We start from the raw sequence: 288,358 nt of genomic DNA on the forward strand, positions 1-288,358 counted from the left end.
AGGGGTTTAATCGTCTTACAAACCGCCAGATGTTAAAAACCCGATCCCAAAAACTACTGTGTTACTGTCACAAGCGGTATTGGTTCTACATGTGCTCCCAAGTATCCATGTTGAAAGCTATGTGGACTCTATAAATCCATGTATGGCATTACCTACGAATCACGTGGTTTTTTCGAGACAAATACCTAGATGGTGATTGTAGGAGTGAATATTATCAGACCAACAGTCCGGTTACATGTAGCTGACGATGCAACCGCGTCATAAAATCGCTGAATTTCGAAAGTGATTCGGCTAAGGAACGTGGAAATGAAACCGCTATTTGCAACCCTCTCACGCCGCCGCCACTACATATTTCTCCAGTATTTGTGACATATTCTGTCTCGATACTGTATCAGAGGTTCTGTGATATATCCACTGAGTTATAGGCGATGACTGATTGAGAACGATCATAAACAGTAGTAGATAGTGTGCTAATTGAGGCCGTAAGAAATGTACACTAGCATTTCAGATCTCTAGTGTTATGTTATCTGCTAGAAATGATGTCTATGATTTGGAATCAAGTCTTTCCATTCAACCACATACCTGTGTTGGATCCTATGGAGAAGTCTTCTAATGATTACAGCCACAAGTGAATCGTATCTCTGGCACTTTCATATCTCGAAAAGAGTCATCTTTCAAGAACCTGTCTGCTACAGTAAAATTCCAACGTGGTTTTAGTCATTCCTTACGAATCTTGCGACTGCTGCCATTTCCGCAGCTTTGCGGATGTGATCATTCCCATTTAAGTCGGAACTTGGTAGAAGTCGGAGAAAGCCGTATCCACCACCTTCTGCAACCAGTGTAGAAACAGAGCGACCTGAGTTAGTGCGACGGGACTGTGTTTTGACCATTCGGTGGAAATGGGCGCATTGTGGTGCGTCCCCAAGCTACATACAGATACTACAGTCAGAAGCAGATCCACGTCCCATAGGTCCCATTCACATCTATCAGCCCAACATGCTATCATCGTTATTATGTACCATCCAACAGAGAAAAATTACGAAATATAAAAGCTCATGAATGCGAAAGGGATCAGGGAAGCAGTCAATTTTTTTTCCGTCGAGGCAGCATTATACTGTATGTCTATTGAGGTACCAGTGATACATGCTCGTAGACTACTGTGTTTGACGCTTTTCAGGAGGACACAGGACCATCTGCCTCTAAACTTACATGCATCTGCATTAAAGGGTGACAGAGAGTGGATGGGGTAATCTATTGAGATGGATCTGCAACGAGGTACGATTTAATGGTAGACAGTTGCGAGATATAGCCTGCGTTCAACTCGTATACAGCCACGTGTTCTGTATGTGAATTGAAGCACTGTCTACTTCCGATCGTTAACGGTAAACCTGTCAGTCATCAGAGGACTTCCATCTCATGTGTGATGAAACATGAAACATTCCTCTAAACGAACTACGATTTATGCGATGTACTCCATTCCCCTGTCGCATCTTGGGTGTAAAATCAAGACTTCAGCTTCATAACTAAGTTAGCGATAGGTGCTTGTGAGGCACTGGAATCCCCGTGTATACATTTGCATGACAGATGTACTGTCTACAGAGTTAGTGACGGAATGACTTGTAATTTTCACATTTCAGACGCTGCTGCTATGCGTTTATCTGTTTACCTGTAAGAGGTATTCCCTGTTACTAACCATAATTTTATATAGGGCTGATGCAGGCATAGTATAATTTCTGAAGCGTGATCGTATGTGAACAGTGGACGCTATACATCTCTGGAAAGCTATATTGTGCTCGTATCACACAGAGCCAATGTTTTAAGGAAGTAGTTTTTTCGATTTACGGTTCGATAACATAGTTTATCGTAGAGAAACAGGGAAGAAGGATGTATGTCATGCGTTTGATATATATTTCTTACATTGGAATATTAACAGCACTACACTCCATACGACTGACAGGTCGGAAATTCAAGGGATGTAAGATTATAGCCCGTTTTAAGTGCAAAGCATTGTAGCCTTAGGAGTGCATGTGTTTATGTTGTCTCTTACTAGTACCTTCCAGGTACTGATCCTAGACTCTGGAATAATACTTTAAAATTGGTAGCTTGGTTGATTTATGTAAAAAAACTTCGAACTCCATCCGTCTGGAGCTCCATTGTGCATAAAAATCACCCGTTTCTTGTTGTTCTTCACTGTCTGATATTACATCACAACACTTTCAAATCCGTTACTATACATCGATAAGGAGTGCTAACCTCCTCGTCGTGGGCACATCGAGAAATTTTGTGCATTTGGATGGGCGAGGAGTCGGCAAGCTCCATTCATTCACGAGACGTGGAATATAGCGGTCTACATCTGGTCTATTGCAGGTTAAATCGTTAACAGTGCTGCAGCGCGGGTTGGTCAACGACAGTGTGAGGGGGTCTTTCGGTCTCTAATTTTAGCCTAAGACTGCGATAATTCTCTGTGACTCCCATCAGCATAGACATAGATCGTAAATTAAGCACTATATTTGAAGTGTTAGAAATATGTAGAGCACTGTCTTATATACTTTGATGATGGACGTGTTCGAGAATTATAAAGCATGGATGTACTGCACAGTCATCTATCCACATTCGCAATGATACTTGCAAAGTGGGGAGGGGGTGGTTTAGCTATGATACTGAAATTGGGAAACATGCTGTCACATCATTTGTGGGTTGTTGAAATTGCTGTAAAATTGGTGAAATTGATCACACAATCAACTGTAATTCTTATTATTTCAGTACTTCGGGGATGTATTTCCATCCAATTCATCCACTGGTACGCTGTTCGTTACCACATAATGATAAACTGACATTGCTTGTTTGAGTTGGAGAAAGAGTTTTGGTAGAGAGACAACAGCTTGTGGGGATGGATATCACCAAAACAGTGATCGTGTGCATGAGTGCAATGTGAGGAATGAGTTGAAATGGAATGTGGAGCCATCAGCTATTCCGTAACAATGACAGATGAGTTTAAATGTAGAGGTCATCAATCTCGTTCGGACAGCAGTTTGGAAACTTTCCACAACGCCGCCAAACTCTTCCAGTTTCCTTATGTTGTAACTGCCTTTTATCTAAAATCATCCATTGTGTGCGGCATGTTATCGTAGGTGTAGTAACAACATGATTTACACTGGGCGACGTCACGTTTTCTGTAGGAGGCAATGGATCAGAATGTCTTAATGTCAGTTTAGAACCTGACACAGACCTCGAAGTCATGGCGGAAAAACAAAATGTATGGCAATATACAAAGCGTGTTACAGCAGAAAAAAACAATGTTTCAAGCAACGACACAGGGTCATAGAGAGCATCTCTTGCGACTTTCAGTATAGTACATGGGCTACGGTCATCCTCCCACAGTATAGGTGATGAAAATTTAATCTGGTCTTTGTAGTGGATAAATACCTGTATATTTAAATGGATTGTCACGTGCTCGATGCATGCATGCAGATGGTATTATGGGAGGAGAGACATGCAGTAAAAATCATAATGAGTTCTGTATCGGATGACGTTAGTGGAGCTTTTATATTTTGTAATTTTTCTGTGCCAGATGGCACAGAATAACGATTATAGCATGTTGGGCTGATAGATGTGAATGGAACCTGAGGGACTTGGATCTGCTTCGGACTGTAGTATCTGTATGTAATTTGGGGACACAGCACAATGTGCCCATTCCCAATGAATGGTCAAAACGCGGTCCTGTCACACTAACTCAGATCGCTCTGTTTCTGCACGGGTTGCAGAAGGTGGTGGATATGGTTTTCTCTTACCTCTACCCAGTTCCGACTTAAATTGGAACGATCACATGCGCAAAGTTGTGGAAATGGCAGCAGTCGCAAGATGTGTACAGAATGACTAAAACCACGCCCGAATTTCAATGTAGGAGACAGGTTTGAGAAAGGTAACTCGTTTCGAGATACGAGAGTGCCAAAAATATGATTCACTTGTGGCTGTAATCATTAGAGAACTTCTCCATAGGATCCATAGCAGATATGTGGTTGAATGGAAAGACTTGATTCCAAACCATAGACATCATCTTTAGCAGATAGTGTAACACGAGAGATCTGAAAAGCTAGTGTATATTTCTTATGACCTCAATCAGCACACCATCTACTACTGCTTGTGATCCTTCTCAATCAGTCATCGCCTGTAACTTAGTGGACATATCGCAGAACCTCTGACATGGTATCGAGACAGAATACGTTACAAATAGTGGAGGAATATCTAGTGGCAGCAGTGTGAGGGGGTTGCAAATAGCGGTTTCATACCACGTTCCTTAGCTGAGTCACTTTCAAAATTCAGCTATTTTATGATGCGATTGCATCATGGGCTACATGTAACCAGACTGCTGGTCTGATAATATATACTCATAGGAGTATATATACCATCTAGGTATTTGTCTGGAATAAAAACCATGTGATTTGTAGGTAATGCCATACATGGATTTATAGAGTACATATAGCTTTTAACGTGGATACTTGTGTCCACCTGTAGAACCAAGACCGCTTGTGACAGTAACATACATTAGTTGTTGGGATATGGTTTTTTTTAACATCTGGCGGTTTGTAAGACGATTAAACCTCTCTTTCTAAGACACAGTGGTAGCACTCGCAAGAAAAAATTATAAGACATGGCCACCCATCGTTGATTTTTGGTCAGTATTATTTCGTATCGCCAGCGATCAGTTAATGACAAAGTATTATACTTAGTAGTAGTGGGTGCGTGATAGGTTCGTCTTGAGCATCAGGCTTATAAAGTATGTGTCTGTGTCTCTACACGTGCAAAGGAAATGACTACGTCCATTTGTAAGGAAGGTATGGATGTGACATCGAGTAGTGTGATAGCAAATGGAGGAGTATGTCAAGTCATAAGAATGGTACTGATATTTCATTTCCAGAGCCACAGCCGTCAACAGGGTGTATTTCCGATACTTCGCTCACTGTCGAAAATCGTTCAATGAGACCATGATTGTTACATTTAGTTGCAACTACAGGGATAAAATATATATGTGACGAATATCTTAGGTTGATGGTTCTGCCTGTGTGTGCTTGGCATGCAGCGCCAGTGACCTGTGTGTGGATGATTCATGTTTCCCTTTAATGGTAGTAGCTGTCCAAATGGAGAGTCCTGTTGGAGTGTAGGAATGTAGATGACTTAACAGTGTTGTTCTCTAGACGACCGAATAGCAAACTAATATTTAGTATGTGTTGGATAGCTTTCATGATGACGTGGAAGTTTGAGAAGTTTGAATATGGAGGTGTGTTTGTGCTGGACAGTTATTCCCTCTTATGTAAATGGTTCAGTTGACTGCTTCTGCACATTTCGCGCCTTTATTTAGTTGATAGAAGATCGATTATGGTGTGTGCATCTAGCACATGTAATACACGTTTGCCAGTTCTCTAGACATCAGAAATACCTTAGTTGATCTTGTAAATTATAGGGATGATTTGGAATCTGCTACAACTTTCACCTTTTCGCTGTAGGCAGCAGCGGCATGAGAGCAATGGCTCTCACTGGCTTGCATCTGACGGCGGCTCACAGGGGCATCGACATGCGCACACCCATAGAGCATCTGCACTCGGCAAATAGGTCTTTGCTCCTGTGCAGTCGTGTCAGCAATGATGCCTAGGTGATCACATATTTCGAGAGGAATTTCTCAGGTATCAAGTACGAAAGGGATGCCACCGCCTCATGCTTGAGGGACCCGAACATGCACCTGAGCATAGCAACTGATGGCCGTGTCACTTCGTGGGGTCTGAGGGTGCATCCCGACTTCTGGGACGTGTAAGGTAGCCTTATGTGCAGTCCAGTGGACAGGGGGCGGAGAGGGGTGCCTGCGCATGTTGTTTGTGTGTTAGTTACATTATTTTGCAAGCAAGCCTGTAGTCTGTGCAATGCGTTATTTGGACAGTTTACGAGTTGATTGCGTGTCTGTACATCAGTGTATTGCATTATTTAGGAGGAGTTTGCATGTCTGTGTGCTGTGTACTGAAATTATTTCGGTAGTTTAGGAGTTGTTTGTGTGTCTGCAGGGCGTTATTTCGATAATTTACGAGTAGTTTACAGGTACCTGTAGGCTGTGTGACGTGACCCTAAGCATGTTAGAGCGTGTGTTTTGTATCAGTGTGGTAAATTTTTTATCTAATAGCCATCCTTAAATAAACTGTTCCAAAATAAATAAAGTACACTCCTTCCTCTCTCCAGCAGCCCAGTGCAGGCTGAGTCATTTTCCCCTCAAGACAGCCATATTGGGTTACATCACGGAACAGACGACAGTGCCCTCTGGTGGCAGTACTGTGAACTAGGTCAGTTGGACTCTGGACTCCATGGCGACCACAGTGTTTGCGACCATCCCCCCCCCCCCCCCCCCCCCCCCACCATCTTGGATTACATCATGGAATGGACGTCAGTGCCCTCTGGTGGCAGTACTGTATATTAGGTCAGTTGGACTCTGGACGCCATGGCAACCACACTGTTTCCCTCCATTTTCCTCCGCCATCTTGGATTATGTCACGTAATGGATGAGAGTGCCCTCTGGTGGCAGTACTGTGTACTAGGTCAGTTGGACTCCAGACCCCATGGCGACTACACTTGATGGTGGTACTGCCTCTAATTGTTCACATAAATAGTGATTGCAAAATACTTATGTCCAGCACAGTACGAGTCCTCCTCCCGCCATTTCCTAGGATGGGGTGGTGGTCGGATGACTTAGGGTAGTGGAGGTATCCCAACTGCCCTTTCTTTCCTGCCATTTTCTTAGGTTAGTAGAGATAGCCCAATTGACCTATCTCCCCTCCAAAATTCAAACTTCACATCAGTTCAAACTTCCATGTGGTTGTTGGATGACTTAGGTTAGTGGGGGTAGCCCAAGTGATCTATTTTACCGCTTTTTCTTAGGTTAGTAGAGTGTGTTGCATTGTCCTGATGAAATTTGAACTCCCTGCAATTTTCTGGGGGTGGGGAGGGGAGGGGAGGGTATTTACTAGAGGGGGAGAGGTTAATTAATTTATCATTGTAATTTTGTACTCAATTAATTTGATAAGAGTGAGGGAGGCCTATTCCAATAATTCGGACCTGAAAGTCTACCTGCAGCAGTGAGGGAGGACAGGTGGTTTTGTTGGGGGAGGCAGAGGGGGCAGGTGAACAATAGGTTAAGTGACTGTCAATCAAAAGGAAGGATCCTTTTAGCAGAACAGTAGGTTAAGTACCTGTGAGTCAAAGGAAAACAATAGGTTAAGTACCTGTCAATTAAAGGAAAACAGTAGGTTAAGTACCTGCAAATCTATCAATCAAAGGAGAACAATAGGTTTGCCCCTGAGTGCATACCTACCCCTGACATATGCAACCTGCACTAACAAAATGCGCCACAAACGCCCTAGTCCCTCTACGTGTGGTATGAACACAATGGGTGTCTGGCACATTTTTCACTGATGGCTGGAAATGAGTTACAGAGACAATTGCCAAATCGTTGGATTGAATGCGGAGGAGATGTGTTGTGACCAGTTCATTCACGAAACTTGATGCCTCTGGATTTTTCTTGTCGGGATTCGTGAAAGACATTGTTTATAAAGACATTCCAACTACACCTGAAGATATGCGGGATAGAATTGTCAGAGCATGTGCTTCGATAAGTGCCGATTTGATAAGGAATACCACTCAGTCCATGATAAGAAGATTGCAGAACTATATTGATACCAATGGTCATCACTTCGAACACCTTGTGTTAATGGACGTTCATGCCACCTTTGTGACCTTCGTTGACCTTCAAAGACCTTACTGTTACACATGATTGGATTCCTGTCGATAGCTGCTATTAGAAAATAAGCACCAAACATACCATTTAAAAAAAAGCGAAGTTGACCTTCATATATCTGAAGCGACCCCACCTAGCAACAAAAAACCAACGTCATATTGTGGACCCCGTTGTCCCATGAAACTTTAGTCCCACAAATGTTTCAGCTTCTTTCATCCTTTCGAGTTATTCTTGGTGGCAATAGTTAGTGACTCACCCTGTATAACTCAAGTTCATCCAAAATATTCATTTCTAATAATTTTGATGTTTTATGTGATGTTGTTCAAGCAGTTTCGATGTTAGGTGCTGTGTGGTTTTCGGTTTTTAGATGCAGGTAAAAAATTGATTGGTTGTTTTCACTGACTCTCATGTGTTCACAGAATCATGTGATGAAGTAACGTACTGCTTGACCGATGTAATAGTTATTGCAGTTATCGCATGTTAAAAAAAGAGGACACACACTAAATTTAAATACATATCCACAGTATGTTTAGGTAACATTTCCAACAAAAGTAACATACTTTTCTAAAACACGATAATTAAATTCGCTTTTCACACTAACAACAATTTAAGAATTTCCCACTAAACAGCACCTGGAAGTTACAAAATCACATGAAATAACTGTAATAACTTCTTCATAGGTCTAACAGGACGTAATTTCATCACACGATTCCGTGAACATGTAAGAGTCAGTGAAAACAACGAATCAAGTTTCTATCTATCTGTAAAAACCGAAAACCGCTCAGCATCTGACATCGAAACCGCTTGAACAACATCGCATAAAATACTAAAAGGATTATAAATGAATATTTTGGAAGAACTTGATATATATATATATATATATATATATATATATATATATATATATATATATATATATATATCAAGTTCTTCCAAAATATTCATTTCTAAACCGATTACAAACATAAAAATTATTCAGATAACTTTATTGATTCATCGATAAAGGCTGAGAGCGAAAGAGTGAATACACATGCCAGAGATACGCAAAGACATCGTCATCTCTGACCAGCCTTGTCCTTTTGTAAATCTAAAGCATCTGTTAATTATTTAAATGTAAAATATCTATAGTGTGAACTGTATAAAATTACAGGAAAACATTTGCAATATTTTATCAAATTATTACGCCAGCTGTATAAAGCAATACGAAATCGATGTGAAATCGATATTTTAGAATTTGTCGTGAAATGTAACGAGAATAGTCATTAGATACAGTCCAATGAGCTCAAAGATGATAATCTGGAGGCAGCACTGTGTGTTACGAAGTCGTGACGCTCGAGATCTTTGGCCGCCATCTTGCTGAACGTATATATGTCTCTCGCTATCCAGTTCTCAGTATACAGCTGTTCCGCAAGTAGACGAGTAAAATTTTATTTTGCCATTGTTATGGGCATAAAACATCGCATTTTATCTGAATTTTGTATTTTTGTCATTCCTGACTGCTCAGTCTGTCAATTATTTGAAAAGGAAGCATTAAATACCTACAAAAAATAAAAACAGTAGCCTACTGTTTAAAAATATCCTCTTTGCATTATCAGCTGAAAAACCATAAAGCAGAATTCCTTGAAGACACAGAAATTCTGTAATTTGATTGTAACTATTATTATACAGGGTGTCCCAGCTATCTTGTCCACCCAAAATATCTCTGGAACAATAACAGCTATTGGAAAACGACTTTCACCGGTATCAATGTAGGGCTGGGGCCCATGAGTGTACATATTTGGAAGCATTCTAAAACGAAAGCATATGTGTTTTTTAACACAAACTTATGTTTTTTTAAATGGACCTCCTATATTTTTTCTTCAGCAATCCATAGCATGACAAAGCACATACACAATGGTCTTGATTGCATCGCAATATTCCCATTACATCCCGAGATATTGAGACGCGAAATTGACGCTTGAAACACCCGACATGCGCTGCTAGCGCACGTCCTGAGGCTCAGGCGTGAACCCCATGCTGCCCATAATCACGATGTGATTGACATGCGTAATCACACTTCCATACTGATCAAGAAGTCCGAAACGAATAATACGGTCTGCTGCCATCAACTCTCATAAGCACATAATGGTTTCAATGGTTTCCCTCTTGCACGTTTTACGTATCTATGTACACAATATGAACCAGTACCGATCGGCGTACACCCGTCAGGTTGTCTTATCTATCCTGCACACCCAAAATAAGGTTTATCTAATGCGTTATATGACCCATTGTGCCTGTCGCGCAGGGCCTGGCTCTACCTAGTCAAGTGTCCAACGTAGTTCCCACTACTGCCACAGTTACCACTTCGCCTTGTTTATGATTTGCGACCCATGCAAACTCCTGTACTCCACTCTGAGCATCCCATTTGTTGTTGCTTTGGCGTGCAGCACACCGCTTGCCAGTGTAGTCGTGCATCAGAGTAATCTAGTGACGGCACGGAGGTAGTACACATTGTGAATAAGCGTTGTGTTGTGGAACTTATACTGTACAGTATAATGTACACACATGAAGATATGGTAGAAATGCTGCTGATCTATGGAGAATGTACGTTGACGGGAAATACGTTATGAGATTGCTTGTTTGTTGATAGTACTGTTAGCGAACATTATGATTATTACGTTAATATGTCTGTCTTCTACCCTGCTCTACATACCTGTACTGTACCCTGTTGTAGGTGGACGATATGCTGTTCAGGCAGAACGACTGTACAGAAGACGATTCCCTGACAAGCCATCGCCTTCGCGCCAGATGTTTGGTCGTCTCACATCTTGTCTACGTGAAACGGGAAGCTTAAATCCAAAACCTCGACATCGTCCTAGAACACGCACAGATGAACGTGCTGAAGTTGCTGTGCTCGCTACCATAGCTGTGAATCCTCAAATCAGCACACGTCAAATTGAACGTGAAGTTGGTGTGTCGAAATCAAGTGCACAGCGTATTCTTAAACGTCATAAATTTCATCCTTACCATGTTCATTTACACCAGGATCTTCATGGAAATGACTTCCGCAATAGGGTAACATTTTGTCGGTGGGCTCAGGAAAAACTTCTGACTAATCCAAATTTTTTTGCAGATGTTCTCTGTACCGACGAGGCATCATTCTCCAACAAAGAATTGTCAATATGAGGAATATGCATTATTGGTCCGCAGACAATCCAAAATGACTCCGTCAGGTAGAGCATCAACGTCCGTGGAAAGTTAATGTTTGGTGGGGAATTATTGGAGATACCATTATCGGACCTTTCTTTATAAATGGCATCCAAAATGGCAGAAAATACTCCAGACTTATACGACACAATCTTCCTGTTCTCTTGGACACCGTACCTCTGAACCGGAGAATGGTCATGTGGTATCAGCATGACGGATGCCCTGCACATAACGCCTTACTAGCACGACGACTTCTGAACCGTAAGTTCCCTGGTAGGTGGATTGGACAAGGTGGCCCAGTTAGGTGGCCTGCCCGATCTCCGGACCTTACACTGCTGGATTATTTTCTTTGGGGAGCAGTGAAGGATGCTGTTTACCAACATGAACCAACAACACCAGAGGACATGAAGCAACGCATTATTGATGCTTGTACAGCCATCAAAGAGGAAACAGTAGCACAAAGTAGGGCATCCTTCATCCGCAGAGTGACCCTATGTGTGCAAGCCAATGGGGCATCACTTTGAGCATTAGATGTGAACGCTATGTTTAGTATGTAGTGCTGGTATCACAGTGGAAGTTTCTACAAAGGGCCATTTTACCTAGTGATGTTAAGAAACATTTGTTTGCAACAATTTTTCATTTAACGCATTAGATAAACATAGCATTGATAATTATGTGATAATAAAACTAATTGGTTAAACATGTTTACATTCATCTTCTATGTCCTACCTGAACTTCCCAAATCAAAACATTTTTACCTAAACAACGGTAAAACTTTTAGTCCACTTGCTCGTTTCACTAAAACCATCAACATGAATTTTACTATTACGAGTGAATGATTAACTGTCACTTGCGCTAGATCTACAGTAAAGTAAAGTTTTAACGTTGAACGGCATTACCTTTTTAGTAACGGATTAACGATAAGCGAAGTTAACTTTGTGACTAACGTTGCGGTACACAGATATGTTACAGAACCGCATCACCCCTAGCCTATTGGATAAATACCTGCTGGAATGTACGACGTTAATGCAGGATGGCACCAGACCGTATTATTCGTTTCGGACCTCTTGATAAGAATGGAAGTGTGATTACGCATGTCAATCACATCGCGATTACGGGCAGCATAGGGTTCACGCCTGAGCCTCAGGACGTGCGCTAGCAGCGCATGTCGGAGGTTTCAAGCGTCAACTTTGCGTCTTAATATCTCGGGATGTAATGGGAATATTGCGATGCAATCAACGCCATTGTGTATGTGCTTTGTCATACTACGGATTGCTGAAGAAAAAATATAGGAGGTCCATTTAAAAAAACATAAATTTGTGTTAAAAAACTCATATGCTTTCGTTTTAGAATGCTTCCAAATATGTACATTCATGGGCCCCAGCCCTACATTGATACCGGTGAAAGTCGTTTTCCAATAGCTGTTATTGTTCCAGAGATATTTTGGGTGGACAAGATAGCTGGGACACCCTGTATATTTCGTTAAAAGTTTGACGACCTTCATTCGAATTAAATGCACTATGTAGGGAGTGGGTGGGGCTAGTACAGACAGTTTTTATATTTCACGACTTATTTCGAAACAGTTTGGTGCAGATATTTAAGATTTAATGTATTTTGATTAACCAGTTTTCATACTAAAAGAATCATTAAAGTGATTCTATGTTTCTTCATTAGTTTGATCACCAAATGGAAAAATCGAAGCAAAAGCAATCTGTCCACATCTACCCCATTGTAAAGTGTTGCCATTAACTGAAATGGCATGGGGTAAAAGTGGACACCGGTTTTTTATATATAAATAAGACCAGTTTTCCCAAAACAAAAAGATTATTTAATAAAATTATTTTATGTCCACTTTTACCATCGCCATTCTCCCCTACTTAAACAAAAGTTGTGGAATGATGAAACTTCTGATACTTAGATCTTGTTTTTGTGGAAAGGGTGAAAAAAAACTTAAAAGTAAATAATTTTCAGTTCAACATTAATTTGTATTTTTCAGTTTCATTAGACATTTGAAAACAACATAATTTTTGTCAGCGTCTGTTGAACAGAACATTTTTTGCATTTGCTCTTAATCTAACTCCAATATACACTCCTGGAAATGGAAAAAAGAACACATTGACACCGGTGTGTCAGACCCACCATACTTGCTCCGGACACTGCGAGAGGGCTGTACAAGCAATGATCACACGCACGGCACAGCGGACACACCAGGAACCGCGGTGTTGGCCGTCGAATGGCGCTAGCTGCGCAGCATTTGTGCACCGCCGCCGTCAGTGTCAGCCAGTTTGCCGTGGCATACGGAGCTCCATCGCAGTCTTTAACACTGGTAGCATGCCGCGACAGCGTGGACGTGAACCGTATGTGCAGTTGACGGACTTTGAGCGAGGGTGTATAGTGGGCATGCGGGAGGCCGGGTGGACGTACCGCCGAATTGCTCAACACGTGGGGCGTGAGGTCTCCACAGTACATCGATGTTGTCGCCAGTGGTCGGCGGAAGGTGCACGTGCCCGTCGACCTGGGACCGGACCGCAGTGACGCACGGATGCACGCCAAGACCGTAGGATCCTACGCAGTGCCGTAGGGGACCGCACCGCCACTTCCCAGCAAATTAGGGACACTGTTGCTCCTGGGGTATCGGCGAGGACCATTCGCAACCGTCTCCATGAAGCTCGGCTACGGTCCCGCACACCGTTAGGCTGTCTTCCGCTCACGCCCCAACATCGTGCAGCCTGCCTCCAGTGGTGTCGCGACAGGCGTGAATGGAGGGACGAATGGAGACGTGTCGTCTTCAGCGATGAGAGTCGCTTCTGCCTTGGTGCCAATGATGGTCGTATGCGTGTTTGGCGCCGTGCAGGTGAGCGCCACAATCAGGACTGCATACGACCGAGGCACACAGGGCCAACACCCGGCATCATGGTGTGGGGAGCGATCTCCTACACTGGCCGTACACCACTGGTGATCGTCGAGGGGACACTGAATAGTGCACGGTACATCCAAACCGTCATCGAACCCATCGTTTTACCATTCCTAGACCGGCAAGGGAAGTTGCTGTTCCAACAGGACAATGCACGTCCGCATGTATCCCGTGCCACCCAACGTGCTCTAGAAGGTGTAAGTCAACTACCCTGGCCAGCAAGATCTCTGGATGTGTCCCCCATTGAGCATGTTTGGGACTGGATGAAGCGTCGTCTCACGCGGTCTGCACGTCCAGCACGAACGCTGGTCCAACTGAGGCGCCAGGTGGAAATGGTATGGCAAGCCGTTCCACAGGACTACATCCAGCATCTCTACGATCGTCTCCATGGGAGAATAGCAGCCTGCATTGCTGCGAAAGGTGGATATACACTGTACTAGTGCCGACATTGTGCATGCTCTGTTGCCTGTGTCCATGTGCCTGTGGTTCTGTCAGTGTGATCATGTGATGTATCTGACCCCAGGAATGTGTCAATAAAGTTTCCTCTTCCTGGGACAATGAATTCACGGTGTTCTTATTTCAATTTCCAGGAGTGTATATTGAAGCAATATCTTTAATAAGTATTGTTTCGTGCATGCCCTCTACGTCAAGTGCAGAATTTACAGAATGTGTGTTAGGTCCAAAACTATTTTTTTCATTAATAGAAAAAAGGTGAGACACTGAATTTACAAACTGGGATTTGAACCTTACCCAAATCTCCCACATTTGCAAACATATGAAACTTCTTCTCACAATAAAGAATAATTTTGTAAACAGCTTCAGAAGCAAACTTAAGTCCTCCCCTAGAAACGTGCTGAGTAAAAGCAGTTGGGTCAGACAAAGGCTTCTTACAAAACGTGTGGTCACTTACTTTCTCATTATCAAAAATTAACAAACTAGCACATTCACAACACTTCAAACCTTTTAACATTTTTTATCTACAAATCGTGCTACATAATACAAAATAGTATTAATGTAACTACTGGGGTTTACATCATTCTGTCTACTACAATAATCTAAATGCTGTCTCAGAGACACATAATTTATATTAATATTTTCTGTTTGAACACGGCGGTACCTAAAGTCAGCAATTAAAAACATACTGTTTGGTTCAAAATCAAGTACATTTGTCTTACATCCAGAGCTTATGCTATTTTTTAATAATAGGGCTCTGAGAGCTGACTGGAACTGAATAGTATTTGGATTATTGTCTCAGCCTCCATTACCTCTAATACATGAAAATAATAATTCCAGTTGATCTTGAGACATTTTATACGTTAAAAAGTACTGAAATAGGTCTGTGCCATGGAAAAGAAATTCTGTAGCAAGCATTACTACACTTTTAATCATTAGCAAGAAACCCAGAGCAAATGTCTTACAAGGATGCCTAGAATGCGTAAACCTTCAATGGAGATAGACGTCAAAAAATATTCCATCTCTTCATAATAATTATGGCAGAAATTAATTTTGAACATATTTAATGGTTGTTTGAAGCCTTTAACAGTGTTTCTACTATTTAACAAATCAAAAAGTTTGTCTACTTTTCTGATAAAAGAAACACTTGCAGCTGATCCTTGAAAATCTGTATTCTGGTGTGACTCAAGAGATTCAGTAGCATGTGCTACACTTGAACTCAGAGTTTGAGCAGCAGCAAAAGAGACATTCATCTTCTTATTGTGGAACTTAACATACTGATTGGTGACTGAATTAGCAAACTTCAAGCCTTCACTCCTGTACTTCATTTAAATTAACTATGTAGCTCCACTGTACTTCACCATCAATGGTTTGCAAAATCTGTTTCTCAGCCAAAGTATTTCTTGTTAATTTAAGCATGTGGCAAGGGTCCAAAACTACATAAACATTGCATTCAGCTCAAGGTTGCTTAAAATACGAAATAATATTATCAGGTTCATAGTTGCAGCCCATTTTTTTCAAAGCTTGTAGGCTTACAACTAGGCCATCACAAGTAATGGACCGTACAACTACACCAACTCCATGTAATTTTAGGAGGTATGTATGGGCATTAATTCAGCTAAAAGTTCAGCTTGAATACTATTTACAAAAAATATGCAACTGGACATTTAAATTTTTTCCTGTAGGAAACATGTTGGAATACTAATGCTTCTGTAGCTAGTTCATTCGAATCTACTGGCTTAATGCCACCAAAATTTACATAACCACTGTTAACTTTTCTACTATTGTCCAACAACAATTGTTTATGAATCATCATACTGTCAAAAATTAAAGCACATTCTTTTAAGCAGGTTTTTTTCTCTACTTTTCTTTTAATCACAGTTCACAGATGAGATCCAAGATGCAGTTTGGATGGGACAAACTAAATAATGATCTAGCATTTCTATATGCTTTACGTGAATAAAAATGTGGTGTCAGAGCGAACTGTTTTATAATATCTGAGCATCTTGTAGCTTGTTTGTCACACATGGAGTTTTTCAATTCCTTAACGATGAAGTGCAAAGGAGAACCACTAAAATTAAATTTTAAATGATTCTCTACATCACTGTTCAGGTGTCCTTTTTTTTTAAGTTCATTGATCAGCTGTGCCATTGTCGAAATCTTTTTGTTTCTTCGGCCTACGGCCATTTGCAATCTTCTTATCTTCTTTCTTAAATTTGTTTTTGTTGGTGAAGGGAGGTTTGCCTGAATTCCTTTATTTTCAGCAACTGCTTCAGGAGACTTTGCCAGTTGTACACACGCATGATTTACATCCTGTAAGAAAGGAGGTCATTGTAATTTTGCATAATCACAAAAGTTCAAAATTATAAAACCTTCATAAGCAAGCGTAAAACAATTATTATAAATATATTTATTTATTTATTGATTTATTTAACCTGGCAAGATTAGGACCATCAGGCCCCCTCTTACATCTAACCAGGCATTCTACTTATTTTACATTCATACGATTTAGTAGGCCTATTGATGTTTATTTTGTTTAGACCTATATAATTATAATTCAAAGTCTACTTACTTGAGTACTAGCAGGTTCTTTACGAACCAACTGTGGTGTTGCAGCCTTCTTTTTCTGCCTATCATTCGGAAAATCAAAGACGGTTGGGATGGCATCCTATTTTAACAGTCTTAATGATGCTCCTGGCATCATTGGATAACAATTTTCGGTAAAGTATCTGCTGTACCATTTGTCTTTATGAATTGCTTGCACCCATAATTTCAGAATTTATGGACGAGAAAATGGAAACCTGCATAAGGAAGAGGCAAATAGGGAACTGAATCCAAGAAATATCGTCTGTAGTAGTGTTTAATGAGACTGAAAGTTCACATTTTGAACAGTCACCTTGATTACTTTCCAGACAATGTGGGAGATGTTAGTGAGGCGCAAGGAGAGCGTTTTCACCAGGACATTAAAGTGATGGAAAATCGCTACCAAGGCCGCTGGAACACCAACATGATGGGGGACTACTGTTGGTCACTTCACCAAGAAGTTCAGTGAGCGACTCATTGTATAAAAAGCTACACAAGAAGCTTCAAAGAAATAAGAGAAAGAAAATACAAACCAATTCCAGCTGACAAGTGAAACCTCTATTAATACAGATTACTGTAAATACAAACCATGCTTATGTTGTAACAAAGCGTTTCATTAATTTCCCCATTTATCATATAGCATAGGATTTTTAAACTATATTGTAAAATGAATATTGCTCGAAAGCTATGGATGATTAAAAAACCAAGGCTAGATTTGGATTCAGCTCATAAAAATTTATAATGATCAGCTATCATAGTAAAAAAGTTTTTCAAAAAAAGACTTCCCTTGGCCTGTGTTATTTACTAACACATCAGACCATTCACATAACATGCAACCTGTTCATACTGTATCTGCTCCATTATCAATGTATACTATAGAATCTTCATCAAAATAAATGACATATTTTCCTAGGTTATCTAACATTCCATGTAATCTAAGCCTTGAATTTGATGTACTGAATGATGATATGAAATTATTTCTGAGTGTGTTATTTTCTACAAAATATTCCTTGAAATTATGGTTTATCTGTACAATTTTCTCTTTAGTCAAGTTTATATTATCTGACACGCCATCCAAAACTAACTCATAGAACTTTTGTGGATGTGTACCATACTCAAATTTACTTGTATTTTATCGTTGTCAAAATTATTTTAGCAACTGTGTGTTCACCTGGGTTCTCTATTGTCTTATCAGGTTCAACTTCAATATTGATTTTTTCTTTGACTATTTTTATGCATATAATTAAATGGTTTCAACATCATGTAGACTAGTTTCTAATTTTATCTTCATAAAATCTTTTACACAATTTTTAAGTAACATATTGCCTTTTTTTCAAAATTCCTTACTTCATATACACTGAAGAGCCAAAGAAACTGGTACACCTGTCTAATATCATGTAGGGCCCTGGGGACCCTACAGAAGTGCCGCAACACAACATGGCATGGACTCGGCTAATGTATGAAGTAGTACTCGAGATAGTTCACACCATGAACGCTCCAGGGCTGTCCATAAATCCGTAAGAGCACGAGAGGGGGGGGGGGGAGATATCGTCTGAAAAGCATGTTGCAGGGCATCCCAGATATGCTCAATAATGTTCATGTCTGAGGAGTCTGGTGAGCAGCGGAAGTGTTTAATCTCAGAAGAGTACTCCTGGGGTCACTCTGTAGCAATATTGAACATGTGGGGTATCACATTGTCCTGCTGGTATTGCACAATGAACATGAATGGATGCAGGTGACCAGACAGGTGCTTACATACTTACATATGTGTCACATGTCAGAGCCATATCTAGATGTTTCAGGGGTCCTATATCACTCCAACTGCACACGCCCCACACGATTACAGAGCCTCCACCAGCTTGAACAGTTCGCTGCAAATGTGCAGGGTCCATGGATTCATGATGTTGTCTCCATACCCGTACATGTTTATCTACTCAGTACAATTTGAAATGAGACTTGTCCGACCAGGCAACATATTTCCACTCATCAACAGTCCAATGTCAGTGTAGGCGGGCCCAGGCGAGGAGTAAAGGATTGTGTCATGCAGTCATCAAGGGTACATGACTGGGTCTTCGACTCCTAAAGCCCATATCAATATTTTTCTGTTGAATGGTTTGTACACTGACACTTGTTGATGACAGCATTGAAATCTGCAGAAGCTTCTGTCATGTTGAACGATTCTCTTCAGTTGCTGTTGGTCCTGTTCTTGCAGGATCTTTTTCTGGCCGCACTAAAGTCAGAGATTTGATGCTGTACCAGATTCCTGATATTTAGATCACACTCATGGAATGATCATATGGGAAAATCCCCACTTCATTGCTACCTCGGAGATGCTGTGTCCCATCGCTCAGGCGCCAACTGTAACACAACATTTAAACTCACTTACATCTAGATAAGCTGCCATTGTAGCAACAGTAACCCATACTGACCGCAGTGCCGTGTTCGGCCTGCTTACATATCTGTGTATTTGAATATGCATGGCTATATCAATTTCTCTGGCGCTTCAGTGTATGTCTGAAATGGTATATTCCTTTTCTACAACCTTTGTTATTTCATCAGTAGTCCAAGTACAAAGAAAACGCCTTTCTTTATGATTGTGATTACACACATTAATTTCTCTGTGCAGTTTATACATAAAGGAAACAACAGTATATCATTTTTATTGATCTTTATATGTACAGATAGCACAGTGTAATACAATACTCTAGGGACTAACATTTTACATTTTATTATTCTGTACTTTCTCTATCATAATATTGTGGTTTATATATTTATGTTGGGTGCCATAGAGGATAATAATCACAATATTATACAGTTGGGTAAAGACTACAGACTACAAAGATCTACATATTTTATTTTAGTATTAATACCATCTGCTTTAGCTCATAATTATATTTCATCTGTATGATCACTATAGAGACTGTCTCTTTGATTCAGTGACTCAGTTACATCAGGCAATTCTTTTAATTTCTTAAGCTTTTGCTGACTTAATCCAGTCATGTTCCAACATCTCTGCTAAATTATATCCTAAATTTCGTATCATTGTACTTCTCATTCTCGCCTTTTGATATAAATTATCAATTGAGTCTTGATTTTTCTTATTAATCGTTTCAATTTTAAAACAGTTTTAGAACAATACCAAAAACCACCAATGATACTGATAAATGGTGTTGTTTGTTTATCATAACCATCTACTTTACCTCCATCTATGTTTACTTTGCCACTTTCAAGAGGTTGTTGTATATTATTGTTGCTTGACTTATTTAACAAGGCTATGGACTCCTTCCTGTAATTGTCTTTTATTTCCAATGAAACAGTTCTTCTAGTGGGTAAATACGTATTTAGATTTGTATGTAGCCATACAAAGTCGAGAAATTGTTAAATAAGGGAATATACTCTGTTAATTATTTCTACAAACTGTTTCCCTAATCCTAAACAATCTCTTCTCAATATATGAATGTCAGAGTTACAATATTCATTAACTTCTCTCTTCATATTGAATACATACTTTTATTTGACTGCTTCAGCATGCCATCGGAGAACTACTTCTCTGTCTTTTGGTTTGACATGTTCACGACAATAGTATTTAATTTTGTTGTATATTCAACAAATATGTGAAATAACCGTTCCTTAACTGTTTCAAATAAAATGTTTCTGGGATGCTACTAAGTTGACCTTGTATGAAACTCCTACAATCTATAATATAAAACCTAACTGTTTCACCTCCAGTAACATAAGTTTAGTACGTGTGTAGGTAGTGTATAGTTTTATTGTATTTTCGACACAATAATTCAGAATAAATTGCGAATCATATCCTTTAACATAATGAGCTATAAATATGTAAACCTTATATTAATTACATATCATCCACTTACAGAAGTTATTGTTCCTCTTAAATCTATAAACAGTATCACTATTAAAATTGTGAGCTATTATTAGATTTAGAATATGTATTCCTGTTTCTCGTTGAGGTTCATAATCGAACCACATGTATTTCTCAGTAAAATGAAGAAAATTTTCATTGGAGCTGCATCTTTACAACATTCAACTTCTTTGCTTGCTACTACACTCCTGGAAATGGAAAAAAGAACACATTGACACCGGTGTGTCAGACCCACCATACTTGCTCCGGACACTGCGAGAGGGCTGTACAAGCAATGATCACACGCACGGCACAGCGGACACACCAGGAACCGCGGTGTTTGCCGTCGAATGGCGCTAGCTGCGCAGCATTTGTGCACCGCCGCCGTCAGTGTCAGCCAGTTTGCCGTGGCATACGGAGCTCCATCGCAGTCTTTAACACTGGTAGCATGCCGCGACAGCGTGGACGTGAACCGTATGTGCAGTTGACGGACTTTGAGCGAGGGTGTATAGTGGGCATGCGGGAGGCCGGGTGGACGTACCGCCGAATTGCTCAACACGTGGGGCGTGAGGTCTCCACAGTACATCGATGTTGTCGCCAGTGGTCGGCGGAAGGTGCACGTGCCCGTCGACCTGGGACCGGACCGCAGCGACGCACGGATGCACGCCAAGACCGTAGGATCCTACGCAGTGCCGTAGGGGACCGCACCGCCACTTCCCAGCAAATTAGGGACACTGTTGCTCCTGGGGTATCGGCGAGGACCATTCGCAACCGTTTCCATGAAGCTGGGCTACGGTCCCGCACACCGTTAGGCCGTCTTCCGCTCACGCCCCAACATCATGCAGCCCGCCTCCAGTGGTGTCGCGACAGGCGTGAATGGAGGGACGAATGGAGACGTGTCGTCTTCAGCGATGAGAGTCGCTTCTGCCTTGGTGCCAATGATGGTCGTATGCGTGTTTGGCGCCGTGCAGGTGAGCGCCACAATCAGGACTGCATACGACCGAGGCACACAGGGCCAACACCCGGCATCATGGTGTGGGGAGCGATCTCCTACACTGGCCGTACACCACTGGTGATCGTCGAGGGGACACTGAATAGTGCACGGTACATCCAAACCGTCATCGAACCCATCGTTCTACCATTCCTAGACCGGCAAGGGAAGTTGCTGTTCCAACAGGACAATGCACGTCCGCATGTATCCCGTGCGACCCAACGTGCTCTAGAAGGTGTAAGTCAACTACCCTGGCCAGCAAGATCTCCGGATCTGTCCCCCATTGAGCATGTTTGGGACTGGATGAAGCGTCGTCTCACGCGGTCTGCACGTCCAGCACGAACGCTGGTCCAACTGAGGCGCCAGGTGGAAATGGCATGGCAAGCCGTTCCACAGAACTACATCCAGCATCTCTACGATCGTCTCCATGGGAGAATAGCAGCCTGCATTGCTGCGAAAGGTGGATATACACTGTACTAGTGCCGACATTGTGCATGCTCTGTTGCCTGTGTCTATGTGCCTGTGGGTCTGTCAGTGTGATCATGTGATGTATCTGACCCCAGGAATGTGTCAATAAAGTTTCCCCTTCCTGGGACAATGAATTCACGGTGTTCTTATTTCAATTTCCAGGAGTGTATATTATTCTATTTGGAGCATATAAATACACAATATTTTTTGTATTCTCCATTAACAGTACATCTATTTTGCTACAGTTTTGACACCTTGATCATCATGCATATTTTGCATGTAACATTGATGAGTTTTAATTGGTACTTCAAGGTGTCAATTTCTACATCTTGCAAATCCACATTTAGGTGCTTCAGATCTCAAACAAATATGTGTGCATCCTTCCCATTTATATGTCTTACCACAAACAGCTTGGTGATTGTTTAAGCATTCTTCATTGTTACAGTATCTATTACGATTTTCTCAATATATCTTATTTCCCACTGTGTTGTACTCTTGGCTACTACATAACATATAAATTTTTCTTTGTGCTCTGCACTTATGTTTATTCTTGTTGTTATATGCTTTCTTACATATACCATAGTAATAAAATGAGTTTAAGGTAGATGACAGGCTGTGAATTACGACAAAGTGATTATATTTATCACTGTCACAATAGATAACTGAACTGAAATTCTTAGCACATGTAATATTTATTTCGATATCTAATCATTCTTCAACGTGTTTAATATTTTCTAGAGTTATTCCTCCTTTGTTCTGGTTATGTAATGTGGTAATTTGTTAAACTGGTGTTCAATGGATTGGAGCATGGAATGTCAGATCTCTGAATCTTGCAAGTAGGTTAGAAAATTTAAAAAGGGAAATGGATAGGTTAAAGCTAGATATAGTGGGAATTACTGAAGTTAGGTGGCAGGAGGAACAGGACTCTTGGTCAGGTGAATACATAGTTATAAATACAAAATCAAATATCGCTAATGCAGGAGTAGATTTAATAACGAATAAAAAATAGGAACATGGATAAGCTACTATGAACAGCATAGTGAATGCATTATTGTAGCCTATGCCTACTACCATAGTACAAGTTTATATGCCAACTAGTTCCACAGATGATGAAGAAATTGATGGAATGTGTGATGTGATAAAAGAAATTATTCAGATAGTTAATGGAGACGAAAATTTAATACTCATGGGGGACTGGAATTCGATAGTAGGAAAAGGAAGAGAAGGAAAAGTAGTAGGTGAATATGGACTGGGTGTAAGGAATGAAAAAAGAAGCCACTTGGTAGAAGTTTATGTGCAACTTAATCATAGTTAACACTCGGTTTAAGAATCATGAAAGAAGGTTGTATACACGGAAGAGGCCTGGAGACACTGAATGCTTTCAGATAGATTATATAGTAGTAAGTCAGGGGTTTAGGAACCAGATTTTAAATTATAACATATTTCCAGGGGCAGATGTGGACACTGACCACAATTTATTGGTTATAAACTGTAGACTAAAACTGACGAAACTCCAAAAAGGTGAGAATTTTAGGAGATGGGCCCTGGATAAACTCAAAGAACCAGAGGTTGTAGCGACTTTCAGAGGGAGCATTAGGGAATGATAGACAAGGGCAGGGGAAAGAAATACAATAGAAGAAGAATGGGGAGCTTTGAGAGATGAAGTAGTGAAGGCAGCAGAGGATCAAGTAGGTAAAAAGATGATGGCTAGTAGAAATCCTTGGGTAATAAAAGATATATTGAATTTAACTGATGACAGCAGAAAATATAAAAATGCAGTAAACGATGCAGGCGAAAAGGAATACAAATGTCTCAAAAATGACATCGACATAAAGTGCAAAATGGCTAATCAGGGATGGCCAGAGGACAAATGTAAAAATGTAGAGGCATATATCACTAGTGGTAAGATAGATAATGCCTACAGGAATATTGAAGAGACCTTTGGAGAAAAGAGAACCACCTGTGTGAATATGAAGAGCTCAAATGGAAAGAAGAGAAAGCAGAAAATTGGGAGGAGTATATAGAGGGTCTATAAAAGGGAGATGTAATTGAGGCCAATTTATGCAAATGGAAGAGGATGTAGATGAAGATGAAATGGGAGATATGATACTGCATGAAGAAACAACATTCCATTAGAACTACTGATAGCCTTGAGTGAGCCAGGCATGGCAAAACTATTCCATTTGGTGAGCAACATGTATGAGACAGGTGAATTACCTTTGGACTTCAAGGTGAATATAATAATTCCAATTTCAAAGGAAACAGGTGTTGACAGGTGTGAAAATTATCGAAGTATTAGTTTAATAAGTCACAGTTGCAAAGTACTTACAGGAATTCTTTACAGATGAGAAAAATGCTGGTAGGAGCCGGCCTTGGGAAGATCAGTTTGGATTCCATAAAAATGTTGGAACATGCAAGGCAATACTGGTCCTATGACTTACCTTACATGATAAGTTAAGGAAAGGCAAACCTACGGTTCTATCATTTGTAGACTTAGAGAAATCTTTAGACAATGTTGACTGGAATACTCTCTTTCAAGTTCTTAAGCTGGTAGGTGTAAAATACAAGGAGCGAAAGGTTATTTACAATTTGTACAGGACCCAAATGGCAGTTATAAGAGTCTAGGGGCACAAAATGCAAGCAGTGATTGAGAAGGGAGTGAGACATGGTGGTAGCCTATTCCCAATGTTATTCATGTTATTCAGACTGTGTATTGAGCAAGCCATAAAGGGAACAAAAGAAAAATTTTGAGTAGGGATTAAAATTCGTGGAGAAGAAATAAAAACTTTGAGGTTTGCTGGCGACATCCTAATTCTGTCAGAGACAGCAAAGGTCCTGGAAGAGTAGTTGAACGGAATGGACAGTGTCTTGAAAGGAGGATATAAGGTGAACATCAACAAAAGCAAAATGAGGACAATGGAATCTAGTCGAATTAAATCAGACAATGCTGAAGGAGTTAGATTAGGAAATGAGACACTTAAAGCTGTGGATAAGTTTTGCTATCTAGCAGCCAAAATAACTGATGGTGGCAGAAGTAGAGAGAATATAAAATGTAGACTGGCTATGGCAAGGAGAGCGTTTCTGAAGAAGAGAAATTTGTTAACATTGAAAATAGATTTGAGTGTCAGGAAGTCTTTCCTGAAAGTATTTGTATGGAGTGTAGCCATGTATGGAAGTGAAACATGGATGATAAATAGGTTAGAGAAGAATAGGGTAGAAGCTTTCGAAATATGATGCTACAGAAGAATGCTGAAGATTAGATGAGTAGATCACATAACTAATGAGGAGATACTGAATAGAATTGAGGAGGAGAAGAATTTGTGGTATATGTTGACTAGAAGAAACGATTGAATGCTAGGACAATTTTTGAGGCATCATGGGATCACCAGTTTAGTACCTCCAGTAACTGTGGAGGGCAAAAATTGTAGAGGGAAACTAAGAGATGAATACGCTGAGCAGAATCAGAAGGATGTAGGTTGCAGTAGTTATTCAGAGATGAAGAGGCTTGAAAAGGATAGAGTGGCATGGAGAGCTCCATCAAACGAGTCTCTGGATTGAAGACCATAACAAGAATTTATCTCCTTGCCTCATCTTCTTATTTTCAGCTGCAGTTAATACTCTGCCTGTGATTATATCTGAATGATATGTCAGTGCTGCTATTATAGCTCTAAGGTAGCATAGATTAGCATTATTGTTAAATCTTATAAAAAGTCTTTCAGTCTCTTTATCATCAGTTAAATTTATTACTTTATTATCTCTGTCACCTTTTGGAATTGGCAACATTTTAATACTAAGTGTGGCATCTTCTGTATCAACAGTTTTTAGTATATCTCTGATCTTTTTACACAAAACGTGAATGGATTGTGTTGTATTCCCTGATCCTCTATAACCTGTAGAAAATGGATAAAACATTTCTGGTTTCATGGCCATTATATCCAGTTAATCGTCCTTTCTGAAATTAGTTTTCTCTTTAGCCGCTTGTACCACAGAATTAAGTGCTTTTGTTATATAAACTGTTTTTTCTGTAACAGTATTGAGTTTACCAATACAATCACTGTTAAAGAAAATTTTGTAGTCAACAGACCATGCTTTTAAATTTCTCAATAAATGTTGATCAAATCTCTCTAATTCCAGATAATACTCTTTTTGGTGGCTTATCCTCTTCTACTTGCTCAAACAATTTTGTGCTAAATGGAAATACCTAATCAGGTCTTACCATTTTCTCTTTTGTCTGTGGTCCTGGGTTTCAAATGCATCATCAAATCTGTAAAAGTAATTTATGTTAGATTCTAGTTTGGGTCTTGATTCTGTCTTATTAAATAACTCTTTATGAAAAGGGAAGTCCTGTGACATAACTGAATTAATTAATGCTGATTTCCTTATTTTGCTGTAGCCTCTAATTCTGAGATTTCTGGCTAAGGCTCTGAGTTCAACTAATTTCATATAACTAAGATTCATTATTCAACATAGGTGTAGGTTCACTTTCTCTAGGTTGTAGACACGTGTACTATTTTTAGTAAATTGTCTCAATTCATTTTCATGTAATGTGGAATAGCCTCAAAGGTTAAAGCTCTTAGCTAGGACTGTAAGCTCAGTAACCTTAACTGAAGATAGATTCATTTATAAGAAGAAAAATTATTAAGGATTTTTAGTAGCCATGGGATTGTTATAAAATAATGATTTCAAATGTCATTTATATTTAGATCTGGCTACATTTCTACCATGTTGACAAGTAACCTACACAAAATTGTTAAATCATAGTATGTCTTAATATAGAATGCACATTCTTTACATAACTTTCGAAATTTATTGATATGAAATTTTTCAATATCCTTTACATCGCTGCACTAAAGATTATTTTTGGTGTTGTCCATTTGATAGGCATAAAAAATTGTGATTTGGTAGAAATTCTAACATGTGCACCTTTATGTCTGACTTATCTGCCATACCCTTCTACACAATATTCGAACCAATCATAACTCTACAATTATCCCATCGTATCATTTTTGCATATCTATCTGGTAATCTAATTTTAAACTTATTACTGAGCTCCAGCAATGTTTTATAACCCCTTTTGGTACTTGTAGTATTTGTATTTGCAATATGATGCACATGACATACTTCAATATCACAAAATTTCTTCAACGGTATATCTTTATTGGCACTATTAAGCTTAGACGCTACTTCCATTTATATAGCAGTAAAATGCTGAAGCTCTTGTACTGTGTACTGTAGTACAAATATTACCTCTGGAATTAATGCAGATTATGTCATGCCTTGTATGTGAGATAGTCCTAAATCAGTTCTTCCATCCCATACTATCTTCCTTGTGAATTCATTACACTCACAGATTGTAGTCTGCTTGAAAAAAATACAACATCCCATTAATGTATCTGAATATAGAATTTATACCGTCAGGTAATCCTGAGAATTCTCTGTTTGTAACTTCTCATATTTCTTTCAAGGGCCCTGCTGACTTCCTTCCCCATCCTTCCCTAATCTGATGAGACCGATGACCTCACTGTCTGGTCTCCGTCCCCAAAACAACCCAACCCAATCCTCATATTTCATGTTTAAAATCACATTCATCCAATTGTGGGCAGAAAAAATCATAGACTGATGCAAATGTTCTACCTGAATATGCATTAACTACACCATTTATTACATAATACTGACATTATCCTGTACTAGATACTGCCTTTGATATTCTGGGTTAATAGCAGTGTGTGTAAATGCATCACATATATCAAGTTGTCAACAAATAACTTCACCAATTAACCTTTGATAAACAGCATTTATTCTTTGTAAATCTTGGGTTAAGACTGTCGACCTATTGGTTACTAACAGTGACTTTGGTATCATATCATCAACTCTTCACACCATGTTCTAATAAAAAATTATACAATTCCATCCATAAATAATAAATGGTTGGTATGCTTACTTTCAAGAGGTGGTGGTGATACAGCCGGTACTAATTGTGGCATAGATGGTTGTGTTCATGGTATATATTTTACTGTATAAACTTTGAATAGCATTAATGTCGTCTTGAGATGATTGTAAATTTGATCCATTATAGTATGGAGACATGATTGATTCATGAACATCTGTGTGCCATAGAGCTAATGCTCCTTTATAATGCCATTTTAAATTTTTCTTATTCCACTTGTACATACTGGTACTAAAGCATCCAAATGCATCTTTTACACCACACCAGGCATAATCATAAAATTTAAAGTATCTTCATTTAATCCACCATTTATTACTAGAATATATATTAATGAAATAACATTGTTGTTTATCTTAATATATCATCATTCACTTCTGTAGTTAGTTTATCTGGTATACCCATGTAACCAAAATTATTTAAATACTTTATTCCTTTACTCTATCATCTTCAACTACTGTTTTCACCAGTAACAGTAACAGAAGTAGTTTCATTTATTTGTACTTAAAATATCAAAAGTGGTAATATAATATACCTTCTTATATAATGATAATTAAAGTATATGAATACAAGGATTGTATGTATATTTTTTCATTGTTATATGAAACTTACGCAAAAACAAGTGTAATAATAATGATGACAATATGATTCTTGTTATAACTAAATTCATAAATGTACACTCATGTAATATACAATAAATTACCTGAATAAAAATTGTATATGTAAATTGAGTCATTCAACAAGCTTATTATAATGAAATGTGAATATTAGTGATAGCTGATGAATATTACAATCCTTGGTTTAAATCTAAAGATATTACACAAATATTAGATGAAACGTTTTCAAAAAATATAGATGTAACTGATGATGTATTTTTAAAAAACGCCAATTATTTACCCCAAAGTTAAATTTAAATTTATATACCTTGTTAAAAAGGCAAAGGGGTTTTATTCACTTATCTTAGAACCTAAAAAAAGAAAAGTAAGAAACACTTATAATATGGATAATTAATTTGTTACCTTCAATTGAAAAATATGGTGACTATAAATTACAGGAAATAATTACTATTGAATACTACATTAAAATAAAGATATAGTAATATATCTGTGTTAATAATACTAAATGTAATAATAATAACAAGAATAATATACCTTATTATATACTGATTATATGTCTAATTATATTACACAAAAAGTAATAGCACCTAAATGTAATAACTTTTATATGTATCAATGGAGTGTATTCAAGCAACCAATAACTTTGATCCAATAGCTACATTAAATATATTTGTATTTATTAACCATTACAATATGAAATTAGGTTGTGGTGAACGATATTTGGAGTCCACTGTTTGAACAAAAGACTGTATGAATTACATACGATATGTTAGCTTTTTTATACTATATGCCAGACACCAAATATTTAGCCCCAGAATATGTATCAAAAACTAAAAGAAATTATGTTCAGTTCCTTAAGCAAAATGATATCTCATTCATTGCAATAAAACATGATAGGCCATTCTGCACTTATACTACCAGTTATGATGATTCTTTCATATAGGCGAAAAGCGTTCAAGAATTTCTTCATTTACTCTAAATTCACCATCAGGTAATGTAATTATTTCGCCGAATACAATTCACTAAACGTTGAATCTGCTTTTTTACCTATAGCATGATTTATATAGCCTAAAATCATATTCAGATTTATACACCTTTTGCTCATTTTGTGTCCTAAATAATTTGTTGTTTATCAAATACCTTATTTTCTAGTCTATTAACCCTATCTAATGGCTGCACTGGGTAGCCACGCGATCTGAGGTATTTTGCCATGGCTTGCATGGCTTCCCCCACTGCAGGTTCGAGCCCTTCCCCGGTCATCGGTGTGTGTGTTTTCCTTAGCATAAGCTAGTTTAAATTACATTAAGTAGTGTGTAAGCCTAGGGATCGATGACCTCAGCAGTTTGGTCCCATAGGAACTTACTCCAAATTTCTAAAATTTTCCTATATAATGTATACTTAAGAGTAGTATTAATGTTTATATTTTCATAGTAATCATGTAAAGCACCATAAAATTGTATTTTGGTTATTAAATTGTCTCATGATGATGTAGTTATTGAATTGTGTTTGAATATCTGTGTAGTCTCATTTCGTTATAGGTTTATTTAAACCATTTACTAAACATCTTTAGTTACTCACATCTTTTTGACTAATTGGATCATTTGCATTTACTAAGCTCGTACCATTAACACAAACATAACTCTTCGTTAAGTTAAAAATGTTACTTAATTCATTATAAAATAGTTTAATTACGTTTTTATTTTTGGGTCTAATTCTTATCATTTTATTTCTTTTTATATTTGATTACAATGATTCCATGGTCGCTTTTTCTAAATATTTACAAGTAAGTGACTTCTTTTTTATTGTTCTGAGTATCTTATTCTCAAAAATGTCCATTTGCCACATTCAGAACATCATTGAATTTATAACCATCTGAAAACAGCTTTGGTACAAATACATACAACTGATAACATATGATTTCACCAAAGCCTCATATTCTCTCCACACTGTAGTATGGTTCATTTTGATGTAAGTACATAACTAACTGTTGTGGTTTGATACTATCAAAGGAGTCAAATAAAATTTTTGTATTATTTGTTTTATAGTAACAAATTCAGTGTGTACAATTATGATTTAAAGTATCAAAGTTAACACCTCCACATTCATATGCTCTAGGATGAATAGTTAATTCATCAGTAATGTGAACGCCACAAATGTGATTAGTTTTTAATTTCTTAGCAAGCTTTTCTATATCAAAATTATTTCATGAATTAGGATACACATCTATTATTTTTGCAACCTTTTTTTAATCTGTAACCTTCTATTCTAATGCTAAATTATACCTCTTTTTCACAGATATCTCTACATCGTCTTTTTGTTTCTTATGAACTGCACTTGTAACTGCAGAAACTCCAACAGCTAATGAACTAAGTGCAGTGGTAAAAATCCACCTTCATGTTGTGTTAGTCCTTTACAGTCTTTCTTTTTCATTAGATATTAAATAATCTTTTTTACAGCAGGTATGACTCTACATCTACATCTACGTACATATTCCACAATCCACCATACGGTGCGTGGCGGAAGTTACCTCATACCACAACTGGCATCTTCTCTACCTGCTCCACTCCCAAACAGAACGAGGGAAAAATGACTGCCTATATGCCTCTGTACGAGTCCTAATCTCTCTTATCTTATCTTCGTGGTCTTTCTGCGAATGTAAGTTGGAATGACTAATGATACAAGTATAGTTCCACCATTATTTATATCACTCTTTCGCTTTCGAGCATGAGTGAAATATTCATCAGTGCTATGTAACGGATCCTTACTGAGTTTAATATTAATTGCTTTAGCTTTGGCTTACCACTAAGTAGCACACTGTAGTCGATGTCAAAGGTATTCATTTATGTACATTAGAATTCTATAGTACCCAACCATTATCTTCAAGGTCAGTAACACACCTTATTTCCTTTGTTTTCTGCAACATTTTCTCAAAATGAAACATCAGAATTGTGCATTCTCTCTTTAATAGTTTTTTGAAGCTCTTTTTATGCTTTATGCCTATACTCTAAATCTATATGGTCTCTTTACGCAATATCATGCTTTTAGCATGCTTCATCTAATGGGCCAATTCCTTTATCTTCTCATGATAATCTTTCATCTAACTTGATAAATTGTTCACAGTAATTACAAACAGGTATACCCAGCTCTGGCACTGGTAAATTATTTAAAGCCCAGTTGACTAATTTGTTGTATAATTTTGACTCTTCCAAAATGTATATGGTAAATTATTCAAACATCATATTAGATGTGATATAGATTTTGGATGATTTATATATACCAGCCTTTTAATTATGATAATTTTTATTTCCAGCTGTTTCTTCTCTACGAATGACCATTAATGTATCAATTAATTCATGTTATCATTCATCAAACATTTGAACTGGTTTTTCCCTTTGAAGTGCTAACCAAAATATCCAAGAAATTCGTTGTAGCGGTCAAACTGGTAGCAACAAGACATTCCACTTCTAGATGTCTTGAGGTACTTGTCTTAGCTACTGCAGCACAAAGTTGCATATCTTTGGCGTGTGCATTTCTCTGTTGTAGTGGTGGATCTCAGGATGTGTCTCAGTGCTTCTGCAAACTGTGAAATGGATAACATGAAATAGCAACGGGTTTGCATCAAATTCTGTTTAAATATGAAAAAACTGCACCTGAAACCCATTCAGTACAGACAGAGGCAGTTAGTAAGAGTACACTGAGTCAAGCAAGAACATTTGAGTCTTTGTAGGGCTTAAAGGGAGGTCGAGCATTTATAGAAGATGACAAACATTCTTTTCTGCCATCAACATCCACAACACTGTAAATGATCCTGAAAGTGCATGACATGATCGACGAAGACCAAAGGCAGAAAACTGACGACATTGTAACGCGCTTGGACTGTCATGTGGTAGATATCAGTTAATTCTAGCTGCTGCACTGAACATGAGACAATTGGAGCAAAGCTTGTCCCTCGCCTTCTCAGCTTCAACCAACGAAATCCCAGCATTTAGTCATGCACTGAGCTGCAACAAAGAGTTGGAGAGTGTCCAGGATTTCATCCAGAGTCGTAAAATGTGATGAATCTTAGGTCCATGGTTACGACCCAGAAACGAAGCAGCAATCATCACAATGGGAAACGCCATCCTCTCTATGGTCAAAAACAGCTCAACAAGTTCATATGCTTATCACTTTTTTCGATATATGAGGAATAGCGCATAAAGCGTTTGCTCCATCTTTTCATACTGTCAACAGGCAGGCTTTGAAGTGACTGAGGAAAAATCTTCGGCGCAAACGGCCGGAATTTTGGAAAAAGAAAGAGTGGTTGGTGCACCACAAGGAAGCACTCGCTCACATTTCGCACACGGTGAAAGAATTCCTACCTAAAAACAGTATGGTAACTGTCTTCCACCCCTCCTGTTCACCAGATCTAGCACCATGCGACATCTACCTATTCACAAAGATGAAAATTGCGTCGAAAAGGCTACGTTTTGACTCGATTGCACATATCGAATAGGAATCGCAGTGGGTCTTGAACACTTTTACAGCTTCTGAACAATCTACACTTGCTTGTGGGTACTTCGTAGTTGATTTTGGAAAATAGCCTTAACAATTTGTTTGATCCAATCACTGTATTTGATACCTTCTCTTGATTTGATTTTATTAGAATTTTTACCGGAATATAGTGCTTCTGAATCGAATTATATATTTGCATAATTTAATTTGCCACTAGAATCAAATTTTCTATTGAGAACTCCCATAGCACTATGTCTTTTAATTAAAAGATTCATCAGTCCACCTGTACCTCTGTAAGTCACTCCACCAATTGTTAATTTATTCTACTGAATTCTACTGTTATATTACCAACATATTTAAACATACCAACAGGCCTTAATCCAAATAGTTAACCTTCACTATTGATAATATATGTCAACATTCTTTCACTTATATTTATATTTCTAACACTATATCATTTATCTTTTAACTTTTTTCTAGTTTTACTGTTTAACTGGCACATCTCCTAATTCATCTACATGATGATGATAAGGATTTGCTTTTCAACTTCTCTGTTTTATCCAATAGCTTTCAGCATATTATCACCTAATCCTTCAATTCCTTGTTTAACTCTTTCGATTGCATCAATAGCAGGCTTCATTTTTCTTTATGCTGCTCATATTCTATTCTAGATTGGTTCTTCCATGTTCAAAAACTTCTTTTAACATTTCCACTTTTCTTCTTTTTCACTTAACCTGTTTAACAACCTCTGGATCAAACACAGAATGTGTACTAATTCTTCTTGATGAGAAAATTAACGATTACATTTATAGTTGTGGTTCATATTTTTGTTTATGTTCATGTTTAATGTTCATGATTAGGAAATTTTTAGCCTTATTTTGATATTTCCAATCATTAGATTTCCTTGTCATGTATGCTTCAAACAATCTTAACTGAACTTCATACCGAAATCTACACTTTTCTTTAAAACTATCAGACTTTAAATCAGCACCACAGATTCATCATAAATGTGCTGTACATTCATGTATCTTGTCTAAATGTATTTTAAGAACTGCACTTATCTTGGACTAAATGCTTAGGTATCATTGATCATGTCTGAGCTAAATGGAAGCATGCTATTCCTTTATGCCTACCTCTAGTAAAACTTTCCCTTAGAATACCTTGATTTTTAATATAAAGTCATCAAATAGTGCAAGTAAATTATCTTGAATTTCATTCAATGGTATAATTTCATCGTTGTTACTAGCAAATGATCCTAATGAGTTGGCTGTTGCTTATTCAACCATTTTACATTGCTTCATAAGCTCTTGGTACTCTGATTGCTCTAAGCTTTTGGAGTAAATGTATACATGGTTCATTATATTCCAATTCAACCATTCAGGACCTAAAAGATAATCAATGGTAAACTTTTTTTTCCACACCCACTTGGTCCCATTCCAGTACATCAATTTTAGTTATGTAGAAGTTTACTGTTATTATTTTTTAATATTTACTTTGTAATTTTTATTTTAGGATCCCAATCCATATTCATTTAATTACTAGTAAATGAGGAGATAAACTCAATAGAGTAGTAATTCGTCTGTGCTCCAAAAAACTACTAACTGTATCTATAACACATAGCTTTGAAAACCTTAGGAAAAGTAGTCCATACAAAGAAGCCTCATATAGACATCAAAGCAGATGAATCTTTAAAAATAGAGTTACTACTGAGAATGATGGTAAATTGTATAGGAACGTAAAATATAATGCTGGAAGTGTGCTAGGATTTAATAACCAAATTATTGTAGCTAATGAAAAGACTGTATCTCTTGATATTCCTGAAATGATTCCATTTGAATTAAATAACATTAATTTTAGTTTAGATGGGGGAATGTATGTAAAGCATAGTGATCACTTTCATTCAGAAACTAACCTTATTACTTCGTTTACGCCTGCCTACTGCTGAATTTGGTGCACCTGTTAACCTATGAGCTATATCATCTTTTATTTATTCCAATTCATGATAAAATTCAGTATGTGATAATAACTATAGCTGATGAAAACGATAATCTAATTGACTACAGTGATGTTACTGTGACAGTTATAATAGAGATGAACGATGATTTTATTCATAGTAAATGAACAATATGGGAAGCTATCGATTTTATTCCTTTCCTGTGAATGAAAAGAGTAAAAATAACTTGAATATTCCTAGCAGGATATAGCGATTAATATTAATGCAGGTGATGGATGAATGCATTCCAGTCATGCTCAGTTGTACATGAACTTAAGTAGTGTCCAAGATGGTGGAACAGTTATGCTGCATACAATGGAAAATCAAATAAATATGATATAAACTGATAACTAAGTAGCAAAGTTATTTGACTTTGTAATCATAAAGAAAGGAAATAATATTTTATCTAAAATGGAACATCCTGATATTTCATCCTCAGTTTTATTGCAGTTGATTTCATCTCTTGGTGATAAAATGTGCATGGAGGGTCATATACTTAACAATGATAAAATAAAGAGCATGAAATGTGAAGTGCTTCATCCACTGGGAATGCTTGGAGGAATTTTTGGAGATAATGAGGTGTTGTGGGCAGGTGATCTTAAGGTATGCTTCACTTGGAGTGCAAGTACAAGAGATTCTCTTCTTAGATGGGCAGATTACAATGATGCAGGAGTTAAAATAAAAGATATTCTTCTGAAAGAAAGTAAGCTTGTAGTAGAAAATGTGTAAATTAGATTGCTAATTGTTAGTCACTGGTGACTTCACAATGAATGATTCAGTGATTGTTGTAGCAGGCGCTAATGGCATTAACCAACAAAGAAAAAACTTCAGTGCTGCTGCTCAGAAGCTAATCTCGGTGATGAACCATACACAGCTGGTACTATGTTCAATATCATACTGATATGACAAGCCATACTTGAACAAATCTATATTTAATCTCAGTAGCATTCTAATGGATGTTATGAGTGATAAAGTCCGAGTAGTGGATCTATCTTTTACAGAGGCATGATTACACAAAACATGGGTTACATCTCAATGCAAGAGGAAAACTTAATTTGTGCAGAAGCCTTGCTGTTTTGTTAAATGCACATGGAATAGAACAGAGGTACTGAAAACAGTTCCCAGTTCAGAAAATGGGTTTAAATCGGATCTGAGACAAAGTACTCAGTTGATGGAATGCAGTAGGACTACTACCCAGCCCCCTGGTTCATTACAGAACTCCCAACAGAGGAGGATGTCTGCAAAACCAACACACAACCTGCAAATGTTAACTGGGATACATCTTTATTCTCTGCTGAGATGGTGCAAAAAGGAAGCAGCCAGACCATATGTAGCATGAAACAAACTGCAGTATGAGTGTCCTCTAGGGCAAGAAAGCTACCATAGAGAAACAACGATTTTTTATGGTTAGTTCCAGTGAATCTGCATCACTAGCGCCTGGATCCAGCACCAACAAGGAGTTAGCAGCATGTGTGAGTAAGCCAACTCCAACTAACAGAAGACTTCACAAGGCAAGTTCACAAACTGATGTACAATTGCAGAACAATATAGACCTACCATCATGTAACAATGAATCCCTTTTATGTATATAAATATCATGTCTTTAAGAAATAAAACTGATGACTTGAGTATTCTCTTAGGAAAGAACAAAACCACCATACTATGTGTTAATGATTATTGGCTAAGTGAAGGTCAGTTGGTTTTGTATGTACCACCGGGCTTTGATTTAGTTACAGGATTCTGTAGAAAAGCACAACAGTGTGGTGGAGTTTCAATTTATATTAGTAGTAATCTAAATTTGCAATATAGTGTCTTTAACATTGCTGAATACTGTATAGAGAATGTGCTTGAAGCTGCTGCAATGCTACTTCCAACACTAAAACTCATAATAGTGTCAGTATACCATACTCTAGATAGTGACAGTGAATTATTTAGACAGGTCTTAGAAAAAATGATCTTACACTTTGAAAAGTTAAGCAAATATAGAATATTAATATTTGGAGACATAAACATTGATATAAGGCTAAAGACATCAAAGCAGCTTTATCTACAGAATATGTTAAGATCACATGGTCTATATTGCATTAATAACAATACAACAAGGCAGTTATCCTGTCTTGATAATGCTATCACCAATGTTAAAAAAGATCTGTATGAGCTAGGGTTGTTCAGCACTTATTTTCTTTCAGACCATGAGGGGATATGGTTAAAATTGAAAATCAATAAACCTATATCTAACTGCCCCAAAGCAAAGCATATCAGGCTACTGTATGATCAAAATATTGACAACTACAGGACACAGTTGCAGATGGTTAGATGGAATGACATCCTACTTGATAGTGAAAGTGTCGAGGATGTATTTACAGTTTTTATCAATATACTCGCAAAATTTTTAAGACCTGTTGTCCAAAAGTTCTGAAAAGAAATATGGCAACAACCAGAAAACACGACTCTACACCCAAGTGGTTCACACTCACTCTGCAAAGGCTTGAAGCATTGGTTATGTTTTATTATGATAAATATAAAAATGATGCAGACGAAGCTAGTTATATAAAGTTAAAAAGTAAATACAGATCAGAAATCAGGTTAGCAAAGTGTGAGGCAAATGACAATTACATTATTAATTCTGACAACAAATGTAAAGCTGAATGAAATGTTGTAAAGACTGAACTGGGGAGAAGTGAGAACTGTAAAAGTTATTACTATAATGTGAATATCACACCAGATGAATTCAATGCCTATTTCGTTAATGCTTGTGACATAAGTCCTCTGCTGCAGCTGAGTCAAATAATAAACGTCAACAGGACCTAAAGGAAGCTGTATCTTTCCTACAACATTTGGAACACATTTCTCCTACATGTGAATGGAAAGATGTCCAGTTAAGTGATATCATGAGATCAATTGCAAAATTAAGAACTTCAAAAGCAGAAGACATTTATGGTATTTCTAATTTTGTAATTAAAAAATAGGAGATATAATAGCATTTCCATTCTGTGTACTTGTAAATTGGGTGTTTACTAGTGGTTGTTTCCAAACATGTTTAAAAATGACAGTGGTCACACCACTACACAAAAAAGGAGACAAGTCATGTCCAAGCAATTATCGGCCAATTTTCTTATACCCACTCTATCGAAAGTAATAGAGCATTACATGCAACTCCAAATCCATAAGCATTATCTGCCAACAACCTCCTTAGTGATTCTCAATATGGATTCAGACCTATGTTATCAACTGTGAAGCAGTGGAAAATATTATTTCTTTCACTTTGTCTGCATTCAAATCCAAACTTTCAGTAAATGCCACACTTGTAGATCTAAGTAAAGCTTTCAATTCTGTCAACCACAGAATTCTATTAAATAAGCTCTGCTCGTATGGTTTTGAAGGCAAAGTACTATCACTGATTATGACTTATCTGAGTGTACAAATAGTACATTTTAACAGAAACAAATCAAACTCACTGGGTGTAACACTAGGTGTGCCACAAGGGTCTGTGCTTGGACCCTTGCTTTTCATAATTTATGTAAATGATTTGTCCAATATGATGCCTTGTAAGTCCATACTATATGCAGACAACACCACCCTTCTTACAGTAGATAGGGCCTTGGACATACTCAAGCACAAAAGTGCGAACAACTCGGAATATCCAGTGTATGGCTCGGAGCAAATGAATTACAAATTAACCACTCTAAAACTGTAAACATTCTATTCAGCCTATGTAACAATGACAACCATAGTTCCTCAGTTAAGCTTCTTGGCATTCATCTGGACCCAAAATTAACCTGCGAAACTCACATCAATTACGTATGCAAAAAGTTATCCCAATTCATCTATCTTCTAACTAAGCTCAGGACTTGTGTGATGGACGAGCTACTGCCTGTTTTCATAGCCACCTCACATATGCAGTGCTGTTATGGGACAACGCCTCTTTGGCAAAAAGAATCTTTCTTTGGCAGAAAAAGGCCATTAGGTGTATTGCTGGAGTGAGAAACCATGTACCATGTAGGGACTATTTCAAAGAGTTAAAAATACTGACACTTACATCACTGTTTATTCTCAGTTGCTTAGTGCACATAAAGGAAAACCAAGAAAGCTATAAACTGCGTGAGTCTGTACATAGCCATGACACACGCCAAAGGCAGATGATGGACATCCTAGTTACTAGGCTTAAAAAAACCCAAAACAGTTACACATACACAGGGATAAAATTATTTAACATGCTAGCACCTACAGCACACAGTGTATCCTGAATGTCTTCAAAAATATTACAAAAAGGTCGCTTGGACAGAAAACATTCTATACAATAGAAGAACTTAAAGTATGTAATAAAAATGATCTAATCTATTAAAACTGCTGTATGTCACGAACACCATTTTACATGAGCACATCTGAAAATGTTATTGTATCATGCGGTTGTGCTTTATTTACATTATGTATTTTTACACAATAGTTAACTGCTGAATCACACCCTATAACATAAGTTCTTCTGAAAATGTTATTGTACCATGCTGTTGTGCTTTATTTACATAATGCATTTTCCCCAATGTTAAACATGTATTAAGTCTGTCTCATTTATATTTGTTAAAATGTTTTTCTTAGCATGTGTATTGTGTTACACATACAGTATCTCCTTTTGTCGTTCTGCACAACATATTTATGTTTAATGACTACTAAACATGTACAGTATAAAACATATTTACTCCTTCAGAATGTTAAAAAGTATGACTTATTTTGTAATTATATAATGTATGTAAAATGATGACATCAATTGTATGAAAAATGCTTGAAGATGGATCAATAAATCAATAAATCAGTTAAATATGAACTTAATTATGGGCCTGAAAAAAGAGAAATTATGTTGAAAAATCCTAAAATACCGATATGTTTCTATGAATTACAGACTACAGAGGTAGCGGAATTTAACAGTAAGAAAAATTTTGAGGTGCACAGTACAAATTACTATAACTTCTTGTGTTTAACTTTGTACTCAATGGTAAGAAGAGGTTGGCTACAGAGTGGTATGTCAGCTGTCATCGTAGGAAAGCTGGACAGGAGCAGGAATGTTTAGTGAACAACTTAACACAGTAAACAGATTATTAACTTAACTTGCATTTCACCAGGTGTATGAAGACTCATTTCAAATTATATGGCAATAAATAGAGTCCAGGTACCAATGTCAACAAATGTGGGGCTCTCTGGACTAAGCACTAATAATGGTGTCAGAGCCATGATGAGACGGTCACTGCTCAGTGTCACTTAGCGAAGCGGTAAAGGGTGAGTGGGGTTTGAGGCTGCCTCCAGCCAACCAATATCGTGGTGGAAGAGGGCGTTCGTAGTACATAGCTGCTGTGCTCCATTGAGTTCACTGGCTCTTGCATGACTGCTATAAGCATCTGACAGATACTTGTAATTCAATTATCACTTTTGATATTTGTTGGGTGGTATTGATACATAACACCACATAACTGAATCACATTTGTTATGCTTTATTTTATATTGTCGTATTTCAGACTAATCATAAGAATAACCAGTTGATTGAGTCATCATTTTATGATCATGTTAAGTATGTCCACTATATCTGATGGATGGGTGAAATGAATTATTTCCATAAGAGGTGTGGAATTTAGAGCCACCAGATAATTATGTCAAAGCTTATGATCATTTTGTGATTTTAAATGAGTTACACAGCCCAAAGGTGATGTTGATATAAGCCCACATAACTTCATAGCAAACTATCCCATCTATGTGATTAACATGGCGTAGTAAAAATATAGTTGCCACACAAAAATTAACAATGACACTTTGTACTAATTTCAATGCTGACATACCAGCAGATACATTTTCCTATATATGTGGAAAGAAAAATCTCACATTTGATACACAGAATTCTCAATGAGAATTTTCAACTCTATATAAACAAGAAAAGAAAAAATTATGAAAACTGTTTGGTGCTCTTATTTCATGCTTTGACATATTTATAAAAAAGAGAGCATTATCCACCCAGGTTAGCTAGTGGAACCTGATCATACGTAACTAGTACCACACGGGCTCTAAGTTTAGATTCATGTGTTCATCAAACTGCTTTTGTTTTTGAATTATATCGAAAGGATTCATGCCTAGAAATTGTTGCCATAAATTAGTGTTATGCTTTGTGTCATGTATTTTTATTTGATGTTCAACATTCATCATTTCAGCTAACGTTTCAATAAAATACTCATTTGCTATAGCCTTACATTTGTAATTGTTTAATACATTAAGCAGCTCTTCAGTATGAACCATTTCATCATGTTTAAACATAAATGTATGCTCTCCTTCACTAGATGTTTTATACAAATTAATTAAAGTGTTATGAAAATAGTTAGATCTGTAGAAATGGTTGTTATGTGCTCTTGGCTTACTGAGAGGGCAGTAAAAACACCGATTTCTATCAGTATACCATTATGCAGAATTCTGACAATATTCAGGTTGTTCAATTTTAGTAGATCTGGTAGGTCAGTCTCAATTGATTTCTTAAACTGCATCATTTGATATATAACATTTTATATAAGTATCATCGATGTAAATGTGAGCATAGCAGCAGGAATCATTCTTCAGTGAAAGTGCACAGTTGACTGGAGCAATGGAGCAGCTAATGCAGAATGTGTGACAGCTGACAGCACTGATAATTTAGGTGTAACTGGTGAATGCTAATGAACACTGATGCAGAGTGCTCTAGCTGAGAGGCAATGAAACACTCAGCTGACTGTGCCATCTAGGAGCTGGGTCACTGTTGCCTCAGTGCAGCGAAGAGAGAAAATGAGGTAATGCTGGATGTGATCACTGCATGAGACATGTAATTAAAGCAACACACACCACCTTACAGAGATAGCCCAGCGTACAGGGTGATTGGATACAGATAATTAAATATTTGCTAGTGGCATTTTATTGTTCAAATCCTGCTCCAGTACAGTATTTCTAATTTTAAAAAATCCTGGGTTATATTCCCAGTGTTTATCCTAAGAAGCGTAGTTTTAGAGAAAATACTTTAATTATTACTATTATATGTTATTACTATTAAATAAATGTAAAAATGGTGCTAGTGAAAAGATGACTACAGAGGATAACAGTGAATTGCAGTGAGCAGCTTTTTCATGCCTGCAACATATCAAAAGGTAGTAAGGAGGGAATGAGCCCAAAAGCTGCTGACCTCAACATCAGCAGTCCTCAAATCGCTGACATCAGCACCAGCTTTTCCCAGAATTGCTGACAGCAGCATCTGGCCCTTGGACAGTGGCGTTATTCCCAGAGTTATCTCCCCCATCATCCCTCCCTCTCGCCCCTGTGGCCAATGGCATTATATGTTTTTGGGAAACCTCTGATGAGCCCTGAGTCATAAATGGCATGCTAGCTCAGCCCTCCACCCCTCAAGCAATTTTAATCTTTGTAGTTCGATTGTGTGAGTGGTGTCGTTTACCATCTGTAAGTCAGTCCAGTATGAAACACCACCACAACCAGCAATTAGCTGAGAAGAAGACGCTATCAATAAATATTTGTCGCTTCCTTTTGCACTGTACCAGTATGATTGATTTTGTGTGCATGCATTGTAGCACTCCAATGTAGTGCTAATGTTATATCGCTTCTATGAATCTGTATTTTACAGACACTGTGACCTATTATGATAAATTAATAATGTCTCTATTTAGGTTTTTGTTGTTATTGTTATAGACAAGGACATGCATAAGTTCCTGCCTGTGCCACAGCGCCAAGAGTATCAGTCACTATCCACAGGATGTCTGCAAACCTGGTGTCATTCAATTGTGTTGCAACAGAGCCACAGTTATCAGAACCTGAGTCTCAGCTAAGCGCTAGCAGAATGCCGCTATTGACCAATATGTACAACTTTGATTACTAGTGGATCTAAACGTGCAAATGTCGGCCTAGCATCTCATAGTGACTTGTGATTGAGATAGAGAATGTTGTATTAGAATGCAGTACACATGGTACAAATGGAACTATCTGTGTAATTTGATATACAGAAAAGAATTATTTGGACAATACTGTAAAACAGAATGACTGAGAGTAAATAAAAAATGTTCTGTAGAAATATATTATTTGCTTCTACATTACAATAACTTTCAAATGCTCGAATATTTGTTACAACAAATTAATTTTTAACTGTAGCTATATAATGACGGTGTAGTCCTATTTATGTTCAGGTTTTCATGCAGTTTGCTACTGGCTTCTTGTAGACAACATCCTACATATGAACAAACACTCTGGCAGTTGTGCGGTGATCGGTGCTCACATATTTGAATGGAGGATGACTAACACTTTTTCGCCAGTCCAGCATCTCTCTCCTATGACGAACATGCAGGAAAGCAGCAGCACATGAGTGGTCTTCGTGTTTGGTGGTGTTGCGTTAAAAATAAGAGCACAGAAGTCCTCTCAGAGTGTATATCTAAAGCTTCAAATTGGTGTGCGTTAGACCTAGGAGGAATTCTATCATTAAAGCAAGTGCTGTGTGCTATTGAGACCGTGTATCAGGGAGTGGCACAATAAGCTTGCTGTTAGCGTTGTATTGCAGAGGTTGATAGCTTGATGACACTGATGAATGCTTGCCCAGTTCCATTCTACCCAGGCTACAAGCAAGCAATGTACAGAATGGAGGTGTAGCATTTGACTCAGTAAACTTTTCTAGTTATTTCTACATATTATCATATATGCAGGGTGTTTCAGGAGTGATGTTCAATTTTCAAGGCCATGACAGGAATGATCATTCGAAACACAAAAGTCAAGTAAACATTGGCTCTAAAATGCATACCTTAAGAGCTATGAGCAATTCTTGATTTTCGATACTGTGAAACAAATCTCTTCTACTGCAAGCTCTAAGTAGTCCATATTTTGGGAAGTGGTAGTATGGAGCAGAACGAGAAAAAAAGTCCAGTAAACATCTACTCTAACATGCACATCTTAAAAGTTACGAGCACTTGTTCATTAGAAGAGTTGTATTTCAAAGTAGTGAAAATGTATGAGTGCTCATGCTCTTAAGGTATGCGTTTTAGAGGACATGTGTAATGGACATTTTTTTCTTGGTTTGGTCCATACTAGCACTTCCCAAAATGCGGAAAGCAAAGAGCTTGCAGTAGAAGAGATTTGTCTCACAGTAACGAAGATCAAGAATTGCTAATAGCTCTTAAGGTATGCGTTTTAGATCTTATGTTTACTTGACTTTTTTGTTTCGAATGATCATTCCTCTCATATCCGTGAATATTGACAATCAATTTTGAAACACCCTGCATGTAATCTCACTGGATAGATAGTGTACTTGTAATTGCATTCTCCCACTTTGGTAGTAGGTGTGATATCAATTATGTTAAATGGTAACAGTGTTATCAGCAGATGTGTGCCTGCTTTGAGGAATAGAATGATCAGTCCAGAGGACAAGTGTAATATTTGATTTGAGCATCTACCATATCAGGAATACAGTTGTACACTCAGAAAACTTGGAGAAGTAAGTAAATAAAAAACTATGGCAAAAAATGCATACAAATGTATATATTTGGTATAGGCATGAAAAGAGGGTTACTATACTTTCAACTTCCAAGCTTTGATTACTTTTCAAGGTCGCCCAACAGCAACAGAGCAACTGTTTACAGTTCTTAAAACCAATGGAATAATAACTTTGAATGGTAATATGTTTACAGAAGTTGTAAACTTAAAGTTATATATATATATATATATATATATATATATATATATATATATATTCCACAAGAACATGCAGCAGAGGCATTGACAGCATACACCAAGGAGGATATGGAGGGTTACACAGGATATAAGAGGCTAAATTTAACTCTCCAAATGCTCTCAGCTAGAAAATTTACAGGAAATAAACAGAACTAATTGTTTAAGGCATAAACATACATTTTATTGGAAAAAATAGATGTATATTGGAATTCGAGTATGTACATTCTTCGTACCTGTCAAACTAGTGGCTGGGGAAAGAATTAGAACATTCCATTCTAGATTTGAATTATAAGATAAAAATGAAGCTGGATGTTATAAGAATTACACAGAGCAAGAACAAAGAAAGAATTGTTTTCTGTGTATAAATGTATATGTAAAATGTAATAAAGATTTGGCAGAAGAATACTGTTTTTGCATTATCTACTTCCCCAAAGTTCCTAGATGAACGTCTTCTGTCTCCTTCTTACAATGATCTTCATATGTGGGTAGAAAAAAAGCTGTCACAAATGTGCAACGACTGCATGTTGCTTTAAGGGCAATTAGAATGGGAAATAATTTTGTTTCACATTTTCGGATTTTTATCTCATTATAAAATTTGCAATTTTCCGAATAAAATAAAAGATATATCACTTATAAACTCACATGGGAAGTATTTTATTTTATTATTTTATATATAATCTACACCAGTTGACAATGTTAAACTTTTTACGTGCATTACTTCAAGATCTAATAAAATCGGTAACTTTTTATATAGAAGGCTGTGCACTGCTGTGTTATAAAGGTTAAATTACGTGTCCGTATTGGTAGCACTGTCAAAAAGAGTACCATAACATTTCATAGTATAAACGCGTGTTGTATATTGAAGTGTTAACGTTTTTCCGAGGAAATAGGTTGAATAAATTGGCAAATCTCTCAAAAAGTAAGGTATGACACCAAAACGAAGTGTTCTTAAGAAACGTTGGTTTCATGGTAATAGATTTTCGAAGAAAGGGAAACATTGTGTTCAACATGTGGTGTGTGAAGTTACAGACAATGAAATACAGGCAAACTCGTCAGTATGTAGGGAAACACCCATTAGTGCTTCGAAGCCTAAAATAAAACGTTGTGATACACAGTTTTCTCAAAACGAAAGTGATGTAAATGGTAGGCTAGGTTATATTCTGAGAGAATTACAAATCTTAACAAGGGAGTTAGGTGAATGTGTGTCTTTTAAAGTACATGGAGGGTCAGTTAGTTCACATGAAGACAGTGAGGTATCAAATGGAGTAGCTAGGAAAATTACCATTAATTGCGCCAGTTGTAAATATACTCATTCCTTTTGGAATACTGATCAGTGTAAAAATAATTATTTTGGAGTAAATGTTAGGTGGTTTTATGGATTGAGAGCTATTGGCAAAGGACACACTGCAGCAGAAACAATGTTTGCCATGTTGGACATGCCACGTACATCTCTTAGAATCGACAAGTATGCAGGATATCTTGGAGCTGCTGTGGAATGAGTTGCGTGTGAGTCAATGAAGGGTGCTGCAAACGAAGCTGTTGAATTAAGTCATGGTATGACTGACATACCAGTGGCTTTTGATGGCACTTGGCAGAAGTGCGGCTACAGTTCTAAGAATTCTGCTGCTATGGTGACCAGTGTGGATACTGAAGGGGTAATAGATTTCCAGATTTTAACCAAACATTGCTATAAATGTAAATAAGGCAACAAAGAAGGGCGTATCTGAGACAGAAATTATGAAGGAACAAGTGGTGGTATGGAGGCCTCTGCAGCTTTTGAAATTTTTAGTCGATCTGTGAAGGAAACAGAAGTGTGTTACACTAAGTTCCTAGGTGATGGAGACTCAAAAACATATAACAGTGTAGTAGCCACTCAGCCTTATGGTGAGAATATTATCACAAAACTGGAATGTGTTGGTTATGTCCAGAAGAGGATGGGCACCAGATTGAGGAAATTGAAACGAAGTTTGAGAGACAAGAAAATTTCTCATTGTAAAACCATAAGAAGCAGGCTGACAGACAAAAAGATTGATGAACTACAGCAGTATTATGGGATGGCCATTAGAAATAATACCGAGGATTTGTTGAAAATAAAGCAGGCAGTATGGGCTATCTTCTTCTACAGACTGTCAACTGATGAAAAACCAGTACACCACCTTTGGCCTCCTGGACCTGATTTATGGTGCAATTACCACAATGCCCTATATGCAAACAGTTCATACAGCCATAAACATTCCATCCCAGCAGCAGTCGATTTTAAGAGATGTACGTGGCATGTCCAACAAGGCACACATTGTTTCTGCTGCAGTGTGTCCTTTGACAGTAGTTCTCAATCCATAAAACCACCTAACATTTACTCCAAAATAATTATTTTTACACTGATCAGTATTCCAAAAGGAATGAGTATATTTACAACTGGCACAATTAATGGTAATTTTCCTAGCTACTCCATTTGATACCTCACTGTCTTCAAGTGCACTAACTGACCCTCCACGTACTTTAAAAGACACACATTCACCTAACTCCCTTGTTAAGATTTGTAATTCTCTCAGAATATAACCTAGCCTACCATTTACATCACTTTCGTTTTGAGAAAACTGTGTATCACAACGTTTTATTTTAGGCTTCGAAGCACTAATGGGTGTTTCCCTACATACTGACGAGTTTGCCTGTATTTCATTGTCTGTAACTTCACACACCACATGTTGAACACAATGTTTCCCTTTCTTCGAAAATCTATTACCATGAAACCAACGTTTCTTAAGAACACTTCGTTTTGGTGTCATACCTTACTTTTTGAGAGATTTGCCAATTTATTCATCACTTTTCCTCAGAAAAACGTTAACACTTCAATATACAACACGCGTTTATACTATGAAATGATATGATACTCTTTTTGACAGTGCTACCAATACGGACACGTAATTTAACCTTTATAACACAGCAGTGCACAGCCTTCTATATAAAAAGTTACCGATTTTATTAGATCTTGAAGTAATGCACGTAAAAAGTTTAACATTGTCAACTGGTGTAGATTATATATAAAATAATAAAATAAAATACTTCCCATGTGAGTTTATAAGTGATATATCTTTTATTTTATTCGGAAAATTGCAAATTTTATAATGAGATAAAAATCCGAAAATGTGAAACAAAATTGTTTCCCATTCTAATTGCCCTTAAAGCAACATGCAGTCGTTGCACATTTGTGACAGCTTTTTTTCTACCCACATATGAAGATCATTGTAAGAAGGAGACAGAAGACGTTCATCTAGGAACTTTGGGGAAGTAGATAATGCAAAAACAGTATTCTTCTGCCAAATCTTTATTACATTTTACATATACATTTATACACAGAAAACAATTCTTTCTTTGTTCTTGCTCTGTGTAATTCTTATAACATCCAGCTTCATTTTTATCTTATAATTCAAATCTAGAGTGGAATGTTCTAATTCTTTCCCCAGCCACTAGTTAAATTTAGTGACTTGGTTTCCCTGTATTTCAGGAACTACTGTAGCCATTAACATGAAACTTTTGCATGGCATTCTGAGTCTACTGAGCCTTCCACTTCACTATCACATCAGAAACAGTGGACCTGGGGATATTTAAGAGTGTGGAATTCTCGCGTAGATGCATATGACGCAAGTGACACCGAAACACCTGACCACATTCGAAGTCTGTGTTTTGTGGTGCGCCCCATTCTGGTCTCTCACGATGTCTATTGTCTAGTGAGGTCGCAGATATGGAGTACCTGCCAATAGATGACAGGACATTGCACCTAATATGAAAAACGTATGTTTTCGGGGTGTCCAGATACTTTTGATCACATAGTGTACGATATGACATAACATACAGTTTCCAGGTTTTTTAACCAGTGGGATAACTGGTTTAACGCAAATTCGAAAGCATTCCACAGCAGCCTGCTGTTATATTCGAATGGGGAGTCTCTGTGGTTAGAATAACATGCCAATCTGTGTGGTGTTCTGCAGGTTGGCTACTGTGATAATAAGCCCCTAAAAGTATGAATAACGTGTTATTTATACGAAAAAGAGCTGAAAATATTGGCTAGATACTTTTGCAAGCCCCTGCTTGTCAGAATGAACTGGACCTCTACCGGTTGAATCAGATGTGTGTAGGACAATCGTGAAATTCACTGCACTCTTAGAATGCTTGTGTTCATTTCCATACTTGGGAATTGCTTCGTATGCAGACCAGCAAGTACTGTACAACATGTTTCATAGCAGAAAGCTAGCTACAATTAGAGTGGCTGCTACCTCACAATCACGCTGACTGTACCGCATATGTTCAGCATAGTGAATGCAGTGGCAGTAATGTGAAAAGCTTCTACATGCTACCGCGGACTTTGCAATCGTTTCAGTACTTATGGCCTACAAATCTTCTTTTCGTGGTTACCCTCTTGTAATTATTCCCCCCCCCCCATCTCTCTCTCTCTCTCTCTCTCTCTCTCTCTCTCTCTCTCTCTCTCTCTCTCTCTCTCTCTCTCTCTCTCTCTCTCTCTCCCTCTCTCTCCCTCTCACCCCTCTGGATTGGAATAAACTATTTTTTTAAGTGAACATTTGATGTATTTGTCTTACAGCAGCTCTGTGGCTCGCCAATGTACTCAGAATTTTGAGTCAGCTACAGAGAATGTGTAACAAGGCTACCTCACTTGTGTATCCTTTATTTGTTTTCGTTATATTGAGGTTAACTTCATTTATGTCTTTCAATGACACTAGCTTCCCCCCAATCCATTTTTCTCAATTAATCTTTAATTCAGCGAGAGAAACCTGCAGTGTGTGATAAAGATAGATGCCATAATGGTCTAAGGCAGTAGATTTAATCTACCTGTTCTGGACCAATTAAATACAAAGCAAATTTTTTAATTGTTTGGTAGAAAACGGCAATTTTAAAGTTTTAGTCCTAATGCTGTAATGCCAATGTATTTAAAATTAAGACATACCAAAAAGGTAAAATTAATGAATTTAAAAATACAACAAGGAAACAAAAATAATAAATTAAGTGACTAAAGAAACTTACAAATAAAAATTAAAACTGTAAATGCAGAAATATTAAATTCATTATTTTACATTTTCATGGATAGTTATAATTATTTAAACATCATAACAATTTTTTATTTTTAAAAATAATAAATAATTGTATTTAAAAATCAGAATAAATTTTCAGTTTTTTAAAAAAATAATAAATGTTTTCTTTATAAATAAAAAGCCAAAAAATTAATAGCTGGAACGGTGTGCACAATTACTTTAAAACAAATAAACACAAAGGCTATTCAGTATTAAATAAAGGAGAGCTTATTTTTTTTAATAATTATTATGAAGAGAATGATTTGAAACATAAAACTAGAAAGGAATTTCGAAAAATGTGGAAATGGAAAAATTTAAAATCTGTTCTATACATAATGAAAAACAATTCATCAGTTTTATTGAGAATTATATAGATAATATGAATAACAAACATAATGCACGGGAGAACAAAACATTAAAAGAATTTCAAAATATTTGTAGAACAAGAAATTGAAGAGGATATTCTAAATGAAATAAGCTACAGTTAATTAAACTTATTGAAAATAATATCTTCAGTATTAATAACAATGGCAATATTAATTACAACAAACAAACATCTGATAATTATTTTCAAAAGCTTCTAGTGGATAAATATAATGAAATTAAACAAAAAGTCTATCAGAAAAATTCATAAGGTTTTACCTTTCTAAATCTGAGTAAGAGTGATCTTAAGGATTTCAAAACAATTAGTCGAATTAGTACAAAATATTTGGATTTTAAATCTAGGATAATAACTTATGAAATTACTAATACTGATAATATTACAGAACAAAAATAATTTCTTACAAAATTAGAGAAAATTAATTAATAAGTTCAAAATTATGTTGACACAAAGGAAACAATCAAAGTTGGTATGAGATTTTATTGTATTTTTAAGAGACATAATGGAATACAACATTTTAGTTTTAAAACAAAGGATGAAGTTTTATTAAGGACAACAGATTTAAATAATTATTTCCAGTGATCAACAAATGTTCAAAGGCACAACCGAATTTTTGTTCTTCATATCTAGATTGGCAAAAAGAAAATAAAGATAATAAAGATATAATAAATGTTAAAAATAATGGCTAAAATCTGGCTTATATCCAGCAATACATCATGTGAATAGGGCTAATAATTATAAAAATAATGGTTCTAGAAGTAGATGAAATATTTGACAAAGAATAAATTAATTTTCCTGTTCAGTTACCAGACATGGAAAAATTTGAAAAACTAATGTTTCAATTAATGTTATGCTTACAACAGAAAATTTATTTTAGATATCATCGTTAAGAAACAAAATACAGACAAGAAAAATATGTTAACCTTGTTTTCACGCAAAAGGAAAATTATTCATATTATTGTTGGATAAAAGATTTGTCTAGATTACTTGTTTCACTAGCAACTAAAATTGTATCAATAATTTATCCATGTGATAGATGTTCAAGATTTTTTTATTCTCAAGAAAATTAGCCAACCACAAAAACGATTGTAAAGTACAAAAAGAATTAAAAATAAATATGTATAAAAAGGAGAAAAAATTATATTAAAAATTATAATAATTCATTAAGTATACTTTCATAAATTATGCCAACTTTGAATGCTCATTAAAAGTATTAATAAGTCTCAACAAACTGATAAATCTTTATCAAAATATGTCAAGGACATTTACCAATATCTTTTAGTAGTTCTATAAAAAATTTTAATGGAGGTTATAAACCTCCCATAAATTATGTCAGTAACAACATTCCACAAAAGTTTGTAGAAACGTTAAAATATAAATCTCTAGAAACTACTGCATTATATGAAAAAAATATTCCAAAAATAATGACTAAAGAAGATAAAATATCTTTTTGGAATCTTGTTTTACTTGTGAAGAAAGATTTACTGTTGTAAAAAAAGTAAGTAATCGTAGCTATTTAATGGGAATAATTTGAGGTCACCAATGAAGATTGTAATATCATTTATAAGAATCCTTGTTTTCTTCCAGTTTATATTCATAATTTAACAAATAATGATGTCTATTTGATTATAAAAGAACTAGGATTTAGTATGAGAGATATTATCAATTATTCTGAATAATAAACAGAAACATATTACATTTAGTAAAGTAGTTGAACAGGGTTTAAGAGTTTTAGATACATTTAGATTTAAGTCATCGAGTATGGATAAACTATATTCTAATCTTAAAAAAGAACGATAATGAGAAACACCAAAATATTTCAAAAACTAAATATTAGATTTAATGATTACACAAAGGCGTGTATCCATACAAATATGTGTATTCTGAACAAAAATTATGTAAAACAATCTTGTCTGGAAAACAATGAATTTATTCGAGACTCAATGATACTTATACTTCTGACAAAGATTATAAGAATGCATAATTAGTTTTGGAAAAATTTAATATTAAAAATTTCGAAGAATTTACGAAATTATGTAATACCTCAGATGTTTTTATATTATCATATTTTTCGAAAATTTAAGAGCTATTCGAATTAATTGTTACAAACTCAATGACGCTTGGTATTTTATAGCTCCAGGATTATCTTGGGATGGTATATTAAAAATGACTGAAATTGAACTGGATTTATCAAACGATTCACAAAGTTTTAAAAGATATTCTAAAGCTAATAATAATTATAACAAAATGTTAATCTGGAAAAATAACCAAATTATTTAGCCTATTTTGACGTCAATAATTTATGTGTTTGAGCTACTTCTTAATTTTCACCATTTAAAGTTTTTGAGTGGTTAAATATAATAAATTTTAAAACTAAAAGAACATTCAAAACCCTATACGATTATAAATATCGATATATTTTAAAAATCGATTTAGAATATCCTAAAAAATTAAATGAGTTACACAAAGATTTGCCTTTAGTGCCAGTAGGTGGAAATAAATTATTCAAAACTTTAAACAATAAAGGAAAATATGTGTTATAATACAGACATCTTAAGCAGTGCCTATATTTTGAATTAAAATTAACAAATATCTATGGAATCTTATGAATAATCAGATTGGTTAGAAGAATACACTGCTTTTAATACAGAAATGAGGTAAAAGACGAGTAATGATTTTGAAACTATTTTTATAAACTAATGATTAAAGCTGTTTTGGGTAAAATCCTGGACAATTTTAGAAATGGACAAAAAATATTAGGCATATGTCGAAAAATATATGATATATTTCAACACCACATTATCAACATAAAATAATAATTTCAGAAAATTTAATAGCAATACATATGACACAACCAAAATTAAATTTGATAACCTAGTTTATATTGGAATGAGTATGTTAGATATTTCGAAAGTAAAAATTTATGATTTTCATTGTAATTTTATAAAACCAAAATATGGGGAAAATATCGATATATGTTTTATGGATACTGATTTGCTTATACAAGATATATAAACGAAAAATCTTTACAATGATTGAAAGAGATAATAAACGAATTTGCTAGAAGCTATTATCGAAAATATAATATTTGTAAATCGCCACCAGTAAATAAAAACGTCTTAGGAAAGATGAAAATAAAGAAAATATTATGACCGAACACATTAGTTTAAAATTAAGAATGCATTCTTATAGAATAGAGGATAAAGAAAAAAATGGAAAGGGGTTAAGAAATCGGTAATAAAAATTGCAATAACTTTCGACCATTATAAAAAATGTTTGTAGGATAAATTAAACACAACAGAAAAATGAATTTAATTGTGTGGTATAAACACGAATAGTATACTGTTGACTCTATTATTAAGTATCATTGATTATGAAACATTTATATTAAAAAGTGGAACAATTACTTTAAGTCATGAACATTATAAAAAATAATTGTGTGGAAACAATTAAACCTAAATAATTTAGGAAATACAAAATATAAAAATTTTAAAAATTAAAAATTTAAGTATATAAAAATGATTATTGTAAAATATTATAAAAAACGAATTATGATCAGTTTTTTATATTTTTCATGATAAGCCAAATTTTGATGTTATTTCAAATCCATTCTGGACACAAAGTTTCCACAAAAACATTCGATCTCTTTATATGATATTTCGCTTTTTGTTTCTGATAATAAGGTTTAGTGCACTCTTTAAAAGATATAGAATTGCTACAATGTAAACATTTTCTTCATTTTTTGGACATCTTTATCACATTTATGAATATATTTAGAACAATTTTAACGTTTTTTTACAAATTGTGCTAATTTAGTTTTTTTATCCATCACAAACTATTTCTGTTTTGTGTTTTACATTATTTTTAAATTCCTAACAGCTCTTTAGGGCAAATTGTTTTTTGTTATTTTAATCTCTCTATTAATTTCTTTCTCTTGTTCACACAAAGTGCAAATTGCTTTAAAAGAACTCTCCACTTATATACTAAGATTATTAGAAAAAATAAAATAATCTAGTTGGTAATAAAATTTTTTTCTTGTAAATGGAATCATTCTTAGATCATAAAATCAAAAATATAAGTATAATGATAAAACTGTTTTAATATTTATTAAAAAAACAATCCTTGGTTTAAAGTGAATGAAGGTGCTGAGATATTAGAATACAAAGACAGAAAACAAGAATTTGAAAGAAATTGACAAAGAAAGTAATATTATTTATGAAAATGTAACTCACATCTCGAAGGTGCCATGAAGTGGTGTTGAAAAGTCGTCTACATTTATAATTGAATCTGGTCTATATTCTTTAATTTTATCATCTAAAAAAGAAGAAATAAAAAAATAAAAAAGTTGTTTACTAAAGATGTTTTCCCATCTATAAGAAAACATGGTATATATAAAATTAGAGAATAAATAAGATATTCACACAAAAATCAAATAGATCATATAGAAAAATAAATGAAATTGAATAATTAAAAGTTTTATATAAAATTATGGCTAATTATATAAAAATATCTTATGAATCATTTGATAGAGCTATAGAAATTTCACATAAAAGAAATGAAGAAATAAATGATTTGTTACCTCATGTTGTAGTGAGACAATTTATTGGAATGTAAGACCATCTATTGTTATAAGATAATATGATGACAACTTTAAATATATCTATTATGTTATTAGAATACAAAGGAAAAAATAGGAAAACGAATACATGAAATTAGAAATAGACATTCCAATCGACAACAAATGTTAAGACTTTGTTACTATCCCAATTCAGTAAATTTATTCGAAAAATTAAAGATAATTTGAGAACTGAATATAATCACTATAATTTTACTGTTATGAATATATACACAAAAGAAGAAATGATTAATGATACAATGAATCTATTTCAATAAAGGTGAAAGTCCAACTACATTTTCATAATTAAATTTTATACAATATTCACAAAAATTTTATATACATGCAAACCATTTGATTCAATAAACCCAGGTACAAGTTTCACCAATAATTCCGATTGTATATGGTTTAATTAACTTTTATTTTAATATCGAAATATACTCAGTCTGCTTCAATAAAACAGTTAGCAGAACTAATAATACTCAATGCCAAATAGCTTTAAATCATCACTTATAACTTCCATTTCTGTATATAAAAATTATGTACAGTAATTTTCTTTCTATTTATCCGGCTATTGTGTGAATTATGATATCCTATCTATTTAAAATTAGCTTTATGTCTTTTCTTCTTAAAACTTTCTCAACAAGATATACATCAAGGGTATTTGTATTTCATAGTTCTTGTTCATACACATTTTCTTTTACTTTTCTTAATCTTATACTTTGTTGGTGATTGGATTAGAATGAATAAAATTCTCAGTTTCGAAAATTTCCATTTACCACTTCGCTGTGTAACCTTTTCCCAAAATTCCTTTTAATTTGTTTGTTGTTACTTTGTCGAATATTTTCAATTCAGATCCACTGTATTCTAAATTTTTTATATAAACAATTTGCAATGAATTTTTTTTATTTTCCTTGCTTGTATCTTTTACCTTCACTTTTATTGTTGAATTTTTTGTATTATTATATTCATAAATTAATTTAGAAACTAAATTAATCCATTTATAGACTGAACTACCAAAGGAACTTGTATTGGCAGTGCTAAAGAGATATTTAAACAGACAGAATATGGCAATTTGATCGGCAACGCCTACATAAGACATGTGTCTGATGCAGTTGTTAGATCATTTACTGCTGCTACTATGGCAGCTTATCAAGATTTCAGTGAGTCTGGACGTGGTGTTATAGTCGGCGCACCTTCGATGGGACACAGCATGTTCGAGGTAGTGATGAAATGGGATTTTCCCGAACGACCATTTCGCGATCGTACTGTGAATATCAGGAATCTGGTAAAACATTAAATCCCAACAACAATGTGGCCGGAAAAAGATCCTGCTAGAATGGGACCAACAGCGACTGAAGAGAATCGTTCAGTGTGGCAGAAGTGCAGATCTTCCTCAAATTGGTGCAGATTTCAATGCTGGGCCATCAACAAGTGTCAGCGTGTAAACAATTCTACGAAACATGATCGATATGGGTTTTTGGAGCCAGAGGACCACTCATGTACCCTCGCTGACTGCATGACACAAAGCTTTACGCCTCGCCTGGTCCTGTCAATACTGTCAGTGGAGTGTTGATGACAGGAAACATGTTGCCTGGTCTGTCGAGTCTCGTTACATATTGTATCGAGCCGATGGACGTGTACGGTTATGGAGGCAACCTCATGAATTCATGGACCCTGTATGTTAGCAGGGGAATTTTCAAGCTGGTGAAATCTCTGTAACGGTGTGAGGCGTGTGCAGTTGGAGTGATATGGGGCCCCTGATACGTCTAGGTACGACTATGACAGCTGACACGTACGTAAGCATCCTGTCTGATCACTTTCATCCATTCATGTCCATTATGCATTCCGACGGACTTGGGAAATTCGAACAGGACAATGCGACACCCCACACGTCCAGAATTGCTGCAGAGTGGCTCGAGGAACCCTCTTCTGAGTTTAAACACTGCCGCTGATCGCCAAACTCCCCAGACGTGAACATTATTGAGTGGAACTGGGATGCCTTGCAATGTACTGTTCAGAAGAGATCTCCACCCCCTCGTCGTCTTACGGATTTATGGACAGCCCTGCAGAATTCATGGTGTGAATTCTCTCGAGCACTACCTCAGACATTAGTTGAGTCCATGCCATATCTTGTTGTGGCACTTCTGCGTGTTCGTTGGGCCCTGTGCAATATTAGGAAGCTGTACTAGTTTCCTTGGCCCTTCAGTGTGTATCGCCCATTTCTGTATGTTCTCCTTTAATTCAACTTTTAATTCGCTTGCTCTTTCCTGTGTAATTTTTGCCCAGAAAATTCATTTTCAATAAATACTATCAACTTTTCATTCTGATATTGTACATTCAGTGCTTCTCTGATTGTCGTAGATTTCTCTTTGGCAATATTATTTGATTTAGCCATGCCAGTTGCAGCCTTTCCCTTGCAGGAGCCATCCCGGTCACTCCCGTTTGAAGTGTAGCCCGGTGCACTCCAAATTACGCTGCGCTGCTGCCTTATCTTCATCGCCGCCCGGCCGGCCGCGGTGGCCAAGCGGTTAAAGGCGCTACAGTCTGGAACCGCGCGGCCGCTACGGTCGCAGGTTCGAATCCTGCCTCGGGCATGGATGTGTGTGCTGTCCTTAGGTTAGTTAGGTTTAAGTAGTTCTAAGTTCTAGGGGACTGATGACCTTAGAAGTTAAGTCCCATAGTGCTCAGAGCCATTTGAACCATTTGAACCATCGCCGCCCGCTGAGTCGCCAGAAGCAGCGCCGTACGTGATGGGCGTCGCTGCCTCGGGCCAGCTGTGGCTGGCTGGGACGGCAAAGCAGCTGACATCGAGCGCCTGAAGCAGCACTGTTGTCTGGTTGCCGCTTCTCAGCGTAAAATGTGCGGCGTGCTGAACTACCTCGAACGCCAGCTCGCACGCTGCACCGATGGCAGTGTGACGATCACTCCACACTAGTGGCGACTGATCTCACTTAAAACTTCATACACTTGCCCAATCTTATTTACATTCAGTGTCAATCAGAGAACTTGCATTTTGATATCTGATAATCCCAGTAATTGTGGATGCAGGCACCAGTTGCCAATAACTACATTTGCCACACGAAAACACCCTATGAATACGGAGCTGATGTGAAGCAACAGCCGATCTGATAGCCATCTTGGCGTTTGACCCGAGAAGGATGCTGGGGTCTGGAGCAAAGTAGATGTTGTAATTCATCCCAAAGGTCGCCAGTCAGTCGTCAGTCAGAGTGCAGGTAGGGACTCTGTGCAGGCCAGTGCATTGCAGGAATGTTATTGTCCTTAAACCATTGCCTCACAGACACTGCTTTATGACAGGTTACTTTGTCATGCCCATATAAGCAGCCATCATCTTCAAACTGTTCCTCTACTGCATGCAGTACAAAATACTATAAAATGTGTCCATAGCCTTCCGCAATTAACGGTTTTTAAGTGCAACAACCCTCACCACGAAAAACACCCTCACACTATAACATCGCCCCCTCCATACTTGAATGTTGGCAATACATGAGGAGTGAATCAACGTTCTACAGAATTTTGACAGACCCAAACATTTCTATCTGATTTCCGCAAGCTATAGCGTGGTTCATCATTCCAAAACACTCGTTTCCAGTCATCCACCGTCGAGTGGTGTCGCTCTTTACACCACCTCAAGCGTCACTTAGCACTGACTACAGAAATTTGACTTATGGAGAGCTGCTTTACCACTGTACCGCTCTTTTTAACTCCCTTCGCACTGTCGTTGTGTTAACTGGACTGCTGATGAGACTGTGGAATTCACGAGTGGTTCCTTTCGCTGGTTTCATGTGATTTTTTTGCTACTACCCTCCACAGTGCTTGATGGTCCTTGTCCGTTAGTACATGTGGTCTACCTGGCCTAGGGTTATCTGTGGTTGTTCATTCGCGTTTACACTTCACACCCACGTCACCAACAGTGGACTTGGGCAACTTTAGAAGGGTTGGAATGTCCCTGATGGATTTGTTACTCAAGTGACATTCAATGACAGGTACACGTTCGAAGTCACTGAGCTCTCCCCATTCAGCCATTACTGCTCCACTATTGAGAACACAATACTGTCCATCTCTCGTGACATCTAACAGTCAGTTCCACATTTCATAGAAGTGTCCAAATACTTTTATTCCGACAGAGTAATCTGACCTATGAGGACATTCTGAAAAGTAGTAGCTCTGAATTTGTTATGTGACAACTCTTAAAGTTTTTGAAATAAAACTAACGTTATTAACATTCAACAACTTTATTCTTCTTACCTACGTATTTGCAGTCCTGTGCCACTAGAGGGCTCCGATATGCAGCATGTAACATGGTGTTGTGTAACGTAACTGTTGGTGCATTAGAAACGTCATACTGAAATCGAGTTTTGAAGTTCGTTCACACATGGAGCACCTTCTCCTCATTGTGACAATACCAGAAAACACACGAGCACTGCGACATCTGCAATAATCCGACGCATTGGATTCGCTATCATTGATCACCTTCCATACAATCCCGAATTGGCCCCATCTGATTTCCATCTGTTTCCTAAATTTAATGGAAACCTTCGAGGATTTCACTTTCATCGTGATGAAGCGTTGCAAGCAGAAAGGTTATGGCTGTGTCAGCAAAGTCATACATTCTACAGTGACAATATCAAAAATGGTTCAAATGGCTCTGAGCACTATGGGACTTAACATCTTAGGTCATCAGTCCCCTAGAACTTAGAACTACTTAAACCTAACTAACCTAAGGACATCACACAACACCCAGCCATCACGAGGCAGAGAAAATCCCTGACCCCACCGGGAATCGAACCCGGGAACCCGGGCGTGGGAAGCGAGAACGCTACCGCACGACCACGAGATGCGGGCAACAATATCAACAAACTGGTCTCTTGTTGGGAGAAACGGGTTCATCACCAGGGTGACTATTGAGAACGAAATATGTTGACATAAAGAATAAAGATGTAGGATGTTAATAACGTTTGTTTTCTCTAAAAAGATTTAAGAGTTTTTCCATTAAAATCTCAGAGCCATTATCTTCCAGCACGCCCCTGTATGATGCCCTATACTACCATTTTCCTGTGGAGGAAGTTGGAAGCTACTTTCCGACGCTAAGTGAGATGACAGAGAATATGGGTTTAAATCTCGGCACGTTTATTCTGATTTAAACTTTCAGTCGACTCCTTGGAGTCACTTCATGAGAATTCCCGATGGCTCCTTCGGCAAACAGTAACAGATTTCTTTCTCATACGCCGCAAACAGATATTGTATGCCATCTCAGCGTCTTTGCGCTGTCGACATAATGGGAGTAGCAGTATCGAGTTGTCAACCTTGTCACATCAAATTATTTCGTGGAACCAGTTTAATGGACTTTGTATTGTGCTATAATTTCCTCCCATCAGTTCGGTAGATCAGTCACTGCCGTGATGGATTTGTAGCTCAAAACGTAGTTCGGTAATAAGTTTCTAGTAGCATTCTTTCCATTAGCTAAGGTAACTTTCATCTTTTTTAATATTTCGTGTATGTGGAAAGTACCAAGTCGCATTGTGGTACTCTATCTGATGTTAAAACCTAGGTTTGTCTAAAATTGGCTGGATTGGTTGGTTACCATTTTGGGAGATGGCATGGCATTTCAGATCGAACGAACTATGCCTGGTATTTTGCTGCGGATGAGAACTGCAGATTTCTGTGTTCTGGCAGCTTTACTGTATATGGTATGTTTTAAATCTTTAGTGTAAGACATGATACAATGAATTTTTGCAGCTACAGTCCTGACCGACGCACGTTTTTGAATTGTAACGGATATTCAGCTTTAGTTCCGTGTCATAATTGTGGTTGCTTCTTCATGAATGTTTCTCATGCTATATACAAAATAGGAGAGTAGTATAGGCAAGAATGTTCTGGAGCATTCTGTATTGTTGCAAGATTTCCCACGTCTCCCTCTGCATATGGTTTCATCACAGACATCATGCACTGTTGGTAGATGTCTCCCCCTGTGACATAAGCGAATTGTGCTGTGTATAAAATAGGGACAGTAGGAAATTAAAAAAATGGCAGGAAATTCAAAATACCCAGTTGTGCTTTTTCCCCCATTCCTAAGATGTGACTGGAAGTAGGGCTGTTGTTCTAAGTATAAAATGTTGGGAACTGCAAGATGCTGTGTTGTGTTGTTGCAGTGAAATTCAGGGACAATCCGTATGACATCAGATTCCAAGGAGGCTGGGATACTGGTGCAGCTCTATGACATTGGAATCCAAGACGGGGATCTGTGATGGCTGACCTGGAATACCGATGCAGCTCTATGATGTCAGTTCTCAAGATGGCTGAGTTCGGATACTTGTGCTGCCTGCATGATTGTCAAATTTCCTGGGTTTTCCCCAACACCATGACACTGCTGACTTGTGATACTGGTGCAGCCTGTAGTTCATCGGATTTCCTGGCTTCTCTCAACCTCTACGTCAGAACTGAAGATGGCAGACCGTGGAATATTGGTTCAGTGTGCATAGGTTTCATGTTTCATACGTTTTAGGTTTAGAATGCTGTCCCAAGTAAATGGCTGGAAATTCAAAAAGTCATTTGTTTTTCCATGATGTTTCAGTCCACTTGTCATAAGTTTAAAATGTTGCTGTCTCAGTTATCCAAAACTGAAACAATTTCCTCCACGCCTCTGACATCACTGACAGAGACAGTTGTTAGCTTACATTTGGAGCTGATTTGCGCTAAGTTTAACCCCATATCTGCCGTGGATGGGTTAACCTGTCATGCTCTTCTGCTGCCCAAGTCCGAGGAAAATTTTAAACATGGCTCCTGGGTGTTCCTGAAGCACTATTGAGATGTTTGCGCATCCTGTTCCCCAACCTCTCACAAGCTACTGGCAAGCTCCTTTCAATCTCTGTCAATAAAGAAATAAAGAAGTTCCGGGTATTTCTCATACAACATGCGTCTCCTTGCATGCTTTCATTTGCAAAAAAACCTCGTTTCTATATCTTGAACTGATCATGAAAAGTAACGATTGTTATGAGCTCATGATTCACAGTGTGTAGGGAAGGGAATGGGTGTCTCGTGCAATCGTCCATCAGATATAAAGATCAATAGGAGGAAAACGAAACGAGATATCATTCTATTCATAACAGAGTACCACATTGCGACTTGGAATTTTCCTCCTACACGAAATATTAAAAAAATGAAAGTTTTATGTGGTATCATATTATACATGAGGTAATTGCATATGTCATATTTTGCTCACAGCAGCACCAGCACTCATTATCTCCAAGGCCAGCGCCCCCCCCCCCCCCCTGCACTCCTGCAATATGAATGAAACACACCCCACCCCTCACCCACCACCCGGCTGCTTTGCAGCCATTGAACCATGATGCACATTCATGAGAATGAGAGTTGACTGCAGTTCGCATACAGTCATATTTTGATGACAACAGCATCAGCACTTCTTTGTCATTCCAGAAACCGTGTGCCAAAGCTAAGGAGGGGAGGAGATGTGCAAGGCACTGGAAATCGTGTCATATCAGCATCAGCACTACCCTGTGTCCAAGCCCACCACAGTAAACATCAATCAGCAGCAGCACATCCAGCCATATGCCAAGGGAATGTAGGTGTAGGTGGGGGGTGGGGGGAGTTGGGGGGGGGGGGGAGACCCCCTATCCAACACCTTCTTGGCAGTCTAATATGATGGTAAATTTCATTTAAAACGATATGTCATATTGGTATGAATAGGTCGCACATTTCTCTATAACTAATTAAAAATCAGCACTTTCTTATAAAATATAAATAACAACTTAGGAATTCATATTTGTCGAAAATGAGTTATACCTTAAATGCATCCCACAAATCCTGAAACGTGAAATAAAGACAAGTCTTGTTTCACATCATGCTTGGTCATGTCACCAGCAGATGGCTGCACCATAGCAAACGAATGCATACTGCCACCTTCGGATGACTGCATTGTAAAGTCGAACAATGTTCGATCTTTGTGCCATGATTTCTAACTACCACCAGCAGATAACTGCATTGTTAAAAAATGCGAAAGAATCGTAAAGTAGCTGTTTTACACATCTAAGATGCTGATAAAATTCTAAAACGTTTGCAAAATACATCGGCGGTGCAAAATTGTGATGTTTACATTTCAGGTTGAGGTTAATATACGAAAAAACGCTATAAGAGTCAAATCAATTAATGTACTGTCACAATATTGCGAAAATACGTCTGCCATGTAAAAGAAAGTGGTGGTTAATTTCCACATGTACAAATATTTGCCAAAGTGCCCAAAATTCTTAAGTATGCACCCCAGTGCCAGAATTCCATTTCTAAAAACAATTGATTTTTTAGAAGTTAGGCCTAATAATTCGATGACATGAAGCTAATCTGACCAGGCTCATTACAACTGCAGATTAATATATGTTAGCTAAAAATACTACGCTAAGGAGGCAAATAGACAGACTGAATTTAACTAATTGAGCCTCTGCATTGCGATTCCTGTTCATGACATAAAAGTGGCTCTGAGCACTATGGGACTTAACATCTGAGTTCATCAGTGCCCTAGAACTTAGAACTACTTAAACCTAACTAACCTAAAGACATCACACACATCCATGCTCGAGGCAGGATTCGAACCTGCGACCGTAGTAGTCGCGCGGCTCCGGACTGAAGCGCCTAGAACCGCTCGGCTATCGCTGCCGGCTGTTCATGACCGCTACAGATCAATAATGATCATGTAACCATCATAGGTATATATGAAGTGAGGTACTTTTGCACCAGTAATAGTGATGAACTATGCTTCTGTTGTAGTGGTTTGAAGCATAGGTATGAAAAGGATTATCCGTGGACAACAAACACCCTGTGGTACTCCAGATGTATGTTTGTAATACCTGTAAAGCGCACTGACTTGTGGACACTATCTATCGAACGAAAAATGCAATAATTACCGCAAACGATGTGTCAAATATTAAACTTGAGGCATATATTCCGAACAGATCAGTCATCTGAACAGCACTTGACTGAGGGCAGCCGGCCATTGTAGCCGAGCGGTCCTAGTCGCTTCAGTCTGGAACCGCGCTGCTACTACGGTCGCAGGTTCTAATCCTGCCTCGGGCATCGATGTGTGTGATGTCCTTAGGTTAGTTAGGTTTAAGTAGTTCTAAGTTCTAGGGGACTGATGACCTCAGATGTTAAGTCCCATAGTGCTCAGAGCCATATGAACCATTTGACTGAGGGTACTCTTTTGGGTAAACATTACTTCCAGGCCCAGGTGGGTACAATATTCCTTCCAGTATTCATTCTATTTAGGTAAGACAATATCAGCGGAGATATTGAAGCACGTACACTCTTTAAAAGGAACCGTATACTTTTTACAATTGCATTCGATAGCTCTCGAGAATACAATTACAGAGATATAGCATTTGTTAATGTCGAGGTTGAAATCTGTCGTAAAAAAAATCGAGAAATGTCTTAGAACGTTAGAGCATGGTGGCCGGAAGTGGCACTTGCGGTGCAAGCACTGCCAAGCAGGCGTCTCGGACCAGGTTGGGCAATTGTATACCGTACGGTAGGCCTGCGCTAAGAGATTTATTCCCAACTTACGACCTAGATGCAGGTTCACTTACGAATTCTGCATACGGAAATACGGTATAGGCTAGTATCTAGTGTATCCCAAAGGGCTTAGGAAAATTATTTCACATTTGTGTGTACTCCCAGATTTACATGAGCTGAAACAGAGATATCAACTGTTCATTCTTCTGAAATATAGGTCTTATACACTGCAAAAAGCAACTACTGTAATTGATGTCTAAATGCTCCAAGGAAGATTTGACCTCTCTTTTCCTGTGCACGGCTGTGTGCTTTTCAGAGGTAAAATAAAATGGTTCAAATGGCTCTGAGCACTATGGGACTCAACATCTTAGGTCATAAGTCCCCTAGAACTTAGAACTACTTAAACCTAACTAACCTAAGGACATCACACACATCCATGCCCGAGGCAGGATTCGAACCTGCGACCGTAGCAGTCCCGTGGTTCCGGACTGCAGCGCCAGAACCGCATGGCCACCGCGGCCGGCAGGTAAAATAAATGCTGTCAGACAACCTACCTACACTGCTCTAAATTATATCATATGGGATACATTCGTTGAACTATATATTTTATTAAAAACACCTTGGTCACAATCTGTACACCGCAAAATAAATATTCTTCTTTACGAAACGTCTTCTCATGCTGAACGCAAGCGCGTAATGACAGTGTTACCAGCTACGTGCAATACACGCAATTATTTGGAATTGCAATGCAATTTTGTACACCCATAAATGAAATAAACAATTTAGTAACAATGAATTGGTAACCACGCAAATCACATTACATAAATTTTGTCTTCCAAAAAATAGCCATATCCCTTACTTAAGCATGTGTTCAAACTGTTGACGATGAACTGAAAGACACAACTGCAAACGCCACTCGAAAGAATGATGAACATATGTAACTACAGTGGATGATACGGTAGAGCATGCACTTTTTGCTAGCGACGACACCTATCGCCTGGGATAGGAGGGGCTTCGACGTCGACTGCATATTTGAGTGCTCCTCAAACAAAGAAATCAAGAGGAGTCAAATCAGGGTACCTCGCAGGCTGTTTGACAACAGAATTTCGTCCCATCGCCAAGCGGGATAGCCGCGTGGTCTCAGTCACCTTGCCACGGTTCGCGCGGCTCCACCCGTCGGAGGTCCGAGTCCTCCCGCGGGCATGGGTGTCTTTAGTGTAAGTTAGTTTAAGTTAGATTAAGTAGTGTGTAAGCCTAGGGACCGGTGATCTCAGCAACTTGGTCCCATAGGAACTTACCACAAATTTCCAATTTCGTCATATCTAACGTCCTGGAGTGTTCTCATTCAGTTTTTGCATTGCAACACGAGACTAGTGAGTTGGATAACCGTCATGTTGCAACCACATACACTGTCGAATATCCAGTGGTACCTCTTCTAGAAGAACTGGAAGAACTGGAAGAACGGTCGTCAGAAAGTGTATGTAGGAATGTGCATTTAGAATTCCTGAGATGGAGTAAGTCCCACAATGTATTTTCCTATGATGCTGCACAATACATTTAGGGTCCACGGCCGTTGATGTAGTACCTGAGGATACCAGCGTGGATTTTCGGCTGCGCAGAGGATTTTCGGCTGCCGAGTGTGCAAATTTACCTTAGCATGGTTTGTAAACGTTGCTCCATCGGTAAACAGCACACGTTGGAAAAACGTAGGATCGTCCCTCAGTTGCTGAAGGGCAAATCGACGAAATTCTGTATGACAATCCAAATCACGGTCATCGAGTGACTGATGTAGCGATAGATGAGAGGGATGTCCATTCAGGTTACGAATGACACTTGTCTGGACTGATTCCACATGCACTGGCAATATGTCTTGTACCACTGTGAAGATTCATTATTGTCGTTGCCCGAACAGATCCTTCGTGTTCTCTGTCAGTTGTAGTCTTCCTTGTTGTCCTCTTTTTGACGTTCAAGCAGCCGGTCGGCCTTAGCGTCTTAATAATTTGTGCAGTTGTCTGGCGCGTCGGACACTGGCGAGTCAGATAGATAGCCCTCTACCGAGATGTATTGTTTTTATGGCATTTCTTTTACACTCATAATAGAAAAGCAGCATCTCCAACTTCTCTTCACTGGTGTACATAATCAATGTTGAAGCATAAACGAGCTGCCTGCAGTACAGACAAGTAAACAGGCAGATGTGTTAACATTCTAACGCAGCTTAGTACGAGAGCTCTGCTTGGCAGTATTTGCACTACTAACGCCGATTCCGAACACCGTGCTCTCAAATTCTAGGACATTTCTCTAATTTTTTTACAACAGGTTCCAAAGTCAACATTAACAAACGCTGTATCGCTGTAGTTGTCGTCTCAAGAGTTATCGATATACGTATATATATCAACGGACTTGGTGCAGTGGTAAGACTGGTCAGGTCACCGAAGTTAAGTGCTGTTGGGGCTTCGCCAGCACTTGAATGGGGCACCGTCTGGGTCTGCCGAATGCTGTTGGCAAGTGGGGTGCACTCAATCCCTGTGAGGCCAACTGAGGAGCTATTTGATTGAGCAGTAGCAACACTAGTCATGAAAACCGACGACAGCCAAGAGAGCAGTGTGCTGACCACATGCCCCTCTGTATCTGCATTGGGTGACACCTAAAGGGCTGAAGATGACACAGCAGCCGGTCAGTACCGTTGGGCCTGCCTGCCCCATTAGCAGTGCAGTCTAATGTACTGCTTTATGGGCGGGAAGGGGTGCTGGTCCCCAGCACGAATCCATCCGACGGATTAGTCTCGAGGTCTGGTGTGCCCGCCAGTCTGTGGATGGTTTTTAAGGCGGTTTTCCATGTGTCTCGGCGAATGCCGGCTGGTTTCCCTTATTCTGCCTCAGTTAACTCAGCAAACGCTTTCTCCGTGTACGCATGCACCGTAATTACTCTACCACAGAAACATTGGGGTTACACTCGTCTGGTGTGAGACGTTCCTGGGGGGGGGGGGGGGGGCACTGAGGCCCGAACCGCACAATAACCCTGGGTTCAGTGTGGGGCGACGATAGTGTGAGTGGACTGCTGTGGCCTGTTGTGGGGTTGTGTACCACTGTGGGCTACGGGCTTTGGTGGGGGAGAAACCTCTGCATCGTTTCTAGGTCCCCAGTTCCATACAAAACCGTTGGGCCTTCAAGGTCTGTTCAGATGGTGTTCGCTTGTTTATATATACAGGGTGGTCCATTGATAGTGACCGGGCCACATATCTCACGATATAAGCATCAAACGAAAAAACTACAAAGAACGAAACTCGTCTAGCTTGAAGGGGGAAACCAGATGGCGCTATGGTTGGCCCGCTAGATGGCGCTGCCATAGGTCAAACGGATATCAACTGCGTTTTTTAAAATAGGAACCCCCATTTTTATTACATATTCGTGTAGTACGTAAAGAAATATGCATGTTTTAGTTGGACCACTTTTTTCGCTTTGTGATAGATGGCGCTGTAATAGTCACAAATGTATAAGTACGTGGTATCACGTAACATTCCGCCAGTGCGGACGGTATTTGCTTCGTGATACATTACCCGTGTTACTTTACCGTTTACCAATTGCCGACAAGGTCGATATCGTGTTGATGTATGTCTATTGTGGTCAAAATGCCCAACGGGCGTGTGCTATGTATGCTGCTCGGTATCCTGGACGACATCATCCAAGTCTCCGGACCGTTCGCCGGATAGTTGCGTTATTTAAGGAAACAGAAAGTGTTCAGCCACATGTGAAACGTCAAATGGCTCAAATGGCTCTGAGCACTATGGGACGTAACATCTTAAGTCATCAGTCCCCTAGAACTTAGAACTACTTAAACCTAACTAACCTAAGGACATCACACACATCCATGCCCGAGGCAGGATTCGAACCTGCGACCGTAGCAGTCCCGCGGTTCCGGACTGCAGCTCCTAGAACCGCACGGCCACCGCGGCCGGCTGTGAAACGTCAACCACGACCTGCAACAAATTATGATGCCCAAGTAGGTGTTTTAGTTGCTGTCGCGGCTAATCCGCACATCAGTAGCAGACAAACTGCACGAGAATTGGGAATCTCAAAAACGTCGGCGTTGAAAATGCTACATCAACATCGATTGCACCCGTATCATATTTCTATGCACCAGGAATTGGCTGGCGACAACTTTGAACGTCGTGTACAGTTCTGCCACTGCGCACAAGAGACATTACGGGACGATGACAGATTTTTTGCACGCCTTCTATTTAGCGACGAAGCGTCATTCACCAACAGCGGTAACGTAAACCGGCATAATACGCACTATTGGGCAACGGAAAATCCACGATGGTTGCGACAAGTGGAACATCAGCGACCTTGGCGGGTTAATGTATGGTGCGGCATTATGGGAGGAAGGATAATTGGCCCCCATTTTATCGATGGCAGCCTAAATGGTGCAATGTATGCTGATTTCCTACGTAATGTTCTACCGATGTTACCACAAGATGTTTCACTGCATGACAGAATGGCGACGTACTTCCAACGTGATGGATGTCCGGCACATAGCTCGCGTGTGGTTGAAGCGGTATTGAGTAGCATATTTCATGACAGGTTGGTTGGTCGTCGAAGCACCATACCATGGCCCGCACGGTCACCGGATCTGTCGTCCCCGGATTTCTTTCTGTGGGGAACGTTGAAGGATATTTGCTATCGTGATCCACCGACAACGCCTGACAACATGCGTCAGCGCATTGTCAATGCATGTGCGAACATTACGGAAGGCGAGCTACTCGCTGTTGAGAGGAATGTCGTTACACGTATTGCCAAATGCATTGAGGTTGACGGACATCATTTTGAGCATTTATTGCATTAATGTGGTATTTTACAAGTAATCACGCTGTAACAGCATGCGTTCACAGAAATTAAAAGTTCACAAAGGTACATGTATCACATTGGAACAACCGAAATAAAATGTTCAAACGTACCTATGTTCTGTATTTTAATTTGAAAAACCTACCTGTTACCAACTGTTCGTCTAAAGTTGTGAGCCATATGTTTGTGACTATTATAGCGCCATCTATCACAAAGCGAAAAAAGTGATCCAACTAAAACATTCATATTTCTTTACGTACTAGCGAATATGCAACAAAAAATGAGGATTCCTATTTTCAAAAAACGCAGTTGGTATCCGTTTGACCTATGGCAGCGCCATCTAGCGGGCCAACCATAGTGCCATCTGGTTTCCCCCTTCAAAAAAATGGCTCTATGAGACTTAACATCTGAGGTCATCAGTCCCCTAGAACTTAGAACGACTTAAACGTAACTAAACTAAGGACATCACACACATCCATGCCCGAGGCAGGATTCGATCCTGCGACCGTAGCGGTCGCACGGTTCCAGACTGAAACGCCTAGAACCGCTCGGCCACTCCAGCTGGCTTCCCCCTTCAAGCTAGACCAGTTTCGTTCTTTGTAGTTTTTTCGTTAGATGCTTATTTCGTGAAATATGTGGCCCGGTCACTAACAATGGTCCACCCTGTATAGACAAAATTTCGTCCAGGGAGTACATCCTGCAGAAAAAGGACGTTAAAGACTGGCAGTTTGCCAACACTGTAGACCACATGTATGGTAACTATCTCTGTCAGCATATACTGATTTTGCTGTACAGTTGGTGCAGTGAATAGAGTTTTGGGTTAGCATGCAGGAAGTCAATGGTTCATTCCTGGGTTGGGGTGCATTTTTTTTATTTGCTAATTTCATTCTGATATTTCTTACTGTAATATACACCGTTTCTTAGGTCAATGCATCCTAAATTTACAACATTTTGTAATGCTGAACGTAACAGATACGTGGTTAGAGAAATAAGAAACAGACAGTTGAAAAAAATGACCTGTCATAGGACAGAATAACTACAAAAACAATATCAATTTCGAGATGCTAAAGATGATAGCACGGTACCATATCACAACATCTATTTGTCATTTATACTACATGTAATATGAGCGCTCAGCTGTCACACTTTGGGAACCAGTGACAATAATAATGTCCATATTAATGACCGCATGACCTTCACAACAGAATACGTTGTCCTCAGAACAACAGATGCTCAAAGCGACCTCCCTGCCCGTCCAAACATTGCCCAACCTGCCGGATCATACAGCTCTGGACCCTTCGCAGCAAAGCTGCGTCCACAGTAACAAGAGCAGCATAAATACGCACTACCATTTCTTCCACATTTGTCGGCGGAGTAGAGCACATGTGCTCCTTCAGGTGTCCCCACAGGAAGAAATCCAGGGGATTTAGGTCAGTTGAACACGGTGACCATACAACTGGACCTCCATGTCCGTGCCATTTCCCTGGAAATGTTCTGTCCAAATACCGTCGCACATTAATTCCAGAGTGTGGAGGTGCACCATCATGTTGGAACCATATCCTCTGCCGAAAATGTAGTGGAACATCTTCCAGAACATCAGACAGATAGACTGAGAGGAATGAATGATACCTTCATGCAGAGATTTGGTCAGGCAACATGTAGGGGCCCAAGCACCTGTCGCCCAATATTCCGACACAGACGTTGATACCAAAACAAACTTGATATCCATGGTCGTGGGTGATACGCAGGTTAAACTCACACCAATGGTGAGCATTGTGCATATTGAAGACACCCTCACGAGTGAATGCTGCTTCATCCGACCACATTACGGTGTTCACGAAGTAATCGTTGGCTTCCTGTTGCTGTTGGAACCATTCACAGAATTGCATCCGCTGATGGCGATCTGCAGAATATAGGTGTTGCGTGAAAGCATAATGATAGGGGTGCAGCCCATGCTCGTGCAGCATGCTAACGACTGTGCATTGTGAGACACACAACTGCCTTGCTATGCTACGTGTACTTCGCTGACGTTCTTGGTATATGACCTCCAGAATAGCTTCTTCAATAGCTGGAGTACGGCAAGTCTGTGGACGACCTCTGTCATGCGATGGTGGAAGAAGAGAACCTGACTCCCGAAGGCGCAGCTTCAGACGACGAAACACATTTTTATCTTTGTGACATCAATGAGGATATCTAGCAGCATATTCACGAGTGGCAACACCAGCCCGGTTATCAGATGCACCAAGGACCAGAAACATATCCACATATTCATTGTTTGTATATGCCATATGTCTGCGACACTGGTTTAGCGGTCGACAATGAGAAAACTCGATATGCGTACACGTGTACATTGGAATCTGTCATGTGCGTGTTACTCTGCTCTCAACTAGTCCCTGTCTGGTGGACACCGCATACAGCATAAACACGCCATCAGTCCTGCATGCTGTTTCACCTAATGCACATTACTCCTCTGACAGATATTGTTCTGCATAATTCATCCTGAGACAGTTAATTGTGAAATGTTGGGTTTCGAATTACACTGCTTCTCTAAAGGTAATAGACGTGATGTTTCCATAACCCCATCGATTAAATAATAATAATAACAGTAATAATAATAATGTATTGAGATACACACTAATCAGCATCCAGTGACTAAACTCAGCGTTGAAAGGCATATTTAGTGGGACCATGGTGATAACAAATACGAATAGTAACCGAGTTTGGACGTTATTTGCGGCCGTTGTGACCGAGCGGTTCTAGGCGCTTCAATTTGGAACCGCGCGACCGCTACGGTCGCAGGTTCGAATTCTGCCTCGGGCATGGATGTGTGTGATGTCATTAGGTTACTTAGGTTTAAGTGGTTCTAAGTTCTAGGGGACTGATGACCTCTGATGTTAAGTCCCATAGTGCGCAGAGCCATTTGAGCCATTTGGACATTATTTGCAAAGCACGTTGCTAGTCCTACTGATAAAATGAGGCCCTAACGAAATGTAATGGACCTGAATGAGGCAAGAATAATAGTTGGTACTAATCTATCGGACCATTGGACGGGGGTACAAAGAAAACATGTTTCGCATCTAGTAGATGAAGTGGTGCTATAAATTCACGTCCCCGACGTGGAAAGGGCTACTTTCAAAGCTGACCATTCCCCTATTACTGCGATTGTAGTATGTAAATGCAGATACTTTCTAGAGGACCTGCAGCAATCGCTGGTAACGATTAAGATGCCAGATATCGTACCACCTGGACTACATTTATCAAATAAAATACATATGTCTCAACCCAGGATCGAACCACCGACCTCCTGCACGCTAACCCAAAACCCTAGCCACTGTACCAACTATATTTCACAGGTAGTATGTCCTGACAGAGATTGTTACCATACGTATGGTTACAGTGTTGCCAGATTACCACTCTTTGTCGTCCTTTTTCTGTCGGATGTACTCGCTGGACGAAATTTTGCTAGAGCCAATTTCTTATCGCTGTGTGGGGCGGCGAGTGGAAATTTTTCTATTGTTGCCGTTCTCAACTACAATGTTGGCAACCAGAAAGTGATTAACAAAACCATGATGCCTGTAGTTAAAGATCACTGTGCCCACTTTCATGGAAAAATAAAGTTATTGATCATTGAAGTTCATTATGTTGAGGATTTAGGATGATGTCTGGGATTCATAGAAAATGCAGTTTACTATAACAATTTTCACTATATTCTGAAAACGATAAAGCGTAAAGTTCCAGACAAAAGTTTACCCAAATAATGCTACTATTAGCTCTTGTACTATCAGAGCTGTTCAGAGTCTATCGCGCGGATCCTATTATCCCTAGATAACGAAACTGTTCAATAATCGTTATCGATGTAAATGTTCAAAGTGAATGATCGCCAAAATTTGATGTTAATACTCATCAAACGCCATGCTAGTAATGATAGAAGGTCCGTCTGCGGCGACACGTGAAAATACGACATACGCAAACTGACAATAAATCACTGAAGTCATTCCGCAATTAAGTTAAATACTTTTGGCGAGAAAATTATTTTAGTTGCACTGCACGCAATAGATGAGCTCTGAACTTGGAGAGACGCTACAACTACAGTTTTATAGCTACCTTTTGGAAACTTCTCACATCTTTGTTATTATAGCGTATCCCCATTCTACCTAAATGTAAACATCCTGGCTTTATCTAATCACTTACTTAATCTATCTTGCTTCCGTATTTTTAGGACACAAAAACAAAAAGTCATGAATGTCAACCAAAGTATTACTTTGCGAGATCCAGCATGCTGTTTCCATTAAATTACAGTGAGAAAGGAATCCGAATATAAAGTTTGAAGTTTCTAGCTCCTTGCTGTTGCGCCGATGATTTTTACGTAAGAGTCCAAAGTTCGAAAACTGTTAAAGTTACTGAACTGAAACTTAACACAATATCATTTTAGCATCACTCCTGACATGCTATTAACTTTTCAGATTATTTACTTTACTTTTAACGTATTGCGCAACATTCGCGACGTCATAGCTAGTTACAGCGGACTAGGCTGGCACACAATGGATGGCATATAAATTCTATGTGGCTTGAGTAGGCTGCTTCCCTACAGCTGGTATGTGAGGAGTCGCACTGCGAAGCCCGAGTGCACGAATTTCGCTTCATCCTGTATATACGCAGGGTGAATCACCTAAAACTTGTACCAGAAATATTGCAGAAATGGAAAGTGCTATTGATGTGCGGTTTTCACAGAACTGATTGGTAGACAGAGGCTTGTATTGTTAGCCAATGAACAGATTGTAATAATACTTAGACACTGTATTATTGTGCAAACATTCACTTTTTTAAATAGATCAGTGCCTATTGACATTAATAAACGAGAAGTAGGGTAAACTAGAATGTGAGTGGTGTCTGTGGCAGGCTTATAGTGCGACTCGTTTACGAGATATAGTATTTTGAAAAGTTCTCACACTGATGCTCGTACAGTTCCTGTGGTAGCTCACATTAAAGAACGAAAGTGCATACACTAGTTATTTTCGATTATGGGTAATAACTAAACAATGGCTGTGTTCAAAAGCAATACACGCATCTGTTTTGGTATAAAACAACTGCTGCACATGTGCTCGCCTTTCATCAGAGATGTTCGAGTAGGTTGCAGAAATACTTCGTTGCATGTTATTCGGTATGGTAAGTATATCCTTGTAGACAGTGTTTGTCAGCTTTCTCCACAGAAAAACGTTTGCAGGCATCATTTCCAGGGAACAAGTTGGGCAAAGAACAGGTCCTTTGCGTTCAATCCAACGATTTGGAAACAATTCCTAAAGACATACTGTAGTACCTCATGCACTAAGTAATGGACAGCGATCACATTGGCACCACAAGTTCTTCTTAGTCTGCAGCGGAACAGTTTCTATCATCCATGGAAGATGGTCTGTTTGGAGGCTTGCGTGCATTCAGTGTTGCATCTATGAAAAATGGGCCTATGAGCTGGTGGTTCACTATCCCACTCCACCACTCCACATGCTTGCACTCCATGGACACTGACGTTCCACCTGATGAAGCCAAAGCGGATTGTCAACAGATCAATAGTGAGTGTTTCAGCGGTTTACCAGACCGTGACTGATACATGTGTCTTCATCACTCAATAAGATACATTATACATCTGGAGTAAGTATCCTGTTGTGATGCCCATGTATAGAAATTATCACGATTCTCATAACCATTTCCATGCAGCTCTTGATGGAGAGAGACGTGACAGGGGTGGAACCTGTGCTGATGGAGAACGTGTAGGAACCTTGCCTGACTCATCCGACTTCCTCATGCAATTGCACTGGAGCTAACATCTGGATCAACTGCAACATCAGCTAGAACATTAATTTCTCTCTCTTCTGTCGTCACTTGTTTCTCTCTGTTACCTTGTCTAGATGTTACACTACCACTTTAATGTAACTGATTCGAGAGGTTAATAAATAATTGCCGAGTTGGTTGACATCTACTAGGATATCTTGCTGCAAACAGTGTACACGCATTCTTCCTACACTGTCCATACACCACAAGCATGTTGGCTTTCTCTGCTTTGGTAAATATCATCGTCCACTCTACCTACTGCTTGGACCGTCACACACTAACTGACTAGCAAGTCACAGTGCACTCAAGGAACACTCATGCACACTGTAAGCAAACATAACAGCATAGTACCTAGCAACTGCACAGGTTGAATGGCACAAACCTATGGCAGTGTGGAAATTTCACAAAATGTGATATCTCTTAAACGACTCGCACTAGAGTCATGCAATTAACACTGTTGACATTTTAATTTAATCTGCTTTTAGTTTGTTAATGTCAATAGGGACTGTTTCATTTAAAAAAGTGTATGCTGCACAAAAAATTAACTTTGTAAGTATTAGTACAATCTGATTATTGGCTAGTAATACGAGACCCTGGCCACCAATCCATTCTGTGAAAACCGCATATCAATAGCAATTAGTAATCGATAGTACTTTCCATTTTCGTAATATCTTCGGTGCAACTCTTAGGTGATCCGCCCAGTATACATAGAAAAATTGTGTCACGAAATTTTAACACTAGACACCTGATGCCAGTAGGAACCAAAATTACTGATGTTGAGTAGGTCGACAACAGACCATTTTAAACTGTGGAAACTTGGCCCCACAAGCTCCGATTGGCTTTGGGATTGCACTGTTGCCTGTATCCGGACACCTGACTTACAGGTTCGTGGCGTCCTCAATCGGTAATGCTGGAATTCAATATGGTGCTGGCCCACCCTTAGCCTTGATGACAGCTTGCATTCTCGCAGGCATACATTCAATCACGTGCTGGAAGGTTTCTTGGGGAATGGCAGCCCATTCTTCTTGGAGTGTTGCACTTTGGAGAGGTATCGATGTCGGTTGGTGAGGTCTGGCGTGAAGTCAGCGTTCCAAAACATTCCAAAGCAGTCCTATAGAATTCAGGTAAGGACTCTGTGAAGGCCAGTCCATTAAAAGGATGTTATTGTCGTGTAACCACTTCGCCACAGGCCGTGCATTATAAACAGATGCTCGATCGTGTTGAAAGATGCAATCGCCATCCCCGAATTGCTCTTCAACACTGGGAAGCAAGAAGATGTTTAAAACATCAATGTAGTTATAGTGCCAGGCAAAACAACAAGGGGTGCAAGCCCCCTCCATGAAAAACGCGACCACACCATAACACCACCGCCTCCGAATTTTACTGTTGGCAGTACACACACTGGCAGATGTCATTCACTGGGCATTCGCCATGCCTACATCCTGCCGTCGGATCGCCACGTCGTGTACCGTGTCGCTCCACACAACGTTATTCCACTGTCCAATTGCCCAGTGTTTACGCTCCTTACACCAAGCGAGGCGTCGTTTGGCATTTAGCAGCGTGATGTGTGGCTTATGAGCAGCTTCTCGACCATGAAGTCCAAGTTTTCTCACCTCCCGCCTAACTGTCGTAGTACCTGCAGTGGATCCTGATGCAATTTGAAACTCCTGTGCGGTGGTGTGGATAGATGTCTGCCTATTACACATTAGGACCCTCTTCAACTGTCGGCTGTGTCTGTCAGTCAACAGACGAGGTCAGCCTGTACGCTTATGTGCTGTATGTGTCCCTTCACATTTTCACTTCACTATCACATCGGAAACAGTGGACCTAGGGATGCTTAGGAGTGTGGAAATCTCGCGTACAGACGTACGACACAAGTGACACCCAACCACCTGACCACATTCGAAGTCCATGATTTCTGTGGAGTGCCCTGTTCTGCTCTCTCCTGATGTCTAATGACTACTGAGGTCGCTGATATGGGGTACCTGCCAGTAGGTGGCAGCACAATGCACCTAATACGAAAAACATATGTTTTTGGGTGTGTCCGGATACTTTTGATCATATAGTGTATATACACAGTGTGTTCGGAAATTCCCATTACAAACTTCTAGAACTTGGAGGGGAGAGTGAGTAAATAATATTCTGAAGAGGAACCCATGTCCAGAAAAGCACCATTTCTGTACTACAACCATTTAAAACACGTTGGTAACTAGATCGCTTCTACAAGTAATTTATTAGGTGTGGCCCAGTACATCACTTGTCTTACAGTTTCACTCATTAGTAACGAAAGAAACAAAAGTGAAAATTAACCAGTTTTCACAAACATCATAAATACTCTTCAGTTCTGGGTGTGCAGCATCTCCTTGGAGCTCCTCAGCCATGCCTGCTGATTGCGAAGGTATGCGTTTCCCGAAGTTTTGAATAATAGTGGTGAAAAGTGTATGTGGTGGAGTCAGACATTATGTATAACGATCTTCACAAAGGCGGCGAGCAGCTCTTCCATTTCTGTGAGCTTCACCATTAAGAAGGATCATGTCGGTGTATTCTGCAAATGTGTACTCAACCACGTTGCTCAGACACTCATGGACATGTGAATGAGGCTTGAACCAGATCAGAAAGGTAAGACAGACTCAAATGACATCAGCTGATCTGACATAAGCACCCCCACCATGACTTTCCAGGTTATGTTTCTGGACATGGGTTCCAATCAAAAATATTGATACTTATCCCCTCTACAAGCCATATAAGTTCGCAATAGGAGTTTTTGAATCATATTGAACAACTTGACGATGTCCCTCACACCATATCCTTCCTGCAGCAGACCTTGTGAGATGCTATATCCACCCATATTTCTACCAAGACCATATATCCTCACCATCTCACCCTCTTCCCACAAATTTTAGTCCTCCTTCTCTAATTCCATTGCATTTACCACTCCGTACTGTGAGCCCATGACCAGGGCACCCTCACACACCACTGGCTATTACAGAGACATTTCAGTAATTTACCAAAGGCAAAGAAACGCGGGGACTGGGGCACATGTGCCAGACTCAACAGTACAGACAACATAAACTCTTATAAGTACTAGAAAGCGTTCCACCGACTCATAGGGTCCGCAGCTCGTGGTCTCGCGGTCGCTTTCTCGCTTCCCAAGCACAGGGTTCCAGGTTCGATTCCCGGCAGGGTAAGGGATTTTCACCTGCCTTGAGATGACTGGGTGTTTGTGTTATCCTCATCACTTCATCATCACTCATGAAAGTGGCGAGATTGGACTGAGCAAAGGTTGGGAATTTGTACGGGCGCTGATAAGAGCGCAGTTGAGTGCCCCACAAACCAAACATCATCATCATCATCATCATCATCCGACTCATAGGCAATAACCCCATACCACACTACGCATTCCTCCGCAACAACCATCCCTTACCTGATTTCCTGAGCAAATCTGATTGCTTTGTATAGCTATTTTCAGTATTATCAATAGCCTTTAAACCAGAAGCACGTAAATGCCGAACACAGCTAAAACAACTCCTCTCTGTGAGTCGTTCTAATCAGCTGCCTGCGCAGCAGCCTGATACAGACCCTCAGCATGACTGGTTATCAATACCGCAAGCTTATTAGCACTGGAAACTGTATTCTCTGAAACCTGAGCCAGGGTCCTAGTAAAACTAGGGACGCCAGCCCCAGACGGACACCATAAGTGCACAAAGTACACTACTATATGGCCCCTGTTGTGCATGTGCAAATCATGGGCCGTGACTAACAGAGGTGCACAGAAGTGTCCTGCACAGAGAGCATCCCAGGATGACCATGAGAGCTACAACACCAAGAATCACTTCTCGATTTTTGGCAAGAGCAGTGTCTAGCTTTTTCTTTTTTTCAGTAATTATATTTATTTATTTATGATAATTTACAGTCAAATTACCAACAGGACTTACAGCTTCTTTAACACCAGATGGTTTACCCCATACATAAATAGCTTGATGTTGATCAACCTTGCGATGTCCATGAATCATCAGTACCACTTGCAAAAACACAGGGACCCTCAAGAAAAGCATGTGAAGCAGTACCTTTTTCTTGCACTTAAGTTTTCGTAATAGGGATATTGGTATGTCTTATTTTTACTGTACAATGTCTTCTGCATTGAGGACTCATGGACTTTGTAAGGCTCATCAAAGTGGATCTGTTTATGTGTCGTGTAAAGGACCTGATGTTAATTTGTTAGATTCGTTGGCGATTTTACTGTATATTATCATAAATAAAGAATCCTGATTCCCACACAAAAAACTAAAATTTATCTTGCCAAAGGCCGAGATGTGATTCTTGGTATTGTAGCTCTCAGCAGTACCCTGGGATGGTCTCTATGTGAGGCTCTCCTGCACATCTCTATGAGTCGCGGCCCATGATTTGGCCAGGGCAACAATGGGTCGTATATTATTGTGGTTTGTCTACTTGTGGTGTTCACTAGCGGCTGGCATCTGTAATCTTACTATGATACTGATGCAGATTTCAGAGAATCCGGTTTCTGCTGCTGATAAACTTGCAATTTTGATAACACCCAGCATTTATAAGGGTGGCCATATTCAGTCATGCTGAGACTCTGGATCGGGCTGCTGCACAGGCAACTGATTTGGACAACTCACAGACATGAGTCGTTTTAGGCATGTTCGGCGTTCACCCTCTACTGTTTACAAGGCCTTTGATAATATTGAAATTAATACAGGGACAAAGCAGAAAAATAAAGTGAAGGTGAAAGGCATTGCTTCACATACTGTCTTTGATGCTCCCTGTGTTTTTGCAGATAGCATTTTTAATTTTCAGTTACAAAGGATTATAAATTTAGTCGTGGTACTCGATGGCTTACCATTGCTATCGTTCACTGAGTAAAATACTTTAAATTTGACATCCTTGATAAGAGAAAAATTAAAAACGCCCTGCAGAAACACAGGGACAGTCAAGGACAGTATGTGGAGCAATGGCTTTCACCTTCACTTTATTTATCTCCTTGGCTGCAGGGTTATAAATAGTCTTGTAAACAGTAGTGAGTGAACGCCAAACACGCCTAAGACGATGGATCTTTGTGACTCATTCAAAACAGTTGCCTGTGCAGCAGTCTGATCCCGACTGGCATGTCGACTGGACGTGGCCAAACTTATATATGCTTGGCGTTATCAAAACTGCAAGCTTATTAGCACCAGAAACTGGATGCTGCGAAAGCTACGTGAGCATCCTAGTAAAATTAAGGACGCCGGCCACAAGTACACGAGTTATACTACTATATGGCCCAGTGTTGTCAATGCGCAAATCAAGGGCCAGGCCTCACAGAAATGCACAGGTATGTCTCACACAAGAAGCATCCCAGAATGCCCCTGAGAGCTACAACACCAAGGATCGCTTCTCGGCTTCTGGCAAAAGCAATGTCTAGCTTTTTATTTATTTTTTTGATAATCAGGGTTCTTTATTGGTGGTAACACACAGTCAAATCGCCAACAATATTTACGCGTGTTCGGCGTTCATGTGCTACTGCTTACAGTGCTATTGATAATACTAAAAATTACTACTGGGGCCAAGCAGAAAAATAAAATGAAATTGATAGTCATTGCTTCACACGTTTTCCTTGAAGGTCCCTGTGCTTTTATAGGTAGTAAAAGCTGTTGGTGATTTGGCTGTATGTTATCATAAATATAGAAGCATGATTCAAAAATAAAAAAATGCCATATACTTACCTTGCCAAAAGCTGAACAACGATTCTTAGTGTTGTAGCTCTTAAGGGCATCCTGTGATGCTCTCTGTGTGAGCACCTGTGCATCTCTGTGAGTTGCAGCCCATGATTTGCTCATGTGCAATACTGGCCCATATAGTAGTGTAGTTTGTGTATGTGTGGTGTTCGCCTGCCACACCTCAATACAAAAGCATCGTAGAATAAAATAAGATGTACCAATATCCTTATTAAAAACTTCACCAGCATTAAAAGTATGGTAAGTAATGACATCATCGTTATTGAAACATTCAAGACCACCAATACTCTCAACACCTCCACAGTGAACAATAGTCACGGTAAGCCATCCAATACTATGAACAAATTTATCATTCTTTGTACCCGAAAACTTCCTAATACCACCTACAAAAACACAGGGACCATCACAGACAGCATGTGAAGCAATGCCTGTCATCTTCACTTTATTTTCTCCTTGGCTTCAGTTCTAATTTTAGTATTATCAGTATCATTGTAAACGCGGTATACGAACGCCAAACACGCCTAAAGCGACGCATCTCTGTGACTCGTACAAAATAGTTGCCTATGCAGCTGCCCAACCCAGACTCACAGCACAACTGGATATGGCTGAAGTTACGTATGCTTGGTGTTATGAAAATCGCAAGTTTATTAACAGCGGGAACCGGATGTGTCAAAATCTGCGCTGGCGTCGTAGTAAAACTACGGGTGCTGGCCACCGGCGAAGAGCACAAACATACAAACTACACTACTATATGGCAGACTGTTGCACATGCTCTAATCATAGGCCATGTTTCGCAGAGATGCACAGGGTGGCTCACACACAGAGCATCCCAGGGTGCCCCTAAGAGCTACAGCACTAGGAATCGCCTCTCAGCTTTTGGCAAGGTCAATGTGTTCTTTTTTTAATTTTTTTTTTGGAATCAAGGTTCTTTACTTGCTATGCTATAGAGTCAAATCGCCAACAAATTTTACAACTTCACAAATACAAGATTCTTTACACCACACATGATAATTTCAACGTGATCCACCTTACAACATCCGTGAGTCCTCAATATCAACTCTAAAGAGACACTGGCCATCGACTGAGCGAGGTGGTGCACTGGCTAGCACACTGGACTCGCATTCAGGAGGACGACGGTTCAATCCTATGTCCAGCCATCCTGCTTTAGATTTTCTGTATTTTCCCTAAATCACTACAGGCAAATGCCGAGATGGTTCCTTTGAAAGGGCATGGCTGACTTCCTTCCCCATCCTTCCCTAATCTGATGAGACCGATGACCTCACTGTATGGTCTCCTTCCCCAAACAAGCCAACCCCAATCCTTAGCATAGCCTAGTGGCCATTGAGGAGGGCGTGTGAAGCAATGCCTTTCATCTTCACTTTATTTTTCTCCTTGGCCCCAGTACTAACTTCACTACTATCAATAGCCTTGTAAACAGTGCCAAACACGACTAAAACAACTCATCTCTGTAAGTCGTCCAAATCAGTTGCCTGTGCAGCAGCCTGATCCAGACTCTGAGCGTGACTGGATATGGCTGGATTCGATTCCTGGCTGGGTTGGGGATTTTCTCCACCTGGGGACTGGGTTTTTGTATTATCCTCATATTTCATCCTCATCATCATTCATGAATGTGGCGAGATTGGACTCAGTAAAACTGTGAATTTGTACGGGCGCTGATAACCACACATTTAAGTACCCAACAAACTAAACATACTCATCATCATCATCATGGATATGGCTACCCTTATATATTATCAGTGTTATCAAAAACGCAAGCTTATGAGCATCAGAAAGCAGATGCTCAGAAATCTGCTCTGGAAGCCTAGTAAAACTAGGGATGTCAGCCCTTGGCGAAGACAACGAGTATACAAAGTACAATACTAACGGCCCAATGTTGCACATTCACAAATCATGGGTTACGGCTCATGGAGATGCACAGGGTGCCCAAGGAGCTACAACACCAAGAATCGTATCTCGGCGACTCTTTTGGGAAAAATCAATGTGCAGTTTTTTTTGGGAATCAGGGATCCTTTCTTATGGAAATATACAGTCAAATCGCCAACAGGTTGTACAGATTTCCTAACACCAGATTGTTTACTCCATAGTTAGTTAGTTAGTTATGTGTTCCATTGAACAATCTCACGGTAGCAATTATGATGTTGAACATGGCAAGTACATATGAAATGCACACATGAATCAATGGTTTTCTTTTGAGCTTAAAATTTTTATTACCTACCCCAATCCCTTACATGGCACAAAATGCATATATTACACCTATAGATTTATTTATTCCTATTCAAGAATTCATCTACGGTATAGAAGGAGTTTGTCAAGGAGATAGGATTTAAATTTATTGTTGAAACTATTACTGCTTCTGTCAGAAATTTTATTTCATCTGCTACTTTATCGAAAAGTCTTACATCAGCATGTTTTACCCCATTCTGTGCAAAAGATAGGTTAAGTAGAGGGTAGTGTAAGTCTTTCTTTCTTCTGGTATTATAATCATGAATGTCACTGTTGTCTTTAAACTGGTCCATGTTGCTGATAACAAATTTGATTACTGAGTAAATGTACTGTGATGCTGTTCTAAGAATTCCTAACCTGTTAAACATATGCGTACAAGATGTGTGACTATGCGCTCCACACGTTATTCTAACCACTTTCTTTTCAGCAGTGAATACTTTTTGCCTGAGTGTTGAGTTACCCCAAAATATTATTCCATATGACACCAGAGAGTAAACGTATGCAAGGTATATTAGCATGCTAATTTCTATATTCTCAAAATTAGCAATTATTCTGATTGCAGGGTTTCTTAGCATAATCGCTTTAGGAGATCCAAAACATGAATTTCCCAATTAAGATTCTCATCTATATGTTCACCCAAAAAATTAGTATGCTCTTCCCTGGCTACTGACTTCTGTTGATGTGTTATGTTTATTGAAGCAACTGTACTCCTTGCAGTAGAAAATTGGATGTACTGTGTTTTTTCAAAGTTCAGAGCAAGCTCATTCACAGAAAACCAACCAATAGCTTTTCCAAAGACATTATTTGTATCATTTTATATTGGAGCTTCTTTTACTGGATTAATAATGGTGCTTGTATCATCAGCAATCAGTGTCAGTTTAGCTTCTTGTTTCAGATAAGAAGGGAGGTCATTCACACATATCAAGAACAGAAATAGACCCATGATTGAACCCTGTGGAACACCCAATGTCATTTCACCTCAGTTAGATGAAGTGGGAAACTTCCTTAAATCATTTAAACCAAATAAAGAAACATATTCCTTCCTGTGCTGTGGGTATGACTTAAACGACTCATATGTTGTTCCATTTATATCACAGATTTGTAATTCCTGTAACATAATATCATGGTTCACACAATCAAATGCTATGAATAAGTCACAGAAAATTCCTATTGGTGACATTTTACTATTTAAAGACTCTATTATGTGGGCAGTGAAATTGTATATTGCTGTTTCAGTAGAAAAGCATTTTTGAAATCCAAACTGTGATTTACTAAGTATCCCTTTACTGTTGAGATGGCTAACCAGTCTTCAGTACATTACATTCTCAACGATTTTTGAAAATTTTGTAAGCAAGGATACTGGCCAGTAATTATTGACATCTGTGGTGTCCCCTTTTTTTGTAGAGAGACTTGGCAATGGCATATTTTAACCTATCTGGGAAAGTACCTTGAGTTAGTGATGCATTACAAATGTGACTCAGGATATCAGCTGTAACTGCTCCACATTGCTTTAACACCTTGTCAGAGATGGCATCTACTCCAACAGAACATTTATTTTTCAAAGGTTTAATGATTTCCTTATTTCAAAAGAGGTTGTTAGATGAAAATTAATCTGACAAGCATTTCTCAAAACTGACTTTCCATGTACTGGTTGGCTTTTTCTTTTGAACTATTCTCACCAATCTTTCACCTACACTTAAGAAGTGGGTGTTAAATACATTAGCTACTTGTGAAGTGTTGGTTAAGATGTCTCATTCTCTTTAATAGTTATGCTACCTAACCCACTGGTTACTTTTCCTGTCTCTCTTCTGACAACATTCCTTACTGATTTGATTTTATTGCCTGAGTCGTTAATTTCATCTCTAATATGCATATTTTTAGATTTTCTGACAACTTTTCTCAGTATGTTACAATAATTTTTATAGTATAAAATTACTTCTGGGTCTTTACTAATTCTTGTTGTCTCCTACAATTTTCTTTTTCTTTCTGAAGACACATTAATACCTGTAGTAATCAAAGGTTTCCTCAAAAACTGTTTGGTGTTAATTTAGTAATTTTTTGGGGGCAACAGTATTCAAAAATGGATATAAATTTATCAAGAAATACGTTGGATTTATCATTAGCAGTTGGCTCATTATATACAGGGTGATTATAATTAAAGTTAAACTTTCAAACCACTGTAGAAATAACACCACTGGTCAGAATGATGACAAATTGCAACGGATTATCATCGGAGAAGTGGGAAAATGAATGGAAAAAGAAAAAATAAATAGTTACAAAATGTAGCAATAGATGGCGCTGTAAGCATAATAATTTAATAGCGGTCGACTACAAATGACAAATGATTCGTACAACAATGCCCAAGGTGTACGCTTGGCGTTAAGCAAACTGTACTTCTCAGTGTACATAGGTGTACATGTGTTATACTGTTTGTTTTGTAAGCATGCCCACCACGGCAAGGTCATATCACATCAGATGGGAAAAATCTGTTTTTAATTGTCCTGAGGCCAAATACCGAATACAAAACATCAATCAAAATCAAATCAGATTATTAATCTCCGTGTGACTGGCGCAAAACATGTTCAGTATGCTGTTCACTGTTTTCTTCAACAAGTTGAAATCGAGAAACAGCATGTTCCACAACTGATCGAAGTGTTTACAGGGTCACGTTCAGAATGTGTTGCGCAATGCATGCCTCCAGTGCAGCTACGATTGCAGTCGAAACGCTGAACACATCTTTCAGATAGCTCCACAGCCACGAGTCACACAGATTAACATCAAGTGATTAGGAGATCCAGGCTGTAGTGAAATAGCGGCTCATATTTCTAGCATTTCCGAAATGGCACTCCAGCATCTGCTTAACTGGATTTGCAATGTGCAGAGGTGCGCCATCTAGCATAAAAATGATCCCAACCACACATCCACACTGTTGTAGAGGTGGAATGACGTGGTTGTGCAACAGACACTCATAACGCTTACCAGTGATGGTACAGGTAACAGGAACGGAACCACATATCTCTTCGAAAAAATATGGTCCTCTGATAAATGATTCCGTAAAGCAGCACCACACAGTGACCTCTTCAGGATGAAGTGCTACTGATGATTTGTGTGTGGATTTTCCGTTGCCCATTTCTATGTATTGACATAACCTGTGAGATGGAAGTGGGCTTCGTCCAGCCACAAAATCTTCCACAGCCAACCATTGTCTACTGCCATACGAGCAATAAATTCTAAAGCGAAGGTCTCTCATGGTGGTAGGTCAACAGGAAGCAACTCGTGCATATGGGTAAATTTGAATGGACAGGAAAGAAGGATGTTTCGTAGGATTTTACGCACTGTGCTCAAGGGTATGTCCAATATTTGGGCAGTTCACCATGCTTTACATGTTTGCACACCACCACTCGTCTCCTCCTGCATTGCTGTGGCCACTGCTTCCACTGACGTCGAATCAATTCGTTTCCTCCTTCTATCAGGTTGCACGCCAAAAGAATCCATCTTTTCGAATTTCCGAATCATTTTCTCCAGACCCACAGCAGTCATCGGACCAACGCCTTTTTTCAAACCCTTCAGTGTCTGGAACTTCTGCAGAACGACGTATGCACAGTCACCATTCTTGTAATACAGCTTTACAAGCAGAGAGCGATCCTGCATTGAGACAGCCATGGCGAACGTCGCAGAGGCGAAAGGGGGAAAAGCCGTGTACCCGGCATGTCTATACCAACTTAAATGTGTCGTGCACATGACAAGTGTTTTCGTTTAGATATTCCGACACATAAAGCGTCATCTATTGATCGATTTTCACACTATTTTTCTTCTTTTGGCATACGTTTTCACCCTTCTCCGATAATATTCCGTTGCAATTTGACGACCGTCTGACCAGTGGTGTTATTTCCACAGCGTTTTGGAAGTATAACTTGAATTATAATCATCCTGTACATCTCCCCAGTTAAACTTTCTCAGGAGTGCTTTGTAGATACCGGGTTGACCAACCTTACACTTTTACTTAGTGCTTCTGAACTGTACACCCTGCTAGGTTTTGTAAGTTAATCAATTGTGCATCATGGTCTGATAATCTATTTATCATAGGGAAACCATGTGTTATTTTTACATCCCCTTGCTGTACAAGTACATTATCTGTTAGATTGCTACTGTCTTCAGCTATATGTGAAGGGAAGTTGATCATGGATTCTAAGTTATATGTCATTTATAACACTTCTGGTTCACTTTTTCTGTCAGAATTGCTTAGAAAGTTTATATTGAAATCGCCACAGATTAATAACTTCTTCTTTTTCTCTGAGACAGCATAATAGGTAATCAAACTTTTTTTATGAATAGCTTCCAATCTCCTTATGGAGACCTGAACACTGCTGCTAATATCAACACTACATTATCTAGCTGTACTTCACATGCACAAACTTCAAAGTGCTTACTGACACAAAAATTGCTTACTTCTACAGTTTTGTACTTATACCCTTGTTTTGTGTAACTGGCAACTTATCCTTTATCCATGCGAGATCTGCAAGTGTAAGTTGCTAAATTATATCCATTTATACTGACACTTTTCATCCCCACAGTTACATGGTGTTCAGACAGACAAAGTATATCAATCTCATTCTTATTTTTGAGATCATGTAAACACACTAACAGTATATCTACTTTCTTTTTCATTCCCATGATATTCTGATGAAGTAAATTGATACTACACTTAGCTTTATCCCTATTTGGTGTACATGAAGGTTCTTTTATTCTATTTTTCTTGGATGTTGTCTGTCGGAGCTTTGGCTTTAACCAAAAAAAACCTGTCTGCCTGGTCCCATTAACCACAGGGATCATCCCTTGCGTGACTGTGGTCCCCCTTACAATATTTACTAGTAGTGAAGCTAACTTATCTTTAGCCTTCCTATTTAGATGCAGGCCATGATGTAGTGTATCCCCACCTACCAATAGCATCAACTGGAACAACACTTACGTGAGAGCATCCTGTTCAGCTCAGTGTTAACATGCCTTGCAGCAGTGTTCATCCAGGGCCGAGCATGGCGCTGAAAGACCTCCACAGACCCCACATTTGTGTGCCCAGTTTCTGCTCCTATTTCGTCCAGGTCACTCCTAATACTATATCTTGGACTCTTAGCCAGGATGTTTCCTGCTTCCCCTACTACCCCAACCTGTCTTTTTTCTTTAAGCTAATATTCTGTTTCAACCTACATTCAATTACATGTGGATGAGGGACTTCCTCCACTATTTCAGACAGCAAGCCAAACTGATTAACTAACTGACTTTCTAAAGTATTTTTAACAGTTTCCATTTTTCGCCCTTTGCTTGTTACCTTTTCCCAGCACCCCATTTCTTTTTCCTCCCATAGCCTACATAATTCCAAATTCGCGTTTTATAGTTCAGCCTTAAGGGCACAAATTTTTGCCTCTTGTTCAGAGATTTTTCTGTCCTTTCTGCATAACCTACATTGCCCTGGAAGAGCCTCATTATCAACCCCCATTTACTTGCCGCTACATTCGCCCCAATGAAGCCATAACCTGCAGTCTTCAAAGAACACTCCCTCCTTTAGGTTTCTAAGGCAACCATCACATTTGTCATACATAGTTTGATAGAAAAATGTATGTAAAAATTTACACAAAATTCACAGAAAAGCAGAGAATAACTTGGCACAAGAGCACTGAAGTTGCATAGCCTGTACTAATACATAACTAAACGCTAAGGTAAACAAACTTTTCAACTTACTTCCGAAAGGTTTAATTAACTACCTAAAGGCTATATGACAGACTCGTATTAATTTAACTTTGAACCGCTAAGTCTAATAAAAAAAATAAAGACCTACACTCGCACGAAATTTACGCCTAAAATGTATCAAAACTAATGACTATCGGCCTTTACGAAATACTTTCTTTTCGATTTTAATACGTTCAGAAAAGCGAAACCTTCAATAGATAGCCTAGCGAGGAACTAAATGCACTAGTCTAAGATGTAATATTAACTAAATTAGCTCTTATTTCAATATTAATCACTTAACATAGCGAGAGCTTCGTGGACGTGCATCGGCCAGAGATATTAGACCCACTCAGTACATACATAAATAGCTCGATGTTGATCTACCTTACGATGTCCGTAAGTCCTCAGTACCACCTGCAAACACACAGAGACCCACAAGAACAGCATTCGAAGCAATGCCATCACATTCACTTCATTTTTTTGTGACAAGGATATTGGTATGTGTTATTTTTATTGTACGATACCTTTTGCGTTGAGGACTCATGGATATTGTAAGATGCACCCAGATGGAGCTGTTTATGTGCGGTGTAAAAGACCTGGTGTTTGTGGTACTCTAACACTTGTTTGCGATTTGACTGTATATTATCATAAATAAAGAACCCTGATTACATCCAGTTTCTGGTGCAGGTAAGCTTGCAGTTGATACAGCCAAGCATATTATAAGCGCGGCAATGCCTGGTCTTGCTGCCATTCTCGATTATGCTGCTACACAAGCAGCTACTTTGAACGACTCACACTACTAATAATATTGAAATTGTTACTGGAGCCAAGGAGAAAAATAAAGTGAAGGTGAAAGGCATTGCTTCACATGCAATGGTCCCTGTGTTTTTGCAGGTGGCATTTTCAAATTTTTCATTTATAATGGATGATAAATTTAGTCATATTACTGAATTACTTACCATGGCTATTGTTCACTGCTATCCAGCCTCTGGCTCCCAACTTCCAGTACTTGGGCAACTCACCGCAAACAGAATTAAATACATGAGTCATAGGACATGACATTAAAGAAGTACCTCACAGAAAACGTAACACATTACTTGCTCACTGTCGCATCACCTATTGACACCTTAAGGAATGCCCTATCTCCTTTCTCGTCACCCTCGCGACACTTTATAATGCGATCCTCCTTAGAGGTTACTATCCCGACCACTAGAAAACCTACAAAATACTACTTTTCCTCAAACTGTACAAGCCTCATACTCATGCCTTTTCCTATCGCCCCATTTGTCTCACCTCAGTGTAGAGCAAGTTCTTCAAATCGATTCTTTCTCAGTGCATTCATTAACATTGAAGAACACCACCTACTTCCAATTAACCAGCGTGGCTTCCATCAAAGTTTCTCCTCTGGTGACCTGCTCCTACATGTCTCCCATCTCCTATCCCACCTGCTAAATTCCCATAAATCTGGTATTTTTGTGTGTCTATACCTAGAGAAAGCCTAACACCATGTATGGCAATCTGGTCTCCTTTCAAAGTCCAGACATACAGGGTGTTACAAAAAGGTACGGCCAAACTTTCAGGAAACATTCCTCACACACAAATAAAGAAAAGACGTTATGTGGACATGTGTCTGGAAACGCTTAATTTCCATGTTAGAGCTCATTTCAGTTTCGTCAGTATGTACTGTACTTCCTCGATTCACCGCCAGTTGGCCCAATTGAAGGAAGGTAATGTTGACTTCGGTGCTTGTGTTGACATGCGACTCATTGCTCTACAGTACTAGCATCAAGCACATCAGTACGTAGCATCAACAGGTTACTGTTCATCACGAACGTGGTTTTGCAGTCAGTGCAATGTTTACAAAAGCGGAGTTGGCAGATGCCCATTTGATGTATGGATTAGCACGGGGCAATAGCCGTGGCGCGGTACGTTTGTATCGAGACAGATTTCCAGAACGAAGGTGTCCCGACAGGAAGACGTTCAAAGCAATTGATCGGCGTCTTAGGGAGCACGGAACATTCCAGCCTATGACTCGCGACTGGGGAAGACCTAGAACGACGAGGACACCTGCAATTGACGAGGCAATTCTTCGTGCAGTTGACGATAACCCTAATGTCAGCGTCAGAGAAGTTGCTTCTGTACAAGGTATCGTTGACCACGTCACTGTATGGAGAGTGCTACGGGAGAACCAGTTGTTTCCGTACCATGTACAGCGTGTGCAGGCACTATCAGCAGCTGATTGACCTCCACGGGTACACTTCTGCGAATGGTTCATCCAACAATGTGTCAATCCTCATTTCAGTGCAAATGTTCTATTTACGGATGAGGCTTCATTCCAACGTGATCAAATTGTAAATTTTCACAATCAACATGTGTGGGCTGACGAGAATCCGCACGCAATTGTGCAATCACGCCATCAACACAGATTTTCTGTGAACGTTTGGATAGGCATTGTTGGTGATGTCTTGATTGGGCCCCATGTTCCTCCACCTACGCTCAATGGAACACGTTATCATGATTTCATACGGGATACTCTACCTGTGCTGCTAGAACATGTGCCTTTAGAAGCACGACACAACATGTGGTTCATGCACGATGGAGCTCCTGCACATTTCAGTCGAAGTGTTCGTACGCTTCTCAACAACAGATTCGGTGACCGATGGATTGATAGAGGCGGACCAGTTCCATGGTCTCCACGCTCTCCTGACCTCAACCCTCTTGACTTTTATTTATGAGGTCATTTGAAAGCTCTTGTCTACGCAACCCCTGTACCAAATGTAGAGACTCTTCGTGCTCGTATTGTGGACAGCTGTGATACAATACGCCATTCACCAGGGCTGCATCAGCGCATCAGGGATTCCATGCGGTGGAGGGTGGATGCATGTATCCTCGCTAACGGAGGACATTTTGAACATTTCCTGTAACAAAGTGTTTGAAGTCACGCTGGTACGTTCTGTTGCTGTGTGTTTCCATTCCATAATTAATGTGATTTGAAGAGAAGTAATAAAATGAGCTCTAACATGGAAAGTATGCGTTTCTGGACACATGTCCACATAACATATTTTCTTTCTTTGTGTGTGAGGAATGTTTCCTGAAAGTTTGGCCGTACCTTTTTGTAACACCCTGTATATGTACATGTTGCAGCCAGATGAGTTACAGTTGCAACAGATGACGTCACAAACATCACGTCATCAAGCCTCACTGCACCGACGAAGACAAGCTGTGCTGAAGAACCTGCACGAACCACAGGTAGCTGTCAACAACATTCAACATTATATCTCGCCATCCCCGCCCCCCCCCCCCCCGCACCCCATAACGATCCTTCCTTCCAAAAGCCCTTAAGAAACCTACTAATCGTCAAAACATAGACATCTCTCCCACTCCCACGCCTAGCAATCCACAAACTGAACCTGACGACACTCTGCATGCTCTTGCTCCTCCAATTTTTTCCCCTACCACCCACACCTTCGTCCTCTCCAACCCTGACTCAAAGTTTCTTAAAACCAAATCCCTCACCCTTGCAATCAAAAAGTACCTACCAAGCCTCCAAATCCAACGAATCATCTCGAGAATGTCTCTGTCTTACCATACTCCCTGAACCCTAATTTCTATACTGTCTGTCTCTCCAAAATTCCTCACATTCCTTTCGGTCTCAAAGCCTCCTTAAAACCTCTTACCACTAAACCCAGGATCAAACAATCCCAGCCTCCTCGGTTTCCTCTCACCTTCACCACAGTGATCACAAATGTCGACCTTGAGATCATGGGTAAGGTAGTTGCACATGAATTGAACAATCACCCAGATTTAGATGTCCAAAAAGCCCTTTGGATCAACAATAAACTTGTTCCCCATACCAAGTCTGTACCTTCTATGACTCTGCTGCCACCACAGACCATCTCCTTAAAGAGCAAGCCTTGATATACTACCACTGCCACAAGGTCAAACCTCCAGAATTTCATCCTCAGTCTTACCACTGCCAAAAACGTTTCTGATAAAACGAACATCTTACTGCAGATTGTAAAAATCCACCTACCTGTCTACACTGCAATCCCTCCCAGTGCCTTAACCCAGCAACACCTGCAATGACTCCCTCCCCACCCACTCTGCAAAATGCTAAGCTAAACCACAACCTACTCAAAGCTGAGCTCGCTGTCCCAATCTGTTCCACTGATACCTACACTCACCACAATTCCCTTCATCCAACTCCCATTGCTGAAGATATCATCAAATTCATTATAATCGTCCCCCATAACATCCATCCATTCAAAGGTCCACACACCCTCCAACAAATCTCCCTTGCCTCCCACTCCATTTTCCATCTCAGTACCCAAGCTACTTATGCTCACAACCAGACCCACTTTCTATTCACCTGTCCCACCACCCTTGCCTGAACCTCTTGTGACTTCACCCAAAGAAACCAATATTATCCCTTATAATGGCGCGACATCACTACAAAATCCTGTACCACAACATCCAGTCACTCTCCACTAACAAACATCTTTTAATGCATACCCTATCCCAACACAACGTCCATACTTTTACCCTAAATACACATTCCTCCAACCCTATCATACCATCTGAACTTCTCCCCATATCTTCCACTTCACAGCTAAGCCCCTTTCCCTGATCGGAGGTGGAGTTGCATTTGGCCACAACAAGAACATTAATGTTCGGACACAACTCTTGTACAATAATCCCACCAAACATGTATTCCTTACCCTCTTTATCCAAACATTAACCATTACCTCTACCACCATCTACATCTGACCTACTCACCCCATCGTCTTTGATTTGATCACCCTCACAGATTGCACCTTTTCCACCAATATTATTGGTGCTGACCTCAAAATACTTAGTAGATCCACCACAGATATCCAGCAATTTACCAAGTTCTGCCAGGTGGTTTGTTCTGATCCAACACCACACCCACCCTGAGAGAACACTGCACCTGATGTCATCCTAGCATCCTTCAACCTCTCTGGGCGTCCCACTGCACAAGTCCTTTGTCTGATTGGATGTGACCAGCTAGCTGTACACCTCACCATCTCCTACATACAACCTTATCCCCATGCACCACATCCCTATTTCCATCCAGGAGTTATCCGAGACTACACCTGTGCCAACTAAAATGAATACTGTGACTCCATACAAACCCTTATTGGAAGCCACACCAGACCTTCGAACAACATGACGATAGCCATCACACCACATCCTTCCTGCAGCAGATCTTGTTAGACGCTATATGCACCCACATTCCTACCAAGACCATAAATCCTCACCATCTCACCTTCCCTCTACAAGCTCTTATGTACAGCAGGCTCAAGACTGGGATACATTCATACATCATCAGTAAATACAGACACATAAAAGGAAGTTATTAAACGAAAACAAACGCAGAAACTGGCGCCAGACTTGCATCAGACTGAAAACTCTACTTTCCATTAGCTCTTACAAGTACTGGAAAGCATTCCATCGGCTCACTGGCAGTAACCCCATACCTCAATACCCACTTCTCCATGATAACCATCCCTTACCTGACAACCTGATCAAAGTCAACCATTTTGCATCCTACCTGTCTGACACCTTCTCCATCTCTGATGACTCACATTTTGATTACTCTCTTTTCTCTACCATCCACAAATGTACAAATACTGGTGCCCCACCCCTGGCTCCTAGCTCCCAGTACATGGACAGCATGTCAGAAACAGAATCACATATAACAATTACAGCATGTGACATAAAACAAGTACCTCAAAGAAAACGGTACACTTCCCCTGGTCATGACTGCATTACATATTGACACCTCAAAAATGACATCTCTCATTTCTCATCACCCTTGCAAAACCTTTACACCACTATACTCTCCACAGGTTACCTCAACAGTGGGAAACATCCAAAATCCTACTTCTTCCCAAACCACACAAATCTCCTACTGATACATCCTCTTACTGTCCCAGCTGTCTTACCTCAGTATTTTTCAAATCCAGCCTCTCCTGACGCATCCATTAGTATTTGAACCAACACCACCTTCTTTCCGTTAACCAATATGGCTTTGAACCTAATTTCTCCTCTGATGACCAGCTACTGCACTTGATTTATCCCATTTCCCACCAACTCAACAACCTTAACCCCACAATTTTTGTCTCTCTCGACCTAGAAAATGCCTGTGACCATGCGTGGCATTCCAATCTCCTTTTGAAACTCCAGGCATATGCAATTCCAGTTAACTATGTCTGTCTTATTGCAGCCTTCCCATCTAATCGCCCATCCCTTGTCTCTGTCAACAATACCAACTCCTGTACCTTCCATCTCACTGCATGACTGGCCCAAGGCTCTATCCTCTTTCCTCCCCTTTATCTCTTCTAGGGTGCAGATGTGCCGAAATCAATCACAACCAGTCCACCTCCTACATTATGCTGATTACACCACTTTCCTCAACCTCTGTACTACATTCCAGAAACCAAACGATCCTTCCAAATCCACCTCAATCAGTTTACCTTCTGGTGTAACCAAAGGCCCCTCAAAATCGACCCCTCCAATACCCAGACAACAATTATAGGAGAATCTACCTGCACATTCGGCCTCTATGACTTCTACCTTGCCATTTACAACCATCCGACACATTTAAGTAATTCACTAAAATACAGTATCTTAAACTAACCCTCGACTGGTAAGTAATGTGGAAAACTCATGTACTAATGATCCAACAGCAACCCCACGATAGACGAAAACCACAAACAAGCTGAACTTGGGGATTACACCTCTCCATTAATATTCACACTTACAAAATGTTGATTCGACCCATCTTCAGCTATGTGAATGCTGCATGAATCTCCGCCCTACCAAAGTTCTATAAGTCTCTCCAAATCTTCGAACGACATGCACTCCATCTTGCTTTCCACATCCATTCACCTTCCACCACATGGATCCTCTGCCATCTCATCATATTCTCACCCATTCTCACCCACATCGAGCACCTCGGCATCTCCTACATTATCTAGAGCCTAGGTTGCAATCATCTCATTATCTCCCTTCTTATCACCAACCCTGGTAAGCTGCTGCGCCTTCGCAATCACATCACTCCATCCCTACACCTACACACACACACACACACACACACACACACACACACACACACACACACACACCTTGTAATAACCCAAAGCAGCTTTGACCAACTCCCTCTTCCAGACAGTGAAATCCAGCCCGATATTTATCCCTCCTACTAATTTTAACTCTTTCCCACTTGTTCCATTTCACATCAGGGCTCGTCTCTCCTTTACCCTCTCCATCTATCTGCAGCCCTTTGCTCTTGTTACCACTGACCCACCCACACACCACACTTCTCCTCACCCTCTGCCTTTGCCACTGACTGTATGTCCACTATCCACTTCATATCCTGCCCCTCATATTCATAGTTTCCTACCTAACCGATTCCTATCTCTAAAATGTAAACTTTCACGGCCAGAATAGTCACAATTAATAAAATATTCCGGGCTATTATGAATCAGTCTAATTGATTTCACTTCAAAATCCGACGTTTCGTCCCGAAATGCGGGGTACATTTTCAAGGGAGATCGTAGCTTTGTTGAATGTCCGATTCACACGCTGGTCGCTACTGGCTACAGCAAAATTCCACTTCTGTGAGCTACCGCGCAGTGGCGTGGCGTCACATGTTTTGAATACGCGAGTGCAATTAGCCGTTGTCGACTGCCGTCGTCCGCTGTTACAATCATCCCATGGTGGAAGACTGAAACACATCTTCTTCAGTACCAGAATCCAAATTTCATTCAATTTCACGCCCTTCTCTCTCCTATTGTAATTCCTGGAGTGTTCCACAATCTCTATGGCCTCTCTATATAGCCTTCCGTGGTATCCGCCTGTGGCTGCCGGTGCTTAAGTCCCACACCCCTCAACCCTATGGAACATACTCTGCCATGCGACAATACTTGTACCCCAGACCCGAATGCAGCTCTTTCAGATTTTAAGTGGAAGTGCAGTGTTGCAGTGTTTTTATCAGAACGGTTTCACCTTCCTGCGATGTTTTTTTTAATGTGCATATTTTTCTTTTTTTAGAAAACAGACCCAAATTTTGTTTCTATTTCGCTTTAGAATTTTTTTAAAATCTGCATGACTGAAGAGTAGAGAATTGTACCACTGCCAGCCCACCCACCTCATTTATACGAGGCGAGGCAGATGAAATAACAATACAGAAAGAAACAGCTCTGTGTGTACATTCGAAGTTTGGAAGCCCTCTTCCCTTGAGGAATAAGAGCTGGCTGCACTGCTCTCAGAGTTTAAATTCCGATATGGAAAAGCTTCCAGCGTCCTCATCATCGTCATTGTCGTCGCCTTAACTGCCAGTCTTCGCTGCCACCTCTCGCTACCTGTCATAGTATTCGCTGTCAGTGTGTACTACCTGCCATTCCATTTGCTTCTTCTGAAATGAATACAGGGACTCCATACAAACCCTTATTGGAAGTCACACCTGACCTTCCAACAACGTGACGATATCCCTCACACCAACAATTACAGCATGTGACATTGAATAAGTACCTCACAAAAAACTGCGCTCTTTCCCTGGTCATGACTGCATTACTTATTGACACCTCAAAGAATGCCATCTCTCATTTCTCAATCGCCTTGCAAAACCTTTACATCACTATCCTCTCCACAGGTTACTATCCTCAACAACGGAAAACATCCAAAATCCTTCTTTTTCTCAAATCACACAAACCTCCTACTGATACCTCCTCCTACCATCCCATCAACCTCACCTCATAGTTTAGCAAGGTCTTCATCTCTACTCTCTCCTGACACATCCATCAACACTTGAACCAACACCACCACCTTTCTGTTAACCATTGTGGCTGCTGTCCTAATTTCTCCTCTGAAGACCAGATACTGCACATCACTCATCTCCTTTCCCACCAACTCAACTACCTTAAACGCACTATTTTTGTCTCCCTCGAACCAGAAAAAGCCTACAACCATGTATGGCATTCTCGTCCCCTTTTGAAACTCCAGACATATATCTGTCTTATTGCATCCTTCCCAACTAATCCCGTCCTTAGTAACTATTAACAGTACCACTTCCCCTCACTTCCATCCCATTGCAGGAGCGCCCCAAAGTTCCATCCTCTCTCCTCTGTGTTATTTGCTTTGCACTGCAGATATGCCCAAACCACAAAGCTTCTTCAGTATGCGCGTGAAACCACTATTCTCGCCATCTATCCCACGCTCCAGAAATCCCCAAAATCCCTCCAAATTCACCTCAGTTTACCACCTGCCGTAAACAATGGCCCCTAAAGATTAACTCCTCCAAAACTCAGGAATAAATATGGGGTGAACCACTCACATCTTCCTCCTCCATGGCTTCTATCTTACCGTTTACAGCCATCCTATCCAGTTAACTAACACACTAAAATATCTTGCACTGACCCTCGACTGGCAGCTAATATGGAGAACTCACCTATTAACGAACCAACAGCTAGCCCACAATAGATCAAAACCACTAACAGGCCGAGCTTGGGCGTTACACCTTTCCACTATTCTTCACATTTACAAAACCATGATCCAACCCATCCTCTGCTACCCGAATGTTGCATGGATCTCTGCCCCACCAATCTTCTGTAAGTCCCTCCACATATCCTTGAACGCCATGTACTCCATCATGCTTTCCGCATCTGTTCACCTTCTCCCATATGGATCCTCTACCATCTCATCGAAATCTGATCCCTTCTCACCCACATCAAATACCTCTGCATCTCCTATACTATCTACAAGCTTGATTCCAATCACCTCATTATCTACCCTCTGATCATCAACCTTGGCATGCTGCTGCACTCTCACAAACACGTCCCTCCATCCCTACACCTATGCACACTCCATATCGTATCCCAATACAATTTCGACCAGACAATGAGATCTGCGCCAATGCTTATCCTACTTAGTGATTTTGATTCTTCCGCGCGGGATTAGCCGAGCGGTCTTAGGCGCTGCAGTCATGGACTGTGTGGCTGATCCCAGTGGGGGTTCGAGTCCTCCCTTGGGCATGGGTGTGTGTGTTTGTCCTTAGGATAATTTAGGTTAAGTAGTGTGTAAGCTTAGGGACTGATGACCTTAGCAGTTAAGTCCCATAAGATTTCACACACATTGGAACATTGGATTTTGATTCTTCCCCACCTATCCAACTCCTCTCTCATTTTCTCTCTCAATCCATGCCTACCTCTTTCCTCTTGTAACTAATATCCTACCCACACACCACACTCCTCCTAACCCTCTCTCTTCTCCACCAACTGTGTTTCCCATTATCCACCTCATCTCCTACTAATCATCTCCAATGGTTTTTCTACCTAACAGACCCCTATCCTTTTACCCACACCCCTCAATCCACCAACAGTACTTTTGGCTCTGTGCAGGTCCTTATGATTTGAAGCGAAAGTGCGGTGCTTCAGTGTTTTTATCAGAAGAATTTCACCTTCCTGTGACGTGTTTTTAAAATGTATGTGTTTTCTTTTTTAAGTGCCCATCTTTGATCTTTAATTTAAAATAGGAAAACAGCCCCATATTTTGTTTATAGTTCTCATTTTAATTTTTTTAATTCGCTTGACTGAAGAGCACAGACTGCCCACCACCAACCCATATGGGGTGAAGGGTATGAAATAACAATAAAGAAAGAAAAAACAGCTCTGTGGTGATTCGTTATGTTACTACTGCCATCTGCCCCCCAACATACTTTATTCCTGTGGTGAATTTTGCAAGCATAACTCCTTAATATATTTTGGTCCCAAAGCCACCACACAAGTGGTCACTACAGCAGTAAGTTATCGAATCGGTAGTATGTGAGTAGTGTCCCTCTCTGCTTGGAGCTGTCACTGATAGCTGGTTAAACTGATTACTGGCTGCTGGACTCTTTATGTCTTGGGCTGTACAGCGACCAAAGTGGGTGACAACTCTGCCCAACCTTCTGGGGGTGAGAGTGGTGTGCAATAGCGGACTTCTCGATTGCGGAAAGGGAGCTCTCCCTGGCAAGGTACCATCTAATTTGAACTTTATCTTAAGGGAATAAGGCGGGGAGCGTGTCCAGAAGGTCTGTCTCTCCTGGTGTTTGTTTGAACAAAGACACTTGTGGAGAGACTCGAATTTAGGGTTAGGAGAAGCAGTGACCACACATCGTTGAGCGAATAGTAGCCAAGGAAAACATGTCAAGTAGGTTAGCAGACAGAGCTGGACATGCACAAACATTCTTTGATTCAAACGTGATAGTGCCAGTATTCTTGAACTTGGATTCTGATATCATAGAGCCTGTTCCAGTATTCAGAGCTTTAGATTTTCTTCTCCAGTATTCCATGTCGGCCATCTTGCATCGCCATCTTGTGTTCTGACATCATAGCAAGACTGTGCTAGTATCTTAAGCCAACCAGCATGACAATGTAGCATTTTAAATTTACCTCCAATTTATACTTAGGACAATTTCTTGAATTTTCTGCCAAAATTTGAATTCCCACCATTTCATACATAGGGCAGTTGAACTTTGTCAGAGGAGTAGCGATGGTGGAAGGGGTAGGGGAAGAGGAAGGGGGAGAGGTGGAAAGAAGGTTAGGGGAAAGCCCATGACTTATCGATGATGTCATCGATGACATTACCACACCAGAAAATCACTCCAGTACCCACCTAGCATATTTACTCACCCACCCTTTTTCAACTCATGCTATATTTCATCGCCTGAGCATCCTACAACCGACAGAATTGTTACCAAGTACATCTAATTATTATCGTGAGAGGTCACACGGCATGTGCTAAGACAATGCTGGCAGATTTTAAAAAGGAAAGTGTTCATATGGAGTTCCACCTTCGGAATTCTTATCAGAAGGTAACACTTCAGTGAATTCTGATCTCAAACTATGTGTTCAGAACATGTAAACTTTAGATCGTCTTGAGCTAGCATATCACTGAAGAAACCAGTAAGATTTGCGGATAACTCTCAGACAGGCTTTATAATGTGCCACCAGACTTACATGTGCATAGCTTGAAGGAATTAGGTATCTATCTTTTTCGCAATTTTTTGGATTAATGCGCTCTGACATGAAGTAAACCCTCTAATTCTTCTGATTTTGACAGAACGCTGAATGCTGTTACCGTAAATGTTTTGTGTCACCACCTTCTGAGTGAAAAATTAGAGCCGTGATTTATGAAAGTTCGTGTTTAGTATGATGAAACCATTTTGTATCCTAACAGTACGCATTAATGTACGTATAAAACTTCTCTCTCTCTCTCTCTCTCTCCCTCAAAAACACACACACGCACACATACACAGACACACAAAATGTCGTTCTGTGAGTCAGCATCACCGTTTGTCTCTTCCAATCCTATGAAACGAACAAACTGCTTTCCGAGAATCTGCTTTTGAGATACGCTCACCTTGGAATAATACCAAACAAACGACAGTTTAACAGCTGTCCAAATTGTTACCAATATGCTGGTGCCGTCATCAAGACGCTGATATTACGTACATCGAGCGTTCAGACCCCCCAGAAGCATAATTACCCTGAACCATTCCATTAAGATGGTCCTACAACTCTGTACAAGATTCTGTTGCTCGTCCTTCTCAGAACTCAGCTTGGGTTCCGTCTCTCACCACTGATAGTACATAAGACCCTAAACAAATGTAATGACTTCGCTCCATACCTTCTAATATGTCTACACGCATAAGTGAACAATAGTCTACATTCCCCCTTTGAGTAACAGGTTTACATCTGAAATCACCATTTTATTTATTTTTTTAAAGTACCAGTGTCTTTCTCGTGAAATCTGAGGTGCTACTTCAAGACAGAGGCATCTAGTAGTACACTGAGGTACATATACGAATGTAGTGCATTGTACCAATCATTTACAGCCTTCAAAGCAAAAATCGGCGCCAAGATCGTGCTACGTAATTGTAGGTGATTGTGACATGTGGTTTTTTTTATAGTGACTATATTGAGGAGACCGCTGAAAGTGGAAGTAAGTATATCTAAAGTTATTGTAACGTGAGTTTGTATTACTGCTTTACCCGCCCCCCGGTAGCTGAGTGGTCAGCGCGACAGAATGTCAATCCTACGGGCCCGGGTTCGATTCCCGGCTGGGCCGGAGATTTTCGCCTCTCGGGGACTGGGTGTTGTGTTGTCCTAATCATCATCATTTCATCCCCATCGACGCGCAAGTCGCCGAAGTGGCGTCCAATCGAAAGATTTGCACCAGGCGAACGGTCTACCCGACGGGAGGCCCTAGTCACACGACATTATTATTATTACTGCTTTTATCAGCGGTTTCGAAATGAAACCATGGGGGCAATATGTAGTTTTGACAGAAAATTTATTAAAATTTAGGCTCTTTTTGCTTGTTATTAAGGACTATAATTTGTTTCAGGCATTATGCGTTCAGGGAAGTTTCGAGATATGCACTTGTGCCTAGGAAAAAAGAAAATTTTACTTTCAACTATATCGCATGAAATTATGGATGGTTGAAAACTGTGTGTCCTAGTGGTTCCAAAACGAAACCACCTCCTTAAAACAAATGATTGTGTACTTCTCCCAATTTCTTCTTGTATTCGCTGCTTACAATGATTATACTATTATAATAAAGATTAATTCTGTGAAAAATTTTACAATTATCTTACAAAGTGAAACTACCTCCTTTAAAATTCTTGACAATTTCTTCTTGTTTTCGTTGCTTACTGTAATAATAAAGGTTAATTATGGGAAAAATTTTAAAATCATATTTTGTTCATCTTGTTGGGACTCAAAAGGTTAAAAAAACTGTATGTGGAGGCCAGAGAGCTATGCTTAGAATCTCGATACTCGGAAGAACATCGTCATTTAGGTTTCCCATACATTATCGAAGTCTGTGAGAGCTAATTGCATTTGATGGGCACAAAACTATTTATATCATATTGATCCAATGGTCGGGCCGGATAACAATAACAAACAAACATCATGTCGAGCATGAGCATACTATAGCATATTGCTAAAACTTTTTCATCTGGCAGATCTCTCTTTTGATCTCCATGCTATTCTCCAGTTGGTGTGGTTGCCGTGCTTCTTAGCAGTTTTCTTTTTTCAGAACTCTAAACACAGAATATTCGTGTTAAAAAATAAGGAAAAAAACACTTTTATTGCATTTTTAGTAACTAATTTTGAGTCTTTCAGCCTTTTCACGAATTCCTAAACACTCGCAAAGTTCACCAAACACGTGCGCGGATGCTATGAAATTCAGTCCGTTTCACTCAGATGACTTTGAGTGAGGTGTATGAACAATAACATAGAGAGATACATCACTGTTTTCCTCAGTCATACAGCACTGAAAAGTAATGACTGTATAAGTGTTTTGATGACACTTACGAAATGTAATGAGTATGGTGATCCACTATAAGCTCCTGTACTGACGGCGACGAAAATTTTATTTAGTTGCACAAAAAAAGATTTCTTCCAATAAACGAGCGTATTCACAAAGACGAATATAGCGTGGACTATGGGTGAGTGTTGTAATAGATGACGAAAAGTCGCCAAGAACATTGGATTATCTGAAAACAACGAAAAATGAATAAATTTTTACCTGATCGTGTTTCAAACACGACAGATTCTACATTTAAGAACTCAGACTCATTGTCTTTCAATTCTGTCGGGTTGAAGTCGCAAATTGTGTACTTTGAAAGCTCTGATAGTAATTTTTTATCATTCGAATTAGCAGGCACGCAGAGATACATAGATGGCACAGATAGATAAATGGATAGAGAGAGAGAGAGAGAGAGAGAGAGAGAGAGAGAGAATTAGCACCGCCAAGTTTTCTAATTGTGAGCCGGTCTCCAAAATAGTTTGATTATCACACAACTGAAACACTGAATATTTTGACATTTATTGACGTTTAAATATTAAAGTTTTGTAATTATTTTTGAAGTGCTAAAACATACTATTTCATTCAGCAGACGATACATTGCACTGCAACCATTCGTATTGTCGTACTTCCTCTGCAAAGCTCTAATTTGTCTGTTGAGATTTATGCCCTCATTAATACCGTATTCTGTGGTGCCCAATGACACGTTCAGTACTGTACTGCATCGACACAACAACCAATACACGTTGCATACATATTTAGTGCTATTCGGCTTAAAATGGGTTACTTAACTTACCCAATAGCAGAATCAACTATAATTTTGTGTTCGAGTTCCAAATAATGATGAAGAGATTACTTACAGACGTGGTAAGAGCCTACAGCCACAGCGTTTAATGATGAGTCTGTACGGAATTCCTTTTTTTTATTTAGGTTCATAAGTCAAAGGGCGGCTAGAATTTCGTTATATCGTAAATGTCACGAAACGACAACGTATTTCTGTCAAGCATTGAGCTACCTTATTAATCGAAACTTTATGTCTCCACTTTTAATAATCTGAATATTAGCAGAACCTTACAAGTAAATACATGGCAGCGTTACTGGAATATTAAGAATGGATTCATGGTAGTGCCAAAAAAAGCCAAAACACTCATACATACACCCACAAACAAACCAATACACGTGAACTATTTGGAAACAGGGGTTGTTAAGGTCTCATTTGTTCAATTTCACCCGGCACTGTAAGGTTCCCAATATTAAAATTTATAAGATTATGAAGAGTTGCCGTGATAAAATAATTATGTGGATCAACAAATTATGAGCATCTTTTTCCGCCTTAATGTCGCCGAAAGAATACCACAAAAGTAACCTAACCTAAATTCAAAGACTGAAGCACGTTCACGCAAAAGAAAGACCGAAGGAGTACGAATTCTTTCACCTCTGTGTGCCCGCCTTCGACAAGTTTTCTTATGACGTCTCACAATGGCTCATGAACTACGTTTGTTATCTGAAAACGTTAATCTGAGGCAGTATATACTAATTACCCGTAAAATAGGAAGCTATTCGGAACTGAAGAACCTACTTAAATCTTAGAGAACGTGTCTCCTGGAAAAGCTTTGTCTCTACTCAGATTAAGTTTCAGGTGTTTAATGACATCGTTAAGTAATGCGGATGACCGTCCAGCACGTTCTCACTAGCCTTACAGGTGCAAACGCTATGAAGGTGCGACCAGGCTGGCTGAGTTGTGTTCACTGTACCTATTGCACCTCGCACTAAAACAGGGATGTAGCTGTGATAACTACCGAACCTCCTAGCAACCATAAAAATGTTACAAAGCAACGAGTTCTACAAAGAATAATTTTATGTTAATGTGCTGTTAAGCAAGTTACAGCGACAGAGCTCGCCGTTAGGAGAGCGTTACTACCGTATCGGTGTGAAGATAGCTTCACAGAACTTTGCGTAGCATACGCACCGCTGCAGTGTGGAGATCATACGGAACCGAAAGCCCTGAAAGGTGTGAGAGGACAGTGAAATACATCACTGTGTCCGCCCAGAACTCTTCCGACTAGCGTGGAATAAAATTCCAAGTTCTCGTATCAGATTTCGCCGTCACAAAATTTATAATTGTTTGTTTTAGTTTCTGCTGCCACATCTCTTCTTCTACATTGCTGCATCAACATCTATAACAGAAAAACAAAACACAGAATGAGAGAGAGAGAGTACTGGCGATGCCTTGCGAGCGAAAGCCGTCTTGTAAAGAGGCAGATATGACTGAGAGAAGAGATAGAGACGATCCAACAAAGAGCGGCGCGTTTCGTCACGGAAACCCTTAGTTGGCGCGAGAACGTTTCAGAGATGCTGAACGATCTCCAGTGGCAGACGCTACAGGAGAGGTGATGGGCGTCAGTGAGAGAGTTACTATTGAAATTTCGAGAGAGCACTTTCCGGGAAGAGTCGGACTACATATAACTTCCTCCCATATACATCTCGAGGAAAGACCACGAAGAGAAAATTCGAGAAATTAGAGCTAATATAGAGGCTTACCGACAGTCATTCTTCCCACGAGCCGTTCGCGAATGGAACAGGGAAATTGGGATCTCTAAGTGGCACCAGAAGTACTCTCCGCCACACACCGTTATGTGACTTGCGGAACATCACGCAGACGTAGATGTAGAAACACAGCTCTGCATCCCTAACCATTTTTCTCGTCATTCAAATACCACAGGTATGAGTCGCTGTTACGAAAGGGGGCCAGGACTACCAACTGAATCGCATTCTACAAAGCTTTGCCGTTTGATAACATCCTGGATCACTCTTCCGTCTTTAGAGAATACGTCATTTGTGACTTTTCTGTTAACAAGAAGATAAATCCTAGAAACAGAGGACAATAAATGCAAAACACAGTATAAGAAGAACAATAAAAAGAAGAAGCCAACCGTCGGCTTCCTGGGAGCTCACTTCCAGTCCACACAGCGAGTGCACCAGCCTGAAACACTGTTTCTCGAGTGAGCCTTTATTTTCCGCATTCTATTCAAGCGAAAACGGTACTGAAATTTACAGAAAGAACCGGCGACCCACATGAAACTCTTTGCACCACGCATAAAGTCTTCGGCTAGGGCGATCTTGCAGACTTAAGAGAGACATACAGCGTTTTGTGCCTTTGAAGTAGGAAACGAAAATATTGTCCGCTGTGCACAGAACAGGTCCTTCGGGGAGGCATTTCCAGGAACTACGTTGGCTGCAGACGGCTCGTCGTGGCAGCCAGGGGGCCGCGCATGCGTGGGCGGGCCTCAGAGGTGACACCTAGTTTCGATCGGCCCGGGCCCGGGGGCCAGCCATCCGTATTGATGTGCCCCGCGTTTCCACGAACTCGGAAGCTGTGAGCCGTCCGTGCAGCAAGCGGCCGCCTAGCACCCTACCCCGTCACAATCTAATCTCATGCCCGTCAGATTATAGTGAAAGACGGAACTGTGAAGACTGTTATTGTATATACTCAATTCGGCTGTTACAGACAATGTAAAAAAAACTGTCTTGTCACGAGGACACGTTTCCGCTTGGACGAATCAAAATCTCCAGCGAAGAAAAAAAATTTCGAGTAAACGTGCCACACCTTTTCAGATCCTTTACAACAACGCTAGGCCTTGCACTCGCCTTCTTTGTCATGTCACTCTGTAGCATACGTTTAGACGTTTAAGCGGCGCGACAGACTCCACAAAATTTACCACTGATCGTGCGCTAGTATACTACTGGCTCATTTCTGTGTGTTATGGGCATTACCTAGTGTTTATCCATATGATTGCTTCACAGGTAAGGAAGGGGGCGGGGAGGGGTTGGAGCGGCAAGAAAAGTTCTTAACTCGTTCAAGGCTTTAACGTAGAAAATGCTGAAATTTAAGAAAAATGGATATTGCTTGATAATTAGCAGTTAAGTAATTATTATCATATTTTGTAAACTATAAGTTGCATCAAAGACTCAAATTTCTGCTGTATTAAATTGATTTATTTAGATAAAAATACTTAACAGAAGAAATGATGAAGCTGATAATGAAACATGTAATTGAAATGTAGTATTACGTTTCAGACGCCACATGAAAACTATATTTGGAATTAAAATTTTACGTCATTTGTCATTGGTGATGTGGAAACAGTAAATGAGCTACAAAATTAGAAGTGTAGTCAAATTTCCGAGACCACTGTGATGGGAAATGAATAATTATATCAATATATCAAACTGCCTTTACGAAAAATCGAACTGAAGATTTTAGACAGCTTATCTACTGATCAGTCTTCCAACTTCATCTCTAATACTTTCTGTTTGTTCGTGGATACTAAGTATATGTCAGCAAAAATTAATTTCGAGAATAGTGGTTCAAATGGTTCAAATGGCTCTGAGCACTATGGGACTTAACATCTGAGGTCATCAGTCCCCTAGAACTTAGAACTACTTAAACCTAACTAACCTAAGGACAGCACACACATCCATGCCCGAGGCAGGATTCGAACATGCGACCGTAGAGGTAGCGCGGATCCAGACTGAAGCGCCTAGAACCGCTCGGCTACAACAGCAGGCCGAGAATAGTGGAATGCCCGGATAATGAATTAACAAATATCGAGGGAAACTTGTGGTTCTCAGGGAGACAAATTGGTAATATAACTATGTCGTAAGTCTGACAGCATTTTATGGAGTATAAGTGAATTTAAAATTGAGATTTTCCATTCTCGTCGTGGCATGGATGACACCGTCTGAAACTTATGCCGCTCTCAAATGCTTAACGCAGGTTGATGTTTAATCAGTTCTGTATTGCACTTCGGTGGGTTTGAACGTTCACAGAGCGCTACCGTTCGTAACGGCAAGTGTGGTAATACTGTGTAAATGCATACAATTTGAACAACAGTGGCGTTTCCTCTCGACATATAATGGACAATTATCTAGATTAGATATATACCGTGTTCTGTTGGTACATAGTTAGTTGGAGGACGTGAGACAGGGTGCAGAAACACAATATAACACTAATGATAATTTAATAACAAACATATTAAATTTATAATCAAAATTAGTTTACATTACAGTTTCCCTGACAAGTTATTTTCGCAAAATTAACTGCTATCGAGACAAAACACTAACGCATATGTAAAACTGATAATTTGAATTGCAGCCATAACATCTGGAGCTTAGATCGGAAACCCACCGGACATTCGAAGGTCAATGGACCTACAGTGTTCCAGAGACGGTTTGTTATTATTTAATTTTCTAACCTAACCAACAGAAAAAAGAAAAAAAAGGAATTTTTCTGCGTTCAGAACAGGTATTTGGTTAGGGCTGTGATAATGACAACACTGAGGACAGATATTTTCTGATAATAAGAAACTGTTGTTCACGGAACAGATTTGTTATCACAGTAGCTTTTGAGAAGCTGCTGTGAGCAAGGGAAATAGGAAATGAGGATAGCAGTGGAAGCATACAAAGAAAAAATGGCTCTAATTATATTCCTGGTAGACCGTCATAACCTGACGAAGCATTTTGGTCCTGAATGTATGGGTACTTTTTCACACAGGAGTGTAACTTTTTCAGTAATGTAAATAAAATAATATAGGAGGAAAATCGAAGAGTAGAATCAAAGACAAATATACGTTAAAATCTGCAACTACATACATACTCTGCAAACCAGTATGAAATGTGTGGCATGGAGTACTTACCACGGTACAATATGTTAGGATTTCTTACTGTACCAATCGTGCATGAAGCGCGGGAAAACTGACTGCTTAAGTGGCTCTGTGTGTGTTGTAATGATTTTAATCTTGACTTCGTCGTCCCTATGGGAGCGATATGAAAGGGTATAAAGAATATTCCTAGATTCTTCATTAAATACTTGTTTATGGAACTTTATAAGCAGGCTTTCGCGGGATATCTGGCATCTCTCTTTAGGCGTCTCCCAGTTCAGGTTTTTCAACCTTTCCGAGACACTTTCTCATGAGTCAAACAAACCTGTCACCGTTCGTGCCACTTCTTTGTAACTATTGGTCTAGTTCGGTATGGGTCTCAAACACTTGAGCAAAATTCTGAAAGGAGACGCAAAAGTGATTTGTAAGCAGTTTCCTTTGTAGATTGACCAATGAGCTGAGGTCTACCTCACCTACGACTGAACCAATATGATCATTGCATTTTATGTCCCTACAGATTGTTATGCCCAGGAATTTGTAAGAGATGAATGATTCCAGTTGTGACTCATTGATTTTTTGATAATAGGATACTATTTTTCCGCGTTTTATGAAGTGCAAAATCTTATATTTCTGAACATTTAAAGCAAGTTGCCAATTTTTGTACACTTTGAAAACGTATCAATATATGATAGGATAACAGATGCTTGCCAGTATAAGGGAGGACTGCGCCTTATCGATTGTGTGTCTGCGCCGGCGCACATCGGAATGACTTCATCGCCGCAACGATTGTTTTTCTGCGCCTGCGCATACCGGAAGGACCGCCGTCGTATCGATTGTATTTCGGCACCTGCGCGTACCGGTAGGGCTGCGCCGTCGTATCAACTGTGCTTCGGCGCCTGCGCATACCGGAATGACATCATCGTCGCAATGATTGCTTTTCTGCGCCTGCGCATACCGGAAGGACTTCGCCGTCGCATCGATTGTGCTTCGGCGCCTGCGCATACCGGAATGACATCACCGACGTAGCGATTGTGTTTCTGCGCATGCGCGTACTGGAAGCACCGCCGTCGTATCGATTGTATTTCGGCGCCTGCGCGTACCGGTAGGGCTGCGCCGTCGTATCGATTGCGTTTCGGCGTCTGCGCATACCGCTGGACCAGACCGGGCTGTTTTTCTACATCATCTGTAAAAGATCTGAGGTTGCCAAGGGTGCCCATAACCGGGGCCGCGACACTCCCCCTTACACCCCCCCCCCCCAAGCTCTAAGGGAACAGTGCAATCTGGTGTTCTTCTTTCAAAAAAATATTTAAAAGTCGGTATTACGCAGGTTTTTAAAGGATCGGTACTGGAACTTTTTTATGGCTACTTAGAAGTCGCCTTCCGTTTTCCAGATTATTAAAAATACTCCATACTCCAGATCTAGCCCCCCCTCCCTGCCCCCATCCTACAAACTATCGCACAGGTGCCCTTAGAGGTTGATATTAATATTGTCTTCTTCAGTTCTGGTCCAACGTGCTGCGTAAGGAGCCTCTTTTCACTGCGAAATCGTATTGATTCACTCCGCAGTTTGGATATCATAAGAAGAATTCAGGGATTTCTTGGAGTGCTATGATATCAAGAAGTATGCATCAGGTAAAAGGAGTAAATAAAAACTAGCGATGTTTTACATAGACAGGGGCAGAGGGCTTCACTGGAATGAAATTAATGATCAGGCAGCACACGCTAGTCCTCACGTAATTAGGAATGCGTAACAGAGATGACGTAGAATGCTGATTGATATCGACTGAAATAAGGATACTGTGGTAAAAATATTTTGAGAGGAGTTAGCATAAACAATAACTGTTAAATAACTCTTAACTGTCAAGGCTGTCAGTACATCAGAAAAATACTAATAAACGTGCCCTGTAATTGGTTAGAAATTATATCTATTGCGAAATTTAGAAAATGTTTTACAAAAAAATTCTAGAGATATAACTCAGTTGTTGGAGACAAACTAGTACAAGTTGGCGAAAGAGAGCGTCGCAAAAACAGGTGCTGCTCACCCCTACCCAGTATAAGGAAGGACCGTGCTGTCGTATTGATTTTCTTTCTGCGCCGGCGCATACCGCTGGACCAGCTCGGATTGCTTTTCCACAAGCTGTGCCTCATGCCGACAGCGAATAACAGAGATTCAACAACAAGAATAAATCTCTTGACGGCGACACGTGCTGTTCACGACCCAGCTAGATGCACTCGATATCATATTCGTATGCGAACGTTCCTTCCTGTGTTGGTAACACCCGTTACGAGGCAGTCCACTTTTGTTACCTTCTACAAAAGGTGTGTCTATATAAAAAGAATAATTAATTAATTCTGTCACCTCAACGGAATACTGCTGTTCCTGAATTGGCAGGCTGTGTTTCACAAGACAAACAGAATTTTTCTCTTGAGCTATTCCGTTCTGCTTATTTCACGCCTGACTCGATTTTAATGGTTGAAGAGTGGCATCCAAAAGGTTGTATTTACCCTTCAGCCATTTCCCGGTGGACGTAGCTGTTGCTTACGTGTGATGGACCTGTTTTCAGCGACAAGTCTACAATGGATTCATCTATAGTCGAATGTCGGATTGTAAAATTTCTCAGCGTCGATATTTTTAAAAGTGACACCATAGAGCTACTTAGGAACGATTTAGTAAGAGCATCAGTAATCGGAGACAGTCCTGAGATTGGACCACCTGCTAGCCCCTTGAGTCCACTGGATGTAATTATGGGATCGTAACCATGTAATTGAACATGTTAGAAAATTCCTCATTTTTCAGTTATTAATGAAAGAATACATTACAAAGAACTAAAGTTAAAAACTCATAACAAATTTGTAAGTGACGTCCGCTTGCTTCGGCATCCGCTTGCGGTCCCATGACATTGGCAGGGGTGTAAATCTTTACAATACAATGTAGGCTAGGTATTAGCAACAGTTTAAGATAAACGTTTGGGTTGGACTGTTTGTTAAGTGGGCATGTTCTCCCAGCGCGTTAAACAGGCGAAGTCTATAAGGTCTCTATTCAGAACACTCTTCTAAACTAGCTACAGGATGTTCCACTGCAAGTAAGAGAAGGTATATGGTTTTTGCATGATCGCGCTTCAGCGCATTTAAGTTACTTTCTTCGAGACGTGGTGTATTACATCTACAATGACAAACCGATAAGCAGAAAAAGTAGCGTTTTAATGGGATGCACAATGAGCCGTGCCGACATGATTCTATGCCCCTGGCAAAACTGCCACGACTCTGCCCACCTCCGTACACCCTCCCCTCGTAAAACTACGTTGCTGCCAGTTTTTCTTCGCAGCTTTAGTGAACTTTGTAAGTACGTTTAACAAAAATAAGATTTCGTATATCTATACAACTTATAAAAATGTATGTATGTATGTCTGTATGTTCAATATCTCCCAAACCACTGGACCGATTTCAACCAAACTTGGTACTCATACCGTTTACTGTCTGGAAAGAATCACTGTGGGGGTAAGAACCACCCACCTATCGAAGTGCTAGAGACGGGGGTGAAAAATTAATATAACCCACAACGTGAGAATACCCACATTTAGTCATCCACTATTTGAGAATGAGAGCACATAGAGACTTGCAACAAATTTTACACTTAATATCGAACCTTCACAAAGCTTTTTCTCACTGACGAAATGAAGGTAAAAAAAGTTTATCACTTACTACATTTTCGCTTTTCATCCTGTAAAACTGACACATGGAGCATGATGTTTTAATTTATTACATCTTTACTACTAACTGTATTCGTGACAAATTTTCCAGACAGTATTTTCATATAATACTGAATGTTCCAGAAAAATCACATCGTTGTACGATACTTAGTTCAGGAGGTATGACGTCATAAACACAAAGATGCATGTAAAACTACCGCATCATGCGAGACGTTTAGATTTATTACTTCGTTGCTACGAACTCTATTCTCAACACTTTTCGCAGACCGTATCCACATCTACCGCTGAATGTACATGCAAAATATAACATAGAACGACATATAGTTCAGGAGATATGACGTCATAAACACTGAGATGCGTGAGAAACAGCCGCATCATGCAACGTTTTAATTGATTATTTCTTTACTACTAATTCTTTTCATAACACTTTTCGCAGAATGTATCCATATATGTCGCTGAATGTATCTAGAAAAAATATCATTGCACGACTCATATTTCCAGGAGATATGACATCATAAACGCAGTGATGCATGAAAATAGTCGCATCGTGCATGACGTTTTCATTTATTACTTAATTACTACTGACTGTATTTACACCACCTGTTGCAGACAGTAGGCAAATACACCATTGGATGTACCTACAAAATCATATCACTGTACAGTAGATAATTTAGGAGATATGACGTCATAAACATTGAGCTGCGTCAAAATGGAATTGATGGGCAAAATTCGCTAGACATACATGCGAAATATGTGTACAAATATGCATGAAATTTGTTAAACATGTGTGAATTATGTCTGACAAAATCACGGGTAAGAAGCTCATCCTAAAACCCGGTAACGATTTCAATCAAATTTGGTAGACTTATTAGTTACAATCTGGACAGAAATACTGAAGGGACGAGATTCACCAGCCTCCTATTGGGGTGAGTGTAATAATATGGAGAGAGAAGGGCGGACGAGGAGATGGACAGACAGTAAAGGGAAAGGAGGAGATAGATATAGAGAGGAGGAGGAGGAGATGGACAGAGATAGGGGAGGGGGAAACCTACAGAGAAAGGGGAGAGGAGGAGATGGACAGAGAAAGGGAAGAGGAGGAGATGGACAGAGAAAGGAAAGAGGAGGAGATAGACAGAGACAAGGGGAGGAAGAGATAAGCCGAGAGAAGGGGGAGGAGGAGATGAACAGATGGAGCAGGAGGAAGAAATGGACAGAGAAATGGAAGAGGAGGAGATGGACAGAAATGGGTGGGAGGACGAGATGGGAAGAGGGTGAAGAAGCAGATAGTGAGAGGGGGAAGGAGCAGATCGCCAGAAAAAGGGGGCAGGAGCAAGTGGACAGAGAATGGGAGGTGGAGGAGGTGGACAGAGAGAGGGGAGAGATGGGAAAGAAGGAGATGGACTAATAGAAGATGGAATAAATACAGACCTGGGCAGCGACAGGTACTCAGCTAGTTAACCACATACACTCCTGGAAATTGAAATAAGAACACCGTGAATTCATTGTCCCAGGAAGGGGAAACTTTATTGACACATTCCTGGGGTCAGATACATCACATGATCACACTGACAGAACCACAGGCACATAGAAACAGGCAACAGAGCATGCACAATGTCGGCACTAGTACAGTGTATATCCACCTTTCGCAACAATGCAGGCTGCTATTCTCCCATGGAGACGATCGTAGAGATGCTGGATGTAGTCCTGTGGAACGGCTTGCCATGCCATTTCCACCTGGCGCCTCAGTTGGACCAGCGTTCGTGCTGGACGTGCAGACCGCGTGAGACGACGCTTCATCCAGTCCCAAACATGCTCAATGGGGGACAGATCCGGAGATCTTGCTGGCCAGGGTAGTTGACTTACACCTTCTAGAGCACGTTGGGTGGCACGGCATACATGCGGACGTGCATTGTCCTGTTGGAACAGCAAGTTCCCTTGCCGTTCTGGGAATGATAGAACGATGGGTTCGATGACGGTTTGGATGTACCGTGCACTATTCAGTGTCCCCTCGATGATCACCAGTGGTGTACGGCCAGTGTAGTAGATCGCTCCCCACACCATGATGCCGGGTGTTGGCCCTGTGTGCCTCGGTCGTATGCAGTCCTGATTGTGGCGCTCACCTGCACGGCGCCAAACACGCATACGACCATCATTGGCACCAAGGCAGAAGCGACTCTCATCGCTGAAGACGACACGTCTCCATTCGTCCCTCCATTCACGCCTGTCGCGACACCACTGGAGGCGGGCTGCACGATGTTGGGGCGTGAGCGGACGACGGCCTAACGGTGTGCAGGACCGTAGCCCAGCTTCATGGAGACGGTTGCGAATGGTCCTCGCCGATACCCTAGGAGCAACAGTGTCCCTAATTTGCTGGGAAGTGGCGGTGCGGTCCCCTACGACACTGTGTAGGATCCTTCGGTCTTGGCGTGCATCCGTGCGTCGCTGCGGTCCGGTCCCAGGTCGACGGGCACGTGCACCTTCCGCCGACCACTGGCGACAACATCGATGTACTGTGGAGACCTCACGCCCCACGTGTTGAGCAATTCGGCGGTACGTCCACCCGGCCTCCCGCATGCCCACTATACGCCCTCGCTCAAAGTCCGTCAACTGCACATACGGTTCACGTCCACGCTGTCGCGGCATGCTACCAGTGTTAAAGACTGCGATGGAGCTCCGTATGCCACGGCAAACTGGCTGACACTGACGGCGGCGGTGCACAAATGCTGCGCAGCTAGCGCCATTCGACGGCCAACACCGCGGTTCCTGGTGTGTCCGCTGTGCCGTGCGTGTGATCATTGCTTGTACAGCCCTCTCGCAGTGTCCGGAGCAAGTATGGTGGGTCTGACACACCGGTGTCAATGTGTTCTTTTTTCCATTTCCAGGAGTGTAGATGGAAAAATTACACGCAACAAATTAAATTCATCATTACAGTAAATAAATCATAAAATGAATAAAAATTTTAAAGTAAAACGAAAACTATATCTTGTCGTTTATAGCAACTACTGTGTATCGACCTTCGTTAACACAACTGGCAGGATAAGTTTCCTCTATGGTCAAAATTTTTTGCGGTACATTAGCACATGCTTTTATAAAACAGATCTGAAGATGGTCATTATAGACCGATACCGGTAGTCTGATGACAAAAAATTTGTGAGCATAGACGTAAAGTAAAGGAAACTTATTCTATATTCGGGTCACTGTTCTATTCGTGACTATGTCGCAGCTTGTGTACTACTGGCAGGTATAACGAAACGGAATATCGAGTGAAATTTGATACAAAGACTACATGGATTAAACGTTTAGCACGTTATGTAATTTCTTAGACTTTTCCAGCGATTCGGTGTCATCACGTTGAATCGGGTGTACTGCCAGTGGTCTGCGTCTTCCCAACACCAACACAATATGTCTACGTCGTAACTCGGAGTCTTCACCAGGTGTTTCCCGCGACTTTTCGACAAGCTGACCGTGTCCGATAGTTATGGCTGCGCGGTGTCTAGTGTTTCCTACGGCGTCCTCGCCACCTGCGGCCGTATCTGGTGATTCTGATTATCTCTTAGTCATTCAGTGTTCCGTACGCGCCCATTTCCGCTGTTTTCCCCGGTGGTTGCGGCCGTGCCAAGGCGTTCCGTACTTGGTCCCCACAATATCGACACGCTGCTGACGATTCTTATGCTGTTGGCGACCGCTCCGGCCTTCTATCGTGCCACTGTCATTCTCCTGGCCTTGTGCATTCGGTACACCCCTGCAAAGTGTGCTGTCTGCGGAATCAAGCTTCTATAGGAGTAGCATATTCAGTCCGTGCACGCCGCAGCCATCTCTCGTGGCAGTAGCCGCCGTTTCTCCTAGGATGTGTGGTGCCTGAGATTTTGTGTGGTTAATGTTAGTAGTAAGTGGGTAGGTTGAGCGCAGTTGCAGATGATGTAGTGATGTTCTTCCTTTTCTTATAAACAGTTATTTCTTATAAACAGTTATTTTCTTATAAACAGCTACGCTGCACACACAAGTAACTTACTACTAAATTTTTTTATAAACGGATGCAAGCCATAAAAAAATAAAAATTTTTAAAAATTTTCAACTAAAATTCTATGTTGTGAATCATATGTCAAATTACTTTTACCATACATTACCACATACATAAGTGTATCTTTCGGAATTTTATCATTAAAATTTGAACACAGCTTCATTGTAGTTTTCTGTGTAGCTAACACATTCATTCTTCTAGACATATTTATAACATAGACAGGATAATTTTCAATAAAACTGAATGGATTGTGTAGTTCTCTTAAAATCTAATTCCACATTTCTTGATGAAAATCGATGTTTGAAAAATCTGACTGTCAATTTTTTAAACAGAAAAAAAGATTTTTGTTGAATTTTTAAAAGGGAATGAAATAGATTACAAGCACATAGATTACCAAAATGAAAAAGTAAATTTATATCCATATACACAAGAAGACATAAAGAAAACAACTTCAAATATACACTCCTGGAAATGGGAAAAAGAACACATTGACACCGGTGTGTCAGACCCACCATACTTGCTCTGGACACTGCGAGAGGGCTGTACAAGCAATGATCACACGCACGGCACAGCGGACACGCCAGGAACCGCGGTGTTGGCCGTCGAATGGCGCTAGCTGCGCAGCATTTGTGCACCGCCGCCGTCAGTGTCAGCCAGTTTGCCGTGGCATACGGAGCTCCATCGCAGTCTTTAACACTGGTAGCATGCCGCGACAGCGTGGACGTGAATCGTATGTGCAGTTGACGGACTTTGAGCGAGGGCGTATAGTGGGCATGCGGGAGGCCGGGTGGACGTACCGCCGTATTGCTCAACACGTGGGGCGTGAGGTCTCCACAGTACATCGATGTTGTCGCCAGTGGTCGGCGGAAGGTGCACGTGCCCGTCGACCTGGGACCGGACCGCAGCGACGCACGGATGCACGCCAAGACCGAAGGATCCTACACAGTGTCGTAGGGGACCGTACCGCCACTTCCCAGCAAATTAGGGACACTGTTGCTCCTAGGGTATCGGCGAGGACCATTCGCAACCGTCTCCATGAAGCTGGGCTACGGTCCCGCACACCGTTAGGCCGTCGTCCGCTCACGCCCCAACATCGTGCAGCCCGCCTCCAGTGGTGTCGCGACAGGCGTGAATGGAGGGACGAATGGAGACGTGTCGTCTTCAGCGATGAGAGTCGCTTCTGCCTTGGTGCCAATGATGGTCGTATGCGTGTTTGGCGCCGTGCAGGTGAGCGCCACAATCAGGGCTGCATACGACCGAGGCACACAGGGCCAACACCCGGCACCATGGTGTGGGGAGCGATCTCCTACACTGGCCGTACACCACTGGTGATCGTCAGGGGGACACTGAATAGTGCACGGTACATCCAAACCGTCATCGAACCCATCGTTCTACCATTCCTAGACCGGCAAGGGAACTTGCTGTTCCAACAGGACAATGCACGTCCGCATGTATCCCGTGCCACCCAACGTGCTCTATAAGGTGTAAGTCAACTACCCTGGCCAGCAAGATCTCCGGATATGTCCCCCATTGAGCATGTTTGGGACTGGATGAAGCGTCGTCTCACGTGGTCTGCACGTCCAGCACGAACGCTGGTCCAACTGAGGCGCCAGGTGGAAATGGCATGGCAAGCCGTTCCACAGGACTACATCCAGCATCTCTACGATCGTCTCCATGGGACAATAGCAGCCTGCATTGCTGCGAAAGGTGGATATACACTGTACTAGTGGCGACATTGTGCATGCTCTGTTGCCTGTGTCTATGTGCCTGTGGTTCTGTCAGTGTGATCATGTGATGTATCTGACCCCAGGAATGTGTCAATAAAGTTTCCCCTTCCTGGGACAATGAATTCACGGTGTTCTTGTTTCAATTTCCAGGATTGTATCTAAAAAAAGATGGTTACTTATGGCTATAGATAATTTTAAATGTGCAGTTATGTTTTTGAACAATTCTAAAGCCAAGGAAGTTGAAAAATATTATCTTAAACTAGAAAAAATCTTTCCAGCCTATGCTGACTATGTAAAAGTATACAAAGCTATTCAAGTTCAACAACAAGCTATAGAATTAAATGAACAAACTAACAACTACAGCTTCAATTGGAAGACAAAGATAAAGAATGACTACAACTGACAGATTTTATGGATGCCATAAAACAAGGCATTCAAAAAATTTTATTTACTTCGATTTTTCATTCACTTACATTCATACACCACCACCAAGTTAGGAGCATGCAAATTATTTTTTGAATAGACATTTTTCCATCTGAACTACATACTTAGACATTTACAATAGACTATTAAAAATGTATCCTCTATAAATGCAAGAGATTATAAAGAAATGTGTGCAGTGTGGAGAGGAGAAGCCAATTAGCGAATATCATTTGTAAATTATATTAAAGATAAACATCGTAATATATGCAAAGAATGTGCAAAACATAACTATCTTGTCAACAAAGAACTAATGTCATTCATGAAAACTGATGGAATATCAAAAAAGTGCAATAAATGTCAAGAAATTAAAGATATCTATTGTTTTATGCAAATTTTTATATAATGGATGGACATGAAAACACATGTATATCTTCTGTATTTGAAGACAGGAAAAGTAAAGTGAAGTGTGTATGTGGATCTGAAGTAAATAAGTGCAGTTTTAGAACACATCTGCTTTCTAACAAGCATAGAAATTTATCCAACAATATTTGCTGCTGATCTTCAGAGTTTGTAGAACTACTAAATTTTGTTGTCAATAAATAAGAAGCTTGTTGATCTTCAGATTGTCTAGAATTGATAAACTTTATCGTCTATAAATATGAAGCTTTTTCAAATAATCTTTGCTTGCTGATCTTCAGATTTTGTAGAACTAATAAATTTTATCATCAATAGATATGAAGCTTTCTCAAACAATCTTTGCTTGCTGATCTTCAGATTTTGTAGAACTAATAAATTTTATCATCAATAAATAAGAAGCTTTCTCAAACAATCTTTGCTTGCTGATCTTCAGATTTTGTAGAACTAATAAATTTTGTTCTCAATAAATATGAAGCTTGCTGATCTTCAGATTTTGTAGAATTACTAAATTTTGTTGTCAATAAATAAGAAGCTTGCTGATCTTCAGATTTTTTAGAACTACTAAAATTTATCTTAAATAAATGGCTGAAGCTTTTAGAAAGTTCACAGTCACTCAACTTTGTGATTATTGCAGAAGGAATAATTTACGAGGACACAGTGCGCTTAGAAAGGATGACCTTATCAACTTAATTATTTTAAATAATTTGCCTCTTCTCACAAGAACTCTCGAAAAATTGATAGTAAGTGAACTTAAAGCTAGAGCTAAAAATTTTGGTATTAGAGGTTACACCACATTAAAGAAATCAGAGTTAATTAACGCCATTCTATTACAAGAATTTAAATTTCATCCAGATGTATTCCAGAAGACTTGATTAAGACCAAAGTGTGTACCAAATACAAATTACTTTTACAGATTTGATGATGATATTATTGAAAAGCCTCATCCAACAAAAGAGGAAAAATAGTAAGGTTAGATCAAATTTACCCTTTTAGTAGTAAAATATTTGATAAATAAAAGGAAGCTGAGCCATCTGAAAAGCATTTATTTGAGATTAAAGCAATTAGATCGAAATTTAATCAAAAATTTAAAGCATGGTCTGTTGACTATAAAATTGTCTTTAACGATGCTAACATAGCAAAACTCGATGCTGTTAATGAGAAAACAGATTATATAACGAAAGCACTCAATTCCATGGTAGATATAGCTAAAAAGAGGACTAATTTCAGGAAAGGAGATAAGCTGAATATAACAGTCAATAATCCAAAAATGTTTTATCCAATTTCTACAGGTTATAATGAATCAAATAATACTCGAGAATCTGTACAAGTTTTATGTAATAAAATGAGGAACATCTTAACATCTGATGAAACTTTTGACATAGCAGAAACATCGTTTAATATTCAGATGTTAGCCATTCCTAGAGGCCAAGGTGGTCGAGGTAAAAGAATAATAAATCTAGCTGAAGACAAAAAGACAAAGAGATGCATTACAAGAATTAAAAATGATGATAATCTGTGTTGTCCTAGAGCTGTAATTGTGGCTTTGACATACCAAACAAATAATATTTTGGGAAGAGAACTAACTACAAACGAAATTAAGAGAATCAGAGAACGAGATAAATACAAATTACAGAAAGAGTTAACTGATATATTATGTAATCAGTTGGGTGAATACAATGAAGAAGGATTGACTTTAGATGATATTAAAATGTTGAAGAATTGTTGGATATCCAAATAAATGTTGTATGTGCAGAAAATTTCAATTTAGTTATCTATAGCGGTCCTGAGAAAGAAATAAAAATTTATCTGTACAAAGATCACAACCATTTCGATGTGATTAACAGTATGACTGCTTTTTTGGGATCAGTATACTTCTGTAATAAATGCAACAAGCCATATAACAGCAAGGATGCTCACAGATGTAAAATAGAGCGAAAAGTGTGCATATTACGAAAGAGTCCAGAAGATGAACATGAAGAAAATAAGATTGATTGTGAAAAATGCAATAAGTACTGTTATAATGAAGAATGCTTGAACAATCACCAAGAAGTTTGTGATACACCTTACAAGTGTGACGAATGTAAAAAGATTTGTTTAAGATCTAAAGAACATAAATGTGGCTTTGATCTTCGTAGAAATTGTAAACAAGTAGGGGAAATTGTAAATCATAAATGTTATATGCAACCTGTATTGCAAAATGGTGGTATCTGTGAAAGAAAATTTGGTGAATTTATAGTGCAAGGTTGTCCAAATTGTAATAAAGAAGGTTGCTATGTTAATGGAGAATTCAAAGACTTTTATATTTACCAGTGCTTCATGTGTAATAAAATAGTTGTAGGTAAAGGGTTTAAATGTTGTAAGAGAGGCTTTCCAAAGAAAGTGAATTGTACCTATACTGAAAGATACATGTGGTTCAACTATGTAGCAACTCAAGAAATTGGAACACACATTCCAAATCTTATAATTGTTCACAACTTTAAAGGTGATACTGTTTATAAATTTAAGACAAATGATGAATTCTGTAAGTGGATGATATCTGGAAAGAACAGTTATCGTACATTCGTAGCTCACTATGCAAAAGGTTACGATTCCCAATTCATTTTGAAGTACTGTGTTGAAAAAAAAAAACGCCATATACCATCTACACAGGAACTAAACTAATGTTATTGGAGATCAAACAGTTAGGAATAAAAATTATAGATAGTAGTAACTTTGTACAAGGTTCGCTTAGTAGTTTTCCTAAAACTTTTCATTTACAAGAATTGAAGAAAGGATACTTCCCACATTTATTCAATACGCCAGAAAATGAAAATTATGTAGGACCAATTCCTGATACTAATTATTACTGTGTTGACACTATGAAGCCAAAAGAAAGAGAAGCATTTCACAAATGGCACAGCCCTAGAGTTAAAGAAAATTATTTGTTCAATATGAAGAAAGAAATTAACGAATACTGTAATTCTGATGTAGATATATTAAGAAGAGGTTGTTTGGAATTAAGAAAACAGTTTCTGGAAATTGCTAACATTCACCCATTCTGTTATTTAACTATTGCTGGGGTTTGTATGGCAATGTACAGATCGAAATATTTACCAGAAAATACAACTGCAGTATTGGATATAGAACAGAAAGAGAATTACAGTAAACAATCCATAGCTTGGTTGGATAGTTTAAATAATAGCAACATTGAACATGCTCTTAATGGTGGAGAAGTAAGAATTGGAGGAGCAAAAGTAAATGGATTTGGTAAAGAAACTAATAGTGTTTATGAGTACCATGGTTGTTATCAGCATGGATGTAAAAAATGTTTCAAAAGTGAAACGATTAACAATAAAAATAAGGAAACAATAGACGATCTTTATCAAAAGACTTTAACAAGAAGTGTAGAAATAAGAAATGCTGGATACAATTCGGTGGAAATGTGGGATTGTAATTGGCTGAACTTAGCAGAGTATAAAAATCTTAAAGAGATACCAGAAGTTATTGAACCGTTGAATCCAATAGATGCATTTTATGGTGGAGGAACAAATGCAATAAAATAAGAGCTAAAGCAGATGGTATTAGCTCAAAAATAAAATATATTGATGTATGTAGTCTTTATCTTCCTGTGCAATATTATGATTACTATCCTGAACAACATCCAAGAAAAATATATAGACCAAGATATTATTTTAAAAATTGGTATGGCTTAATAAAATGTAAAATATTGGCTCCTAGAGGATTGTATCATCCTGTTTTACCAGTACACATGCAAATCAATAAAAATGAAAAACTGTGTGTCAAATGTGCAGAAGAACAAATAAGTAAATGCAATCACAGTGATGAAGAAAGAAATTTCATTGGAACTTGGATAATGGATGTAGTAGAGAAAGCTGTAGAAAAAGAATATAAAGTATTAGAAGTTTATGAAGAATAGGATTTTAAAAATAAAAGCAATATGCTACTTAAAAATTGTGTGAAAGACTTTACGAAAATGAAATTAGAAACTAGTTCCCATCATATTGAAAGTGATGAAGAATACAACAAAACAGTTAAAGAGAAGTTCGATATGGACTTGGATCATGATAGAATAAAAGAAAATCCTAGAAAACGAGCTGTTGCTATGATATGTCTTCATTCATTATGGGGCAAATTCGGACAAAGGCAAAATATGAGTCAAACAGAATATGTGACAGATTTGCAAAGATTTTATAAGATATTACTGGATGATCGATTAGATAACTTCGATTTAAATTTTATTACAGAGCAGATGGTTTAGATGAGGTATAATTTCAAGGACTATTATGTGGAAAATAATGCAGCTACTAATATTTTCATAGCTGTATTCACTACATCAAATGCAAGGCTTAGATTGTATGATATGTTAGATAAACAATGAGAATGTGTTGCATATTTTGATACTGATTATATCGTATATTGATAATGGTAAAAATGGTAAAAATACTGTGGAAACAAGTTGTATGTTAGGTGAATGCACTAATGAATTAGGAAATAATTGGATTACAGACTGGGATTCAGCAGGTCCCAAACGTTATTCTTATGAGAAAAATGATAAAAACACAGCAATGAAGGTAAAGGGATTCACTCTAAATTACAAGAATATTCAAAAGTTGAATGGTGAGTCGATGATAAGGTTAACAGAAAGTGAAGTAAAAGAAAAGATACAGTTAGAATACAATCAGATAACCAGAGATGTTGATACTAAAATTCTGGTTAACAAACAGGTTAAGAAAGAATTTTCATTTCAGTATGATAAAAGAGTTATTCTAGAAAATTATGATAGTGCCTTATCGATATTGAATATCTTCTAGTTTTTTATCTACATATTTTATTTGTTTGTTGTGGACAGTGTATTTTCAACTTACATTTATAGAAGAAGAAATTTAATAGGCTTGAAAAAAAGTAGTTAGAATTAGAAAGGCAAAAAAGATATAAAATTTAATTGTTTTCAAAAAGTAGTTGAAAGTATAGTAAAGTGATTTTCGCACCTATAAATGCTTTTGCTTCTGCAATATGATCCTGATTCATTAATAAAGATAGATTTTATATCAATATTTTGGATGCCTTGTTTTATGGTGTCCATAAAATCTGTCAATTGTAGACATTCTTTGTCTTTCTCTTCCAATTGAAGCTGTAGTTGTTAGTTTGTTCATTTAATTCTATAGCTTGTTGTTGAACTTGAATAGCTTTGTATTCTTTTACACAGTCAGCATAGGATAGAAAGATTTTTTCTAGTTTAAGATAATATTTTTTAACTTCCTTGGCTTTAGAGTTGTTCAACAACATAACTGCACATTTAAAATAAGTAACCATCTTTTTTAGATATATTTGAAGTTGTTTTCTTTATGTCTTCTTGTACATATGGATACAAATTTACTTTTTCATTTTGGTAATCTATGTGCTCATAATCTATTTCATTCTCTTTTAAAAATTCAGCAAAATGCTTTTTTCTGCTCCCTGCCGCCGTTGGATAAGTAGCTGCAGCAGCAAGTCGTATACTCCTAGCTCACTCATTTGTTACATAGTTTAATTCTTAATTTCTTTGCGTGTTTTTGGTGGGTTGCATTGTTTAATTCATAAATTTCTGGCGTATTATAGTATTTGAGAGTTGTAGCATCGCGTTTTAGTACCTGAATAGTGTAAATTCGCGTAGTCGTTTGTCTTCTGTTTTTGTTTTGAACGGCCAGTGTCGGTTGGTCACAGTCAGTGTGCTCCCTGCCGCCATTGGATAAGCAGCTGCAGCAGCAAGTCGTATACTCCTAGCTCACTCATTTGTTACATAGTTTAATTCTTAATTTCTTTGCATGTTTTTGGTACTTGCATTGTTTAATTCATAAATTTCGGGCGTATTATAGTATTTGAGAGTTCTGGCATCGCATTTTAGTTACTGAATAGTGTAAATTCGCGTAGTCGTTTGTTTTCTGTTTTTGTTTTGAACGGCCAGTGTCGGTTGGTCACAGTCAGTGTGCTCCCTGCCGCCATTGGATAAGCAGCTGCAGCAGCAAATGGTATGCTCCTAGCTCACTCATTTGTTACATAGTTTAATTCTTAATGTCTTTACGTGTTTTGGGTACTTTCATTGTCTAATTCATAAATTTCGGCACTCAGTATAATGTCACTCGATGCTCTGTCCCTACCACCCGTCCTAAACACCTGAGTGTCCCAGTCTATATCTGGTAAATTGAAATCTCCACCTAAGACTAAAACATGCTGAGAAAATTTATGTGAAATGTATTCCAGATTTTCTCTCTGTCCGGCAGAATTTATCTCTGGCTTAGCATCGCATTTTAGTACCTGAATAGTGTAAAATCGCGTAGTCTCCTTCCGCTGCTGAGCAGTATGTCAGCAGTGCGCAAGTAGCAGCATTACTGCATTTACTAGGCAATCTTGTATTTTAATTACCGTTAAAATTTTTTGCCGATTTGTTTGCGCTCTCTGTAGATTAGTTCAGATGTTCTTTGCACAACAGTTTTTAGCATGGATAGGGACTGCAACTGCTGTGTTCGGATGCAGGCTGTGTTGGCATCCCTTCGCTCCCAGCTTCAGGCAGTGTTGGCTTCGGTCACACAGCTTGAGGCTGTTACCAATGGGCATCACTGTGGGGGTCTGGATGGGGGTTTGTCGGGGATGGCCAGCTCGTCCCACGCATCCCCCGATCGGACTACGACTCTGATTGCCCGGGATACTGCCCGGATTGAGGCTGATCCCTCACCTGTGGTAGAGTGCGAGGTTGTCTCAAGGTGTGGCAGGGGGCGAAAGACATTCTGGAGCGCTGAACGGAAGGCCTCTCCAGTTTGTCTGATGAACCGGTTTCAGGCTCTGTCTCAGGCTGATACTGATCTTTGGCCTGACATGGCTGCTTGTCATGTTCCAGAGGTTGCCCCTCAGTCTGCAAGATCCGGGCGGTCGCAGAGGGTGGGCTTACTGGTAGTTGGGAGCTCCAACGTCAGGCGCGTAATGGGGCCCCTTAGGGATATGGCAGCAAGAGAGGGGCAGAAAATCTGGAATACTTTTCACATAAATTTTCTCAGCATGTTATAGTCTTAGGTGGAGATTTCAATTTACCAGATACAGACTGGGACACTCAGATGTTTAGGACGGGTGGTAGGGACAGAGCATCGAGTGACATTATACTGAGTGCACTATCCGAAAATTACCTTGAGCAATTAAACAGAGAACCGACTCGTGGAGATAACATCTTGGACCTACTGATAACAAACAGACCCAAACTTTTCGACTCTGTATGTGCAGAACAGGGAATCAGTGATCATAAGGCCGTTGCAGCATCCCTGAATATGGAAGTTAATAGGAATATAAAAAAAGGGAGGAAGGTTTATCTGTTTAGCAAGAGTAATAGAAGGCAGATTTCAGACTACCTAACAGATCAAAACGAAAATTTCTGTTCCGACACTGACAATGTTGAGTGTTTATGGAAAAAGTTCAAGGCAATCGTAAAATGCGTTTTAGACAGGTACGTGCCGAGTAAAACTGTGAGGGACGGGAAAAACCCACCGTGGTACAACAACAAAGTTACGAAACTACTGCGAAAGCAAAGAGAGCTTCACTCCAAGTTTAAACGCAGCCAAAACCTCTCAGACAAACAGAAGCTAAACTATGTCAACGTTAGCGTAAGGAGGGCTATGCGTGAAGCGTTCAGTGAATTCGTAAGTAAAATTCTATGTACCGACTTGACAGAAAATCCTAGCAAATTCTGGTCTTACGTTAAATCAGTAAGTGGCTCGAAACAGCATATCCAGACACTCCGGGATGATGATGGCATTGAAACAGAGGATGACACGCGTAAAGCTGAAATACTAAACACCTTTTTCCAAAGCTGTTTCACAGAGGACGACCGCACTGCAGTTCCTTCTCTAAATCCTCGCACAAACGAAAAAATGGCTGACATCGAAATAAGTGTCCAAGGAATAGAAAAGCAACTGGAATTACTCAACAGAGGAAAGTCCACCGGACCTGACGGGATACGAATTCGATTCTACACAGAGTACGCGAAAGAACTTGCTCCCCTTCTAACAGCCGTGTACCGCGAGTCTCTAGAGGAACGGAAGGTTCCAAATGATTGGAAAAGAGCACAGGTAGTCCCAGTCTTCAAGAAGGGTCGTCGAGCAGATGCGCAAAACTATAGACCTATATCTCTGACGTCGATCTGTTGTAGAATTTTAGAACATGTTTTTTGCTCGAGTATCATGTCGCTTTTGGAAACCCAGAATCTACTATGTAGGAATCAACATGGATCCCGGAAACAGCCATCGTGTGAGACCCTACTCGCTTTATTTGTTCATGAGACCCAGAAAATATTAGATACAGGCTCCCAGGTAGATGCTATTTTTCTTGACTTCCGGAAGGCGTTCGATACAGTTCCGCACTGTCGCCTGATAAACAAAGTAAGAGCCTACGGAATATCAGACCAGCTGTGTGGCTGGATTGAAGAGTTTTTAGCAAACAGAACACAGCATGTTGTTATCAATGGAGAGACGTCTGCAGACGTTAAAGTAACCTCTGGTGTGCCACAGGGGAGTGTTATGGGACCATTGCTTTTCACAATACATATAAATGACCTAGTAGATAGTGTCGGAAGTTCCATGCGGCTTTTCGCGGATGATGCTGTAGTATACAGAGAAGTTGCAGCAGTAGAAAATTGTAGCGAAATGCAGAAAGATCTGCAGCGGATAGGCACTTGGTGCAGGGAGTGGCAACTGACCCTTAACATAGACAAATGTAATGTATTGCGAATACATAGAAAGAAGGATCCTTTGTTGTATGATTATATGACGACGGAACAAATACTGGTAGCAGTTACTTCTGTAAAATATCTGGGAGTATGCGTGCGTAACGATGTGAAGTGGAATGATCATATAAAATTGATTTGTTGGTAAGGCGGGTACCAGGTTGAGATTCATTGGGTGAGTCCTTAGACAATGTAGTCCGTCAACAAAGGAGGTGGCTTACAAAACACTCGTTCGACCTATACTTGAGTATTGCTCATCAGTGTGGGATCCGTACCAGATAGGGTTGACGGAGGAGATAGAGAAGATCCAAAGAAGAGCGGCGCGTTTCGTCACAGGGTTATTTGGTAACAGTGATAGCGTTACGGAGATGTTTAACAAACTCAAGTGGCAGACCCTGCAAGAGAGGCGCTCTGCATCGCGGTGTGGCTTGCTCGCCAGGTTTCGAGAGGATGCGTTTCTGGATGAGGTATCGAATAAATTGCTTTCCCCTACTTATACCACCCGAGGAGATCACGAATGTAAAATTAGAGAGATTAGAGCGCGCATGGAGGCTTTCAGACAGTCGTTCTTCCCGCGAACCATACGCGACTGGAACAGGAAAGGGAGGTAATGACAGTGGCACGTAAAGTGCCCTCCGCCACACACCGTTGGGTGGCTTGCGGAGTATAAATGCAGATGTAGATGTAGAAAAATTGACAGTCGGATTTTTCAAACATCGATTTTCATCAAGAATTGTGGAATCTAGATCCACAAAACAATTATTTAAATGCTTATGATGCTTTCTTAGATTTTAAGAGAACTACACAATTGAATGGTGATGTTAATGTGAGTCCATTCAGTTTTATTGAAAATTATCCTGTCTATGTTATAAATATGTCTAGAAGAATGAATGTGTTAGCTACACAGAAAATTACAATGAAGCTGTGTGCAAATTTTAATGATAAAATTCCGAAAGATACACTTATGTATGTGGTAATGTATGGTAAAAATAATTTGACATATGATTCACAACATAGAATTTTACTTGAAAATTTTTAAAATTTTTTATTTTTTTATGGCTTGCATCCATCTATAAAAAAATTTAGTAAGTAAGTTATTTGTGTGTGCAGCCTAGCTGTTTATAAGAAAATAACTGTTTATAAGAAGTAACTGTTTATAAGAAAAGGAAGAACATCACCAAATCATCTGCAACTTCGCTCAACCTACCCACTTATTATTGATGTTGTTCCCTCTCTTGTCCGTGAGCGCTGCAGTTGCCTTCCGAGGAAGTAGTGGCCGCCTGGTGTTCCATAAGAGATCCGATCCCGTTATTAACGACCCTTGTTGTCTGAAGTTCGTTACTGGGGAAGGGAACTTTCTACCGTTGTTTCCTTAGTAATTCTAAAGCCGGATTCCACGCCGCACTGATCTGGCATCCTGCTTCGCGAATGATCAGATTCTCTGTCATCTTGGTTTCGATAGATTCAGTAATCAGACTATCCCAAAATCTGGGGATCTTAGCCAGGATCCTGGTTTTATCACAATACACGGCGTGTTCAAGTTCTAGGCAATGTTCTTCTGCTGCTGATTTGGTAGCCTTTCGTCACCTGATATGTCTTTGGTGTTCTTTACATCTTATTTCAATTGTTCTGGTGGTTTGACAGATGTGAGACATATCACATTCACCTGGTCTCTACCATATACTTTGCGGTTCAAATGGTTCAAATGGCTCTGAGCACTATGGGACTTAACATCTGAGATCATAAGTCCCATAGAACTTAGAACTACTTAAACCTAACTAACCTAAGGACATCACACACATCCATGCCCGAGGCAGGATTCGAACCTGCGACGTAGCGGTCGCGCGGTTCCAGACTGAAGCGCCTAGAACCGCTCATCACACCGGCCGGCAATACTTTGTGAATGTGGTATGTCTTACATAGGGGAAATAGTGGAAACGGTCGCGGACGGAACACGGAACGCTTAGAGATTAATAGAACTTAAATATTTTCAACATTTCGCGGCCCTGTCAGCAACTGTATAAATATTAATTTTAATTATATTAACCAACAACATCAGTTGCAATGTTTACCTATATTTACCTAGGTTTCAGTCGGGATAATCCAATCTCCTTCAGAATAAAAGTAACTACCGTTTGTCCATAGTGGACATCGTCAAGCCAAAACTATAAATCCATAATCTATCGTCAGACCGTAAAAACTTATCTGAAACGTCCTCGGCACCACGAAGCGCTGTTTAAGCGGCGATATTGCGGCAAGTTCGTGTAATTCCCTTGTGGGGAATTCAAATGGCAGGTACAGTGCAAGCCGGATGGCTTTGTTCTGCACGGTCTGGAGCAGCTTCACTGAAGTGTCGGCCACGTTTCCCCAGACTACGGCAGTGTACCCCAACACTGGCCCGATGAGTGTTAGATACAGTGTTCTGCCGCAGTCTGGAGGTAGTGTCGACTCTGGGTTCAGCTGCGGGTACAGAAGGTACATCCTGGCCAGCGCCTTTGCCCGCACCTCCCGAACACGCGCCTTCCACGTCAGGCGCCTGTCGAGTGTAACGCCGAGGTACCGACCGGTGCGTTGCCATGGGATGGGGCCACCCATGATCTGCACCGGCCTGATGACGGCTGGCACCTTCTTCCGCGTGAAAATCACCGCCTCGCTCTTGCCTGCGTTGAATTTGAGCCGCCATTTGGTGGACCAAGCTCCGAGCTCCTCGCAGGCGAACTGCAGGCGGCGACGCAGCAGTTGCGCGTTCATGCTGCTCGCGAACAGCGCGGTGTCGACCGCGTAGAGTGCCAGGTGAACCCTCGGCGTTTTCGGAGCATCTGCAGTGTAGAGGCAGTACAGTAGGAGGCCCAGGACGGGCCCCTGTGGTACTCCCACTCGGATGGGACGTGCTGTTGACGTACCATCGTGGGCTCGCTCGTGGAAGGTGCGTTCTTGCAGGTATGATCGGAGCAGGCGGACGTGCGACACTGGCACCCCCTGTACAAGCAACTCTAGCGCCCTCATCCCCTGCTCCACGAGTTGCAGCTGCTGTTGTTGTGTCCTCAGCGGAATACGAACTGCTCGTCGGGAAGCAGGCCTTCTTCCCTGACGTGGCGGTGCAACCTTCTCGCGTACAGGCGCTCGAACACCTTTGAAGTGGACGGCAGAAGGCTGATGGGCCTGTAGTTCTGAGCCAGCCTGTTGTCCTTCCCTGCTTTCGGAATGGCCACCACCTCAGCATGTTTCCACGCCGAGGGGTAGCTGCAGCTCTTCAAGACGGCGTTGAAAATTGCCGACAGGGCGCGGACTGCGTCAGGCGGCAATTGCTTCAGTAGCGCGTTGTTTAGGTCGTCGCAATCACCCGTCTTCCTGTTGCACCTCCTCGTCGGTGATTTCTTCAATCTCGTCGTCTTCCGCTCTGACGGCCAGGAAAACAGGAAGCTTTTAGCTCTGAGCACTATGGGACTTAACATCTGAGGTCATCAGTCGAAGGCAGGATGCCCCTCTTGAGGCAGGAAGCCTCGTGAACTCAGACGGCCGTAGCGGGCGCGGACGGCGTAGGGAACACTAGACACCGGGCAGGCATAAATATGGGACATTGTCAGCTTTTGGACCAGTCGCAGGAAACACTTGATGAAGATGCCGAGTTGCGACGTCGAAATATTCTGTTGGAAAGACACAGACCACCGGCAGTACACGAGATGACATTTAGCACGTTGATCAGCGGTGAAACTGATGACTTTCGGTTCTTTAGAGTCTGCCAGAGTTCCGTTCGCACTACAGCAACCACAAAATGCCTAATACATATGTAACGCTTACTTCTAGTGGTCTTACGACACTAGATCCTTGCGAAATGCAGTCGATGAGCTATTTCAGAGGACACATTTGTTTAGACGAGGAATCAGCTTAAACGAACAGAGTATAACTGATTGCAGCAACAAATTAACAACTTCTGTAACACTATTAATGAACCACAGAAGGCTTATTCCTGATTCCTTTTTTATTTACATAGCGTATCTCACCAACCTAAACTTGGTAGCAGTCAAAATACTGGCTGAAGGGGAAAGTAAACTACGTATCCTCTGTATATTTTCTTGCTTGCTTTTTCCACCGTCGCGTCTCGCTCAAGTCCTTAGTCGACGCAGAGTGGCAAAAACCGCAAAACAGCAAGCCCATGGTCAAATAGTATATTTGCTGCAGCGTCCACTTGCTGATCTTTCAGATTTTACCGGTATAATACCATAGCGAAGTAGCAATAACAACTCCATTGCCGAACATGAGCGAGCTGTCTGAACCAAACGCTCTTTGCCTCATAAATCATGTTAACAATAGACGTCTGTTCGGTACTAGTTTCTTAATTATGGTACTTGGACGAAACGGCACTGTAGAAGTGACAGTTTAACAACACGATGCGTTTGCAGTCATGAGCCAAGTTAAGGCTTCTTCTCGTAGGCAGAAGATATGAACAAATAGGGGCAGAAGGCGTACCTCGTTCAGTTGATTCTTGAACCGTCCTACTTTCTATTTTTCGGTTTTTGAGCCCATTATGTGCCTGGGCTCTTGTCGTGGGCCTGTCGCGCCATCTCTCCGTACTGCCCTTCATACACATTCCTCCCACCCCAGTTCTTGTGACTAATACCTGTGGGGTCACCTGAAGGAATTGGTTGTGGAGCAGACATTCCTAAGACAGAGACAACTGATCTCTGTGTCATGGAAGCATTCGAAACCATTCGATGCCGTCAGGGGGTGTTTGAAAAGTTCAGTAGTCCGTAATCCAACGAGTGCATGCGTGTGCAGGAACAAGTCAAGGACATTTTAGATACTTGTTACGACTTTCTGTTTTGATAGCTGTGTAAAACGTTCTTTCATTAACAACTCAATAACGAAGGAATTTGAACTGTTCAGCAACATCACCGTGACCACCTGCCAAAAGCCCCAATAACCACATTTTGCAGCGTGGCCTACTACGAGACGTGCAGTAAGAGAGTCACTGAGGTTCTGGAAGGTACCGACAGGGATGTGGAGCCACTCTGACTGCAGTGCCGTGACCAGCTGCGCTACATTTCCCGGTTGTGGATTCATGGTGCGAACAGCACGATCGAGGTGGTCCCACAGATTCTAAAAATAGTTCAAATGGCTCTAAGCACTATGGGACTTAACATCTGGGGTCATCAGCCCCTAGACTTAGAACTACTTAAACCTAACGAACCTAAGGACATCACACACGTCCATGCCCGAGGCAGGATTCGAACCTGCGACCGTAGCAGCAGCGCGGTTCCGGACTGAAGCGCCTAGAACCGCTCGGCCACAGCGGCCGGACCCACAGATTCTCGATTGGGTTTAAATTCGAAGAGTCTGGCGGCCAGGGAAGTAGGGTAAACTCATCCTGGAGCTCTTCGAACCATGCATGTACTAGAGTGTTGCAACGATCTGTGTTTGACAGGTTATGGCTCACCTGCTTAAGAGTGTGCCGAGTAGCTCGTGTCTGGCCCCACATGACTCTGCTCGCCGACGTGCTCCGTCCATATATGATGTCCGTACTCCAGACAAGCGATCCTCGTCGTTGTCGTCTCACTTCGCCTCAAAGCCCTATGGGACATAACAACTGCAGTCATCAGCCCCTAGACTTAGAACAACTTAAACCTAACTAACCTAGGGACATCACACACATGCATGCCCGAGGCAGGATTCGAACCTGCGACCGTAGCAGCAGCGCGGTTCCGGACTGAAGTGCCTAGAACCGCTCGGCCACAGTGGCCGGCGACGTCTCACTTCGCCTCGCCGCATTGCACACATCAAATGCGTCTCTCTCTCTCTCTTTGTTTTCTGGTTCTCTTTCTTTCTCGCTCTTTTTCCATACATAAGACGTTTCCAATAACGCTTACGTGACACAGTTAACTTCATACAACATGCGGAAAATAATCTGATATGCAGTGGAAGCATAGAAAAGCGACTCGTTTCCAAACAGAAAATTTATTGTGCTTGGCAACAACATTTAACTATATACACAGTAATGAAATGCTTATTCCTTAAATATAGGAGACGACTACATCTATAAAGAAAATTTACAAAGAACATTATAGATTTTCAGCTGTAACTATAGAATTCACATTTTTCACTTAAAGAAAATGTGTAATTACTGTTGAATGACAGCAGATCAGTGACACAGTGTGGATTTAATTCGCTGTGCCAATTTGTTAATAACTTTACTAAAGCACCGTTCGCTAGGTGCGTTTGTTGCTGGGATGTATAAAATACGTCTTGTAACTGCAGCCATCCCTGATATATCCACCACTTTAACATGTAATTGTCACCTCCAACGTGCATTGAAATACAGAGATCTACTTCGTCGTCAACAAGGAATTTGTTATTGTTCCAGTTGTTGAAACGATCTCTCTTTCTGGATGGCGATGGCACTGTACGTCACGGCTCTGTCTTAATAAACAACAGAGACAAAAGTAACACAGAACTGAATGAAGTTATGTCCAGAAGAAACGTATTTTACATTAACAAAATATTATGCAAATTATAATAATCTCGGTTGGCTGTAAAACAATGTTCACTGGCTATAGAAGAACTAGCACATTTCTGTCGCACACTGCTAAGAATTTCCTGCTTTTAATTTGTCAAGCATATTGATATCAGGGGAAGACGACCAAAGGAACGTAGTAATTTCATGTTTAGAAATAAATACGACCTTCTTCTGTACAAAATTCCTTGTACCTCGTATTAAAAGATAAATATCTGTTAGTATACATCAATCACGCTAGTTAATTACAAATCTACCCTTTCTTCGTTTCACAATCAAGCAGTACTTGTAACAGCAGTAATGTAAGTCACCTCATACTATTTGACAGTCATTTTCATTAACTCGGCAGATTGGCAATCAAACCAAAGAAGAACTAACTAGATTGTAGGTTCTTTTTCGGCTTCTGGATCACAATCCCCTATTTAAATGGTTTCAGGAAATCTACAGTTCTTTCTGTAAAAGCATTACCTGTAACCGGAATTCTTTTCCGTAACTGAAGTAGCAACTCCGTTTTATTGAGTGATTAAGGACTCTAGCGTAGTGTACTAGCTGTTCCAGTGTGCACTGATCTCTTGCTCCAAAGATAATTTCAATGAGAAACAGAGACCACATTTCCTCATGTACTGCACAATGCATTTTCCAGTAGTTCGCAGCAGTCTTCGGAACACCATTTAACAAGCAGGTATCTTCATCGAAGGTGTAGCTAAATGCTGTGTTAATACAATGAGCAGCACACAGAAGCCTTTCATCACATGACAATGCTGTTACTATATTGGCACCCCAGTCGCAAACAAAAACATTACTAAGCAACATGTCCGACGAGATATTCCAATCAGCCATGTCCTCTTATATTTTTATTTTAATATTTATCCCCATCTTCTTAGCGTCGGTGAATTAAGGTTTAAATAAAATATTATTCACAAGAGACCAATCTGTGTTGACGTAATGTGTTCGAAGCGTCAAATAATTCACCTGACTGCGTGAATCAGAACAAATATGAACTGTTGCAGCACATGTTTTATTAATAACTTCCTTAATAACACAAGACATTATTCTGTTCAAATTGCATAAACCTGTTCGTTGAAGTGTCTGCTTGTTATAGAGGGATGCGGCATGACATTTGAAACGCTTACTTCTTCATAATGTGCATATAGCCTTCTTGGCCTAGTTTTTCTGAAACCTTCACCAGAAACAGTATGAAGAGGCATCATATCTTTGGTACACGTTGCAACACACTTTGCTGTGTTACTTTTTTGTTATTGGCGGTATATCCGAAGGAGTTGGGCCAGTGTGGGTCTTCTTACACTAGCATTTCATTAAATTAGTCGCTCCCTACCGGAAACAAAAGAGTTTAGACCAGATTATGCACGATGTGTTCGCAGTGAACTTGCTGCTTTCATTTACAACCAACAGAAATTTGTTTCATAGTTCGCTTTTTAGACACTCATTTCTACAGTGTTTATGCACTGGTTTCAGTCTTACTGCATTGATTTCCTCATACCGTATGATCGCATAGACACACACCAGGAATGAGTCCCCTATGCTGGCAATAGTTGCGTGCAGATCAAAACAGGTTAAATGTCTTAGTCATTCCAAGATGCTACTCCAGGCGGGTGTAAAATGAATGTGCGCAACGGAAAATACTGAACACAAAAATGAAGATTTGGCCCTGTTTGACTACCCCCTGAAGCAGATCTTAGGATCTCTTAATGGTGATATGATCTCCTTCTTCTTGATCTTTAACATATAAATTTCAACATGAACATAAATGAATGATTAAGGTAACTAGTAACTACAAATGATAAATGCTGTTTCTGCTTATACATTTATTGTAGATTAAAATCCCTTTATATATTACAACTGTTTATATATCAATGTCCAATGGACATATAGAGATACAAACGGATTGCCTAACTAATGAGATTGATCAATTGCCCGAATCTGCCCCTTTTTATGACTACGCGATCTTATGTAGATAACGCGAGATGACTGACCTCATCTACGTACCAAACACTAGAAGACACTACTTTCAAAGATGATCTACAGTGGTGTGCAACCTCAGTGGAAATAAAATTCACGTGATCACAGCTGTTTAGCTTTACAGCCCTAATAAGCCGAAGCAATTAGCAATATCACCGTATGTACTGCATCCGGTGAGTCGGAGTGATGGTTCTCGTACACATCTGCGACGATGGAAGAACCCCAGCCACAAAATATAAAACAAACCTCATTCAAACACTAGAATGGCAGAAGACGGTCCACTGACTAGTATAATCTAATAGTTACTGTCTTCTCCTCTATGTGTTCTACGGACGAGAAACGTGAAATCCCAGTCACAAGGACGGAGCTCAGATAACGTCTCAACGTGAGTATAGGCAGAAGAAGTGCTCTCAATCACTGAACGCTGCATACTCAACGACGACTCCCTACCCGGAGGCGAAGTCCAGAATCGTATAAGTTCACAACAGTACTGTGCCCAACCATTCTAACTATAAAATCTCTTGAGAGCAAAGACAGAGAGTCCGCCTGTAGAAACCAAGCTGACACTGAGCGCCCGTCAAACGCGGGTGCTCAAAACGGAAGACGTCTTTCTCTCCACCGCTGGCTTCCCAGCAAAGTTCGGCTCCCCTCCCTCCTAACTGCAGAAGGCGAATCATATTCTCGAAACCACGGGATATTCTCCCTCTCTACAGATTCTTCCCAACGCCGCCCAACCATATTTTAGTCTTTTGTCGTCCAGCGCGGAAAGTTTGCGAGGAAATACCTATCCTCGTTAATTAGGAATACATACAATGGTACGCTTCTCAGAGTAAAAATCCTCGGAAATAACCTAGCCTGCGTGATTTCCGAGGTAACGCTTCCTCGTGCCTCTCTGCTGCATCCAAGATTTTCAGAGTTTCCGAAGTATTATCCGGTTATCCTTCCGGCCCCGCTACAATACCGGCAGGCCGCCGCTTTTGAGCTTCAGTGCTCAGGTGCCCGAACAGTCATTCTTGGCTACTTCCTGCGTCTAAGCAGGACCAACACACCTGTGCGGGCTTTTCCACCCAGGGCTCGAGTTACGCTTGCCGTTTCATTTCCACTGGCGGTCCAACCTCTATTCGTATAGGCAATCATTCATTACACCGTTTTGATAATAAAGACACTCCGTCGCCTTTCATGCAATAAACGTTAACTACTATTTACAAGGTGTACGTGACAATGTTAGTCTTCTTTAAATATTAACATATACGATGTACAACCTATCAAATGATACCTAATTCCGGCTGTAAAACACGGAAAAGTACGTAGATGAGCGCTTGTAAGATACGAAATTTTACAACATTACCTATGATTTGGTCACGGCTTCTATGCTCAGCCAATATAACTTGTGCAGGAAGCCTACCCAGTTACCCTGGGATCCCTCAATCACGCATTTTGTACTCGCTAGCAAGTGCACTGCTGGTTTCGTGACGTTGCATTCTGCCGTTCCTAGATGCCAACGCGCCGAGGAGAACCAAACTGCGTGTAGTGGTGGACATGGTTCCCGGGGATAGATGAATACTTTTGCTGATCCACTGAGTCTTCCAGAATAACGAGATCACCTAGGGAATGCCCCCAAGCCCAGAGCCTCCCAACGACTATAGCAGGGTATTTGCTTCCAGACGTTTCACGTCGTACCTGCCAACGGCCATCTATCCGATGGAGCATAAAACGTGATTCATCTGAAGAGACCACCTATAGCCACACAGTAGATGTCCAATTGAGGTATTGGCGTGCAAATTAAGGCCTTAATTTCCAATGAATAGCAGTCAGCATGGTTGCATGAACTACAGGGTGTTACAAAAAGGTACGGCCAAACTTTCAGGAAACATTCCTCACACACAAATAAAGAAAAGATGTTATGTGGACATGTGTGCGGAAACGCTTAATTTCCATGTTAGAGCTCATTTTAGTTTCGTCAGTATGTACTGTACTTCCTCGATTCACCGCCAGTTGGCCCAATTGAAGGAAGGTAATGTTGACTTCGGTGCTTGTGATGACATGCGACTCATTGCTCTACAGTACTAGCATCAAGCACATCAGTACGTAGCATCAACAGGTTAGTGTTCATCACGAACGTGGTTTTGCAGTCAGTGCAACGTTTACAAATGCGGAGTTGGCAGATGCCCATTTGATGTATGGATTAGCACGGGGCAATAGCCGTGGCGCGGTACGTTTGTATGGAGACAGATTTCCAGAACGAAGGTGTCCCGACAGGAAGACGTTCGGAGCAATTGATCGGCCTCTTAGGGGGCACGGAACATTCCAGCCTATGACTCGCGACTGGGGAAGACCTAGAACGACGAGGACACCTGCAATAGCCGAGGCAATTCTTCGTGCAGTTGACGATAACCCTAATGTCAGCGTCAGAGAAGTTGCTGCTGTACAAGGTATCGTTGACCACGTCACTGTATGGAGAGTGCTACGGGAGAACCAGTTGTTTCCGTACCATGTACAGCGCGTGCAGGCACTATCAGCAGCTGATTGGCCTCCACGGGTACACTTCTGCGAATGGTTCATCCAACAATGTGTCAATCCTCATTTCAGTGCAAATGTTCTATTTACGGATGAGGCTTCATTCCAACGTGATCAAATTGTAAATTTTCACAATCAACATGTGTGGGCTGACGAGAATCCGCACGCAATTGTGCAATCACGTCATCAACACAGATTTTCTGTGAACGTTTGGGCAGGCATTGTTGGTGATGTCTTGATTGGGCCCCATGATCTTCCACCTACGCTCAATGAAACACGTTATCATGATTTCATACGGGATACTCTACCTGTGCTGCTAGAACATGTGCCTTTACAAGTACGACACAACATGTGGTTCATGCATGACGGAGCTCCTGCACATTTCAGTCGAAGTGTTCGTACGCTTCTCAACAACAGATTCGGTGACCGATGGATTGGTAGAGGCGGACCAATTCCATGGCCTCCACGCTCTCCTGACCGCAACCCTCTTGCCTTTCATTTATGCGTGCATTTGAAAGCTCTTGTCTACGCAATCCCGGTACCAAATGTAGAGACTCTTCGTGCTCGTATTGTGGACGGCTGTGATACAATACGTCATTCTCCAGGGCTGCATCAGCACATCAGGGATTCCATGCGACGGAGGGTGGATGCATGTATCCTCGCTAACGGAACATTTCCTGTAACAAAGTGTTTGAAGTCACGTAGGTACGTTCTGTTGCTGTGTGTTTCCATTCCATGATTAATGTGATTTGAAGAGAAGTAATAAAATGAGCTCTAACATGGAAAGTAAGCGTTTCCGGACACATGTCCACATAACATATTTTCTTTATTTGTGTGTGAGGAATGTTTCCTGAAAGTTTGGCCGTACCTTTTTGTAACACCCTGTATAGGCCTGCTGCAGAGGCCTGTACGCAGCAACGTTCCCTCAACAGTCGTTAAGGAGACACTGTTGGTGACACCTTGGATCGTCTCTGTGGTTAGTTGCTCAGCAATTGCACGTAACCGCCCGTACACATCTCCGCAGCTGTCGTTCATTCCTGTCATCTATGGCCGTGGTGTCTCGGCACAGATTTTGGATACCGCCGTTTTCCCATGCACGGTATACTGTACTTTAAATGTAGCGGCACACATACGATTTCCAAACTTAACCGTTTTGTAAATGCTCCAACCCTTGGCCTGCAAGCCAGAGATAAAGCACTTTTGGACTTCAGATAAATAACTCCATTTTAGTCTTACGACAATGACTTCCCTGTTTTATGCGTCCCCCCGACTCGCTTTATGTAGCTTCTATTACTAGTGCTGCCACCAGCCGTCTGTGAGTGATTATTCCATGTTGACGTACTACATAGGCGGTGTGACATTGAAATGGAAATGTCGTGTGGCTAGGGCCTCCCGTCGGGTAGACCGTTCGCCTGGTGCAGGTCTTTCGATTTGACGCCACTTCGGCGACCTGCGCGTCGATGGGGATGAAATGATGATGATTAGGACAACACAATACCCAGTCCCTGAGCGGAGAAAATCTCCGACCCAGCCGGGAATCGAACCCGGGCCCTTAGGATTGACAGTCTGTCACGCTGACCACTCAGCTCCCGGGGCGGACGGGTGTGACATTAATGTGACTGGACTGGGTTAAAGCATTCTGGTACCCGCTGTTCATTCATGTACTCACATCCTTAAGTGGATTGTTATTGTTATTATTATTATTATGACAATGCACACAGCAAATGAGATCACTAAGGTGGATTTCGTATTTTACCACTAGTGGGATACTTCTGAAGTGTATTTAGCTGTGTGATGTATCGGGGGATAATTCGTGCACGTCCCAGTAAAGTGGCTTTTGTAGCTGGCAGATAGATATTTTATCAATACCAAAGATTTTCATGTGCCCACAAAGATCCTTCGGCAATGCTCCAGTGTGCCGAGAACCACTTGGACTACTTTCACTGGTTTACATCAGCGTCGCTATACTCCTATTTTCAAGTCCTCCTATCGTAAAAGTTTTCCAATTTTTTGTCGTTGATTGTGACATCACCTGGGATGGAAATTTGAGAGATCCACACATTCTTTTGTTCCAGAATTGTGTGGCTAGCGTATTGTGTTCCAGCATTTGATATGTCTAATGCTGGAAGTGTCAACGTCGTTTGACATGTTCACTTTCTGTAACTTTTTCTGGTTCTTGGTCCCACGAGTTCCTTGCCACTGGCAGGTGGTAAATTGAGCATAAGCTCCAGTTGACCATTCATACCACATCATTGTGCCTCTGCCTATGATCAGACTGGAAGATATTTCTGCAACAGCTCGAGATATAGTCAACATTTTTGTCTGTTTCTTTGCAGAATCTGCACTTGGGATCTGATGCTTGTTTCTCGATTCTGGCTTTGATGGCGTTAGTTCTGATGGCTTGTTCCTGTGCAGCAAAAATCAGTGCTTCAGTTTCATTCATAGGGTACCGTTGGTCAGACAACACGAGGTCTTTTCTTTATCCGTTTTGCCTTCAATCTTCACCAAAAACTACTCATGCAGTGCCTTATTGCGCAGGCTGTCAGTTCGGCATTGCAGTACAGCTTTCCGGTATTGATTCTTGGTTTGCTGCACTTGTTTTTGATTTCTATCAGAGCTATCTTTCACACAGTCTACCAGCGCATATCTCAATTGCAAGAGTCCTCTACCGAAGACTTTTGTGGTCAAGTAGAGCCCGTGGATTTCGCCGCAAGGGTGGAGTGCGTGGTGAACTGTCACGATCTTTTTTGTTTTCCTGTCCAGATAATAGAGCTCTATTTGTGTCCAGTTCACAATGCCTGCAGTGTATCTGATGTTGGGTGTAATATTCCGTCATGAGAAGAAATCGACATAACTGACATGCTACTTCGTTAAGTATTTTACTGTTCATGCTAACGATTAATCACGGTGAGGAACAACATTAAGCCCTATAGATTCGAAGAATTTTGTTACCACAGATTAGGATACCTTATAGTATTCCACTTCAGTGTGTATGTAGCTGAAAAAGTTCACATACAGTGTGAATACAACAGACAATTAATGACAGCGCCACACACTTTTAGGCAAGTTGCTTTCGCAACTCTCTCGATAGCACCATAACCATACTCCCTTGTGCAACAGCCTCTCTTTCAGATGAACCTAGTTAACAAAATATTTTCATAAACAAGCAATGCTTTATTAAGTTTCATCTGTTGAGTAATTATGTGACCTACCTGCAGCCATCAAGCCTATCTAATTCAATACTGAGAACCAGATCAGATGGAATTCCGGAAATCGAAAAATGACGGCTGGACACTGTGTGGTGATAATATATGGGAAGGCAAAGTGACGCAGATTCTGAGGACAAAGCCTAAATGCCGAATAAGAACGGGCAGCGCGGAAACAAATCTACAAAACAAGCTGAATACTAGCCAATCAGAAATGTCCACAGACTAAACGCATAGCAAGTTGAGGTGTAGGCCAGCAGAGGAACCAGTGTCGATGACGCCTAAAAATTGAGGGCCATGCGCACTGGCGAAACGTCGAGAAAAAGAAATGTTATTTGACGACAGAGTATGCCGGAAAATCAACCATCAGATGAATTTGAAAGAATAGTTTAGGTAGTTAACTCTCCGCTGTAACCTAAAGATTCAGTGATGCTCGGGTCACTCGATTTCTCTGATGACTTCGCAGGACTAACTCGAAACAAGGATGTACCAAATTGAGTGGCCGTATGTCATGCCAAGGCACTGAATTAGTCCGCCGTGTCCTATCCACTGACCAGAGTACCGTAAATTTTAAACGTTCCGCACATTTTTAGCATAATGGGGAGCTGCTCTGTCCTGTTGGAACCACATTCGTTGCCTTGTTTCTAAATCAACATCTTCCATTAGCTTCAACAAATCATCGTGGAGAAGTTGTAAATAAGATTCCCCAGTAACATTTCAGTCAAAAAATATGATCCTATCAAGTAACTGTTTAAAATTCCACACCAGACCATTAACGACCATTTGTGTTGATTGTCAATGGATCTGTGCCAGTGTGGATTGACAGGGGACCAATAATGACAACCATTGTTTTTTAATGTGGCTTCATCGGTGAACATAACGTATCTAAAAAAAATCATTTACACTTCTTATCATTTCCAAGGCCCATTGGCAGAAATGCACGTGTATTTACATATCTTTCGGCGTTGATGCCTGTGTCAGTGTGATATGCTACGCATGATATATATGTGCCTTAAAAATCCTCACAACAGTTTAATTCGGTATTCCAGTTTGTCTCTGAATCGCACGACTACTAATTTCAGGATCCAGTTGAACACAGGCGAGAACAGTGAGGGTACGAGCGTCATTTTCATTGTATTCGTGATGACGAGGTGGACGGTACGTGTATCCATTTCAAGCTCGTTGAGTGCAATTTCGAATAATGTTTTCGCTTGGATGTCGTCTGCTTCGGAAACGATCCGCATACAATTGCGCAGCTGCAGCGTAATTGTTATGGCATTCACCTAAAATTAACATATCCTCTGTAGGAGGATAGTGAGCCATGTTTCGCTAAAGAATAATTTACTTTTGGCAGTTGATGTTTACCGTTCACAATCTGAAAGTGAATTGACGTCTGATCTCACTGCACTGACCTTTATGCTGAGCCATAGTTCGAAGTTTGGCCACGGTAGTGCCACAGTCGGGTGAGTAATGCAATTGTGAAGAGTTCCCTAACGAGATTTTAATACCATTCTGCCTCCATCCATCAAAAACTGTGGCGGGTAGGATACATTTTGTAAAAACATAGCTTAAATTGGCGTAATGAAAGAATTGGTGCACATTTTGTATCGATTTGATGCGTCCTACTCGCATCATTCTAAATAAATCGGAGTTCTTCCCCAGTTTCACGTTTTTCTCGATTTCAGCGCCATCTGTCAATGGTTTAAAAATGTTTCAGACAAAACTTGATTACTTTTTTATGGAAAATACGAATCTGCAATAAAAAAATGGAGGTTTCCATTTAAGATTTAAAAGTTGCCCCCCGCCCCATCCAAGGGTATGGGGCAGGGGGTCACGTGTAATATCATTTGATGTCTCCCTTTGATCTTACGAACTTGCCTTGCCGACTATTTTTACCCGATGTATAATTTTCGAAATAATCTCATCCGAAACTTCAGATGGACCACCCTGTATGAGACCAGTTTCATAGGATGATTCTGCCTGTGCGTGCTTGGCATGCAGCGCCAGTGACGGGAATGATTCACGTTTCACGTTAACGGTAGAAACCGTCCGAATGGAGAGGCCTATTGGAGTGTAGGAATGTAGCTGACTTAACTGTGTTTTCCTCTAAACAGCTGAATAGCGAACTAATACTTAGTAAGCGTTGGGCCACTTTCGTGATCAAGCAGAAATTTGACAAGATTCAACATGGACATGTGCTTGCACTGGGCCATTATTCCCTCCCAAGTAAATTGTTCGGTTGACTGCTTCTTCGCGTTTGACTTCTTTATTTAGTTGAGAGAAGATCGATTATGGTGCGTGCATCTAGCAGGTGTAAGTCATGTTTGCTGATTCTCTAGACATGTTGACTTTGTAAATTATAGGGATGATTTGGAATCTGTTACATCACCGATATTGGTATTCACAAGTGGAAATATCATTTTCCTCTATTTGTTTCAAGTTCTCATGTAAAGATCTTCACAGACAGGATAAATTTCTAGTTACTCAGTGGCCTAGAGCACACTCCACCTCGCTAAAGTCTGGGATTTGTAGAGAAATAATTTCCAGCCTACATCTTCGGAATTATGTTGCACGAGCGATCGGTAGGATACTGCTGTGTACTTGATATCGAGAAGTACTGCGAAAATGGGATAATATTATGGCAAACCATGCAAAAATACATGTGTTCTTGTACTCCCAGAGTCTGGAGATCGGTGTAGAAAACCAAGCAAGGAAGCAGGTTCGGCCCAGAAACAGTAACGCATTTGTGCCGAGGGGGAATGAGCCCAAATTTGTAGAACAGCTCTGAGAGTGACTTCTGTCTGCTGAGGGCGTTCTGGTCACACGTCACTCATCTGCAGAAAACACATGCACGCGGTCCAGTGGATGACTTAGCGCCTATTTAGATAGACATATGACGTCAGTGTAACACGAGAACTTTCACATGCCGTCGGCAGCAGAGTGAGAGTGATGGCTCTTGCTGTCTTTCATCTGGCGTCGATGCGCTCTGCAAATAGGTCTTCGCTCTCATCCGGTCGTGTCAGCAGTGGTGCGTAGGTGAACACGTATTCTGAGGAATATCTCAGGTACCAAGTATGAAAGGGATGTCGCCGCCTCATGCTTGAGGGGCCCAAATGAGCACCTGTGTGTAGCTTGGCAGCTGATGTCTGCATCACTTCATGGGGCTATTGGTGCATCCCAACATCTGGGAGCATGTGCGGTAGTCTCCTGTGCGGGCCAGTGGAGAAGGGCAGTGGGTTTTGCATGTGCACATTGTTTGGGTGTCTGTTGCATTATTTTGTGAGCAGGTCTGTAGGCTGTGCTATGCATTATTTGGACAGTTAACGAGTTGATTTCGTGTCTGTACATCAGTGTACTGCATTATTTAGGAGGAGTTTGCATCTCGGTACTGACATTATTTCGGTAATTTAGGAGATGTTTGCGTGTCTACAGAGCATTATTTAGGAGTATTTTACAGGTCTGGGGGCTGTGTGGCGTGACACCAAGCATACCAGAGTGTGTGTTTTGTATCAGTGTGATAAATATACAACCTTCCAAAATCCATCCCTAAATAAATTGTTTCAAAATAAATAAAGTACACTCCTTCCTCTCTCCAGCAGTCCAGTGCAGGCTGAGTCATTTTCCCCCCCAGACAGTCATCTTTGGTTATGTCACAGAATGGACAACAGTGCCCTCTGGTAACAGTACTGTGTTGTAGGTCCAGACCTTGTGGCGACCATACTGTTTCCCACCATTTTCCCCCATCATCTTGGGTTACATCACGGAACAGACGACCACACTCTTTGGTGGCAGTACTGTGTACTAGGTCCAGACCTTGTGGTGAACACACTGTTTCTCGCCAAAATCCACCATCTTCGATAACGGTATTTGTGTCATCAGCTAATGTCATGGCCGGCATCTTGGATTACATCACGGAATAGATGACAGTACCCTCTGGTGTTGGTACTGTGTACTAAGTCAGTTGGACGCTGGACCTCATGGTGAACACAGTGGATGGCTGTACTGCATCAAATTGTTTAAATAAATAGTGCATACAAAATAAATCCTTACATCCAGCACAGGACGAGTCCTCTTCCTGCCATTTCTTAGGACGAGTGGCGGTCGGGTGACTTAAGTTAGTGGAGGTAGCTCAAATGGTTCAAATGGCTCTGAGCACTATGGGACTCAACTGCTGAGGTCATTAGTCCCCTAGAACTTAGAACTAGTTAAACCTAACTAACCTAATGACATCACAAACATCCATGCCCGAGGCAGGATTCGAACCTGCAACCGTAGTGGTCTTGCGGTTCCAGACTGCAGCGCCTTTAACCGCACGGCCACTTCGGCCGGCTAGTGGAGGTAGCCCAAGTGCCCTTTCTTTCCTGCCAAAATTCAAACTTCGCGCCCAAATCCGCCATCTTGAATGACGTCATATCCGCCATATTGGATGATGTCATGCACTGTTGCCAAGTCTTCACTCCGCCATCTTGGATGACATCATCGCCGGCATCTTGGATACATTTGGCAACAATAGACAGTGGGGTAGAAATGGCTTTGTCCCAGTACTGACATTCACATCGTACAGACGTGCATCACAATCGATGCATTTTGAGAGCAGGAATGGCGGTCCAAACACCTTCCATACAAGAAATCTGGGCACATGCTGCACCTCATGTGTCAGCAAGAACCATTAGGTACCATCTCCTTGCAACAGGATTAAGATCACGTGTGCCTCTGTCCACGGAACAACTGACACCAAGACACCGCCAAGCATGGTTGCACTGACATTTTGAAATAGTCGACTGGAGAGTGGAATAACACTCTTGTCTACAGTGAAGAGAGTAGATTCTGTATGTATGAAAGTGATGTCCATACACATGTATGGCATAGAAGTGCTGAGTGACCTATTCTGGTGTGTATGCACTCTCGAGACACATGGCCCTCTCCAGGCTTCAAAGTGTGTGGGCCATCACTTAAAGCTCATGGTCACTTTTGGTGTTTCTGGAGGGTAAAATAATTAGTGCCCGCTACATTATGCAAGTTGTTATCCCTGTGCCATTGCCATTTCTTCGACAGGAAGGTATGTGCTTTTTCAACAGGACAGTATACGACCACTATGGCTGCTACGATGTAACATGTTCTTCATGGCATAGAACAACTGCCCTGGCCAGCAAGGTCACCAGATTTCTCCCCAATTGGACATGTGTGGGACATGGTGAAGTGAGAACTTACTCATTTTTCAGAGCTACCAAGAAACATTGCTGAATAGCAACAAAAGCTGCAAGGTGCTTGGGACAGTCCATCCCAGGATGCCATTTGCTATTTTTGAAATAATTCGCGTGCGAGAATATACGCCTGCTGTGCCACCAGAGGGAGGGGGTGGGAGAGGGGTTACACTGTGTACTGATACAAGTGTTTGGGCAGCCATTACTGTGACGTCTGTGTTAGTTAGTCTGAATTTGTTACCCTATACTTCTACAATGATGAATTACCTGTCACATCACTTGTCAGCAAAATGGCCTTGTCCTTGCATTTTTTTCCATCATTGTAGATCGACTGTACAAACGATATATTCAATAGATTACTGAGCCAAGAACGTATCTGAAACGGATTTTCATACTAGCTTTAATAACACTTGTAATAATTTAATCACAAAAGAGGTCAATCTACTATATAAAAGCGCTCCTCAAGACGTACAGCTTGAGTTATTTGCGTGTTTATTTACATGCTCAATCAGCCAATGAGAGGCTGTTAAATCAGATGTTTAGTTTAAGTCAGGATAATTAATTACAAAGACAGATGCATGAACAGCATGCATGGCAGTACGCGTTGGTAAACGTAGTGGCACTTAACAAACAACATTTAGATAGTAAGTTTCTCATAAGTCTGGAGAGCAGCAATGGAAAGAACAGTTAATTTCCTACAAAACTGATGTGTCATGTACGTGTATATTTTAAATACTTGAGGCACAGCTAACAAAAACTGAGTATTGTTCTCATAGTTTGAAATCTGCAGTCAATCTAATTAAGATTGTGGGCGAAACGCTTACTGAAAAAATTACCTTTGTGTATCATTTTAATCGGAATTTCAGCGCACCTCTACTGACACCACTAGTTTTAAGAGGGCATTTCTGTGGCAAAAGTTGTAGTTTATATTGATGGAATCACTTACTTGATGAGTGATGCAAATTCGCAGAAGTTGCGGAACTGGAGAGACCACAGTTACAAAAAGGCTGCCATCTTTGCTTTGGACAGTTTGAAAGGGGCTTGATATTTGTTCACTATCAGCTTCCCTTATAACTTGGATTCACAGACGGCAGTGGCGCTTACGCTGTTTCTGAGACAGCGCGCAATGTCATCTGCGACACTGCGCGTCTGCAATAACATCTCTGACTCGGCCGCTCCGCACGGATGCTAGTCACAGAGACAGCTAGTCCGCTTTGGGTAATCATGTAGTGAGCCACGGCCGAGAGAGCGGCATGAGAAGAATGATGAAAATTTGTCATTGTTAAGGAAATTAATTTTATAATATGGTATTTGATATCTTTACTGCGAGAGAAAAACATGTTCTGATTGATTTGATGAAGACTTCATAATAAGGTAATAATTAATTTTCTTTGCTTTAACTGCTCGCGAGCTGCTGCCTGCACACCATTATAACAATTTTATTTCCAATACAGAGCTTCCCGTCTTCTTAATTAGGCAACATTAGCGACGACTTAGGTAAGATGAACTCAAGTGCAACGTTTTGTAATCTAAGATGAACATACACATATATGTTTCAATACTATTTCTTTACAGTTCTTGATTATAATGGAGATGGCTTTTGTAAAGCGACTTTTCTAAATTGGCCAATACACCTTCTCATGCAACCAGCACTAACGTCATTTACTACGTCATCATCCATTCCTCAATCTTTGTCATTCACTAGATGAAATTTTACAATTGCAATTTAAAATCCAGACACATTATGTGGGCTCATTGCACACGGATTTCACCTATAGTTAGTTCGCTGCTCAGTAAATGAGATGCGCCTCTTTAGTAGCTTTCAATAGAAGCAGCAGCAGCAGCAGTTTCCAGAGAGTAGTTCCCCAGGGTTATTCATTGTCACAGGTAAGGCAAAAAGAGAAAAAAAATACATTTCAGATTTCACGGTATTTCCTTTCATACAACAAGAAATCAGTTAAAGTTTTTTCAAATTTAATGTCAGAGAAGTAAAGAAGTGTAAAATGTAGTGTTACAATTTCTGAAGGTAACTTAGAAAGGATCTTGTTTTCTTTAATTGGCGATTCACTACATTTTTTGGAAATCATACAGATATTCTGTTTCGATTCATTGCTTGCAACAGATGCAGTTTCTCAAACAACCTTTCAGGCAATCCAAGCAAAGCAACTACCAGTGAAAAATCAGTAGACAGAAACTTAAAGATTATAAAAACTAATTTTTTCAAGAAACTTTCACATTGTCTGGATGCAGTTGGAGAGGCAGGATCTATGCCTCTCTGGAGAGTGATTTAGCCGCAAGATTTTGTGTTGGTCATTGAGGAAACATAGATCATTTCCGAGGTGATGCGCTTAAACTTGTGCTAGCAAGTAGGATTCTGACTCAGATTATTCAGTACGGACTCTGAATATTCTCACACCTGTCGACACTTTAAATAATTTCATCTAGTGACGGATAGACTTGCCTTTATCGTGACTAGTACTGGTCTGGATATAGATTATTTTAAGACTGTGAACATTTGCACTTTTTATAATTTTCCAGTATTACCAGATTTACTTAAATTTACAGTAATTCTTCTAACCATTATATGGGAGTCGAGCCATTTTTTAATTCGCATAGCTAGAGCAGTACGTTCTTGCCTGTAAGTTAATTTGTCTAAACACTGAATAAACTGTAAACGATCTTGAACTTTAGACTCCCTGTTGGTTAACAATATTTGCAAAAAGCATCTACAGGGGCGGGACAAAAGTACGGAAAAACCACAAACACAACATAGTTCCATGCCTAATACAGTGTAGGAAAACCGTTGGCGTTCAAAAAAGCTTCCAGTTGTCTCGGAATGGGTGAATACAGGTACTGTATACTTATCAAGGGAATCTTATACCATTCTTCCTGCAAAATAGTGGCACGTTGAGGTAACGATGTCGAGCGGTTATAGGCGCTTCAGTCCGGAACCGAGCGACTGCTACGGTCGCAGATTCGAATCCTGCCTCGGGCATGGATGTGTGTGATGTCCTTAGGTTAGTTAGGTTTAAGTAGTTCTAAGTTTTAGGGGACTGATGACCTCAGATGTTACGTCCCATAGTGCTCAGAGCCATTTGAACGATTTTTTTGAGGTAACGATGATGGAGGTGGGCAGCGATCATGCACGATTTTCTCCTAAGTAGACCCCGAAGGCTCAACAGTATGGAGATCTGGTGAGTATGGTAGCCAGGTGAAATTTGAAAATTCATCCTCGTGCTCACAGAACCCGTCCTGGAACATGCAAGCTGTGCGGGCAGGGGCCCTGTCTTCTTGAAACACAGCAGCACCATTCGGAAACAAATACTGCAACATGGGATCGAGCTGATTAGCCAAAATTGTCACATAATTCATGGCAGTAGTGCGACCTTGCAGAGTAATCATGGGGACCATGCAAATCACGATATGGTTGTCCGGATCATCACCAATTCCACGGTCTCTCGGGACGTAAGCTCAACCGGAAAGTTGAAAACAGTGTGAAAAAGGAATCATCCGACGAAATGACATTCTTCCATTGTTTCATAATCCAGGTTTTATGGCTTCCGCACCACGTTTTCTTTTTATGAGCATTTGAATCACTGATGTGTGGTTTTCGAATTCCCTCTCGCACTGCAGTCCCCAGTTTATGGAGCTCTCCTCGTGTTGTTTTGATGCTGACAGGGTTCGCAAGTGCGACATTCAGTTCTGCATTGACTTTGCTGCTGTTGTCTTATTTTCCGTCGCAATCGTCTTCAATGACCGTCTGTTACGATTACTCACCGCACACATTTGTCCGAGTTGTGACTTAAGCGGGTGATGTATTTTCGCTTTTCTGTCTGTGGTATAAATTTTCAATACGGTGAGCCTTGAAACACCAAACACTTCGGCTACCTAGACTACGGAATCATCCACCATACGAGCACCAAACAGTTTGCTCACGTTCCATTTCACTTAACTGATGTTAAATACTGCTCGCTGTATAATCGTTACGTGTTGCCTTGGATCCCTTACCGTGCTTTAATTAATTTCCTGATAGCGTCGGTTTAAGAGTGTTGTTATAAAATATCGTGCTTATATAGTTTTCTTTTACTTCGTGTCTGGTACTACCTACGTTGAAAGAACTCCTGCCGTATCATTTACTTCTGCCTGACGCCTGGAAGTTAGCTACACAATACGCCAAAAGTTAAGTTTTATTGATTATTACTTTATGACAAGTTAACCCTACGACTTATCTTAGAAGCTAGATTAAGGAAAGGCAAACCTACGTTTCTAGCATTTGTAGACTTAGAGAAAGCTTTTGACAATGTTGACTGGAATACTCTCTTTCAAATTCTGAAGGTGGTAGGGGTAAAACACAGGGAGCGAAAGACTATTTACAATTTGTACAGAAACCAGATTGCAGTTATAAGAGTCGAGGGACATGAAAGGGAAGCACTGGTTGGGAAGGGAGTGAGATAGGGTTGTAGCCTCTCCCCGATGTTATTCAATCTGTATATTGAGCAAGCAGTGAAGGAAACAAAAGAAAAATTCAGAGTAGGTATTAAAATCCATGGAGAAGAAATAAAAACTTTGAGGTTCGCCGATGACATTGTAATTCTCTCAGAGACAGCAAAGGACTTGGAAGAACAGTTGAACGGAATGGATAGTGTCTTGAAAGGAGGATATAAGATGAACATCAACAAAAGCAAAACGAGGATAATGGAATGTAGTCGAATTAAGTCGGGTGATGCTGAGGGAATTAGATTAGCAAATGAAACACTTAAAGTAGTAAAGGAGTTTTGCTATTTGGGGAGCAAAATAACTGATGATGGTCGGAGTAGAGAGGATATAAAATGTAGACTGGCAATGCAAGGAAAGCATTTCTGAAGAAGAGAAATTTGTTAACATCGAGTATAGATTTAAATGTCAGGAAGTCGTTTCTGAAAGTATTTGTATGGAGTGTAGCCATGTATGGAAGTGACACATGGATGATAAATATTTTGGACAAGAAGAGAATAGAATCTTTCGAAATGTGGTGCTACAGAAGAATGCTGAAGATTAGATGGGTAGATCACTAAACTAATGAGGAAGTGTTGAATAGGATTGGGGAGAAGAGAAGTTTGTGGCACAGTTTGACTAGAAGAAGGGATCGGTTGGTAGGACATGTTCTGAGGCATCAGGGGATCACCAGTTTAGTATTGGAGGGCAGTGTGGAGGGTAAAAATCGTAGGGGGAGACCAAGAGACGAATACACTAAGCAGATTCAGAAGGATGTAGGTTGCAGTAGATACTGGGAGATGAAGAGGCTTGCACAGGATAGAGTAGCATGGAGAGCTGCATCAAATCAGTCTCAGGACTGAAGACCACAACAACAACAACAAGTGTGTTCTAGTGCTTTTTAGTTTACTGTAAGAGTAACGCCATCTGTTACAAATGTGGATGTTACTGTAAGTTAATTGGTATAGGGGAAACATGTCAGGATTGTGGATTGGTGTTTCACTGGGGACGATGCAGCGGAGACGTTAAAAAGTATCAGACGAGGATCTTCCACGGAGTTGTAGATTACATAGTCAAGACATGAAAATCGTTGAAAGGGAAATAAAGTTTTGTGTTCTTCATGCTGAATCAGAAATGGCATATTTTCAGTTTGATAGGTTGAAGGGCGAAAAAGATCATGGGAGCTGGGAGACAATGACAAGTATCAGGCAACATCCGAAAACCTCAGAAGTCACATTTCAGATTACTGTTATCAATTAGTTTGCTTTGTCACCAGAAATAGGGGAAGAGCCTCAACCAGTGTTTGAGCTTAGAAGAGTGTAGCACATCGGTAGAAAAGTAACGTAGAAAGAGAAGAGTCTTGCTACCAGGGAAAGGGGCAGGACAGCTGCTACAGGAAAAGCTAGGCGTAAAATACCAAGTCACAGACATTCTGAAACCTAGCGCCAAGCTTAGCCAGGTGACAAAGAACATAGGGGCCTTGTGTAGATATTTTTATGGCAAGGATAAAGTTCTTATTGTAGAAGGAGCAGGAAACAACCTGGTTAACAAATTAGAATATAGAATTAAAGGTGACCTGGAGAAAATAGGAGCAGCAATAGCACACTATTTGGAGCTGAGCGAGTTGCTTTCGGCTGAAAAAAAGTCTCATATCTGTACTGTGCATGTTGCTGCGACTAGGAGATTGGGATATACTAATCATGGCCTGTACCTTAATAGGAGGACGGAAGATTATGAGAGCACCTTGCAGAAAGTGTAAGGGGGTCACAAGGACAAAACACAAAATCCTGTGATTACTAGAATCAAAGGGGCACATTTTGTAGGTTAGACACAGGTTACAAACAAGAGAGTATTGAATCAAATTAAAGCAGTACAAGACCACAATACGTGTAACAGTTTCCAGCAAAATAAAATTAATTCGTTTCATCAGATCATTAGAGAGTTGAAAGAAAAAGATAGACCAGCTTATTGCATGCATACAAGACGTGGCAAATTCTTAAGGGATAGATGTTCTGTGCCTCTCAGCACACCATGTAACCATAGGGATAGAGAAGTTAAATATCAGGGATTATAGACTTGGATGATTTTCATGTAAGGCTAACACAGAAAAAGGAGGAATTGCAGCGTATGCAGAAGTTGGACACAAAGTGAATAATATTGAAACAAATAGTATTTGTGTTGACAAGAACCTAGAAGCATATGCTTATGAGTTCTTACTGCGGAATACTTCTCTGATAATCGCCACAGTCTACAGAGCCCCTCGAAGGAACTTTCAGTTCTATACAGGATTATTCACGAAGATATGCAAATGTTTTAATATGTTATTCTAAATGTAAAACTAAAGAAAAAGTTCATATAAACGTAGGTGCGCAAATTTTTAGTTAGGGTATCACGGCTAATAAAAGATTTTGCCTGAAATTTAGCAACTTTGCTAATATGAAGCCATCGCAAAACTGTATGAGGTTAAAGTAAAGCACGATTTCCATTTACTTTGTTGTTATTGGTCAGACAAGAAGAAACATTCAGTAGTCGGTCGAGATTTCAGTGTAGATTTTTTAAAAAAAATATGGACAGGAAAAATGAACTAGAATTGTTATTTGGGAGATTCAATCTAATTTCAGTAGTCATTTTCACCTCATGTGAAGTAAAATAGTGGGACACTGATTAATAACATTTTTATAAACAGTGACCAGGCTGAATCTGATCATGATGTACAATTAATGGAAATAAATGGCACGACGCCTTAAAACCAGGAGACAGGTTTATAAAAGCAGTGAGGCTTACTAATGAGAACAGGATGCACCGTTTTAAGAGTAAGCTAAGAGACGTAATAGAGTATTAGTTACATGTAGAAAGAGATGCTAATGTCAGATTCAGTTTATTCCGCAGTAAATTTGTGTCAATATTTGGAAGCTGCTTTCCTAAAAATTATCCAAAAGATCTATTAAAAACAAGTAAGCCATGGATAACGAAGGAATTTGAAATCTCATGTACAAGGAAGAGAGAAATTTTTGTAAAGACCAGAGAAAGTCAAGACCCGACATTACTTGTATACTACAAAAAATACTTAGTATTTTAAGGAAAGTCATTAAAATGTCTAGAGGTATTAATGTACTGACAGAAATGAATAAGGTCGCGCGGAGTGGCCGCGCGGTTTGAGGGGCCATGCACGGACTGCGCGGCTCCTCCCGCCGGAGGTTCGAGTCCTCCCTCGGGCATGGGTGTTAGTGTCGTTCGTAGCATAAGTTAGTGTAGGTAATGTGTAAGTCTAGGGACCGATGACCTCAGCAGTTTGGTCCCTTAGGAATTCACACACATTTGAACATTTGAATAAATAATGCACATAATAAGATTAAAACTATATGCGACATTGTCGAACTGGGGACAGAACAGTCAGCCAGTGTACAAGATCCCATAGCAATTGAAGTAAGTGATAATGTTATGACTGGTAATTCACTAGTCGCAAATACTTTTTACAGTCACTTTCTAAACATTGCAGCAAATATAGGATTAAATGGTTCAGTTGAAAAAACAAGAGAATATACTGAAAATGTATGCCACAAAACTTTAAGCAACTAGAAATACCACCAACACCTTTCACTGAAATTACAAAATTATAAATATTCAAAAAAACAAAATCTCTTGTGAGTTGATGGAATTTCAGACAGAATTCTGAAAAGTTGTTCCATCTTAATAAGTAATGTCCTTAGTGATACATGCAGTGCATCACTGGCACAGGGAATTTTTCCTGACAGCCTAAAATATGAAATTATTAAATCATTTCATAAGAAAGGTGAGAATATAAACTTAAAAAGTTACCTTCCAGTTTCCTTACTGATATCTTTTTCCCAAATATTCGAAAAGTAATATATTCAAGAGCAGTCGCACACTTAAGCGGAAAAAATTTACTTATCACATCATATTTTATATTCCAGAAAGGTTGCTTGACTGAGAATGCTATTTATTCATTCACTCATCAAACTGTACAACCCTTAAATAATAACATGTTGCCAGTCGGTATTTTTAATCTCTACAAGGCCTTCGACTTTGTAGATCGTGACACTCTCTTAGAAAACCTGAAGTTTTATGTAATTAATGGCTTTACACAGATCTAGTTTGAATGATATTTGACAAACAGAACGCAAAAGATTGTGCTGAATAATTCAGACAATGTCAGAAAGGCAGAAAATTTTAGTAACTAGAGTGAAATCACAGAGGGAATCCCACAAAATTCAATTTTGGGTCCACTCCTATTTCTTATATACGGTATGTGAATAACCTTCCACCTAACACTCAACAAGCTAAATCGGTACTTTTTGCAGATGAATCTTGTGTTATAATAAATCCAATTAGAGAGAAAGCAGCAGGAGAGTTAATAAATGATATGTTCCAAAGAATCGTTAAGCGATTCTCTGCAAATGGACTCTCTCTAAATTTTGAAAAAAAAAAATCCTATATTCAGTTCTGTACAACAAATACAGTCATACCAAAATGTAGCACATGAGTGAGAGTCAGTAACTCTTCACTTAGAAACAAAGTATTGATTGCACAAAAGCGAGCAGTAAGAATAATGTATGTTGTTGACTCGTGGACCTCATGTAGGCACCTCTTCAAGGAGGTAGGCATTTTAATTGTGCCGTCACAATACAAATTTTCGTTAATGAAATTCTTCATATGTAATACATCACAATTTCAGAATAACAGTGATGTACGTACCTACACACTAGAGGCTAAATGACCTTTGTTACCCTCTGTTAAAGCAGTCAGTGGCTCAGGCAGGAATTCAATGTGCAGCAATAAAAAATTTTAATGATTTGTTCGGTATCATAAAATGTCTGACAGGCAACGAAGCAAAATTAAAATCTAATTTAAAATCATTTGTCCCGGGCAACTCCTTTCATTACATTGACAAACTTCTATTTAAAAATTGGTAGCCCATTAGGAAACCTTGTATTTAAGTGCAGTTTTATGAGTAAGAATAAAATGATAATGTGTTCATTTATGTTAACAGTTACCATCCGTACATATCCTGTAAGAATCATTCAAATGGTGTATGGAACATGCAACTAACTAACTCCGACATAATTCGCGCACAACTACACATGACACTTTTCTGACCACGATTGACACCTGCAACGGATTGAGGATATTGCACAAGTGCCGTTCTTAGCCAAAGATAGGAGCGCAACCTGCAAAGTTTGCTAACATTTGCGTTTGTGTTTAGGTATGCATTTGTCGCCCTGTTTGCATATTTTTGTTCAACTCCAGTATAATAAAACCTGGCAAATATTTTATATTCTATTGTATGTCAGGAATTAATTTAAATTTCTATTGTTAAAAAGACGACAGGTACAAACTGCAAACACTACAACAACGAAACGAGTCGATCAGTGTAGAACCTATTATATCACTGATACCAACACAGTGTGCTGCTAGATTTGTTACCAGCAAGTTCGGGCAACAATCGAATATTACACAGATGCTGACTCAGTAACAGGGGACTAGCAGTTTACTTCACATCCTTTCTTTGTGGTCTGGCGTAAATTATTATGTACAACTTTGACGCAAAAAAAAAGAAATGTTGGTATAACATTATTGACCGGGAGATCCGCGTGGAGTTGTTCGGCGGCTAGATGCAACTTTTTCCACTTGACAGCACTTTTGCGACTTACGCTTCTTGATAATTAACATGTGATGAAATAATTACAACAACAAAAACACCCAGTCCTCCAGTGTAGAAAACCTCTGTCCTGGCCGGTAATGGAATCCGGGACCCCGAGATCTAGAAGCAGCGACGCTAACCACTTTTTTTTAATTCTGTCTGTTTCTTCGGCATCTCTCTTTTTACGGGGAGACCGGTTCTTTGCTAACGTCACATGATGTCTTTTGAAGTCCATCGTTAAGAGATTGCCTCAGGTTTTTTTTTTACACGAGCTGATGACCCCCCCCCCCCCCCCCCCCCCCACCGGACGCACTGAGTCCCAGACAGTTTGACACAATGGAAAGGAGATAGAGCTTGAAAAACGGTGCATTTACCAGATCAACATCGATACCTAAATCTGTACTCCCAGAAACCAACCTGTAAGTGATGTGTCACAGGGTACTTTGGAGAGCGCTACCTTTCCGTCCGTTTCTTGTTCCATCTGCGCATTGTGCGCAGTCGCATTTTAACCTTTCTCTGATGCAGAACCACTAGTCTTGTAGCGTCCACCATTTGAGATGGAAGAGCCTCACTGTGCACTCTCGTACTTCCTAAACGAATTCGTGACGAAGTGTGCTGCTCTAATTCTGATCTTCTCTAACCCCTTAATTAACACTACCTGATAACAGTCTCACATTGATAAGCAATACACAAGAATCGTTCGAATATAGGTGTTCTAAACCACTTCTTTCGTGGATGAAAGGATCTCAGCCTGGAATCAGCTTTTCCAACAGATAGTTTGATATGATAAAGTCGCTCAAACCACATACTCCTAAATATGCTCAGTTAGTGGCTGTACCCTTCACAATAGGGCCAATTTTACGTCACACCTATATATATTATAAACTGAAATCCCATATCAAGTTTTTCTCTCTGAATGTGAAAGCTAATCTCATGAACGGATTTTGGTACAATTTTCACTAATAGACAGACTGAATCACGAGGAAGGTTTATGTATAAATTGTCCACCCTAAAAGCCCATAGGGTGATTCTGTTCGTATGAATAAGCGACATAAGCACAGTAACGACGATGGTAGCTTGAACTAGGAACTTTAAACAACAGATATGAGAAGTTTCAAACAATTCAGATAGCTGACGGAGTCGTAGTGAACCATCAAAATGGCGTCTTCAGAAGACACTCATTGCAAGCAACGTGCTGTAGTAACTGTATTAATGGGTGACGAGACTTGGTGTTATCCCTATGAACATACTACAAAACAACAACATCCAGAATGGGTCTCTGGTGGTTCACTAAGGCCGAACAGGGTGCAATACGCCATGGGCATAAAAAAAGGCGATGAGCATTGTCTTCACTTTCGATTTGTCATTTGCACCTGCTTCGGTCTTGGCGAAAAATCATCGACGTTTCCTGCACTTCATAGTTTTCTGGTAGGTTTTTTTTGATAATATAAGGATTAATCACATGTGCATGGCCTAAAATCTAGAAAATTCATGGTATATCTTGATGATAGATTTTTGAAATATATGAATGAACATTTAAAGCAGTTGGAGGAAATGTTCAATAAACTATGGATAGCACATCTTGCATCAAGTGGTGTACCTGTGCCATGTTGTCAGTGGAGAGGGTGTACAAACTGATCCCCAATTAGTGTCAGCAGTCTCTGAATTTTCGACCATTCAGACAACAAAAGAGTTAGTTCTGGGCCTCTGTAACCATCACTGAAATTTTGTCAAAAACGTTGTGCAAGTGCAACCATTTCATTACCGGACAAAAAAAGGTGTTAAATTTGAATGGACGGTGCAATGTGAGTGTGCTTTTCAGGAACTGAAAAAAGCAATAACTGGAGACCCAGTACTGGTATTTCCTGATTTTGACAAATAATTCATCCATTCCTGTGATGCTAGCAGTGGTGCTTGTGGTTGCATTCTCAGCCAGAATATAGAGGGTAAAGAGTGTCCTATAACATACGTATCTCCACAGCTAAACAGAGCACAATGAAATTACTGTGCCACAGAGTGGAAAATATTGGCAGTGCTCTATGAGATAATTTGCTTTTGATATTACATGTACAGACAGAAATTACAGTTTATAATAGACCATGTTTCACGGAAATGACTGTTGGATTTGAAGGATCCCTCTAGCAGGATAACAAAATGGTTCAAATGGCGCTGAGCACTATGGGACTTAACTTCTGAGGTCATCAGTCCCCTAGAACTTAGAACTACTTAAACATAACTAACCTAAGGACATCACACAGACATCCATGCCCGAGGCAGGATTCGAACCTGCGACCTCAGCGGTCGCGCGGTTCCAGACTGCAGCGCCTAGAACCGCTCGGCCACTCTGGCCGGCGCAGGATAACAAGATGGGCTCTTAAGTTAAGTGAGTTTGTCTATGAAGTCGTTTATTTACCTTGCAAAACACACAAATGTGGATGCTTTCAGCTACAAGGTCGCAATGCTACGAGCACTTGGGAAAAATGTGAGTGGCTGGGAGAGGGTACAGGCTGATGACGCAGACTGTCATGAATTTAGGTCACAGCCCAAGTTCACAATGCGCAAGAGCTTACTATGCAAGTTAACAAAACGCAGACCATGCATAGTGGTTCCGTCATCACTGACGAATGAAATATTGCAACAGGCACATGACCATGTGTTGCTGGGTCATGGTGGTCAAAGAATGGCAGATAGAAGGATAACTGAAAAACTTCGGTGTTGGACAAGAATACGTGATTTGGGTCAGTATGTTCACAACTGCATATCATGCACACAGGGGACCAATCATTACCACAAAAAAATCCTCTCCAAATGTTTCCGCAGGCAGCAAAAACATTTCAAGTAATAGGGCTTAATATTTTGGGTACATTTAACAGAATATCAATTCTTAATAAGTATGTGTACACGATTATGGATCATTTTTCGTTGTTTATATCTATGACCGCAATTTCTGATTATCAGGCTACTATGGTTACTCCAGCAGCAGTGAATAATTGTATTCTTAAATCTGGAATAGCAGAAACTTTACAGACTGTTCGGGAGACAAACTTCTTATCTGATCTGATGAGACGCCTGTTCGTGTATTTCATATTCGCAACTTATGGATAAGTCCGTTCCATCCACAAGTACACAGATCACTGGGATGCAGTCTTCGAACAGTCTCAAAGTTGATGAGTCATTATGTTAACTGCCAATATACAGAGGGGGACACATACTCCTCTAATTTATGGACGGTGCATAGCACATACAATTCCAAGGTCCATACTAGTCCTGGTCTCTCACCATACGGGATTGTGTATGGAAGGAAAACGCATCTCCCTTCATTGTATTTCAAACTAAGTTAGCGTTCGACATTGAGTCAGCAAAGAAGTTTGTGAAAAAGGCGTGTGAAGTTTGGCAAAGAGTGAGACTAGCAAATACAAAAGCTCTGGAAAAACAAGAACATATGGGGGAGCGTGTAAGTTACATTGTACATTTCAGAGTTGCCCAACAGGTGTTTGTTACTAATCCTTACACACCGAAAGGAAAAGTCAAAAAATTTCTGACTAAATATAATAGCCCGTATCAAGTCATAGAACTGACGTTCCCATTCAATGTTAAGATCTAGTTATCAACTTAACTTTCCATTGTACATATCAGCAGAGTAAAACTGTTCGATAACTTACCACAGATTGCAGTATCAGTGCTACAGCAGAGCAGAAAACTAAGGAATGTTAACAGGAATGCACTACCCGATACTTTTGTTGCTCACAAGGCACCATAGACACTGAGGTCATGAAGCTAGTTGTTCATAATTACATACTGTTGTAGTGATTTTCCATACTGTATTATTTTCTCCTTGTTTTGTATTACACTACACTATGTGTTATGGGTTGGCACGACATTTGTGCAAGTCATTTGCTCATTTGTGTTATTGTATTGGAACCCTTTTTTGAAGCTGGGAGACAGTTGAGGAAAGTTGTTCTGCCCTTAATAAATTTCCACCCTGAGCTGAGCTGTAATCAAGAAGTGCAAATGGTACAGTATGACAGCACCTAACGCATCATCTGCAATCCTTGCAATTTGGAGCCATAACATTGCTTCCTAGCAGTCATGGAAACTGTGGAGGCAAGGGGAACTGAAAATAACTGAGACACCACGGTAGAGACAAGTCCACTATAAGCTCTGGATAATGAGAGCAAATGACGCAACGCCAGCTGCGATGACGTTCTTTGTAGATTAAATATGACAATTTCCGAAGCCTCAGTCTCATTGTCTGATCTCCTGTCCGCACCTCTGATTCTGATGGAATGACAGTGTCTCTAGTTAAAGGATAACTTGGTTGGTGCATCGTGATGTGCTGCCCACTGCCAAGAGATGACTTTACCTCCAAGCCCGCAGACAGTTGGCTGTAGTGGAACTTATCCATTGCAAGCTGCCACTGTTGTCTGTTCACTACCATGATCGATAGAAGATGCGAACGAGCCTAGTCTTTTTCCCGGTAAAGCGCCATGGCGAGTTCAAATGGTTCAAAATGGGTCCTGGGCTTCCGCCTTCACAACATCCGCTGTCCATGATATGCTGTTGGTACCTACTTAAATACACATCCATATTCGAGCGCACTGGGGTGGGCTGCAAGAATTATTGGTGAGTCACCATAGGCTTGCGCCTACTGAAACCTGTTCCGGCTACTTGCACATCACCCCTAGGTCGTGGTCTACATAACGACCGCAGCCGAAAAAGCGGTGTGTCCACATTTCTTGCTGCACTTGAGTGTGGGAAACAGCATGCCTTCTGCTGCGCCACAGAAGACTATCCGCACTGAATAATCACAAGTAATAAATATGTTTCTGAGCAACGTTGTTTCACTAATGCCTTAGGGAATATGACAGCCACCACACCAGCTCCTGAGCTTGGCCCCCGGCATCAGTAGCGTCACCACTGCACCTACTCAGCCTCCATGCTCATTAAAAGTCCTAACCTCACAAGTGACCACTCCACATATTAGACCCAATTTTGATGATTCACTATGGCTCTCGCATCTGTCACAATTGTTGAAACTTCGCACATCTATTGTTCACAGTTGTTAGTCCAAGCTGCCTCTGTAGTTACAACGCTGACGTTCCTTGTTAAGTCAGAAATAAAATCAGTCTCAGAACATTCTGGATAGGTGGTGCAAAATTTATAAGTATGAATAATAACGAGTGTGTAACATACACTACCTGACAGTCGGATGAGTGGTAGCATATGAGAACGCACTTCGTGGTGGTCAGACGTGGTCGATAGGACCTCAACGAGTGTGGCTGCCCTCATGGTGTAGTTCAACATAGAGCTAGAGTCACACACGGATGTCCAACGAAACTGGATATTGTACACTCCTGGAAATGGAAAAAAAGAACACATTGACACCGGTGTGTCAGACCCACCATACTTGCTCCGGACACTGCGAGAGGGCTGTACAAGCAATGATCACACGCACGGCACAGCGGACACACCAGGAACCGCGGTGTTGGCCGTCGAATGGCGCTAGCTGCGCAGCATTTGTGCACCGCCGCCGTCAGTGTCAGCCAGTTTGCCGTGGCATACGGAGCTCCATCGCAGTCTTTAACACTGGTAGCATGCCGCGACAGCGTGGACGTGAACCGTATGTGCAGTTGACGGACTTTGAGCGAGGGCGTATAGTGGGCATGCGGGAGGCCGGGTGGACGTACCGCCGAATTGCTCAACACGTGGGGCGTGAGGTCTCCACAGTACATCAATGTTGTCGCCAGTGGTCGGCGGAAGGTGCACGTGCCCGTCGACCTGGGACCGGACCGCAGCGACGCACGGATGCACGCCAAGACCGTAGGATCCTACGCAGTGCCGTAGGGGACCGCACCGCCACTTCCCAGCAAATTAGGGACACTGTTGCTCCTGGGGTATCGGCGAGGACCATAAGCAACCGTCTCCATGAAGCTGGGCTACGGTCCCGCACACCGTTAGGCCGTCTTCCGCTCACGTCCCAACATCGTGCAGCCCGCCTCCAGTGGTGTCGCGACAGGCGTGAATGGAGGGACGAATGGAGACGTGTCGTCTTCAGCGATGAGAGTCGCTTCTGCCTTGGTGCCAATGATGGTCGTATGCGTGTTTGGCGCCGTGCAGGTGAGCGCCACAATCAGGACTGCATACGACCGAGGCACACAGGGCCAACACCCGGCATCATGGTGTGAGGAGCGATCTCCTACACTGGCCGTACACCACTGGTGATCGTCGAGGGGACACTGAATAGTGCACGGTACATCCAAACCGTCATCGAACCCATCGTTCTACCATTCCTAGACCGGCAAGGGAACTTGCTGTTCCAACAGAACAATGCACGTCCGCATGTATCCCGTGCCACCCAACGTGCTCTAGAAGGTGTAAGTCAACTACCCTGGCCAGCAACATCTCCGGATCTGTCCGCCATTGAGCATGTTTGGGACTGGATGAAGCGTCGTCTCACGCGGTCTGCACGTCCAGCACGAACGCTGGTCCAACTGAGGCGCCAGGTGGAAATGGCATGGCAAGCCGTTCCACGGGACTACATCCAGCATCTCTACGATCGTCTCCATGGGAGAATAGCAGCCTGCATTGCTGCGAAAGGTGGATATACACTGTACTAGTGCCGACATTGTGCATGCTCTGTTGCCTGTGTCTATGTGCCTGTGGTTCTGTCAGTGTGATCATGTGATGTATCTGACCCCAGGAATGTGTCAATAAAGTTTCCCCTTCCTGGGACAATGAATTCACGGTGTTCTTATTTCAATTTCCAGGAGTGTATTATTCGATCAGGCGGCCAGACGGAGAACCACGATAAAGCCGCATTTCAAACTCCATCAAGATCTGCTCATACGAGTATGAGGCATAAGAGTGTCCTTTGCAGTGAGCACTCAATATCTGATGCTATTCACGCTCTACCAGACCAGGTAACAACACCACATAAAAACAACACTAATGCATTCTGATACCTATTTTATCTGTCACAGAGAATTGCAACTCTAATCAGGTACATACCAGTTGGTGATTGTGCGTCAAAAATTACATTGGCGCCCAGCCATGTCTTCTGTGTGTTTCACATTTTTTGCCAGGCATTGAAATTAGAGTTGAAGAGGACTTTGATGTCCTAAATCTTCTAGCTGACCTGCCTTACAAGAAGCACGTCACAATCATAGCCAACAGACACAACAGCAGAGAGGAGTAAGCCCTGTAGATGACCCTAAGGACATGCGAACCAAGCCCGATAGCTCTACGATCGCTTGTTCCAGTAAAGGAAGAGAGAAGAGAAAAGAAGAACGAGAAGAGTCAGTAAAAGGTAAGTGATGCACTCTAATCCGTCGCCATGTTCTCAGGACGCAGCACGATGTTTCTGGATCTGACAGCGTGGTCAATATGATACGGAACATACAGAGAAGCTAGATACATTCAGATATTAGTAACGTGCGTGCGTGTGTATGTGTGTGTGTGTGTGTGTGTGTGTGTGTGTGTATGTGTGTGTGTGTGTGTGTGTGTGTGTGTGTGTACATCTCAGACTACAGGGAAGGTAAAGTGACACTAAAATTATCATATTCATATTAGAAGTATTAGTATTATTGTTAGTGTTAGTAACATAACTTTCAGTAGTAGTAGTTACTGTACACAAAATCAAGGTGTGGTGGTAGTAGTAATTGTTTGTTATTGCAGGAATGGTATAGTTGCAACAGTACTGATAACAGTAGATGATAAGGATAACTGTAAAGTTAGACAAATATTCTGAAATAACGAAAAACTGTGGCTTTTTTCTGTCACAGGATCACGCGATTGAGAATAGAAAAATACGTCATAGGAAACCTACATGTAGAAAAGTGTATAGGTCCATTGTTGTCATCAACAAAGTGGACTACAATAAATAAGTAAATAAACATTAATAAATAATCGAAAAGGTTGACCATGGTTCGAGGGGAATCACACAGAGTCAGTACCAGTCATGCATCAGTACAATGAGCGTGCATCCATAGTCCAAGTTGGGCAGCCCAACCTACTGTTGAAGCCAAGTGACACCATGTGGTCAGCCATTTCCAACAGAACGCTTGTTACAATTCCTGTGTTGGTGATATTTCAAGTTGTGCATTATTTAGCTACCAGTTATGAAGGGAAGGGGGTGCATTAGGATACAAATTGATACAGGACGTCTGGTAGGACGTTTGCTTGGCGATTACATCAGCAAAACAGAGCGATAAGTAATGGATTTTTTTTTCTTTTTAGGCTCTAACGCTCCCCCGAAAACACTTTGTTTCCAAACAGAGCATTAGGCCAGTTCATGAGGATTGAGGAAGTAGTAGCCAATGGCATTATTTTAAAAAAGCATTCCAATACACACCTAGAATGTTACTATGCCGTTACAGAGATATACAGACAGACCGGATCCAAGGCTGTATACTCTGACAAGGATCCAGCGCTTTTCACTGACCACTATACTTCGGAAATAGTTAGCTATAAACGCAGAGCATATCTGCACAAAAGTCCACAAAACTTTTTAATACACTTCTTGGAGAACACAATGACTTCCGTTATACGTGTCATACTGTTTATTTTCATTAATTGTGCACGATGATCAGATTCAGCTTGGTCACTGTTTATAAAAATGTTATTAATCAGTGTCATACAATTTTACTGCACATGAGACAGAAAATGACTACTTAAATTAGATTGAAATACCCAAATAACAATTCTAATTCATTTTTCCTGTCCTTTTCTTAAAGAAATCTACACTGAAATCTCGACCGACCATTAAACATTTCTTCTTGCCTGACAGGTAGCTGAAAAATACTTCTAGATTTCTCATGTATATCATCGTAGGTGGAGGCAGAGGCAGCCCAGTACTCGGGACTGATGGAGTATATCAAATCTAAGTCGCGTCTGCAGTGGTGGCTACCAGTGACTGGTCAGCGTCTGTTCACTCAGTGAGTGCGGCTGCAATACATGCTTCAGGAACTGACAATCCCTGATTGTAACAAACCCAGTCGTTGGCCACTGGACACCAATGCTTACAAGCAATCATGACTCGTGTAAGTAATAACAGTAATACCCCAGGCTCTGTCTCAGGCTGATATTGATCTTCGGCCGGACATGGCTGCTTGTCCTGTTCCAGAGGTTGCCCCTCAGTTTGCAAGATCCGGGCGGTCGCAGAGGGTGGGCTTACTGGTAGTTGGGAGCTCCAACGTCAGGCGAGTAATGGGGCCCCTTAGGGATATGGCAGCAAGAGAGGGGAAGAAAACCAATGTGCACTCCGTGTGCATACCGGGGGGAGTCATTCCAGATGTGGAAAGGGTCCTTCCGGATGCCATGAAGGGTACAGGGTGCACCCATCTGCAGGTGGTCGCTCATGTCGGCACCAATGATGTGTGTCGCTACGGATCGGAGGAAATCCTCTCTGGCTTCCGGCGGCTATCTGATTTGGTGAAGACTGCCAGTCTCGCTAGCGGGATGAAAACAGAGCTCACCATCTGCAGCATCGTCGACAGGACTGACTGCGGACCTTTGGCACAGAGCCGAGTGCAGGGTCTGAATCAGAGGCTGAGACGGTTCTGCGACCGTGTGGGCTGCAGATTCCTCGACTTGCGCCATAAAGTGGTGGGGTTTCGTGTTCCGCTGGATAGGTCAGGAGTCCACTACACGCCGTTCTCGCCTCCCGCGCCCGGTTTCCCGGGTTCGATTCCCGGCGGGGTCAGGGATTTTCTCTGCCTCGTGATGACTGGGTGTTGTGTGCTGTGCTTAGGTTAGTTAGGTTTAAGTAGTTCTAAGTTCTAGGGGACTGATGACCATAGATCTTAAGTCCCATAGTGCTCAGAGCCATTTGAACCATTTTTTCCACGACATGCAGCAAGCGGCTACACGGGTAGCAGGGGTTGTGTGGCGTGGACTGGGCGGTTTTTTAGGTTAGATGGCCTCGGACAAGTACAGAAAGGGCAGCAGCCTCAAAGGGTGCGGGGCAAAGTCAGGACATGCGGGGGCCAAGCAGCAATCGGTATTGTAATTGTAAACAGTCGAAGCTGCATTGGTAAAGTACCGGAACTTCAAGCGCTGATAGAAAGCACCGAAGCAGAAATCGTTATAGGTACAGAAAGCTGGCTGAAGCCAGAGATAAATTCTGCCGGACAGAGAGAAAATCTGGAATACATTTCACATAAATTTTCTCAGCATGTCTTAGGTGGAGATTTCAATTTATCAGGTATAGACTGGGACACTCAGATGTTTAGGACGGGTGGTAGGGACAGAGCATTGAGTGACATTATACTGAGTGCGCTATCCGAAAATTACCTCGAGCAATTAAACAGAGAACCGACTCGTGGAGATAACATCTTGGACCTACTGATAAGAAACAGACCCAAACTTTTCGGCTCTGTATGTGCAGAACAGGGAATCAGTGATCATAAGGCCGTTGCAGCATCCCTGAATATGGAAGTTAATAGGAATATAAAAAAAGGGAGGAAGGTTTATCTGTTTAGCAAGAGTAATAGAAGGCAGATTTCAGATTACCTAACAGATCAAAACGAAAATTTCTGTTCCGACACTGACAATGTTGAGTGTTTATGGAAAAAGATCAAGGCAATCGTAAAATGCGTTTTAGACAGGTACGTGCCGAGTAAAACTGTGAGGGACGGGAAAAACCCACCGTGGTACAACAACAAAGTTAGGAAACTACTGCGAAAGCAAAGAGAGCTTCACTCCAAGTTTAAACGCAGCCAAAACCTCTCAGACAAACAGAAGCTAAACTATGTCAACGTTAGCGTAAGGAGGGCTATGCGTGAAGCGTTCAGTGAATTCGAAAGTAAAATTCTATGTACCGACTTGACAGAAAATCCTAGCAAGTTCTGGTCTTACGTTAAATCAGTAAGTGGCTCGAAACAGCATATCCAGACACTCCGGGATGATGATGGCATTGAAACAGAGGATGACACGCGTAAAGCTGAAATACTAAACACCTTTTTCCAAAGCTGTTTCACAGAGGACGACCGCACTGCAGTTCCTTCTCTAAATCCTCGCACAAACGAAAAAATGGCTGACATCGAAATAAGTGTCCAAGGAATAGAAAAGCAACTGGAATTACTCAACAGAGGAAAGTCCACCGGACCTGACGGGATACGAATTCGATTCTACACAGAGTACGCGAAAGAACTTGCTCCCCTTCTAACAGCCGTGTACCGCAAGTCTCTAGAGGAACGGAAGGTTCCAAATGATTGGAAAAGAGCACAGGTAGTCCCAGTCTTCAGGAAGGGTCGTCGAGCAGATGCGCAAAACTATAGACCTATATCTCTGACGTCGATCTGTTGCAGAATTTTAGAACATGTTTTTTGCTCGAGTATCATGTCGCTTTTGGAAACCCAGAATCTACTATGTAGGAATCAACATGGATCCCGGAAACAGCCATCGTGTGAGACCCTACTCGCTTTATTTGTTCATGAGACCCAGAAAATATTAGATACAGGCTCCCAGGTAGATGCTATTTTTCTTGACTTCCGGAAGGCGTTCGATACAGTTCCGCACTGTCGCCTGATAAACAAAGTAAGAGCCTACGGAATATCAGACCAGCTGTGTGGCTGGATTGAAGAGTCTTTAGCAAACAGAACACAGCATGTTGTTATCAATGGAGAGACGTCTGCAGACGTTAAAGTAACCTCTGGTGTGCCACAGGGGAGTGTTATGGGACCATTGCTTTTCACAATATGTATAAATGACCTAGTAGATAGTGTCGGAAGTTCCATGCGGCTTTTCGCCGATGATGCTGTAGTATACAGAGAAGTTGCAGCATTAGAAAATTGTAGCGAAATGCGGAAAGATCTGCAGCGGATAGGCACTTGGTGCAGGGAGTGGCAACTGACCCTTAACATAGACAAATGTAATGTATTGCGAATACATAGAAAGAAGGATCCTTTGTTGTATGATTATATGACGACGGAACAAATACTGGTAGCAGTTACTTCTGTAAAATATCTGGGAGTATGCGTGCGTAACGATTTGAAGTGGAATGATCATATAAAATTGATTTGTTGGTAAGGCGGGTACCAGGTTGAGATTCATTGGGTGAGTCCTTAGACAATGTAGTCCATCAACAAAGGAGGTGGCTTACAAAACACTCGTTCGACCTATACTTGAGTATTGCTCATCAGTGTGGGATCCGTATCAGATAGGGTTGACGGAGGAGATAGAGAAGATCCAAAGAAGAGCAGCGCGTTTCGTCACAGGGATATTTGGTAACAGTGATAGCGTTACGGAGATGTTTAACAAACTCAAGTGGCAGACTCTGCAAGAGAGGCGCTCTGCATCGCGGTGTAGCTTGCTCGCCAGGTTTCGAGAGGGTGCGTTTCTGGATGAGGTATCGAATATATTGCTTCCCCCTACTTATACCTCCCGAGGAGATCACGAATGTAAAATTAGAGAGATTAGAGCGCGCACGGAGGCTTTCAGACAGTCGTTCTTCCCGCGAACCATACGCGACTGGAACAGGAAAGGGAGGTAATGACAGTGGCACGTAAAATGCCCTCCGCCACACACCGTTCGGTGGCTTGCGGAGTATAAATGCAGATGTAGATGTAGAAAAATTGACAGTCGGATTTTTCAAACATCGATTTTCATCAAGAATTGTGGAATCTAGATCCACAAAACAATTATTTAAATGCTTATGATGCTTTCTTAGATTTTAAGAGAACTACACAATTGAATGGTGATGTTAATGTGAGTCCATTCAGTTTTATTGAAAATTATCCTGTCTATGTTATAAATATGTCTAGAGGAATGAATGTGTTAGCTACACAGAAAACTACAATGAAGCTGTGTGCAAATTTTAATGATAAAATTCCGAAAGATACACTTATGTATGTGGTAATGTATGGTAAAAATAATTTGACATATGATTCACAACATAGAATTTTAGTTGAAAATTTTTAAAATTTTTTATTTTTTTATGGCTTGCATCCATCTATAAAAAAATTTAGTAAGTAAGTTATTTGTGTGTGCAGCCTAGCTGTTTATAAGAAAATAACTGTTTATAAGAAGTAACTGTTTATAAGAAAAGGAAGAACATCACCAAATCATTTGCAACTGCGCTCAACCTACCCACTTATTATTGATGTTGTTCCCTCTCTTGTCCGTGAGCGCTGCAGTTGCCTTCCGAGGAAATAGTGGCCGCCTGGTGTTCCATAAGAGATCCGATCCCGTTATTAACGACCCTTGTTGTCTGAAGTTCGTTACTGGGGAAGGGAACTTTCTACCGTTGTTTCCTTAGTAATTCTAAAGCCGGATTCCACGCCGCACTGATCTGGCATCCTGCTTCGCGATTGATCAGATTCTCTGTCATCTTGGTTTCGATAGATTCAGTAATCAGACTATCCCAAAATCTGGGGATCTTAGCCAGGATCCTGGTTTTATCACAATACACGGCGTGTTCAAGTTCTAGGCAATGTTCTTCTGCTGCTGATTTGGTAGCCTTTCGTCACCTGATATGTCTTTGGTGTTCTTTACATCTTATTTCAATTGTTCTGGTGGTTTGACAGATGTGAGACATATCACATTCACCTGGTCTCTACCATATACTTTGCGGTTCAAATGGTTCAAATGGCTCTGAGCACTATGGGACTCAACATCTGAGATCATAAGTCCCATAGAACTTAGAACTACTTAAACCTAACTAACCTAAGGACATCACACACATCCATGCCCGAGGCAGGATTCGAACCTGCGACGTAGCGGTCGCGCGGTTCCAGACTGAAGCGCCTAGAACCGCTCGTCACACCGGCCGGCTATACTTTGTGAATGTGGTATGTCTTACATAGGGGAAATAGTGGAAACGGTCGCGGACGGAACACGGAACGCTTAGAGATTAATAGAACTTAAATATTTTCAACATTTCGCGGCCCTGTCAGCAACTGTACAAATATTAATTTTAATTATATTAACCAACAACATCAGTTGCAATGTTTACCTATATTTACCTAGGTTTCAGTCGGGATAATCCAATCTCCTTCAGAATAAAAGTAACTACCGTTTGTCCATAGTGGACATCGTCAAGCCAAAACTATAAATCCATAATCTATCGTCAGACCGTAAAAACTTATCTGAAACGTCCTCGGCACCACGAAGCGCTGTTTAAGCGGCGGTATTGCGGCAAGTTCGTGTAATTCCCTTGTGGGGAATTCAAGTGGCAGGTACAGTGCAAGCCTGATGGCTTTGTTCTGCACGGTCTGGAGCAGCTTCACTGAAGTGTCGGCCACGTTTCCCCAGACTACGGCAGTGTACCCCAACACTGGCCCGATGAGTGTTAGATACAGTGTTCTGCCGCAGTCTGGAGGTAGTGTCGACTCTGGGTTCAGCAGCGGGTACAGAAGGTACATCCTGGCCAGCGCCTTTGCCCGCACCTCCCGAACACGCGCCTTCCACGTCAGGCGCCTGTCGAGTGTAACGCCGAGGTACCGACCGGTGCGTTGCCATGGGATGGGGCCACCGATGATCTGCACCGGCCTGATGACGGCTGGCACCTTCTTCCGCGTGAAAATCACCGCCTCGCTCTTGCCTGCGTTGAATTTGAGCCGCGCGTTTCGTCACATGGTTATTTGGTAACCGTGATAGCGTTACGGAGATGTTTAGCAAACTCAAGAGGCAAACTCTGCAAGAGAGGCGCTCTGTATCGCGGTGTAGCTTGCTGTCCATGTTTCGAGAGGGTTTGTTTCTGGATGAGGTATCGAATATATTGCTTCCCCCTACTTATACCTCCCGAGGAGATCACGAATGTAAAATTAGAGAGATTCGAGCGCGCACGGAGGCTTTCAGACAGTCGTTCTTCCCATGAACCATACGCGACTGGAACAGAAAAGGGAGGTAATGACAGTGGCACGTAAAGTGCCCTCCGCCACACACAGTTGGGTGGCTTGCGGAGTATAAATGTAGATGTAGATCCACCCGTCTAAAGGCGGCAACTGGGCACTCGGATTCTGGGGGACCCGGACTTCCACCATCAGAAAGAAAGTCAGAGTTCTCTGGCAAACTCCCACACAAGACACCAGCGTACATAGGCACTTTCTACATCAACACTATCTTACATCCTGGAAAGCTGCACGACCTAGTGACAGAGCTCGATAGGCAGAAGATACTGATCCTCGCACTGCAAGAGACACGTATCATACACGAAGACACCGCTGACTACGGCAAGTACCGCATCTTTAAGAGCAAAACTGACAGGCGAGTTGCCAAAGGCGCTCTACTGTTGGGGATGGCTTCCGTGGTCCATAAGACCATCCTCGAATCCATCAGACACGTCACACCAGTAAACAACTGACTGATGACCATGCGCGTTCAGTGCGCCTACAAAAAGTACTCAGTGATCAATACACACGCCCCTACTACCAGAGCAACAAGAGAGACCCACAGTCCGCAGATGAATTCTGGCCAAGCCTTGAGAAAGTATTATCCAAAGTCCCCAAGGATGACATCAAACTTCTTGTGAGCCATTTCAATGCACAGATGGGCAGAAAAAAAAATGCACAGGAAAACAGCTGGAAATTATCCCGCACATAAATTCATCAACAAAAATGCACACGGCTCATAGAACTTTGCCGTCAGCATAACCTCATGCTCATATCGGCATCCCTCAGAAAACACCCCAGAAAACATAAAACCTGGCGTTCACCAGTCCATCAGTAAGGCGAGTTCCAAATTGACCATGTGGCAATCTCGTACCCAGTACAGAAAGAGATCCATGACATACAGGTAGGCAGAGGACCCGACATTGATTCTGACCACTACGTAACACGCATCAGAGTCAAGTTCAACCCCAAGAGAATTTTCTGTAAGAAAACTCCCCTACTGAAATTTGACACAAAAAAGATCGCTGACCTTGGAGTGAAAGAGGATTGGGAAAAAGAACATACAAATGACTGGCAAAATATCCGCCAAAAAATCACAGAAAACGCACAAGCCCTCTTTCCTCTGAAGAAGATCACGAAGCACCCCAGGTGGGACACTGGTTGTGACAATGCACTCGTCACCAGGAAATTGGCATACCAGAAATACAACCGTAACAAGTCCCCAGAAAATTTACAGGTGTTCAACGTAACGCGAATGACAACAGCAAAAACTATTAGACAATCCAAGAGGAAATACCTGAAGGAACAGCTGGACGACATAGAGGAAAACGTCCGCAACTACAACGCAAGGAACTTCTACAGGACGTTTGCAGGGCACATCCGAGGATACACACCACTGAACCTCTAATTTAGAAATAATGACGGAAAACTGGCAGTGACGGATAAGGAAAACTGCAAGGTGCTGGCACAGAACTTCTCAATTGCCCAGAACCCACAGAGAGATTCCCAGACGAAGAACGTACAGACAGACACACAGACTCACTACCCACGACACAAGAGGAAGGCCACAGGCACATCCTCAGCCTCAAAACTACAGGACATCTGGCGAAGACAGCATAGTGGCCGAGCTACTGAAAACACTCGGACCAAACTCACTCAGAGAATTCACACAGATCATCACAGACATATGGACGTCAGAAAAGTTGCCAGACGACTAAAAACGTGCACTGATCCACCCTCTGCACAAAAAGGGTGACCCCCACAGATGTGAACAATTACAGGGGCATCTCACTAATACAAGTCACATACAAGGTATTCTCAGCGTGCCTACACCGATGGACACGGAACCAACTGGAACATAAGATCGGCAAATACCGGGCGAGCTTCCGCCCTGGTCGCTCCTATGTAGAACAAATCTTCAATCTGAAGACTACTCTGAAAATCAAAGCCCTCAGGAACAGTCTAGTCATTGACTTCAAGAAAGCATATGATTCCATCGACCGCCAGTCATTGTTCAACATTCTACATGAACAAGGTTTGGACGACAAGACACTGCGACTGATGAAACACTGTCAGACACGACGTCTAAGGTGAAGTTCAAGGGGGAAATCTCCAAAATCTTTGAGATCAAGACAGGCGTTTGCGAAGTGCTGGATAGGGTCATCAAGGAATGGGAGAAAGAGCTGCAAAGACAAGGCCACTGGAAGCCAGTGCGAATGGGACGACCCAAGGACAAGCTGGAGGTCGGTTGTCTAGCCCTCGCAGGCGATCGGGAACTACTCACAGACAACGAACCCACAGCAACCAGGCAGATAGAAGTACTCAAAGAGTACCCAGAAAAAGTGGGGCTGCAGATATCCTTTCAAAAAACTGAGTTCTTCTGCACGAAATTAAACATACGAAATTTGAACACAAAGTGTGGCAAGATCAGCAGGGTCACACACTTTAAATACCTAGTTGAAGTGCTCGAACCGACAGGAAAGTAGAAAATTGCCCAGAACACTAGGTTACTGAAAATGAAGAGAGCCTTATACAAAACACAGGGTATTTACAACAAGAAATGTATGCCCACCTGCACCAAAATTCGTCGCTACAACACTGTAATCAAACCTGAGGTGCTATACGCCAGTGACACACTAATGTTATACACAAAGGCCGACCTTGAGAACATTCTCACACAGGAAAGAAAAATCATTAGGAAAATTATTGGACCAAAACTCACGGACAAAGAATACAGGTATAGGCTTCACTCCAGGGACACCACAGAGAAGTTCTCCAGCATCGCAGTGGGCATTAGAAAGAGGCGATTAAAATTTTATGGACACATCAGCAGACTCCCACAGACTAGACTCACCACTACACCCTGGATGATACAAGTCATCATTGATCTGGAAAGAGCTCAGATTGATTCAGCGGACGTCATGGAAAAGGCGTCTATAGACACAAGGTGTACAAGTGGGAAGTGATGTCAGAGAAAACAGCACCTAAAGCCCAAAGGCCAAAGTGGACTGAAGAAAGGAAGAGAGCCATTAGTGAACGAATGAAGGTTTCTTAGAGCGGATCTGCAGAATGTTACAATTATCAGAGGCGTATTCTGGAGTAAGAACTCATAAGCAGATGCTTCTAGGTTCTTGTCAACACAAATACTATTTGTTTCAATATTATTCACTTTGTGTCCAATTTTTACTGATGTTGCAACTCCTCTTTTTTCAGTGTTAGCTCTACACGAAAATGATTCAAGTCTACAATACCTTATATTTAACTTCTCCATTCCAGTGGTTGCATAGTGTGCAGAGAGGCACAGGACATCTATCCCTTCAGAATTTACCACGTCTTGTATGCATGCAATAAGCTCGTCTATCTTTTTTTCAACTCTCAAATGTTATGATGAAACAAATTAACTTTATTTTTCCGGAAACGGTTACATGTATTGTAGTCTTGTACTGCTTTAATTTGATTCAATACTCTCTTGTCTGAAACCTATTTTTAACATACAAAATGTGCCCTTTTGATTCCAGTAAATCACAGGATTTTGTGTTTTGTGCTTGTGGCCCACTTTCATTTTATGCAAGGTGCTCTGATAATCTTCCTTCCTCATCCTATTGAGGTACAGGCCATGATTAATATGTCCCACTCTCCAAGTCGCAGCAGCATGCACTCTATAGATATGAGACTTTGTTTCAGTCAAAAGCAACTCGCTCAGCTCCAAAGAGTGTGCTGTTGCTGCTCCTATTTTTTCCAGGTCATCTTTATAGCTATATTCTAAGTTGTTAGCCAGGCTGTTTCCTGCTCCTCCCACGATAAATAATTTATCCTTGCCATAAAAATATCTACACAAGGCCCCTATGTTCTCTGTCACCAGGCTAAGTTTGGCGCTAGGTTTCACGATGTTTGTGACCTGGTATTTTACGCCTAGCTTTTCCTGTAGCAGCTGTCCTACCCCTTTCCCGTGACTGCTCCCTGGTAGGAAGACTCTTTTCTTTCTACGTGACTTTTCTACAGACGTAGCCTTAAAGTCATTCTTGCGAGTCTGCTACACTCTATTAAGCTCAAACACTGGTTGAAGCTCTTCCCCTATTTCAGGTAACAAAACAAACTGATTGATAACAGAAATTTGAAATGTGACTTCTGAGGTTTTCGGTTTTTGCCTATTATTTGTCACCGTCTCTCAGCTCACACTGTTCTAATCGTTACGTGTTGTCTTGGATCCATCAGCAAACCCCCGGTCTCTCGGGACGTAAACTCAACCGGAAGTTGAAAATAGTGTGAAATATGACTCATCAGATCAAATGACATTCTTCCATTGCTTCATAGACCAGTTTTTATGGCTTCCGCATCACGTTTCCTTTTTAAGAGCATTTGTATCACTGTTGAGTGATTTTCGAATTCCTGCTCGCACTTCAGTTCCCAGTTTATGGAGCTCTCCTCGTGTTGTTTTGATGCTGACAGGGTTCGCAAGTGCGAAATTCAGTTCTGCATTTACTTTTTCTGCTGTTGTCTTCTTTTTTGTCGGAATTGTCTTCAGTGACCGTCTGTTACGATTACTCACCGCACACATTTGTGCGCGTTGTGACTTAGCTGTTGATGTCTTTTCGCTTTCTCTTTATGTGGTATAAATTGTCGATACGGTGAGCCTTGAAACACCAAACACTTCGGCTACCTAGACTACGGAATCATCCACCATACGAGCACCAAACAGTTTGCCCACGTTCCAGTTCACTTAACTGGTGTTAACTTCTCCGCTCAGATCACGTTTCGCCACGTTTTGTGTAAGTACATGTGAAGTGAACTAGTGAGCACAAACTGTGTGAAGAGCTATGTGAAAATAGTACACTAAATAGCCATTGATCGAGACACGAACCACACACGCAACAGGACGAAAAAATGTAAGCACAGAAACGCACATAACCTCTACCAACGAAACAGTTCTTGATAAGTACGCATTAATTTTCTTCATGGCTAGTTTGCACATGACATGCTGTCAAAAAAACGATGAAAAAGAGCACAAAAGAAACCTGTGTATAATAATGCAGTTTATTTAGCGATGTAATTTTAAGGCGAGCGTCTAAACAAAACAAAGCAAATTGCAGATATTGTAATTCTTAGGCCTACAACAGTTAAATTATTGTAAATTTCACATTGCACTTTACAGAAATAAAAATTTGACACACAGAAGATGACACATAGGTGTCGAAACATGTCTGGGTAAATATAAAAATAAATAAATTGAGTTTGCATAAGGCTGATTTTCAAAACAACACAAGCTGGAATATTTGATCGACATAATATTTCCGTTAGGCAGCTCACATTTTTGCTGTCCCTACACACAGACATTTGTTGGGGGTTACTAAAAGTATTGCCTAGGTACCTTTGCTAGCCGGAGTTTGTCAAGACGAACATTCCCTGTACTGGTCGAAAAGGATGTCGTATATAAACCAACATTGGTGCCACTATGCAAGTGTTATGCTACAAGAAAATCGTGACATTATTGTATTATGTGTTGTGGCATATGACTGATCGATTTCGTGAGTTAACTTCAATTTAAAGCTACAGTATTTACCCAACACGTATGAGGAAGAAGACATTGCAGTATTGCATTGCAGGCGCACCGAAAATGACGTTAGCATGTCCATATACACTCCTGGAAATGGAAAAAAGAACACATTGACACCGGTGTGTCAGACCCACCGTACTTGCTCCGAACACTGCGAGAGGGCTGTACAAGCAATGATCACACGCACGGCACAGCGGACACACCGGGAACCGCGGTGTTGGCCGTCGAATGGCGCTAGCTGCGCAGCATTTGTGCACCGCCGCCGTCAGTGTCAGCCAGTTTGCCGTGGCATACGGAGCTCCATCGCAGTCTTTAACACTGGTAGCATACCGCGACAGCGTGGACGTGAACCGTATGTGCAGTTGACGGACTTTGAGCGAGGGCGTATAGTGGGCATGCGGGAGGCCGGGTGGACGTACCGCCGAAGTGCTCAACACGTGGGGCGTGAGGTCTCCACAGTACATCGATGTTGTCGCCAGTGGTCGGCGGAAGGTGCACGTGCCCGTCGACCTGGGACCGGACCGCAGCGACGCACGGATGCACGCCAAGACCGTAGGATCCTACGCAGTGCCGTAGGGGACCGCACCGCCACTTCCCAGCAAATTAGGGACACTGTTGCTCCTGGGGTATCGGCGAGGACCATTCGCAACCGTCTCCATGAAGCTGGGCTACGGTCCCGCACACCGTTAGGCCGTCTTCCGCTCACGCCCCAACATCGTGCAGCCCGCCTCCAGTGGTGTCGCGACAGGCGTGAATGGAGGGACGAATGGAGACGTGTCGTCTTCAGCGATGAGAGTCGCTTCTGCCTTGGTGCCAATGATGGTCGTATGCGTGTTTGGCGCCGTGCAGGTGAGCGCCACAGTCAGGACTGCATACGACCGAGGCACACAGGGCCAACACCCGGCATCATGGTGTGGGGAGCGATCTCCTACACTGGCCGTACACCACTGGTGATCGTCGAGGGGACACTGAATAGTGCACGGTACATCCAAGCCGTCATCGAACCCATCGTTCTACCATTCCTAGACCGGCAAGGGAACTTGCTGTTCCAACAGGACAATGCACGTCCGCATGTATCCCGTGCCACCCAACGTGCTCTAGAAGGTGTAAGTCAACTACCCTGGCCAGCAAGATCTCCGGATCTGTCCCCCATTGAGCATGTTTGGGACTGGATGAAGCGTCGTCTCACGCGGTCTGCACGTCCAGCACGAACGCTGGTCCAACTGAGGCGCCAGGTGGAAATGGCATGGCAAGCCGTTCCACAGGACTACATCCAGCATCTCTACGATCGTCTCCATGGGAGAATAGCAGCCTGCATTGCTGCGAAAGGTGGATATACACTGTACTAGTGCCGACATTGTGCATGCTCTGTTGCCTGTGTCTATGTGCCTGTGGTTCTGTCAGTGTGATCATGTGATGTATCTGACCCCAGGAATGCGTCAATAAAGTTTCCCCTTCCTGGGACAATGAATTCACGGTGTTCTTATTTCAATTTCCAGGAGTGTAGCTTCCTTTTCAAGTGTAAGCAACTGCGACAGGTGGTGAAATAGATCAAAACGCAAGCGTAAAAAAACTGGTTGAATTAGATACCTGACTTTGGAATAACACATTTCCTTTTGAGTAACTTCATGATTTCCTTTAACATGATTATGGACACTACCTCCACTAAAAAATGACAAACTTTTATTACCCACCAAACCGTCAACGTGTTTCAAGTTTAAAGAAAATGGTGAGGTGAGATAGTTTGGCAGTGAAGTGTGTGTGACGTCAAAGCATATTCTCTAAAATGATGATAAATATCCTCTGAAATTACAGTGCGTGTATGAATTCTAGAGAAATTGTGTGTGTGCGCGTGCGCGCCTGTGTGTGTGTGTGTGTGTGTGTGTGTGTGTGTGACTGGAGCTACAAATGGTACCCAATATCGGCATAGCTTATGCCTTTCGTATTAAGCAGTAAATTGCTGGTGATTTTCTGTAAGCACTCCACAAGTACTGAGATTGTGTGATGTATGTTACATTAAATATTTGGGTGCTGCATATATGCATTAGTGAGCATTTATGCTACACAACGTTGGCAACTTGCTGTCATATTCCAATGGAGGTCTCTCTCTGTACGGTAAAACGACAGTCATCAAACACATGAATGGATGCACATCCTCATCTGCAAAGTGAAGATTTTCTCAGTGTTCTCTCCACTGACATGCCCGAGCATGCATGCAGTGTGTGCTCAGTGCAGGTGCTGCAGGCCAAATGGGCCACAGGTCAGCAATATTGTTTACCACTGTGAGAACACAGCTGCTGGTGCAAATTCAATGACATGTTCGAGTTTCTGAAAATATGCATATGCATGTAGGTGCATATACTGAATACTGTGCACTCTCAGTAATGTGAGAGAAGAACGCTGTGGGATGCCTTCTAGTGTATCCACAGAAGGTATTACAAGGAAAACACACACAGGTACAACAGGCTTAAAAATTTTATTAAACTCAAACGATCAGATCCAACAAAAGGAATTGTTAAACATTAAGATTCAACAAGGTTAAGTCTTGAATATTTATCGAATACAAAAACACTCTGACTTTGGCTGATTAGGAACTGAATATTTGACGAACAAATTGACTTCAAGAAGTTAACTGTGTTATCTTGACAAAAGAACATAATGCTCAAGAGCGGTAACTATCTTTGTGTAAATTGGTAGTGAAACATTTATGAAACCAAAAAGACTTCTTCTTCAAATAACACAAATAATGTTATAGCAAAACAAACAGTCACAGTATCTTCCATCATATTAACTTTGCATGCAAGGACTTCAACTAAGAATATCACGCTACGAAAGTGAGTAAGAAGTGTACACTTGGTTAAGGACCAGTGAGGACGATCCACATTCTATTTTGTGAAGGCAAGGAAAAAGGCTAAGTCTGGTGTGATGTCAATACTTTGCAAAAGAAAATGCTATGGAGGCCAATGTCTGGCCACAGTGATAACGTTCACGTCTTCTGCCAGGAATACCATGTCGTAGGTTCTGCATTGCAGAGGCTGGTCACAGACAGTGGTGATGGCAATGAACTCACTCTGAGTTCCAAATAGATGAAATGTCAGTGCATTCAGCGCCTGGCTCAGGCAGCTCACTCAGGACGAACTGACTTCACAAGGCCCACTCACCATCCTCAGCACAGTTTCCAGCATCAAGAGAGAGATGGTTTTGTATCCTGTCATGTGACCAGCATCAGAAAGAGGTCCGCGGGGCCAGCAACCTCTGTCAGCACTTAGGTTGCCATCAGGTGGCCATGTATAGTGTGGCAGCTCTTGTGTGCCCTCTGCTAGGATGCCAGCTGCCCATGTAACTTGGATTTAATATGTGTTGCTGGCAGAGCAGGCATAAGCCCATGATACAGTAATTTGAGTTTTTCTTAGCAGAACCTGTTGAGATGATGAAATATGTGGTATATGCAAGCTGACGGAAGAATCGGTGGCGTGATTTGAGAACCTGAAATTATGTGTATGCATTATGACTATTTCCATACCATTGCTCAGTCATACTGCACAGTCGGTCTGAGCACGCCCTCTTCAGTCCAGTTACCACTGTCTATGACAAAAGTGCGAATATGAAGCATTATTCTGGCATATTCTAATGGCGATGTTGTGGGTAAGAGTCTTCGTTTATTGTGTGACGACTACGTACTATCACTAATGTTTGATGAATAAAGTATGGCTTTCCCTCAGTAATGTAATTATACATATTTAGGTGTTTCTTAAAAAGCACTGTAGACAGTATTTATAAGATTATTTCTAGGTAATTTGAATGCTCTGATACATATGTGTGAGCAGGACAGTAACATGGAATAACTGCAGCTTGACGATGAAGTTATGGCTTCTCTAAAGTGAGATTTGCAAGACAGTGAACATCAGTATACACATTCACATTAATGCGTCTTAATTTTATCTCACGCTTGTGTGTAGTGCTTATTTGTTTCCATTATTTTTCTATAGCTGCTACAGACAAAAGAAACTACCACAGGTCATGATGCCATTTTCTAGTCAGAGCTTATGGGGATCTCACCAGTCATTGAAGAGCAAATATGTGGATATTACTACTTATTGTATTGATAAAAATAATTTGCGATTGCATACAGTGCTTATATTGTGTTTTTTTCTAATTTTTTCTGAAGCGCTTGATGACAATACAAATGCCAAACTACTACAAGCCATGACGCCATTTTATAGTCACAGTTCCTTTGGGATGCATCTGTCACTGAGGAGTGGATACGTGACTATTACTGCTTTCTCCACCAGAAATAATAATTTGTGCTGAGTGGTTGTGGTGTTTTTTTCTCTCACTCTTTTTAGTCACACTTCATGGCAACATAGCTACGGATGTGGGTGTTTCATTGAATCAAAAAATATCTGAATACACTGTATGTCTAATATCCTGAATGATGGTAATGAGAAGTACCTAAAATCACTTGTTAACGTTAGTGAATACAACGTAAGTATCATAATTAATTGATGGATGTATCTACTGTACTTGTATGTGTGATACTTCCTAATCTCACTTCTTCCTTTGCAGAAGTACTGGAGCTTTCTGGAGGTAGACTAACCACACCACCAACGCGTGGATCCTCGAATGTATGGCCCTAATTACCCCTTCGTCGCAACACTGGCTGATCATCATCATCACCTCAGCCAAGGTCCTCAAACTGACAGCCACAAGCACCAAGGCTCAGGTCATCATGCTCGCTGTGTCCACCACTTGCCCCACCGACACCATGTATGGCGGCGCCGTTGCCCCAGCCCAGAGCACCAATCTGGTGTCAACCATTGACACCGGCACATATGCCATAGTCACCACCACATGCAATCCCATCACCCCAGTCTGCTGTGACACGTTTACTGTGTTCTCTTCGCTACTGATCACCAGTGGCAACCTCCTGAGTCTAGCAGCAGTAGAAATCACCGATTCCATCTTGTTAATGAACATAAGATAAATCACACAGCTGCATTAGAGTACTCTGTGGTTGCTGGTGCTTTTGAGGACAGGATCTTGTAATCCTGCGCTGGTAACAGCAATGTATTCCGGCATCAGGCGCAAAGCAGTTCTCTACTGTGAGAGCTAATGCACCCCCCCCCCCTCCAAGTATGACAGTAATGCTGCAAAGAAAAGCATTGTCAAAATTTGGGAGGAGGATGGCGTGACATCACGGGATGAGTCAGTTGCAGAATGGCAATGAACTTTCACTGAGAGCATCATACTGAGTCATTTTTCTGATATGCAGGGAAGAGGGTCTGGCAAGATACTTAGCCTTGTACTCCATCTTAATACGTACTCACACGTTTTTGATCCAGTTAATGGGAGGTCCGGTTTCATACCTCTCCAAAGGGATATTGCCGCTAAAAAATCATGAATATAGATAAGAAGTATGAATACTGCTTTGCATGGTCACTTCTGGCTTGCGATAAAAGTTCCCCAAAAGATGCACATCTTACCGTTTATTATCTGAGGGCATTATAAATTCGATGGGATCTCAGTCCTCATCGCAATCCCATACCTACCAAATTAGAGAGGTAGAACCCTAATTTTTCGATTCACGTTTACGGTCTGGATGTGGATAAGAAAAAAAGCGAGGCAGGAGATGTGAAGCATGAAGTAGTTTGATCCCTCTGCTTTTCCAGAGTAGACAGTCAGAAACACAAACACACAGATTTATTGCTATTCTCTGAAGGCAGGAAGCATCACTAGATCTGGATCAAGAGCATGCTCTGCCTACTTATCTCCCAATTGTCGAAATACTATGGTACCAGAGACTGTTGCCATAGATACTTCAACTCTTTTGTTATAAGTGTGTATTTAGAAAGACATCTAATTGATTGCTTAAGCCAGGAACTGGTATGTGTGGAAATGCCCACTGGGGATAAAAAGTCCTTAAAATTTAAGATTTCCCAGTACCAGGAACGCTGTCCCTTTGTTGTATATGCTGACTTTGAGTGCTTACTAAGTCTTGTGGTGCATTGTGAAGGTGATCCAACAGCCTCTCACTCCACTTTCACAGAACGACACATACCTTGTGTGGCAGTGTATCAAACTGTGTGCTCATATACATCCACTTTCAACGAATTCAAATCATATGTCAGGTATAATACTGCGGGATGGTTGCTCCCTCAGCTTGAAAAACTTGTGTGGTGTGTCGATATCCTTTAAAATAACAACATTCCAATGACCAAATCGCAAGAGAATGATGCCTTATAGTAGCTGGTAGTTGAATGTCATATTTGTGGGTTGCCATTGGATAGAAAAGCGGAGACTCCACATAAAGACCACTGTCATCAGTCAGGGAAGTTCTGCACTCTGGCTCACAATGCATGCAACTTGAAACACCAAATGCCATGGCATATACAATTCTTCTTCCATAATTTGATAAAGTGTGAAGCTCACTTCCTTTTTGAGAACTTGAATGAGTTCAAGATGTAAGATGATAAGGTCAGTGTCATGCCTGACAATGTAGAAAAACACACTTCATTTTTCAAGCGAACCACGCCAAGAATAGTGCCCTGCTTCCTATATTCATAAAAGTTAGTTACGGATAATGCAAGCACCTCTTCAGAAACTTGCTGAGCTAATGAGTCAGAAGGATATGCTTATCACCAAAGCTGCATATCATGACGACTCAGCTTGCGATGAAGAATGAGGTCTTTCTTACCTGGATTCGGTAGAGAAATACCGAAAAACCACGTTACCTGAATCAACTGCATTTCCCAACGAACTCACAGGCACTGCCATAAGGGATGCAGTGTACAGGCACATGGTGAATGTATGACAGGAGTTCAACATCTCTAATTTAGAGGGCTATGCTAAATTGTACATGGAGACAGATGCGTGCTTGCTTGAAGACGTTTTTAAGAAATTCCAGAGTGTTGGCGTGGGCACGTACACTCTGAATCCTGCCTTCTATAACACCGTGCCAGGGCTTTTGTGGGAAAAAATATTAAAAAAGATGTGTATCAAATTGGAGCTGTTGACCGACTTTGCCAGTGTATCCGCAGGTAAGCCGAGGCAAATAATCCGTGTATGAGTTAGCTGGAGTAGAAGCCATCTGACGATTTGAGCTACATCCTTTCTTTGGATATAAACAGTCTCTAAGGACATGCCTCGCAACATACTCGACCTTTTGGAAGGTTCTGATGGCTGTCTAGAGATGAAATAGTAAGACTGGAGCATGAGGTCCATTGCGAGGATGCTGATGCTGGTAAGGGATATCTCCTGGAGGTAGACTTGGAATATCCCACGAATTTGCATGACGTGCACAGCAACTTGCCACTGTTTCCCGAGCACCTAGTCCCACGAAATGGTTCGCTCCTAAAGCTGATGACAACGCTGAGGGATAAGCAGAGATACGTTCTACACTATAGAAACCTCCAGGAATGCCTCAGGTAGGGAATAAAACTTGTAAGAATCAAATTGGTTCAAATGGCTCGAATCACTATGGGTCTTAACATCTGAGGTCATGTCCCCTAGACTTAGAACTACTTAAACCTAACTAACCTAAGGACGTCACACACATCCATGCCCGAGGCAGGATTCGAACCTGCGACCGTAGCAGCCGCGTGGTTCCGGACTGAAGCGCCTAGAACCTCTCGACCACAGCGGCCGGCTTGTAAGAATCTACCACGACATCTCGTTCAAGCAATGTCCTTGTCTGAAGGAGTACATTAACGTTAATACCGAACAGAGGGCTCTCACGACGTGTGATTTTGAAAAATATTTTTACAGATTAACGAATAATTCAGTTTTTGGCGAAACAGTGACCACTGGAATGTGCGTTATGGCGCAAAGGATTACATCGCCAAGGAAAATTTTAACTGGGCAATAATATTCAATGAAGGACTGGTCGCTGTTGCGATGGCTAAGGTTTCAGTCGAGTTCACGAAGCCTGTCTATATCGGCACTTGTATTTTGGGCATCTCCAAACTCCACATGTACCGACCACACTACAAGTTTGCAAAACAAAACTTCGCTGAGATCAGGTTACTTTATATGGTTACAGACAGTTTCATCTACTGGGTGACAGGTTGCAACCCACATAGATATAATTCTGAGTAATTCGACGCGTCTGGATATGTAGCCAATAATGCTTACAGCATGACACCTCAAAAAAAGAAGATTGTCGACCTGATGAAAGACGAGACGAATGGCTCTCAGATTGTGGATATTGTAGGGCTTCGATTAAAGGTGTATGACTACTGTATACACTGACAGAAAAGAATCCCAACACCAAGGAATAACTGAAATTTCGGGACTACATTTGCGTACGTAACGTATTTAAATGATGAATGTTGCAAGGTCGCAGGTTAATGTAAGCCCGATGCGAAAAGCCATGGCAACTGTGAAATACTGGTACATTAATAACCGGTGTTACCGCCAGACTGTTGAATGCTAGCGTGCAAACGTGCATGCGTCGTAAAGGTGACGGATTTCCAGGCCTGTTGCGCTTGGTCAGTCAATACAGGGACTTTAATGCTGGTTCTGGATGACAGTGGAGTTGTCCAATGATGTCCCATACATAATCGATTAAAGACAGATACGGTGATCGAGCGGGCTAAGTCAACATATCAACACCCTATAGAGCATGTTGAGTTACAACAGAAATATGTAGGCTAGTGTTATCCTGCTGGAAAACACCCCCTGGAATTATGTTCCTGAATGGTAGCACAACAGGTCGAATCAGCAGACTGACATAGAAATTTGCAGCCAGCTTAAATGGTACATCTACGAGGGTGCTTCTGCTGTCAAACGAAATGGCATCCCAGGCCATAACTCCAGGAGTAGTTCCAGTGTGTCTAGGCCGCAGACAGGTAGGTTGCAGGTCTCTCTCTAACCAACACACGACCGTAATTGATACCGATGCAGAACCAGCTTTCATCAGAAAACACAACAGACCTCCACCACGACCTCCAATGAGCTGTCGCTTGACCCCACTGAAGTCGCAAACGGCGGTTGTTTGGGGTCAGTGGAATGCGCGCTACAGGGCGTTTGGCTCGGAACTGTCCTTGAAGTAAACGATTTATAACAGTTTGTTGTGTCACTGTGGTGCCAACTGGTGATCGAATTGCTGGTGCAGACGTGGTAAAATACGCCACAGCCATACGCTGAGCACAGTGGTCTTTTGTCTCGGTAAAACCACTTGGCCATCCAGAGTCCAGTCTTCTTGCGACCATACCTTCTCTTGACCACCGCTGCCAGCAGTCATGTATAATGGCTACATTCTTGCCGAGTCTTTCTGCAGTATCACGGAGGGGACATCAAGCTTTTTGTAGCCCTCTTGCACTATTTCGTTCAAACTCAGTGAGCTGTAGACAATGGCGTCGTCATTGTCTTAAAAGCATTCTCGACTAACGTCAACTCAATATGTCCAATCTCTAAGATAACTAACGCTCAAGACAGTTACAATGCGTATTTAAAGCAAACCTGATTCGCATCCTCATTGTGGCACTACTAGAACCACTCTTATGTAACTGGCGCGAAATATGAATAGATGTCATCGTTCAGATGTGGAAACACACCTACCAACTTCCATTTATGTTGTACAACTCCTTCTTGGTGTTGGGATTTTTTCCATCAGTGTAATTGCAGGTGCCACCCAAAGATGTGCTACGCATTATAAAGAGTGTCAGCACGGTGGCGATGTATCCCTGTATATGGTGCGCCAATTAGTCTTACAGTCGTAACACCGTGAGGTGCGTACTGCACTGTGACTGAAATCGCTCTGTCGCGCTATGACAATAAATGTTCTGCATGTGCAGATGGATTGGGACTCTCCCATTCGCAAACTATTCGCTCGAGCATAAGTGGGTGTGGCCATGTGTATGAGTGCGTGTCTTTGTGTATGTGGAACAGACACATGAAACATTTGTCATAGTTGTGTGTATGTCTTTATGCATGTGAATGACTGCACACTAGTGTGCTTGCAGATTGGATACATCATGTACATTCTTTTTTTTTCTTGCATACGATATGTGCTTATATATATGTGTGTGTGTGTGAATGCATGCATGTGTGTCTGTTTCTTCTTCACCTGTGGCTGCTAGTCAGCACACTCTGTAAATAATGTATACAGAAATCAGTAGCAGCAGTATTAGTAGGACGTATCTCAGCAATCAGCTGCTCTTAAGTAAATATTGTATATAGGATCACTCTCCTCTTCTCTTATTATTAGTGTGATGTACCTCTGCAATCACATGCTGCTAGCCGCGTATAAAACAATGAAATGCTTTAGTATGATTTATCGCTGCATATAAGCAATCAGATGATGTTAGTTATGAATAAAAAACAGTTGCTAGTAATTTATAAAACAATGAACGTGAAATGTATTCACAGTTGTGAATAGGAACAGCCAATAGCTGTGTAAGGGAATGACGACAGTGAAAATCCGTGCTGGACCGGACCTCAAATTCTCATCATTCCCTTATACAGCTGTGAATACATTTCATGTATTTCATGATGGCTGTAGTCGCTATAGCACCTGTTCTTTAAGACATGTATGCATGTCCAAAGGAACATTGTATCATTCTTATTCAATGCAGGCACTGCAATATCGTAAGACAATGAATAGAATAATTTAAAAAATCATTCTCTTCCTCTCTCTTAGCGTTAGTATGATGTATCTCTGCGTAAAAGGAATAAGATGCTATTAATCATGTATATGACAATGAATTATATTAGTATACTACCTCTCCCTGCATATAAGCAATCTATTTCTTTGAAAATTGATAAAAACGTATTGTTAATGACAATAAACCGAAAGTTAATTTGTCATATATGTGTTATTATTTATAAAAGGCCCTAATCCTTTCATTATGAGAATTATTGCAGGGTGGAGACAAATAAGAATAATTTTTCCCTGTAGGACTTCACTGAAGTTAGCCAATCAGGTCGTTGTGTACGCCAATTCAAGCCACCTATCCAGAGATAGTGTCACCATCACTGTTCTTTGTTTGGTTTCCTCAGACTGAACAAACGAAGCATTTTCTCACCTACCTTATATTTACTATTTTCGAAAACGGCACATTTTAACTGATAATGAGCATATTTTGAACAAATAGTAATTCACAGGCACACAGATGTCTGTACATTACCACATTTTAGCGCTGGAAAGTGCTTGACTTTGCACACACACGACCTGATTGGCTAGGTATATTTATCCTCCTCTGATTTTATGCTTGTAAGTTTCTCAGATGAATATCTTGGTGTTGGATGAACACAGTCATTTTTACACTGTTCTAATTGAATTATATTTACACAGTGCACGTGAGAAGAGTCAATAAAATCACAATATGCAGCTGTAATAAAAGGACGCCACTGACTCAGTCTCTATGCCGCAATCAGTAAATCACCACACGAGTTTTTTAAATTCATCACACGTTAATATTTAATGTATATGGCTGAACCTTCAGATTTTTACTCAAGCATTTTCTTTCCACACATGTCGACATGCCTCATCCTTTAACTTGCTAATGTTAATATGAGTCTGCGATGGGTTGTACTCAGGTATCATCTTTCTCTGTATGAATTTTATCGTACTACACGACAATCAAATTCGCACCGTGAATACTGTACTCTGGTACCAAGACAATAAACTTTCTCTCTCTCAGTCACCACATCAAAGTCACTGTGGTGTACTACACCTACGTTCACAGTCCTATATCCACTTACACTCACATTATATGCGTTGGCGAAAAGCAGTAGTCTTGTAGAGCTTTGCTTGCGGCTGGGTGAGTTGCGGTTGTTCCAACTGTGGCTGTGGCGTTGAATAGTTGAACACCAGGTCCGAAGGGTCGGGAAGACATCCTTTGGACAGTGACTGCTGCTGCTTTGGCCTTGCTCTGACACAGTCGAACAGTGTCAGGTAAAAAGGTTGGGAAGAGATCCTGTAGGCAGTGACTGTTGCTGCAACTGTGGTTCAAGGAGGACCTTCTGCATGAACTCGACTGTAACAATAACAACAAAAATTTAAGTTTAAACGTTATTAATTTATCACAGTACGTCAGCACATCTGTAAAATACTCATGCGTGGAAGTAGCAAAACGTTATCTGCCACTTTGGAGTGCTGTGATATGTGCATCATACTGCCGAATTTTTGCTAGTAAAAATCATATTGTTATACCAAAAATAACTGACAATTACTCACTGGTAGTCTTCTTCTTCCCAGCTGATAGCTGTTGCTGCTGCTGCTGGCGGCACTTTATACTTGATACGTAAATGTCAGTGCACACAGAATCGAACTATAAAAATTAAGATTGCTCGAAAGGTGGGGGAGGAGCAAGCTTGTATGATATTGGTGCCCTGGGGCACATCTTGAGATGTGTTTTGTAAACTGCGTTTATAAATTTTTCTGCAGCAAGTGACATAAACAATTTTAGCGAGTCATTTAAACTACTGACGTTTTCTATACCCCTAGGACCAAATTAATCATTAGTTTCTTATAAGCACGGGAAAAATTTAGCCTCGTCTTTCAGACACTGCGATGGAATAATGCGCCGTATACGATTGCGTTTTTTTTCTTTTTTTTGGGTACTACCAACTGTGAGAAGGATTCGTTTTTCTCCCATATGCGATGACGAGCATCGAATGCTCGTCTTCGCAGCAATCTTATTCGGAATTGTTTTCAAACAACAGCGCTTAAAATTTATTTCTTTTCTTTCGTATCCAAGTCGTTTGAGAAATTTGAGCTTGTTGAGTCTACATGATTCACTTACTATGGAGTCTCCAGTTCTCTACTACTGTACTACTGTACTATGGTAAGACCTCGTTTTATGCGATTCATTGTATGATTCTTTTATATATCTTACATTTTCCCGCACTGATGATAGCTATATTGTAGCTGAAATCTAGATTTGTAGTAGACTACAAACTGAATCGCAACTGACTGTTGGTTTCCTTACTGTGCGAAATTTTTTTAGAAATATTAAATGAGATTTGTTGTTGAAAATGGTTCAAAATTATGCGTTCAGAACACGTTTTCTTTAACATAAAAAAATATCCCCCCGATGAACCATAGACCTTGCCGTTGGTGGGGAGGCTTGCGTGCCTCAGCGACACAGATAGCCGTACCGTAGGTGCAACCACAACGGAGGGGTATCTGTTGAGAGGCCAGACAAGCGTGTGGTTCCTGAATAGTTGCAGGGGCAACAGTCTGGATGATTGACTGATCTGGCCTTGTGACACTAACCAAAACGGCCTTGCTGTGCTGGTACTGCGAACGGCTGAAAGCAAGGGGAAACTACGGCCTTAATTTTTCCCGAGGGCATGCAGCTTTACTGTGTGGTTAAATGATGATGGCGTCCTCTTGGGTAAAATATTCCGGAGGTAAAATAGTCCCCCTTCGGATCTCCAGGCGGGGACTACTCAAGAGGACGTCGTTATCAGGAGAAAGAAAACTGGCGTTCTATGGATCGGAGCGTGGAATGTCAGATCCCTTAATCGGGCAGGTAGGTTAGAAAATTTAAAAAGGGAAATGAATAGGTTAAAGTTAGATATAGTGGGAATTAGTGAAGTTCGGTGGCAGGAGGAACAAGACTTTTGGTCAGGTGAATACAGGGTTATAAATACAAAATCAAATACAGGTAATGCAGGAGTAGGTTTAATAATGAATAAAAAAATAGGAGCGCGGGTAAGCTACTACAAACAGCATAGTGAACGCCTTATTGTGGCCAAGATAGACACGAAGCCCACGCCTACTACAGTAGTACAAGTTTATATGCCAACTAGCTCTGCAGATGATGAAGAAATTGATGGAATGTATGATGAGATAAAAGAAATTATTTAGGTAGTGAAGGGAGACGAAAATGTAATAGTCATGGGTGACTGGAATTCGATAGTAGGAAAAGGAAGAGAAGGAAACGTAGTAGGTGAATATGGATTGGGTCTAAGGAATGCAAGAGGAAGCCGCCTGGTAGAATTCTGCACAGAGCATGACTTAATCATAGCTAACACTTGGTTCAAGAATCATGAAAGAAGGTTGTATACATGGAAGAACCCTGGAGATACTAGAAGGTTTCAGATAGATTATATAATGGTAAGACAGAGATTTAGGAACCAGATTTTAAATTGTAAGACATTTCCAGGGGCAGATGTGGACTCTGACCACAATCTATTGGTTATGAACTGTAGATTAACACTGAAGAAACTGCAAAAAGGTGGGAATTTAAGGAGATGGGACCTGGATAAACTGACTAAACCAGAGGTTGTACAGAGTTTCAGGGAGAGCGTTAGGGAACAATTGACAGGAATGGGGGAAAGAAATACAGTAGAAGAAGAATGGGTAGCTCTGAGGGATGAAGTAGTGAAGGCAGCAGAGGATCAAGTAGGTAAAAAGACGAGGGCTAGTAGAAATCCTTGGGTAACAGAAGAGATACTGAATTTAATTGATGAAAGGAGAAAGTACAAAAATGCAGTAAGTGAAGCAGGCAAAAAGGAATACAAACGTCTCAAAAATGAGATCGACAGGAAGTGCAAAATGACTAAGCAGAGATAGCTAGAGGACAAATGTAAGGATGTAGAGGTTTATCTCACGAGGGGTGAGATAGATACTGCCTGCAGGAAAATTAAAGAGACCTTGGAGAAAAGAGAACCACTTGCATGAATAGCAAGAGCTCAGGTGGAAACCCAGTTCTAAGCAAAGAAGGGAAAGCAGAAAGGTGGAAGGAGTATATAGAGGGTCTATACAGGGGCGATGTTCTTGAGGACAATATTATGGAAATGGAAGAGGAGGTGTATGAAGATGAAATGGGTGATATGATACTGCGTGAAGAGTTTGACAGAGCACTGAAAGACCTAAGTCGAAACAAGGTCCCGGGAGTAGACAACATTCCATTAGAACTACTGACAGCCTTGGGAGAGCCAGTCCTGACAAAACTCTACCATCTGGTGAGCAAGATGTATGAGGCAGGAGAAATTCCCTCAGACTTCAAGAAGAATATAATAATTCCAATCCCAAAGAAGGCAGGTGCTTACAGATGTGAAAATTACCGAACTATCAGTTTAATAAGTCACGGCTGCAAAATACTGACGCGAATTCCTTACAGACGAATGCAAAAACTGGTAGAAGCCGACCTCGGGGAACATCAGTTTGTATTCTGTAGAAATATGGGAACACGTGAGGCAATACTGACCCCTTGATTTGTTAAAATACAGGGAGCGAAAGGCTATTTACAATTTGTACAGAAACCAGATGGCAGTTATAAGAGACGAGGGGCATGAAAGGGAAGCAGTGGTTGGGAAAGGAGTGAGACAGGGTTGTAGCCTATCCCCGATGTTATTCAATCTGTATATTGAGCAAGCAGTAAAGAAAACAAAAGAAGGATTCGGGGTAGGTATTAAAATCCATGGAGAAGAAATAAAAACTTTGTGGTTCGCCGATGCCATTGTAATTCTGTCAGAGACAGCAAAGGACTTGGAGGAGCAGTTGAACGGAATGGACAGTGTCTTGAAAGGAGGATATAACATGAACATCAACAAAAGGAAAACGAGGATAGTGGAATGTAGTCGAGTTAACTCGGGTGATGGAGAGGGCATCAGATTGGGGAATGAGAAACTTAAAGTAGTAAAGAAGTTTTGCTATTTGGGGAGCAAAATAACTGATGATGATCGAAGTAGAGAGGATATAAAATGTAGACTGGCAATGGCAAGGAAAGCGTTTTCGAAGAAGAGAAAATTGTTAACATCAAGTATAGATTTAAGTGTCAGGAAGTCGTTTCTGAAAGTATTTGTATGGAGTGTAGCCATGTATGGAAGTGAAACATGGACGATAAATAGTTTGGACAAGAAGAGAATAGAAGCTTTCGAAATGTGGTGCTACAGAAGAATGCTGAAAGAGGAGTTTGTGGCACAACTTGACTAGAAGAAGGGATCGGTTGGTAGGACATATTCTGAGGCATCAAGGGATCACCAATTTACTATTGATGGGTAGCGTGGAGGGTAAAAATCGTAGAGGGAGACCAAGAGACGAATACACTAAGCAGATTCAGAAGGATGTAGCCTGCAGTACCGTACTGGGAGATGAAGCAGCTTGCACAGGATAGAGTAGCATGGAGAGCTGCATCAAACCTGTCTCAGGACTGAAGACCCCAACAACAACAACAACAACAACAAATATTTCGTCTCTCGAAGGAAGAGGGGAGGAAGATACGGGTTTAATATCCCGTCGACAACTAGATCATTAGAAACGGAGCAGAAGCTAGGACTGGTTAATGTTGGAGAAGGAAATCGGCCTTCACCTTTCAAAGAAACCAACTCGGCATTTGTCGTAAGCGATTTAGGGAAACCATAGGAAACCTATATATGGATGATCGGACGCGAATTTGAACCGTCGTCTTCTCGAATGCGAGTCTAGTGTTCTAACCACTGCTAGTATCCCGACTTGACTGCACTTTTTATTCTTTATTATAATGCAGACTTACCGATTTCTGGATTCTCTCTTACCGTGTAACGTGATGACTAATAGCTTGCGCAACAGGGTGGCGAGTCAGATCCAGACCCAGATTGATCCACACACCAAATTAAGACCATTAGTCTGGCACAACGACTAGTATGCCTGTGGACTCTGGGCGATTACACGCCTCAGAGTCACAACACACAAACAGTTAAGGGGGGTAGGACGTCAAAAGGCCGACTTGGAGCAGGAGAGGCATCACAGGACATTTTAATTTCCAGTGTCTATACTTTTACAAATAAATTCATAAAACTTTGTCAGCATCACAAGGAAGGATGCAGGATTCACACTCATTGCAGTGGGAGTTCGAAAACATAACAAAATAAATTTTTTTAACGTGTAAAATTTCATCATTTTTTCACTTGCTAATGGCTGCATTTGTTGCTATAGGTACACTTTTCTTCATAAGTTAGAGAGATTCTTCGATGAATTTTGCACAGCATACATACTATACTTACAGGTGTATGAAACTCTAGAATTTATTTAATTTATGAAAATACGAATAATCTGTTGTATTTTAAACTTCATGTTTAGAAAAAACACAAATTTTGTAGTTAATTACCTCAATTTTTACCACAGTTTTTAGTAGATTTGGAAAATTATTGAGTTTCATGCACCTTTAAGTATGGTTTCTGTGCTGTGCAAAATTCATCGAACCATCTCTCTTACTTATGAAGAAAAGTGTACCTATAGCAACAAATGCTGCCATTAGTAAGCGAAAAAAATGATGAAATTTCACATGTAAAAAAAATTACTGCGTTATGTTTTCGAACTTCCACTGCTATGAGTGTGAATTCTGAATCCTTCCTCGTCATGCTGACAAAGTTTTATGAATTTATTTGTAAAAGTATAGACAGTGGAAATTAAAATGTCCTGTGGTGCCTCTCCTGCTCCAAGTCGGCCCGTTTGACGTCCTACCCCCTTAAAATACGAGTACACAAAGGACGAAGTTTACACGACTCACAGACAGACTACGAACCAACTTTTGCATCCAGACACAAGGTTACAACAAAGTAATTGCAATGTTATGAATGGCTGGTGGTCATTCTTTAGCAAACCTTAAGTACCGGGACAAGTGCAAAACTAAAACAAGAAACCTAGAGCGGTCAATTTTCTGCATACTTTATAATTGTGCATTGCTTTAAATGTGTGTGTGACTCAAAACTGTGCACATATCGCGCCCCTTCAAGAGCAATGATACAACTAAAAAATGCAATACTTCAGAAAACTCGACTTCAAGAATTAATTGTATAAAACTTACATAGAAATAGTATAAGTTTCCTTTAAATTTCAAGTAAATATTGGTTGCAGCAAATTCCATTATATTTTTCGTGTACGTTGTGGCACTTCACATGCATTTTTCAATGACGTAAACAGAAGATGCCGTGTTTCGACTTATGTCACTTTTCTTGCCGTGCTGCGATATATTCTGAGATGTTTGCATGTTGCAACAGCATAGAAGATCAAATAATACTAAGAAACAGATGAAGAAGACATTATCTGCAGATGCCTCTACAGAAATATTACGAAGACGGAATGGTACCGTGCAATGAATTTGTTGAAAGCGTTGCATTTTTAGCCAGTCATGATGAAATCTGGTCTTGGCGCCTTGCTATCCGGAGGGTAGCAGCGCCGCGGGCTGATTACTAGCATTACCGTTTCCACGGAAACCTATACGTCATCGCCGAACCGGGCAACGGGCACCAAATCAATAGCGACGCAGCAGCCGCCCTCAAAAATCGGGATGCTGGAGACCCAACCTGACGTGACTCGTATCCTCACCTCCGGTATCGCACAAATATGCGAGAATTACACGTCTATCTACCAATTTTTCGAAGCAACATCTGCATAAATAATCTTCAAACTTATATTATGCGTAGGCTCACAAAAAGTATACACACTGTATCTGTTACGGCTGGACGAATCTGTTATAAAATGCTCATAATTTTTTGTTTACGAACGTAATTTGAGTATGCAGTTTATAATCTGTAAAAATATCTGAACATGTCTTATTTCCTCTAAGCTAAGTTTACGTTTTCTTTAGGCTTATTTACTCTTCTTTAATTCTTCTTCCTAGCCCTGTAGTTCCCCTCCTAAGCTATTTATGGTACTCATCTTCTACGCAGTCTACTTACATTTCTTCTTCTTCATTGATTCAAACTATTATGGAGAGAGTGGGCAAAAGTAGCGAGAACGATTGTCCTGGTGCGATTTGAATGTAGAGCGTCAGGAACCCAATTATACCAGGTTTGTACGGAGAGAAATCCACCGCATAGGCTTCACCAATCGATGACCGACAGACACTACATCCAGTGTCTTCCCACGATTTCTGTCCACTCTGTGTAATCTGATCGGCAGACTTTCTCTGTAGGGGTTAATTACACCAAAATTCTGTTTTCTTGTTTCTGTATGTATCACCTGCACAAAAAATTTTCCTCTTTCATTTTTTAATATCTGTTAACTGGTACAAACCTATGATGAAAGCTCCTCATTTCGCTCGGTACATCTACCATAGTCATAATGTGTTTCAGTCGTTCTAATATTTTCAGTACATCCACTGTGGATGATGAACTGTGGTTGTGATGTAAATTGGTGATTTATCTGGTAATAAATATGCAACCAGTATCTTCTTTACGATTTATTCAACTATGAACATGTTTTCGAGCCACTGCAGGCTCATCGTCGGGTGGAGGCATTACAACAACATTATGTTGTGGACCAACTGTAGCTAGATGCAGTGCTGGTGCTGAGTGCACTACCTTGTGGTATCCAAATCAGAGCTCTTCCTATAACGTACATTATTAAGCTACGTACACAAATTTATACAGTACTTTGCTAGACTTGGTTTTACTCTGATTCACAGAAAGTAAACATTCTTAAGTTCTCTACAATACGTCGACGGAATTCACAGATGCACTGCTAGAATAATAACACGTCATGTAGCCCACGTGAAAGTGTAATATTAATGGACAGTGAACTTAAAATGGAAATCTCTGGAATATAAGTGACGTTATTTGCGATAGATTCTCTAAGATTAATTTAGAGAACCCATTAAATATCTACCTCGTTTAGCAACCACGAAAATAGCATGACACAGGTTAGGGCATGTTTGGTGACATGGAGGCAGTAATTTTTCCACTCCTCTTTTAGTGAGCAGAAGAAGGTGAAAATGGCTAAACTGGTAAGCAATCCTCACTGCTTCTCTGCTTCTACTGACCAGTGGTACGTGGGATGTAGATGTATTTTAATATGGTCAACTTTTACTTTGGCTAAGGTTTTCGTTTTAACAGCATCTCAATATAAATAGGATTTTAAAAAACCACGTATACATATTTGTGGTGTTATTAGAGGAGATGCAGTAATAAGTTCTTTGTGTTGAAACGAAACTGTGCTGTAAAAAGAAATACTTTTTTATGTGGCGCAAGTGTCACTGGTACACCGTTCCCCCGCTTGGGGTACTTGAAGGATTTGACGCTGAGCTTCCCTTAGACCAATGTTCACAGTTATTTTTACTGCTTGGTATGCGACACGGCGACACTCGAATCTGATTTGCAACACAGTTACATCTTACTGCTAGGTAGGGCAAGTTTTCATCACTGCTAGTAGTGTCCACGTCTGTGGATAAGCAATTAGATTACTGTAGTTTATGTCATGTTGTGTTTAAACGAAAGTTGTCATTTATGTGTACAGGTGATTGATGGCTGATTACACTCCAACCGAGTTAGCTGACATGGTCCCCTAGCCGGTAACAGTACACGTGTGACGATTTTTTCATATAAAAAATTTTGTTTTTTATCTCTTGCAAACACTCGAAAATTTTGTGTGCGTAAATTTTCTTAGCTTCTGTATAAGCCCTATTGAAATTCGACATTAATAATCAATCACAACTTGTGTACAGCAGCGATGTCTATAATTACAACAGTAGAAGAAAAAAATTACTACTCATTAGCAAAGATATTAGTGTCTCAAAAAGGAATTCAATATGCATAAAATAATTTTGACCATGTGCCAAGTAACTTAAAAGGTTGATAGGTAGTAAAGTAAAGTTTTAAATCTAACATAAAATCATTTCTTCTGGACATCCGTTTCTATTACTTTGACGTATTTTTGTTTAAAAAATGATAGCCTGTAAAAAGAATCTAGCCTTAAGTGTAGTTAAATAAGTAGGTCCGAAAATCTCCATCTACATGGATACTCTGCAAATCACATATATATATATATATATACAAAGATGGTATCGGTGACCATGGAGCTCGTTAGAATGAAAATACAGTGAAATGAACATCTTTAGCTGCTTACAGGCGTTGACGTACGTCAAGGGGGACAGATGAAAATGTGTGCCCCGACCGGGACTCGAACCTGGGATCTCCTGCTTACATGACAGACGCTCTATCCACCTGCGCCACAGAGGACACAGAGGATAGCACGACTGCAGGGATTTATCTCTGCCACGCCTCCTGCGAAACCCACATTCATGGTCACCGATGGTATCTGTTCTTTCGGAGATGTCCGAAAGAACAGATACCATCTTAATATATATATAGTTAAGGCTCACTGGCCACTTGACCATCTTCTTCTTCTGTGCGAACGCACAAACAGTGCCCGAACTCTTATGGGAATCGGCAACGCGGCGCGAGTAATGAGTATTCGTAATGCGGGACAATACGTTGAGAATGCGGGTTTCGCAGGAGGCGTGCCAGAGATAAATCCCTGCAGTCGCGCTCTCCTCTATGTCCTCGGTGGCTCAGATAGATAGAGCGTCTGCCATGTAAGCAGGAGGCCACGGGTTCGAGTCCCGGTGGGGGTACATATTTTCATCTGTCCCCGTTGACGTATGTCAACGCCTGTAAGCAGCTAAGGATGTTCATTTCATTGTAATGTCACATTTAAGTGCCTGATAGAGAGTTCATAGAACCACATTCAGAAAAATTCTCTATTATTCCAATCTCGAACAGATCGCGGAAAAACGAACACCTATATTTTTCCGTGCGAGCTCTGATTTCCTTTATTTTGTTATGATGTTCATTTCTCCCTATTTAAGTCAGCGACATCAACATATTTTCACATTCGGAGGAGAAAGCGAGTGATTGAGATTTCGTGAGAATTTGCGGCAGCAACGAAAAACTCCTTTGTTCTAAGGATATCCACGCCAGATTCTGTACATGTAAGTGACACTATCTCCTCAATTTCGCGGTAATACAAAACGTGCTGCTCTTCTTTGAATTTTCTCGATTCACTTCGTTAATCCCATCTGGTAATCTGGTAAGAATAACAGACCGCGCAGCAGTACTCGAAAAGAGAACGGAAACAGTAGTGCTGTAAGTCTCTTTAGTAGATCTGTTGCATTTTCTAAGTGTTCTACCAATAAAACGCAGTCTTTGGTTTGCCTTCCCCACTACATTATCTACGTGTTCTTTACAATTTAAGTTGATCGTAACTGTAATTCCTAGGTATTTCATTGAATTTACTGCCTTTAAATTTGACTGATTTATATCGTGTAACCGAAGTTTAACGCGTTCCTCTTAGCTCTCATGTGGATGATCTCACACTTTTATTATTTAGAATTAATTTCTAATTTACGCAGCATACAGATATCTTTTCTAAATCGTTTTGTAATTTGTTTTGATCTTCTGATGACTTTACTAGACGATAAACGACAGCATCATCTGCAAAAAACTTAAGACGTCTGCTAATATTGTCTCACAAATCATTTATATACATAAGGAACAGCAGATGTCCTATAACACTACAGAAATCACTTCTGTTTCACTCGATGACTTTCCATCAGTTACTACGAACTGTGACCTCTCTGACAGGAAGTCACGAATCCAGTCACATAACTAAGACGATATTCCATAAACACGCAATTTCACTATATTTCGCTTGTGTGGTACAGCGTCAAAAGCCTTCTGGAAATCTAGAAGTACGGAATCAATCTGAAATCCTTTGTCAATAGCACTCAACGCTTCCTGTGTGTAAAGAGGTACTCGTGTTTCACAAGAGCGATGTTTCCTAAATCCGTGTTGACTATGTGTCAATAGATCGCTGTCTTCGAGGTAATTCATAATGTTCGAAAACGAAATATGCTCCAAACTCCTTTTGCATACCGACGTTAATGATATTGTCACATATATTCATTGATGTTAAATTTAGGCCAGTGTGCCATGTAAGAAATTGCAAATGACCAGCAAGTAGCCGTCCGCTAAAACCAAGCGTAGGCAATTGTTTTGGCTCGGTTGCCGCTTTGTGGAAGCAGTTAGCGGAGGGCCGCGCCTTCTAAAAGGATTATATTCATTAGTTAACTTTGCATTTTAGAAAATGTACAAACTGTAACATAAAAATCAATAAACACAGATAAAATAGTCGTAGTATTAGTCAATTTATTTATGTTGTTAATTTCATAACATCTACATCTGGAAGCACATTTGATTTTAGAATCAGTTTAATGAGTCAAATGTATCCTATCACACTTTTTTACAGTTTTTTTGTATCAGGAGTGAGATTCCTTGTTAAGACTCTCATGGAAGTCTGCAAGTTAATGCCCGTCAAAGAACGTCAGTATTTGCTCATGTTGATCTTCGAACAAAAAAAAAACTTTGCTCACAAATATACAGCATGTAGACGCAAATTTCTTCATACACTGAAATTTTTCAGCTGATGAAGATTTGTAACAGTCTAACATTTCTTTCACTATGTGATCTGACTGCATGCAAGTAAGTTCAAGCTGCTGCAGTTTAGGTGCTGTGTCAATATCTGTAGAGATGGGAAAATATAGCAAATTGAATTGAGGCTCAATTTTTTTGAAAGTCCTGAAGTCTTATTATGAACTTGTCCTCCAATCTCTGCAGATGACTCCTAATCTTAGCAGAAACTCTTTCAAACTCTTTCTATTTTCCTGATAAACGGAAATGACAGAAATTGTCTTCACCTGCTTGCCTTGCAAATAGACCTAGTTTTGCTTTGAATGGTTTTACGTTCGTCCAGATTTCATGTGCAAACAATCCCTTTCCCTACAATGTCACATTCTGTTCATTCAGTTTCTCAAATCTATCAGTTGCGAACATCATCTTATATCTTCACTCCTCACATCCTGTGTTTATAACAAAATCATGAGATATCTCCTTCGTGTCCACAAAAATGAGAATTTCACTCTGCAATGCCCCGACTCTTTTTATTACTTTGCCCAGGCCCAACCACCTCACACAGCTTTGGTAAATTACATCTTCATACTCTGCCCCTACGTCGTGAAGGGCTGATCTGAACTGTTGACAGGGGAATGCCTTTGTTCTGATTTTGTTTGCAATACCAATAGCAGAATCTACCATGTGCTCCAACTCAAGTACAACTTCACGAAGGAAACGCAAGATGTCACTACATGTCTCTTGTGATTGTAACTTGTTTTTTAAAGCCTTTAGCATACCTACATTTTTCCCTCTGAAAATTCTGTATCTATCTGTTGTAATGCTTACCATTTTGTTCCTGGGCAGGCCACTTTTCTCCACACAATTCACAGCACACTCAAGCAAGTCCTTACCATTTTAGATGATTCTAGGCCAAGTAATTCTTCTATGATGACGATATTGGCATTAATTCCACAGACAAGGATTAGTAGTGTCGCAGTGTCTTCGTTATCTGTGCTCTCATCCACTATCAAGGGAAACGAAACAAAATCTTCAGTCGCAGTCTTCAGTGGTTCTGTGAGTTTGTCGCTAATGAAGTGAATGCGCCGCAACGTTTCCCGTTTGTTCAAAAATGTTCAAATGTGTGTGAAATCTTGATGGGACTTAGCTGCTAAGGTCATCAGTCCGTAAATTATCCTAAGGACAAACACACACACCCATGCCCGTGGGAGGACTCGAACCTCCGCCGGGATCTGCCTCACAGTCCATGACTGCAGCGCCTGAGACCGCTCGGCTAATCCCGGGCGGCTCCCGTTTGTTTCTAACATAAGGACCCAATACGCTGGCACACTCCACCTTAGACTGTTTAATAACTTCGCCGTCCGAAAAGGCTAAAGGCGTCTAGCAGGGTTATAGGCTATCCCGAAACTTTCTTCTGTAGCCCTATTTTGAAGTATTGATTCCTTTGTAAGTGATGCTTGTTGCTTCTTCAGCCTTTTCACAAACCACGCAGCTTTTATTTTATGTTCTTCCTTGAAAAGTTTGCAGCCAAATTCGCTCTTTTGTTTCGTAATGTTCTTTCAGCTTGTATTCCTTAAGCACAGCTATTGTTTCATGACACAATAAACACATTGCTTTATTTCCCGTACCAATAAAGAAATATATATTTGTCCATTCTTCATTAAACACGCAATATTCATCACTTGTTTTACGTTTTTCGGTGGGTTCATGGTTTCACGCAAGTTGGATATATTTCTGTTGCACACACAAACTGGAAATAAATCAAATGGTTCAAATGGCTCTGAGCACTATGAGACGTAACTTATGAGGTCATCAGTCCCATAGAACTTAGAACTACTTAAACCTAACTAACCTAAGGACATCACACACATCCATGCCCGAGGTAGGTTTCGAACCTGCGACCGTTGCGATCGCGCGGTTCCAGACTGTAGCGCCTAGAACCGCTCGGCGGAAATAAATCAGATCAACCGAAAAAGCACTGCAGGAAATGCCGGCCGCGGTGGACGAGCAGTTCTAGGCGCTTCAGTCCGGAACCGCGCGACTGCTACGGTCGCAGGTTCGAATCCTGCCTCGGGCATGTTAGTTAGGTTTAAGTAGTTCTAAGTTCTAGGGGACTGATGACCTCAGATGTTAAGTCCCTTAGTGCTCAGAGCCATTTGAACCATTTGAACTGCGGGAATAGTATCTACACTGCGCATGCTTATTGAAGTGGCCGTCCTGGTGGAAATCTTCGATCGTGCAAGGGAAGAAAATCCCGGTTTAAGACGAACTTTTCTGAAAGTCTTGTCGGGCAGCACAGAAACCATTAGCGGGCAGCATGCGGCTGGCGAGCCGCTCTTTGCCACCCCTAACTAAAACCAATCACGTATACATAACCTAAAATTGACTCATTTCACAACATTTCGTCTGTGCACAGAGTAGGTTACATGCTGCCCAGACCGCACGACTAATACATTGAGAAACAACCTGAAAAATCACTAGCTGCGGAACAAATTGTCAATTATATTGACCACACAGTAACGTTTTATGAGGCTAAAGCTCTAGCAAAAAAAAAAAAAAAAAAAAAAAAAAATGGTTCAAATCGCTCTGAGCACTATGGGACTCAACTTCTCAGGTCATTAGTCCCCTAGAACTTATAACTAGTTAAACCTAACTAACCTAAGGACATCACACACATCCATGCCCGAGAAAAAGGTTCAAATCGCTCTGAGCACTATGGGACTCAACTTCTCAGGTCATTAGTCCCCTAGAACTTATAACTAGTTAAACCTAACTAACCTAAGGACATCACACACATCCATGCCCGAGGCAGGATTCGAACCTGCGACCGTAGCGGTCTCGCGGTTCCAGACTGCAGCGCCTAGAACCGCACGACCACTTCGGCCGGCAAAGCTCTAGCAAACACAAAGAGACACGATGCACATCAAACTCGAAAAGTCGCTGAGATACATGAGCGTAACAACTAACTGAAGAGCACAGAGGAAACACTATGGATTAACGATGTATGGACTTCACCGCAGGTGAACACAACAGCGACTAAAATTCAAAACTGGTCAGTAACGGGCAGCGTGTAAGACACTCCAGCACAGAGGTTGAAGGAAATGTCACACCAGCCACGCAAGCTATGGCTTGGAAACGTAAACATAAATTGAGGTCTAGACCAGCAAGGCAGTCAGTGTTGGGAAAGAACTGAAAATAGTAGCCACACGCCCTAGTGAAACGTTGCGAAGAAGTAATGCCAGAGGATGGCGGCCAATAACTCGTTCTGCAAACGAAGACGGCGAAATGCTGATAATTTATCAGAATCCACTCCATTAGGTTCAATATATTTTGCTGGACATCGTCGAATGCCTTTTCAGTCTGAGCATTTACCCTTTTACTTCTTGATGTAGTTACACCAAATACACTGATGTCCAAAATTAAAGCAACAAACATAAATTTTGCAAGATTGCCTTTATTTTGCCACAGAACAGTACCAACAGGTAATAGAAGAGTAGAAACAATGTAAAGAATAGAGAAAGTAAACAACTGCAACATTCATACAGTAGAAGAAAATGTTCCTCATTTTTTTCCAACATAACAGATCTGCACACACATTTCGACAACTGTTTAATGTGCTCACTGTGGGGTGCGGCCACCTCTGGCAGTAATACAGACCTCACAACGACGGAGCTGCTGTGAATATCGGCATCAGTGTCATGTTGAGGCAAAACGTCCATTCTTTCTGCGGAGTTGCTCGCAGGTCTTGGAGATCGGTTGGTGGATGCTGACGTTATGCAACCCGTCTCCCTGGTGCATCCCACACATGCTCTATGGGACTGAAATCAGGAGAGCGAGCAGGCCATGCCACGTGTGCAGTATCTTTCGTTTCCAAGAAAACATCAGCCACTCGTGCTCTATGAGGTCGAGCATTATCTTCCATCAATATGAAGCCTGAGCGCACAGTACCTCGCAACAACCGTACATGAGGTCCCAAGACCTCATCACAATACCTGGCAGCAATTAAACGTTGCCGATTCACCCGTACAATTTCATGAAGAGGTGTTCGAGTGATCAACGTAATCAATGCCCACACCATTAGCCCATCCTCCTCGATATCTGTCTCTTTCCACAATGTTCGGGCCTCGAAATCATGTTCCACATTCCCTTAAGATGCAAATCCGTCGAGAATCACTCTCCAGACCAAATCCGGGCTCATCTGTGGAAAGAGCATTGCCCCACTGTTCGATTGCCAGTTGGCATGTTGATGACTACACTCTAGACGTTCCCTTCTGTGAAGACGCGTCAGGCACACATACAGCAGGTCTCCGACAATGAAGGCCACTCCGTCGAAGCCTTCTCTACACCACCGCGATGCAACACGTTCAGTGGATGCTGCGAGGTTAGATGCCAACTGCTGCGCAGTACTGTGGCGGTACCGTCGTGCCCTCACAGCCAAATAATAGTCCTCTCTTTCTGATGTCACAAGAGGTCGGCCCTGCACTGGTCTTCGTGATACAGTATCGGAGTCTATAAACTTTTGCCACATCCGAGAAACAACAGAACGATTCACGTTAAGCCATCAGGCCACTTGAGTTTGCGACATCCTTCTTCCATTACTCCTATGGTCCTCGAACGCAGAGCGTCTGGTAGGCGTCGTCTTTTCTGTGCCATACTGCACTGTCTGTGACTGTGTACACAATGAGTGTGGGTGTGGGGCTACTCGGAAAACACTGCTTCGTTTGACAGGTGTCGTGGTTTTCTGTTGACCGAAATGCCATCTTCTGTGCAGACCACGATCGTACGGACATCTGTCGACAGTTTTTATGATTATCTCCTGAATTAGACGCAGGACGGGGAAATAGTGATTTGTTTCTTTAATTTTGGACACCAGTGTACATATCACGTCGCTAACTGCATGGTCTTTTATCCAAAGTATTAGTCGTTTAACGAACAAAATTCTGATAATGATTCTGTTACTCTTGATAGTGTACATACTGTGCTATAAGACAATTACAATGACTAGAAGAAACGAAATCATGCAAATAACCAAATTTCATTACATCACTGTTCTTGCCAGGAAAAAATATTTTAAACATTAAGGTAGCATGCATTCAGCATCTGCATGAGATCGTGAATATATGCCTTCCACGAGAACTCACCACGTGCGGTCCGCTACAGAAATTTGGTGCCTTTTCCTTTCACTAATCGTGCTACCATTGCAAGAAAACTGAATGTCAGTGCGAACAGGATTGCGTGCAAGAAACCGGAATTACTGTTTCTTACTGCAATTAAGACTCATACAATTATTGGTGTATCAAGAACAATTTCTCTCCAGAATATAATACACTATATTATTCAATTCCTGGCTAGTATCTGTACCAATTATGCTTATACAGTCTGCAATTGCTATAGGTAAAGGCAGGTCAGTAACGTATATAAAGAAAAGAGGCAGCACTAGTGAGCAACTGCGAACACCCTAAATTACTGTCGTCCATTCGTGTGGTAGCTCATTTCGTGTTACATGGCAGTGAAAAGCAACCTCCTGATCCCTACTCCTCACCAGGAAAGTGCGTAACCTCTAACGCACAGAACCGCACTAAAATGTGCTTAGAACATTCATCACTCATTCTGAAAAGTGTGATATGAGCCATTCGCATTCAAAGTTGCGCATCTTATACAAGAGACGTTTCAATGATCACCTGTACAAGATCTAAGAGAGCAATTTTGAGCCGGCCGCGGTGGTCTAGCGGTTCTAGGCGCTCAGTCCGGAGCCGCGCGACTGCTACGGTCGCAGGTTCGAATCCTGCCTCGGGCATGGATGTGTGTGATGTTCTTAGGTTAGTTAGGTTTAAGTAGTTCTAAGTTCTAGGGGACTGATGACCATAGATGTTAAGTCCCATAGTGCTCAGAGCCATTTGAACCATTTGAACCATTTGAAGCAATTTTGATAACTCGAAGAGACAAAACATCGGTATAATAGGACTAAGTACACACGTACAGGTATTTCAGAGTCGTGACTTATTACTGTATGTCCCTTTACTTAAAATAAGTACGCTATTCGAATAAGAAATTTTTGGACTCGCCTGAGAGTGTTCCGCAACTATTCAGTCTTCAAAGTGCAGGTGTGGGATACAAATGGCGTGGACAAAGCAAAGTGGGACAGAATAATATGCACATCTGTCTAACTTTTTCACATTCAACATCACTTCTGTCTCCACTAGTCCAGCATCAAACGTCACAATAATTACATTTCAAAATAACGATACTACTAGGTCGACGTCAAAACATGACTTTTCCCGAGCATGTTGTAACACAGAGTCGTGCTTTGGTGCTGACAGTTTACTATTTAGCGCAGAGTTAAGTCTGATGATGAAATGGCGATCATGTAACTTCACTGGTGATACGCAGCACGTTACAACTTTGTCTCTGACATTTTGGCAACACTCATGGGATTAATTCGCCTCATGAAATCGACGTACATTCTTTACACTCTAACCTAGTGTTCCGGTACCTTTTATTACTCACGGTATATCCAAACGGGGCTAGACTCAAAGCAGGCCACCACAATGTCTGTCGCCTCAAAATCGTGTTAGTTTCAACATAGTTACAAGCTATTATGTCGTTATACGATCAGTTATTATTATTATTATTATAAAACAGCAATAGAGCAATGCATTTATTAATTACTAGTGAACTTTAATTCAATGTAAAAATATACATTTCTGAAACGAATTTTAAAATACACACATCAAAAAAAGTTTTGCATCACCCTGGTTTCCAGAATTCCTGATGATAGACGTTGACTGTAGATATTGTATCACAGACACAGTTCCTCTGACTGCTCAGAGATGTCACTAAAACCGCCCAAAGATGTAAACAACCATGCATGAGCAGCGCCTGTTAGATGGAGGGGGTCCCACAGCCGATCAGTTCCAGTTATTCCACCAGGAAGGAGGTACACAGATCGTGTTGTCTGTAGTTCAACCATGCCTACATGGTCAATACCGAGATTCGATCGCGTCCACATTTTTACTTTGTACCAGGAAGGGCTCTCAACAAGGGAAGTGTCCAGGCGTCTCGGAGTGAACCAAAGCGATGTTGTTTGGACATGGAGGAGATACAGAGAGACAGGAACTGTCGATAAAATGCCTCGATCAGGCCGTCCAAGGGCTACTACTGCAGTGAATGACCGCTACCTATGGATTATGTCCCGGAGGAACCCTGGCAGCAACGCGACCGTGATGACTAATGCTTTTTGTGCAGTCACAGGACGTCGTGTTACGACTCAAACTGTGCGTAATAGGCTGCATGATGCGCAACTTTAGTCCCAACGTCCATGGCGAGGTCCATCTTTGCAGCCACGACACCATGCAGCGCGGTACAGATGGGCCCAACAACATGCTGAATGGACCGCTCAGGATTGGCATCTCCTTCTCTTCACCGATGAGTGCCGCATATGCCTTCCACCAGACAATCGTCGGAGACGTGTTTGGAGGCAACCCGGTCAAGCTGAACGCCTTAGACACACTGTACAGCGAGTGCAGCAAGGTGGAGGTTCCCTGCTGTTTTGGGGTGGTGTTATGTGGGGCCACCGTACGCCGCTGGTGGCCATGGAAGACGTAAAGGCTGTACGATACGCGAATGCCATCCTCCGACAGATAGTACAACCATATTGGCAGCATGTTGGCGAGGCATTCGTCTTCATGGACGACAATTGGCTCCCCCATCGTGCATATCTTGTGAATGACTTCCTTCAGGACAACGACATCTCTCGACTAGAGTGGCCAGCATGTTCTCCAGACATGGACCCTATCGAACATGCCTGGGATAGATTGAAAAGGACTGTTTACGGACGAAGTGACCCACCTTCCACTCTGAGGGACCTAGGCCGAACAGCCGTTGAGGAGTGGGACAATCTGGGCCAACAGTGCCTTGATGAACATGTAAATAGGGTGCCACGACGAATACAGGCATGCATCAATGCAAAAGGAAGTGCTACTGGGTATTAGAGGTACTAGTGTGTACAGCAGTCTGGACCACCAACTCTGAAGGTCATGCTGTATGGTGGTACAACATGCAATGTGTGGTTTTCATGAGTAATAAAAGGGGCGGAAATTGATGTTTATGTTGATCTCTATTCCAATTTTCTGTACAGGTTCTGACACTCACAATGTGATACCTAAGCCTGCTTAGCTGCACACAGATAGTTGACTGGTCGGAGAATCGTTGACAAAAAAAGCCTCATCTCTTTATTGATGGATTTGAGCATCTCTCTCTTCGATGTTTTAATTTCTGCCAGCTTCGAGAAGCCAGGTTCATACAAATATGTAGTTGAAAATGGTAATATCACACTAACCGTCATCTCGGAGATAGCCATGTGTTCACTACTTACTGACAAGCAAAATGTATCCAAACACACTTTGAGAAATTTTGATTTCAATGTTCTGTCTGCCATTTCCTCTTGTAAGTCTAAAATTAAATTTTCCAGAAGACATTTCGAAACCACGTATGGATCGCACATCCAATCCACTCTCTCCAAACTATTTTTCTGAAATGTTGCTAAAAGAGTACTAAATTTTCTTTAAATAAGTCCATCAACACCTTATTATCGTCAGTAAGGGGCCATACAGATGGGAACATCTTATACTATCCATTTTCACTTGTCTGTATGCACAAATTTAACTTATTAAGAAACCGTTGAGTATTTATTCATACTGGTCAGAATAATTTCGTTTCTAGGAGTATCTTGCATTTTGCGGTTTAGTTCACTTAATTCTACGAAAATATTGGAAATATATGTCAACATAGATACACATTCATCATCTACAAATAATTCTGCCTACTCAAGTCCCTTAATAGTAAAAAATGCAAGTTCAAACATTCCCATTAACACTTTACCTCGAGATAACTAGAAATGAACAAAATAGTTTACTAAAGGAACTTAAATTCAAACTGCAAATACTTCTTTATTTTTTCTGTTTCAGATGTAAAAGAAATGGTTTTATACAAAAATATATAAGTACAAAATGCAAAATACAATTTTCAAAATTCTTTATTCAAACAGAATACCTTTAATCAGTGAACATTTTAGATGGCACTTATTTCACTGACAGCGCCAATAATTGTTTAAATATTTCATCTTTTATATTTCGCCTATGTGATCACAGTTTCAATCCCCCCAAATGAAAAGTATAGTTCAACAGCGACAGAACTTGGTAAACAGGTATTATATTTAAAAAAGTTTACTTATAGATGGATATCTGTTCAAGGAGTCTGCACTACTGTCATTATAGTGTTTACAGATCTATTGTAATTTTGGCGCTATCATTGGCTACAAAAGACTCAGAGTTCTCAAAAAACATATAATAAGATTCAACCTCTTCTTTTTTTTATCAGAACGTTGCATGTTCTTCTTCTCGTTTTATCTTCCACACTTGTGAAATAAACAGTTCTTTAACATATGCTCTGTCAGACTTCAGTACTCCCTATTTCATTTCGAAGAAAGGATAACGTATGGATACTAATATGTTATCCGTTGATTTTGTTTCTGATAATTTATACAGTCTCTCAAAACACCTATTAAGACTTTCTTTAATACTTTCTATCATCGCAGTACAGTACGTAGGATTATCAATTTGTAAGCTGCTTAGAATTCTTTGTAATCTTGTTGGTTCTGGCAGAACATTTCCATAGTACATACCTTTGTACCCTTCCAAACTTCTGATGACATCAGCTGTAGGTTTTGGACAGCTTATGAATTCATTAAGAAATCGGATTTCAGTTTTTTGAAAGGCTGCTAATCTGAGATTTCTCAAAGTTTCATTTAGAGTATCCATGACTGCGAGTAGATCTTGAATAGAATTATAATATGAATACAATTTTGTTGGACATGTATAAGTAAGGGATTTGCCAGTTGATTCTAAATCGGTTTTTCAAGCTTCAGAAGACCTTGAACACAGATTTCAAAGTGCATGATATTTTGACATGGCTGCATCATAAAGTTTTTGTATGAATTACTTTGAGATCTGGCTTTATCCATATCTTTTGATGCTGTTAAATGTGTGTGTGTGTGTGTGTGTGTCACACATTTCATGATTAAGCAGTTGCAAATCTTTGAAATTTTCACATGTCCCTGGAAACTGTGTTAGTATTAACACATAATTATCTTCAACCTCATCATCATCACATCATCATAAAAATGATAACGCACAACTTCAATATTATGAATATGAGCTGAACCTCTTTCACTTGTTTCTGTATCCGAATCTTTTCAACACACACACATCAAAAAAAGTATTGCATCACCTCTGTTCCGAGGATTCCGGAACCTGTATAGAAAATTGGAATAGAGATCAACGTAAACATAATATCCGCCCTTTTCATTGCTCATGAAAATCATACATCGCAAGTTGTACGACCATACAGCGAGACCTACAGAGGTGGTGGTCCAGATTGCTGCACACACCGGTATCGTCTTGCATTGATGCATGCCTGTAATAGTCGTGGTACACTACCTACAAGTTCATCAAGGCTGTTGGTCCAGATTGTCCCACTCATCAATAGCGATTTGGTGGTTAGTGGGTCACGTCGTCCATAAACAACCCTTGTCAATCTATCCCAGGCATGTTCGATAGGGTCCATGTCTGGAGAACATGCTGGCCACTCTAGTCGAGAGATGTCGTTGTCCTGAAGGAAGTCATTCACAAGATATGCACGATGGGGGAGCGAGACGAATGCCTCGCCAACATACTGCCAATATGGTTGTACTATCCGTCGGAGGATGGCATTCACGTATCGTACAGCCGTTACGTCTTCCATGGCCACCAGCGGCGTACGTCGGTCCTACATAATGCTACCCCAAAACACGAGGGAACCTCCACCTTGCTGCACTCGCTGTATGGTGTGTCTAAGGCGTTCAGCCTGACCGGGTTGCCTCCAAACACGTCTCTGACGATTGTCTGGTTGAAGGCATATGCGACACTCGTTGGTGAAGAGAACGTGATGCCAACCCTGAGCGGTCCATCCGGCATGTTGTTGGGCCCATCTGTACCGCACTGCATGGTGTCATGGTTGCAAAGATGGACGTCGCCATGGACGTTGGGACTAAAGTTGCGCATCATGCAGCCTATTACGCACAGTTTGAGTCGTAACACGACGTCGTGTGACTGCACATAAAGCATTAGTCAACATGGTCGCGTTGCTGTCAGGGTTCCTTCGAGCTATAATCCGTCTAGGTGTGGTTGAACTTCAGACAACACGAGCTGTGTACCTCCTTCCTGGTGGAATAACTGGAACTGATCAGCTGTCGGAAATCCAGCTCATGCATGGTTATTTACATCTTTGGGCGGAGTGACATCTCTGAACAGTCAAAGGGACTGTGCCTGTGACACAATATCCACAGTCAATGTCTATCTTCAGGAGTTAGGGGAACCAGGGCAATGCAAAACTTTTTTTGATGTATGTATTTTAAAGGCTTTGACAACATTTGATCCATTATCGGTGCCGGCCGCGGTGGTCTCGCGGTTCTAGGCGCGCAGTCCGGAACCGTGCGACTGCTACGGTCGCAGGTTCGAATCCTGCCTCGGGCATGGATGTGTGTGATGTCCTTAGGTTAGTTAGGTTTAAGTAGTTCTAAGTTCTAGGGGACTGATGACCACAGCAGTTTAGTCCCATAGTGCTCAGAGCCATTATCGGTAATAATGTTCACGTTTACTGTCAGCTTTAAATTAAATTCAGAATGAATGTCCACAAACTGTTCAGCTACTTAATCGTAATTGTGTGTTCCCATAAACTTCCTATAAGTCAGTGCTATACTTTTCAGTTAAAATGTTTCACAGTCAGTCTAATGAGCCGTGACAGCCAAATAATTTCTTTTGGATGATGACCAAATATCAGCAGTGGTGCACACAAAACCAACTTTTCACAAGGATCCTCTTGTATTCACTGCGTTTTCTGTGTTTTGTTCTGCAATTTTTTTTACTACATATTTTCTGGTACTTAATTTTTGGTGGGACAGATAACGGCTGTGTACCTTCAATAACAGCCTTATAGGATTCATTTGCTGCAATTGATATAGGTGATATGGTATCCACTAAAAATTCATAAGTAATTTGTCAAAATTAACTGACCTTCGTAAGATGGCTGGAAGTGATTTTTGTTTCATTATCATTAGTTTAGATGAGTTTGGCCCGTGACCAGAATCATAAGCACACTTCCTCGCCTGTGCATACTGAGTTTTGAGTTTCTCACATTCCTCTAGTTGGTGAGTTCGCCCTTTTCTCTGCAAGAGTAAAAAAATGGTTTATTACCGGACGTAAAGAATGGCTGAAATTACATAGTCCAGTCACATTAAGGTAACCACCGTCTATGTTCGACGCTAATGTACAATAACCACTCATAGTCGGCACGTGGCAGCACTAGCAGTGGAAGCTAAAAGCGTGTCGGGGGTACGCGGAAAACAGCGCAGTCGTTCTCGTAATGCTGAAACAGAGCGATTTATCCGATGCGTCCAAAGGGGCACGATCAGTGGCTTTCGGGTCAAGAGTGGAATCATTTCCGAAATGGCTAAGTTTGTAAACTGTTTGCATGCTGCGGTGGTTAAAGGATACTGTGCATGGCAAAACGGCAACTGTGGTGCACTAAGGGCCGTAGATGATAGGGGCGAACGACGCCTGAAGAGATGTGTACGGACGAACAGCAAACAACTATTGAGCAGCTGACCGAACAGATGAGCCAACAGGCTACCAACAGTGTTCCCTCAACGACCGTTCAGTAAACGTTGCCTCCGCAGCAGGCACCTGGTTCATGCGCCCATGCTGACTGCTATTTATCAGCGACGAAGCTGGAATTTGCGCGCCAATACAGTAACTAGACGTCCACTGAGTGGTGAAAGGTGGCATTTTCAGATGAATCAAGCTTTATGCTCCATAGGCATGAAACATCTGAAATGAGACGCCATGCCACCATCGTCGGAAGGGTCCGGGCCGGAGGAGAGAGCGTTATTGTCTGGGGAACGTTTTCACGGCATTCTCTGGGTGATCTCGTCATTCTGTAGGGCACGATGGATCAACGAAAGTATGCATCTATCCTCGGGGACAATGTCTACCTCTACGTGCAGTTTGTTTTTCCCCGGCACGATGGCATCTACCAGCAGATCAATGCAACGTGACACACACCTTGGTTTGAAGAGCATCAGGATGAGGTTACAGTACTCCCCTGCCCACCAAACTCCTAAGATTTAAACCCAATCAAAAATCTGTGTGACCACCTCGATCGGGCCCTTCGCTCCATAGAGCCTCAAACGAGAGACCTAGCGCAGCTGGCCACTGCCCTGGTGTCGTCATGGCTCCATATCCATTTCGGTACCTTCCAGAATCTCACTGATTCTCTTCCTGCATGTCTCACAGCGGCCCCCGCTATAAAAGTGCAAAAGAAGGTTATTAAAACTTTGGCAGTGTATTACTATTAGTTGGTTCAAATGGCTCTAAGCACTATGGGCCTTAACATCTGAGGTCATCAGTCCCCTAGACTTAGAACTACTTAAACCTAACTAACCTTAGGACAGCACACCCATCCATGCCCGAGGCAGGATTCGAACCTGCGACCGTAGCAGCAGCGCGGTTCCGGACTGAAGCGCCTAGAACCGCTCGGCCACAGCGGCTGGCTACTACTATTAGTAAGCAGGTTATTATTTTATTATTGGATACTTGGTTTTGAGATCGAAATTACTTTTGGTACTATAAAATATAACAAATTACCCTTTTAACTTACCTTTTAATGATTCAAAAAGTTTGTTGCAGCATTAAAACGTCTTTTTAATTTTTCGAACACTATCTGCAAACTGCAGATGCAGTTATCTCGGTTCCAAGAGCATTTTTGTTGTCTTTGAAGAAGTGTTTTAATAGGAATGGAACATTCTTATTAGTCGTGTTATCGTCCCTGAAAACATATTTTGTATTTTTATGCCTTAACTAGCTGGCGTACTCGGCAGTGGCCGTCTGTATATAAATAAGATAACCAAATAACTCTATTGTCTGATTTCGATAAAACAGTCTTATTGATTATTAAACACAATATTTGTTTTTTGTCTCGTTTATTATGCACTCATAACTGAATATGTTCTGTGTTTCTCTGGACAACGCGGATTGGGTAACATTACGGGCTATGAATTAACTGTGAGAGAATTTAGATGAGCCAGTTGGCCACCTTAAGACGGTCATTCTACTGGTTCGATCGAGGCTTTAAATAGATGTAAACCTTCTCTGACAACTCAGTATTTAGCAGGGTATCCAGATTGTTTTTGTTTCACAATTTTGGGAAAAATATTTTTTGGGGGGAACCCTTGGAGAAACGAAAACTTTGGGGGAAAAAATTTCGACAGCGGAGAAAAAAAAATGGCTCTGAGCACTATGGGACTCAACTGCTGAGGTCATTAGTCCCCTAGAACTTAGAACTAGTTAAACCTAACTAACCTAAGGACATCACAAACATCCACGCCCGAGGCAGGATTCGAACCTGCGACCGTAGCGGTCTTGCGGTTCCAGACTGCAGCGCCTTTAACCGCACGGCCACTTCGGCCGGCGACAGCGGAGAAACTGGGGAAGTATTTTTTCTGCGTAACCATACTACAAATGCAATTTCTGATATTTTAGTTCAAATAATACATATTGGGTTTTACAGGTCTCACCCCCCCCCCCCCCCCCCCTCTCTCTCTCTCCTTCTCTCCCCAAATCAATCGATACACCTTTCCGTTTTTCGTCTCTGGTGTTTGGTGTTAGCTTCATATCGATGGCTGAAAGATAATGATACCTGCGCAGTACATATCGACGCCATGGCGTGTCAAAAATTGTTAGCCGAAGCTACCAGCCCATGTAATGCCTGATACAAAAAAATGGTTCAAATGGCTCTGAGGACTATGGGACTTAACTACTGAGGTCATCAGTCCCCTAGAACTTAGAACTACTTAAACCTAACTAACCTAAGGACATCACACACATCCATGCCCGAGGCAGGATTCGAACCTGCGACCGTAGCGGTCACGCGGTTCCAAACTGACGCGCTTAGAACCGCACGGCCACACCGGCCGGCTGCCTGATACAAATTTTTATTTCTCCCTTAAGGAAATAAAGATAGAAAAACGGCTCTGAGCACTATGGGACATAACTTCTAAGGTCATCAGTCCCCTAGAACTTAGAACTAATTAAACCTAACTAACCTAAGGACATGACACACATCCATGCCCGAGGCAGGATTCGAACCTGCGACCGTAGCGGTCACACGGTTCCAAACTGAAGCGCTTAGAACCGCATGGCCACACCGGCCGGCTGAAATAAAGATAGAATTATGATTATAATTTACAGTTTTATAGGTGCGAATGATAGCAAGCAATGATTTCGACCGACATTTGACAAGTGGTTGTCATTTCTCCAGACTTAAGTACAACAATCCGGAGTCCTCATTGCAGCACATGTCTGGCTCTTTCTTCCATTCACCAAAGAAAATTTATTCCGAACACAGCTGCCGAAAGATGCGGGTTTAGAAGTACATGGTAGTGGTTTTATGGGTGTTTTATTTGTTGTTGTGTTTGCTGATGCTGTGATTTTTAGGAAATATTAACTGAAGGAGAGGAAGTAGCTATCTATTACCTAAACTATTTACCATTGAAGATATCGACCTGCATGAGAAGTCGAACCAAAATTTTCTGGTAAGTTTCTGAATTTCAACGATTTCTAGGTACCTCACTTGATGCAAACTGGAGTTTCAATCTTGCCTAAAAAGCTACAAATAAGCCATTTTCGTTTCATTTTTAGAATAAATGTAATTATGACGAAATCAAGCTGTTAGATATCGTACCATTCCGATGCTGCTTATTAAGTGAGATCAGTGAGTACTTAGTAGAGCGTTGAAATATGGAAGGTTGAGCATTGGTTACTGGTTTGTGTTTTTATTTATACTGAGTTGGCTCTGTGGGTCTTCGTGTTATTTTGTATGCCATTAAAATAAGAACTAATTATGTATTAATGATAAATGGACTGCTGGCGTTACGGGCTTATTTTCGTTTTGGTAGAGTAATCTGTTTTGCTACCTAAAGCGCCTGTTGAGGATGAGATTAGATGATGCTGACCAGCGCACAAAACCACACACTACGGACCGATCGAAAATAGACCACAACCTCTTTCACTCTCGTTGGTCAGAAACGAGCGACGCAATGCGGTCTTTGGCTTGGTCTGTGGTCCAGACTTCGCTATCATCGTTTGAGGCCCCTTTTGCTTGATTGATGTTGCCATCAGAGCATCCAAAGACACATGTGCATTTTTTTTCGTGAAATTATATACATACACACTCTAATTTTATGCTGTTATTGACCTTAATAACTCACATAATAAACGTTATTGGGATTTAATTATTGTAACACGAGCTGACTCGATGCCAAACATGTGACATGAAAATGTATATTGAGTGTAGAAGGATTGTAGAATTTAATGTGTATCTGATAAGTGAAACACCAATATGCCCATTTTTGTTGTTTAATATGTAATAAACATTTTTAAATTTTCTTTTCATATTTGGCTTTCTGCGGTCAAGATAAATACACTACTGGCCATTAAAATTGCTACACCAAGAAGAAATGCAGATGATAAGCGGGTATTCATTGGACACATGTATTATACTAGCACTGACATGTGATTACATTTTCACGCAATTTGGGTGCATAGATCCTGAGAAATCAGAACCCAGAACAACCACCTCTGGCCGTAATAACGGCCTTGATACACCTGGGCATTGAGTCAAACAGAGCTTGGATGGCGTGTAAAGGTACAGCTGCCCATGCAGCTTCAACACGATACCACAGTTCATCAAGAGTAGTGACTGGCGTATTGTGACGAGCCAGTTGCTCGGCCACCATTGACCAGACGTTTTCAATTGGTGAGAGATCTGGAGAATGTGCTGGCCAGGGCAGCAGTCGAACATTTTCTGTATCCAGAAAGGCCCGTACAGGACCTGCAACATGCCGTCGTGCATTATCCTGCTGAAATGTAGGGTTTCGCAGGGATCGAATGAAGGGTAGAGCCACGGGTCGTAACACATCTGAAATGTAACGTCCACTGTTCAAAGTGCCGTCAGTGCGAACAAGAGGTAACTGAGACGTGTAACCAATGGACCCCATACCATCACGCCGGGTGATACGCCAGTATGGTACTAAGAATTAGTTCGCTATTTGGTCGTCTAGAAGATGGTAAAGTTAACTCTGATACATTCCTACACTCCAACAGGCCTCTGCATTCGGAAGGCTGCTACCATTAACATGGGAACGCGAATCAATACCATCACAGACTTTGTACATACGAACACATTCTAGAAAACCCCTCAAATATATCTTCTATCATTAAACTTACAATTAAATCTTATGAACGCCGTCTCAACTGAACAGTATTAGGGAATGATCGAAGTATTGGAAATACACTCTGTTGACCGTTGTGGCTCTGGAAATACCTGCACCTTCCTTACGATTAGAATGGTTCAAATGGCTCTGAGCACTATGGGACTCAACTGCTGTGGTCATAAGTCCCCTAGAACTTAGAACTACTTAAACCTAACTAACCTAAGGACAGCACACAACACCCAGCCATCACGAGGCAGAGAAAATCCCTGACCCCGCCGGGAATCGAACCCGGGAACCCGGGCGTGGGAAGCGAGAACGCTACCGCACGACCACGAGATGCGGGCCCTTACGATTAGACATACTCTTCCCTTCGCTATCACAGTACTCTAAGTCAAATCCATACCCTCCCTACAACATCACATAGACATTTCCTTTACACAAACACATATACTTTATAAACCTGATGCTCAAATGCAAACATATCACACACCCAGCACTAATGCTAAGTATAATATTACCTCATCAATAACTGTATGCATACAACACCAATAATTGTGACCGAAAATCAATGAGTGATCTGCATGTCTCTTATGTTCTTCCTGCGAGTCATACCACCATGTCATAGACGTAATCGAGCAGATGTTAAAGAAAAAATCCCGATCCCAACAACTACTGCATATTACTCTCACAAGCGCTCTTCGTTCTACAAAAAAATGTTCAAATGTGTGTGAAATCTTATGGGACTTAACTGCTAAGGTCATCAGTCCCTAAGCTTACACACTACGTAACCTAAATTATCCAAAGGACAAACACACACACCCATGCCCGAGGGAGAACTCGAACCTCCGCCGGGACCAGCCGCACAGTCAATGACTGCAGCGCCTTTAGACCGCTCGGCTAATCCCACGCGGCTTCGTTCTACGGGTGCACCCAAAGTATCCATGTTAAAACCTATAACTGCTTTACGAATCGAGGTACGACATTACCTCTGAATGAGGTGGTGTTTTCTGGACAGATACCGTGACTGTGATCGTAGAAATGTGCGCATTAACAGCCAACGATGCAACCTCGCGATAAACTCAATGAACTTTGAAAGTCATTCGGCTAAAGAACGTCATATGCAAGCGCTATTTGCGACTCCATCATACCGCACCCAGCTACATAATTCATTAGTTTTTGCAACGCATTCTATCTCGAGACCATATCATTGAAGAGCTGGACTTGGCTGATTTTTTTTTCTTCACAAAACCAAATACTCGATATATCATCATGTTGCCAGGACAGAAGTCTTGCCCTGGTGTGGTGACCCTGCTCCACTTGCTGCACAGATACAGCTGAACTCAGCTACTCTTATTGTTCAATCCAGTGACGTGTCTGTTATTGTAACCCATTTGTCGTCACACTTACAGATACCGGCCCGTCACTGTTAGTGCAATGCTCCATGGTGCTTCAGTGTTACTTCACCCTACTTGTAATAAAGACTAGTAATGAAACTTCCTGGCAAATTAAAACTGTGTGCCAGACCGAGACTCGAACTCGGGACCTTTGCCTTTCGCGGGCAAGTAGAGCACTTGCCCGCGAAAGGCAAAGGCCCCGAGTTCGAGTCTCGGTCGGGCGCACAGTTTTAATCTGCCAGGAAGTTTCATATCAGCGCACACTCCGCTGCAGAGTGAAAATCTCATTCTGAAGACTAGTAATTCTTTGACCAAAGACTGGGACACGGCACTACACTGCCCTCCACTGTAGAAGGGACCCCGTCCCCTTGGGTTTTACCCTGGGCCCACGACTCTATTGCAATTATTTCTACCTTAAATTTGTAAAACTAGTACCTAACACTAAATTGGCCATTCTTGACTAGTACACAGTTGCTGTGTTCATCGCTGACTACACAAATCTTTCATCTCTTGCTTGTGGTATCCAGTCTACAGGAACTTGGATTAGCACTAGGGCAACCTTCTGTGGTTCGTGGGTTTCGTGTGGGGTTCGTCGTTTCATTTATATGAGAGCTATGGAGAACAAAATCAAAGTAATGTGGCACTAGGAATTGCGATGATCAAAGTCACCGTTACTTGATGCCTATCATCCCAGTACTGCAACAACTGCTCTGCAGTGATTCGCCACTCTTGGGCTGCTATCATTCTGCTTAGTGAAAGGTCTAGGACAGGTACCAAGATATTGTTAAGGATGATAAGGTTTTATGCAGACATCCCTAAAGGTCCGTCTGGCCAGTACAACTGTGGCTGTATCACATCTAATAGAGTAACTCCCATCATAATAGCTGGCAAATTAAACTTCGGTGTAAAATATCCCATAAAGTCCCATTGATCAACAATCCACTACCTCATAATACCCCATTAGTCTTCCCTGCTCATAGCAGCTAGTAACTACCACTACAACGTGTACACCGAGTGTATACAATTCAAACCTGTCTTCCGAAAATACAGTTCTGGTTCAATCACATCTTTTTGGCAAGAACGTGTATCTTTTTCACCCCTGAAGAGTTGCATGATGTATGTACTCCTACTTGTCACAACTCCTCAGGTCAAGCATTTAGTGACTACCCCACGCTAGCATTGCTGGAGCTCAGCCCCGTTCATCATCACGTCTTGATCCCCATCTTCCGCTAATAACAGCTCCACTTCCTCTCTTACTTGCACAGATTTTGCAAGTTCAGCTAGCTCCACTATATAAGTGTGTTCTGCATAACGCCGTAGCACCATGTGCTTGCCCGCTACCAGTACCTCCACTGATATGTACAGTCGTACACTATCTGCTGTTACACCCATAGCTACGACATGTAAGTAGAATACCAAATTCGGGCTGCTGGACTCCACTACTAGCTGTAATTCAGGCGGCAGTTCTCATTGGAACTTCCTCAGTCCTCTCAAATACTGTTCAAGTGACAGCAAGGTCGCACACCTAGCTTGCATTTACCGCGAATATCTCGCTCAGCACAAAGTCCCAAGCGAATGGAAAAAGGCGCATGTGACTCCAGTGTATTAGAAGGGTAAAAGGATGGACCAGCAAAATTACAGGCCTAGATCCCTAACTTTTATTTGCTGCAGAATCCTTGAATATTTTCTCAGTTCGAATGTAATCTGCATGGTTTTAGAAGGCATCGCTCGTGCGAAACTAAGCTTGTCCTTTTCTCACATGATATACTGCGAATTATGGATGAAAGCCAACAGACAGATTCCATACTTCTATATTTCTGGAAAGCAATTGACACGGTGCTCCATTGCAGGCTGTTAACGAAGGTATGAGCATATGGAATAAGCTCACAGATATGTGAGTGGTTCAAGGACTTCTTAAGTGGTGAAATCCAGTATCTTGTCCTCGATGGTGAGTGTTCATCGGAGACAAGGATATCGTCAGGAGTGGCACAGGAAAGTGTGATAGGTCCGGTGTTGTTCTTTATATGGATAAATGATTTGATGCACAGGGTGAGCAGCAATCTGCGGTTGTTTGCTGATGATGTTGTGGAGTATGGTAAGGTGTCGAAGTTGAGTGGCTGCAGAAAGATACAAGACGACTTGACAAAATTTCCAGTTTGTGTGATGAATGACAGCTAGCCCTAAATATGGAAAAATGTAAGTTAATGCGGATGAGTAGGAAGAACAAGACTGTAATGTTTGGATACAGTATTACTAGTCTCCTTGACACAGTCAAGTCGTTTAAATATCTGGGCGTAGCGTTGCAATGCGATACGAGATGGAACGAGCATGGGAGTTCTGTGGTAGGGAAGGCGACTAGGCGACTTCGGTTTATTAGGAGAATTTTAGGAAAGAGTGGTTCACCTGTAAAGGAACCGCATATAGGACGCTGGTGCGACCTTTTCTTGAGTACTGCTCGAGTGTTTGGGATCCGTACAAGGTCGGATTGAAGGAACACATCGAAGCAATTCAGAGGCGGGCTAAGCATATGCTCCGGGAACTAAAATGGGAATCCCTGGAGGGAAGGCGATTTTCTTTTCGAGAAACACTGTTGAGAAAATATAAAGAACCGGCATCTTAAACTGACTGCCAAAAGATTCTACTGCCGCCGACGTATATCATGCATAAGGACCACGAAGATAAGATACGAGAAATTAAGGCCCATACGGAGGCATACAGATTATCGTTTTTCCTCGTTCTATTTGCGAGCGGAACAGGAAAGGTAATGACTCCGCCAAAGCACCCTACCGTGGCTTGCGGAGTATCTATGTAGATGTAGAACACAGGACTTAACTGCCCATGTAGCACCTGATGGATGACTTCCTGCAGACTCGTTAATTGCACCCTGCCGTCCCGTATACTATCTCCTAGGGTCTGCAACAGCCTCGTTAACGTTAGTCTTCAATCCAGTACTTGCATTCGAGCTCCCAAATCCTGACTCAGACTGCTGGCCGGGGCCATGGCATAATCCACAAATTCCTTGGTCAGTTTCCAGTGCATGCATGTGTTGTTTAGCACGCCGCTCTCCAAGTTTATGATCTGCGTTGAATGTCATTTCATAGTTACTTTGTTTGCCTCTATGAACTCCCTCGCGGACTGTGCCATTTCGTTCAAATTGCTTAGATTGCTCACATCTGCCATCCTGAAGATGGTCTTTAATATTCTACCCCCAGCGTCTAATTGAAAATTTGTGGTAAGGTCTTATGGGACCAAACTGCTGAGGTCATCGGTCCCTAGGCTTATACACTAATTAAACTAACTTAAACTAACTTACGCTAAGGAGAACACACACACCCATGCCCGACGGAGGACTCGAACCCAGAGTCTATCTATCCCCTTTTTTCTCTCCTAGATTCACGCGGAATCGCTTCAATCACCTCTTGCATCTGCTGCTTTAATCGTCCATATGCCTCAAGTAAATTCTCGTGCTCCTTCGAGACCTCTCTTGGCTTCCCACTACTAACTGATAATTGCTGTATCCCAGTAAACATTTCCTCCGACCTTCCAATTTCATTCTACAACTGCCACACACTAAACACTAAAGCTAATGATCACATGTGGCTGAATAACAGCAAATCTGGTTGCCTGGGAAACACATCTCCTCCGTCCAGGGGAGGAGCCTGCAGCGCCCTCACCCCACCTACGGTGAAGAGGTACAACACTGCCAAAACTAGCATCCTGCTCCTTCAGCCTTTCTCCTGGATGGCAACCTGAGGGAAGGGACTAACGTCACTTTTCCTCCCCCCCCCCCCCCTCCCCACGTCCTCCAGAAGCCTGCTACCTCTAAACAGCACATCTCGATACACCAATGATAAAACGTACCCTACACAAACGTATAACTTCACCCAAAGAAACGTTAATACCCTATATTACACACAAAAGAAAAATATTCAGTAACCTGACGTTTCTGGACTTCTCTCTCCTGTCGCTCATCCTTCCACTTCTTCTTTTTCATCTCTCCCCTCGCTTTCACCAATACTTCTCATGGAATCGCATCTGGCACACCCTTGAATGGTCGTAGACTCCCAACATAACTGTTGTCCTCATTGGCAGCTGCAGCTTCACATTTACCAGTGATGTATTTACACAGACCCTGGTACCATGTTACAAACTTCTTTGTCTTTTCCTAAGATCACTCATTGACTAATTTTATACTGAGTTAATGTCCCTACTCGTTTCAACACTTCTTCCTGCTTCTCTGTCGCCTTACTATTCACGCACTGCACCTCTCTCCACATTTCTCTTACTGTTATAGCAACCTCCCGTACTGCCTCTCCTTTCTTACACCTTTCAGGTTAAACATACCGAATGGTGACAGCATTTTCTTTCTGTAAACCTACTCGAATGGTGACAACCCTGTACTATTGTACACTATGGAGTTCTACACACTCACCGCCAAGTATACACACGTATCCCAATTGGAATGGTGTGAGTTCATGTAATCACTAAGAATCTTTCCAGTTGTTCAATGAACTCGATCTATTCTTCCGTTAGCTTGCGGGCAAAATGGACTAGCTCTCAGTTTTTTTCCGTTTTAGTGACTGACACAACTCTTTTATCGGGTCTGATATTAAGTTTGTCCCCTGGTTCGTAATTATCGTGTCCGGCATCGGCATCGTCTCGATGTAACGAGAAAAATGGTCTACTATGGTCAGCAAAAAACGATTGCCTGCTGGTGTTCAGTTGAATGGGCCTAACACGTTCACCCCAATGAAACTGGACGGTTCCTTTGCTTCTGGAAGCCCCTGTAACAGTACTTGCTCTCACCGAGCACAATCCACATCATTCCTGAAGTATCAATCGACATCATCTTTCCTTTCCTTCCACCAATACTTCTCCATCACTCTCCAATTCGTTGCCAAGCGTCATCCAAAGCCTGGCAAAACGTGATCATGCATCCTGCATAACACTTCTAGTTTCAGCTCGGCTGGCAGTTCCACTCGTGGTCCCAGTTTCGTCTCTCTACATAATAACCTGTTGTGTATACGGAACCACTGTTGCTTTCCATACTGCTTAGAGTCTTCGTCGGCGCTCTCTACTGTTCGCAATTTCCCAAGGTCGTGACTTAGTGCATGTATTAGAGCTATTTTTCTGCGTGGCCAATTTGCATTTCTGTGTTTCTTTCCTGGTTTGTGAATTACTTTCTACTGGGATTCACTGATTTTAATGTCCATTTCATCAATCTACTGAATGAGTCCTTCAGACCAAGTAACCACTTCAGAGCAGAATGGTCTGTCACTACCTTTAACTTACTTCCATACAGTCAACACTGGAAGTAGGTTACTCCTCATATCGAGCAAAGCATTTCCCTTTCCGTTATATAATAATTCTTCTCCGTTTTGTTCAACTGTCGTGACGCATAAGCAACAGGATGTTGTCGCCGATCGACCTCCTGGCTCTAAACACACACCAGAGCATGATTCGACACGTCACATGATAATATGAACTCCTTCTGGAAGTCTGGAAACATTGATGCTCTTCAACGCGAAAAATGTTTCCTGCCATTCTGAAAGCATAGAAACTTAATTCACTTCTTAAGCAACTGTGTAAGCGGCATGCAATATCCGCAAATTCCTTCACGATTTTTCTATAAAAAACACACACACACGCGCGCGCACACACACACACACACACACACACACACACACATATATATATATATATATATATATATATATATATATATATATATATATATATATATATAACATAAATTACACTTATATATATATATATATATATATATATATATATATATATATATATATAACATAACTTATATACACTCCTGGAAATTGAAATAAGAACACCGTGAATTCATTGTTCCAGGAAGGGGAAACTTTATTGACACATTCCTGGTGTCAGATACATCACATGATCACACTGACAGAACCGCAGGCACATAGACACAAGCAACAGAGCATGCACAATGTCGGCACTAGTACAGTGTATATCCACCTTTCGCAGCAATGCAGGCTGCTATTCTCCCATGGAGACGATCGTAGAGATGCTGGATGTAGTCCTGTGGAACGGCTTGCCATGCCATTTCCACCTGGCGCCTCAGTTGGACCAGCGTTCGTGCTGGACGTGCAGACCGCGTGAGACGACGCTTCATCCAGTCCCAAACATGCTCAATGGGGGACAGATCCGGAGATCTTGCTGGCCAGGGTAGTTGACTTACACCTTCTAGAGCACGTTGGGTGGCACGGGATACATGCGGACGTGCATTGTCCTGTTGGAACAGCAAGTTCCCTTGCCGGTCTAGGAATGGTAGAACGATGGGTTCGATGACGGTTTGGATGTACCATGCACTATTCAGTGCCCCCTCGACGATCACCAGTGGTGTACGGCCAGTGTAGGAGATCGCTCCCCACACCATGATGCCGGGTGTTGGCCCTGTGTGCCTCGGTCGTATGCAGTCCTGATTGTGGCGCTCACCTGCACGGCGCCAAACACGCATACGACCATCATTGGCACCAAGGCAGAAGCGACTCTCATCGCTGAAGACGACACGTCTCCATTCGTCCCTCCATTCACGCCTGTCGCGACACCACTGGAGGCGGGCTGCACGATGTTGGGGCGTGAGCGGAAGACGGCCTAACGGTGTGCGGGACCGTAGCCCAGCTTCATGGAGACGGTTGTGAATGGTCCTCGCCGATACCCCAGGAGCAACAGTGTCCCTAATTTGCTGGGAAGTGGCGGTGCGGTCCCCTACGGCACTGCGTAGGATCCTACGGTCTTGGCGTGCATCCGTGCGTCGCTGCGGTCCGGTCCCAGGTCGACGGGCACGTGCACCTTCCGCCGACCACTGGCGACAACATCGATGTACTGTGGAGACCTCACGCCCCACGTGTTGAGCAATTCGGCGGTACGTCCACCTGGCCTCCCGCATGCCCACTATACGCCCTCGCTCAAAGTCCGTCAACTGCACATACGGTTCACGTCCACGCTGTCGCGGCATGCTACCAGTGTTAAAGACTGCGATGGAGCTCCGTATGCCACGGCAAACTGGCTGACACTGACGGCGGCGGTGCACAAATGCTGCGCAGCTAGCGCCATCCGACGGCCAACACCGCGGTTCCTGGTGTGTCCGCTGTGCCGTGCGTGTGATCATTGCTTGTACAGCCCTCTCGCAGTGTCCAGAGCAAGTATGGTGGGTCTGACACACCGGTGTCAATGTGTTCTTTTTTCCATTTCCAGGAGTGTATAAATAACATAAATTACAGTGAGTACGACTGACAGACAACAAATACTCATCTCTAGAATTCTCCTTAAACTATGATATGTCAGCTGGTTCCTCCAGTCTTGTAAAGATAACTCTTACATAATAACATCCTCTAAACTTCGACCACATTAATATCACCCTAAAACGATACTGCCGACTTTGCCTTGGACAATGCGCTGTATGGGTGGCATCCCTCCATTGATGACTGCAGCAACGTCAGCCCTCCTGACACCACTCTGTAGTGTCAGAGTGGTGGTGACAGAGACGAGGGCAGCTGTGGAAACACTGTTGACAATTACAAAGAACTTTATTGATGTTGGTACATGGCGTAGTGAGACACGCACGCCTCTCCACACTGACCTTCGCTGGGGCCAGTGAACAGACGGCGGCTTCCGCCTGGTGCTGCTGGAATGGCACCTCGTGCTGCTGAAGCCACGTGACTGTGGTTGAGGTGTGAGGAGACTGATGTGTGCTGCTTCCCTCAGAGTCCTAGAGGTCCAGTGGCACCTCGCTCCACATGCATTAACACATGAAATGCGAAAACAGTTGTGTGCAGAGTATTTTTTGCTGACCTCTGACAGTAGCCGGCTGGCAGCTCGTATTATGGTAGGAACCCCTTATGAACTCAATGTCAAAGTCAGCAGGCATGGACAGCAGATCGGCAGGGTTGAGACACCAAGTCCTGCGAAGGAATTAGTGCAGACGACAGGTAGAGTCTGGTCTCAGACCCATGGCTGCATCTGATCGAGCTCAGTCATCTTGTTGGCGGCGTCGCTCTGGCGTCATGGTAGAACTGCTGGCTTCCGGTGATGACCATGGACCCCTGCCTTCAAATCCAGACTTATTTGTATTCTTCCTGTGCCCATTTGTTTCACTAAAACCTGGCGCCTAGTTAGGTTGCCAAAACAAGAGACTTGCCATGGTGTGGTGACACCGCCACACTTCCTACACAGTTACGGCTATGCAGCGCTGTTTACCACTGAGCTCGGCCATCCTTGTTGCACAATCCGCTGATGTGACTATTATTATAACTCACATGTCAGCACACTTGTGGCTGGCCGGTCGCGGTAGCCGTGCGGTTCTAGGCGCTGCTGTCCAGAACCGCTGGACTGCTACGGTCGCAGGTTCGAATCCTGCCTCGGGCATGGATGTGTGTGATGTCCTTAGGTTAGTTAGGTTTAAGTAGTTATAAGTTATAGGGCACTGATGACCTCAGATATTAAGTCCCATAGTGCTCAGAGCCATTTGAACCATTTTTGAACACTTGTGGCTACCGACCTGAAGCTGTCAAAATTACACTCGACGGTGCTGCAGTGTTGCTTTAACTTCTTTTGTTAAAGACTAATCATTTTCTGACCAAAGACAGGATCTTGGCACTACGGAGTTAATGCTACCTCAGCTGTTGTTAGTAGTACGGTAGTGGCAGCATCAGTGCAATTTTGATTTCAAATTAATTAAATTGATCAATTAATTCCACCTCCCCAACCCGGACCCCCCACCCCCCACCCTCGGATGACGGCACCTGTTTTTCCCAACCCGCACCTGGGCCCCAGTCCCCTAGCCTCCTCTCCCTCCCTACGTACCCTACAGGCTGGAATTTCGAATAGTGGCGGGAATTTCGAATTTTAGTGGGAGTTTCTTTGTCCCAGGGCAGTGCAGAAATCGCACCCCACCCCCACCCACGAATTGGTGGGAAATTATAATTGGCAGTGCCCTTTCCAGGACTCGAACCCTGGTCCTTATGAACGGAAAGGCCAAGGGCACCCCCCGTAACACAATTATACCACCAGAGGCGCCTGAAATTGGCAGTAGCCAATACGAATGTAGCATCCGATCACATCAGGGATATGAGGCAGGCAAATATAGTGAAAACTGCAAATATATTTATAAATGTTATTTAAATTGGTAGCTATCGCACTCCATGTTAATTCTGGTTGCAAATGTATGTGGAAATCAGAAATGTGAATGCAGAAAATGTGCTTGGAAGAACATTACGTACTGGAGGCAGGAAATTTAACATCCAGTGTCAAATTTGTAATTAGAAAGATTTTGTTTCCGCTTTTTCGTAGAAAAAAAATGTTACAAATTTCAACATCCGAAACTAATTTAAAAAAAATCTCGCAGAAGATATTCTGTGTTGTATAACAACAAACTAACTTCAGAAGTCCATTGTTTCCACAGTAAGAATAACAGCTGAAATAAAAGCACCTACAATCTGAGTGATGAGCACTGCTTTTGTGTAGAAAACGAAGCATTTGTAGACACTGTACTATTGATAAGTAATGTTTATTTCATGTCTTCTGTGACATTAGAAAATTAGGAAGTTACTTCGATACATCTGTATATAAACTTTCTACTCTGCATCGAAACACTTCGCGCTATTTCTTCGAAGGCATCTTCTTTCTAAATGCAGTGCAATGACATCTCACAGACTGTATAACTTGCTGTAGTGTTTACAGGCTCTGTAATACAGGATAAGAGTGCATCCAACACGCAACCGAACTTTGTGATATTAATAGTGGCTCGACGATACATGTGAGTATACTACTGCGCACTCTAGTTCAGCCTATTGCGCCATAAGCAACAGTTGGTTTGTTCGAATTCCGCCGGCAACATCTCGTGCGACGTATAATACCATAACATAAACTGGATTTGTGAATATATGTTTAGAGTTCCACAAGAAATTATGTTTATTCTATATCTGATTCCAATGCAAATTTTGTGTGTTTTTCAATATTCTGAGAATTACTTTATGTTTAAATCACGTTAGACCTTCTTTAAAACAATAATAAATTTGGATTGCTATATTTGGAGATGGGACACAATCACGCATCCTGCCCTTGGGCCAGTCCGGGCTCTCGGCTGCCCTGTGCACCTAGCATTCCTATTGGCTGATTTGGATTCAAGTATTCAGCCTCGTGATAAAGAGATCAGAACATTCCCGCATTAGCAAAGATGGACTGCTCCCACATTTTGCTGTTGACATGCTGATCGACAGCCTGACCTGACAAGAGACAAATATAATGTGCATTGCAGATTCCGGAGGAATGAAGAGTTGCTCGTTGTTAAGTGGCCGCCTTTCACATTTATACTGTTTAGAATTTGAATTTTAGTTTCAAAGCTCAACCTTTTAAAAAGAATTGCAGTCACAAGAAAACTTAGTCTGGATGATGGAAATGCAGTGCAGCGTTCATCCTCGTGTTACATGGTCCCAAAAGCCTTGAGAGTGTCAAATCCGCTGCTCTCAGCGAGGGGCTATTTCGGTACCCTCGTCTAGATGAAGGAAGATGCACGCGAAGTAGCCCATTTCTCTTCTTCTTTGCCACACCTTGGACGTAAATCGAGTGTTCAGATTCATACACGGGGTGTTCAAAAAGTCTCTCCGCAGTGCCGTATGATTGTTAGCCGCGCGTGCCGTATGCCGCACTGAATATATCGAAATGAAACTCAGTGAAATACAAGTTATTAATTTATTGAATATTCATTGTTACTTACAAATTTTCACATTAAATGTTGAAAGTGTCTCCCCTGCTGTTGAATACACAATTCAATTCGTCCACTCATTCGGCACGCGCGGCTAATAATTATACGGCACTGTGGTGAGACTTTTTGAACACCCCGTAGATACTAAACGACTGTTACTATACTTTTCATGTTCGTCCTATCCTAAATGCATGCATGCGGGTCATCGGGGAGAGGGCAAGTCATGCACCTCTGGAAACCTATGTAGTGTTTGTGTTACAAAGAATCGGTGTTTTCTTTGATGTGCAAGGTAGTAGTTTTATCAATTTACAGTTTAGCGCCATAGTTTATCGTAGAGAAACTTGCATGGAAAATGTGTGTCATGCGCTGGGGATATATTGAAGTATTAGCAGCATTGCGTTCCATACGACTAGTAGGTCAGAAACCACACCACTCTGGCGTTACAGCGTGTTTTAAGTGCAAAACCGTATAGCCTTAGGAATGCATGTGGGCCAGAGACTGAGGAACAGTAATAAGATGCGTAGGGGCAGCCTAAAAAACCACGTTGGAGTTCTACTGTAGGAGATAGGTTCGAAAATTGTGGCACGAATATGTTTCACTAGTGGCTGTAATCATTAAAAAAAAAAATTAAAAAAAACACCTCCATAGGATCCAACGCAGGTGTGTGGTTCAACGGAGAGACTTGATTTCAAATCGCAGACACCATTTCTACCAGTAGAACCAAGACCGTTTTTTATACAGAGTAACAGTAACATGGTCGCTGTGATCATGTTTTTAATAGCGCAATCCTTACGCGAAGTGTATGTTTCCGGCGGTAGAATCCTTCTGTGGTCAGTTTTAAATGTCGGTTCTCAATAGTGTTCCTCGAAAAGAACATCGTCTTCCTCCCAGGTGAGTGTAATCTGACTACTGAAAAAGAAAAATTTCTCGCCATGCGAAGTGGCTCTCATTATCAGTTTAATTAATTAGCCTATCATTGATATTAGTGACATGACGCCTGGCGGCTGGAGGCCATGGGTACGGCACCATGGACATGATTCTTGCTTGGCTTTTTTTCTCATTAGGACGACATGTTTTAACGATATTTGAATCTCACTCCTACACAGGGAGAGACGACCATCGTAATAAAATCAGATGTTTTACCGAATTTATGAAGTGAGACGTAGAATAAATCTTATGCTTACAATTTCTCTGTGCTGTTACCTTAAGAAAGTGTTTGAAAGTGAAGAGGCGTCCTGTGAGAGAGGTAGATCTTAGCACTCCATCATGAAAAAAAATAAATAAATAAATAAAAAGAGTTTAATATTCTAGTCCTAGATGCAGGACATGACATTTAAGGAAAGATATTTTTTTACCTGATGATAGAATACTTAGAGGGCATATAGCCTATGCCATAGTTTTTTACAGGATTTTCAAAATAAGTACGATACTGTAGCGATGTGAAAACGTGTGTATGGTCCAATATCTTCTATCTTCGAAATAAACTCTTATATCTTCTGCATCTACATCATACTGCGCAAGCCACCTAATGATGTGTGGCGGAGGGTACTTTCGGTACCACTATCTGATCCTTCTACCCCTGTTCCACTCGCGAATAGAGCGTAGGAACAATGATTGTCGGTAATCCTCTGTATTGGCTCTAATTTATCGAATTTCCTCATCGTGGTCAATACGCGAGATGTATGTGCGGGGAATTAATATGTTGTCTGACTCCTCCTGAAAAGTGCTTTCTCGAAATTTCAATAGTAAATCTCTCTTTGATGCACAGCGCCTCTCTTGTAACGTCTGCCAGTGGAGTTTGTTCAGCATCTCCGTAACGCTCTTAGGCCAGCTAAACGACCCCGTAACGAAACCGCGCCGCTCTTCGTTGAATCTTCTCTATCTCCTCTATCAGTCCTACCTGATAGGGATCCCAGATAGATGAACAATACTCAAGAACCAGGCGAACAAGCGCCTTATAAGCCACTTGTTACGTGGATGAGTTACATTTCCTTAAGATTCTTCCGACGAATCTGAGTCTGGTTTCTTCTTTTCCCACTATCTGTTTCATATTGTCATTCCACTTAAGGTCGCTCTGGATAGTTACGCCTAGATATTTTACGGCTGATACTGTTTCCAGCTGTTTGTCATCAATAATGTAGCGTTGCTACTTTGGTATAAACAACTGCATCATCTGCGAATAGTCTTAAAGAGCATCCGATGCTTTCTACTTCATCATTTTTATATGTTGTGAACAGCAACGGTCCAATTACACTTCCCTGTGTACTCCGGATATTACCTTTACATTTGTCGGTTTAGTTCCGTTAAGAGCGACGTGTTGAGTTCTATATGCAAGAAAGTCTTGAATCTAATCCCGGGTCTTATACGATACTCCGCAAGCTCGTATTTTTTTCATTAAACGGCAATGCGGGACGGTGTCAAATGCCTTACTGAAATCAAGAAACACGGCATCAACCTGAACGCCGTTTTCCACAGCTCTGTGGATCTGATAGAGGAACAGAGCAAGCTGAGTTTCACAGGATCTCTGTTTGCGGAATCCCATGTTGATTTTTATGGAGAAGACGTTCATTTTCCAAGAACGTCATAATTCTTGAGCATAAAACATGTACCATATTTCTACAACAGAGTGACGTCAACGTTATAGGTGTGTGGATCTGTCTTACGACCTTTCTTAAAAACGCGAATGATCTGCGCTTTCTTCCAGTCGTTAGGTACCTTTCGTTGCTCAAGCGATCTACAATAAATTACTGCTAGAAGGGGAGGAAGTTCTTTCGCATAATCTTTACAGAACCTTATAGGTACCTCATCTGGTCCTGAAGTCTTTCCACTCCTAAGCGACTGTAGCTGCTTTTCAGTTCCGCAATCGGTTATCTCCAAATCTGCCATTTCGACGTTCGCACGACGATTTAAAGGAGGGACAGTGTTACGATCTTCCGCGGTAAAATAACTTCGGAAGACTGAATTCAGTATTTCGGCCTTCTCTCTGTTATCTTCCGTTTCGGCGCCGCAGTGGTCGCTGAGAGAATGAATGGATTACTTTGACCCACTTACTGATTTTACATACGACTAAAATCTCGTAGGGTTTTTACTCAGGTCGGTTGACAACGTCTTACTTTCGAAACCATTGACCGCTTCTCTCACAGCTCTCCTTACGCTCTTTTTCGCTTCGTCCAGCCTCTGTTTGTCAGCTAGGTTTTTACTTCTCTTGAATCTGAGATGAAGTGCTCTTTGTTTACGTAGCGCTTTTCTAACACGGCTATTAAACCATGGTGGATCTTTCCGATCCCTTAAAACCTTACTCGGAACATACTTGTCTAGGGCATATTGAACGATGCCTTTGAATTTTTTCCATTTGTTCTCCACATCCACATCAGTTTTGATGGCATAACACTCGCTATCTATACCTGTCAAGTTGAAGTCTCCCCCTGCTACAACGGCATGATCAGGAAAATTACTAATGATATTCTGCAAGGTCTATCTGAAGCGATCTACAACTACAGATCCTGACCCAGGTGGTCTATGAAAGCATCTGGTCACCATTTTTGACCGTTCTTTGATACTCAATGTCACCCAGATTAATACACATTCGGAATCCGTGATAACCTCGCTAGATTTAATCGAATTTTTTACTGCAATAAATACGCCGTCACCATTGGCGTCTAACCTATCCTTACAATAAATATTCCAGTCTGAACTTAGGATTTCGTTGTCATTGACGTCTGGCTTTAACCAGCTTTCTGTTCCCAATACTATCTGTACATTATAACCTTCAATAAGCGATACTAATTCTGGGACCTTTCCTTGGATGCTCCTGCAGTTTACTAAAATCATGTTAATCTTTTCTATTTCTGATCTGCGAGGACCAAGATTCTCTGATGTCGCTGTGGCTGATTTAACAGGCAAGTCGTGTTTGCTACCAAGGGAGGAGTCCTCTAACCTAAAAAAGCCACATGTGCCCGCGACACGTACTCCGCTACCCTAGTAGCCGCTTCTTACGTGTAGTGCACGCCTGAACAATTAAAGGGAACCCTACAATTCTGCATCCAATACCGTCGCAGAGCCGTGTGAGCCTCTGGATTCCACTCTGCTCCAAACCAGAGGACTGCGATCAACCCTGGGAACGATGCTACAAACCGACAGCTTAGCCTGCACCCTGCGGGCATTGTTAATCGCCTTCACCAAATCAGCCAGCCGCCGAAAGGAGCCGAGGATGGCCTCAGAACCCTAGCGGCAGGCGTCAGGCGTGCCGACAAGTGCCACTACATGCAACCGGTTGCACCCAGCGCGCGCGACAGCCACCGGCAGGGTCTCCTCCACATAACGCATGAGACCTCCCGGCAAACATACCGAATGCACACTGGAATTCTTTATTCCCTTGCCTGCTATCTCCCTGAGGGGCTCTATCACTCGCATAACATTGGAGCTCCCAATGACTTGCGTACCCACCCTCTATACTTGTCTGGACTGCGCAGGAAAATCGGCTGCTGGCCTAACAGGAGAGGCATCCTGTGCTGGCTCAGAGTTATCATCAACACCGGGAAGCACCTCGTACCTGTTACTAAGACGTAGGGAGCCAGCCGCACGACCTGCTCCCTCTTTAGCCATCCGCCCAGTGACACGTGAACCCACCACTGTCTGCCACCTACTCTGCAGTGAGAACGGACCGGTCAGATGTTGCATATCGTAAGCCGCAGTGACGTCCGGGCCACCAGGGAATTCCAGTGACACCAAAGGTGTCGCAAGTCTTTTCACTGGCGACCCGACGTCACTGCAACTTCGAGCATTAGCTAGAAGCTTGTCGACGGTAGCCAACGCAGCTTCCACCTGTTTACGTACAGCAGCCAACTCTCTTTGTGTCCGCTCACAAGAAGCACAGTCCCTAGCCAGATCGTACTGTGTATAAAATAGATATAATGTCTCAAATGGCGCTACTGAGTTTGAAAACATACCAAAGGAGAACAAAGTAACACTAAAAGTTGGTGTGCAGATTTCTCACTGAACTCTGAGACCGCAAGCTATTGAACAGAAATAAATTTCTCTACACGGAAAATTTACAGTGGGAAACCACCCTACACAAGGATATTCGCAAAACTTATGCAAAAACAAAGACGAAGATTAATTTTCTAACCAGAAGTCTACACAGCAAAATACACACATATGGTTCACTTCCTTGCAGAAGCAGGTGAACAAGAAACAAAGACTAAATTAATTTACAGTTTATCACACAAGTGCTGCTGCTGCTCTGCTGCACATCCTGGCATGGCATAGCTGCTGATGGATAAGTCACTTTGTGGGGCTCCTGGTGCATCCCAACTCCAGGCAGTCTGCACGGGTGGCATGAGCTGGCACTGGATGCGAGCCAGCTGACAGTGCATGCTTTGCGACCGAAAGATCTTTAACAGTGTAATGAAGTGTGACGGGTGTTTCATGATGGTATTCCTTGTGTGATCGGAGTAAAGAAAATACTATCGATTTAATTACTTCTTTTTGATGTATTTTACAAGACCTGCATCTTTGCAAACAGCAGAGAATGATGAGCAAGAGAAATTCAACCCCTGCAAACTGATTTTTTTTTATAAACAAAATATGTACCCTCTGATATGTAACGATATCCTGTCGTGAGATCCTTCCTCTCCAGTATAGAGCAGCTAATTTCTGAGAGGGAAGGGGAGGGGAGGAGAGGCGAGGGGAGGGAGGGGAGGGAGGGTGTTTACCTGAGAGAGAGGGTTAATTAACTGATCAATTTAATTTAGTTGTCAATCAAATTTGCAGAACGAGACGAGACTATTTGAATAATTCAGGCCTGAAAGTGTACCTGTATCAGCGAGGGAGAGGGGGAGGGTTGGAGGTTTCCTGAGGGGTTGGGAGGGAAAGGAGGAGGGGGAGTGGAGGAACAACAGGTTAATAACCTGTCAATCAAAAGGAAGGATTATCCCCTGTGGCACATAATCCTCTTAGCAGAACAACAGGTTAAGGACCTGTCAATCAAAAGAGAACAATAGGTTTGCCCCTGAAAGTATATTTACCCCTGATGCAGGCAACCTGCTCTAACAAATTGCACTCATGCCTGCTTTGTCCCCCTACTCAGGTAAACATAGCAAATTCTTTACACTGTGTGCAGAAACACATGAGAAGCACTTATGCATGAATACGCAACTGTAAAAAGCATGAGAGTCAAAGCAAAAATGCTTCAAGGAAAGGCCCAAAACTTAACATATTAAGTTGACCCCTGAGCTGGAGGGATATTGTAAAAGGACACACTCTGATGCAGAAACTGCAAATATTAAAAGACACACATTAGTATAGTGGCAGCCACCGAGCCGAGCAATGTTTACCTGGCAAACCCCTGTGGAATACCGATGCATGGGAGAACTCCTTCCAGGGCAAATGCCCTACTGAGAATGGATTCCTCCATGGGCTCTAAGCTACCATCTGTGCTGGAGAGGAAGGACCTCACGACAGGAAATTCAATTATATAGTTTAGGGTATACTGTTTCCTTCTAAAATTCAATTCGCAGGGGCTAGATCTCACTATTCTTTTGGTGGCAAAAGCTCACATCCAGCAACTACATGTCCTAATTACGTAATTACACAGCTGCATATTCGAGGGGTTGTCTTATTGGAAAATTTTCATGTGTGTGCTCATCTTGACATGCAGGAATCGACTGAGTTGGTGCACAGTGCCACCACCAGAGGACGTCCCACCCCCTACCCCTCACCCCCACCTCCCCACACATCCCATAAAAAAATTGGTATGCAAAAGATTCACTCTGTGCTCGAGAGGAAGGATCTCGTGACACGAAATTCAAATCAAAGTCAATAACATAGTGATACATATTCATTATTTAATCAGTTTGTGGGAGACAGGATTCACCCCCTTGAGCAGACGTCATGACTGCATCCCCCCACCTTGCTCCCCATGACATAATAACTGTAATCACCAGGGAACCGTATGAGGTGTAGTGTAGTAGCCACCATTTGGAGTCTTCTGGATGTGTGTCTATCATCAGGGCGCCTCCACATAGGTTATAACAGCCCAATTTCCTAATAAAAGATCACGTCACTAAATACCAACGACCACGGACTGAACATCAGCGTCCTTTGATCTCGTGGCCCCCAAACAAAGCATCAAGCGGCGACATTCTGTTGATCGGCAAATTCCAGACGCGATTCCTGTCTTTGTCACTCTCAAGAGGCCATTTCTTGCTTGTCTGTGTGAGCCACCGTCTCCGAACGCGAAGATGGAGGTTTTCATCTCTCCTCAGAACACTGAATTCCTATTGGCTAATGCTGGAGACATATCACAATGTCGATATCAAAAATAGAGTGTAATAATCCATTTGCACCACCCTGTCAACTTAATTGTTAAATAGTTTACAGGAGTCAAAAAGATCACTTAAAACACTCACTTCCACCTTACGATGATCCTTCTTCACAATAAATCATATTTTCGACGTTTGTTTATGACACGCAAACATTTTGCAAATCAAGCAATGAAATTTCCGTCACAAATATATTGTAGCGCTAAATAGGTATATCCGAGGTCTAGTACGTTCAGACGTTTGAGAGCGTAAACACCCTCCTCCACCACAATGTTTCCACTAAACATATCTGGTGCAAAAAAAAAAAAAAAAAAAAGATACGTTCATAAACTCGCGACCACGAAGCGCGCCATCTGCCGACTGCAGGGAAGCCCAGTCCGCGCCGGTTGGGACAGGGGGAACGCACCTGCGCCGGCCATACCCGCCTGTATCGAACTCGTACGTGCACGCAGTACAACTATCGAAACCAATAAACTGATCAATCGGGGGTTTGACGTCGCGAATGGGTTATTAAAGTTACTATAGACTTCCTAAATTGATCCTCTCCGCTACATTCGGAAGGGGGAAGAAGGTTCTACTGCGTGACAGAATAGATGATGATGATAATAATGATGATGATGATATTTGGTTTGTGGGGGGCGCTCAACTGCGCGATTATCAGCGCCCGTACAAATTCCCTATCTTTACACAGTCCAGACTCGCCACTTTCACGAATGTTGATGAAATGAAGTGGACAACACAAATACCCAGTCACTGAGCAGAGAAAATCCTCAACTTGGTCAGAATAAAGACGACAGCAGATACTACTGCAAGACAGAATCCACTGCGATGTACTGAGAAGCACTACTCGCACACCGCCACCGCCGACGTTCAGGGACCCGAGGAAACTACAGCTACAGTCGTGGACGCGCGTGTATCCCAGAGTGCACCAGCCCCGTCCATGGAGGGTATCCAGGGATGATTGGGGTGTAGGAGTTCAAATGCTATCAATACGTCCAGTGCAAACACCCACATCTTGAATCTTATCTTACGCATCACACACACACACACACACACACACATACACCTCTGTCGCGCTCACCCAAAACACTGGTCACTTCGCCAGCACTTGCTGCCATGGACAAGATCAGACAAGTATGCACATTCTTTGTACCCGGCCCAGACTGAGCTAGCCCGTTACTTCCGGTTCCCGACTCCTCGTGACCGCTGCTGCAGCCAGCCACAGTGCACTGTGAAACAAGCACCTGCAGCTTGGATGAATGCAGTAGTTCTAAACAATGCCACCCTGGCATAGGCCCACCAGTTTAAAAAATCAACTATACCCATTTCGAGGCAATGATGTTGACCATAAACCTCGGATTTCTCCCGTTGTAATAGGGGGTGACTTCAACTTGGCAGGTATAGATAGCGAGTGTTATGCCATCAAAACTGGTACCAGAGGCAGGGAATCGTGTGGCATTGTTCTGGATGTCTTGTTCGAAAATTACCTTGAGCAGATAATTAGAGAACCAACTCTTGAGGGTAACGTCTTAGACCTCCTGGCAACAAACAGGCCTGAACTTATCGAATCAGTTAACGTAGAGGAAGGTATCAGTGATCATAAGGTTGTGACAGCATCTATGACGCCGGGCCCTACAAGGATTGTTAAGAAAGGTAGGAAGATACATTCGCTGAGCAGGGGTGGCAGGATACAAATTGATAATTTGGTGATGAGGACGAAGATGTGGAGAACAAATGGAAAAAATTCGAATAAGTTTTTAAGGGATGGTGAAGGTCCACCATAAAATAACTGTCGGATCCCTAATTCGCAGAATCAATGATGCATTTCGTTCCAAAGACGGACATACAAGTTATTATGCAGGTGGTCATAATGTTTTGGCTCATCATTGTATGAACAAATATACAAGAAGGGGGCAGCAATGTTATAAAATACCAAGTAAAATAATGAATAAACGAAGTCTCACTAAGCAGTGTATATATGCCTAGAAATCATTATGTTACAGGCAGATAAAACACACTAAAAATAAAAATGGGGATGGGTCTAAGGTGGCTCGTTACTAAAATGTTGAACAGCAACTTAACTGTAGATGACGAAATACATTGTAAAATAACAAAATAGAAGATGTATTCTTACTAAACACAGACTTTTGAGAAAAAAAAAAAAAAAAAAAAAAAACGTGCAGAGGCCAGCACCAAGAGGTAAACTTGGCTATTAGGCCAGAAGTAGAGGCTTATGGTCTGCCAGGAAATATCTACCCGCAATCTGAAGCTGATCATTTAAAATGTAGCCATCATGTTTGAAAATTTCAAGATCTTCCCATAAATCTAACCTACCCCATTTTACTTCTCTTTGTAAGATTATGGTGTCCTCTAAATCATTCAGAGTATGTCCAGCAATAAATAAATGATCTGCAAAGGTGGAATTGTGTACATCACTACCCTTCTTTCCCATTGGATGTTGTTCTTATCTCACCTTGAGTGGTTCAAATGGCTCTGAGCACTATGGGACTCAACTGCTGAGGTCATTAGTCCCCTAGAACTTAGAACTAGTTAAACCTAACTAACCTAAGGACATCACAAACATCCATGCCCGAGGCAGGATTCGAACCTGCGACCGTAGCGGTCTTGCGGTTCCAGACTGCAGCGCCTTTAACCGCACGGCCATTTCGGCCGGCCTATCTCACCTTGAATACTCTACCTTGAATACTCTACCACTTTGTCCAGTTTAGTAACTGGAAAAATTACTACAGATCACTTTGTAAATGCCTTAATTTGAGAACAGATACTCAGATTTTTGATAGTATGCACAAGATATTTATTTAAGTTGTTTTTATTAGAAAATGTTACCTTGCATTTATATTGATTCACCAAGAAGCATTTAATCCTATAGGATGCAATGCATAAACACGGGATTGAAATGAATTTATTATTGTGTGCTGGCGTAAGCTGGTGCCAGCACACCATGTGGCATAGAGGTTGCGTGAAGATCGACAGAGGCCAAAAACAGACTTACAGGAAACATGCCGCCAACGCCCTTTAGGCCGCCAGTATTTAGATAACAGCCGCGGACCGGAGGGCCAGTTAGTTCGAGTCTGTCACAGCCTGTCACACCGATAAGTTCCAGTGCCATCAGTCGCAGCCCAGTGGGAACTGCAGTGCCAGTTAGCTCTGCTGCTAACTTGGAGACAGGCAGCACGTAGCAACCATAACTGTGAACTTAGCGGACTTTGTACTTCACCAGCAGTGAGACTACCCTGGACTATGACAGAAGAGCTTGTGCCACAGCGAATATTTTGAGTTAATTAAACTTTCCATTATTATGAATAAAGGACCCAGTTAATCTGTGCCTGCAGTTTGTGTTATAGAGGGAGGATACCAGCCACCAACCAACGTCCTCTCCTTGCTTCCCATGGTACAGCTCTACAGAGACAATGAGACTACATAAAAAAAGGCGCCGGCCGGAGTGGCCGTGTGGTTCTAGGCGCTTCAGTCTGGAACCGTGCTACCGCTACGGTCGCAGGTTCGAATCCTGCCTCGGGCATGGATGTGTGTGATGTCCTAAGGTTAGTTAGGTTTAATTAGTTCTAAGTTCTAGGCGACTGATGACCTCAGAAGTTAAGTCGCCTAGTGCTCAGAGCCATAAAAGAAGGCGACGGGAAAACTTCAGTGAAGAAGAACTTGCTTGCTTCTCTTGTGTTTCAGATTGCAGGGATGATCATATTCAAGTGTTTACAGATTTTTTGTTGTGTTCTTGCATGAACTCCATGAGGGGTGCCGCAGAAATAATCAAATTTCTCTTTTCAGAGGCTTTGCTTGCTTTTTTTTTCTTTTTTTTTTTTTGCTATAATTTATTTGTGTAAATCATGACCACCCCACCTCCTCCACCCCCTGCCACCGTGCCTCAGCTGCAGATGGCCAATGTGATGGATCTAACACAAGCTTTTCAGTTTCAGAACCAACGAACTGCTGCCTTACTGATGACGGTACAACAACTTCGACCGTAGAACAGAAGCCAACCGACTGACACACACAAGTGCTGCCAACCAGCATACTACCGTTCCAGAAATTTAACGACACAGAAGAGGAATGGCACGAATACCTGACACAGTTCCAAGCTCAATGTGGAGTTCAAGTTCAAGGGTTCAAGGTACTGTGAAACTCCAATACTTTCTTTCGATTTGGGGTCCCCAGTGTTCAGGTTAACATACAAAATCTTCCCAACTACGTCTCCCGACGAACTCAGTTATGACTAAATAATCGCTGCATTAACTCAGTACCATGATCAGCAAGTTCACGTAGCTGCTGCCAGATCTCAGTTTTCTCGTTTGTAGAACAAGCCGGAGGAGAAATACCGCCAGTGGTATACAGAATTAACGGGCATGACTAGGAAGTGTAAATTTAAGTGTATTTGTGGCAACTTTTACAGTGACTTAATGACTGGGGATGCTGTAACATTCAACGTCCCTGATAGTAGAATACGGAAACAAATCCTCAAGTACTCTGATCCCTCACTTCCTTGAGTGTTCAAAAAATGGTTCAAATGGCTCTGAGCACTATGGGACTTAACATCTGAGGTCCTCAGTCCCCTAGAACTTCGAACTACTTAAACCTAACTAGCCTAAGGACATCACACACACCCATGCCCGAGGCAGGATTCGAACCTGCAACCGTAGCGGTCGCGCGGTTCCAGACTGTAGCGCCTAGAACCGCTGGGCCACTCCGGCCGGCCCTTAAGTGTTAAGATGGTTCAAATGGCTCTGAGTGCTATGGGACTTAACATCTGAGGTCATCAGTCCCCTAGACTGAGAACTACTTAAACCTAACTAACCTAAGGACATCACACACATCCATACTCGAGGCAGGATTCGAACCTGTGACCATAGCGGTCGCACGGATCCAGACTGAAGCGCCTAGAACCGCTCGGTCACACCGGCCCGCCTCCTTAAGTGTTGCAAATCTTAGAGCAACATGATTCGGGTACCACAGCGGCAGATAGGTTTGACCAGGCCCCGATTTGTCGGGTCGAGTCACCCCTTGCTCACAAGCAGGCACAACAGCGAGCGCGTGCACAGCGTGGAACTTAGTGAAGTGTTGTCCAAGATGTTTTGGTCCCCATAGAAGATAAGATTGCCCATCACGTAACGCAACATGGTACACGCGTGGAAAAAAAGGCCTAGTCCAAGCAGTTTGTTTGCAACGGCACAAAAACGACACATTTGTCCGGTACCAAAAAAAAAAAAAAATAAATAAAAAATAAAAAAACAGGCTTGTCCACATGCAGTGAATGATAGGTTTCCTAAACCAACAACAGGTTGTGACAAAAGTAAGGTAGTGTCTCCTCCTAGCCCTAGTGCTGTGCAACGATGTTCTAACAAACTATTTGTCTCATTACGCATTGCTGGCCGTCGAGTGAACTTTCAGTTAGACACAGGTGCCTCAGTAACTTTGCTTAATCGTGCCAAGTACGAACAGTTAGGCCTCCCATGCCTTTCTAAATCTAATAAGCACCTCACTGCTTACAACAGACAGGGAAGTCCAGTGCTTGGACGGCGTAGTCTGTCTGCCCCTTACAAATCTCACACTAGCACAGTGAATTTTACTGTGTTGAAGTCAAGAAACAGTGAGAACATTTTCGGTTTAGATGCCTTTGATTTGTTTGGCCTTAACATCCACGGCAATGTATATCGGTCTCTACATTTGTACAAGACAGTGTAGATAGCTTGCTTAAAGAATTCCCTGAACTATTTCCAGAAGGAATGGGAAAAGCTCATAACTTTGTAGCGCATGTTACATTGAAAGGTAATACACAGCTTAAGTTTTTCCGGGCCCGTCCCATTCCAATTGCTTTAAGTGACAAAGTAGCCAGTGAATTGAAAGAATTGCAAGATAATGGTGTAATTGCTCCCATTCAAGCTCTAAGCCTTCCGGTCGCATTCGCATTTGTGTTGACTTCAAGTCTACAGTCAACCCACAGACAATAGTTGACACTTATCCGTTACCTTGCCCCGAGGAATTCATGGACAAGCTTGGTGCAGGACATTACTTTTCTAAGACAGATTTGCGGGATGCCTATTTGCTAATTCAATTGGATGAAGAATAACAAATGTGTTTGTTGTAAATACACACTTAGCAGTGAAACTTCCCGGCAGATTAAAACTGTGTGCCGGACCGAGACTCGAACTCGGGACCTTTGCCTTTCGCGGGCAAGTGCTTTACCATATGAGCTACCCAAGCACGACTCACGCCCCGTCCTCACAGCTTTACTTCTGCCAGTACCTCGTCTCCTACTTTCCAAACTTTACAGAAGCTCTCCTGCGAACCTTGCAGAACTAGCACTCCTGAAAGGAAGGATATAGCGGAGACATGGCTTAGCCACAGCCTGGGGGGTGTTTCCAGAATGAGATTTTCACTCAGCAGCGGAGTGTGCGCTGATATGAAGCTTCCTGGCAGATTAAAACAGTTTTAATCTGCCTTCGGCAGTACTTTCGCACCCGCCATTTTTCAACGTTACTTGGAACAGCTGACTGCAAAAGTGCCATTTTGTTCAAACTGCCTTGACGATATTGTCGTCTCAGGTCGTACACCAGAGGAACACATTGCCAATTTGCGTACTCTTTTTCGAGTGTTGTCAGATGCAGGACTCAAGAGTCGTCTCGAAAAGTGTGACTGTTTCAAACTGAACTACAGTACTTACGTCATGTGATAAACAATCAGGGCGTGCACCCCCTCCAATCTCATTTGCTTGCAATCCGTGACCTAGCTGTTCCTCGCAATGTGTCTGAACTGCAGTCAGCACCAGGCAAGATGACGTACTACATTCGGTTCATACCGAATGCCGCTCAAATCGCGAATCCATTGCGTCGCAAAAATTTACCTTTTGCATGGACTCAAGAGTATCAAAACGCATTTCAGAAACCCAAAAATGCCTTCCTTAGTGACAGATGTTTAGTACATTTTGACCCTGCCAAGTCGGTGGTTTTGCAAGTTGACGCTTCTTCCTACGGAGTCGGCGCTGTGCTGTCTCACAGAACTGGAGCACAAGATAGACCTATTGCTTTTGCCTCAAAGTTGTTAACTCAAACACAGCGTAATTATTCTCAAACAGAAAAAGAGGCTCTCGCTATTGTGTATGGTGTGACTAGATTCCATCAGTATTTGTATGGTCGCAAGTTCTGTTTAGTGACAGATCACAATCCTTTGTAGTTCTTGTTTCATCCTTCAAAGCCAGTTTCTACAAACACTGCTCACAAATTGCAACGCTGGGCTTTGCTGCTTTCGTAGTATCAATATCAAATTGTGCACAGACCTACGGCAAAGCATGACAATGCAGACGCCCTATCTCACCTTCCGATTGATCCAGACTCTGATTTTGATGCATCTGCCTCATCTTGCCAAATCGATGTGCAGGACTCTGAATTGTTGGAATCATATCCCTTGCACTACAGAAAATCTGCACAGGCCACAAAAGCAAACCCAGCTCTCAAGATCTTGTTACATTATACTCGCACGTCTTGGCCTCGTTCATTGAGCGGTATCCAGTTGTGCGCCGATATTTTGTACGTCGGCATAGCATTTCAGTTCGACATGGTGTGATTCTAATCAAAATGACAATGGACAATCCTGTGTGCTTATTCCCAAAGTGTTCCAAAAGGATGTGTTGCGGTTGTTCCACCAAAGACATTGGGGAATTGTTCGCACTAAACAGTTAGCGCGACGGCACTGTACTTGGCAGGGCATGAACGACGACATCGAACAGATGACGTCACAGGGTCGCGCGTGCGCAGAAAACCAGTCACCTCCTTCACACACATTCTCAGCTTGCCCTAAGACTCAATAGCCATGGCAACGAGTGCACATAGACTTTGCAGGACCATTTTGAAACACTCATTGGCTCATTGTGGTAGACTCTTTTAGCAAGTTTCCATTTGGGGTGCCTATGGCTTCTACATCACATAGCACCATTCAAGTGTCATCATCCATATTTTGCATAGAAGGTTTGCCAGAAGTACTTGTGTGGGACAACGGACCACAGTTCACTTCACGTGATTTTGAACAGTTTTGAGAACGAAATGGCATTCGTCATCTAACAGATGCTCCGGATCACCCACAGTCCAATGGAGGAGCAGAACGCTTCGTACACACTTTCAAGCAACAGATGACCAAGCTTCGCACCACCCACACACGGGAACAGACGCTGCAACTCTCCCTAACCTCCCATCGCTCCCACGGACTATCACCGGTGGAACTTCTGCATGGCCACCGCTGTCGGACGCTGCTACACTTGCTACATCCATCGCAGCATCCGGCGCCGCCAATGGTCCGAAATTACCGCTTTGTGCCACGCGATCTTGTTCTTTTCAGGGTTTATGGCAACCGTGGGCGCTGGGACAGAGGCATGATCCAGGAACGCATTGGCTCTTCTATGTATGTAATTGCAGCTCCCGATGTTTTGCAGCGCCGCCACCAGAACCAAATTATCGTGTGTGTCACTTGCCCTGGGCTTCTGCATCTTTTCTTCCTCCAGATTCACAGCCTCACAGGACCTCGTGGCCTTTGCAGTCGCCCACCGGTGCCACCAGGGCACCCCAGGAGGAACGGAAGGACGATGCACCCTCACCCCAGCCGTCCCCACTCGCCAACCCCATGGACCCGGACTCGCCATCGTCGTCGCCATCGCCATCAGCGCCCCCACACACGCCCTCAGACATGGACGTGCGCCCTGGCAGCAGTTTTCTGGAGGGTGTTACTGTTGCCTCACAAGCCAGATGGCAGAGTACAGTCGGGAGTACGCCATCCTCCACAGTGACAGCTTCTGGCCCATTTCTACGTCCAGTGTCCTGTCTCCATCCCTGTTGTCATTTGCAGCCTCACTACAGGATAACAGTGTGGCACTTTGGGGGGAGGAACGTGCTGCCATAAGGTGCCGCCAGCATACCATGTGGCATAGAGATTGGGCAAAGATCGACAGAGGGCAAAAACACACTCACAGGAAACGCGCCGCCAATGCCCTCTCGGCCGCCAGTATTTAGTTGGCAGCTGGGGATTGGAGGGCCAGTTAGTTCGAGTGTGTCACACCGAGAAGTTCCAGTGTCATCAGTCGCAGCCCTGCGGAAATCACAGTAGCAGTTAGCTCCGCCGCTAACTTAGAGACAGGCAGCACATAGCAACCATAACTGTGAACTTAGCGGACTTTGTACTTCACCAGCAGTGAGGCTACCGTAGACTACAACAGAAGAGCTTGTACCACAACGGATATCTTGGGTTAAGTAAACTTTCCATTCTTATGACTAAAGGACCCATTTAATCTATGCCTGCAGTTTGTGTTATAGAAAGAGGATACCGGCCACCAAACAACATGCCATCCTTGTTTCCCAAGGCACAGCTCTACAGAGACAATGAGATGACATAAAATACTGTACACTTTACTGTAGGTGGATCTGTTACCTTGCAGAGTAGGACATTTTGTGGTACTTTTGTTACTGAGGATACGATCTACAATAACTTGCTTATATCCATTGTTAGTAGGAATGCGTATTACTACATTAATTCCATTTTGTAGGTTACTAGGAGAATGGGATGTTGTTATGGCACGACTGATAGTGGAATGAAAAAAAGGCTAATTTGTGTGTTTGTGAATGAGAAGACTCATCAGGGATAATATTATCCGAAAAAGCTTACGGAAAACGTTGAAGCTGATGCTGTTATCTACTACAGATATTTCCAGGACTCATCATCATTCTGGATTTATTCTGTAGAGCATTTTTTCGCATGAAAACTATTGGACCTACTGAACAACTGTTCTAATTCTTGGTAGTTACCATCAAAGGCAAACATTATATAGTCTACATAACCATTATAAAAGCATTTTTTCTCTGTGACTCTGAATTAGAATTGAAAAAAGTACTTTCCAGAGAAATGATGATGATGTCGGCTAGGATTCCGGAAAGAGAGCTACCCATTACTAGGACATATGACTGTACATACAGGAAAGTGCTTTCGTCAGTTCTAACTTGGTATTACAAAGAAATATACTCATTTATGCTCGTTACGTACGTGACATAATTATTGCCCTTGATGGCAATAACCAAGAATTCGAACGTGCTTTACAGAAGAAATCCAGTATGGTAACGAGCAGCTTAACTTCCTCGATGTTAAAATATCTATAGCAGATAACAGCATCAGCTTTAATGTTTATCATAAACCACCATATTCGGATAATATTATCGCAGATGATTCTTCTCATCGACAAGCACACAAAATAGGATTTTTCATTCCCCTATCAATCGTGCCATAATGACGCCTCTTTCTCCTAGTAAACAACAAAATGAAATTAACGTAATAACATCCACTAGTAGTGAGATAACGGGGTTCTGAGGATATCGAATCGATATGCAAGGTAATTAAATTTGTCAATTAACTACCCCCATCCCATTTCACCCCACCCTCACCCAGTTGACATCATGGGTTTTCCATGGTTGGCACGTGGTTCCCTGCCCCCTCGCTCTCTCCCTCTCCCACCTGTCCTATTGGCAGAGATTTTGAATTTTGACAGGTATTTCGAATTTTGGTGAGAAATTCAAAAAGACATTGAAATTTCAAAAATGGGGGGAATTTCTTTGTCCCAAGGCTTTTCTGACGTCCCATCCCACCCCCATCCGGGAATTGGCGGGAAATCCAAAATGGCGGAGCCCTTTATGGGACTCGAACCCTGGTCTTTCAGAATAGAAAGCCCAAGGGTCCCAACATAGGAAAACTGTCCAGATGCGGAAGAAGAAGTTTAGTTTAGTGTACTTTGTTTATTTTGGGTGAGAAACTGAAGCAAAGATCGGTCCTAATTATGTAATTAACCATAAAAACGGTCTAAATTACACAAATATATGCATAACGCTAGGCAAGGAGCGCCTGAAATCTCAATACAACTCAAAAATTGACGGTGTCATACGAGGTGCGGCTAGAAAAAAACCGGACTGATGCTGGAAAAAACATTTATTTACAATTATTTACAATTTCATGTTATCTCCTTCAATGTACTCTCCTCCTCGGTCTCTACACCGCTCCATACGAATTTTCCACTGTTCATAGCAATGCTGCAGATCATTTTCGGTAAGTCCATACATTACTTCCGTCGCTTTTTCTTTTACTGCTTCAACAGTCTCAAATCTAGTTCCTTTCAAAGCTGACTTGACTTTAGGGAAAAGAAAAAAGTCACAGGGGGCCAAATCAGGTGAGTAGGGTGGATGATCTAAGATGGGAATGTTGTGTTTTGCCAAAAACGTCTTCACTGACAACGCACTGTGAGCTGGGGCATTGTCTTGGTGAAGGATCCATGACTTTTTTCTCCACAAATCGTTCCGTTTTCTCCGTACTCGCTCACGTAGGGTAGCCAGGACGCTAATGTAGTAATGCTGATTCACTGTTGGTCCCTCTGGTACCCAATCAATGTGCACAATCCCTTTGATGTCAAAAAAAACAATCATCATTGCCTTGAATTTCGATTTTGACATTCGTGCTTTTTTTTGTCGTGGAGAACCACTAGTTTTCCAATGCATCGATTGGCATTTAGTTTCGGGATCGTAAGTAAAAAACCACGATTCATCGCAAGTAATAACATTTTGTAAGAAGGTGGGATCACTTTCAATGTTTTCCAGGATGTCAGAACAAATCATTCTTCGGCGTTCCTTCTGTTCAATTGTGAGACACTTTGGAACCATTTTTGAACACACTTTGTTCATGTTGAAACTTTCATGAAGAATCTGCCTAACACTTTCCTTGTCAACTCCTGTTAACTCAGATACTGCTCTGATTGTTAAACGGCGATCTTGTCGAACAAGTTTACCGATTTTTTCAATGTTTGCATCAGTTTTTGCTGACAATGGTCTGCCAGTGCGAGTGTCATCACTGGTGTCTTCGCGGCCATCTTCAAATCGTTTAAACCACTCAAACACTTGTGTTCGCGATAAACAATCATTGCCGTACACTTGTTGTAACATTACAAACGTTTCACTTGCAGATTTTCCTAGTTTGAAACAAAATTTGATGTTAACACGCTGTTCTTTCTGTACACTCAACATTTTCCGACGCACAGACAAAACGTCAACTACTTAAAACAGACGCCACGGGCAGACTGAGTGCAGGAGGCAGATGAAACTCGAGCAGTAGGCGGAGCGAGAGTCACGTGACAGGCCACCCGACTTTCAGCCTTATTGCATTAGTTTTATTGTTTCACCAGTACTAGTCCGGTTTTTTTCTAGCCACACCTCGTACAACTGGTGTTATACTGCGGAGAAAACAGTTCACAGCACCACTGAAAACTAGTGGCAGACGTTCTCAAACTCTACATAGATTGATTCCTTCACCTACAAGGTGATGGGAAAAACGGTGGAGTGCTAGGTACTATCTTTATTTTCAGCGGGAAATACGTTCAGCTGACGAGATTTTGGTGTTCGATAGAGAGGCGTTTAGTAAGTATATTACCTATAAACATACATCTGAGGACTGTGTCTATCGCTGTTGGACGTTGAAGTTCGCTACAGACACCTCCCGCTGTATTGTTCGACAAACACCCTGCAGCTCACGTGCTCGAATTTCACGAAGGCCAATACATGCTAACACAACTTGTGGAAATTGCTTCACTGTTTAATTTGCAATTGAAATTGTGAAAAAAACTGCACTCATAAACAATGGGTCATAATGCAACAGATATACTAAGAATTTGGAAAAATCATTGTAATAACACAATTACCATAAAAACCGACCAAAAAAGATCGCATTACGAGAGAGAGGAGGCAGATGCACATGTATCCTCCTCAATGTGCGGTCGCGAACTAACCAAGTTAGAGCCAGTCATATCCCCCTACCACTCCTCATCCCCCCCTCCTCACCATAGGTAGGGATACAGGGCTGTTCTATCCTGTTGCTGATGCTCCACGCAGACATTTACCTGGTGGCAGCGAGATACTGTCTCCAGTCTGCAAAATTCCGAACTCTCCAAAACGTTTTCTAACCCCCACTGGTTGGGAAGCGGGCAGCTCCCACTGCCTCTGCTGGCCCTGCCATATCTTGGAGCACAGTTCAGAATGGTTCAAATGGCTCTGAGCACTATGGGACTTAACATCGGAGGTCATCAGTCCCCTAGAACTTAGAACTACTTAAACCTAACTTACCTAAGGACATCACACACATCCATGCCCGAGGCAGAATTCGAACCTGCGACCGTAGCAGTTGCGCGGTTCCGGACTGCAGCGCCTAGAACCGCTCTGCCACCGCGGCCGGCGGAGCACAGTAGTCAGTCCACTGCCTCTTCACCCGAGCAGGTGGTCTGGGCGGTCAGTGCTATTGATGCTGACGACAGCTACACATAAACAATAGGCCGCGATCCTGGCGGCCCACAGAACAAAGTGAGATAAATAGTGGTTATCCTGACTGCATGTTGTTTGTCTGTAAGTGCAGCTGCGGCAGTACTCCTCCTACCACGAGACATTGCTTTTGTTGGTGCACGAGAAATCACTTCCATGTAACAAAACTATTTAACGTCAATGCACTTCTTATAAGAGAGCATCTGTTAAAAAAAACAACGAAAATTAAAAAACAGTATTGTTTCCATGAAAATAGGTGCAGTACATATTCTTTCTGATTTATGAGCAAAATTCGTATGGTGTGAGAGCATTCCTCGTGTTCAAATTATAAATTGTCATGCACGAGGGCATTACATTCTTTTCAGACAACTGAATTATCGGTACACAGGGTGTTTCCTTAAGATGCAGAAATTAAACAGGACATAGAGGATGATCCATTGAACAATTTGAAGTAGGGAACCTGAGGTCGGAGAAGCGTGATTAAGGAGATAATAGGAATAACATGCCATTACAATGTACTTTTTGCCAGCCGGAGTGGCCGTACGGTTCTAGGCGCTACAGTCTGGAGCCGAGCGACCGCTACGGTCGCAGGTTCGAATCCTGCCTCGGGCATGGATGTGTGTGATGTCCTTAGGTTAGTTAGGTTTAATTAGTTCTAAGTTCTAGGCGACTGATGACCTCAGAAGTTAAGTCCCATAGTGCTCAGAGCCATTTGAACAATTTTTATGTACTTTTTAATTTATGTTAGTTATAGTTAACTGCAAATGCCATCATTGACACAATGAATGTACCATTTGTACAGTATCTTACAAAATGTGATGAAACTAACAGCCATCAACCTCAGTGAATGCATGTCATCAACGGACAAGATTCTGACACACCCTGACAAATAACCCTGGTGTGTTTCGCATCACATCACAGGCAGCTACAAATCTCAGGTCAGGTGACCTCACAGGCCATGGCATAGGACCTCCTCTTCCAATCCAGCGACCCAGAAATACAGCATTAAGATCGTTGTACACATCCACACTGAAGTGAGATGGTGCACCATCATGCTGCAGCCTCATCCTCTTACGAATAGCTGGAGTACGTTCTCCAACAAAGATAAAACTCTTTGCACGAATCTCAAGTACAAGTGCCATTCAGAGGGGTAGATAGGAGATATGGCACAATGAGATTGTTGCCTACAACGCCGGCCCAGATATTCACAGCAAAACGTACTTGATGGTGCGACTCTACTACAATGTGAGGGTTTTCCTAATCCCACCATGGCTATTCCTGCTGTTTGAAATATCATCATGATCAAATAAGGCGTCGTCACAAACCGCACGATTTAGAGGTAATCTGGTCGATCAATCCAGTGTGGAGCAACCACTGACGCAATGCGACACTTGGTGCAAAGTCAATCACAGGAACTGCATGGACTCGTTAGGGGTGATTTGGGTGTAATTGTTTTTCATAGAGTACTCGCCACACACTAGTATGTGCAGCGCCCATTTCACGTGCAATACAATGAGTACGTGTAGCGGGGTCTGCTACCACGCGTTCCAGCACCTCTTCTTCAAAATCAGGCGTGTGAGTGGTCCTTATGCTGCTAAGTCCCTTGTTTCTTCTTTCCAATAAACCAGTCTCCCACATTTGTCGATCGAAAGAGAGAAACACCCATCATGATGGGAGATGCCTGTAACGAAATCATTCCCTTTACCGCCTTTCAGCAACGAGAGCATTGCAACATACTTCCCAGTATACAAGGTGCATGTCACTGAGTTCTGCAGAACTGTACCGGTACTGCTCCATGGTATTGTACTGTACATCTCTGAATAGAACTGTGCGATTAATGAGTCTATCTTCGATTCATAGCAAGTTCTGTCATGTGACAATGTACAGTCTTAGACAATAAAACTAACCGCCGGCCGGCCGCCACAGAGACTAAGTCCGAGTCATTCACTTAAGGTGGCCAATAAAACTGACCGCCCCTGACAACTCTAAGTCCGGCCATATGCACAATCTGGCAACACTGTAAGATGCGGAAGTGTTAGGAGGAAGTGTTGTCTACTTCCGAGACGTTGTCGGACAATGTGAGCCCGTGGTCTAGTGGCCAGTCTGCCTACGGCAGTGACAAGTGCGGACCGTGTTGCCTGCCGGCCGCGCTGTGGTGAGCGCGCGTGTTTGTTTACGCCGGAGCAGCTTCGCGTGTGCGGCGTTGTGAGTCTAGAACGAGATGGCACACTCGTACAGAAAAACGAAATGGCTCTGAGCAGTATGGGACTCAACTGCTGAGGTCATTAGTCCCCTAGAACTTAGAACTAGTTAAACCTAACTAACCTAAGGACATCACAAACATCCATGCCCGAGGCAGGATTCGAACCTGCGACCGTAGCGGTCTTGCGGTTCCAGACTGCAGCGCCTTTAAGCGCACGGCCACTTCGGCCGGCACAGAAAAACGACTTTGAAGTTCAGTTTTGCGAACGACTATACACGACCAAAGGCACACGAGATTGAACGTTTCTTAAGAGAAGAGGTAAAAATCGATCCACACGAAATCGTGGGAATCAATTTATCGATCGTTTCAAGTGTAGTCTACGTCAAGCTTGTTGATGAGACTGCTTGCGAAAGACTTCTACAACGATCACCGAACGGGTATCGTTTCTGTCATGCCGACGAGAATGTTGGTGTGGTTACAGTCGATTACGCGGGAGTGGGGATCCGCACTATACGAGTCTTCGAACTTCCTTTTGAGGTCCCGTCTGAACTTGTTATCAACGCCTTTCGACCATACGGTACAGTTCTACCCCATGTGGATGAAAAATGGACGAGTTTTACCACGTACCCCGTTTTAAATGGGGTGAGACAAATACGGATAGAATTGCGAAAGCACATCCCTCTTATTTGTACATAGGAGGTTGTCGAGCGATTATAATCTATGATGGGCAACCTCGCACTTGCTCGGGGTGCGGGAAAGAAGGTCACGTCCGCTCGGAATGCCTCCAGCGACGTTTAGTGCAAACTCCACGGGATGACGTTCCGGCGCCACAACAGATGACTGTCTTACCGTTGACCTTTGTGGAAGCCCTGAGAGGCGACGTGAGGGAGATTTCCGATGGGCACCAGCAGCTGCCCCCTATAGAGAACATAGACACCAACGAACTGGAACTCCGACCACCGGTTCCACCACAACAGACACAGGACACCACACAAGAGATGCAGCTGACGGCCGCTCCAGGCTCATCCGTGGTGGCTGCCAGTGCTTCCACCGAGAGCGTGATAGGCCAGACCCAAGACGGAGGATACGCAACCCAAACAGCCGAAGCGGAAGCAAGGCAACGGAAACAGCGTTCGCCGAAGAGAAGAAAGAAGCGTCGACTGACTTCTGCTGACGATACCCATAGACCCGAGGGGACAGTGGACGACAACGACAGTATCGACCTGAGACCAGAGGATTCAACAGATACCGAGATGACGATGAAGGAATTGCACAGCGGCGATAACTTGAACCCTCCTTCTGGTGACCGGAAGGCAGAAGTGGAGATGACAATTGTCCAACATCAGAGCGGTGACAACGTTGCCTCCCATCCTTCGACCAGTTCCGGAAATATGCTGGGGGACTGGGCACAAGAAATGGACCAACATGAACAGAATGAAAATACGAACGCGACGATTGAGGATAGTCCTGGCCAGAGGCCGGGAGGGGTCGGGAAATGTTGAACAACTTCGTGTGGTGAGGAGAGCCGGGGGTGCAGATAGACGCTTAATGACACCGCCCTACAACTGATGAACACACGCCAGGCGTACCGCATTGCAACGATAAACATTAATGGCATTCGGACACCGCTTAAAATTCAAATGCTGAAAGATACGTTACGCGCTGCGGACGTGGATATTGTACTCCTACAAGAAGTGCGTTTCACATCGCCGCCAGAGTTCTATGGCTACGGGGCACATTATTCAGTGCACGATGAAAGTGGATGCGGTGTGGCGATTCTCACCAGGGAAGGAATAGGACTGGAGGACGTCATGTCTCTCCCTTCGGCACGTGGCATAGCGATCACTGTCGACGGCGTCGTTTCATCAATTTATACGCGCCATCTGGCTCCACAAAACGAAGAGAAAGGGCGACCTTTTACACCGAAGAGATAGCACCGTTGTTCGCTGGACGCTATGATAACTATATAGTGGACGGCGACTTTAATTGTGTCGTCGACAAAAAGGGCCAAGTACCTCATTATGTGCCATGCATGGAACTGCGTGCGTTGATTACCGAAATTGCGTTTCTGGATACCTGGGAACTGCAGCATGGCGACAGACCGGGTTATACGTTTGTAACGGGACACTCGGCGAGTAGACTTGATAGAGTGTATGTGACACGAGCTCTACGGACGGCGATACTGGATGCCGAAATCTGGCCAGCGGCTTTTACGGATCATATGGCGTACGTCTGTACGACTTCACTAACGCGTCAGAAGATATGGCGGAGTAAGGGTCACTGGAAAATGAATTGTGCACTTTTACGTGACACTGCGTGTTGCCGGTCGATAGAAACGGTCTGGGAGATCTGCGTTCGCCGCCAATGAGCATACACCTCGGTTCTCCAGTGGTGGATCAAATGCGCAAAACCAACGTTACGGAGAACGTTGATACGATACGGGCAGGACAAATCGCAGTGGAACCGCACGACGGCTGATTTTTATTTTACAGCCCTGAGGGAGCTGATGACCCAACAACCATCGCCGGAAAGGCACACGGCCATGCGCAGGATAAAAGCCAAGTTATTGCAGCTGACGAGACTAAGAATGGAAGGTATAATGGTCCGGGCGAGATTGGCGGACACAGTTGCTGCCGAAACCCCCTCCATGCACCACGTAGTACGTGAACGCCAACGACGACGCAGGACATTGATCAGGGAACTAATCTATGAAAATGGCCAGCAAGTTGTGAACCAGCGTGATATTGCGCATGTGTTTACTGACTATTTCCGCCAGTTATATGGACCTGTACAAGTGAACCACGAGACACTACATGATGTCATCTCGGAAATGCCAGATAGAGGACCACCACTGGATGCAGAGACTTTCATCACAGCGATAACAGAGGACGAGCTGACAGATTCAAATGCCAGAGGGGCTCCGAACAAGTCCCCAGGGCAGGACGGCTTCCCAATTGAATTTTACCGCGCATTTGCGTACCTCACGGGACGGACCTGGATTCAGATGTACAACGAACTCCTGTACCGCAGACTGAGATACCTGCCGAATTCACGGAGGGTATCATAATTCCAATACCCAAACCACGCGGTGGCAGAAGGCCAGGAGATTATAGACCACTCACTCTCTTGAACTGCGACTATAAGATTTTCGCGCGCATCCTTGGGGCTCGCCTGCGGTCTTCAATTTCTGATAGACTCCTCATAGATCAAACTTGCCTCGGCGGTAAGAGCAACGTACATACGGCGCTCGGTGACTACCGAGATATCATCGCATTAGCAGCGGCATGCCGAGTGCGTGGGGCAATCGTCGCTATTGACTTCGATCATGCGTTCGACAGAGTGGATCATACCTTTTTACATGCGGTAATGGGCAGATTGGGAATCCCACAGGCCTTCATTCTAGTGATCATGCGACTGATACACGGCGTGCGATCAAAGGTCTCGGTGAATGGGCGGGGCACTGACTACATTGTTATTTCAAGATCAGTTCGTCAAGGTTGCTCCCTTTCGATATTTTTGTATGCAATGGCTTTGGAAGCCTGTCTATATGGTCTCCGAAAACGGTTGGAGGGAGTGCCGTTGCCACAACTGACCTTTCATTGCCGCGCTTATGCTGACGATGTGATGCTGGTGGCAAGGACAGGCGACGAAGTACGTACGGCGTTGGCATGGATACAGCGATACGGGATGGCGGCAGGAACCGTGCTTAATCTACAGAAATCACGCTGCATGAATGTCGGTCGAGGATTACAACCGGGGGAGGAAGGGCCGCTCACGTTAGTTAAGACCATAAAATGTCTAGGTGTTACGTTCCACACGGATGTGCAGCGGGCAGCAGCGGATAACTACCGACGCATATTGAAGCTGATGCGGACAATGGTGCTGTTACAGAAATTAAGAGCGTTGGATATGATTCAGAGGGTGACCTATGTTAACGTATACCTAGCACCGAGACTCACTCACGTAGCGCATGTCCTGCCTTTAACGCGCACAATGGCATCACGGATACAAGCAACTTTCGGAACCTACGTGAGTGTGGGACACCTGTTTAAGATCCAATACACAAAGCTTACGCTACCACCTGGAGAGGGCGGACTTGGTCTAGTGAACGTGTATGAAAAGGCACGGGCGTTATTCGTCAGTACGATTTTCCGACAGTGGCGCGGTCAATTCCGCAATATCTCGGGTGCGTTGGCCGATGTACTAGCGCCCACTTCAATGCTGCCCCCAGTCAATGTGGGCCATATTTCACTGAAGCTGTCAAATTTCAAGTCTTTTTTTTTATTTTTTTTTTAATTTTTTATTTTTATTTTTTTTTTTTTTTTTTTTGGAGCTTAGCTATTCAGAGATTCCTTCCCAACAACACGACTACCGACGACGCGAGATGTATACCAACTCTTACTACGCCGGTGCCCCAGGAATACCCTGGAAAAGAAGTACCCAGACAAGAACAGACGACAGATATGGCGCGCTATACGGAACGTTTACCTCCCAACGTCGGTACGCTCAACATGGTATGTGGTGGTAAATAGGAAGTTCGCAACGAATCAACGACGGCACGCGATTCATTTGGGAGACACTCCACTATGTTTAGGCTGAGCAAGAGTGGACACTGATGAACATCGTTTAGCATGTAGTGGGACGGCTCCAGTGTGGCACTTGGCACAACAGATATTGGCGTTCCTGTTACGCTCCGCCCCTCACACAATTTCATCAGACACACTTTTTTTCCCCCGAGAATCTTATTTTCCGGTCCAAAAAACCAGTGCAGTGACATGGGTACGGGGAATGTTGGTGGGCTACGTGTTTAACGAATGGGAAAAGGACAAAATTGATTTTTGGCATTTTCTCCTGGATGGACACACGAAGCTACAACAGATTAAGAAATATGGGCAAGACTTCGCTAATTACTTGCGACTTACATTTACCGACCCGCCGGCCAGATGGGATGTGACGGGTGAGAGATGAGATAGACGAAGAAGCCGAGATAGACATCGATCACACTTACGGACCCTTAGTTAATTTCGAGACGACGACCCAGTCTTACACCAACGTCTGGAGAACGAGTCGATAGATGGCTCTCTTGCTCTATCGAACGTCGGGTCGTGAGCAGGTGTCGCCCCCGACAGGAATTTCATTTCATTGCTAGAGGAACATGTTTCTTTTGTATTTGTACTATCCGCAAAGTCTTCATGTCTTTCATTTGGGCATTTTAAATTTTATTCATTTCCTTAATTAATTAATTTTCTAATTAGCCACTATTTGTCAACATATGGACATTGTAGACACTATTTATGCGGTAGTACAAAAAAATGTATGTCAGCAAAGGTGGTAAGCCTAACATTGGGGGAAAAAAAGGCACTGGTTTTAGGCACCAAAAAAAGGTTGATAGAACAATTAAAAATAAATCTAAAAAAATAAAAAAGTGGTAAAAAATGGTTAGCGTTCAAGCCCCGTAATCACTGGATTGAGTACCGTTCGGCTGTTTTTTTTATTTCTTTATTTTCAACACAGTCCTTTTTTTACTGTTAAAAAAAGATGAAAAAAAAGGATGGAAAAGAAAAAAGAAGTGGCAAGCGTCGTGCGTTGTAAACTTATAGTCGCCTGTTCGCGTCCAACTGTACTTTTTTTTTTGTCACACTCGGTCTAAAGTTATGAGTCTGACTGAACATCGAAGATAATTCGCTTAACATTCTACCCACCAGCAATAACAAGTATTCCAGAAACAATTCCGCAGGACAGCTCGTGGCTGCGCCGCGATCATAACAGCTTACGCTCGAGCGTTTCCTCGCGCTGCACGGCTACCGGCCACCGGCAAGATGCCACCCGCCGCCTGAAATCCGGCGCCGCCCATGTGAACGCGGCGCCACGCTGTCAGAGAATGTGTCAATTGTCATTTTCGAATTTGAAGTTCTAGTTATCATCTTGCAGTTAAGCATTGTAAAATTGAGTCGCAAGTGGAAATACGTGTAACATCTGCAACACAACGTTTCAAATGGCTCTGAGCACTATGGGACTTAACTGCTGTGGTCATCAGTCCCCTAGAACTTAGAACTACTTAAACCTAACTAACCTAAGGACATCACACACACCCATGCCCGAGGCAGGATTCGAACCTGCGACCGTAGCACTCTCGCGGTTCCGGACTGAGCGCCTTAACCGCGAGACCACCGCGGCCGGCTCACACAACGTTTACTTTTGGTATAACAGAGGGGTGAATGCAGAGGAGGCAGCTAGAAAGATTTGAATTGTGTGTGGAGCGAGTGCTTTTGGGAAAAATACGCCAGAAAAAGATATTCTTGTTTCAACAGAGATCGTTCTGGCATGAATGATTTTCCACATTAAGGAAGTCTCGACTACTGATATATGTGATAGATTACCATTTTACCGTCATGCGACATTTGCATTCAACAGGCAAAGTTCAGAAGTCTGGTGTAGGAGTACTGAATGCTCTAATTCGAAACAACAAAAATAAACGGAGTGACTATTATTGAACGTCATCAGGTCGCTCATTGAGCATTCGTATGCAGCACTGTTACTGGTGACGTGTTATGATGCCTTTATCGTTAACTTCCTAAGAAGAAATGAAAGGCTGAGCCCCTCCAAAAGACATAAACTCGAGCAAAGAGTAGTGTGAACATAATATTTTACATCTGATAGCTCCAAAAGTGTGTTTTGGGCTACGAATTCTGCCCCAAGGGCTGTGTGCAACACAGCTGGAATTTGTTGCCAACAGCTGATACACCTTTCGGTCTCAGCGTAAGAAAATCGAGCAACACAACTACATCACATGTGCTACTGCATGATAACGCACTTCATGATTTGAGAAACAAAACTATCCAGGAGATTGAAATTAAAGTCGTCTCCCAGGCACTTGTATTGATAGAGAAGTCCTCTCTCAAGCACTTGTCCCTCTCGTTGGCATATATTCGTAAAGCTTTACCTTTCCCGCTCTTGATCGATCAACCGTCAACGCAATTCATTTCTAGACGAAAATACTCTTAAAACTACTCTGGTATAATGATATCGTTGGAACCAGTAGGTTTCTACTGGCGTAGAATTTGTAAACAACTTTAGCGTTGTCAGATCGTTTTAGATATCGTGAAAGAAAATTCTTTTGCTGATTACTGTTGCGTTTAGTAAACTAATGGAAAATCCAATTAAAATATTCACTGTACTAATACAAATTAAATTCAGCTTACTACAGAAACATCACGACGGCAGACTATCTTAATAAAGCATTAAGTATCTGTAAGACGATTGAGCCTATTTTAACACGAATTAGAAGGACATTACCGACTTTTGACTTCGAAAAGATCTGTATTTACTTCATTTCCTGTATCATTCGCAATTATTATGAAAATGTGGCATTTCATAGATATAATTATGTGCCGGCCGAAGTGGCCGTGCGGTTAAAGGCGCTGCAGTCTGGAACCGCAAGACCGCTACGGTCGCAGGTTCGAATCCTGCCTCGGGCATGGATGTTTGTGATGCTCTTAGGTTAGTTAGGTTTAACTAGTTCTAAGTTCTAGGGGACTAATAACCTCAGCAGTTGAGTCCCATAGTGCTCAGAGCCATTTGAACCATTTTTTATAATTATGTATTCACAACAATAACAAAATATGTCGTCATTATGAATTTGGCAGTACCGTAAGGTTTTCGCTCTGACACTAAGGCTTACTGAAAGTAGCAAGGCGCATTTTGCTCGAGCGTTGTCTTACGATTCCCTTATTGCGTTTGTATCTGCCTGCTTATAGCTCTGCTACAAAATAATTAAAAATCTGGCTTTCAGCGAGTCTCGAAAGGCGAACGAAAGCAGCTTGCACCTGATAGCCAAACATGTTTCTTGGGAACAGGCTACTTCCTAAAGTGGGAAGCCATTCTTTTCTGGTTGAATTGTTGGCAAATGTCAGTCAGACGTGTGCCGTTGGTCTAAGCGTTTCGGTGTGTTGAATTTGTACCAACGATTTTTCTACAGGTTTTTTCTGTCCCAAATAGAGAGTTGAAGTCTCCCATTAGTATTTTCACGTCATCTTGGTGAATTTTGCTCATAGTATTTTCGAGTTATATCTTTTATAGGGGCTCTGAATGAGCATAGTCATAAGTCGATTGTTGATGGATGCGATTTCTTTGACAGAGTTGATGATAGATCTGTGTTCGAGAAATGCAGTGCCGAAGATTGGTACGCCTTTCGCTACCTTTTGTTGTATTTTGCTCTTGAAGATGCCATGGTTTCCGTAATGCAATTTTTAATTGTCAATTAATCGTGGTTCTTGAAGAGCAAGGATGAGAATTTTTTGGCGGTCGTTTTCTTTTGTGAGATTATTGAGGTTTCTTGTTTGGATCAATGTATCGATGTTTAGTTTTTAAATGAATGTTTTCTGCTTGCAGGGAAATTTACCAGAGATCTTCGATATTCTCTGCCGTGCTAACCTGGACTTCCCAGAGTGCGAAAATCCAACTGCCGAATATCGGTGGCCAGGTTGTGTACCACCTGGGGTAAAGTTACCTTTGCTTGCATAGTTCATGTTTTCTTGTGTTTCATTGGTTTGGCCTGGGTGATACCGGGACCAGACAGGACCAGAGGGTGTTGAAGCCTTTGGAAGCAAATATTTTCAGCCCAGCTCATTGAGCTAACAGACGGTGACCAGAGTAGCGGTGATTTTCACTCAGATGTGTCTGGATTTTGGGTTCAACGGATTGAATAGCCGTCCAGGATTGCGTTAGTATTTGGTTCATCCCAAGTATTTGATTTCCTCGGTACCACCCATATGGGGGAGGGTTTTCCCTATCGGCCACACGGGATTTTTATTATTATTATTGTCATTATGTCATCAACAAATCCGATATGGTGTATCTTCCCTCCACTGAAATAGATGTGTATTGTTCGATTCAGTATTTCCATCACATAAATATGGGTTATAATTACGTTACATTGCTGCTAGTAGACATATTTCTCACTTTTTCTTAGACAGTAGCTAGCTGTTACTCCATCATAGGAATTTATGTGCGCAGCATTGTTGCAATACAGACGTTCAAATTATCCGAGTTCTGTAATTTCATTTCGATACAAGATCGTCCCAATCGGATTCAGCCAGTCAGTCTTAATGTGGATATCCGACTACGACTCTCATCATATGATAGACTGGGTGAACCATATTCTTAATCGGACAGGGAATGAATTCTTAAACACAGTGGAAAATAATAATCCAATATGCTTATTACAAATACGTTATTTAAATATACATATATGAACTAACGAGATAACAATGTATTTACAGGAGCAGAGACCCACCCATCATAGTAGAGCAGTGCGAGATTGGTTTCAGGGCCAAGAGAGGATAAAGCTGTTGCCGTTTGTTCCACGATCGCCGAACATCAACCAGATAGAGAATATGTGGGCAGCCATGTGTCCCTACAAATGCAAGCGACCTTTGGACGAATATAGAAAACGTATGGTGGGAAGTAAACCATCACGCTACACTGTCGACGACTTAACGAAATCAATTCCCCTACGCCCTCGAGAAATCTTACGTAATGATCGTGGGTGGGTTGGTTACTAAAAGTATACTCGTCCACAAAGCCCATGTGGACAATTATCTGATAATCGGTCAAGCTTTGCTTTGTCGCAGCTCTTTAGCATACAACAAGTCCATTTACTTTCAGTCCCCTCCTTACACTTCTTGCAATGCAAGGTAATTGAAAAATCTCATCCACTCGGCGCCAACTGAGGAACTGACTGGGGCATGTGTTGTTCAACACACAGTAGTTGTCACCCTCACTGGAATCAATGACTGTTTGTGTGTGCGCGTGTGTGTGTGTGTGTGTGTGTGTGTGTGTTTTCGTGTTAACGCACAATCTGAATCAAATGGTTCAAATGGCTCTGAGCACTATGGGACTTAACATCTATGGTCATCAGTCCCCTAGAACTTAGAACTACTTAAACCTAACTAACCTAAGGACAGCACACAACACCCAGCCATCACGAGGCAGAGAAAATCCCTGACCCCGCCGGGAATCGAACCCGGGAACCCGGGCGTGGGAAGCGAGAACGCTACCGCACGACCACGAGATGCGGGCAATCTGAATCAATACTATTAACATTAGAGAGACAACCAACAATAAATATTGCATCAAATATGACTGTAAAGTATTTTAATACGATGGGAAGTTACAAACCGAATTTTTACCCATCCCACGTAGTGCGTATTACGTTAAGTAAGATGTATTAACTCCATAGTATCGTTAGCAGAGACAGTGCGCTCTTGTTGCCGAGGCTCGCGACAAGTGCAGCGATTAGCAGTGCCCAATGCCGCCGCGATTTGTTTATGTTGGCTGAGCGTGGACACTGCAGCAGACGCTTCGCCCTAAACAGAAAGAAATCACCTTGGCTCTGACTGCAGTAAGCGGATATCACTGCCTGCGTGTTCTTATAGTAACCAACGTGAGACTCTACTCAGACTGCCATGGAGCAATTTCAGCGGGTATCATGTCATTAGTCATCAGAATATTAACCAGTGATGAAATGTCCACTCTATTTGAATCCCAAGAAAATAGGAACCTTCTCACAAAGGAATGTGAGGTGATATCAAAATTTATCAAACATACAAAAATTAATTGCAGGGCTTTCGTGTATGCAGTAATAGCACACAAGGAAATATTATGTCTTGGAAGCGTATATTTCATTTCCTCTTCTCATATTAACGCCCTTGTTTCAATATGAAGTGAGAAAATAAACACGAAAAACTAAAATTCCTGAGAAGCATATAAGTCATTTCCTCTTCTCATATCACAACTTTTGTTTTAGTATGAAGTAAAAAAAATAAATAGTTTAGAGTTCTGAAGCATAATATGACACCAGATTCTTATCGTAGGCGCTATCGGAAACGCCAAAAGGAGGGAGCTGTCCATTCTTTTGTCCAACAGTCTGTTTCCTTTCATGTATTACTCCCGCTAGGAGATTCTTATTTAAGGACTTCTGGGCATCAAGTTCTTCAGCAGAACAAGCCTTATGTTATTGTGCTAATTACGGTATGGAAAAAATGCAACAAAGACGAGTTCCGCTAGAGCAGTGAGGATATTTGCACATGTGTGTATTCAGCAATGACTGCAGCTGCCACAACACTTCACAGAATCCTTGCGGCAGGCAACACAACTGTGCGTGCACTTCAGACATCATTCAGTGAGACGTCAGGAGATGGATGAAAACGTCAAATTAACGTCGCTTTCCGAGTCGTATTCAATCCAGAATGAGGTGTTATTAAGGTAGCTGAGCGTTCTAGCAATTACACTTTTATGATTCCCATATGAGTATTTCGATAGCCAAAAGAACCCGTTAGTGTGAAACTATCGGGAACTGCATTAATATCAAACTGTAAGAACTTGAGACAATACGTGGATTCTTCTCGTCGCTGGGTGACCTATTACTGTTATTTAGCATTCTCTCCGTCCTAGTCGTAATGCAAATCGAACTTCAGAGGCGCTTTCCGCTATTCTTGACAAACATCAGCAACCTGTAATCACTGAGAGACACAACTGCGTGATGATAATGGTTCAGATTGTCAGTAGCTGTGGTGGTGTTATGCTGTCAAACTGCTTACAGTAACGTTAATGGTGGCGCACATAATTTAGCGCTGACTACCTACTTAAGTAAAGATAGTGTTGTGGCGTCATCGCTTGTCTTTATTTGGCCTCAGCTTGAGCAGTATGACTGCAGAGATTATCGTGCGGATATTACATTAATTCTGCAATGAAATGCTTAACAAATCTTACCCTCAGCTATGCAGCTGGAATGACTCATTACACAGGTACTCCATGTTGCAGTTGGTTAAGTGATCAGCTCGCTGCAATCCTGCTTGTACTGTTAGTAAACACTCGTATACTTCAGAAATGGTTCAAATGGCTCTGAGCACTATGGGACTTAACTTCTGAGGTTATCAGTCCGCTAGAACTTAGAACTACTTAAACCTAACTAACCTAAGGACATTAGACACATCCATGCCCGAGACAGGATTCGAACCTGCGACCGTAGCAGTCGGGCGGTTCCAGATTGTAGCGTCTGGAACCGCTCGGCCACCCCGGCCTGCATACTTGTATACTGACCATTCGTTATTTGACTAAATATGAACTACAATCTAATTCGCATGTATATGACATGGGTTAGCGCCGGCACAAAGGTATGACTAAGGGTTGGATGCCGTTGTAGTCCTGTTCCATTGATGGCAAGAAAAATGTTCGAAAATCACCTCTATTGCCTCAAAAAGCAATTGCACCTTAAATATCGAAGTACCGACGTCCACACTCTCACAGCGCGTTGAAATACAGCAACGACGGCAGATGAAAATTTGTGACCGACTGGGCTTCGAACCCAGACCTCTTGCTTACTAGAGAGACGTTCTGATCACTGCACTATTATTTTTTTTTTAATGTTTGAGAAGACTTTCAGCACCAGGTAGGCGGAGGCAAAGAGGACAGGGGTCGAAGAACTGAGGCCTGGCCACAATGCCTCTCCCATACCTGGCACTGAGCAGCTGCATTATTCCCATGTATTCCATGTTTGCACCAGTATATTCTTTTAAATTGTAGAACAAAATTGAAGTAGTAATTTAGGTAAAATAAATTACAGATTGCCGCCTCCAATGGCGTACGTTCCTTGTAGAACATAATTTATAACAATGGAAAGGTTGACGGAAAAATACATAACAAACATTCAAATGGTTCAAATGGCTCTGAGCACTATGCGACTTAACTTCTAAGGTCATCAGTCGCCTGGAACTTAGAACTAATTAAACCTAACTAACCTAAGGACATCACACACATCCATGCCCGAGGCAGGATTCGAACCTGCGACCGTAGCGGTCGCGCGGTTCCAGACTAGCGCCTTTAACCGCTTGGCCACCACGGCCGGCTAACAAACATTCATTCAGAAATATATTCACATTTTAATTTATTATGCACTGGATGCAGATGAGGTCTGTAAGGAAACCATATATTTTTCAACAAATAAAAGAAATTTCGGAGCCGGTGGGGTTTTGCCAAATTAGAACAGTTCTGATTTTAGATCCAACGTAAAAGAATATTCCAGGAATAAAAAAAGTGAAAGAATAGTATTCCTCTTCTAATGAATAAAACTGCCCACCTCTTTGTAGCCCACATAAAGCAATAGATAAAAAATTTAAAACCATTCCTTATATTTGTTATTCTTCTTCAGCTTAAAATGTTCTACTGCAATATAGAACATGTACTCTACTAAGTTCTAAGTTTTGTTTGTTATGACGTAAAACACAGACTGTCCCAGAAGCCACGAATAACTGTTATTCTTTGCGGACGGGTAACATTTCCAGTCGGGTTGTAAAGCTTCAGTTATCGGTATTTGACTTTCTGCTGTTCTATTGACAGTGCTAATTTCTTCCTAGTCCAGTTCCAAATTCTGATTCTATTTTCACATGAGAAGATGAGCACTACAGTTTCTACAAGCCGTCATTTGTCGCCGTATGGAGATGGTCTCAATTTGATTTTCCATAATCGTTCCGCTGTGGGTATGGTTTCGTTTACAAAGTCGCACCACACGGCACTTACTCTAGTTGGTATAATTTTATTGTTGAGATTTTTCCAGACGTTCCTCCAGTTTTTTGTAGGTTAAGTTACCGGAATTGGTTTGTGAAGACGATGTCTGGTAATATAATCATAAACGGTTCTAGTGTTGGTTTGTGCTCGTCGAAGTCTTATACAGCTCCAATCGCCATAGTACTTTCGGATGCAATCTAGGCTGGCGTGCTACATTAACAGGAGCGTTCCTATCCACAGGTTCTAACGAGAGGAACAGAAGTTTTGTGATGCCTGTCTTAGTGGCGTGTATTAGTTTAAAAGCACGTCTTTAATTCCAAGTCCTCCGTTTTGCCTCTGCGAAGTCGCCGTGTCGAAGGATACTTTGATGATATTTTGTTTCCACACATACCAAGAGGCTACAGCTTATATTTTTATGTGCAGTGACCTGCAGTATCGGTAAGACTGCTCCGGCGTAATATATTTTTCTAAGTATGTATGTATTTATGATCTGCACTTTGTGCAGTCGGTCTAACGATCGCATATCATAGTCTACATCTACATCTACATCTATACTCCGCGAGCCACCTTACGGTGTGTGGCGGAGGGTACTTATTGTACCACTATCTGATCCCCCCTTCCCTGTTCCATTCACGAATTGTGCGTGGGAAGAACGACTGCTTGTAAGTCTCCGTATTTGCTCTAATTTCTCGGATCTTTTCGTTGTGATCATTACGCGAGATATATGTGGGCGGTAGTAATATGTTGCCCATCTCTTCCCGGAATGTGCTCTCTCGTAATTTCGATAATAAACCTCTCCGTATTGCGTAACGCCTTTCTTGAAGTGTCCGCCACTGGAGCTTGTTCAGCATCTCCGTGACGCTCTCGCGCTGACTAAAAGTCCCCATGACGAATCGCGCTGCTTTTCGCTGGATCATGCCTATCTCTTCTATTAATCCAACCTGGTAAGGGTCCCATACTGATGAGCAATACTCAAGAATCGGACGAACAAGCGTTTTGTAAGCTACTTCTTTCGTCGATGAGTCACATTTTCTTAGAATTCTTCCTATGAATCTCAACCTGGCGCCTGCTTTTCCCACTATTTGCTTTATGTGATCATTCCACTTCAGATCGCTCCGGATAGTAACTCCTAAGTATTTTACGGTCGTTACCGCTTCCAATGATTTACCACCTATGGCATAATCGTACTGGAATGGATTTCTGCCCCTATGTATGCGCATTATATTACATTTATCTACGTTTAGGGAAAGCTGCCAGCTGTCGCACCATGCATTAATCCTCTGCAGGTCCTCCTGGAGTACGTACGAGTCTTCTGATGTTGCTACTTTCTTGTAGACAACCGTGTCATCTGCAAATAGCCTCACGGAGCTACCGATGTTGTCAACTAAGTCATTTATGTATATTGTAAACAATAAAGGTCCTATCACGCTTCCCTGCGGTACTCCCGAAATTACCTCTACATCTGCAGATTTTGAACCGTTAAGAATGACATGTTGTGTTCTTTCTTCTAGGAAATCCTGAATCCAATCACAAACCTGGTCCGATATTCCGTAAGCTCGTATTTTTTTCACTAAACGTAAGTGCGGAACCGTATCAAATGCCTTCCTGAAGTCCAGGAATACGGCATCAATCTGCTCGCCAGTGTCTACGGCACTGTGAATTTCTTGGGCAAATAGGGCGAGCTGAGTTTCACATGATCTCTGTTTGCGGAATCCATGTTGGTTATGATGAAAGAGATTTGTATTATCTAAGAACGTCATAATACGAGAACACAAAACATGTTCCATTATTCTACAACAGATTGACGTAAGCGAAATAGGCCTATAATTATTCGCATCTGATTTATGACCCTTCTTGAAAATGGGAACGACCTGCGCTTTCTTCCAGTCGCTAGGTACTTTACGTTCTTCCAGCGATCTACGATAAATTGCTGATAGAAAGGGGGCAAGTTCTTTAGCATAATCACTGTAGAATCTTAAGGTTCTGATGACATTAAGTTTCCGCTCCCAATTGTTCGTGGCCATGCGCTTGGGATTCGCCCTTAACTACAATCCGAGTTGGAGTCTCTCTTCAGTTACATCTAACCAGTGCGCACCTATTGCACTATTGTAAGAACCGAGATGCAGTATTTTGATATTAAAATTTTGTAAATCCGGGTTCGAATCTGGTCAGGCACAAATTTTCATCTGACGCTGTTGTTCTATTTTAATGCCCATGACAGCCTGGACATCTGTCCTTCAATATTTTAATTGATTAAGAAGTGTGTCTATTTCGATTCGTAGTGTCTGCTCTTTCGGAAATGTCCTAAGAACAGACACACACACACACACACACACACACACATATTTATATCATAAGTGCTATTCGGAAAACGTTTGGCAACTCAGTGATAGTGCCAGACTGGAGCTGTATCAACCTACTCATTTCACTAGATGTTGTTGTAATTTTCTGAACAATTCCTGTTTAATAAGTGACAGCGACAGTGTCTCTCATTGTTTACTTTGTCGGAAACCTGCTTCTTTCTGCCCTAGGCTATACTATAGCAATGAGTGATTGCTCACATTCTTGATACCTCACTGGACGTGCTACTGCAACTGTAGCCAAAGATTCAAATCCCACTGGAAAAGTATGTTTCAAGTCAGATGGTTTTGCTCCTCCCCTACTGTCATTGAAAACGATCACAACAAAATTAAGTATAGGTATTCTATGAAACACTTGAGTTCATACTGCGGTACTGTGAAGATGAAAAAGTAGTTTTCACAATTATCAGATGACAGATGGAATTTGTCACATTCCACTAATAATGATTGCATCATTAACTGTTGGTTCACAGGCGCTTTTCTGCCTCTTATTGTAACTTATTTGTATGTTAGAGCTGGAAGAATAGAAACATCAAATTTTCGCCATATGGAATGTTCAAATACACCTTCAGTCTTCACGTTTCGAGCAAAGGCGGAATATCCGTCAGGAAAGCTGACAACAATAAGCCAGGCGATGCCTGTCTTCTGGCGGATGTGCCAATGACAGTGATCTCAATAACAATATTGTACAGCAAAGATGCATTGCCAACTCAACCACTGGAGAAGCTCCAAAATTGTGAATCGCGTCTGGTGAATACGCTTTCAAGGTTTCGATCCGATTAAGACAGTAAAACACAAATAATTGTCGCAGTTATTAATATATGACATTTAGTTTGCATTCAGTGCATCGATGTATTACAAGTAATTGCACTCTAGCCTCTAAACCTAGTTACAGAAACGCGAATAAGACTCATGGGCATATAATGAGGATCTTGCGGCCCTTGCCACCCGCAACTTTGAGATCAAGCTATAGTCCCTTCCGAGGTCACTCACAGAACACATCAACTGGTATCCTTCCTGGCACTATAACTGAAACTAGGCAACAGCGCAGAATATGTTTGGCAACTCTGTGACCGACGAGTTACTTCCTTGATGGTACAGAACTATCCTGCTAAATTCACTTGATACTATCGCGGCATTTCAATTGAATACTGTAAATGATTTTCTCTTGAGACGTGACATAAGGATATCAGTTAATGCTTTTGAGTCAACGAAAGTGGTTCCACACGGGAAATACAACTACTCTCGTCTCTTATGTTGCGATTTATTTGCCATAGCGGCTACTGAGCCAGTAAGTACGTCAAAGACCCCCCACCTGTTCGCTAGCTCCTAGGTAACGTGTTTGACTGTCAGGTGCACGCTGCCTTTGTTCGCCTTTCGAGACTCGCTGAATGCAAGATTTTTAATTCTTTTGTAGCAGAACTACAAGCAGGCAGATACAAATTCAATGAGGGAATGGTAAGACAACGCTCCAGCAAAATTCGTCTTGCTACTTTTAATAACCCTTAGTGTCAAACGAAAAACCTTACGGTACTGCCAAATTCATAATGCCACTTTTATTTTCTGCCGACATACTTTTTTGTTGTTGTGAATACGTAATTTTATCTATGAACTGCCACATTTTCATAATACTTACGAAGCAAATCATGTGAGGTAACACTTCACCAACTTGTCGGGAAGGTGGAAAAAGCACTACCCTTTCTGGATGCTCTCTGTATCTTCCTGGATGTCGAGGGGGTTCTAGTAATACGACCTTCGAGTAAATGGTTAGAGATGAAGAACCTAGTGGTGAATGAACTCATAGATGAGCTGAATGCGAGAGACTACTCTTGAAAAGAATAAGTAGACGATTTATTCACAGTAAGACTTAGAAAATTTGATAGTATTGTTAAACCTATGTGCACTGAACATTGTGAAAAAGTATTTAAAGACAAGCCGCACGAAAATTGGTGTAGTATTATTTATGGGGAAGCATGTCCAGCACATATACTGAAAAATTATGTTTCTCGATGAAACTTTAGAGAGGGTTGTAGTGTATCTAGAGTTAGCCCTGGATGGAAAACTATTATGAACACCTCACATAAAGATTATATTCCACTGCGAAAGATAATCTTATAAGCACTAGAAGCTGCTGTAGGGTAAACTGGGGTCTAAACCCAGTACGTACTGGATATACACCTCTGCAAAAATACCAATGATAATTTATTGTCATATAATATGAACAAAGTCGAACAGAAGGTGGCTGCTAGGGAGTCTGGCAAAGTGCAGAGACTGGCCTGCTTTCACAAACAGACGGCATTAACAGGACATCCACTCTTGGGATGGATATTAGGCTAGACATGCCCGCCTTACACCTGTGGCTTAAAATGGAGGCCGCAGCAGGGACATAAAGGCTAAAAATTGTAAATAACTGGATATAGTTAGAATATACGGAATCTCAAATCAGTATGGCGATGGCTGGGGAAATGCCGACTAACTATACAATAACTTCTAGATGTTTCAATAAACCTTGCCATGTAACAGTTGGAAGCAGGGAGCAGTGGAAGAACGAATCACTACACCGTTCAGGAGACATAATAAAGTGGTATACTGACAGGTCGAAAACAGATGAAACCACCGGGTCTGGTGTACTGCCTCTTTAGGGAAGATGGCCACAGTATTACATAGTATCTTCTATTAGCATGTGCACGGAGGAGAATTAGAGTAGACCCTACAAAAATCGTGGCATCTACTTTTATTCAGACAGCCAAGCAGCTCTGAAATCTCTATCAGCCCCTGCGACCGAAGGTCGTTGCAGAATTCCATGAAGCATTTTCTTTCGGACATGTCCGAAAGAACAGACACCACACATATATCCATATACAGAATGTTTCAGGAGGAATATTAGATATTTTAGCAGGTGGTAGTACAGACGAATTGCATAAAAAAATTCCATATAAATGCGTCCACTTCTTATTGTGTACAGAGATACAGCTGTTAGTACGTAACCCTAACAAACTCAAAGCAAATGCAACGAGGACATTCAAAGTTGATTTTCAAAAATTCCCCCACCAACTTCAATGCACATTTGACTTCTCTTGATAACACCACGTCTAGGTCGTCTTTGCGTTCTTTTATGAGGGCTGCACTATTCATAATCCGAACGATCAAATCGGCTCTTGGGTTTACTTTTTCTTTGTAGACTTCGCCTTTAACCATCCCCGCAGGCAAAAATCGAAAGAGATAAGGTCTGGGGACCTTGAAGGCCAAGCAAAGTGCCCATATCTAATGATCCATCTTCCAGGAAATGTTAGGTTTGGATAATGTGTCACCTGACGACTAGAATGTGCAGGAGTCCCGTCATGCTGGAGGAACATACGCATTCTTGTAGCTAAATGAACCTCTTCCAATGACGCTGGAAGCTCATTTTCAAGGAAGTGTAGTCAACTGGGTCCTGTAAGGACCAACATACGAAACGAAAATGCATTGAACCCAGCTATCCATATTTTCAATAAAAATTGTACCTATGTTATATGTCATTATTTCAACAATTTGTCTATACTACCATCTCCTAGAATATTTACATTTCCTCCTGAAACATCCTGTATAATTATTTGGGTCTCCACGGGTCATCGAAAGTTTTCAGTGTTAGACGCACGACATCGTCCGACCCTCGCGGGAATACAGTGTGGACGCAAGCTAGTGGAACAATGGCCGGGGGGTACCGCGCATGTGGTGTGCGGCAAAAATGGGAATTCGCGTCTGACGAGGAGCGTGTGTAGATAGGTGCTGCAGAGAGGTTGACTGCTGTGTCACCATAGTGTCCACCGTCGGAGGTTCGAATCCTCCTTCCGGCACGGGTGTGTGTGTTGTCCATAGCGTAAGTTAGTTTAAGTTAGATTAAGTAATGTGTAAGCTTAGGGACCGATGACCTAAGCAAAAAAATGGTTCAAATGGCTCTGAGCACTGTGGGACTCAACATCTGTGGTCATCAGTCCCCAAGAACTTAGTAAACCTAACTGACCTAAGGACATCACACACATCCATGCCCGAGGCAGGATTCGAACCTGCGACCGTAGTGGTCGCGCGGTTCCAGACTGAAGCGCCTGGAAGCGCTCGGCCACTCCGGCCGGCTGACCTAAGCAGCTTGGTCTCATAAGTTCTTACCACAAATTTACAAAATTTTAATACCAAAATACTGCATCTCGGTTCTTACAATAGTGCGATAGATGCGCACTGGTTAGATGTAACTGAAGAGAATCTCCAACTCCGACTGTGGTAAAAGGCGAATCCCAAGCGCATGGCCACTAACAACTGGGAGCGGAATGTCATCCGAACGTTGTTGAAGGCCCATGACAGGACCGTATCTTCGACCCCTGCCCTCTTTGCCTCCGCCTACCTGGTGCCGAAAGTCTTCTCAAACATTTAAAAAAAAATAATAGTGCAGTGATCAGAACGTCTCTCTAGTAAGCAAGAGGTCTGGGTTCGAAGCCCAGTCGGTCACAAATTTTCATCTGCCGTCGTTCCTGTATTTCAACGCGCTGTGAGAGTGTGGACGTCGGTACTTCGATATTTAAGGTGCAATTGCTTTTTGAGGCAATAGAGGTGATTTTCGAACATTTTTCTTGCCATCAATGGAACAGGACTACAACGGCATCCAACCCTTAGTCATACCTTTGTGCCGGCGCTAACCCATGTCATATACATGCGAATTAGATTGTAGTTCATATTTAGTCAAATAACGAATGGTCAGTATACAAGTATGCAGGCCGGGGTGGCCGAGCGGTTCCAGACGCTACAATCTGGAACCGCCCGACTGCTACGGTCACAGGTTCGAATCCTGTCTCGGGCATGGATGTGTCTAATGTCCTTAGGTTAGTTAGGTTTAAGTAGTTCTAAGTTCTAGCGGACTGATAACCTCAGAAGTTAAGTCCCATAGTGCTCAGAGCCATTTGAACCATTTCTGAAGTATACGAGTGTTTACTAACAGTACAAGCAGGATTGCAGCGAGCTGATCACTTAACCAACTGCAACATGGAGTACCTGTGTAATGAGTCATTCCAGCTGCATAGCTGAGGGTAAGATTTGTTAAGCATTTCATTGCAGAATTAATGTAATATCCGCACGATAATCTCTGCAGTCATACTGCTCAAGCTGAGGCCAAATAAAGACAAGCGATGACGCCACAACACTATCTTTACTTAAGTAGGTAGTCAGCGCTAAATTATGTGCGCCACCATTAACGTTACTGTAAGCAGTTTGACAGCATAACACCACCACAGCTACTGACAATCTGAACCATTATCATCACGCAGTTGTGTCTCTCAGTGATTACAGGTTGCTGATGTTTGTCAAGAATAGCGGAAAGCGCCTCTGAAGTTCGATTTGCATTACGACTAGGACGGAGAGAATGCTAAATAACAGTAATAGGTCACCCAGCGACGAGAAGAGTCCACGTATTGTCTCAAGTTCTTACAGTTTGATATTAATGCAGTTCCCGATAGTTTCACACTAACGGGTTCTTTTGGCTATCGAAATACTCATATGGGAATCATAAAAGTGTAATTGCTAGAACGCTCAACTACCTTAATAACACCTCATTCTGGATTGAATACGACTCGGAAAGCGACGTTAATTTGACGTTTTCATCCATCTCCTGACGTCTCACTGAATGATGTCTGAAGTGCACGCACAGTTGTGTTGCCTGCCGCAAGGATTCTGTGAAGTGTTGTGGCAGCTGCAGTCATTGCTGAATACACACATGTGCAAATATCCTCACTGCTCTAGCGGAACTCGTCTTTGTTGCATTTTTTCCATACCGTAATTAGCACAATAACATAAGGCTTGTTCTGCTGAAGAACTTGATGCCCAGAAGTCCTTAAATAAGAATCTCCTAGCGGGAGTAATACATGAAAGGAAACAGACTGTTGGACAAAAGAATGGACAGCTCCCTCCTTTTGGCGTTTCCGATAGCGCCTACGATAAGAATCTGGTGTCATATTATGCTTCAGAACTCTAAACTATTTATTTTTTTACTTCATACTAAAACAAAAGTTGTGATATGAGAAGAGGAAATGACTTATATGCTTCTCAGGAATTTTAGTTTTTCGTGTTTATTTTCTCACTTCATATTGAAACAAGGGCGTTAATATGAGAAGAGGAAATGAAATATACGCTTCCAAGACATAATATTTCCTTGTGTGCTATTACTGCATACACGAAAGCCCTGCAATTAATTTTTGTATGTTTGATAAATTTTGATATCACCTCACATTCCTTTGTGAGAAGGTTCCTATTTTCTTGGGATTCAAATAGAGTGGACATTTCATCACTGGTTAATGTTCTGATGACTAATGACATGATACCCGCTGAAATTGCTCCATGGCAGTGTGAGTAGAGTCTCACGTTGGTTACTATAAGAACACGCAGGCAGTGACATCCACTTACTGCAGTCAGAGCCAAGGTGATTTCTTTCTGTTTAGGGCGAAGCGTCTGCTGCAGTGTCCACGCTCAGCCAACATAAACAAATCGCGGCGGCATTGGGCACTGCTAATCGCTGCACTTGTCGCGAGCCTCGGCAACAAGAGCGCACTGTCTCTGCTAACGATACTATGGAGTTAATACATCTTACTTAACGTAATACGCACTACGTGGGATGGGTAAAAATTCGGTTTGTAACTTCCCATCGCATTAAAATACTTTACAGTCATATTTGATGCAATATTTATTGTTGGTTGTCTCTCTAATGTTAATAGTATTGATTCAGATTGCCCGCATCTCGTGGTCGTGCGGTAGCGTTCTCGCTTCCCACGCCCGGGTTCCCGGGTTCGATTCCCGGCGGGGTCAGGGATTTTCTCTGCCTCGTGATGGCTGGGTGTTGTGTGCTGTCCTTAGGTTAGTTAGGTTTAAGTAGTTCTAAGTTCTAGGGGACTGATGACCATAGATGTTAAGTCCCATAGTGCTCAGAGCCATTTGAACCATTTGATTCAGATTGTGCGTTAACACGAAAACACACACACACACACACACACACACGCACACACAAACAGTCATTGATTCCAGTGAGGGTGACAACTACTGTGTGTTGAACAACACATGCCCCAGTCAGTTCCTCAGTTGGCGCCGAGTGGATGAGATTTTTCAATTACCTTGCATTGCAAGAATTGTAAGGAGGGGACTGAAAGTAAATGGACTTGTTGTATGCTAAAGAGCTGCGACAAAGCAAAGCTTGACCGATTATCAGATAATTGTCCACATGGGCTTTGTGGACGAGTATACTTTTAGTAACCAACCCACCCACGATCATTACGTAAGATTTCTCGAGGGCGTAGGGGAATTGATTTCGTTAAGTCGTCGACAGTGTAGCGTGATGGTTTACTTCCCACCATACGTTTTCTATATTCGTCCAAAGGTCGCTTGCATTTGTAGGGACACATGGCTGCCCACATATTCTCTATCTGGTTGATGTTCGGCGATCGTGGAACAAACGGCAACAGCTTTATCCTCTCTTGGCCCTGAAACCAATCTCGCACTGCTCTACTATGATGGGTGGGTCTCTGCTCCTGTAAATACATTGTTATCTCGTTAGTTCATATATGTATATTTAAATAACGTATTTGTAATAAGCATATTGGATTATTATTTTCCACTGTGTTTAAGAATTCATTCCCTGTCCGATTAAGAATATGGTTCACCCAGTCTATCATATGATGAGAATCGTAGTCGGATATCCACATTAAGACTGACTGGCTGAATCCGATTAGGACGATCTTGTATCGAAATGAAATTACAGAACTCGGATAATTTGAACGTCTGTATTGCAACAATGCTGCGCACATAAATTCCTATGATGGAGTAACAGCTAGCTACTGTCTAAGAAAAAGTGAGAAATATGTCTACTAGCAGCAATGTAACGTAATTATAACCCATATTTATGTGATGGAAATACTGAATCGAACAATACACATCTATTTCAGTGGAGGGAAGATACACCATATCGGATTTGTTGATGACATAATGACAATAATAATAATAAAAATCCCGTGTGGCCGATAGGGAAAACCCTCCCCCATATGGGTGGTACCGAGGAAATCAAATACTTGGGATGAACCAAATACTAACGCAATCCTGGACGGCTATTCAATCCGTTGAACCCAAAATCCAGACACATCTGAGTGAAAATCACCGCTACTCTGGTCACCGTCTGTTAGCTCAATGAGCTGGGCTGAAAATATTTGCTTCCAAAGGCTTCAACACCCTCTGGTCCTGTCTGGTCCCGGTATCACCCAGGCCAAACCAATGAAACACAAGAAAACATGAACTATGCAAGCAAAGGTAACTTTACCCCAGGTGGTACACAACCTGGCCACCGATATTCGGCAGTTGGATTTTCGCACTCTGGGAAGTCCAGGTTAGCACGGCAGAGAATATCGAAGATCTCTGGTAAATTTCCCTGCAAGCAGAAAACATTCATTTAAAAACTAAACATCGATACATTGATCCAAACAAGAAACCTCAATAATCTCACAAAAGAAAACGACCGCCAAAAAATTCTCATCCTTGCTCTTCAAGAACCACGATTAATTGACAATTAAAAATTGCATTACGGAAACCATGGCATCTTCAAGAGCAAAATACAACAAAAGGTAGCGAAAGGCGTACCAATCTTCGGCACTGCATTTCTCGAACACAGATCTATCATCAACTCTGTCAAAGAAATCGCATCCATCAACAATCGACTTATGACTATGCTCATTCAGAGCCCCTATAAAAGATATAACTCGAAAATACTATGAGCAAAATTCACCAAGATGACGTGAAAATACTAATGGGAGACTTCAACTCTCTATTTGGGACAGAAAAAACCTGTAGAAAAATCGTTGGTACAAATTCAACACACCGAAACGCTTAGACCAACGGCACACGTCTGACTGACATTTGCCAACAATTCAACCAGAAAAGAATGGCTTCCCACTTTAGGAAGTAGCCTGTTCCCAAGAAACATGTTTGGCTATCAGGTGCAAGCTGCTTTCGTTCGCCTTTCGAGACTCGCTGAAAGCCAGATTTTTAATTATTTTGTAGCAGAGCTATAAGCAGGCAGATACAAACGCAATAAGGGAATCGTAAGACAACGCTCGAGCAAAATGCGCCTTGCTACTTTCAGTAAGCCTTAGTGTCAGAGCGAAAACCTTACGGTACTGCCAAATTCATAATGACGACATATTTTGTTATTGTTGTGAATACATAATTATAAAAAATGGTTCAAATGGCTCTGAGCACTATGGGACTCAACTGCTGAGGTTATTAGTCCCCTAGAACTTAGAACTAGTTAAACCTAACTAACCTAAGAGCATCACAAACATCCATGCCCGAGGCAGGATTCGAACCTGCGACCGTAGCGGTCTTGCGGTTCCAGACTGCAGCGCCTTTAACCGCACGGCCACTTCGGCCGGCACATAATTATATCTATGAAATGCCACATTTTCATAATAATTGCGAATGATACAGGAAATGAAGTAAATACAGATCTTTTCGAAGTCAAAAGTCGGTAATGTCCTTCTAATTCGTGTTAAAATAGGCTCAATCGTCTTACAGATACTTAATGCTTTATTAAGATAGTCTGCCGTCGTGATGTTTCTGTAGTAAGCTGAATTTAATTTGTATTAGTACAGTGAATATTTTAATTGGATTTTCCATTAGTTTACTAAACGCAACAGTAATCAGCAAAAGAATTTTCTTTCACGATATCTAAAACGATCTGACAACGCTAAAGTTGTTTACAAATTCTACGCCAGTAGAAACCTACTGGTTCCAACGATATCATTATACCAGAGTAGTTTTAAGAGTATTTTCGTCTAGAAATGAATTGCGTTGACGGTTGATCGATCAAGAGCGGGAAAGGTAAAGCTTTACGAATATATGCCAACGAGAGGGACAAGTGCTTGAGAGAGGACTTCTCTATCAATACAAGTGCCTGGGAGACGACTTTAATTTCAATCTCCTGGATAGTTTTGTTTCTCAAATCATGAAGTGCGTTATCATGCAGTAGCACATGTGATGTAGTTGTGTTGCTCGATTTTCTTACGCTGAGACCGAAAGGTGTATCAGCTGTTGGCAACAAATTCCAGCTGTGTTGCACACAGCCCTTGGGGCAGAATTCGTAGCCCAAAACACACTTTTGGAGCTATCAGATGTAAAATATTATGTTCACACTACTCTTTGCTCGAGTTTATGTCTTTTGGAGGGGCTCAGCCTTTCATTTCTTCTTAGGAAGTTAACGATAAAGGCATCATAACACGTCACCAGTAACAGTGCTGCATACGAATGCTCAATGAGCGACCTGATGACGTTCAATAATAGTCACTCCGTTTATTTTTGTTGTTTCGAATTAGAGCATTCAGTACTCCTACACCAGACTTCTGAACTTTGCCTGTTGAATGCAAATGTCGCATGACGGTAAAATGGTAATCTATCACATATATCAGTAGTCGAGACTTCCTTAATGTGGAAAATCATTCATACCAGAACGATCTCTGTTGAAACAAGAATATCTTTTTCTGGCGTATTTTTCCCAAAAGCACTCGCTCCACACACAATTCAAATCTTTCTAGCTGCCTCCTCTGCATTCACCCCTCTGTTATACCAAAAGTAAACGTTGTGTTGCAGATGTTACACGTATTTCCACTTGCGACTCAATTTTACAATGCTTAACTGCAAGATGATAACTAGAACTTCAAATTCGAAAATGACAATTGACACATACACTGACAGCGTGGCGCCGCGTTCACATGGGCGGCGCCGGATTTCAGGCGGCGGGTGGCGTCTTGCCGGTGGCCGGTAGCCGTGCAGCGCGAGGAAACGCTCGAGCGTAAGCTGTTATGATCGCGGCGCAGCCACGAGCTGTCCTGCGGAATTGTTTCTGGAATACTTGTTATTGCTGGTGGGTAGAATGTTAAGCGAATTATCTTCGATGTTCAGTCAGACTCATAACTTTAGACCGAGTGTGGTAAAAAAAAAAAGTACAGTTGGACGCACGACGCTTGCCACTAGACCACGGGCTCACATTGTCCGACAACGTCTCGGAAGTAGACAACACTTCCTCCTAACACTTCCGCATCTTACAGTGTTGCCAGATTGTGCATATGGCCGGACTTAGAGTTGTCAGGGGCGGTCAGTTTTATTGGCCACCTTAAGTGAATGACTCGGACTTAGTCTCTGTGGCGGCCGGGCTGTGGTCAGTTTTACTGTCTAAGACTGTACATACAACAGAGCCACGTTATGGAGAAGTAAAGTATGCTCTTACAGAAACGCCCTGTAGAAAGGCGTCTATGTATACAGTCACTCTTTTACATTCGATTGCAGGATATAGTTCGCATCTCTCTCTATCCCTCTCCCTGCCTCCTGTTATTTTGTGACATTTACGGAAAAAACCACAGAACTGCAGCCGATTACATATGAGCAAACTGAAGACGCTCAAGCTCTATAGCGATACATCTGCCAGATCTATTAACTTATCTCACATCTCCTATACGTGTCCACCCAGTGTAAAATCGAAAAAATTCTTCCATTCTGCTGCAAAAACTACGGATTACTATAGAATGTCTTTTCTATTAAAAAAAAAACCTTTCATCGGAGTAAAGAAGTGAGAATTTAAATTTCGAAGAAAAAAAGTCTATGTTAAGCGATTTCTTTCAGTTTTATGTACAAAATTACATGCTTTGAGACGTCCCCGGTGTTCAAATCAGCGTCTGTAAATAAATTGTCATCTACATGTGTACTACAAACGTTGCAGACACGTGAAAAGCCGGCCGCGGTGGTCTAGCGGTTCTGGCACTGCAGTCCGGAACCGCGGGAGTGCTACGGTCGCAGGTTCGAATCCTGCCTCGGGCATGGGTGTGTGTGACGTCCTTAGGATAGTTAGGTTTAAGTAGTTCTAAGTTCTAGGGGACTTATGACCTAAGATGTTGAGTCCCATAGTGCTCAGAGCCATTTGAACCATTTGACACGTGAAATATCATTACAGAATACAGCCTTTCACGCAATTAGTTCACATATCGGAAAAAACACAATCATTTTACTTTCGGCAACAACAAGCTATAATTGAAGAGGATGATGATGTTTTGTACACTATGGCAGGTCCAGTTTTAACAGTGCAATGGTATATCCCACAGGAGTTTATGAAATGTAAAAAACAAATATCACAGCGTGCCATGTAATAGAACCTCCTAACCTCACCTAGTAGAGAACCCTATACGATTCCCCTGATTGATCGGAAACAGTTACCATCTGTGTGCTGACATCTGACATTTTTGCTCCATAGCTCGTCTCTACCGACCTCTGTTTAAAGTTTCTATCATTTGGACTTGAAGAAGTAGTCCACATCCAGCTTGCTATCATTTGTAATAACAGCAGCTTCTTGTGATGTAGTTTCGCAAGCAATTTGGTCATAATGGAACAGCCTATTTCATAAAATGTGCTCACATGTCGGGAATAACACGATTATTTCTACGTTCCACAGTGCGCTACAATTCAAGTAGTGTCTACTTTATAATTAGAGGTTATGAAGTACGAAGTAATGTAGGACTTCCAGTAATACATTTTTAAGCACACAATTGTGACAATAATAATAAAGAAAGTTATGATTCCACGATAATAGATACTGTCGATTTCTGTTTGTTTCATGAGCAAAACCAGTGCAGTTTGAGAGCATTCCTGGAGTTGAAATTACTAATTGTCATTCATAAGGACATTACATTCGTTTCAGAAGTACCAAATATCGATACACATCAGCATCTACAAAGTCATTTATTACATTGAGGAGTAATCTTCACCGATATTTTCTAACATGGAAGGTGGGTAAAAAAAATTGTGAACTATTTGCACCCAAACTTTAACCAGTCATAACACTCCTTGTAATAGAACCTCCTAAATTCACCCTTAAGATTTTACCACATCTCTTTCGTCCGATATATCGAAAAAAAAGTCTGCATGCTGACATTCAGCATATTACATATACACGTATTGGTCCACTAGAGTAGGTGGCCAGTGATCGAAGTTGCTTGCGCAGACCTGTGTAAAGTTTTTGTCACCTGTACTGGAGGCAGACCATATCACACAGGCTATCAATCACAAGCAACGGTTCTTTCATAATCAGTTTGACACATTGTTTCTCAGCTGTAACGTATCCAAGCAGTGTATGACTACAAATTTGTACATCGCCATACATTTTGTTTTTCTAAGATGACTTTGTGGTATGTGTCAGGTGCTAAACCGACATTAACATGTTTCGATCCATTGCCTCTTACAGAAAGCTGAATATTGCATGGTATTAACTGTACTCCTCCACAACACAGAGGATGGTGGATGTAAGACACAGATGCGATGTTTCTTATTGAAAAGTGCAGATGACATCACAATATACGGAAACTGGGAAAGTCTGTGGCATTGTGGAGCATTTCCAAACATGTCTGAGGTTGATAACCTATACATTTAATCTGGGCTTCCACAGTGACGGCGTAGTAGATGTCTCAGTGTTCTGTTTCAAAGAGACCAAGAGGATTGTTTCCTCATTTTGCAGTCATGTACATGATTACTGTTCCAGTGTTGACCAACCCCAGAAATTGTTGTTCACAACCACAGGGTAGTACAAATAAAAAGAGGTGCTGTTATCTTACTGGTGAAAAAAAATGTGGACCACATCACAGCATATGGAAACAGAACGAGTCTGCAGCCTAGTGGAATGTTCAAATGGCTCTGAGCACTATGGGACTTAACTTCTGAGGTCATCAGTCCCCTAGAACTTGGAACTACTTAAACCTAACTAACCTAAGGACATCACACACATCCATGCCCGAGGCAGGATTCGAACCTGCGACCATAGCGGTCGCGCGGTTCCAGACTGTAGCGCCTAGAACCGCTCGGCCACCCTGGCGGCCCTTGTGGAATGTCTCTAAACAACTGTATGAAAGTAATGACCTATACATTTAATCACATGTTCCACAGTGACAAGTAGCTGATGTCCAGTGTTTTGCCAAGGCTCTCTCCATCTCAAACAAGTGGTGTCAATCAATTATTATGTGGTAATCAACAGTGTACAAGTCGACTGGTGGGATGGATAAGATACCATTGATATGGGATGACGTACTATGAAAAGCACTACAGTTAATAGTGTGATCAATTTTTGCAAATTTCACCAGTTGTTTTGTACTTTCAACGCCAGCCAATGACACAACTGAATGCCTGTCAATTTCTGTATCATCGCTAAACCACCCCAACACTACTTTTCCAGTACCATATACTAGACTGTGAATGCAGATAGATGACTGTAGATTACGGCCATTTGGTCATACACACCAGACTATACCAGACAGAATCCTACACTGACGCATTTAACTTATCTAGGTATTTCTAGCACATCAATCACAGTGCTGAATTTATGATTATGACTGGCCATCTTTCCCTATGTGGATAGAAGTCAAATAGTATTCTCACATTCACAGAATAAAGTCAGAGATTGAAATATCTCCCTGCATTGTCCTTGACCAACCCTCCCTGCAATACAGTCGGTGATTTAATTTGTAACTGACTAGAAGTAGGAGGGTACTATACCCACTACATTCCACACCTCATGAAGGAACAGAGTGAAGAGGAGGAGATTAGTGTTTAATGTACAGTCGACAACGAGGTCATTAGAGACGGAGCACAAGCTTGGATTAGGGAAGGATTAGGAAGGAAATCTGCTGTGCCCTTTCAAAGGAACCATCGCAGCGTCTGCCTGAAACGATTTAGGGAAATCACGGAAAACCTAAATCAGGATGACTGGAGACAGGTTTGAACCATCGTCCTCCCGGATGCGCCACCCCGCTCAGTGGAACAGAGGGAGCTGAGTCTGTAACTGCTATTCAGTGAAGACTGTTCTGCACCAGTCTTACCCATGGCACCCATCCAAGTGCAAAAGATCTCTGCTGATGTGTGCATGTCAAGAAGGTTAGCATCCCTTATCAGTGTATATAGTAGACATGAGAGTGGTAGTCTTATATACCAGATGGACGGAGCTTGAAACATGTAAATTAACTGTGCTATCGATTCTGGAGTATTATTCCAGTGTCTGGAGTCAGTACCAAAAACGCCATGTGATTTCTGAAGTATTAGTCTTGTGGAATGCAACCCTCTTAATACTCTAATACAACCACCCTGCAAGTTTTCTACCTTTTCACTATGGCGACATTAAGATGATAAAACTACTGCCTTCCACACTATTGTGATGTCTTAGGAAGTGACTGAGCTGTTCCTCACTATGAAATTATCGTCGGTTTATACATGGCACAAGAACTGATTATTAACCAACTACAACGAAGTCACGAGACTTCTGTTCTGTCTCTTAGGAAATTGGCGGATTTTATACGTCTTTCTATGTCGGAAATATACATACCCTCAATCACATTTCCCATGTCAGTTGTGCTTATTAGTAGTAGAAGTTTTGATGGATGCGATCCTCCCACAGTAGGAAATAGAGCGAGGAAAAACGACATGAATATTTTCGTTCATTGATACATGAGTCAAACTGCTTATGAACGAACTCTCACATGAGATTGATAGTCTGTGGGATATGGGATTCTTCCAGCACAGGTGACAAAACGTTACCCAGGTCTTTGCAAGTGACTTCGATCACTGGCCACCTGCTCCAGTGGACCAATACGTGTAAATGTAATATGCTCAGTGTCAACATGCAGATTGTATTTGTTTTTTGATAAATCGGAAAAGACAGATGTGGTAAGTCTTAGGGTGATGTTAGGAGGTTGTATTACAAGGAGTGGTGCGACTGGTTAAAGTTTGGATGCATATAGTGTGTAGCTTTTTTGCCTAGTCTGGATTTTACAAAATAACGATGAGGATTTGCCTTCAGTGTAATAAATGACTGTATAGATAATGATGTGTATCGATATTTCATACATCTGAAATGAATGTGATGCCCTGGTGCATGACAATTAGTAACTGGAACACGCAGAATACTCTCAAACTGCACCGATATTCTTCAAGTGATTAATAGAAATCTACTGTATCTATTCTCGTGGAATCATGACTGTTTTTATTATTATCGTCACAATTGTGTGTTTAAAACTATGTATTACTGGAAGTTCAAAATGGTTCAAATGGCTCTGAGTACTATGGGACTTAACTTCTGAGGTCATCAGTCCCCTAGAACTTAGAACTACTTAAACCTAACTAACCTAAGGACATCACACACATCCATGCCCGAGGCAGGATTCGAACCTGCGACCGTAGCGGTCGCGCGGTTCCAGACTGTAGCGCTAGAACCGCTCGGCCACTATTACTGTAAGTCCTATATTATTTCATACTTCATAATCTCTAATTATGAAGTAGACACTACTAGAATTATAGCTCACTGTGGACCCTAGAAATGAACTTGTTATTCCTGACATGTGAGTAGATTGTGTGAAACAGGCTGCTGCATGAAGGCCAAATTGCTTATGAAACTACAACACAAGTATCTGCTGCTATTGTGAATGATAGTCTGCTGGACGTGGGCTACTACTTCAAGTCCCAGTGACAGAAACTTTAAACACAGGTCGGTAGAGGCGAGTTATGGAGCAAAAATGTCAGATGTCAGCACACAGATGGTATTTGTTTCCGATCAATCAGAGGAATCTTATACGGTTCCCTACTAGGTGATATTAGGAGGTTCTATTACAAAGTATATTGTTACACTTGTTTTTTACATTTCATAAACGCCGGTGGGGTATACCACTGCACTGTTAAAACGGGACCTGCCACAGTGTACAAAACAACATCCTCTTCAATTATAGCTCGTTGTTGACGAACGCAAAATGATTGTGTTTTCTCCGACACGATGAAATGACATGAAATGTTGTATTCTGTAATGTTGTTTCATGTGTCTGAAACATTTTTAGTACACATGTGCATGACAATATATTTACAGACGCTGATTTGAACGCCAGGGACACTCTCAAACCATGTAATTTTGTCCATCAAACTGAAAGAAATCGCTTAACATAGACTTTTTTTCCTTCGGAATTTGAATTCTCGACTGTTCTTTACTCCAATGATAGTTTCAAAACAACGAGGACATTCTACAATGATCGGTAGTTTTCGCAGCACCATAATGGAAGCTTTTTCGAGTTTACACAGGGTGGACATGTATAGGAGATGGAAAATAAGTTAGTACATCTGCCAGATATATCACTATAGAGCTCCGGCCTCTGCAGTTTGCTGATATGCAATAGACGACAGTGCTGCAGGTTTTTTTTTCACGTCATTGGATATCACAAAATAACAGGTGGCTGGGGAGGGAGGGAGGGAGGGAGAGAGAGATGCAAACTGTATTCTGCAGTCGAATATAAGAGAATGATGTATAGATACCTTTCTAAGTTGATAATTCAATCATCTGAAGAGAATGTAAAGCCGTCATACATGACCATTCAGAATTTGAACATCAGGAATGCTCTCAAACTATACTCCATTTTGCTCATAAAACAAAAAGAAAATGGACTGCACCTATTTTCATGGAAACGAGACTGTTTTTTAATTTTCACGACTGTTTTTTCTCTTTTAACAGATGCTCGCTTGTAAGAAGTGCATAGGACGTTAAATACAGTTGTTACACAGAAGTGGTCTCTATCTAAAATGGCGTGCACCAGTGCAAACATTCACTCGCAGCAGGCAGGCAGAGTGCTGCTGCAGTTTCACTTGAAGACAAACAACATGCAGTCAGGATAGCCACCATTTGTGTCGCATGGTTCAGTGGGCTGCCAAGGTAGCGGCCCATTGTGTATAGGTAGCTTTTGTTGGCATCAAGAGTGCCAACTGCCCACACCATCAGCTCGGCTGAATTGGCAGTTGACCGAAAACTATGCTCCCAGATTGACAGGGCCAGCAGCGGGAGTGGAGGGTGCCTGTTTTCCAACCAGTAGAGGTTAGAAAAACGTTTTGGCGAGTTCTCCGAATTTTGCAGACTGGAGACAGTATATCACTGCCACCAGGTGGATGTCTTTTGGTCCATCGGCGACAGGATAGAAGACGCCTGTATTCCTACCGATGGTGAGGAGGGGGTGATGAGGGACGGTAGGGGGAGAGGTAAGACTGGCTCTAAGCTGGTAACTTCGTGTCTGGACATTGAGGAGAATACACATGCATCTGCCGCCTCCCCTCTCTCCTCGTACGATATTTTGGGGTCGGTTTTTGTGGTAATTGTGTTATTACAATGATTTTTTTTCAAATTCCCAGTACATATGTTGCATTATGACCCTGTCCGCCCCAGTAGCTAAACGGTCAGCGCGTTGGAATGCCACGTATGGGGGCCTGGGTTCGATTCCCGGCTGGGGTGGGAGATTTTCTCCCCTCAGGGACTGGGTGTTGTGTTGTTGTCATCATCATTTCATCCCCATTGTCGACGCGCAAGTCACCCAATGTGGCATCGCACTCAATAAGACTTGCACTTGGCGACCGAACTACCCACCTGGGAACTTCTGACCACTGACGCCATACGATCATTTCCATTATGACCCTTTCTTTACAAGTGCTGGTTTTTTCGCGACTATTTCGACGTGTAGTTAGAACAGTGAAGCGATTCCATAAGTTGTGGCAGCATGTATTGGCCTTCCTGACTTTCGAGCACCTGGGCTGCAGGGTGTTTTTTGAGCAATGCAGCGGATGGTATCTGTAGTGAACTACAACGTCCAACAGCGATACACACAGTCCTCAGATGCATGCTTACAGGTAATAGACTTACTAAACTCATCTCTGTCAAATGCCAACGTCTCTTCAGTTGTACATATTTCCTCCTGAAAATAAAGATAGCACCTTCCACTCTATCGTTTTTTCTGTCAACTTATAGGTGAAGAGATCATTCTATGTAGAGTTTGTGTAAGTCTGTCACTAGTTTCGAGTGGTATTGCGATTTTTTTTTT

This window comes from Schistocerca americana, chromosome X (genome assembly GCF_021461395.2).
Source record: "Schistocerca americana isolate TAMUIC-IGC-003095 chromosome X, iqSchAmer2.1, whole genome shotgun sequence".
In the NCBI taxonomy this organism is placed as follows: domain Eukaryota; kingdom Metazoa; phylum Arthropoda; class Insecta; order Orthoptera; family Acrididae; genus Schistocerca; species Schistocerca americana.